This window comes from Plectropomus leopardus, chromosome 11 (genome assembly GCF_008729295.1).
Source record: "Plectropomus leopardus isolate mb chromosome 11, YSFRI_Pleo_2.0, whole genome shotgun sequence".
NCBI classification, from domain to species: domain Eukaryota; kingdom Metazoa; phylum Chordata; class Actinopteri; order Perciformes; family Serranidae; genus Plectropomus; species Plectropomus leopardus.
Genome location: NC_056473.1, coordinates 22,839,807 through 23,063,593, shown reverse-complemented (window position 1 = coordinate 23,063,593; position 223,787 = coordinate 22,839,807). Strand labels below are relative to the sequence as shown.

At 41.3% G+C, this 223,787-nt stretch overlaps 2 protein-coding genes across 2 annotated transcripts in view; both read right to left on the bottom strand.

Moving 5' to 3' along the window:
• abtb2b (ankyrin repeat and BTB (POZ) domain containing 2b) overlaps positions 1-46,318 on the bottom strand; it is a 78,241-nt gene extending 31,923 nt beyond the window's left edge. The window contains exons 1-15 of the mRNA XM_042496737.1: positions 44,928-46,318; positions 15,897-16,046; positions 11,991-12,201; positions 6,278-6,430; positions 5,321-5,486; positions 5,069-5,158; positions 4,757-4,858; positions 4,396-4,492; positions 3,411-3,546; positions 2,653-2,930; positions 2,384-2,562; positions 2,162-2,267; positions 1,313-1,415; positions 1,115-1,202; positions 651-719 (exon numbers count right to left, since the gene is read on the bottom strand). Coding sequence (XP_042352671.1) covers positions 651-719; positions 1,115-1,202; positions 1,313-1,415; positions 2,162-2,267; positions 2,384-2,562; positions 2,653-2,930; positions 3,411-3,546; positions 4,396-4,492; positions 4,757-4,858; positions 5,069-5,158; positions 5,321-5,486; positions 6,278-6,430; positions 11,991-12,201; positions 15,897-16,046; positions 44,928-45,819 — 2,820 coding nt within the window. The 5' untranslated portion in view covers positions 45,820-46,318. The remainder of the gene's footprint in view (positions 1-650; positions 720-1,114; positions 1,203-1,312; positions 1,416-2,161; positions 2,268-2,383; positions 2,563-2,652; positions 2,931-3,410; positions 3,547-4,395; positions 4,493-4,756; positions 4,859-5,068; positions 5,159-5,320; positions 5,487-6,277; positions 6,431-11,990; positions 12,202-15,896; positions 16,047-44,927) is intronic.
• Positions 46,319-50,729: 4,411 nt separating this feature from the next.
• b4galnt4a (beta-1,4-N-acetyl-galactosaminyl transferase 4a) lies at positions 50,730-213,315 on the bottom strand. The gene is made up of 20 exons (XM_042495373.1): positions 211,787-213,315; positions 160,728-160,840; positions 122,853-122,951; positions 113,044-113,139; positions 110,767-110,857; positions 107,850-107,950; positions 94,517-94,584; positions 78,990-79,068; positions 63,648-63,714; positions 60,142-60,306; positions 59,720-59,829; positions 58,355-58,455; positions 58,034-58,107; positions 56,402-57,938; positions 55,548-55,927; positions 54,442-54,595; positions 54,253-54,325; positions 53,394-53,547; positions 52,962-53,088; positions 50,730-50,982 (listed from the first exon to the last, which is right to left on the bottom strand). The coding sequence occupies exons 1-20, from the start codon at positions 211,926-211,928 to the stop codon at positions 50,868-50,870; spliced, it is 3,846 nt and encodes a 1,281-aa protein (XP_042351307.1). The 5' UTR covers positions 211,929-213,315; the 3' UTR covers positions 50,730-50,867.
• Between the last annotated feature and the right edge of the window lie 10,472 nt (positions 213,316-223,787).

Genomic DNA, 223,787 nt, shown 5'->3' with positions numbered 1-223,787 from the left:
CAATACTATAGTATGGTGAAAAATGTCAAAATGTGACTTTCCAAAAAAATGCTGGAAAACAGCTGTTATCACTGTGAGTCACGTTATTGTTAATGGGTGTTAAATTGTGTCGTTGTTGTTTTCCTGTTTGTGTCTGTCTGTGCGCCTGTCCTCTGTGCTGTAGTGCAGGTCTTGTGTGCTGTGCTGCAGATGATTCAGGTGGAGAGGACTGTGCGCGCCTGTATGATTGGATGGAGCTTGTCATGTGGCTCTGCTCATAAAAGTCGAAAAATGTCAAATTTTGACTTTTCCAAAAAAATGCTGAAAACAGCATAAAATAACCTGCCGAGACACACCATGGCAAAGACGGTTGCAAAAACGGCCAAAAACATCATTATAAAGCGTGTCAAAAAATGGCCAAAAATGCATGGTGCAAAATCTCAAATTTTTACATATCAAAAAAATGGCTAAAAACTGCTTATAATAACTTGTAGAAATGTGTCACCATATAGCATGTCGAAAAAAGGCTCAAAAAAAGCCAAAAACATCATAATGTAGCATGTTGAAAAAATAGCCAAAAACCACATATAGTACAGTACGGCAAAAAAATCTCAAATTTTAAAACGTTTCACACCCAGTGAGATAATGTGTATCTGTTTAACGATTCTTACCTCCAGCAAGTCAGACACAACAGTTTTCAGTGACTCTGTTCCTCCACAGTACAGATACGACATCATCATCTGCAGAAAGGTTGAAGGTATCATTTAGAAAAAAGCCAATACCATAGTTGAAGTAAATTATTCTGTGTTTTTTTCATATGCAGTACGTCTGTCCCCTGTTTTTCTTTTTCCATCAATAGACTGTCATAGTAGGAAAAGCACAGGTTGACTTAATAACATTAATGATAGCTGCATTCCATTTGGGGGTGGTCTAAATATTGTGCATGCTGCCTGGCAAACTTAATGGAACCCGGCCATTGTCAATGTTGTCAGTTTCACCTATGCTTTACCTACTATGACAAGTTAAAATGTCTGCTGTAAAAAAAAAAGTCAATTTTCATTTATTGTGTGACTCTAAAACAAAAAACTTAGGGAAGAATTTTTGAAAATCAGGAATAGGGAGTATAATTTTCTACCTGGAAAATGTTGTACTTGATATCACTGATCTCAATTTCCTTGTTGGGGCTGCCATCTGGTCCGGAGGATGCCAGCAGAGACTTAAATCTAAAAGAAAAAATATATATCCTTGTCAAAAGATGTCATTTTTTATATGACCACTGTGCATGAGTAGTTCAATGTATCTTTCAGTCTGGTGTGAACCTGTCTGCACTCACTTGTCAGAAGCTGTGATCAGCAGGACTCTGTGGCCGTAGAACGGTTTCCCCTCCACTACAAATGTCACATCTGACATCTCCTGGTTGTTCAGGAAATGAGGGTCTGTACAGAAATATATGAGCACCTCCTTACATCTCCATTCACAGGACAGCTTTTCAGCAACAAGGAAGCTAGCCTGAACACTGGTCCAGCATTACATCAGCACATATCACATAACTTTAGCTTTGTTCTGATAGTGTCTTGTATGCAGGTGTATCATGATGGCGTCTAGATACTCACACCTGGCATTTATGATGAGATTTTTTCCTTTTAACTCTGCCTAAAAGTAAAATACCCCCTGTGGTTGTTTGTAATGTCAGAGAAGAGGGCTGTCATGGCTTTTTGATACCTCGCCTCAGATAGAAACTTACTTGTCCTACTAATTTGGCAGCAGCTGTAACAATACCTGTGGGAGATTTTTAATGTCATACCCACACACTACAGCATTGGCCAGGTGATCCTTGAATGCAGTCAAAATTAATTGAAATTTTACAGAATACACAATATGTGGTCACGTGTTCCATGCCACTCTTCATACCCCATCTTCATTTATTTTTGGTGCTAATAAAGTCTCTATTTTAAACTGTGCACTGATGATACAATCATGTAAGATGTAGCAAAGGTATGTACAGGGCCTTTAAAATGTTTTTGGTAAATTCTTCTATCTGAGGCTTTATTGACAAGTATTTGCAATATGTAGCCTCCCATCAGTATTATGTTGTATGAAAAAAAAAAATCAATAGATTAGTAAAGCTCTAAACACTGAGCTATGTATGCTCATAAACACGTAAGAATCATAGTTTCCTTACCCAACTGTGCTGAAAGAGTTGCCTTCATCCCAGGGATAGCTGGAAGAGGAGCTGGGCCAAAACAGTGACTAAAAATAGCCGCCAACTGCTGTATAATGGCATCATTCTGGAGGAAAGTGAGAGAACAGGGAGGAGGACATTATATCACATGTCTAAACACATTTATGGCTCTGAACATGAACAAGCAGGTAAGCAGACACTGAGGTTTATGTTTGATGCTACCTTGGTGGTATGTAAGATGTTGAACATCAGGGGTAGGCCTATGGTGACCAGCTCCTCGCAGTAGTCCTCTTCTCTGATTGTGGTGAACTCTCTGAGGAGAGAGAGGGTGACTCCTGCTCTGGACTGCTGCTGAGCACAACGCAGAGATTCCAGCCACACGTGTAGTTTCCATGGAACACCTTGGTTAAAAGAAAAAAAAATGCTTGGTTTTCAAGGCAAGTAACAATTAGAAATGTAAGCAAATCCTTGTCTTGACATCTAATTGGTACCCATAGCTCGTAGCTCCATGGTGACGTCCAGGTAGCCATGCTCTGCGCTGTAGTAGCTGGCCTCTTGCAGAGCCTTCATCCTGGCCTTGCAGAGCCTTGGTATGCCCACCTCTGGCAGGGCCCCGGGGCCAGAGGAAGGAGTGGGCAGGGGGGAGAGAGGGAGAAAAGGGCACATCCCGGCCTCTTCACCTTCCACCCCCTCAGCTAAGATCTCCTCCAGAGACAGGACATCCTCTTTGACCTGCTGGGGCTGAGTCAGTAGCTTCCTCAGCACGTTCCTGACAAGATAAATTGGAGGAGGAAGGAGGGAAGAAAGAAGACAAGGAAGGAAAGGAAGCATGAAAACATTAATATATGTCAAAACTGAAACATGTATACCCATTGTTATGACCCTGTACCCTCCTCTCTCGTTACATAATCTGTCACACTCACTGTGGAATGTGAAGTGTTGAGTCTACATTGTGTTCACACATACACACAGTGAACAGGTGGAGCGGTTTACGCTTCCAGTTGGTGTTCAGAGACAGATGGACTCCTACTAGAAGGAGGCCTCGAATTTGCTTTTTTGACACTTTCAAGGTTACATTTCACTGCACGATAAAAGGGATGACTTTTTCCTCAAAGCTCAAAAGCAGACTCCTGAAGTATGACATAGTAAGCATTATTTCGGTGTTACTTTCTCCTCTGCAGTTAAGAAGCCAGGCAGTTTTCCATCAGCATCTGTTGACAACATTTTCAGATCCGGTTGACACACATACCTGTGTCCATGTGCGGCAGCATGACTGAAGCAGTTCATGTCTTCATAGAGGGATGATGTAAGGGCATTTCCATTGTGAGTCTTTGACAAGGGGTCTGCGCCTCGTGCCAGGAGCAAACTCACCATCTCATAGTTGCCTGGGAGGCACATCAACAGTCATTAATACACAAATGCATATCCTAAATACATTTAAATGTTATATTTTACAAGTACCAATCATTACTATTTGCCATACTTTTAGTAGTCTCTTCTCCATGCATTTTTCCTGCTGGTGTAGTCTACTTCGCATTTTTGACAGTTAAAATATTACCTTAAAAATGTAGACATTTGCGAAGGATTCATTGTAAGATTTTTAATGTTTTATTTCTTATTTTGTGACTCATTATCTCTTGTCTTCTCATTTATACTTAGCACTGCAACTATTACATTTTTCTGCTAAGATGGAGGGCTTTATCATGCTTTGTTTTGCATTTTCAAACCAGCAAAAACATTCATATAAGACACTATTTACACACTGTCATTACTGCTATGTAGAGCATGTGTCTCTTTTACTACAGCTATGTGTGGCTTTTAGATGAGCCCACAGAGGAATGCTGCTCAGAGGCTTCTAAACAACCACAGGCAGCACTCCACTGCTCTGCCTCTGTTTACCCTCTCGTGCCCTCGCTCCTCCTGCCTATGTGTCATTCACAAATCAGTCCTGTGCTACTTTTGGTGGTCTTTTGGAAAACTCGCACACTACTGTTTTGGTAACTGATGTTGTTGACTGAGTAATTATTAGTTGATTTGCAGAAAGTTACAACAGCAGCTCATTCATTCATCTCTTCATGTCTCCCTTCAGCAGACTTTTAGCCTGCATAATTTTGTAGCAAGTGGTAATTTAGCTGCCATAAATTAGATCAGCACACAGACCTTATGTAAGTCCGTCAATCAGATGTCCTTTCTGTTGTACTGTGCGTATTATGTGTATTTGTGTATGTGCACACCTGCTGCTGAAGCCAGCTGCAGTGGGGTGTCTGCTGTACTCTCCTGTCCATTGCGGACTGCAGCCCCCTCCACGTTGGCCCCTGCATCCAACAGGAGCTAGAGAAACACACAACATCTGTTATACTGTGCATTGTTTGACATCCTGTAACTCATTTATGGCCTGACCTCTGACCTCACATTTGTCACTCAACTTTTGAGAGTGTAACATTACATCCACAATCAGCTCAGGACTGCATAAGACAACATGCATTTATTGTGCCTATATGGCTCGACATTCCACTTCTACAAAAAAGTAAATGTTATGCAAGTTAAGAGTAGCTGCATTTGGTGGTGGATAGAACGTGTGTTTGTGTTTCCAACCTGTACTACAGAGATGTGTCCATGCAACACAGCGAAGGTGAGAGCTGCCCACTGTCGACTATCAGGATGCACAGAGGGGTGCTTAGGGGAGCATGGTGGAACCTGGCAGCACAGGACAAATCATTGTTGCACACCAACATCAAGGTGATGCTCTCAAGAAACTCAACAATTATGTTCAATTCAGTTTCTGTGAATTTAGACACTTAAATGCTGACCCATCCTGTCCGGATAAATATACAATTTTACATAACGTGCAGTATTTAAAAAATGTCTCCATATGTTGAAATTGCTGTACTGCTGTAGCATATTTACCGCCACGTCAAGGTTGGCCCCAGCATCAATCAACATCTGGACTAAGGCCTCGTCTCCAGCTGCGCATGCATACATCAGAGGGGTCATCCCCTGAGTAAAGAACAGAGAGTGGTGCACACATGAAAGAGGAGAAACAAATAGTGCTGCCTAAAAATGATCTATGAATATGAGTACTGACAAATGCTGCACTACTCCTCTCAACACACATCATACATAAAATACATTGTACAAAAATAGACAGATGTTCAGTACCTGGTCATCCATGCTGTTAACTCCGTCAGGCCCCAGCAAATCTATGGCCTGGCCGATGAGATCTGTGCGTCCACAGTTGAGCATCCGAAAACCCAAGTCTAGATGGAACTTATCTGTGGCAGCCCTGGAGTCCAGACGCTTAAAGGAGCTAAAGCAACATTCAGGCCTGATGGAGACACAGACATGAAGAAAAAGTAAGATTATACTGTGAGAGGAAACTAGCCAAGACACACACTTCTATTCACCACTCAGACAGATAAAACTGAAATTGAGTTTGTTCCAACCTCGTGGCTCATGCACATTGTACATTTGCATCCAATTGTTTTCTTTTATTGTACACTTCATGAAGAGGTTAATGAGCCACATTATAGTAAGTGTACACTTATTAATCTACTGTATACAGTGTGTAATTATTTGTGAGCGAGAACCAATTAAATTACAGGCCTATAGTGCATTGGTTACAGGAAAGACACAACACTGTCTTAGCAATTACATTTTGTTTCTTTTCAAATAATTAGAATGACCACATGGACACACGTAGTAGATATGATACTGGATTCAGGGGTATGTCTAGGGAGTGGCCTTGGGTGGCACGGGCCAGCCCAGAAATCTGATTAGCCACCCCAGGTGCCACCCCAATATGATTGGCTATCTGCCCAGTCGGTTTAAACTGTTTGAGGAGTACACTGAATTTTTGTTATAGGTGCAAATCAGTCTTAAGCCTGAGTTAGTGCCCCACTTGGGTCACCCGAGTAAAAAAAGAGCCCTGACACGCAACTGACTGGATTCAAGTCAACAAAAAATAGATATCGTCTAGGAATTGGTAAGGTTTATATTCCACATTTTTAAACATTATAGATTTTCAGAAACAGTGCTGCTGCCTTCTTGTTGTGTGGTTTTAAGCGGCCAGATTCCATCGGACAACCCTTGTGAGTTTATGTATGCAGTCTTATTTACTTTAGCTGTCTTGGTTCACAGTCCAGTCCTGGCAGGAGAAGTCTGGCGGTCTGTCTGACATCATCGCTGTCCACCAACAGACTCTTGCGATGCTCAGCATGAACTATGGCCACTCTCATCCACTCCATCAGAGGTGGCAACAACAGAAATGGCCTGTAAAAACAAAACAAAAAAAGTCTCAATTTGGCACAAAAAAATTGTAATGTAGGAGACGTACACAGAAACATCTGTGTGGAAGATTTCTTCACTTGTGATTCAGTCATATCAAGAGGGAACTCATAAACTATCGTCAACCAGATGACTTACGTACGTCTGGTTGTACTTCCCCTCTCACCCTGACCAAACACAGTGAGTCACAGTTAAACACACACTATGTACAGAGCACCTCACCTCTGCTCCTCACGCACATTTGCCAGCTTTCACACACCACATATGGTTGGCGTTCTCCTTTTAAGTTATCATACATCTATGCAGTCACACTCAAATAACAGATGTATGTGTGATTTATCAGTGTTTGTGTTGGTAACCAGGTGGTGCAGTTAAACATCAGCTTTCTTTATCTGTAGGTTTGATGGGAGATGAGAACAGAGCTGTGACTTCATTCGTGCTGTGGTTTGACAAACAAAAAATGCTGCAGCGGCTTCTGAATAATCAGCCTATTTTTAAACCAGCTGTAGCAGATTAAACTACCTAAGGGAGATAAATAAAGGTGCAGCACTCTGCATTTGTTTTAGATGCTTTCTAGGAATGAGAGAACCAAGCCAAACTAAAAAGGCGAGAAACGGATTAAAATAGAAATGATAGACAGGATTGACCTGAGCCTGAGGGAACAAATGAAAATGACATAAATCATGGAGAAGCAGTAGAATAAACATTAGTGGTGGAATAAAAGAGAGCAGAACATCAGGTCTGCTGTGGTATTTGTAAGCGTGGCATTCTGAAAGTCATCTGGATTATTTCTTTGCCCTCTTTTCCTCTTTTCTTTGTCCTTGTCTTTCAACTATTCTTCTAAAACCCCTTAGAAACCCCTGGTGATATGGCCATCTGCAACGTTGCGTCTAGCCAGTTATCTGGTATCAATGTATGTCTTGTATGTGCCTTTCTCTCACCATATGTGCCCATAAACAATGACATGTTATTGTTGCTTTGCTTTTGATCTTATAAAGAGCCTCAGTCAAAGTGTGTTAATGATTATCTGAACACTGCCTCTGTGTTATCACAAGTTACTAAGCAGCCGTTCTCCTGCTGTGGTGTTATTCTTAGCAGTGGCTTCACCTCTGTTCTGTAGGAGATGCAAACACTCCCATGCATATCATGAATACAGATGGAGGCAAAAGGATGAGTGTATGCAGGCATAAAGCTCTATAGTGTGCATGCTATAGGGATTGTAGTTACTGTTAATGAGCACTGGGATCCCTGCAGGGCCATTTATTCTCCTCACTATGTGATGTTTACTTTATGCAGCTATTGGCACTTCCTTATAAACCATCTCTCATTCATCAGTGCTGTGTTAATAATGTATGTAGTAAAGTCAATTTACTAGAGTGGATCCGCTCCACTGTATCTGTAACTTTCAGAAAGTGAGTGTCAGACTTTTTAGTGGTGCAATTTACTTTTGGACCTGAATTTAACAATTCAGCAACCAAATATGTACACAAACTTTTCTAACTGAACGCAGTAAATGAAAGCTTCTCCGTGACTGCTGTTGTTAGATCAAATTGTGGTTAATAAAGCAGAAATGATGATGAATTAAACTTGTTTTCATATTTAATGATTGGCAATATTCCGCATTAGATGACTTTAATAACTGCATTACAGACATAATCTTAGACTTTTATAGGGACCTGCAGATACCCTGTGGTTCCCTGTGTCTGTCTATTTTATTTTCTGTCTGTTGATTCAGGACTTTATCAGTCAGTCAGGAGGAGGGACCTTGCTGTCAGCCAGGTGTGACGGTTAACAAGCAGACAAGGGACTGATGGGATAGAAGAGGAGTAGGAGGGGAATGCTAAATGGGTCTGATAGGTGCATATAAGGAGTAATTGAGTGTCTGTGAAACGGCTGGGAGGCAGGTGGGGTATGTCACAATGAAAAGGGGGGTTGGTTGGCAGTTTGGAGATATTGCCTGGGGTGTAGAGTGATAACAAAGTCCTGTTTCTGAGGTGAAGAAGGGCAGCAGGCTTGGGAATCAATGTCATACTCCTTTAAATGGGCCTCACTTACCACAAATTGGACCGTGTGCAAGTCTGATTTGCTCGTGTGTGCATTTGTGCATGTGTCTGTGCCTGTCTTCCTGAATGCCACAAGGCCTCCGCCCAGCTACTTTACTGCATGCTTGCCTCTAGGCACGCACGCAGCAATGGCACTAATCCAGAACTAAAGCAGCTCCAATCAACCGTATCAAGCTTTTAACACTTAACGCTCATTGATCCATCAGAGAGATTTTCCCTCTCCATCAATCAGCATTTCACAGCCTGTGTTCTAGTGAGTGAAATAAAAACATAAAAAGTCTACTTGCTGTATATGGCCAGAAATACTGGATGTTCAATAAAATACTTTCAGCTGCAGTTTTAAACTAATTAACCTTTAATATTTTATGAGTGTATGAGCAAATGGCGGAGTGTCTGTGTAAAGGATTTACACAAAAATGTGTATTACACCTTTTCCACTGGCCCGCGACTGCAGACAGACGGAGCATGTCTGTACCATCACCCACACAGCTCTGGCCCCTTTCCCACAAATCATCCCTCCTTCTTTTCTCAAACCCTTCTCCCTCTAACTGAGCTGCTCCCCTGACACACACATCCCACCTGACCCCTGTGTCTGGGTTATGCCTCTCAGCCTGAAACACAAACTTCAGTTTTGTCCGAGAGTTGGTGCAACATCAAAGCCAAGCCTCCTATTAACACTGAAACTAGATAGCGCTTCTGGCTAGCCTACTGACCCGACTACACACTGAGAACAACGGGATGTAGACACACACACAGACAGACAAACACAAACTCTCCCACACATGTTCTCACACATGCACATATAAATGTTAGCTCTGATTCATGGCACCGATCTTACCGCCACCTGGCTGGTCATAAAATGACATACAGCTCAAACTCTGGTCAGGTGTGTTTGAACTCTAACCTGTCCAACATAAAAAGCAGAGGTTTTTCTCTCCAGGAGGGAACATAACACATCCTACACTGCTCCCATTTGTCCAGTGTGTCTTATAACCTGAAGCCACTGTAAATGTGTTCATGTAAGAAACTTCAATCGGTTTTTAAAGCAGACCTCATCATGTGCTGCAGAGGGTCAAGGTTAACCACTGATCTGGAGTCAGATTACTCCCATAAAGGCTACATAAGAAGGGGGGTGTAACCATATCAAATGTGTCTGAGGTTAAGCATAAGCACAACTGGCTACTTCTTATCAGAGTAACACATCTATCCATTAGTGCTCCTTTCCATCCGCTTAAGAAGGGGGAAGGGTTGGGGTGGTCTGTTCAGCAGAGTTTTTGGAAGTGCTTGTTTTGGGGTGGAAAGTCGAGTGATTCTACCATTAAATAAGTTGGATAATAACTTTCTGCAAAAGCTCTTTTTCTACTATGTGGCTTAAAAAGGAGTGTCAATGCAAAACTGAAAATATACACAGACACTGGCATTCGCCCTCCCACACTGAAGCAGTCTAATACTCTTAATACAACATCATCGGACTGTACCATGTACAACTAAGCACCAGATTTAAGGGATGATGACAAAAAGGGCGTCTCTCGTATTCTCGAGGAATCTGCAATAAGGCTCTCACCAGGCTCCCTATAATGTTTGATGATGTGGCCCACACAGATTTGGTGGTTTTGGATTTCCACCAAAGATTTTATAAAGCCTTCAATGGAGGCTGAGCCAGAAAGATTGAGAGGCCCATTGTAGGAGAGCAGTCTGTATCATTACCAGGCGCTCTCATTGTAATCACTACCAGGTTTGTGCTGCTCTACTCTACCACCTGAGTCTGTCATGCATGCTGACATATACAGACACTACATACAGACGCATCTAGGCAAACTGGTAGATGTCTAGAAAGACAGAAGGAAAGTTACAGATGCTCCAAAGTAAAAAGTAGAACAGGCCGCTAAATCACGTTATCCTGCACACATAAACCAGGCTGATATGCACCCAGCATTAAAAACATCTGATGACTTGGAAGAAACAACCAGAATAGGAAAAAGAGGGGTGTATATTTACTGTACTCTTCTCTTTGATGCTAATGAGGAACCCACCTTTGCTCACTCTCACTGTGTCTGTTCATTATTAAATGTATAGAAGCCAGCTGGCTCTGAGTATACACATGCACGTGTGTGTGTGTGCGTGCGCGTGTTTAGGTAAGATACTTGTCTGACTTCATCACAAAAACTTTTACGAACTATGATCATCTAACAGATGTCGAGGCCTCATCACATCACACACACAGGTTACAACATTATTTAAGAAGAAAAAAAATTACAAATATTCAGCCATCGTACTATGGCAATCTGAACATACACTATAGAGGGAGCTTCATCCCATTTGTATGCTTAAGTGCTAACTTTAGACAGGCCTCCATCCATCTGTTTAAAAAATTGCAATTAACCTTTACACATAGAAGAGCAATTTCCACTGACATTTTTAACATATGGTTTTTCTGTAACACACACACACACACAAACACATGTGTCTGAGGGTTTCTTTCCTGTGAGTCCAGGAAACAGATGTGTGGGTAGGCTGCTAGTACTTTTCTCTCACTCACACTCACACACACAACTGGCAGCACATAATCGCTCACATTCGTTTGAACTGCTGCTAAATATCACCATTACAGGTGATTTCATATTGTTATGCAACTTCATTTTTATCAGTTAATTTTGGTGAAGAAGAGACAAGACTCAGTTCATTGTTACTCTTTGCTTTCTATGGAAACCCGATAATGTGAAACATAATTTGAAAGCCAAATGTCACTGAAAGCCAAGAATTAGCCAAGGGCAATGTTCAAAATTATTAAGTATATTGCTAAAGCAATGCAGAATGAAATCACTGTCAAAATATTTTCAAACACTTGTCTCAGGACTGAAAAATGACAACAATTACAATAAATGTTCTACAGAGGCAACACAGGGAAGATCTGAGGAGACCCTGACAGAATTACAGACCATTAGCACCTCGTGAAGCCTCTTGAAATCCTTTAAATCATCAGTCTTCAGACTAATTTACACTCTAAAGGTGCAATGAATCCTTCACTCAGCTAACATTAACACCTGGAGTCTCTTGCTCACCTGTAATTTACTCACAGAAAAGTAATACTTCAGTGACAAGAGGGCAATGGGATTAGCCAAGAAAGGAAGGTGGTCTGTGAAAAAGCTGCTCACTGGATTAAAACCTGTTTGTTAATTTCTGCAGTGGATGTTGGTGTATTTGAGTTAGTGTATTTGCAATGGGTGAAGTGCTGGCATTAATTACATTCCTCTCAATCTCATGAACCAAATCAAATCCTTTCTAATTACAGATGCAATCAGGAAAATAGAGCATAAATGCATGAAAGTAGTAGCAACACTACAAAACAAATATTCTGTGGGTGGATCCAAAACCAAAATGAGAAAAACAATCAATGCCTAAGATTAGACCTATTATTTCACTGTGTGATACACTTTGGCAAGCTTCTAAAATGCTCTTGTCCAGCCATGCATGACTCCCACCTCTCCTTGCTGAGTGCCATGCGTGGGGGATCTAAATTGGGATTCTCCATGGACTCCATTTGTGGGCAGCGCAGGAAGTAGTATAGGGTGTGGAGGGCGTCTGGCGACCAGGACACAGGCTGCTGGGGACGGGTATGGCGGGCCGGGCTCAGTCCTGGGCGCACTGAGCTCAGGCGTTGCATGTGGTGCATTGCACGGGACACCAAGTCACCTGGAACAAAGGAAATTAGAGAAAGATCGGAGTTAGGAGGTTTAGTAGACATTTTCTTCTAATGAATACATGAACCTTGTTCAATTCATTTACTGAGTTTTGCAATACAGTATCAAAGAACACTGGAGTAGTATTTGCCAGTTGGCACATTAAAAAAACTAAACCTATAATAAGAGTTCTCAGTGTTCAGTATAAACCCTGTAGGCTCCTAATCCAACTGGATTTCCCCTTTTCCTAAACCACTTACATTCAACCCTCCTTTACTGATTACACTCGCTCCATGTCTCTAGTGGTATTTGCCATTAGCAGTGTCATTATCAGTAAGCACAGCCAGACGGCCAGTCCAAACAGCCATTCATCTTTAATCATGGAAGGAGTTAATGGGCTAACAGACAGTTGATCACAGGCTCTAATGAACCGTTCAACTGTTTCTGTATTGACGTATTTCAATCACTGCACTCAGCCTGAGAAGGTGGGTGTCAGTCACATAATAAAAGTAAGGTTAAGACCTGTGCTGAAGTCTTTGTACAAAAACATTCAGAAATGTGTCTGGAGAAACACAAAAAGTGCTGTGTCGAGGTTTAAGAAAAATGCATCTTATCAGAAGATTCTCCACCCACACTGTGAGCTAAGTGTATAACCATGTGCACTTGGAGGAAGGCCAGTTCAGAATACTGCATGTACAGTGTAACATATGAAACTTTATTACCATAAATAGACATGAATAGATGCAAAAAACATAAAAATAGAGGCTGTAGGGCTGCAAGGAGCTGAGTTTAACATCCTAATGGGTGACCATGCATGTCATAACAAGAGCATATGTATACTGACGAGACAAAATATGAGCTGTCACAGAGAGGGGATGTTGAGGGGCAGCATGAGGGAGCGAGGCCAGGTTGAACTTGGGATCGTGTAACGCTCATTTAACATAATTATCCGCGGGTTAATTTCTAACCAGATTACTATGAGTGGGAGGCTGCCCGGGGGGCACTGCTAAAGAGTCCCGCAGTGTGTGTGTGTGTGTGTGTGTGTGTGTGTGTGTGTATGTGTATGTCTGTATTAAGGGGTACTTCGAGGGGGGTTAGATTGGGGTAGCCCTCCCGAAACAGACCCCACTTCAAGCTGAAGGGCCTCCTTTGTGTTAACCACCACCAGCAGTCCCTCCAGGAGGTCTCCTAGGAATTCTTGCCCAAGATGGAGAGCCTCTCCCTGGCTTTCCAGCCCATATTGTGCCCCGAGGCTAAACAAGCTCCAGGGGTCAGAAGGATATGAACAAAGTCATTCTTAGATTACAGCTTATATTGCAGTCTTTGTGGAAACCTGGAAGTCAATAAACTGTGACATTAACTGTTTTTTTTATACAAATTGACTATGTGTGCCCCTCAGGTCAAAGATTCAAGATAATAAAATGGTTTACAGAATAAGATACTTAAATTACGACAACTTTACCGTCAGTCAATTCAGTACAAACATGTTTACACAAGTTTGTATTTGGACTCTGTGTGAACCCAGTTTGCTAATTAGCTTTACAGGCTTTAGCACAAAGCTCATTTAATTTGGGTTAGTCCAATCCTGATCTTTAATATTTCCCTTACTTAACTGGACGGGCAAATACTCAATGTTTCCCATGGCTGGTGAAGACCACCACAGAGCCGAAAATCAAACATTCAAATGTGTATAGACACAATTTTCAGAGCTAGTCTATTGCCTACTCTACATTTCCAACAATTTTGGACATTAAGTTGAAATGTCCAGTACCCTGCCATCCATTATACATCATGTTTATGTATGCTGTGTGTTCCTGTGTCTGGCCAAGTCCAGTCAAGAGATCCAGCAGGACTGAGAAGCTAGCACAGATTCTCCTGTGTCTGCCTGGTCTCTTGGGCTCAGATCAGAGTGCCAAACCCTCTGTGTTTTTGTTGTGTGTATGCGTATCGGTGAACACACACTTGTGTTTGTGTGTGTGTGTGTGTGTGTGTGTGTGTGTGTGTGTGTGTAGGCACGAATAAGTCTGAAGGATGCCAGCCCTGCCCAGAACAGCCCAGCTTCACACCACCAGAGAGATGTGGCACAAAGAGACCACTGAGCAAGTGAGAGAAAGAGTGTGTCTGTGTCTGAGAGTGTGTGTACACTTTCTTAATGCCTCACTAACGACGGCGGTGTATGAACGTGGCCTTGTGCTGGACGAACAAATGGCAGAGTGTTAGCTCATTTGGAGAAGGAAACTTATCCTCACTCTCACCAACACTAATCTCCATCCATCCACCTCTCCCCCTGCAGTGACAACCTCACTCTTCACCTCTCTACCTTTCCATCATTTCCCCTAAACCAACCTCACAAACACACACACACACACACACACACACACACACACACACACACACATGCACGCACACACGCACACGCACACACACACACACACACACACACACACACACACACAAACCCGCTTTCACCACCATGCACTCCATCCTTAAATTTATCCCCTATACATTCCACAATACATACAACCTTCATCCCTCCACTCTCCTTCTGCTCCTGTCATTTTTTCACTTTTTAATGACCAGATTCCAGCGCTCCATCATCAGCCAACACTATCAGAGCCTCCAGTTTAAACAAACCATATACAGTCGAGTGTGTATGTCTGCTTCCCTTTCTGTTTACCAACCATGTGTATGAAACATGGGCATGTAGAACTGGCAATATTTCAGAAATCCATCCAATTCATCAAACTCCAACAAGAGATCCCTCACCTCTCAACAGATTTACACTTTCTCTGACTAGATCCCTATATAACTTCTCAGACATGTAATAAGACATTTTAATATAACACCCAACACCACCTGACCCAACATATACATAGGACTGAAAATTGAACCTTGAAATAGAGATGTGATTGAAGCTCCTGTAAAATATCCAGTAATGACACTTCTGAGTCCATGTACCAAATAAAATATATCTACCAAAATTAAGAAACTAAAGAAACAGTTTTTCTTAATAACCATGTAACTATCCACAGTAGATAACAATGGGGGCCAGCCTTGTTTTTCCTCAGTAAAAACAGATGAAGTCCAGGCTACAAGGTGTTGACGTGCAGCTACGTCTTTTACCAGTGCCTAAATTTACTGGGGGGAATTCAGAGTACCAGATAGTTTGTGATGATACACCCTGCTGGGAAAAATAAACCAGGGACAGACAGAGTACAATCAGGGGCATTTTCGGTTTATTCTCCAGAGCTCCATGTGCAGATAAAGTGTTAAATTGCTTATTTTTAGTGAGTGTGCATGACGTTCACAATAACATACACAATGGGGCTTATCTTCAGACAGAGATGAAGCTTTTAAAAAGTAAATCTTTTACCTTTGTTTGGCACTTGACTGTCTAAAATAACAGTCTTTTTAGAAGAAGAAAGGTTTCCTGTCTTCCAGTGAGCAATGTGAATATAATGATGTGTGTTTAGAAAGTGTTAAGAATATGGTAACGTATTTTTAAAAATCCAACAATTAGTTTATCTTTTCTGGGAAGGTTTACTTGTCTCTAATAACAAGAATGTTTTATAGTGTCTCTGTTTTACCTTTATGATTGTTCAAAGAGCTCAGAGGAATTCAATATATTAAACACGTAATGCGAAGAAAATCTGCTAATATTAAGGAGATCCAGGACCACACACATGATTCTGAACTAGGTGTACTCACTGAGTTCAGAAATGCTGCCCACACAGGTAGCCAGCAGGGACTGTTCCAGCGTCCTCAGCTCCAGCTGGGCATAGGCATCCTCCCTGCTGTCCACGGACGTCTGCTGGTTCTCTGTGTAGGGACTGAAATGAGCCGGAAGGGACAAAACACCTACAGAGAGAGAGAATGGCATTCATGGTTAATATCACAAGTTTGTGAGAGTTGCAAACAAGCCTCCATAACTTTAGCAACCATCTATTTACACTGCTTCTGCAGAAGTCCCAAAACAGTTGCTGGTGGTATTTACATAGTGTATTTGTAATCCTGGTAACATGTAATCCACACTGCTGAGGGCAAATAAACACAAAAGGGAACCTGAGCCTTGCTCTCAACACATTCAGGAAAATAAACAGCGCACAGTGACATCAGGCTAATTCAAACAAAACAAATGTACACTGCATCAGAAGCAGGCTGAGGCCTCACAGCAAAGATTATCAAGAAAGATGATCAAGTTAGAAATTCATTGTTACAGCAAATATTTATTTTCTTTTAAACAACGAATATTTTACAACATATATAACACATACAGTATGCACTTGATGTGTACTGGGCATATCTGCAGATATGTTGAAAAAGAAACAGGTAAAATAAGGATAGTAACAATACATTATAGTTAGAGCTGATATGACTTCAGTGGTAACACTCAGCAAGATAAAGGCTTGGCACGGATGCATATTTAGGATGTCATCAATCAACAGAGTGCTAAAAGGGTCAGAGAGCACCAGAAGCCCACGACCCTAATAACCCCTCTCCTGACCTTTATTACTTCGACACATTACAATAATATATACAGATGAAGAAGCAAATTATTGTGGTCCATCTTCTTGATTTTTATAGAAAACAGCATCCTTCGCCAAAAAAAACAGAAGAGGTTGTAAGGTTGAGTTTTAAATCTTGGTCCAGGATGGGAAAACTTTTTGTTTGATGAACTGGACTCTAAATAAAATTTAGGAAAAACCAAAATCTACCGTAACACTAAACAACTTTGACAAACATATTCACCGAGCAATTTACACATTAAATAAGTCCATTTAACAGTCAATAGTTTGACTAATATGCACTGATTACATGTCTTTCCTGCAGGATACTCCATCTACTATTACGGCTTGTGGTGTAACTACAGTCAGTCAGGGCACGTGTGGTATTTCCTCTTTGTACAGATTCTCTGGAGACCCTGTCAGCCAGACAAAACTGGATGCATACTGTTACGCAAAACATATGGGTATCTGTCAACAGTTTATGACTTACTTCACTTTATGAAATCAGATGACAGACAGATAAAGATATGTAATGTTTAAACACCAGGTTTGCTCCTCTATTTTACATGACAGCTGGTTGTCAAACTAATTGCCGGTGAGAAGATAACATCATTCTTACGTAACCTGAAGATATCATCCTGCTCTTTTACTGCTGTAACACCCCTTCTGACCGTTGTTTTCCAGTTCAAATAGATTGAAATAGTATCGAGTGAAGGAGAGAACAGAACAGCGAGAGCTGCTATTTTCTGCCTTTAAGTATCTATCTGCTGACTGTTAGCTCCCACACCCTCATTTGCTTTGTCTTGAGCAATTTGTGGTTGTGGAGGAACCTGAGTGAGTTAGCTACTATGTAGCTAGTCGATCTGGGTGAACACGGTTAGCTGCCCAAAGGTTAACCTTTATTTTGGCTTCGGTAGCAAGAGAGAGCTCTCTGCCAAGCCAGAGGAAATGAGTGGGTGATGGCTGGGGATAGAAGAGAGAAATGGAAAAGAGGAAAGGCGATCTGGGCAGGTTTGTGATTTATTTACAAAGCCTGAGGAAAAGAAGCCTCCTCATCTCAAACTCTCCCTGCTCCTCCAAAGGGAAAAGATGGGCTACCATCCCTAAAATGACATTGCCATGTGCTTCCGGCAAGCGGTGTCCTCTTGTCGGAATCTGAGAGGGATTTTGAAAAATAAAAATCCCATCACTATACTCTGAAGTCTGAAGTCTCTCCTTCTAACACCCCATGACACAAGAGGAGATTGAACTTTGTAATAAGAAAAGTTATAATAAAACAAAAAAAAAAAACAAAACAATATTTCACTCATAAAACTTTTTATAGAATATACTTGTATTGACAACTTTCTGCACAGTTAATTGTGAGATATGGCTTAATGTGTTTACAGTAAACATGTACTGTTCCCAAAGCTGAATTAAGTTTCCAGAATGTATACAGGGAGTTTCTCGGGCATACATCAAAGGTATGCCAGACTTGACAACCCTTCAGGTTAACAACATTAATGTTCCATTTTAAGCATCTAGTTTTTTATTCTTTTCACTCAACTGCAAGTATCCACAAAGTCTGTATGAGGTGATGTTTGAAAGCAACAATTATAACTTATTTAGATCTCTTCCACAAGCAAGGGTGGAGTTGAAACTTATGAAATAAGCAGCAACTTTGATATCATCAATGTTTGGGTGCTGAGACTGCCTCATTGCAAAATATATGCTGGATGTAAGGCATACTGCAGTGAGTGTTTTATGATGTGAGTGTCGCAACATAACCTGAGCTGTCTGTCTGAACTGGCAAGCAGGGTTTGCTAATATAACATTGCAGAGTTTATGCCCCAGAGTGAGGGCTCTGTCTAATACATTACCTTGCTGCACAAACATACTGCTTTGTCATGCACACAGCAGTTACCATCAGTAGTACAGACACAAGCACAAGTAGTATATCACAATAAAAGTAAAAGTTATCTATGAGACAGGTACAGCATTTAATCATATGTGCTGCTGGGTGGAAGAATCATCCAGCCTGAATGACAGGCTGCATATAAACTGCTTTATAAAGACAGTGGGAGGGAAATATTGCAGAGAGCCCGATGTCAACATGATATGATGACTTCCTAAAAACAAAGCCTAGCATACAAGTAGAAAGTCACTTCAGTCCGCAGTAGTGAAGCATAAATGAAAAACACATTGATTGGATTAAAGATGTGTTCACTCTAGCAGAGTTATGCTGCCACAGGGAATTCAGTCTCATACAAAAAGTTTAACTCTGCCCCCCTCCCCCTCTCTCTCTCGTACCTTCTCTGCACCATCTGACATGTATAATATGTGCTGACTCCCCGTTCCAACACAATGGAAACGGCTGCCTCTAGCAGAGCACCACTACTACAAAGAACATGTGCATCAGACAACCAAACTGTACACAAGCTTCAACACATCCCCGTTCATTCGCAAAAGCACAAACATACCCACACACTCAGGTCTGTGCATATAAAGTATGTTTGCGCCTCTTTGATGCATCCCTTCAGGTATTTTGGTAATTATGATGAGAGTTTTGCTATCTTGGCTTGTTAATCATTCCTTAAAATGACTCTGAGTGCCCATGAACATGGGTGAATCTTCTGGAGCACTAACACTTTTACAGGAATTTGTGTGATGCTCTTTTTCCCCCATTACACTCTGAAGGCCTTGGACCATCTTCTCATAGATGTATGTCATTTTCATGGCTGCATTTTCCGAGAGACCTCTCACATTATTGTGTTAACTTTCCCATGTTCTGCATACTCTCCTGAACTGCCTCCCTGTGTATACACCACCATGTTTTATGACCACCATAACTATAGTGGCCTCCATGACGGAGTGGTAGGTGTTCCTGTATGTGACAAGTAATGTGAATACCTCATTCAAAGATGGCTCGATTCCAAGTTATGACGGAGACTCGCGCCTCCTGAGGTGTAAGAGCCACTTTGAGAAATTCTGTCTCAGCGTGGGTGAGAGTGTGAAAAGAATCAATGTGTCGGCAGGTGTGTGCAAGCGTGTGTTTCTATGGAGGTGAGCTGTGGTGTGCAAATGAACTCCTCTGACTCCCTACAGTGTGATTCACAAAGAATATCACATTGATGTAATTACAGTCTTAAAACCGTACCTATTGCATAAAATGTAACAAATGTTTCAAAATAGAAACCTAACAATACCTGAAGGATTAATTAAAACAGTATAATGAAGTGGTCTAAAAACTTAAAGCACAGCTCTCTTCTGTTTTTACTTCTACTAAAATAAGCCAATTAACTACTATTTAAAATTTCCAGCTCACAGAAATATCCCATGCTAAATTCTTTTTAAAACAAACATGTCAAACAGGAATTGATCTGATGTATTCTAAATTTTAGTGCTATAGCTTTTACAGCATAATCTTTAGCCTATATTTAGCATGCCTAAATAGATGTTTCTCAAACAAGGCAAAATCTTTAGAAATGTTAGTTTCAATTGATTGTGCCATATTCTTTCAAAGCTGTGGCAAATATTCGCACACCACCACACTCTCAGTAGTTCCCACAGTCCCACCCCGTTGCTTGCTTCACCGCTGAACCCCAGCCTGCGTCATTTGGGCCTGATGTAGGTCCACAAGCCAACCAGGGCCTGTCCCCACTACCACCACTAATATCACGAGCAGCAGCAGCAGATCCAGTACTACATGCATCATTTTTCTCGAGCGCTTGAAAAGGTTGAGGATAATACAAAGAGGAGGGGATGCGAGTAGAAGCTGAAAGAAGGACAGGGACTGAGGGTTGTGGAGCTTTGATGGAAGATGAATGAGTCATGCAGAGGAGGGATATAACTGAGGAGGGACTGAGGGGGAAAAAGACAGGAATATCTGAGACTGTGAAAAGGGTGAGGCAGGGGAAGACAAGTGGCACAAGGGATTCATTCTTTTGTGGCCGTTATGGTTCCATTTCTGAGGTTGACCCTGCAAATGTCATATGGGAATGCAAGCTACAAATCACAGCTGAAATTTACCACAAAGCCTGTGCCAGTCCCTAGCCCATCCAAACTATCTCTCGAAACCATTACAGCTCCTCCTAGCTCAGCTAAGCTATCACTCACAGTGGACATACTGCCATAACAAGATCACAAAATTCCAACAACTACTTTTTATAATACTGAATGTTTTTGAAACTTTGCCATGCTGGGTTATCACCCTCTATTGGGAGCTTTAATGAGTCGTATTGCATTAATAATATTGCCATCAAATTAGATCTGAATCTACTGTTAGGAGTCCATAACAACTTTGAACCTGCTAATAAAATGTGCCAGGAAACACTGTGAGTCAAAGCTAATGGATCTGAACAAATCACTGTCTTTCCCACAAGCCTTGACTCTCATTCTTTGTTGCTCTGAAATCTCATGTTATCTCCCAATGTCACAACTAGCTCTACTTGACACTAAGTTTGTGTTTTTTTGCACATGGCCTTGGTAGCAGCATTGGGGAAGAAAATACCTAAGCTTTGAAGGACATCAGTGCTTCTCATACCTACTTTTTTCAGGAAATATTTGGGAGATATTTTAATTTCACATTCAATAACAAGCCAGAAAAAACAGGTCTAAATTTTCCAACCATGGCAAAACCTCACACTGTGAATCAACTTTGGGCTTAGTTTCTAATTTTGCATTTATTTAAGACATACTGTTCATTATGCCAAGCTTTCATGAGTAAATGTTATCATAAATCACAACTTGACAAGGCTGAAAACTGAACAACTGCATGACTGTGATACAAAAAAATTTTAAAAAATGGTTAGGTCACAAAGCATTTCACAATAAATGGTTCCTGTGAGAAGGATACAAACCTCGAAGGTTTCTTTTTGTGTTGCCATAGTCTTTCACATTTTCTAGTTGCATTTCTCTTTCCACAAGCTCATCTCTGACAAAACTGCATTCTTGGATCTTGATTGGTCTGTGTGTGCGGCTTTGTTTTGTCTACCGTGGAGAGTGTATGAAAGACAGAAGGACATGATCAGCTTTACTCCTACTGTATGCTCTCAGTAAGCTGAGAGAAAAACCCCAAGTCTCAGGAGAGTGTGTGCACACACACACAAGCTCACACAGCAGTGAGCACCTGCCTTGTCTCCTTTAACAGCCTCTTCATTCATTACAGGGTGGATGGATCAGAGAGTCGGGAAAAGGGGGCTTCAAAGACACTTCCCCTGCCCAGAAAGGAGCTCTGATTCTGGGCCAGGGGGCTACACGCTAGTCCCTGTGTGGAGGCTGGAGGGTGGACAGTCACACAATAGTATAGTGTTTGACCGGGCTGTTATGGGTGTGTATCACCCCCACGGTATCCTGATCGCTGCGTCTTTCACACAACAAAAGACACACACATGCTTGAGCTTCATTTCATGTCAGTGGAATCAGTCAGCCAGATGTGACCCTTCACTCACAGGTCCGGCCTCTTGTTTTCCACACTTAAAGGCACCAAAACACCTGTTTTTCACCCATCAAACTAAACCCACACACACACACCACATTCTTCTCAGCGTGTCTCAGAGTTTGTGTGCCACACACAGCTCTTCTGTTGGACGCACTGAGCATGATATCTAAAAGAATAACAGTGAGATTGATGAATGAACTTTATTGTGCGTCGAACCAGAGGGATAAGCTCCATTCAGTTAACTGCATATAGGGTTAAAAATATCCATGTGTTTGCTTGTCCTGGCGGACCCTCATCTCGTTCCTTATCTAAATAGAATCCAAGTGGGACAGAGGGGCATTTAGAAACTTAAAGTGGTCTATTAGTATTTGGGCTTAAAATAATCATTCATTTGACGAGGTAGCATATAAGCGTTTCTTTCAAAATACAAACTACCTATGTGGATTTGGGGACAGACAGAGAAGCATTCATAAGCTGGAGCTGCTTACAGTACACTTGACCTTTCACTGGAATATTCGTGTGAGCGATTCGAGATGTTTCTGATTTAAAAGGGACCACAAATACTGATCTCTGTCACAGAACCACACACACACACACACACACACACACACACACACACACACACACACACACACACACACACACAAATGCCTGTTCAAGTCTGATAAAATACCAAACTGTGATAGACAACTGAAGTGGGGTCTGGTCGATGTCCCCTGACACCTCTGGTGACCCCTGGCTGCAAGGGGTCATAGGTCAGAGGTGGCTCTCAGCTGGGGCTAAAAGAGGAAGTAACCTTATCAGCTGTGTAAAACGTGGCTTCCCAAAGTCACTGAGTGAGAACACCCACACACATCATTAACCACTGCGAGACACAAGCCACCATTGAAAGAGAAAGAAAGTTGCTATATTTAGTAAATGTGAAGGAACCACATGTAGAGTTAAAAAGGATTTCATGTTCTTGATCAGCCTGCTGTTTTCAGGCTGTTGCTGTTATCCAGCATTAAGCTTTTGGCTCATAAAGATGTTTTCGAGGAAGTGAAACCACAAAGAAGGTTAAAACTTAGATTTGAAAGTTTAAAACAAAGATCTAAAAGTGTGAAACTTAGTTCCTGTCCACAGGCTTTAAAAAAGATTTTTGGATCTGTCCATTGTTAGAAGTCTCCCTGGAATCCCAGCGTGCAAATCCACAAAGATTAGATCTCAATCTCCACACTGGGTACAGGGTATCTTTGGAAGAAGCATGCTGGCTGTGTTCAGAAAGTTTGACATGAAAGTTTTCCAATATTGCGAATATTACACTGAAAGTCTTGGAAGATATAGAGCTGTTACTATAACCATAGCAAGATGGCTTAAACATTTAGTATCACATAAAATGCTCTTGAGAAAGTCTGAGGAGCTAATGCAAATAGGACAAATTTATTGTTTATTATCATTTTTATTAATAATAAAAGTAAGAATTGCTCATTTTCGTGTAAGTTTGCTGGTTTGATTGACAACAGCTAGCATGGAGTAGTGATGTTGAAGAGGAAGGACCACACCAGCATCTAAATGGCCTGAAGTGACATCTGCAGGTATGTTTACATGCAGTTTGAGCAGCTAATTAGCTATCTTGCCTGCAATTTGATATTAGCAGCAAACATACCCCTGGTGAATGTTTGTTTGGTCGCTCATTCAGCAAGCTAAGGTACGCGACAAGATGTGTGTTTATGTATATTTGTAAGTTAGTTAGTAAGAGTGAGCAAAAAAGCTGATAAAAGCATGGTTATCCATCAATTAATGCAAGACTAACGGGGCATCATCATAAAAGCAAAAATTATACAATTCACATTTCTGTTTTTGGATGAACTGGTTCAAGCACTGCCACAATGTAACTGTTGAGCTGTAAATGTGATCAGCACATCAACAATGTACCATCACCACTCCCCAACACACACACACACACACACACACAGAAGAATTAGGAGCGGTAGGATTCAAGATAGCTTTGGTTTCCCGCAGCCCTGAAAAATATCGCCATAAGCTCCTCTACACAACTAACCCTAATCCTAAACATGACTTCAGCGTTCTCCCCCTTATCCTCTCCCCCCGTTTACTCTCCCTCTTTCGCTCTCTAATCATGTTTTATATTTTACATTCCAGGCTGACTGTGGTGCCTGTGGCTATCTAGTCTCATTCAACATTCTCCCATTCCCATATGTGACGCCACTCCGCATAATGTGCAGCAAAGGGACAGTATAGCTCTATTATTGGATGACGAGTTCTTAAAGGTTTCACTGGCTTGTTGTACATTACTGGGGTTCGAAATACACTCTACTGGAGGCTGGTTTTGTTTTCATAATGACACAGGGCGACGGATATTATGCACACCCTGCAATAACACATCCATATAAACATCTAACCTCAAACCTGCCCCCTCATAATCAAATCCACTTTGGCTTTTGAGATGATGTCACCATCTAAAACACTGCCAAGAGGTGAAGTGTTTGAAAAATAAAAACTCAGGACAGCAAAATATAATGGTGGCAATACATGCACTTTAGTGTAGAGGACACTTCTCATTCTCATTAGTGTCATTTTTTAAAGCCAACATCTCGATCACCTCACTGCAACCATAATAAAGACTGGATCTTATTGGCTGGAACAGATCAAGGGAGGACTGTTTTATTTGCCCATTTTAAAAAGAAACAGTTAACCTCCCTTTTAAGAACAAGCTGCCCTCTATTCAGTTCTCTGACAAATAACATTATGGGAAGCAGGCTGGGCAAAGAGGCACAAAGTGTGTATGCGTGTGTGTGTGTTTGCACTAATTGCTCCCATTCTGTCTGTGTGATCAGCTCATTTTCTCTCAGCTGGACCCTCTAGAGATCGAGAACAGAGAGCCAGTCAGTTTGGATTGCAGACAACACGCTCATTGAGGAAAGGCCTGAACCTGAACTCTAGATTGTCGCCGTTCTCAGTAACACACGCAAACACACACATTAACATCGGTAAATCACAGACTGAGTTGGAAGTTCATATTCTTTTCAGGAGAGGAAACTCCAGTTAAAGTTTCCCAGCCAGTTGGCTATGTGGATCTCTCTCAGATGCCTAAAAACACTTGTGACTTTTCGAGTGTATGCTGTGTGATGGGTGTTTGAAACCACTTACCACCAAATAAACATTAACTCTGGCCCTTTGGTGTTAGCCAGATGCTAAGTCTTTTCATTGTGAAATTAAGTAGTTTCAGCCTTGAACTTAAAATTAACAACTGAGCAAGCACTGAACTCTAACCAGTCTGCAAGTAAAGGTATGCAAGTGGGCAAGTGCAAAACATGTTTTGAACAAAACGTTTTTGAAAATGAAGAAATATGAGGGTTAAAAATGTTTTGAACAGGCAGGACCGATTTACTAGTTTCATTTGCTCACCGTTTTCATAGCTGCACAAGTAGTTTTGTTTGTTTGTATCCTCTGCATGCAAACTACAGAGCCCCTTTCACACATGCACTAACATGCATGCATTTATCTGCTGAGCTCAATGTGAGAACACAAATGTCCGAACCAGTTGGATCTGATGTTAAACGTACTTTACCCAGAAAGCTACCTAGGGCAAAGTCTGTGTAATTCACTGCAAGAGAGTGGGCGTATTGATGACGCTTTCATCATTAAGCTCACACAAAATTGGAAGAAAACAAACCTCCGACAGTGAAGAAGAAGGTTGATATAGATGAAAACAGCAACAAAAATGTCTAACTGGAGAGACAGTGAGATTTGGGAACTTCCATGGGTAGGGGCTGAGGCCACAACGCCAGACAAAAGAAAAGCTAGAGACTTTTATTTATGACCAAATTATGAACCGGCTTCATGACCATGGTGTAATTCACATCTTGTCCTGCATCCTGCGCGTTCTCCCCAGGTGCCATCCCTCACCATAACAAAACAGATTATTTACAGTAGGTGAGAACATTTCTGACAAAGATTTTCTGCTATTGTGTGCTACAGGTGTAAAAGAGGCACTCTGGCCAATATCATAATTCTTTGGACATCGTCTGGAGTTCATTTTAGAAAATGATAAGAATAGCCCAAAAAATGCATTGAATTTCACATGTGGGACTCACTGTCTCAGTGAAATCATGCAACTTCCTCAAGTGGCTCATCAGAATTGACTTGCAGACTGATCACAGCTTGTATTTATTTGATGTTTTCTCATTGGTTTTGTCATTTATTAACTTTTACAATACAACACCTTTAAAAATAACATTATGATAAAGACTGAAATAACCTCAGCATGACAGCATTAGACATGCAGCATGTTGCACACGGACACATGATTCATTATCACTTCAACCCCTGCCTGAATAAACCCATATAAAGGCTCATTTTGTGACTCACCAATCCAATTACTTGTTAGACTGTGCTAGAACCTCTCTTTCTAATTCCCTCTCTCTTCTCTAATTCTTACACACTAAATTAAGCATTCACACATGATCTCAGATATTAATTAACAGACTTTGAGAGTGCAATGATGCGCCTTTGAGTGACATCAACAGACAGTCACAGCTTCTTCACTTTCAAAAGCTCAAGCAAATAAATTAACAGCATCAAATCCCTCCTAAATCTTGTGTTCAGATACAAACTCCTGTTGCTGCGGCATGGTTCTCACAGTCCAACAAGCGGTTTTGATAGAGGGACTTAGGAGTTTGACGTTTCAAAGAACTGGATCCAAATTCCCCCTTGTAAATCTAAAGCAGCTTTCTGCTGATTAACATTCCGTGTTGGGCTGGGTAGAGAGCAAAATCATGACGCAGAACGGGGTGAGTCAAATGGGGAAAAAAGGCATGGGTGGGGGGATGGTGGATGGATTACGATTAGGACTGGAGGTTCACTAACTCTTCCAATCACTCCTTTCCCTCTTTCTCCTACTCCCTCTCTCTCAAACTAAATCTTTGGAGTCTCACGGCAGAGTGGAAAAGAAGCTCAGCAAAGGAAAAGCAAACCACTTTCTGGGCAGCCACTGATAGTTGTTCACTCACGGACAGAAAAGTGTGTTGTAAAGCATGTTTGCATATCTCTCTGGTGTGGTTTCTGTGAAATGCAAAAAAATATATCAGGAAATCTAGGCTACCTTAAAGCTGTACTTGATAACGTTAATGTGAAAAACAAAAAATAACTTTTTTGTCATACCTGCTGAAAATGTCACTGCATCCAAACAGTAGTGCATAAGACAGATACTCATGTACAACTGAAAAAAAAGAAGTTCTCAAGTCCTCTTAGGGGACGATCACACTGAGACGCATGCGTTGGAGGCCCATCTGGAAAAACAGCTGGAAGCGTCTTGGGAGCGGGGCTGCGTGCGCGTGGACAAAAGTGACATTGATGGGCGGTGCAACTCTGGGCCTTGAGGAGAAAAGTTAAAAATACTTCAAACTTGTATTCACGACTAAAAACCGCCAGTAAAATGCACTGCAAAGCAGCAAGAGAGCTGCGTCTGCCATAGGGAAACAATGGTTTTGCTTGCGACGCTTCTCTAACAACGAATCTCAGTGTGATCGGCTTCTTAGTACTTCTAATGCCATTTGCAAAATTTCACTGAACTTGAATGTAATACAACCAATCAAAGCCAAGGAGTCTCTAACACAGCTGTCAATCACTTCTAATGAACTGCAGTCAAACAGTCAAATTAGGCAGCACTGATGAAATATGAATCAAGATTCTGTAAGTGCATTGCCCTTTTCTCGCCTTAAACATATTCAGAAACATATTTTACCTACTGTTTAGCTGTAAAATGAGAAAGTTTGTGACCTGGGCACTATATTGAAAAAAAGTCAAGCTAAAATAAAACACTGACTAACTGCCAGAGCAAACTTCGCACGACTCGGCTCTGGCTGGCTATTTTCCATGTACTGGCTACTAGAAGCAATACAAGGCAAAGTGAGCGACTATTTTTTTCAAAGACTGCCTTGTACTAGTGTGTGGATGCACTGACAGTTTCAGCAAACATATCGAAAAATGTTTTTTTACAAAAGTTAACTGTAGCTTTGAGTATCAAATCCAAGAGGACTCATTATACAGATTGGCTCTTGTAAGTGTTGTATTCTGGCGAAGTGCCCTATACTACACTGCAATACTCATGGCAGCACTTTAATGCTGACATTGGTCAAGGTTGAGCTGACTGCGTTATACACTGTTGGGTACTTCTATACCATTGCATCACATTTTAGAGATGCTTATATGTGTTTGCATGTACCTCAAACTTGAACTTACTTGAGCTCATGCATTCATACAAGTTATTTTCCATTAGTGGCCACATATATCTTACAGTAGTTTAAGTGATAAAAACCTGCACAGTCAGCTCAATAAACAAGAGACCACATTTACTTCTATAGAGATAGAAAACTATTTGTAGAGCATTGTTCTTACTACTATCAGGCTCCAATAAAGATTGCATTAAGAAAGAACAACCTCCCACAGAGTCATTCCATCCCATTATAACCTGCCATGGATATGATAAATAGAGAGAATGAGTGTGCATTATTTCATGGGCATCACAACTCAGCAGCATTTTACAGCAGTGGGCAGTGAACGGAGCAGGGCTTTGTTCAAAAGGCCCACAGCTCTTTTGTCTGCAGTAATGAGTAGGGCTGGTCCACTGACTCTACTGTTGTCCATGCCATTGTTGACAACAACTGTCCTGTGAAAGACAGAGGAGAGGTGGGCGTTGGATGCTGAGAGGGGATGAGTATCTGCCATAACATCGGATAGTTAGAGTGGGCAGAGGGTCTCATACAATTAGTCAAAAAATCAATGCTACTGTTGGAACATGTGTTAGAGCGACATACTGGCAATAAATCAATGGACCACCCAACCTCAGACACACATGATGACATTCTGATAAATGTGGTGCAGACACATGCATATTAGCACAGAATTATATGACGGTTTGCAACAGGCATTGAGGTGACATCCAAAGCACAAATCACATGGCCATGTGTCAGTCTTTCAGATGACAGCAGAGCAAAGATAGCAGCTCTACATATTCTGTCTGTGTGTGTTTATGTGACCTGGGTGTGTTAGGGACCTGCAGGGCGTGTCAGGATGTTCACCTCTTTAGCAAGAGGCTGTAAACCACCTTTAGCCAGACCAGTCACCTCATTCAACTGGCCGTATGACCCATCTGACACCCAAAGGGGTTTACAACTTACCCCCTGACCCTAACACACACACACACACACACACACACACACACACACACACACACTGCACACACCCCTCACACACACACTGAACACAGAGGGGAGCATCCACACCGCAAAAAGGACCATCCTCCTATGCAGTTATGTCACCTTTTGACCCACAAATCTTCACATGCATAAAGCAGCACTAACTCACACAATGTCACACACTCACATTCATGCCACCCTCCTCTATGTCCATGAGCTGACAAGTGCCTGTGTGATGGTCAGCACTATGGGACGCACTAAAAGTTAAACAAAGCCTCTTTGTGTCCGTGTCATCATTATACAAGCGCGCACACACATACTTAGACACCTACAGTACAATAGTCCTGGACCTCGGGTCAAGACCTCCCCAATGCATCACAAAATAATATATAAGAGAGGTTGCAAGATAATGATAACCAAATAGAACAGAAAAGATAAAAAATGAATCTTATTTTTCTAATTTTCCTCTACTCCAATTTAATGTTGTTTTACTTTTTATTGTTACCTCTTGTGTTTTCCTAGTCTTAAAAAAATCTCTCTTTGGTTGACCTGCTTAAAACTTGGAAGTCTGCAAGCTTAGGTGTCACAAGTAGTCATTTTAACCACTGTAGTACACTACTCAGACACACACAGACACAAATCCAGCGAAGGATGTTTAACCAAGGGTTTATGGAGCCAAATATGTTGTCTTTTTGAACTACAGTGATAAAATGATCACTCCTTCCTCTTCCCTTCCTGGGATAAAAAAACACTATAATTTAGAACTTTCTCAGAACTTGGTTGCACATTTTGTGCTAGAGAGGGAGCTAACCAACAATAGAAAGAATGATTAAAAAAAACAACAACAACATAAAAAGTAACATAAATGATCAACAAAAGGAAGAAGTAATAATAAAGGACTCAAAAGTGAAAAAACATGACAAGCTGTGAGTATGCGTCAGACTATGAGTGTGTTTTCCTGGTACTGCGGTTTATCAATGACAGGATATAACACTAAGGAATGAAGCTCCATTTATTACACATTGATAAGTGCTCTGACTTACTATAAGCTAGCCGCGTCTTGTGTTGAGCCATCATCAGTTTCAGTTCTGCTCTTTAGCGTAAGTGAAATAAAAGCAAGAGACGTGTCATTGTTACGTCTGTATTACCCATCACCCTGAGTCATCCCTAATGTAGTCTTGTACTTCAAACAATGTCAGTACTGTTGCAACTCCAATACAAACAACTCACATAGCAAGTGGGACAATTGTTTGCTACTTCTTCTCTGCAGGGGTCACCTGCTCACACATTCCTCTGCCCCAGCATGGCAGCAGCACAAATAAAGTTGTGGGAGGTGAGCGTATGTGTGTGCATATGTGCAAAGGGGTGTTGTTTGTTGCTGTGTGTGTTCCCAGCTGTTGCCTGTGCAGGTGCTACAATCAAGCTTGACTCAGTGTGTGTCATTGAAATACTTTATTAGGTCATCTTAACAACTTCAGACAGGTTTAATCTCTGCAAGTCTGTTTTAATGTGTCTGTCCGTGTGTGATTGTGTCTCTCGATGTGTCTGTGTGTTATGCAGGTCATAAGAGGCTACTGGTCCAAGGGTCTCTGAGGACCACCCAGTGAAGCCCTCTCCTCTAAGCAGCAGATGGAAAAAGAAAGACAAGGATCACAGACGAGGAGAGATATGGCCTCGAGAGACTGTTGTCTTTTTCAGTCTCCTCCGTATTTCTTCTAACTATAAAAACAGAGCACTTTAACAAACAGAGCACTTAAAGAAGTACAAACAATGTTAAAGCCAAAGGCCATTTGCCCTTTAACAGCTTAGGAAGCTGGGCAATTCTCACAAGTGTGCATGTGTGTGAGTTAATGCATTTCTTCCTGGGTATCACAGAAGACCCGGTCAATTCACTTTAACTGACGTTCCCACAACCCTTCCCAAGCCACAATGGCTAAATAATAGCTGACAGACTTTAAGCCTTTCCTAACACACAAATACTCAGAAACTCACACACACTGGCACACACACATATGAATTTCGACTAGCCACATTGTATATTACCAACTACACCCTTTACAGAAATTAATAAAACTGGCTTGGCAGGAAACAATCGATAAATCATCAGAAACGGCAAACAGTTCTTGAGTGAGACTGTGTTACAATGTGAACAGAATCAGCGAATGAGAGAAAAGTTTCCAGATTGTTGTACAGTTGACCCACTCAGACTTGTAATATGTGCTGAGTGGCAGGGTCTAACCACCATGGGTATTGTTAGTAAATCATGACTAGTGAGAGGTGCTAGCCACATCCTGACCACACACACTAAAACACACAAACCCCTCTACTCTTCCCAGAGAGACCAGAGTGCCCAGCAGAGACCCTTTAATGGAGCGATGTGGGTGTGTGAGTGTTTTAGAGGAATGTTTGTATGTAACAAATTGGGGGAGAGGACTATTCTTGCACATGCTCACACGGCTCCTGTGCAAACAGCAGACTGAGTGACAAATCTGTTTTCATTCTCCTTTTCCCACTGTAGGGTTTGTCTGGGTGTGATGATGATGGCTGAGCATGTGTGCGGGCCCTAGCGATCTTCATCAACTACACCCTCGCGCATTTGTTCCATGCCTGACAGGTTTTCACTTGACAAAATCTCTTTTTTTCTGCCCAATCTGTCACCTTTTTTGTTCTTGCTCCAACTTTAATTTCTTTTACTTCCTGTCCATTCCAAGATCAACAGCAGCCCCTGCTTTGCCCGCTCGGGAAACCCCATGACCACAAATGGCTAGACAGACAGGAGGAGAGGCTCGTGGGATATTTCATTCAACTCCTTGCCAAGTGTTCTGAGTTGGGGTTTGAACTACCCAAAGCCTTAAGCTAGGAACAAACACACACACACACACACACACACACACACACACACACACACACATTGTTTCCATACCCTGGGACAACTCCCATTCTCCAATTTCAGCCTGTGAATTCTCAGAAGGGCTTGCAGAAACTGCAGGGTGATAATTAGCTACATTTTACCTTTTGCCTCTTGAGAGAAACATGGGAAGAAAATAACACACACCATAATGGAAATGGGAAGGAGCTGGGGAGAGCTTGTGTAAAGGAGCAATGTGGCATGAAGAGACAGTGATGGTATTTCAAGAAGGAAATGGAAAAAAGAGACCTCCATCAGCCATCCTCCAAACAATTTTACGCTAGATATTATCGTGCATATTTAAAAATTGTGCGTCAGCCTCCTGGTGTGTGTGTGTGCGTGTGTGTGTGTGTGTGTGTGAATATAATGATGCTTTCCCCAGCCGTTGCCTCTACAGGTTCCCCAGAGCCTGACTTCCCCACAGCCCTGTGCGGGAAGTCTCTGGCTGACCCTCGACAAGAGGAGACCTGGCAGGATGCACAGAGAGATGATCGCTGAGACGGACGAAAGAGAGGAGAAGCAAAATAAGAAAAGAGAAAATTCAAAGGATAGAAGGCAGAGAGGAGGCCAGTTCTCACTCTGATTTGATTTTCAGACTGTGGTGACACATAACCCGGCTTGCAGACACGCAAACACTCAAATACGACAAAGATAGCCCAAACAGAGAGCCAGAGAGTGCTGGATGAAGAGCTGCATGCAGAAATGCACAAGCCAGGGCATGAATAGTACTTGACCTCATTGTGCAGGCCAGCTAAATGCTGACCTCACCACTCTCTCGCTACCAACACGACTCGGTCAGAGGGTAATTATGGCCTTCAGAGCAGAAGTGCACTAGAGCCAAGAACCACACAAGGCAGGTTCATCTCCTGCTCTGTGATTTTTTTGTCACTGTCCCTCAATTCCTGCCTGCCTTTCTTTTTTCCGTTTCGCTCTGCTCTCAGTCTGCATCCCTCAGCACTGAGCCAGGTAGATGCATTAGACCCACTTTCAACACCAATAGGAGTCTTAATCTTTACATGTTCAACCATTTGAGAACACATTAATAACAAGTCTTCCCTCCCATCTGCTGGTAAAGTTGTTAACTCAACAGTGCAGTGTGCAACACCTTGTAAAAGTTCATAAAATTTCAAGGCAAACTGTTTTGAAATAAGGACCCCTATTGCTTCTTTGACCATAAGCGGTTAGGAATTCATCTGTAAATGCATACATGGGCAAACAAACATCTGTATTCTATTCTTAAGCACACGCAAAATACAGTGTTATTGGTTTCCTCGTGCTCCCCTCTGCAGGAGATGATGATGGCATTTCAAGATTTGTGTGCGGAACACAGGGAGCAAAAGAAGCGATGAATAGTGGAACGCAGAATGAGGAGGAGGCAGGGGAGGAGAGAGATGGAGCTCTTGGGAGGTTTCCACAGGGTCAAGACAAGAAGAGGGGCCTCAACTGAAGTTTGTCTCTCCCAGCATGGGGCTGGAGATGATAGCTATCCATCCAGTCACGATGAATGTCAGGGATCTCTGTTTGCCTTTCCTCTTTTCTCTCTAACACAGACACAGTAGATTTCACACAGACACCCTAATGAGGTTAAGAAGCACTAGTTGTCACACCTGCATACAGGGAAAAAGCCCACCACATGCTGATAGTGCAAATTCCTTTCCATGTTGGTCTGTCTCTTTGTTACTTATCAGTCTGTGTCTCTATCTCAAGTGATTTTTGATTTTGTGTGTGTGCATGTGAGGGCTGCTCTGTGTGTGTTATCTTTGTCTACTCAGACGCCGGGTTAGAGCCACAATGTTATCAGAGCAACAGAGACGCATCAAGCCATCTCTTCCCCGTGCTTTCACATGTGGGATTGCCTATCTGTTAACTGCCATAAAGTGTTCCATTGTTCTCCTGACGTCAGATTGGCTCTCGTTTGTATCCTGTCTGCAGACCTTATGTCAAAACAAACCCTTTCGGCAGAACAAAATAAAACAACTCTGTCAATGTGTTTGCATGAAACCACTTTGATGAGTAAACGCTGCTTACACTCCAGCTGGGGCTCAGCTGACTGGCTGGGTGGGTGTTACAGTATTTATGACTCTCTGACCCTCAGGCTGACTTCCTCCCCCTGCACCTTAAACTCCTGACACATTTGCCCCCTTCAAACCCATCATGCAGACACACCCGCCCCTTCTTAGCACCTGACTGGACTGCTGAAAGGCTCCTTCTGTAGTGGACCTCACTCCTGGAGAAATTCCCTACCAAAATCAGACTAAAGACAAAGCGTGGGATTGTTGGTGTGTTTGCTTAATGGCAGAAAGGTGTGTTGACGTCTCCAGCTCTGCAACTTCCTCCTTCTCCACCTCTGTCAGAGTGAAGCTTGGCTGGGTCTTACATTATACAGTATATTTAACTACCGACAGGCTGCCTTTGAGAGTTCCTTTACAGCCCCTTTTAACAGAAGCACCATAAGGCCAGGGCACTGACACGAAGACACATGCATATACAGTATGTGCTCTGTATGGACTGTTACCTAATATGAAACACGTGGATAATAATGAGAACGCTTGTTCAATAGAGCCGAAATTAGTCACACTTGAGTCTACAGGCCACGCGGGTAGAACAAATGTCCAATCCTAACATGTTAAATAATCCCATTGGGTTTACATAGAGTTAAAAAAAATCAGGTTTGAGGAGCTGATGAACATGTTGGCGTTTTTAGAGGCTGTATTTTGCTCTTTGAGGTGGAGAAGAAGGAAAAGCATTGAGGGGTGCTCAGCGCCCAGCTTAAGCCATGGTCTGTTTAACTGCTGTCTGACTGACTTCCTGTGCAACCTCAATTCCTTTGCATAGGCAGGGACACACTACCAGCACAAAGCCACACAAGATACTAATAGCCTCATTCATTTTTATGCATTATGCTCTGTCAGACACTAGGCACACTGCAGAATTAAGTTTAACCATGGAAAAACTATGTGCAACCATCTTTTAGTGAGACGCATTGTCTTGACAAGGGTTTAGCTGTTTGACACAAGTCAAATCAAAGAAAATCACATTTCTCAGAATATCCTCAAACAAGGCATCCTTTCATCAGTGTGCAATTCCACCACATACCACCGTGTTCCCTCTTCTGTCTTCTCTCTCTCTGTCCCTCTAAAACTCAATAGGCAGATTATCTCAATGTTGGAAAGGAAACTTGGCCACCGTTGCTGGAGTGTATTATGTCCAGCACTGTCTGCGACCCTGCAGTGGCACACAGATGGCCAACACAACACAGATAGACAGAGACGGAGACAGAGAGAGGGAGGCCAACACAGAGAGACACAGCAGATGTAGCTCAATAGACAGAGCCTTCTAATTCACCAAAAACATTTGCATACAAAGTTCAACACGTACTTTTATGGACATGTGCCCACAAATGCACACAGTTATATACAGATGTAGCCCAAATGAGTGGGAACATCCCCATAGAGACATATCCTGTACAGTCACACAACAACATAAACAAAGGTCAGAGTTTTCTTATCGCAGCAGCCTTACGCATGGGCAGTCAAGCCGTGCAAGTTTCCCCCGCCACACAAACACAACATAGACTGAGACTCTAACCCAAACATACTCCTAGGCATTTTCAAAGGAAACTCATAGCCATGGTGATTATGTGTAATAAGGAGCCTCTTAAAGTCTGCAGCGGGGAATACAGGCCATCCTGATGATGACTGCTCATGCAGCTCTGTCTGCATCCCCCAAACATTATCTAAACCTTTATATGTTTATGCACACTTTAAATCAAAGTGTGTGGCAGGGAGTCACACCTGAATTTCCAAAAATGTTTTGCAACTAACTTTACCTAAAAATACATATCCTCTTTTGGTTACCTATGGGGATCCAAACTGTTTATTTTGGTTGCAGGAAGAAGTCCACATGTGGTGCATGTGCTGTGCAGATCTTATCAACAGAGAGACTAAAGGCTACGGCCAAGGGTGTCCTGTCTTGACAGAGTCTGTTTTCCTGTGCCCACATGTGTTCTCCATATGGCCCTGCACTAAATGTGCCCCTTCCCTCCACTAAACCACAAGGGAATTCCAGGAAGCCTTACTGTACATGGTTTTGGTCTAAATATGCTGTGTGCGCCACTGTGGCTTTTGTAATCACCACGTGTCTATCTGGCTGACATTGACCCAACAGGTGATGTTTGGGAAAATATATTTCAAATGTAGGCTGGGTTTTGCTGCAGAGAACAAGTGGGAAGTAGAAAGAGGACAGGGAGAGGTTCAGGGAAACAGGATAGATGAACAGACAAAGTTCCAAAGGTGAAGGAAAGAGACCAACATTGCAATCACTGCATTGAGAACCTCATATAATAGTTAAAAAAACACAGATAAAAAGAATGAGACGGAAGAGAAGCAAGTTGTGGGATCCTGGTGTAGTGGAACATAGATGACCAGGTGTGATAGAGAATAACAATTCAAAACAGAGTGACTTAAATGACTTTAAAACCCACAGTGGTTTAGTTATCAGGGCAGCTTGGGGGAGGGGCACTGAATCTTGTGATGTGAACAAAGAGAGATTCAAACAAGCCGCTGAGCCTTGATGTTTACATATGCGTTGTTGCTGACGAAGCTGCAGGCTCGAGGCACAAACAAACACATTCCAGTGTCTGACAGAGAAGACAGTTGGGAGGGTGGTAAGAGAGACAGGAGGACCAAGAGAGAGAGACTGAGTATCACCCTGTTTCACAATTGCAATGAAATCTCATGGAAACACACTATCGATTCCTGTCACTTGAAGGTCAATGGACTTTGCAAGAAAGTAAGACAGCAACACTCTTACTTTCCAGTGCTTTTATTCCAAAGAGAGATGCATCTCTCAAGGTTCAGTCAAACAGGACTAGACACCCCCAGTCTGCACTCATCACTCTACGATTGGATATTTGTGTTAACTGTCACTCAGTCCGCCCTCAATCAAATCTGCTGTCAGAAAAACCAGGCCAACACACACACACACAAATAAATATGCACACACAAACACACACACACACACACACACACACACACACACACACACACACACAGTCCCTTTCAATAACACAGATACCATCAGTGTCAGATAAATGAGACAGAGATGGGACAGCAAGACATCAAAAGCAAAACCATGAAGAAGAAATGTCAAAGGCTGCGGTGGCCTACTTACAACTCAAGGGCAACACATCACAAACACACACACACACACACACCTCTCAAATAACCTGTCACGGTGGGCACTTTGCCTACTGAACCTGGCACACTCGCCAGCTAGCTTGTCATAGAAGCTGCTGTTTTTCTATTCTCCTTCTTGTTCTTTGTCACTCTTTTCTCATTCATTCAAAGTCTCCTTCTGGAAAATTGGCTAACTCTTTGGGCTTTTGGTGAAACTGTTCCATGCGAGCTGTGAACTGGTGCTCAACAGTAGAACACAGTGTGTGAGGCTGGTCCTCATTGCATGGTGTAAGCTACAGGCAGAAGTGCTACAGTTGTATCCTACAGCTGCATTTGTATTTGAAGGACTTTCAGAAGACACAGTGAAGAAACAGGAGTGGAAAGCAGAGTGTCTGTCCACTGGTACAATATTTGCTGACCCCACCCACTGTACAATCACAAACTTACTTGCCTTACAAGTCAGAAGGAAAAGTATCTTCTTTTCTTTGTCTGCTTCTGTCTGTGCAAGTGTTTGAGTATGTGTGGGGACAAGGTGTCAGTGCACAGAGGTGTCCTATCTATGGAGCTGTGGAGTCAAAATGTCTGCGTCGTCCTTGTTTTTATAGATTATGACAGACAGATGTGATCATAAATCTGCAAGTCTACTGGTGTGTACACTAGTGCATTGTATGTGTAAACAGAAAAAGGTGGCCAGTGGAGGAGAGTCATGTATACAACAGTGTGTCTTCAGACGGGTGTGTTTGCTTTCCAGTGTAATATATCTGAGCTTTGCCATTCAGGCTGTGCAGACCGCTGCTCTGACTCAGCTGGACAAAGAGGTCACTGACAGCGTCACAAAAAGCTCCCTCTTTCAGCCCGTTTACAAAAACAACAGTTTAGACTTGAAAGAAAAATTCAGGGGAGTGGGGACATCACTTTCCAAGTTTGGCTGAAGAACATCCAAAAGAAGCCGTGTCCTTTTTATTTTCAGTGCCGGCTGATGCAAGTGATCACAGCACTTCCTTTAGCACACAAAACTCTTCCTCAGCTGCAGAGACTTGGCTCTGGGCAACCTCACTACATGGATCCCAATCAGAGAGGATATGTGGGATTGCAGCTTCATCTCTCCCTCTAACACTCTATCTCTCCGTGGCTCCATCCAGCCAAGCCTGTATTCCTCTAACAGATTTCACTGAACACAGCAAGGGGTTCTTATATCCAATCCCTGGTCAGACAAATCTGTTTCCACTTAAACTACACACTCCCTGAACCCCACTCCATGCTCTCACTCCCCACTCTCCCCCTAGCCTGCCCATCTGATCTGCTTGTGTGTAATTAAATATTACAACCAAATCACCCACAAAATGGTTCTGTATCGACCATAGGAACTGGCTTGAGTTTTGCTGAAGCACACATGCAGAGAAAGCGACGCATGCCAGCTAATACATATTAGGAATTAGAATTGTTTTGGTTGGCACTGATTTTTTAGGGGTAAGGAGCAGAGGAGCAGGAAAACTGATGATTTGAGGTTTGAAAGATACTCAAAGAGTTTACTCTTTGTGAGCACTGCACAAATGTTTAAAAGTAAGGTGGAACGGATCTGCATTGCCAACAAAATTATAAGACTGAAAGGAGTACTGTGTATGTCTTTTCCTTTGCAAACCATATGCTGTAACACTTAATCAACCCATATCTGTTGTAAATAGCTGAGCGAGAGGGTGGTGTGGCTGTAAGATGGATAGTCTTTTAGTAGCAATGACAGATTTCTTTCAGTGACTGACTGCACTTGGTTTATGTCTGGGGTGGGTACAATAACTACTGTAACAGTGTTGCTTATTATAGACGTGTTTTTTGCATTTTAAGTCACAGTTACAGTGTGTATTAAGCTTTACACTTAATCTTGTCATTTTCTTACATGAATCTTCTGAAAGACATATGCATTAGGTCAACTTAACTAGCTTTTTTGTTTTTCACTTTTACTTCAGCAACTTCATTTCTGTCTCAGGGAATTTCAGCAAACACTTAAAACTTGCACAAGCCTTTGCTAGTATTTATTTACGCTCCAATTTTATGTGAAGGTCAGACAGGCCTGACTTCTCTTGCAGCATGTCAGTCAGTGGGAGAAAGAAAATAAATATGAGTTGCAGAAGCTAAATGTTATGTGAAGAAAGGCCTTGATCTCTCCATCCTTTTACCCCCATCCTTTTACCCCCTCACTCTAGGCTGTTCTTTAAGATAGGACTTTCTCTTGCTCCTCAGTCTCACACTTTATTTCCCATTTTCTTTTTGGCATGTGTTGCTATAGTTACTTATTGAGTGGCCAAAATGGACAAAAAAAAGGCTCTGGCAACTTGTGGCAACCAAGGCCAACATAATCAAAAGAAACGTAAGCACTGATTGGCCTGTATTTTCTCAGCCCCAGCCCAAGGTTTCAGAGGCTAACAGCACCACCGTACAAGTAATTTGTCCAATAGCCTTCATGAACACCAAGAAACATAAAACCTTACCAGGTCAATAGTGCATCTGTATTTTTTAGTCTACTTCTCATTCCATCAATAAGAGACAGTTTCTCACAAAATCAAAATACATATTTTTTCCTCTTACCTGTAGTGCTATCTAGATTGTTTTGTTGTGAGTTTCTGAATGTTAGCGATATCAGCTGTAGATATGTCTGTCGTCTCTATACTAGATTTAGATGGCACCCAGCATGTGGTGTTCAAAGTGCCAAAGAAAGTAAATTTGCAAACTCAACAGCAATGTCTGTTTCCAGAGATCATGACCCCATTACTCAGGATACTCCACAGACATTATTGTAAGCAGTTTTATGTAGGAACAGACACCTCCACAGCTGATATTTCCAACACTCAGCAACTCACACCAAAATAATCTGGTTTGATAAACAGCCCTACGGTTAAGAGAAAAAATATGTTGGTTTTTTTTTTTAGTTGACTTCCCCTTTAATACATAACAGCAAAAAAAAAAAAGTATTTGAGAAGCATTTAAAGATATTGACAATCCTTATATCACTGCTAAGTGAATGACTGAGCAAGTCAAACTGTAAACTATATCCATTGCTGGCATGGCAAAAAATAAATCCTATTTTTTTTTTAAATTATTCTATTAAGAAACACTTGCTAGGATGTGTACCACTGACCTTTAATCTCTTACCCTCAACACCTAACACTCAGGTTTCATTGTTATAATGACTATGCCAGACTCCATCACAGGTGCATGTGGCAGCGTTGTCTCTAAGCCAGACTTCACACCGAGATGATGTGATGCACAGCGGTTCTTTTCAACAAAACCATTGCATAGCATTCAGGCAATGCACAAAGCTGCCCGGTCCAAGATTCCAGCCATATTCCAGCCAGTCTTCCTGCTTCCCTCATTAGGTACTCCGGCAGCAACCCCAAACCAACGTGCAGGACAGATTCCCTCAAGAACTATAGCCAGGACTCTGTGGTAACACATGTGACACACTGGTTGCACATTTTCCAATTCAAACAAGCCAAATAAGTTCAACCTGAACTCATCTGTTCTCTCTGGATAGACTCAACCACTATCCTCCAAGAATCTGTTTAGGAAGAATAAATCAAGATGCAAAGGCACAGATGCTTTCAAGTTTGCTGTCGCTGTTCCTGTCGTGCTATTTGTGTCAACTGCCCTTTTGCTGTCATCCCCATCTCCCTTTGCTTCCTCCCTATCAGTGCTTTACTGTAAACAGTTTTAAGACACATTACTCATGCTGCTGTAATGTGAAAGGAGGAGCATGGCTTGAGATCAAAATAATGACTGATGAAGGAAGAGAGAGGAGCGAGTACAGACGGGTGACATGCAGGGGAGTACACCATCTGCGGAGAAAGTTATTTGACTTTGATTGTCATTAATTTCACAAACTAAGTGGCCTGCGTCAAAAGGATGTGAAATCAATGTGATGTTCTTGTATATATGTCATTGGTTTTGTAATATCTTAACAAATTATCTGTGGTGTCATATCTGTGAAAGCATTACTCATGGTTCTCTAAGAATAGTTCATACCCACACAAGTACATTAAGCACCCACAGATGAGCACACTGAAACACATGTGCACACCATCACTCTAATGGGTCAGTGTTTTTACAGCTGGACCAGACAAGAAGCCAGCGCAAACAATGACATGGACCGTCAGTGTGTGTGTGCTTACCCTGAGGTGGTACACGCACATAGCACTCTCACACACAGGCATAAATTGTAGTGTTTTGTGAGGGATTAACCATTATCCACTAAAGCTGTATGACTTACGGTCTTAACTCTATACACACTCTGACCTGCTGACAGTGCTTGTAAGGTTAACCTAAATTCGCCTGTACAATAATTTGGGCCAAACATAGGCTTGATGTTAATGCCTTGGCAAATTTGCAGCAAGCCTATCACAGAAGGATGAACTTAGGTCTATTGCACCATAATATTAATGTCCTGATATGTTTTCCAAAACTGTATTTGATCCTGCTCCAGATTTGTGGAGCAGGGGAGTGTATTTTGAGAGTGCTGGTTTCCCCATCTGTGTGACCACAGTGCTGGGCTGCTCTCCCTGCATCTTTCTGCCCACTGTTCCCACGCCTCTTTCTGGGCTAAATACATATTTAGGGAAATACTGAGCAGCAAATCGTATGTCCTGCTCTCTCAGTGCACCCAAAACCCATTACTCACAGCCCTTTTTTACTACTTTTTATAGAGCTTGAGAAGAGAAACTGAGTGTTGCTTTTTGTTAGTGCTGGACCAAATCAAAGTTTATTTATCCAGTTAAATTTTGCTGAGCATGAATGCTCTCTTTCAGATAGTCCTTGCTTCACATTCATACAGTTGCATAGATTCAAGCCATAGAGCAGCCTTTTACAACCACAACCTTCCACTGCAAAGCTTGAATGGAGCTGTTGAGAGTTGGCAGTATTGATCAGGGTCAACTCACACGTTTGCATATCTCACTACTGGACTACTGCTTAAATGGCTAACATGGGAAATAAATACACATGCAAAAAAAAGTGTGAGAACATTGCAGAAGTCCCACAAAAGCTCAAATGAGGCTGCACTTAACTGTTCTGCCAGCCAGACAAGAGTTTAACAGACATCTGTGTGCCAGTCATAAAGACCAATAACTTCGTAGCCACTTCCACTGTCCATTAGTAAAGCTACTACTCTGCACTTTAAAATGCCCCACAGTACTATCAATACAAATTATACCAGGAAGCTTCTGCTATTTCCTTGTGTGGAGAAATGAATGACAAATGGATTCCTCTGTATAACAGCACTATGTAGTGAGTTCAACCAGTGCTGTGGAGCCATTTGAACACATGCAAAGTAGACTAAAGAGGTTTTCATGGTATGTGCGTGTGTCTGGGTGTACGCCAACGTGCCTGTGCGAATGTGTGCCTGAGTAATGAATAAGATCCTGGCACATCACAACCGGGTTCCTCTAATGCACTCCCTGTGGACTAGAAGAAATAAACAGATAAAGATGAAGTGGACATGAACGCAATAGCAAAGGAAAAAAAAGAGAGAGAAAGCCAAAAGCGAGAGTGAGCAAGAGAGGGCAGGAGGAGGGAGTTTTCAGAATTGTTATTGGAGCCGTAGAAGTCATTTCTGACTTAAAGAGTTCCAGATGTGGGCCAGCCCCTGAGAAAGAGACGGAGAGACGGAGAGAAATCAAGAGGAAGGGAGGAGTATTTATCAGACTGTACCCTTCCATATGATCAGTAGTCTACCCTCTCGTTCCGAGAGCATCTGGATTGAGGGTAGAAAGCGGATCTTTGCTTTTGTGTACACTAATGGTTGTGGTAACTGGGGGGGGGGGGGGGGGCTTCATCAGCAAAGGAGGTTCTGAAAGCAAGATGTAGGGTGTGGGGTGTAAGGTGGTAAGGTGGTAGAGGGGTATGTGGCTAGAACAGTCTGGTCTTGGGGCTATAAAAAGCTAGGGTGGTCAGAATAATGGCCTGTTGTTATTACACACACACTGGTCTTTCTCAAAACCAATGACTGAACTCCCGAAAATAGGACCCAACCAAAAGACATCCGGTTAAATGCTGGAACAAAAGCCGCTCTTTAACTTATTTTGCAATGAAACAGCTCTAACTCAAGCATATGGTGATGTACCTGGCAAGTCAAATGCACTGCGTACTTGCAGGCTTACATGAAGTGCATATTATGAGAGAGGCAGAGAAAGCTGCACAGCACAGTGCTGAATCGATCTCAGACCTTAAGGAGGTTCACAGTCTTACAGCATTAACTCCTCTCCACACGCATACCATGCTTGCACAGAAAGGTGCTCCTGCATGATAACGTCTTAACTTAGATCAGCCTGCCATCCTGCCATAACGGCTATCTCCAATTATTTTCTCTCTCCTTGTTATGTGTATGTGTATGGGTGTGCATGCCCAGCTTCCCGGCATTTGTTTTCACTCCCTCTGCGTTGAGCTAAGCTGCACGATCACACAACAAAAGGCTATTGTGCAGTAGTAAAAAGCTCTGCTCCGGGGAGCTGGTAGTGGGCCACAAACAAAGGCTGGTTACATTGTCCCAACACAAGCTCATGAATCAACTCAACACTGGGCTGCCAAAAGCAGCCATGGAAAGAGCACTGCGAGTCTGCTAGGGTTTGACAAAGAGGGAAGGGAAAGAGAGTTGATTAAGGAACAAATGGACAGGGAGCAGGATGCACAGCTGGAGCTGGAGGAGAGAGGAGAGAGAGAGATGTAAGATATGTGGAGATGGTGGTTGGTGAAAGAGATTTGTCCAAGAGGAGGAGAGCTGGCTGAGGAAATGGAAGAAGGGGAGGCTTTGAAAGGAGTGCAGCCAACACAGCAGGAGGATGAGAGGTGAAGTCAGCATAAACAGAGAGCTGTGTCAACAGACAAGCCTCCTGCCTGTGCTCTAAAAGCTCTCTGCACCCCAAATCACAACAGCAGAACTAGAGTGACATGTGAGGACTTAATCTTGTAGTGAAGTAGTTAAAATCAAATTTGGCGGTTCGACACAGAATCCAGCAGTCATTTCTCCTCGCACAACCTTGGTCAGAGAGAAAATACTTTCTTTGTTCGTATCAGATGCCTCCGTTCTGTTTTTTCCTATTCTGACAGGTCCAATTAGCAATGAATCCATCAAGCACTCATGCACAAAGAGCTGCTATTGTATCCAGCAGCAGGCCACATTCACCTTTTCCACACTGTGAGGGAGTGGAAAGTGGTGACCAGCCCTCTGGAAGGAGAGTGTGTGACAGAAAAAAAGTTTGGTGTATTAGAGCATCCATCATCATAGGGCAAAACATACAGTAAAAGCTGCCATATGCCAATTTACCCACAAGAACACTTGGGCATTATGTTGATTTTTTGAGTTAAGTTTTATGACAAGGCATATGCATAAAGTGGGAGACAACAGAACTGCAGAAAAGGACTGCAAGTTGGAGTCGAACCCAAGCCGCTGAGGCAAGATGGGGCACTAACTCTGTAGGAGAGCTAAAATGTGCCACTTTAATACAATGATTAAGGTGCACTTGAAAAAAGACTTCAAAATACTTACCACTGGCGTTCTTCCCGCAGATCAGGTGCTCGTAGTGCTGCAGGACTCCCCACAGCTCTGCGTCATTGTTCACCACCCCCTCCAGGGCCTCCGCGCTCACTGGGGCGCACGCTGACCCTGAGTCCGGCCCTGAATGACCCCTCTCTGCCATCAGCACCCGGGCCCCTATCTCCTCCACCAGAGCTTCCATGCATGCGGTCAAGCATATAGCTGCATATTCATGGATGCGCACAGAGATGCGGGTATCCACCATCCAGCGGAAGAAGCGCCCCACGGAGAAAGAGAGGCCGCAGCGGGCGGACTTGCCCTTCCTCAGCAGCTCCCCGGCGCTCATACTATACATGGAGATGGCCTTGACCGTAGCAGAGACGCAGTGGTCGGCCAGGGCCCAGCTGAGTACCAGCCTCATAGCGCTCTGCACTTCGAAGCGCGTACAGCGGCAGTGCATGACGCTCAGCCGCTGCGCCTCTCTGGAGATGCGAATGAGAGCCCTGCGGAGGAGAGCGGACAGCCGCCTCACGGCCTCCGGGGAGAACACAGGTGTAGGTCCCCCTTTAATGCTTCCACTCGCGGCCACTTTGCGAAGTATCTTGGCCACTTCCTCTTCCACCCAGGGGAACTCTTCCAACTCAGGTAAGCGGGGACACTTGGAGAAGATGTCCTCCGGGTCTTCAGGGAGGACAGTGTTGACCGTGTCCCAGCTGTTGTTCCTGCTGTTCATGGAGCCGGAGTAGTACCACCAGTTGCCCCGGTGAGGGGCCGTCATGAAGGCCTGGGAGTTTGACTTGGAGGAGGACAGGCTGAGGGACTTGCAGGAGTCCCCCGCCCCGTAGCCAGAGTCCAGCGTCAGGTCCTCCAGGGTTTTCATGTGAACATTGCTCAAACCAGCCATTGCTGTGAGACTGTTTGGGTGTTTTGGAAGAGCTGCAAACCTTGAAGTCGGTTTACCTGAAGTCAGTCGAGCAGCAATCGAAACTCCCCGCAGAGCTGGATGAACTGGTTACGCAGCGGCACACTTGTCAGACATGCTGCTAAACAGAGTTCAGAGCAGCACTGCGAAACAACACAGCACGCGCTGAGTAAGTCCTGCTAGACAGCCAATTTTACCTTTTATATGCGTTAACAAGCAACACAGCCGGGGAAATTAAAGTAACACGCGTCTCACCTTTCCCCCGGGCACGCAGCGCAGGGATTTAAACTTTCCTCCAATATCCACAGTCTTTGAAAACAGGAAAAAGTGTCTCCCCGCGCTGTGAATTCAACCAGTCTCGAGTTCATTTGTTAAATATACATCCAGTGTAGCCGCTCAGCAGACCGAAACGGTTTCGTTTTCGTTTTCGTTGATAACCGTGGAAAAGTCCGACACTACCTCATCCCTCTCCCGTCCCGGTGATCGGTCAGAAAAAGCCTGCCGGAGACACTCAGTCACAGATGTTCGAGAGGAGGGACCTCTGCTGAGTGACAACACGGAAGCAGCCCGAGTACCAATCAGGAGAGGGACGACTTTTACGGACAGCCAATCAGGACCCTCTCTAGCTCTTTCCTATATTAGGGAGAAGTAAACTGAATTAAATTGTTATTAACTTGTAATGTCATCGGCTATGCTATTGTATTCTCTTTATTTTTTGTATTATTCGAATTGTCTGATTATATATGCTTTAGTGCAATCTTTTGGGCACTCTCTCTGCTTCACTGTTGGTATTTAATGTATTGTTGGGGTTGCTGTTTCTTTGTATTTCCTGAGATTGCCTGTTTTATTTGCATTGTTGCATTGTTTTATATCTGGGATAAACTTTATTTCAGGAAGCGTTTAAAAATAGAGATAATGATGATTATGTTCTTGCAACTATTTTACATGTATGTGTTTGTTTCTTAATATGACTGTACCACAATCTGCAATTAATATAATCATATCAAATCTGACGAAAACCTTCCACTAATTAAGAATCATGTCTGCCATTAGTTATTTTTAATGGGTCTTGTGAAATTTTTATAGTTAGTTACTGGAACCAAATTGCACATCAAGCAGAATTTAGTTATCTCCTCATGGTGACTCAGAGAGATTTGGCTTGCTGCCTGCACATTAGCTAATCTCTCACCTGCAGCCTGTAACAGAAATTGAATCTGCAAAGCTCTTGGTAATAATGTAAGAGGTGGAGTAGTTTAGTTTGATTTGATGAGGCTTAGGGATTTCACCGAAGGTGCATTTTAAAAGCTTATTTAGGATTGCAAGGAAGACAGATGTATTGTAATAGCTTATATGGGTACATGTAGTTCTTTTCATTTCTCTTTTTTTTAAGATTTTCAGCTGAGAAATTTTATATTGGCTCATACGATTTGTATACGGTCCTCTACTTTGTGCTCAGTCAGTACAAGCAGACATGATGCCAAAAAAGTGTCAGCTCTTGCTTTCAAAACAAATTTTGAACAAATCCTCATATGAAACTGCAATCTGAAGCATCGTGTGGCCCTGTTTGTTGTTTCTGGTTAAGTGTTATAACATGTTTGAGGTTAAAATAAAGCAAACGTGTTGAAGAGGCCTGTGACTACCTGCTTCTCATCACTCTGCACTCACATGGACAGGTAGGGTGTGCCCGCACATGGGACAGAATCCAGCGCTATTGCATAATGAGTTTGGGGCAGAACTCTCACCCTGCATACCTTTGAAACTGCAACACACTGTGAAAAGTGGCTGTTTTTCATGTTTTCTTGCACATATACAGACATGGATGTTATATGACATGCTATATAGTATATACATATATGTGTTCTTCAAGTGGAAAAAGTGACTCTTAAACACACACTCATACACTGGTCTATGAATCACTCAGTCAGGGGAACCGAGTAGTGAGTCGACCTTTCAGTCCGGTTAACCTCCCAAATTTTTCACCATTAGTCAAAGCTCCTCTAAATGAGATCAGAACACACAGGGTGTAGAGGAGTTCACAGGAGGTTAACACTTGCCTCATCCAGACCTCATGTTGCGGTGGTGTGGACAGTGTTTACCTCATGGTCTCACTGTGTGCGTGCATGTGTGCTTAGTGCAGACCACCACCCCGAGCAAAGTGGCACACAGGGGGGATCAACAGCTCTAAACAAAACGCTCTGCAAATGAATAAATGTGCTCCAGAAAACATTAAAGCTCTCCTGGAGTTCAAAATGTTAGTTTCACAATGTTTGCTTTTCTCTCTGCAGTGGTCAGAAACAATGAATGTGATATTAGATCAATTTAACTCAGAATGGGTATCTGATAATGATGTCAGCCTCAGCAAGAGAGTAAAAACAAAGGGAGGGTTGCAGAGGGTTTTTTTCATGATGTCATATTTACTTTGCATTTGTAGCTAGTAAATATAAGTACATAAGGGCTTTTTCAGATCTTGGCAAATGTACTCTAAGTGATCAATTTTAACATATGTTGAATGTACTTTATATACATCTTTCAGAAAAACTCACACATTCAAACAAAAAAGCTGTATAACGTCACAGGAGTGATCTGACACAGTGTGTGTAGGAGGGTGATTGCGCACACAAGCAACGCTTCTCATCTGTCTAGTCGTCATCATCTTTTCTCCTACACTGAGTCAACCCAGCTCCTGCTCAAAATCAGTGTATTCTTACTTCACTTTTGAGTGTATGAAGCCAAGCACCTCAACCACTGTCTGTCTGCAGGTATGTATGCATGGATGGGGTACCACCATGTGGTCAGAGGAGGAATAAAGTTGTATTTTATATTTAGAGGCAACAATAAACAAAGCTATAAATTAATAAAATAAAATGTTAAAAATATACTGAAAAACTATGTGGATGTAAGCATAAAATTTTATTTGCAAAAACCCAACAAATCAAAATAAAAGTACAATACATTCTTAAAACCTTTTCTCTACAAAACAATTTCACAGAAATTACCTTGGAATGTATATTCCTATTTTTCATTTTTATGTTTCTTATATATATAGTCTTATATTTAATGTGTTTCTTTTGTTCTTTAAATAGTCCCATGTCAGTGTTAAATGACGTACAGTATAGACCTTTTCCCTGTAGAGGCAAAGAAAGGGTCTTGGAGGGCATTTTTGACAATCATGTAGTCAATAACAGATCACTAACTTTCATCCACATATATGTCCAGCCTTGAGCCCTCCAGCCGCTCCCCATCAATATAAGTACCGTGTTGCATAAACAGAGGCATTAGGAGCGCGGCCTCCAGCCAAACTAATGGGAGCAGGTGGGGTCCTGCTGGACTGCAGCTGCCATTGAGTCTCCATCACACCTCCTGATTTCACTCAGTAGTCATTAGTACCATCTCTGTGTATCTCACCAACAGGGCAACTGGCTCTCAAAGACGACTCTTTCCTGCTTCTAAGGTAATATAATAAATACACTGACACATCTGTAATCCTCTTAAGAGAACCATATTTCCTTCTTTTACAGTATATCTGAATTTACAGTGACGTTACAGCCTGCTGATAAATAATTGTGTATTTCCGTCTGTCCCTGCCCTCTACTGTTTTTAGAGTAGCTTAAAAACTGCCTGCAGCCAAACCCTGATAAAAGGCACACATTTGTGAAACAGCCATGCCTCACCACATCGTGTCCAACACATGAGCTAGTCTCGCTTCTGTTGGAGCTTCACGCAAGCTTAAAATAAGAGTGTTTTTCGATAGCTTACCATTCCCCGTCTCGGTGGTATTTTAAACTGAGAGATGGCATTTTAATCCCTCAAATTCCAATATATAAAATGCAACTCTCAGCTCAGAAAAATGCTTAATATAACAGTGTGACAATGTAAAAATGAAATGTCAGAAAGCTGCTGTTGTCCTTTGCTTCCCTCCTGATACAGTTTTATGTTCCAGTTGACAATGAGGTTAGAGATGTGGAGGGAATGGAGGAAACCGTCAGTAGAGCTAAAAGGTGTAAAACTGTTCACAAATTCAGTGTTTTAGAACAGAAAGTAGCACCTTAAATTTGAGTGCATTAATGCATGACAAATGAGAGCGCCTTTTAAATAACTAACAGCAGAACAAACTCCAGTTGATGTAACAAAATAAATCAAGTCATAACCAATAGCTAGCATTAATAGGGGTGTAAAACTAATGCTTCAACAGGTACAAATACACAAATAGGCATGAGGTCAACAAAGTCAGGTAGAAATGAGTTGAGATAAAAGATGTGGAGGGAGTGCGAGACACAGGAAGAGAGATAAATATGACATATCTGTTCAGAAAGGGGCTTCTCTGATTCAAAACTCTCTTTTGTTTCATAGTATCGGGTATCAGGAGAACTTCAGCACCTCGGTCGTTCTGGTTAATGATATCCAACAGGTAGTAGTTGATATTTAGAAATAGTGTTTTACCAAAGACAGTTCCTCTACTCCATCTACGCCACCATGTCTGAATCTATCTGAATAACATGTTGACACACATTCTATTAGGCTCCCTCGTGAGAGCGTGTTAGAAAAAAAGATCTTAGGTTGTCTTCACATCTCCTTGTTAGAAAAAAAGGTGCTTCCTGTCACCATAAGCACACACAAGCGGCAACACACCCACATACACTTATATATGTACATACCCACGCATACACACAACCACTCACACAAAAACAGCTGCTTTCCAGTCTGTCTGAAAACATTGCACCAAAAAAAGGACAGAGAGAAGGAGAAACAAAAATAACTCTTCTCTCTGTACAGTAGTTCAGTCAGTGAGGCAAAGTGATGACTCAGGTCTATCTGCGTAAACGGCTCGCTTGTACAATTCAGATTTGGACTGTTTTTTTTTGTACAGACAAGCATACAAGAGAGGCCGATGGAGAAACAGAGGCGTCCCCGAGAGGAGCCTGTTTCAAAAAAAAGGCAGAGTTCAGGCAGTGAGCGAGCTCCCACAGGTCTCTCTCTCACACACAGTGGATCTGCAGCTAGGTTCAGAATCCTCTGACCAGCAGGGGGCACTATCCCTTAGGAGTTTTCTTGTTCTGGGCGTTCCACATGCCGCGTTTGGAGTGGTAGTAGTGAAAGAAGTTCCTCAAGCGTAGTCGCTCTACCTCCAAACCATTCTGCAGTACCCTAGAGAGGCAGGAGGGAGACACACTGAGTAAAAACTAGATTCTTTCAATCATGCTGCGTCAGGGTACGGCCACACATGAGCGAAATCAACACTGGCAAATATTTGCCTCCTGTTGACTTCCATCTAACATTTGCTAAAGGGTGAATAAAACGCTTGCTTCTGGTGGCTAAGCAAATTCGCATCTTTTCATCGCGTGGAGTTTAACTTTGATGGACTTTTAACAGCGAAGTTGCTGCCTAAACCAATAGCAAAGAAGTATGTCTTGATGAGACAGTGACGGTAGCCATGTTTAAGCAGCTGATATAGTGCAATATTTGCAATAAAAAATACAAACTGCCCCACATGAAAGATGCTGCTTGGCTGTCAATAAGGCGGAAAGCAGGCAGGGAATATGAGAAAATGGAAAATGTACCAATAGCACAATGTTTTGCTGTATCTTAAAGCAATCTAGCTAATACTTGCTCGCAAACTAGCTTTCTGTTTGCGTCACAACCTGCACTGCCCACATTACCGCCTTGGCAGTCAATGGTCACTTACCTGCATTTGCTCATCTGTGAACATCCCCTTAAAAGGGAAGCAACAAGCTTTATTTTTTAACAGGAGAAAATACACGGTTAAGAGCTACAGCAACTGTTCTTGGGTCATGTTCAAAATACGAAAGAGCAGTAACTGTACTTGTCTTCAATAGCCTGATAATTTTTTTTTTCTTTTTCTGTTCAAGTGTCAGTTTAGCCAACTTACATTTGGTGATATCATAACATGCAGACAGTTTTGGTTTTATTTGCTCAGGTTTTGATCCCACCCCAATAAAATTAATATGAATGAAAGTATATTTTTCATGCTTAAATGTCCAATATGTAGGACTGATTTGCATGCAAACAACATGGCAGACTCTGTGGAAGAGGACCAACACTGTATGTAGATATAAACGGCTTGGTCTAAGGTCACGAAAGCAAAATCATTCTTATTTTAAGGTGATTATACACTAATGAAAACATAGTTACACATTTAAGATCTAATTTCTGACAATAGATGCCCCTAAATCCTACACACAAAGCATTTAAAAATCCAACTTTAAAAAGTCAATTTCATAGCACCAACTATGAAATGATATCCTTCCCTATTATGTTGGTGAGTGCAGAAATCTGAGAGGTCGACATCTTAAGACATATTAAACCAAGATCGCCTGCATGGATCAATAGTGCAAGAGGTAGGTGAGAAAATATTTCTTTTTTTTTTTTTTAAAGATTATTTTTTGGGCTTTTATTGCCTTTAATGGACAGGACAGTTTGAGCATGAAAGGAGGAGAGAGAGAGGGGGTGACGTGCAGCAAAAGGTCAAGGCCGGAACTGAATCCGTGGTCGCTGTGGTGAGGATACAGCCTCTGTATAAAGGGGCGCCGCTCTATCCACTGAGCCACCAGGCACCCCGAAAATATTTCTATTTGTAAACCAAACCATTAACTGGCTGCTTCTATACCCAAATTCAGCTCATCATTGCAACACGTTTAATAGCCGTAGCCTGACCTGATGTTAGTAAAGAAGACATTTGAAAGAATGGGAGGTACACACACTGAATCCAAGACCTTGTTGGTTAAAAAAATCCCTCATCAATTCACTGGAAGCTTACAATTGTCATTGTGCAGGAAAGTCCTGTTTTCCCTTGTGTTTTTTGTCGTTTTTTTGCACCCTACTGGCACACTGTCCATTGCTTTAAAAGAGGGCATTTACTGAATTTAGTACACATGAGGCACAATGGTGACAAGCAATATATGAATATTAAAACAGTAATGAATTGCAATGCAACATGATGCAAGCTGGTACAATGCAACTACCACTAAAAAGCATACAATGTTTAACTATAACTTCAAACGTTAGCATGGAGTTGGGTCTACATCTTTAAGTCGCAATAAAAAATAAAAACTCCCTTCTACTAGTATTCATTGTAGGGCAACTGTGTTGGTTTGTTGCTGGGTTACCTGTCTAGCAGCTCCCAGTCTTCTCCACCCCAGCGGTCTTTAAATTCCTCTGTGTTCATCCCTCCAATCTTATCAAAATCAGACTTATAAATTCCAAACAGGCCGAAGCCGTTCACCTCCCAGTAACCTGCGGAAAGAACAAAAAGAAAGTTAAAAGGAACTATTGGTCCCTTGCACACCATTGCATCAACAGTGATCTGATGCCTACACAGAACATGTGCTTCTGATGCAAGAGCGTTTATTCTGCATGTAAATTGAAAATTTGTATTATGAATTCAAAGTACTTGTCTGAGACTGGGGAATGAGTCTGAGTGACAAGTCAATCTAAAAAAGACTTAAAAACTATGTTAATGCGTGAGCGTGATTATTCCTGTATGAGCACAGACGTGTGCCGGCATGCATATAATGCGTGTGTGTTTTGTTGTTTGTTACCATCAGGCTCCTTTGGCGAACTGCCGCAGCTGAGTCTCATGACAATGGGGGCGAAAGCAAGGCGTCCCTCCACACAGTGCTTCCTGATGCTTTCCAAGATGTTGAGAGGGAAGTGGATGTGCAGATCACACAGGAACACAATGCTGTGGCTATCCTGAAAAAGAGAACACAAACGTACATGCTCAATAAATTGAAATAATCTCTAACTCTGTGGTTCTGTGTACTAGCTGAAGCAAATGTGTGCATGCACTTAGATGTTCATATATGCTGCATATAGGATTTTAGGATTAAAGAAAGTGAGAAGTCTGGGCTCAGCATCAGCAACTTGTCTTCACTTCCAGAGCCTGCAGGTCATTCAGACATGAGTGACGGCCCTGTCATCCCACCGTGACAGCACTGACACTCAACTGACGGATCAACGTCTGTCCAAATTTCCAGCCGCTCCACGCCCCTGTGGGTGGGTGTGCACGCGTGTGTGACAGAGGAGACAGCCAGAGAGCGGCGTTAAAGGCACATGCACACAAATAACCTGCAAAAGTGAATGGATGTGACAGCCATGGCATACACATGACAGAGGGAATGCAGCTAACTGTCTAAGCGATTCGCTGTCACCCACAGCTGGGCTCTGTGGGAGAGGGCGAAGGGAAGCAGGAGGAGGCTCGGAGGTTAAGACGAGATCCACAGCCCCTGACAGACTGCCGTAGCAGTGATGCATTCATTATGCATGAGTGTTCTTTCTGTCTGTCCATCAGTAAAGGTTATGTGGTCAATGTGAGTGGCTGACCTTCAGTGAGTGGCTTTTTTCCTGCCAGCTCACACACTGTTGTCCTGCCTCTGTGTGTATGTTTGTTTCGCTAACCTCAATAGTGTCCACTCCGATCTGCAGGCCTGCTGAGCGCTCAAAGTTGCCTTCTCTCCTTAGATATTCATATCTGATAAAACAAATATAACACAAATCATTTGGAAAACCTTAAACTTGTTCTAAAATATTTCAAAATGTAATTAAAGTCCTTTTACATGGCTGACTGTGTTGCAAACACACACACACCTTGGCACACTACTCTCTCTTAGTGCCTGCTCTACGTCCATGTCTTCGCTCTCAAAGTCGACAATGATGATGCTGAAATTGTCATCCTTTGTCTGGCGATGAAGATTCTCCATGTCAGAGATAAACTGTTGTACCCAGCGAGCCTGGTTTTTCACTGGACAGTTAGAAAAAAGACAAAAGCAGATGGTAAGTTAGGAAAAGCAAACAAATCGGTCAAGTTGCAGTTACATTTTACATCCATGTCTGTCGAGACTCATGTAATCATGACAGTAGACATTGCTTTAAATATGGATGTTGCTGCAAAGAAGCACATGGATGCTTCACACACACCTCCAACCTCGCAGCACAGAAGATCTGTACAATCAGCACAGTTTCAGGAAGGACATCCAAGAGCAGTGTCTCAAATTCTGTGGCTGACAAATGTCTCCCCTTTTGTTATGGCGTTGAATGATGGCCAAAAAAATTTTTTTTTTTGCAGAACAACATGATGTCACAGTGAAATTGACTTTTTGGATATAATATGTCATCACTCCATGATTATATCCTATCACACATTTTTATGAAATTTGGTCATGATAAGAGTATGAGCTCTTGAGTTATAGCCAAATACATTTTATTTATTTATCTAATCAGTTCTTTCTTGAGTCGAAGTAGACGTTTGTGCCAAATATGTAGAAATTCCCAAGGCATTTTTGAGATATTGATGAGTATTAGACGGATGCAGGTCACAGGGATCTTGACATTTGTCCTTTGGCCACCAAAATCGAATCAATTCATTAGTGAGTCTAAGTTTGTGGTAAATTTGAAGAAATTCCCTCACTGTGTTCTTGCGATATTGGGTTCACAGGTATGGGACTGACGTACGAATGGACAACCCAAAAACACAATGCCTCCTGCTATGGCTATATTTATAAATATTAAATATATTTATATTTATTTTCCTTTCATGATGTACTGTATATTTCTTTGTACTGAATTTTCTCTGGATGAGTAGAAAATAAAACCTACTATAATCTATAATTATAACCTATAATCTTAGTTTAACAGTTGCTTTTATACCATTTATTTAGTATTGAAAATTGATCAAAGTCCCCCTTTTGACTAACCTGGCACCACAAAGTGCACCATGACATCTCTCCTCCACTGCAGCATGAGTGGCTGACAAAGCAAAGGCTTAGCATAGGCCGTGCTCCAGGGGGTCGCTCCGGGCCGGGCGGGTGACTTGGTGGAGGGAGGGGGAGGTGGGGTGGTGAGGGTGGACGTGGCTGCTGATGGAGCCGGGGCCGGTGCAGAGGCGGGGGCAAAGTCAGTGTTCTCTAGACTTTCCTCTCCCTGCCTGCTGCGGTGAAGCAGCAGGTAAATGTATTCTGACAGACGCACCACGCTGCGACCTCTCTCCATTAGCTCCAGCTCTACCAAGTAACGGTTTCCTCTTGCAGAGTCGCGCCGCTTCTCAACGTTGACGATACGCAGCAGGGTGTAGATCCTGGGGCAGAGGCAGGAGAAAAACTTAAGAAAGCAGAGACCGGCTCTTAAATGTCATACAAGAGAAAGGCAGGCAATGCAAATGCAAACACTATATCTAATACTATTCTCACAACTGGATTAATTATTGTTTGACTGGAAGCATACCACTTAAAAATTGTGGCTGCTGAAGCAAAGTGAAGTTGGCATGGTGTGATTTGGGAGGAAAATGAAAACAGAGTCAGTGGCCAAGCTACTTTACACAAATAACATCAAGGTTTCTGAGCACTGCTAGAGAAAATGGTAATAATTATATAGAGGATTGCTAACATGAAGTCAAAGCACCAGGGCATGAACAATATGTTCTCAGTGAAATTACTTCTTGCTTTACATAATGGTTAGCATAAAAAGCCACATTTGAACTTAAAAGGTTGCAGGAAAACATAAACCCTCTTTTAGTTTCACATCATTCCAACTCTGTTCCCTTTTTTCTCACCCTCCGTTGCGTTCGTTGAGTTTCTCCATGTACTGCGCCAACACGTCTACCACCTCGCTCTCTGCCAGCTGGAGGTTGCCAGACACGTTGCAGCGCAGGTCGTTCCAGTCAGATCGCAGCAGCTCAAAGTCCATCGGGTTGACTGAGAAGGTCCTCTGCCAGTTGATGCTCTCCTCTGCCCAACCTGGCCGAGCCTCGACCTCCTCGTAGCTGTAGTCCGACATCTCTCCCTCTTCAGGTTCAGGCTCAGGATCAGGGTCAGGGTCAGGATTAGAGCGGTTTGTATCCTGGTCCAGCTCTGCTGGGTTGGGGTCCGGGTCCGGCTGCTGCTGTGACTCTGTGATCTCGGAGGTCCTGAGGTAAGAGGTGACCCGTGTTTGACCTTGGAGCGTGTTTGCTGTGGAGTTCAACCTTTGCTGGGTAACTGGAGGGGGATCTTGATGAGGGGACAGGGAGGTTAGAGGGTCAACTTTGTCGGGTGCATCTGCAGAGACAGTAGTCTTTAAATCCCAGTGCTCCCCTTTCCTTGCGCTTTTCTCCGCTTGGTTTGCCCCTGCTGCCCTTCTAGCAGATTTCTGTACACTTTCATTCTGTATGTTGATGCTTCCATTGGGAGATGTCTTACCCTCTTTTGTTGGGGGATTGGGCCAGAGCTGAGGGGCACTAACAAGACTCCTTCCTCCTGTTATGCCTCCCCCAGCATGTCCTTTAGCACCTAAGTTGACCAACCTTGTGGTCTTGCCAGTTTGGTACAGAAAGACCCCCGGGAACACCTCTCTAGGGTGGCGAGATGCCCTCTCCTCCCTTCTCTCCCGACGCTGCTCCCTCTCCCGTTCCCTCTCCTTCTCCCGCTCCTTGGCAGGTCGAGGCCTGGTGATGTAGATCTTTTTCTCCTCTCTCTTCTCCTTCTTGTTTCCAAACTTGTTGTTTTTATCATGGAGGTTGTTGCTATGGGCGGAGTTGCTGAGGATCTGCTTGGCTCGGCTGGCGAGGGCAGACAGGGAGGACTTTTGGGGGAAAAGGAGTGAAGATTTGCTCAGTTTAGGCGGAGTTTCAGCTCCTTTCTCTTCTCCTCCACCACCACCTGTTGCTCCTCCTTTCCTGCCAGGGCTCATCTCTGCAGGGCCAGTGCGGATCCAAGACAAGGAGCGACCCCGCACCACGCTGTCCATGTCAGGGTCAAGGACCCTGGATTGGGTCTCTTCAAGTCCCTTACTGGCATCCTGTCTCATGTCTGTGTGATCTCTCCCCCAGTCTCTGTCCAGATCCCTATCCATCTGTCCATCTCTGTGAGGGAAGTGTCTCCTTTCTCTGCGGCGTATGATACTGTTAACCGCTCCTTCCCCCTCTTCATCAAGGTCCTCCTCCTCTTCTTCCCCCTCTCTTCCAGCTGGTGTGGGCACAGGCTTTGAGTGCTGAATAGAGGGGTTGGAGGTGTGGCTGATCTGGCTGGGGTGAGAGGGCTTTTTGGGCGACTGTGTGCCAACGATCTCCGCCTCGTCCTCAACATCCACCACCTCCTCTTCCTCTAGGAAATCTGGAGGCACGGATGATAAAAAGTCAAAACAGTGTGTACATGTGTGTAGGTATATGTGACTGCATGCATGACTGTGTCGGTTCATTATTAGTTACCATCTGGGTTGGGGAAGAAGAACGGTCTGTCATCTTCCTCCTCATCCATCTTCATATATTTGTAAAAACCAAACCTGGCAGACGCGAGAGGAGGCAAGACACACACATTAATACGCACACATTAAAAGAAGGTTGAAGTTTCAATGTGCCTCGCAGCATATTAAACTTAATCTCTTGGTGAGAGGTCGCATGAATCACTGCCATCAAACTCACAGGCACTTGAGCAGTCATTCTGCATAATCAGTGTACTCGCTCATATATGCAAGACAGAGACAAATGTTCCCTTTGCTCTCTGTGAGATAAAAGCAATAATGTTCTTACTTCTCCAAGTAGATAGGGGACTCTCTGTAGAAACACTTGTTCTCTCGTTCCATGTGGGTGAGACGGGTGAAGTCATTGGGGTAAACGAAGGACAGATAGACCTGATGGAGAGTTAAATGTCAATCAAAAATGCAATAACCTCTGACCACACTGATAATTCTCATTTAGTGGCACTCTGTGAGAATTAGATTAACACCAGCATTTAATCAAAATCACTCACTCACTTTACACAATGCTGTGTTTGGTTACAGTGATTCCTGTCAAATCTAAAACGGATTTGCTGTGTTTTTGCAGCTCTCACTTCCAGCTCAACACTGATCTCCGCAGCTGCTGCAGTAACTTGTGTTGTCCTAAAGGGGGAAGCAGCGCTCAACATTTCCTGCTTCCTTTCTGTGTTTTGATGCAAAGGAAGAGATGCAATGGCACTCCAAATCAGCTTCTCTGCTCTTTTGTTCTCTGTCTAATTGATCTGACTATTACATTGACTCTGAGCAGATTAAAGGGCCAGTGTGTCGGATTCAGGGGAATATATTGATAGAAATGGATTATCATATAATAAAATAAACGTTTTCTTCAGTGTATAAAATCTGTAAAATATGAATTGTTGTGTTTTTATTTCCTTTGAATGAGTTTTTTATATCTACATAGGGAGCGGTTCCTAGGTTATGTTAATTGACATGTTGCACCACCATGGTTTTTCAGCAGCCGAGAATGGACAAACCAAACACTGGCTCTAGATAAGGCCATTCATGTTTTCGCATTGGACAACGTAATCAGCAGCCACTTCATGACGAGCCAAACAAAGCTGGAAAAACACAGATTTGTAACATCAAACTGCTTTATTCAGTACATCTACCAGTTTTATTCAACTTGTACATTTGTGATGGAGAGGAAGAGACCTCTGTGGACAATGCTGCTTCCTGTAAAAATCTCCTCAACGTCCGGCTCTTAAGTTATCAAAGGAAAAATGTGAGCACACATTGGCAGTTGCTGGGCTAGCAGCCTTTCTGCAACAAGACAAACGTCATTGGAACAACACAGATTTATAACATGGAACTGCTTTATTCTGTGTTTTTAGCGATTTAAATTACCATGTCTGTTTTGGAAAGAATGAGGAGGATAATTCAGCTCCCAGGACAAACCTCCTGCACAGTCAACATTAAAATAATCCAAACCAGGAGTTCATTCTTGGCACATGGCAGAAGTTTCAGCTGATTGCAATCTACAACCCTTTACCAGTAAATCCTGCACGCCGCTCCTTTAACTGGCTACTGCTATAACTGGTTGCAATTCTGATGGCCCCGCGGGTCCTGGGTGGCAGGTTTTTTTGTGATCTATAGGTAGTGTGATAAAAAGACGACTTACAAATTGCAGGCCCTGGTATCTGGCGATGGGAAAGTCTTTGACTACATAGGTTGGAGAGTAGAGACAAGCCGGAAGAACGTTTTCCAGTCGGGAGGGGTCAATCATAGGAGCTGAGGAGAGAGGAGAAAGAGAGAAGGGGAGGTAAATATTAAAGATCAGGCACAAACAAATATAAATATATATATATATATATGGAATACTGGGTTCAGCAAACTGAAGAGCTGAAGATGGAAGATAACAAAACAAGGAGGAAAACACAAAAAATGGAACATAGCCAGGCAGAAGAAATGACTGACTGGCTCAAAGTTTTTCTGGCTGTCAATTTAGCTGCATTCAGACTATCATCATCAGTCAGTTAGAAAAAAATGACAGGCAAGAAAATCAGGATGAGGACAGCCTAAAACGATGACTGGCAGATTTACTGCTGTAGAAGGTGTCCCTGGGGTCTGGCTTTAACATATCCGCTCCATGCCGTATGATGCTGCCGCCTTCCAGACCCTGGGGCTGAGCCTCCTCTGGGAGATGGATGTGACTGGCCAAGGTCTGGGGGATGTGGTCCACGCTGTTCATCTTCAGATTGGACTCATCTGAAAAAATACAGAGACGGGGAGATGCAGAGATGATGCAGAAAAAGGAGAGGGGTTATTATTTTATTGTGATTAGATCAACGACAGACAAATTTGATGTGAGCCATTGGCAGGAAAATATCATGCACGTTTTTTGTGCTGCAATCATAAATCTTAACTTATCATGAAAAACTGGAGAATGATGACAGATAAGACAAAAAGTGCAGCAGGGAAGATGGAAAAAAAAGGAAGACGAGGACGAGGAGGAGAGACGAAACAAAAGCTGAAGTGTGAGATCAGAAACAAGTTGGAAGAAAACAAATACAGAGCAGAGCAGAGTCATAATTATACCAATCGATAGGAGGGGAGGAGGAGAGAGCATCTGTGATTAATGGTATGTCAGAAGCAAGGCCTGATGGGAGAAATGCTTTATAATTAACAGGGTGGTCAGCATCATTTTTATCCTCCAGAGGGTGGAGTGTGCACATTCACTGTGTGTCTCGAGCCACACAGAGAAAGCCTCTTTTTAGACTTCCTTTCTTCTAACAATAAGACATCTGTTGATCACATACCTGGTTTACACTGCACACAAGCCTTGCCAAGACTGACTAATTATCTATGTCACAGACATCCCCAAAACAAGCAAACAAATGAGGGAAACAACTGAACTCATCTCCTCTTTCTCTTGATTAATTTCTATAATGTTGCACAGATGTAGTTTCGTTGTGACTGAAAAAAAATCTGCATTTTTTCTGTATGACACAGACATTAAGACCTCATTCACATGGTAATACAACACAAATATGGCAATCATTTATAGTTTTGTGCTTATTTGAATATCTTGGTCTCTGTAGTAAATGTGCATGGATGTGCGATGGGGTTAATTAATTAAAAGCTACCATCTGGATTGCACTTTTATGGGTATTTTCACTGATTCTGAAGCGAAAAAGTATGATCACACCATTAAAGACTTGGCTTGGCTTGAACCCATGAGAAATTATTTTCGAATTGTACTGAACTGCCTTGCAAACTAAAATGTTATGTACCATACACAATTATGCAGACATAAATGGTAAATTAATTTGTAAAAATTCAATAACACACAGTTTGGGTCTGCAGGATTTTTTTTTATTACGAAGATGGATGGTGAGAAAACCATCAAGATGAGATACTTCATTCTGGATATTTTCTATAATCACTGAATAGTATGCAAAATAAAATAAAGTGCTTACTGCTACACGGATAGTCAAAAAATCAGTCTGGCACAATTATTCCTGGTTTTGGGACATGAGCTGAAAAAGCTAGTTCAGGGTCACTTTTTGGGCTCTCTCATGTCGAAATTAAGCAGCAAGCTCAAATGCCAAAAAAAAGGCAATCCGCAAAGACACCCATGTTGAAATGCCAAACTAATAGTAGAAATAAACATGTTTACAGCTTGGTACACAAAGTGGTTTTAGCCTCTACAGCTAATTCCAACATTTGTGACAAATGTAGAGAGGGTGAATTTTTATTTAACTGACCCATTTACATTTTATTTAGTGTTAAAGTAACGCATATTTAAGGATGCTTGAGTGGCGGGCCATCTGTGAGGTGTCACTACAGACTATAGCCTCTTTTACACTGCCTGACTTACACAGGTGGGAATTCTACGCTGTTAATCCACCTTGCCGTGCTGTGTAAAAGGTACAATTGCCGAATGGGGGTTGGGGGGACAGAGTTCTCATGTCTTTAAGCCAGTGTCAAAGGTATTAAAAGTGCCAAAACAATGTCTGTAAAAACGGGACAGCCGGCAGGATGTGATCATGAGCAGCATGGGTGTGACGTTTTGATGATATATTAAGTGCGCAACCCACAGTCAGAGGATTTAAAAAGTAGCTGATGGCAGTTAGCAGCTAACTCAACAAAGGAGGAGATCAGCTGCCCTATACAGGGATGGTAAATGATTGTTATTTCCATGTTTTGCCTTCATTATTGTTTATAAAGCAGTGTCGACGTGTATGTTAAATGTCATACTATAGGCCGACGCTGTTGTGTTACACGTTGAGCCAGTCGCACTGATTCTAATTCTGCAATGCTGGCATGCTGTCTAAAATCAGAGATTACAATGGCATGATGCCACCATTATTTGGTTCTGTGTAAAAATGCAAATAAAGCACAAAGAAGGGACTTCGTAGCGGCCCTTCAGCGTGATCTCTGTGTAAAAAGGGCTTCTGAGTCAGATCCATTCCTCGCTTCTCCACAGCTCCAACCTCAGAAAACCAAGATGATCACACAGAAATACCAGACTCAAGGCTTAAAAACCAATTGGTCACGTCATGGTTGCTACATCCATTAAGTTGTTGAAGTGTTGAGAATGAGGCTCATAGTTTGGGCATGAACTAAAAAACGATACCCTCTTATTAAGTGCTACAACTGCTTAACACACAGTGATGCTAATTGAAAGCCAATCAGAGACCTAATTAAACTGAAAAACACAGAGGACAAGTATCACAGGGAAAGCTTACAAATGTTTCTGTTAAACGGGAATGAATGTCAAACACTATCCACAGTAAGAAAATAGAGAAACCCAGTGGGATGGAGAGCATGACATAAAGGGAGGAGTAGGAATGGATGGGTGGGAGGAAGACAGATGAGGAGATGCACAAATCCAGCAGGTGACATCATATACAGTACAAGGCCTCGTTCTTCCCTGCCGGTCATCAACAAGACGACATACATCCCTAGCAACCTAAAACTTTGCCTAAAATGACATCTTCTCTGTGCAGCTGGCATTTTCCCTTGTTAACGATACTGAATCCCTGCAACACGCTGCTATTCTTGGAGCTACAGAGGTTAGACATCTACTCAGGAGCTAGTGCTCTCATCTCTGCTACGAATGACACCCACGGAGGAAAAATAGAGCATCTATTAGCTTCGGTATGTTCTCTTTGGCCTCACATAGAGAAGACGTGCTCGCAGTGTGCAGCTAGTCTATGAGAAGAAACTAGATACAAGATAAAGGAAAATATTGATTTCAAGCCTTCATCGAGACTGAGACAATAAATGTGGGTTCTTTGAGAGACAAGAGAGAAGCACATCTTGGTTCAGAAAAGGCTGATTCTGTGACATTAAGCTACTGATCGATACCAGACTAGACTAATGAAGTTGTTGTTATTTCCTGTTTCTATCTGGCAAGCTTTCAGGGAGACAAAAGAACCAGAAATAGAAAAGAGAAAGCATTTTTTTTCTATCATTATAGAATCCCCTGTTTTTCTTAGCCATAAGCAGAAAACTTTTAAGTCCATTGTTATTATTTTATTTCCAAGACAAAGTGATAGAAAATGTTTCCATGCAATGTATCAGCAGGGCAGAGCAGCTCTTACCAGTGTATAGGGAGATGTAGGCAGAGTCTATCACTTCATATTTCAGACCAGGGAGGAAGGGACGCCACTGTGTGTGAAAGCAAAGATGGAGAGAAAAGAGGATTGAGTGAGAGGAGAAAACTAAATGTCAACATGTGGAAAGTATAAGGTGAGCAGAAGCCGTCCGTCACTGTTTGCAGGCTAAGCTGTGACACTCTCAGTGTTATTGATCTTCGCAACATCACAGGATCGATCTGATGCTGGGTTTTTGTATAAACACACTTAGGCAGAGGAGAGAGAGGATAAAGGCGAAAAAAGAAAAGTGTGGCACATGGACAGAGAACATAAACGTAAGGCCGTGAGGGGCGAGGAAGGAATGAGCATAGAACAAGAAAACTGCGAAAGTCGACCGTGAGCAGAGCGAGAAATGAGCCATAGGAACAAGGCGGTGACAAGTAGGTGTGAAGAGGAAGATCTAGTAATGACCTGAAAACAGAGAGAAGAATGGAGAGAGGAATAAAGAGAGAGAGGCTACAATTCTTTTAAATAGATTTCACAATTACCACGTCACTTCTGGTTACTCGGGATATAATCACAGGAGACAGGTCATTTTCCAACCTGCGGGTTGAGAATACAAATATAAACACCCTCCTTAGGCTCATGCAAATGCCTCCACATGTGTATGCAAAACAAACATACACACATTTACTGTTTTTGATTCTTGTAGCACCAATATCTGACACATAAAAAGCCCAATCCAGCATTTGTTTTGCACAATATTTACATGTCATGCTCCTCCTTCACACCCAGCGCTGACACATGAACACAGAGGCACACATATCCCAAAACAAGTGCACATATAAAAGAACAACAAACAAGGTCGCAGTGTGACATCATGCTGAGCAGCAGCAGGGAGCACCTCAGCAGGGCCACAAAAGGCTTCAGCATCGTGTCATTATTTCAGGGTGATTGTCCTCAAGGTCGAAGCAGACGGCTGTCACGGCACTCATGGAAGGACACAAATAGTGGGGACCAAATATGAGTTGGAACTGTGAGTCACAGTGTTGAACCATCACAAATGTAACTTTAATTTGAAAAACAACATGGTTCATTTTTCAACTTGGAAGCAGTGGTTTGACAAAATTAAAGAGACGACCTTGCAGTTGTATGCCTTTGCAAACCAGTGAAGTTTCAGTTTACATCCATGTCTGTCCAGACTCATATGTTGCCATGGCAGCTGATAATGCTTCAAGTATGGATGTCGCTGCAAAGAAGCTACATATTCTAAAATATGAGTGACAGGTTCCATACAATCAGCACAGTTTTAACATGGACACCCAAGATTAGTGTCACCAATTCAGTATCTGATCAAATGTCTGTACTTCTGTTCTGATGTAATGGCCAGAAAAGTGGTTTTGCAAAATGCTATGATGTCACAGTGAAATTGACCTTTGACCTTTTGGTTATAAAATGTCATCACTTGATCATTTTATCTTATTGGACATTTGTATGAAATTTTGTCGTAATGTCCGTATGAATTCTTGAGTTTTGGCCAAAACATGTTTTTTGAGGTCACAGTGACCTTTAACCACTACAATGTAATCAGTTCATTGTTAAGTCCATGTGGACGTTTGTGCCAAATTTGAAGAGGTTCCCTAAATGCTTTCATGAGCTATTGTGTTTTCGAGAATGGGATGTATGTACATATGCATGGACATACAAAAAACCCCAAAAAGCCATATTTTTCCAGAGTTTTGATCACATGTCATGGTCTTCTACTCAAGATTTATTTTTTTTTTGGCACGATTGGCTGTGTCTGGTTAGTGTACTGCTGCAAAGACAGGACATGGCTCTGTGCTAAGCATAAAAAGTGACTCAAAAAGAAACATGTTTTTTGTTAAATATTAAATGAGGATTAATGGTAGCTGACGTTGTGACTCATAGTTCGCGGTGTATTAGTTGCATGTATACATGTAGGGGGAGGGTCCAACACTCTGCTGCTGTCACATCAGCCTTTCAAGCACAACATATAAACCCTTAAAATGCTGCATGTGCACCTATGTGACCTATTTTTCAAAGCTTTGCGGGAAGTTCTGGTCATTGTCAGGCCCCATAGATTCTCTGATTAATTCCTTCAAGGAAGGTTTTTTGGCCTGGCAGGCACTAGGGCATTTGCACCATATGTACACGGCCACACAGAATTTTGTCTTTGAGTGTGTGCGAATGTAGCTGTGTACGGGTGCGTCCTCTGTGAAATAGTGTTGACAGGGAGCAGCAGGAAGAAGCAGAGTCCTGCTCGCTGGCCCCACAAGTTCAACAGAGAGGAGAGAAAATCAATATCCAAGGGGAAATAATAAAAAGTACCAATCACGGAGCAAAATGGCAGCAGGCATCCAGCAGTGTTGTTTCATCACGTTTCATCATTCCTGGGCCACCCAGTGACATATGAGGGTTTGATTTTGTTTTCATTCAGCTGGCCAAAAGTGGGTGTTGCTCCAACTCAGTCTGTGGTTCGATGCCTGCTGGAGTTACACACATACAGTACTCATTCCAGCTTACACAGACACACAGACACATGCACGTGCGCGCGCACACACACACACACACACACACACACACACGCCTCTGGTTCCATCAGGCACAGGTTATTTTTTATTCCTCAATGATTAAGAGTTTATTGCTTCAGAGAGAGCTGGCTGCTGTTGTGTTTGTTTCCTTCAATTCAATCTGCTGCTCCAAAGCCTAAGGCGCTATGGATATGAAGTTGTTTTATTGGTGTGACACATAACCATCTGACCTTTCCCAGTTTATGCAAAAATCAATTCAGATTTCAGGTGCAATAAGATTAACGTAAAGTAAACACTTCCATTTAGTGTTCTCACAGTCCTGAAATTTCTAGGGAATGAATGGAGCTACGGTGAATCAAAACTGACAGCTTCAACTGGACAACGAGTGTCTAGCTGTTGTCCATGGTCATTTGTTCAGGAGAGGACACAGAGGTTCACTGCGTGCTTTCTATCTGTTGTCTCTCTCTGTCTCTGTCTCACTCACGCACACCTGGCTTTAGGCCTAAATTGGTTGAGTGGTTAACAGAAGTCTGTGGCAGAGAGGACAGCAGGACAAGAGAAATGTTAACAAGCCTGACGACACCTGCCCGAGGGAAAAAAAGCAGGAAGAGACTCAGACTACACTGATGTTATTTATTCATTTAACCTTTAATTTTAAAAGGTAGGTTGGATGAGCTTGCATGGTCATTCAGAAGAGCATTCTTCTCTACAGTTACGATTGTTTGAGGGTGGGACATAGTGGAATAGCAATTGAGGGCACTGCAATTACCACATGACCAACTCTCCGAAAGTTGGGAACTTTGAAAGACAGAAGGATGTGACAGGGAATGTATTGATTTATTTTTTATTGTAAAGAAATCCAATTAAAAGACCAAAATGAAACAAATAATTTATCCAGCTCCATTATTGTCCAAAAATTATTAAAGCCACAGTATTGAGCAACAAGTTTGCAGTGGATGATATTTTCCTTCATACAATAAAGAAGTCCACTGTAGTTTATTTTGGGCTGGTGCTAAAATGGATGGTCCACAGAGACAAGTCCCACCCTACTGCGCTGTGATCGACTAGAGCGCAAAAAGTTGTTTGTCTAATCACAGCAAACAAACATTTGAAGAACAGGGGCACAAAATTCTCAGGAAAAACGCAAAGTGGACAAAGTTCACAGCTCAACATCTAGGAGTATGTGGACACTGAAGAAAAGCCAACAGATGGCCCACGGCTGTAGACACAGACCCTGCCGCCCCCCTGCCCTCCCTCTGGTTCTCTGGCAGAGGAGCAATGCACAGCCTGGGTCAGTGGAGCTTGGAGGCTTCATAGGGGCTGTGGGACAGAGCCAGACAGGGCTGGAGGGGAAGTCATAGGGTATGGAAAGAACGCCACAGCTCAGTTACTTAAATTCATAACAAAACATCATATTTTATAAACTCTTCATAAATGTTTTGTTTGTAAAACTGGAGGCTTTACCGAGGCTCAATGAGCAGTCATAGTGGGTGAGAGGAGACCACAGAGCATGTTGGAAGCTCCACACCTAGAGGTGTTTGGAAATCGGAGGACAGCCGCAGACCTCCAACCTCTGGTTCTCCAACATGCTCTGCAGGCCCTGGCTCTCTCTCCCCCGCAATGACTGCTTCTCCAGCTCCTGATAGGCCTCCAGGATGCTCTGCGGGGCCTGGCTTGACTCTCAGCCGTCTGGCTTTATCCAGCAGCCCCTAAGCAGCCTCCAGCAAGCCCCACTGACCCAGTCTGTTCTCTGCTCCTCTGCCAGACAACCAGCGGGAGGTCAGACAGGTCCGTGCCCATGCCTGAGGGCCCTCTGTCGGCTTTCCTTTAGTTTCCACATACCCGTGGATGTGGACTTTTGGACTTAACGCATGCTGCTGAGATGGGATTATGGCAGAAAAATCGTTGTGGTTGTCAAAATATAACACTCTTTCATTTCCTGTGCGAACATGTTACGTCATCAGTTGCTTCATGGCAAAACAACCAATTAAAGCATCATAAACTTCCTGTCTTTATGTTGTCTCTTCAATCCATTCATTCTAGCATCAACCTTTATTTTGAGTCACTTCCACATACAGAATCCTGCATCTCTAAATAGCTTACTAACACACTAAATGTGTATCAATCAAAGGCAAAAAATAGTCGCCAACAAATGCAGTGTTTGAGTAAAAGTTGCCAAAAACTACAGTGCCCAGTTGTTTTTTGGGAATTACTTAGCCCTCATTAAACATACAACTATATGTTTGTGGCCAAAACTTAAAAATGCGTATCTTTAGTTGGACTCAATGAGGTTAGGGTTAAGAAACACAGACACAAAGTACAAAGTAATGAGAGACAGAATCATGCAATTTTGGTCTTTTCAATACAAAAAATGGCCTTGTTCTTTCAACATATACTGTATGTAACATGATCTATGATAAAAGTTGCAGACAGACATAAAGTCTATGGTGAGGATCTGTAGAAGTGGGCCAAGGCTAGATAAGAGATAAAAGAGGTAAATATTGCTTCAGGAAAGCTTTTTTTGTTCCCAGAGTTATAGTTTAGTCGTGGAGAGTGGACAGAGAGAGAAGAAAGACAATACATAAGACAGTGAGAGAAAAAGACTGCTGCCAGTGGACTCCAGCGTACCCCAAAGTATCAATGAGATAAAAATCTCAGACAATCCTGAAAAGGATTTGGGGCTTTGAGCTAAAAGCTTTGCAGACTTTGACACATTTGGCTCATTTTTGACAAAATGTATTGTCATAATCCCCCTAAAACACATCGTGCGATTGATCACTGTGGACACAGACGTTAAGAAGTTCACATTAAGTCCACTAAATACTGAGTCAACTGTCTCTCAGCCAAAGTGCAAAACATTTAAAGGACACAAATAGAGTGGAGGTTGTTTGTTACTGAGGTGAGTGAATGAGACACAGCTCTCTCTATTGCCAGAACAGTTAATAAGTCTTATAAACTTCCCGTCATCCACCATTTGGTCTGTGATCACTCATTTTTAGTTTAAATGAAAAGTAGAACACAGCACAGGCACTCTAGTTGACCTGTCTTTGTGTTTCTGTTGCCAGACAACTGTTCGGCCGGAGAAACGGTGACTTCATTGACAATGACATGTTGCTAACAAGCCAAGAATTATGTCCTGTAGTCGACGTGCAAAAAAGGCAAAGTGACAGCTAACAAGCTAATGAGAGCACACAATAATAACCTTTGAGTGTTTGTGTCTTTGCCTCCTTTGGATACGTTTAGTAAGTAGGTGGCATCTTTTATTGTATTCTAGTCCTGATATGTAGCAACATACTTAATGCAGTAACAATGTGTGTGATCAGCAAACAGTAGCTGTCTCCTTTCTAACAGTATTTACATGTATGATGAGAGGTGGATGAGAAAGATTGAAACCATTCTCAGGTATGTACAATAAATATGAGGCTACCTCCAGTAGCCAGTTAGTTTAGCTTTGCATAAAGACTAGAAACAGGAGGAAACAGCTTGTCTGGTTCTGTTCAGTGGTAGCAAAATTTGCCGACCAGCAACTCTAAAGCTCATAATGTCATATATCTACAAAAACTGTCAGTAAAAACACACATTAGGGATTTACATTGGTTTCCTGGAAACGTGTCATGTTCTTAAGGTAACCACCCTTACAGAAAAACTATATGGATTTAACATGTGCAAAAACGCATGCAACTTTTATCTACCCCCTCTGGCAGTGAGAGTAATTACACAAACAATATCGATGCAAGCTTGTGAAGTACGCCACCAGCTGCTCTCGCTTTAACCTTTTTGGACTTCAGTCTCTCCTCTGAGTGACCACTGTTTTTTTGTATCTGGAGCATCCACTCCAGAAACTTTTCTTGGATGCTTCTCGGGATATTCTGTTATTGCTTCAGCCATGCTCCTGCTGCTACATCAACCTGGTCTCCCCTTGCCTTCCTGCACCCTTGAGCTCTGGCTGGTTGACATAAAACAAATCACTTTCGATGCACCAGCGCAGTAAAGTCGTCACAGACACTACAACTCCAGTATACTGCAAAAAACAGAGAACTTTCCCTGGCGGCAAAAGGCTTAATCAGCATTGAATGAACTCATTTGGCAAGGGCTTGAATGTAACAGACGTTCATTTATATATAAAAATCCCACACTCCTACTTTAAGTAATAATACATTTGTTTTCAAGAACAGAGACACAATGTGTGAGATGACACATAATGACAAGAAAAAGTTCCATTCACTGATGGGATTCAAGAAAAGTTATGACAGCTTTGGTAGGTAGAAAGACTGAGAGTGAATTTTAACTTTGGCAGTAATGGAAAGTCGGTAGCGCGGAGCTATGGTGCTGCCCAGTGACAGGCGCCTGGCAGCAGAGCATCAAGGAGAGACTCCTGACAGGCTCTCAACAGACACCTCCCCAACAGAGCACAGAAGACACAAACGACTGTGGGTCTTTTAGATGCTCCGCTGATACTGCTGTAGAACTGTCATACAATGAAAGTTGACAAGGATGCTGACAGCAAAGAAGAGCACCTAACCGAAAGAAAAAAAGCTAACCAAAAACTACAGCATTGACACAAGAACATAAAGCTTCTGACTGATTATGCTCTTATTTCAATTGACAACTAAACAGGGCTAAACACTCATATGCTAGAGGATAAATGCCACTCTCCATTCGTTGTCACACTGATATGAAAACAGTGGCTTGTTTTTCATGTCATACCATGTCTTGCCTGGGGACGGAGGAACAGAATTCACAGAGAGATGAGGAGGTGGATACAGTGACGGGGTGTTTGATTTTCTATGTTGAATTATACATTAGCCAAAGTCTCTCAGACCAGACATTTCAGAAAGACAAATGAGCCCAATATCCATAGCAATTACTGGCACGTCAGAGTCTGTGCGTTTACAGCGATGCCCTGCGTGCTCTGGGGGGGAACCGGTAAGTCACACTAACACTCTCACTAGATTCAAATCAGGTCAATCTCACATGACATGAAGAATGTCCCAGCGCGCCATTTAAAATCCTATGTGTTTTCTCTGCAGCCACATGATGAGAACTTATGACAAGGGCATGCAGGTACTTTGGTCAACATAATGCTTACAAGAAATGAGATAAAACAGGAAGAACTACCTACTACCTACTAAAATGTTGATGTTTTGAACTAATTGAGCGCAACAGCACAAACCTGACTGAACATGTAAATACTGCTTTGATATGACAACACGAATGCAGCCAGTGGAACATTAAAAAAACATCAGCAGAATGTAATCTGACACATTCAACATGACCTGAATATGAACACCAGTGTGCCTACATGTCCTAAATTGCTTGAATGCAAACTGAATGAATCAAAAAGTGCAACAAATAAGAAAGCTGTACTCTGGAGCTACCAAACAGGGAAAATATGTAGTGTCATTTCTCACCAGAAATACGACATACTGTTAAACTGCATGCTCAAGGCGATTAAAATTTAATTAAGTCACAATTTCCACATTTAATTAAGCAACAATTATTAGCCCCAAATATTATATTTTCCCCATCGATAACAAGCTGTGTCTTTGCAAAATTCAGTGGCACAGACAGATACTTGGTTAGAAAGGATAAAAGATAATGTAAGCATGTGAAAATAAGGACACTGTGAGTGCAGGTGATGGGACATGGCCTCCTTTTTAATGTTAAAATTGTATGTAATGTGTGGTCACGCTGGTCTTTGGCAAGTGTCTACTCAAATCTGCATGATGACACAATAAAACATTGGTATGAAAGACAGGAAGAAATATCAGACCATTACCTCTGTTTACAGCTTTAACCCTTTAAAACCTGAGCAAACTGGTTTGATTTCTTTCAAAACATGGCAAGAAAGCAATATGCAATGGAAGAAGAAATGACCCCGAAAATTAGCCAGAAATTAGTAGTAGAATTACTTAAAAATTAGTTACAACAAAATAACAACAGTAACAAAGAAATGACCTGGAAAAGTGCTTAAAAATCAAATAATTTAGTAAAATGTTTTCTCTTTATGTAATTATGATCATTATAAATGCAGTTTTTCTGTAGCTTTTTCTTATTTCCCTAGCTATTAAAAAAATTGTAAATCTACTAATTTCTTGTAATTAATAAAACAGTTGCTCAGTACATTTTTGCCATGTTTTTTAAAGAAATCATACCATTTTACTCAAAGTTTAAAGGTTTAAATACTTGTGAAAGGCATCTGAAAGCAGCACAAGAAAAGTGATGTCGCTCCAGGTTTCAAATGTTTAAATCTTTGTAGTGTTTGCACAGCGACCTTACGAATGAATAACACGAATGACAAAAATCTTAAAATTATGATGAGATCTTCTGGATTGTGAGAAGCAATTCCCATTGAGACTTTATGCCAGTGTCTTGCACTTTTCATCCTCATAAAAAGGGAGAGCCTGGTTGATGACCCTGAAATCATTACAGTTGTATTGAGTGGTACTGATGATGCCTCTAGGGGATAGGACTAAGATCATGGCTGTTAAAGCATCCCGTACTTTTACAGGATGATTGTCAGTAGAGTAAAGGTTAATGCTGGTGTTCCTGGTTTTTCCATACTCTCATATACATGACCTCTTGGAATACGTGTGCTAAAAGACAAGAGCAAATGTAAATGCCATCTTGCACAAAACAACTGACATAGCCAAATGGTGGCCTAAGCAATGAGGCAGAAGGTGAATACCACGTGTAGTAAAAATAGAAATACACAAATAAAATTGTGTTATCTTAATCTCAAGCCCTCTTTGCACACGACTGGTATTATCTGGGGACAAATTCTGTTTCATTCGACACATTTGACTACACAGCACCACTTGTGGTGATGCAGCGTGTTAAGATGCTTTTTTTTCTTTAAATGTGAGTTAAACAAACAGAACAAAATTCTGCCACACATTGTCACATGCAATCTATCTCATCTTTTGAGACTGCGCTTCTCTGATAGATTTGAGCACGCTTTTTCTTGGAACGGGTCTCCATGCTGTGACGCGAGATAAGCCTCGTGCACCCAAAATGCCAAACTTTTATAATTTCCAATGCAGCCTCTGTAATTCTCGAGAATTAAAGAGGCAGAAAAGAGGTGTGGTGTATTATGCTCAGTTTCTTAAAGTTCCTAATTTGGTCAGGCAAGGAGGCCTCGAAGTTAGTGGTCTAGGGATGTTTAGGCCTGGAAGACAAGTGTGTAGAATACTGGCGCCAGGCTAGAAGTAACATGGAATAAGGCTCCTTCCAAATAAGGAGATAATTGTGGGGTTTTGTGATTGATCACAGCAGATGAAGAGTTGCTTTACGGACAAATGTATTGATGCCTGTACGTATATAAGAGACTTGCATGAGCTGAAAGGGAGAGATTCGCATTGGTCCTGAATCCTCTCCCAGGCAGACCATGGGGCCTGGTGGATGCTGAACTTTGCTGCAATAAATTGATTATTATGCAACCGAGTCGGTGTCCGCGGAGGTTTCTTCATCTTCCACACATCATTGCTACTTAGAGAGAAACAACTACAGAGGCACAGAGAAAGCAAATAACATAAATACAACCCCAAATCACAGAAGTTGATTCATAAGAGACTGATATTATTACACAACTTCTGTCTTTGGCGACATGTGGTAGGTAATTTGCTTGACAAAACACAGACACAGCAGATTTGAACGGGATTAAAGGTCACAAACGACATCTGTAAATACTACAAATCACATGAGGTAATAGTATTGATAAAGAGCAAATCAAATGAAATAAAAATGACCAAAAGATAAAGCTAAAAGTGGGGAAAAACATGAGAAGAGTTGAAGAGGAAAGCAGTGAAAAAAAAACAAAACAAAGTGAACTGAGGCAAAAAGTTCAACTCCATATGTCTGAGAACTAGTGAACTACAGTGGACACCAAAAGGTGTTGAAGTGGTAAAGAAAGTGAGAGAAAGCAGAATTATTTGGGGGGTAAAACGACACACAGAATATACTTTAGCATCTGGCTCCAGGTCGCATGGGCCACAGCTGATTTATACAGGGGAGGGAAAGCATGAGGCAGATGTTGTGTGTGAGGCCTGTGTGTGCATGTGTGTATGGTTGAGTGAATACACCCATGAGTCTGTGGGGGTGGGGGTTGGGGTAGATGTGTGTGTGTGTGTGTGAGAGGCCGGGTGTACACATACATGAGTGTGTGTTTTAATTGGTCGGCAGTTTGAGACTTGGTCTGGCAGGAGTGATAAAACGGGGCCATTAAAATCCTGCATTTAAATCCAACACCCATGCCTCTCCATAAAGTTGCCATTACTAATTAAGGCGTGACTTTCTTCTCTTCTCCCTCCTCCCCTCAATCACACCGTTTAATGGCCTACACTTTCCTTCATTCTGTCACATGGCTAAGCAAGTTTTCCATTAGGCCAGTGGAAAGGTCCCGTGTGTCACTGACAGAGATCCAGATGACATTTAAGAAACTCACTTAGGCTTCTTTCGTCTCATGTAATCCATTTAAAATAAAAGTCATCACTCTAAAGAGAGTTTATATGAAGTTAATTGAAGAGAAACACTGAGGTAAAGCGAACTGTAGTAGTGGAAAGGTTCACCCAGAGTGCAGGTTTAGCAGTTTGCCTACTCACCCTAACAACTCAACAACCCCCTCCTTCACCGTTCTGCTGTTCATACGTACAAATTCAGTTGTTTCCATCCCCTTTGGAAAGGCGCAGTGTATCCCGAACCTGTCTCTTCCTGTCTCTAATGCTGTTTCTGTTCCGCCTACCTGCAGCCATTCTCCCTAATTCCTTCACACGACAGGAAAGAAAGGGGCCAACACAGAGAACAAGGCTTCTTTTTCTTATTTTCTCGCCAAAAGGTAACTCTCAGACCGCGCTTGTGTACTATCTGATATTTACACCCTCTTGTTTCTTTATAACAAGCGCTGCTAAACAAATACTCTCCCAGAGGAGCAGCCCACCTTTGACCATGCAATCACAGCTTGGCACAGAACACAGAAGAAAGAGCTACGAATCCACGCTATCTGCTCTTTAACAAATGAGTGCCTGGGCTTGTGCAGATTTATGTGAGCCCTGGGCTTATGCTGTTGTGGGCCGGTCACGGTAAATCTGCTATTTTTGTCAAGGTGTGAAATGTATTCTGCTTTTAAATCACACACAGGGGCCTTACAAAGACAGCGCAGCATACACAAGTGCGCACATTCCCGCTCGCTATCTTGATTTGCTGCATGACTTTTATACGCTTCATTAAATTGTTTTTACTAGTGCAAACCCACTTTGATGGCCTCATGAGTAGTTGGCTGAGGGGGAGAGGCAGAGAAACAGAGAGAGATGGATTTCCACACGACCTTGATTCACCAGTAGACATAATCACATGAACACTTTCCTGGATGATTTGAATGAGAAATATCACAAGGTAGAGGAAACAAAGTACATCATATAAAGGCCTCCAGTGTAAACCCCTCCCCACACTCTTGCCCCATTTCTTTCCTCCGCCTTATTCCAGCTCCTCTCTCTTTTTGACATCTGTGTCCATTATGTCTTTTTCTGTAAAACAAGCCAATGAGCTCTGATTAAGAGACCAAAAAATTTAGTGTGCGAGTGCAAAAGACTATCTGCATAAAGTAGAGCTTTTATAAATTTTTCTCAATTTTTAAATGGACAATTTCCCATGTGAACACTTCCACTGTCCACTTGGTCAGGTTGTGGACAGCTTTACAAGGGTCTGTATTTTTGTGGGTATGCTGCTACAGGAACCAACGAGAGGATTAAACATGATCCAGGAAGTCAGGTTTAAATGTTGCATCCAATTTCTTTTAATCCATTTTAAAGTCGCTCTAATCATCATTTTCCTATTGACAGTGTAAAAAAAGACAACATGCAATGTGATAGGGGTCACTTGTAGTGACAAACGCACAGAGAATAGAGCGCTCCAGGGATGACGTTGTTATGTAGGCTGACGCGAACGTTAGCATCGCTAAAGGTCCCTCGTAGTTTACGAACTACATGTTTTGTTCAGCAAACTAATCTTCACAAATTAACATCATGATTTTTGAAGCCTAAATGCACCTGCCAGTGGTAAAAAGTTAACGTAGGCTATAAACAAACTATACCACAGTCACATGACTTAACCTCATCACCATACCGGGGCTGAAAAGCTGTGTTCGGTGTGATGATGTTCTGTAGTTCATTTAGCCGCTTGTTAGCAATCGCCTTTTTAAGACACATAAAAGCTTCAGAGTTCAAGAACAGGTTGTTTACTGACATATTTTATATTGTAGGGCAAAACATGAAAGTCTCTTAAGCTTGTCTTAACCGCAGACCTCATTTCAAGCATCTGACCAAAAACCTGTAAAAACAAAAAAAACAGCAGTCAATTTTGAACCTGGAAAGCTGCTAAGGACTCAGCCTATATGGGACGCAAGCTCCACTGAGTTCTCCTTGGCTCTATGGAGCGCATTATCATCTGTCAGATCATTGTTTTGGTTTGATGGCCTGCTACTTGAACGTTTAGGCTCGCTTTCCCCACTGTTATCAAGCCTAATTTGCCTTATAGAAAGAAGCCATTTTAGTGGGAAAAACTCTGATGAGCCCACTGTATGTTACCTGGCCACCAAACAATGGGCAGAAAAAGTTAGTGACCATCTGGTGAAATATTTTTTCAGGAATCGATGGAAACTAAATCAGAGCTAAAAAAAAGAGTGGATATTGAGCTTGAATCCATCAGCCGGTCATAAACATGACTCTAAATGAATGCTTATGTTGCTCCCTCTCTGCTCATAGTGTATATAGTTTGTTAGCTAACACATTTGCCCAAAAACAGTCATTTTATCCTTTGTCTCTTTGAGAATGAGAAAAAACATACGAATTGCACTGTGCACATGAGAGCGACTGGTGTAATAGTACAAGGGACATGTTTGCTTGCATTTGCAAGATGATGTTACATTGCGATCTGGCAGAAGTTGAACCAGGTTCAACTATTCATCTCACTAAAATGACCGACAAGCGTGCATATTTGGTCTGAATATGGCCTTCTACCTGGTTCATACCAACTAGCCCCAGGAGCCCAGTCCACACAATGACACCACGTTAGTCAGCAAGACTCAACAGTCCAAAAACAAGGACATAATAACAGTTTATCTCTCTGCTTTTGTTGAATCGTATCTCAACAAGTCTGTTTGTCCTATCCACAGGCACTCCAATGGAAGTTTAATTTGTTTGCCATTGGGATGTGGCCGTCATGGACTGTAATTTATTAGTCACACTTGCACATCATCAGCAGAATGTTCATAATACGCCCACATCAACATCCCACAACGTCCCACAGCAACAGTATAGTACTTGGGAGACCTGCCACTAACGTGACATTTCACACAGCCTGTGTGAAAATACTGCCATAGGTTGTTCCAGCTGAATGTGCCAATTCACCATTATCAAATAAGAGTGGAGGCCCAAGTGTCAACATGGCATGGTTTTAAAGTAGATACATGCCTCTTCCTCTCTCTCTCTCTCTCTCACTTACACACACACACACACACACACACACACACACACACACACATTCACTCACTCACTCACACACAGTCCTCCGCCTACATCTCTTCGGGTTCACATGTGATCCTCTTGGCACCACAGAGCTATCAGTTCAGCATGGATCTCTGCACATCACCCTGTCAACTCCTCTCTTAAAACTGGCACCCAGAAGCAGCCACTCCGAGCAGAATAACACTGAACAGACTGAATGTTTGAGACACATGAGAAACCGAGAAAAGAGTACAGCAGGGCTGGAAAATGTAGCCAAGGTTAGGGAGTGGTGAAGTGATGAATGGCTAGTGGAGACATGGTGGAGAACAAAAAAAAAAAAGAGAGAAAAAAATATGACAGGACAGTTAAGCATAAAAAAGCCCCAAAAGAAACTAACACAAACTAATAGGAAGACAGAAATATAGGTGGAAGAAAGTAGCCAGGGGCACTAAGACGGAGTTTGCCAGGGATAAACCTTCGGGGTGCAAAAATGACACTGAAGTTTTGTAAAAGAAGACAGCAACTCCAGCGGTACCGCTGCTGCTCTGCTGATGATGATGGTCACCATGATGACGATAACCCAGGGCTTGTTAGAGATTAATTCCACACACACACACACACACACACACACACACACACACACACACCAGTTATCTCTCTTTTTTTTTCATCTGCCCTCCCACTCAAAGCGCAGGCTCACACAAGGCGTGTGGGTTCTCGTTTGAAACTTCATCTTGAAATTAAGCCCCACTCATCTCTGAGCTTTGCCTGAGGTGCAGAACAGCACTACTGAGAGAGAAATGGTGCAGAAGAGAGTCGAAGCGAACTGGGAGGGAAAGTTAGAGAAGTACAGACCAAAATACAGAAAGAGGAAAAACCAACGAGAGAGCGCAGTGGGAGAGTAGGATGGAGAAGGAGAGTGGTGACAGATGGAGGAACAGAAACAAGATAGAGGAAAAAGTAGTTGCTCTAAACCCTTTTGTGGGAAAAGCCAGCGTTACAACAAGGAGGGCGTTCATTGCATGCAATTTTGATGAGTTTTATACATTAAAGGGGGGAAAAGGAGATCTTTCCACTTCACATGCTTCCTCTTACTTCTCACTCTCTGACAGTGTTAAACACAGGCTGCAAGTGAAAACTAAATGCAAATTCTCCTGCCAAAGGTGAAAGCTTTCTCAAGACAGGCGGAAGCATTTTGGTGTACTAGGAGTCAGCTGGGATGAAATGACTGGGAGGGAAAAGAGATGTAGGCACAGAGGAAGAGTTGAGGAAGTGAGCGATTAAATGGGTCCACTTACCCCAACCTCCACGTGATCCGAGCCCTTGTCATCCTGCTTGTGGAGGATCTCAAAGTAGTATCGTCTGGATGAGATAAGGCTGAGGGAGGAAAGAGCTATTGTTAGATATTTGAAGCTGATGAAAAATAATGTATATCTATAATAAGCCACTTCAGCTTCTTTCACTTTGGGATCTTTCTCAGCAGGTTACTGTGTAGGGATACAACTGTTAGCAACTTTGGGTCACCAATTTATAAGAGTTTAATGAGACTGCAGTGAAGCAATGTTAACTGTTTAACTTTGAAAGTGTAGTCATAAAAACATATGTCAACTGGACCTGAGAATAGACAGGTTAATCAGCCTGGAATATAAATCCACGCCACAGGCAAGATGGCAAAAGAGACGGCAGTGAGCCAGGATATTATCAGCCTCGGGTCCTGAATAAAACACTCCTTCTGCGACAGTGGGGAAAAAAAATCGATGCTCCACATAAATCAACATTTTACTCTTACACAGGCTCCAGTATTTCTCTGGATCTCCTGGTTAGACTGAGTAAAGATCTGATTTCGAAGTTTTATTGCACATGTTATTCCCCTACACTGATGAAACACACACCAAGCGACAATGCTCTATTCTTATCAAAAACACATCTCGGCTAATAGGCCAGCATCTGCTGCTGAATGAGAGACACCGGAGCACTGCTCCACACATCATTAGCTCTCAAAACACACACATGCAGTTGAACACACACACAAACACACCGCTGGGCAGTGCATAAAATCATGTTACTGCTTGTTTACATGAACAGTGCGCTTCTACGTGTGTAAATGCATTATTTGTTGATATGTGTGCTTTAAATGCATTTAAAAGCTGTTATTATGAGAAAAAAAATGGCACTGACTTGGAAAATCTAATTCCCACCAACAAGATGATGTTGATTCAGTTTTCCGTAGGCTGTTAATTTGTGAAACATTTGCTACTCTGAACTTTTGAGTCATTTGTCTCCTCCATATTCATGTGCTCTCATTCAATAAGGTATGTGATGGCATGCTCTGTTTTTACTCCTCATTTTCTGTCTTTGTTTCTGTGTCCTTTTCTCTGTCTGTGATGGTCCCCTCTCTCTCCTGTCTCCTGTTTGTCTCCTGACACAAACACAAGCTCCTTCTCTTTGATGAAGTGTGTTTTGACTTGAAAATAGCCCCACCGAAAACGGGAGGTAACATGAAACAAAGACAAGCCGAGCAAGCAGAGAAACTTTTGTTGTGCATATGTTCACGAGTTTCAAATCATTTCGTCTTTAAGATTTTCTGATGAAAAAACTGACATATGCCTATTAACCAAGTTCCCAGAGGCTAAAGTCACATTTTAAAGCAGCTTGTTTTGTTCGATCAACAGAGTAAAACCCAGAGCTTAAGTCAGCGAAGGTTTTCAGCATTTCAGCTTGATAAATGACAGAGTAATTGTTTCAGCAGTACCAGACATAAATGCCTGGTCTTTGACGATAAAGACTTCCAAATTACAGATATAGAATAGACTTATTTGGCAGTGTATGTGCATTTCTGTTCCTGATCTGGTTGACTGCGTTGAAGGGCAGGACAAAGGCTGAAGGGGGGTGGAGGTCACGTGTTGCTTCGCGCACAAACGCCGCCGCATCATCCGGCTGCCCAGCGTTCTGTAACCAATAAATCATTGCAGGTGCAGGAGAGCAGTGACAGTGTGCTAAGGTCACTCTCTCATGAATAGGGAACATCTCTGTGTGCAGCTGCTGAAACGGCACTCAGCAAACTTAAGTGCCACTTTCAGCTCCTGGCACCCTGCGTGCCCTTTCCCATATGATTCAAACAGAACGCCATCTCACTGTTTGAGCTGAGCCATACTTAAAAAAATAGAAAAGAAAATGTCATTTTGCATTCACCTCAGACAAAACACAGTCAAAAGACTCATTAGATTAGATGAGATCAGATGAAACTTTAATGAATATAATGAATATGTGGGAAAATTGAGTAATCAGAATCATCTCAACTGCAGAACTGAGGGCAAGATTTCGTCTGTGCTGGAATAGATAGTAATGTATCCCATTAAATTATAACTGTCGGATAAAACATAACTGGCTTGCAAAAAGAGGATATTAGGGTTCACACAGACAATCCAAAATAACATTCTTATTATAAAATAAAGAAATTGAGGTACTTTCTCAAGCACTGTTTTTTTTTTTTTCATTTTTCAAGGACTTTACTCAGAGCAAATATTTCACTTCAAATATAACTTTTTATTAAACAAATAAATGATGTGATCAATGACTCTTTTCAGTGAAAAAAAAGTGTACGAATGGCAAGAAAACATCAGCCGGAACTTAAATTTCACTTTTAGTTTAAGGCGGAGCTATTAAAACAGGGCACCACTGAAGTGAGAGGAAACAGTGGATGTATTAACAGACCTGGATACAGCATTAGAGGTGGGGCTTCCTTCATTCCTATGCAAGTTCTGAGTGGTGCACAACGCCAAGAAAGCTTTATTTCCGTGATATGACGTTACACATATTCTGTGCAATTTGTTCATATTGACTTCGTGAACAAAACATTGGTCAAAATAAAAGATATTATGTGGTTCATCTGAATTTCAATGACTTTTTAAGCACTTTGTTGAAAAAAGGGGCTATTTTCAAGGTAGTCCAGTACTTGATTTTTTCCCCCCTCAAAATTCAAGCACTTCAAGGACCTTGGACCCATTGTTTTTTGGAGAATTGAATCTCAAAGTTCCTAATTAAATTTTATGTTGATATGCCTTCAAACATCCTGAACACAAAACATTTTTTTTCTGGTGATCTTAGTTTATCGAGTTCCTGTCACTGTGCAGACGACTGTAGATGGGTTTTAGGGATATTAGTGCATTTCCTGACTGTTCATTAGATTGTCTATTTCAGCCCATAATCTGACTCCATCTGGGGGATAATCTAATGTCAGAGTTGAGAGGATGCAGTCTGCCGCCACAGTGTTTTAGAGTCAGCCGGATACACCACAGCACACATGGCGGACTTACACATTTAGAATGAATAATTATACAGAAATACACAAAAATGCACCCTCATCATAATATCCTCTGTCAACATTTGAGGATCTCTTTCTTCTAGCCCCTTCGCTGCTCTCAGAAATTCAAAAATACACACAAACACACTCAAAGAGCCCCATCTTCAGCAGTGACAGATTGGCAGCTCAGCCAATACAAACCTGTTTACCTGTTATAAGATGCCAGATAAGACAAGCTCACAAACACACACACACACACACACACAGACACAAAAGCACACGCCGCAGATAGCAGGCCTATAAACAGAAGCGTAGCAAGACAGAGACAAACAAAAGGATCATATCACACTGAGAAACAGAGATGGATAAACAGATGAAGACAGCAGAACATCAAGTCCTATTCACACACAAATCTATCTTTTGTTTATCTACTTCCTTTATTTTTTCTCTTTGTTATTTCAAGTCATTTTGTATGCCAATTCTGTTGCAATTTCAATTTTGGTTTGTGTAATTTACTTCCTCTGGGGAGGTGAGACATTTGTTGATTCATTGTCTGCAGACTGCTGTTGTCCCCTGATAGTAGTTTTCTTCATTTATGCATTGAATGATTTCTGAGTGCTAGTTTTAAATTTGGTGTGAAGGAGACATATATTCTTTGGGAAAATAAAAGACAGAAATGAGTCATGAGCATCCAAATAAAGATATGGTCAGGAAAAAAAAGGAGAAAGATGTGACGGAAATGCTGTTATTACAAAATTAGACAAAGCAAAACTAAAAAACTGAAATACTTTTTCAGGATCTCTCCTGTGTCTAGTTTTACATTACACTGAAAGACTGGAGATAAAGGTGTTGTGTGAGTCTGTGTGTGTGCGCACTGGTCACACCAGTCTTCCTGTGATGGATGATGAGGCGCACTCTGGTTGAAAGAGATGAAGAGACAGAGAGACAGGCGGAAAGAAAGATGAAGGAGGAGCGATAAATAGCAAATGAACAGCAGAAACAGAGAGGGAATTATAAATGCTTTCTGTATCTTAAAAGGAGAAAAAAATACATTACAATGACTATCACTGAGAAGTGATTTCATACAGAACTCCATGCCAGAAGAAGAAGAAAAAACATAAAAGAGCAAATGAAGGGCAAATGAGAGATGGAAGAGGAAAGAATAGCTATTAGCGTGTGACTCAGAGGATGAGTAGAGGACACAAAACAAGAGTCTAATTGCCTGACTAATTGTAGTCTTTGTTTCCAGCTTCCCTTCTGAACGGGCTGAACGGATAGAGACAGACAAAGGAGCTCGACTGGGCTGGATAACACAAGACGGGACAATATCCAGAGAGTATCACTGCTGCTCAAAGTCTGCTGGATTTTAGGTATGAAATATTTATTTGACATTAATGTAAAGACAGGGTTGGAATTTTTGGTCCTGCTGTGAGACGAACTCCTTTCAGAATCATCTAAAAGAAATGTATCCTTCTGTGTGTTGTCTATAGATATATACAAAAGCCCTTAAAACAAAAACCTGCAGACCAACAGACAGATTGACACACATTCACACCCACTCACACACCCTCAGCATTACTAACCTGGTTTGCAGTGAGCAAAAGGAGACAGTATACTTCCTGCCTTTGGTTAATACCAGTCCTCTTTCTCTTCTCCTTCATCTCACCTATCTGTCCGCCAGCTACAGCAAATTCTTGATTCTACTTTTCCAGCATCTCCTTTATTTTTCCAAGACAATTTCTCATTAATGCTATCACCCTTTCTCTCTCTTGGCAAATTTCTCCCTCTCTAATACCCACAGGTGTCCTTTAAATAAAAGACTCAGCGAGCGCTCTCCCCTCCACTACATTAATGATACCACTGTTTAGAGCTGCCCCAAGGAGACGCACAAACTTCACTTTTCTCCCCTCGCGCTCTCTCCTCTCTTCACTCCATTTCTCATGCATTCCTCTAATCCATCAGAGAGCTATCACGCTGCTCTTCCCTGCAGCCTCAATAAATCCTCTTTCTTCCATCCCCTCCCTTCACTTCGTCCCCCTCTGCTCTCCTTCATCCCCATCTCTTCCCCCCCTTCTCTTCTCCTGTATCTTGTGTCCGTTGCTTCTCTCCCAACACTTCTCTTCTCCCCCATCTCCCGCGTCCAATTCCCCATATGTAATTATCTAATATAGCGTTACAGCATTACTATCTTCAATGCTTTTTCTTCTCCATGCCTCCACTTCACCCCTTTCTCACTTTGATTTTGTATTAATACTCCTTCTCTTCTGCTACTGGCCCAAATGCGTGGATATGTGGAGAGAGAAAAAGAATTCAGTATCTTGCAATGCCTTCCTCTCCTGGGGTTTGTGTATTTGTGCCACACTGAGAAGCATATGCTCTTTTCATTCCTGCGAAGTGCAACTACAATTATTACATTACATCAAGGTCAAACAATACTACATGTGCGAGCTGCTGGGGATTTATCTACAGGAGGAATGTAAGAGGTGCACAGTTATATATTAGGAAGTAGGGAGGATTATGGGACAAAACTAACAACATTTTTCTTATTGTCGACAAATCCCATTAAAAGGCCAAAACCAACAATGAATTGATCCAACTAACAAGTATTGTCTGTGTATCCAAAGCCTGATAAAGCCTATTCTTTTCTGCCATGGAGCTCCAATGTTGTCCAAAACACACATCAATAAGCCCCATTGTTGCACTGGCTGCAATGTTCCTTCATTACGATAAACATGGGAACTGGATTTTATTTTTCAGCCAATCCATCATACACTACACAATGGTGCCTCAGGAGTGTAAACACACAATTAAGTCCTAAATTAGAATTACCACCTAGTGGTTGTATGCCTCTGCAAACTTGTCAAGTTGCAAAGTTTACATCAATGTCTGTCCAGAGTCGTATGTTACCATAACAGCTGAAATTGCTTCAAATATGGATGGTGCTGCAAAGAAGCTACAGATTCTGAAATACAGTTTCAAGGTGGGCATCCAAAATTAGTGTCACCAATTCAGTATCTGACCAAATATCTCCCTTCTGTCCCTGAGTTATGACACTGAATAATGGCCAGACAGTATTTTTGTGATGTCACAGTGAAAGTGACCTTTGACCTTTTGGATATAAAATGTCATCACTTTATTATTTCATTCAGTTAGAAATTTGTGGTAAATTTTCTCATAAAAAGTGTGAGTTCTTGGCTTATGGCCAAAAAACATATTTTGTGAGGTCACAGTGACCTTTGATCACCAAAAACAAATCAGTTCAACATTAGTACAAGTGGACATTTTGTGCCAAATTTGAAGAAATTCCCTCAGGGCATTCTTAGGATATCCTGTTTGCAAGAATGGGGAAGACCGATGACTGATGCTGCGCCCTTTTGTAAACTGTAGCATAACAAAAATGTCATGAAAATTATGACGCAAGTGCATTGGGTATGAAACATTAGTAATGTGAAAGCTGAGAGCTGGGGGTGGTGGGGTTCGTACTAACGCATAGTACAAAGGAATGGTACTTATTCTAAGTATTATTAATATGTTTTTTTGCAGGGCAATGGTTATATGTAGACAGGTTGTGTTGAATAATGTTTGCATATGCAAGAATCCTTGTCTATGGTACATTGTGTACAATTTTCATGTGAAAAGAACTCAGTAAATAGTTGATCAATAAACAATGAAACAGTGGTGTGACAATGTTGGCGTGAAATGTTCAAACCCTACTAACTTACTAACTTTTTTACCTATGCACACCTGGCCAATCATAAAGTGGGTATAAATGTTGGATTTTTGTTTTTTTAAGATTACAGAAATAGTCAGATGCAGACCCCAACTCTGAAGCTAGAAAGGTGTGGGGGCTCAGACCCTGTTAAAGCAATCAAGGAGCACGTGGAGTGGAGCATATTGACACCTTTAAGCATGAATAGTTGAGAGTGTACGTCTGTAAACATGTGGACATGTTTGTGTCGATTTCATGTCCGCTAACTTTTAATCTCTTCTAACAACATTTCAATACATTCTTGACATTCACTAAGTCACTTTCCAACAGCTTACATATCTGCTCCCCAGCTGCTCTGAATCTAATTTCTGCGTTTCCTCAGTGTGAGCTGACCCTCCGTCATCATTAGTGTCTCTAATCACGTTTGGCCAGGAGCGGCCCTGTGTTACCGTTTGGTGGTACTCATGCATTACTGCCAATCAGATGTCCGCTACCGCAGTCTTTCACAGCTCAAGAGATGTGCATCAACACCCCAAAGACATTCTGATTAAACATAAGCCACTACACACATGGACACACACACACACTCAAACATAGATTTGTGTCTCGGCAGGCTCCCATCACTCATAGAAACAGATGGCGGAGTGAAGGCCTGGGGGAAGAAAGTGGGACAGAGAAGTCATTGCTGGCTTGCTGGCAAACAGCTTCATTCTAATTCGACTGCTACACTGTAACAACCAATTACTTTGAGCAGAGAGTTGTTGGCATTAAGGTTGGTATTCAAACTCAAACACAAGTGAGGATATGAGTGCACACAAAGACAGAAACATACAATCACTCACATGTAATTGATTCTATCCATATATATGAGCAGGTGCTTGCTGCAGAGCAGGTGCAACATTCAGCTCGTCTCAACGCTCAATCAGTATTCCTATGATGCCATGAGCACAAGTGCTATACTTTCCTCTTTCTAAATGCTTGAGTCTCCACGCCAGCTAATAGCCCGCAGTGCTTAAATGATTCAATTATAGATACTGAGAGATCCCATACTGAAATAACTGGTCATTCTCTGCTAGGTTTCCCTCATTGTTGCAGGGAAAGGCTCAGTTAACTCTCTCCTTCCAACTATAATCGGCCTTTGGAGGTTTTCTGTGAAGTCATGTGTATAGAAAACAAATGGGAGCATTTGCAGAGTGCTATAACCACAGGAACTGAAGAGAGAGAGAGAAAGATGAGACAAGGGAAAGGGGAGAAAGTCAAAGAAGAAAGGAAGGCCTAAAAATGTTCGAAGGCGCACACAAACACTCACAGGGAAAAGCAAGAACACACATCAACGCCCACGTGTCTGTGGAGGATTGGGGCAGCGTAAATGTCATTTCCAGCAGTTTGTGAACTGAAAGCAGCTCCTTCAAAATGCCAGCTGTGGTGTCTGAGATAACCTTGGAAACCTCTTCTGCCTTCCATCCTCACCACGCCACTGTCAACGGTCAGCACCAGCCATTTTTAATTTTTATCATTACACCTGAAGGTGAGAATCTTGACAAACAAAGCTGTCATGTTTGGAGAGTTATCTGCAGAATTACATGCAGGAGGGTACAAACATACAGAGACTGTCAAACTGACTTCTTTTTTTTTTTTTTGCTTATGGCCTTTTTATGAACCCTTGACCTTATTCTGATAAGATTCAGCCAGTGTTTCAGCCAGCGCTCATTAGTCTCCAATACCTTTCCAACAATATTCCCTCTAATCTTCAACTACTGTCAATCACATCTCAGTCTGAGCGGCTCTAAAGGTTTGAAACACTTGTCGTTAGACGTCACACTAGCTCAGTATGCAACTCAGCATAGTTCAGTTTATAGAATTTTAGCAAATGTCAATCTCCCCGGTGTTGTCTATACAGCCCGAGGCTCTAGTAGCAGTGTCAGAGAGTGGAGGTACTGTTGACAGGGTTATCTGGGTTCCCTATCTGACTACTTCACTGTCACTCATCAAGCTGTTGTGACACCACCTGGCAGGCGCTGCCAAACTATCACTTCACAGGTTTGAGCGGAGGTGGAGACAAAGAGTTACGCAGACAAAAAGGGACACTTTTAACTTGACACAGGTATTATTTTAAAAGCCAGGTTGTAGGTGCCATCAAACAGAAGCAGCTTTTGGATACCTCTTATTTTGATTCAGGCTAGTTTAAGTGTCTTATGGCTTGATTTTGAATTTGCAGAATGTCGTTCAACTAGTTTGTGTTTTTTCATAATCAATTCACTAATGATATATGTCCATTTTTGCGCTTCAGTACTATCAAAAGCTGTGAAAATAGCCCATCACAATATCTCAGAGACCAAAGTATTTCCTTTAAAGTGCATTTTTTCTGTCTGACCCACAAAAAGATATTTAATTTATTTCTATTTAAAACAAGAAATAGCAACAATCCTCACATTCAAGGAGTCGGAGCAGGCAAACGTTTTGCACTGGTGCCTTTAATAATGTAGATTATCAAAATTATTTATTTTCAACCAACTAATCATCTTACACTAATCCCAAATAAGCAAGTAACAATGTGCTTATATAAATCAATACATTGATCAATTTCAGTGACATGGAGCCAGAAAGGATTGGAGGACACCTTTTGCAAGAGCAGAAAGACAGACGCTGATAGAGACGGAGGGACATGCATGAGGGACAAATGCTTTTAGTAAAGTTTTATTCAACAAACTTCAGAATTGAAACGCAGGCACAACTTCCTTACCCACACGCACACTCATTAAATAGTGTGACTCATTACCTCCAGGTGGTCATGGCCAGGTGGTGTGGATGACTACCAGATCTCCCAAACAGGTGTACTGATCCTACATTCCTGTCCATGCCATCTATTTAAATTGCCACCCAGGATGGACTTTCACACATCACGGCAACAGGAAGGCCACACCCCACTGGCGGAGAATCATTTCTGTCAGTTTTCAAACAGCATGCGTCTCTGCTGCGTGCTGTTCGCACTACAGCTCAGGCACACTGCTGAAAGCCCTAACCCTCTCCCACTTCTCTCCCTTTTACAGCCTCAAATTCTCTCCTCAAAAGTAAATGCCATTATGGCAATAGAGGGAGAAGGCCATAAAAAAGTGAGTGAGAGACAGAGAGAAAGAGAATTAAGGGCTGATGGGGAAAATATAGCAGTAGTTTAGATGAGAGTAGCGTAACCTGAAAGCTGTAGCTGCAGTCATCCACGACGCAAAGTAAACACAGAGGGAATGCCAATGGAAGGGTGAGTTTATATATACTATATGAGGTGTGTGTGTGTGTGTGTGTGTGTGCGTGTGTGCACGTATGTTTGCTGGATTCAGTAGCCTTTGACTGCATTGTGCCGAGACCTCTAACAGCCGAGTAAAGTGTTTCAAGTGAACCCCTCAACAACAATATGTTTCATTCCCTGACAATATGATTCAACCTTGCAGCAGCCATTAGTCACTGTTCACTCAGCTCCACTACAGCCGGCTGTATAGCTCCAATGAACCGAGACGTATAAATAACCACAGTCCAAAGCGGCAAAAAAAAAAAAAAGCTAATAAAAAACAACCTTGCTAAAGTGGGAGTGTCTGTTGTGTTTCATTCTTCTCTCTCTCTGTTCAATTACATTTCTGAAGACGGCTCTCTGTTTGGTTGTGTTCCACTCTACACCATTCAACTCCATTGTTTCATGCTCCTCTTTTACTTTAACTCTGTCCCATTTCATCCTGTTCTGGGCCTGATATGATAACTAGAAACAGCAGCACATAAACTGTGAAAGCTGTTTTAAATTGCAGCTTTGTGGTAAAATGGAGTCCATAAATAGGCTCAAATGCTTCTGAACTTATTCTATGATAACAAATTGCACAAGAGGATCACGCTGCCAAGGGCTAGCTGAACCTTGTGTGTAGTGACTAATAATTTTCACAGTGGCTTTCTATCTACAAAATTAAATGAAATATTCTAGAAACACGAAATTCATTTTGGTTCATAATTTCCTGTTTTCATCAGGTTTACAAATGCTTCAAATTGCCAAGTGTTACAACCTGTTTAATGACTGATTATTATCACTGTACACATATTACACTTTTCTTTTTTATAGTATCTTTTTCTGTTCTGCACTACTAATTTGCTCATTTCAATTCCATTCCATCTAATTTGAAGAATACCTTTTTATGAATGCACGGCTTTTAATCCCGCAGTGCACACAATTTGCTACGCTCAGGAGCGTAACAGCTTTGCTATAAACAGGTCAAGTGTAATGTTGTGTGAGGGATGGATGTCGTGCGGTGCTGCAGAGGGAGCATGTGGATGATGACAAATAAACTGCAGGATGTTTCAATAAAGTCATCAGATGCAGAGAACAATTTAAAAGGCAATGGTAATCAACAAGTGCATGCACACTAATGCACAGTGGCATGTATTTGCTTGTATGCAAAAAATTAACATGTTCTCTGATGCACGCCCACACAGAAACATCAAACTAGATTTTGCCTAATTATCTTAAGCTAGACTTTCATGCTGTCTTTGACACACTTCCCCTTCAGCATGTGATAGCTATGACATAAAACAGATTTGACTTTAGACATTAGATCCTTCAACCTGTAAAATCCCACAATCTTTGCAACCATTTCATCTCTGGTACACAATATTTCAATCCCTTTTCACATCAATATAGAAATTTATTAAAACAGTTTTTGAGAGAAGGTAGCAAGCAACAATTGGTGTTTGCGTATTTGTGTGTGTGTGTGTGTGTGTGTGTGTGTGTGTGTGTGTGTGAGAGAGAGTGAGGTGATGAATATTATGGTTGTATCAGATCTCAGTGGGGTGGAGAGCAAACAGCAGAGGCGTGTTCTCTGCAACAGCTCTCCTTGAGAGCACAATTTTATTACTGACAGCATGCCCAAACTGTAGAAAACTATCCTGTTGTTTTTTTTATATAGAAGCAAAACACACATGAAATAAATTAAACACACACACACACACACACACACACACACAAAAAGTCACAGTAACAGCTCACAAATCAAACAATGTCCCTTTAAAATTTCCAGTGGTGCAAGTACTCTTTTTTCTTTTTCTTAAATAGCCTACAAGTAGCAATACCTCAGTATAAAAATATGTTTGAAGCACCAAAAGTAAGTACTCATTATGCAGAATGGTCCATTTCAAAATTATGTGTACCTGCACAACGCATTTATGTGTACATCACTTTAAAGGAGCTGTGCGACATTTAGAGTGCTTTAATAATTTTAGAGTGCACGCTTAGGTCGTCTGCACACGGTTCTCAGCATGGAGGTGGTTGAGCCAGCAGCTAGCAGCTAACGCTGCTAACAGCATGAACAATGCTGACAGATCTAACTGTGTTAACTTTAGGGGAACCGGAGAGTGTATGCATGTTGTATGAATGCAGAGCAGCGACAATTAGGTAGTCAGTGGGACATTGTCACAGGGACTCACAGGGACTAACGTGTGTGTGGACTGATCATGTCTTTAAACATACAGCAGATAAGCCTGCATTACAACACGCACAGAGAAAGCATGACTTCATTCTCTGCTCAGGACGCCATTACTCTGCCATATCTTTACATCGTAAATAGTTGTTTGCAGGTTTTTTAAGGCTCTGAATGTTTTCTAGAGAGCCTCTTACATCATACTTTGCACAATTAATCAAAATCTGCAAAATAATAAGTAACTGATCAAATAAATGTAGTGGTAGAAAAACTACAATATGCTTCTAAAGTGTAGTGAAGTAGAGGTATATAGGGGCATCAAATGGAAATACTCAAGAACAAGTAGCTTAAAATTGTTCCTAAGTGCATACTTGAATAAAGGTACTTAGTTATTTTCGACCACAAATTTCTCAGGTGAACAACCTTTTTAATGTTCCTGCCATGTTCTGTCTCCACACTAGGTTACTCTGTTGTTGCCTTGTTATTGTCAGAGAATGCCAGACGCTTGTCAGACGGGAGGAGAAAATAGAAAAACTTTCAGCTGCCTTCTCCTCCTCCTTCTCTCTCTTCTTCTTCCCCTTAATCTTTTGTCATCTCTCTGTGCTCCCTTGTAGTCTGGTGTGCCTTCTGTGCTAACCAGGCCCAGTTAATCCCACGCACAGACAAACACAAATACTCGCCAACAGGTCCTGGCCTGCGTTCAGCCCCTTATGGCATTAATGGATTTTCATTCATTATAATAAGTGATGTTTGTGTATGTGTGTGTGTGCGTGCCAATTTGCACATTTAAAAGAGAGGCAGAATGTTCAGTAAATGCATGGAGTTAAAAGAGCATAGAATTCCTTCTTGTGGTTTTATGCCTCTTAATTATCCCTCTCAGAATGATACATAAACTGTTATGACGAGACCTTGACAAATGATGAGACATCGAAGCGATGCAGTGAGTCAGGCTGAATTAAGAGCAATGTCAAATTAATACGGTCATCAAAACAAAGAATATACTGTATATAGCATGGCATGAGACACATTCACTGAATGTCTTTCATCTCATTTGTTTGTTATAGTTTGGGCTGGCTGTCTGTTTTGCCTGATGTTGGGAACACCATATAGACATATCGTGACTACATACATGATTGTCTTGCATATGACTTGACTGTATCAATACCATTTTCATTTTAAATGATAGCAGTGAAAAAAACTCCCTAAGAAGCATGTTCTGATATTTAGATTTTATGAATATCGAGTTATCTAAGTTTCTTTTTAGTTTAAAGGCAAAGCTTCCGTAAAAAAAAAACAGCAGCCAACATCAGACAAATGGTCTGTAGGATGCGAAGGATCAGGGTCTTTGATTTGATATTTCAGTGAGAATCACAACGTCACTATAGCGTCACTCAGATCATCAGCCGATTATCCAAACTGCACAGCTGCACAAGAGGTCCATTTACATGCTTGCTCCACACATCCATTAATACTGCTGTTAAATTTTAAAGTATATTGCATCTAGTATGCAGAGTTCCTACTACTAAGACTATTTAGATTCAAGTTTCAATGTTACTCAAAATTTAATTCTGAAGAAAAAAAACATTAACCAAAATCAGTTATGTAGGGTTATGGAAATTTTTGTCTGAATGTTAATTGTAAGATAAAACATGACTCTTTATCTTGTGTTGGAGACAAGGGTACAACTTGGAAAGCTGTGGCATTTGTTTGCAAGTTTTCTTAATGATTTTGTGTTTCTCACTCTGCATTCCACTGCCCTGATTCTCCTCATGCAGAGTTTGAAAAACTGGTGCATAAAATACACCAAGCATTGTATGCATTGACTTGTACTGCCTTCAGCCATGCCACAAAATCTTGGTTAAACAGCCTATTATTATTGAATTTAGTACTTAAGGATACAGTGACGGCTAGCCAGCTGACAGCGGATAATCTGCATTGAGCATCACGACAAGAAAGAAAATACGAGTATTGTTGATTACACTATTTTGACCTGCATGACGCTAATGCAAGGGTAATTTTGGAAATCATTTAAAAAAAATAGATGTTACCAATTATTTTGAGATTTCACTATGCAACATCAGAAAAAAAGACTCAAAATTCTACTTCCCGTGCTTTAAGACTTTTAAAAGATTGATTTAAGACATTTTAATACCAATTAAGGCGTTTTTTCTTTTTTTTTAAGATAAATTATGGATCTGTGGGAACCCTAAGTATGCTTTAATGTGTGCACTCTAGTCCCACTTCGGGGTTTTACTTTTGCCCTGTCAATATAAGATGGCTTTCTGGCTGTGTTGCGCTTAATAGTGTCATTTATCAAGTTTAAGCAGAATTGTATGATCACATTTTGTAATCATCCTCCAAAAGACTGATCCTGAAAAAGTTACAATTTCAATTTGTACATATCTTTTCAGTGAATCATGACAAGAATGTTTCAGACACTGACACTGTATCCATCACCCACAGCCTTCAGCTTTTGTAAAAGGCATCAATGTACCCTCATTCAACATTAAGAAAACACACTGTTACTTTTTCTTTACTGTGTGCATTCATCATCCAACTTGTACCGTGTAGATGTGCTAAATATTCTAAACCTTCAACACAAAACACTGTTGGCAGTGTGTGTGTGTGTGTGTGTGTGTTTATGAGTGAATAATTTATGCCCAGCACTCTACAGCTTCATCCAATCAGAAAATGTGGAAACCCAAAGGAATAGGAGCACCATTCTTAGGATCTCCTCACTTGCTGCATAATCATATCAACTTCACAATGACTGCAGGAGCAAACTGACTGCAGATCAGCGCTCGTATTAAAGGGTGCTTTTATGCGAGAAGCTCCCAGCAATTATGGAGAGAGATGTGCTGAATCTGAGAGGAGCTGATGGGGTAATACATTCTCATCTTACATTTAGAGGAAGAGGCCTTTCAACTGTTATGATCCTCCACTCTCTGACACCTGATGAGAGCACTCTAGATATGTAAATTCATACATACGTGGAAGTATGCACATGTGCCCAGAGAAGAGACACACCACTAGTGTCCCGTGAACACTTGAGCCAACAATTTCTTCCTGCATGTGAGCAGTAAAAGCCCTTTGAGGCAATTATGTTATAAAAGAGGCTGTAGACCGACGTGAATTGACTCTACACATAGAGAATGATCGGTACAAACTGCTACTTAACAGTTAGAGAGACACTTTGCCATTAACAGCCACGAGTCCGGTCCTGAAGAAGCTCCACTGGTGGTGTGTATTCATCAAGCTTACTGTAAGATGTTAGCAGGGATTTTTTTTGGGCTCAGTACAGGCTCGAGAGTGAATTAACTGCGCTGTTAAGAAATGTGTGCGCATGTCAGGTCAGGTACTTACTGCACAGACTTGGAGGACTGGGACCTGAACTTGCTGAACTCGCCTGGAGCGGTCCACTCTGTACCCAGCTGCAACACACAAGACAGGAGACACAGATCAGAGCGAGTGAGAGAAAGAGAGCGCACAAGTGTGAGAGCAGGGGATAGGAGCAGCATATGAAATGTTGGGGGTTGTTGGAAGTGCTGGGTCTGGAAAATCCTTCCTAGAAATCAATTTTGTGAGAAAAAAACTTTGACTATTGAAAATGCCTATTTTTTAAGGATCCTGTTCGATAAGACAATTACAAAAATGGACGTTGTAAACTCATTTTAACTTCAGAACATTTGGTTGTTTGAAAAACACGCTGCAAAATCCTGATCACTTCCCTGCTCACAGCAAATTAAGCGTAATTGGGAAAACGAGATTATATGCCCCGAAGCAACAGGGAGAGTCAATCAGGAGGCTGGTTTTGATTGGCAAAGTGAGCAGATGAGAGCTAATGGCTATAAATAGAAAGGAAATCAGAAAGAGCCCTTCCCTGCCAATACTGAGTCTGAGAAGCCGGCTCATCGGAACTCTTGGGGCTCCGGTTTCAGCCCTGCAGTCGAATCAGTGCCCATTCATTTTCTCAGCAAGCCAAGGCGACTAATTAGGGCCCCTGCTGCTGCTGATCCATAATGAAAGAATAAGGCTAAGATCACAGTGGGCATGCCTTTAATTGTTTGTGCTGGCCACACTTCTGGGTCTGAAACTGGTCAGAAAACTGCGCGCAGTTTTAACACATCACAAGAGCCTTTCAGCTTGTAAATAGCTGCTGATCCTCACCCTGGGCGCCACAATGTTTTCGCAGAGAGCAGCACACACACAGTAACACACACCTACAAGATAATGACACACACGCATACGAAATGGCAATTATACAATGGCACCTCTGAACGTGTTTGCTGGCATGAGAAGAGAGCCACTACGGGAAGAAAAACCTCAAAAAAACAGGCAGTAATGTCTGTCCAAAACCAACTAGGCCCCTGGCAGCGCTGAAGCCTCAGAGAGTCTCTGTGAAGCAGTTGGCTGGAGAGGAGGAGGAGGACACAATGTACGCTACTGTGCCTTCACTCTGAAGCCCACAGCATGCTGCTGCCGTGGTACATTTCCACACCAACAGTTTCCTCACATATTCATCCTCCGGCAAAGGAAGAATGGTAGAAGTCAAATCACGGGAAGAGAATATTTAAATGAAAAAGTGAGTAAGGCGGTATATCAAGCGCACTCAGCTAAACGTCATTTGCTAAGTTTACATTTAGGATGGAAACTTTTCTGTCAAACCAAAGAGAAATTCAAACAATTGCACCTAATTACTTTATGCTGACTTTAATGATAGTAATCTGAAGGTGAGCGCAGAGCTTGTTCACTCATAAATGATGAGATGCTTACATGGTCTAAGGTGGGTTTCGAATTAGCACCGTTGGTTGTTAAATTTCGTAGTAAACGGTTCGTGGATAATGGTGTGCATCAGATAGAGTGTGAACCATCATGGTAAACAAGCGCTCCACAAACCCAACCCCAAAATAGTTTGGACACTTGATAAAATTTAAACAAAAACACATTTTTTCACTAAACATTGTTCTAATGCAGCAATACACATAGAAGTTAGACCAGACATTGCGATTAACAAAAAAAAACAATAAAGAAAAACATTTCAATCCATAAAAACATGTGCAATAAAATGCAATGACACAGGAAAAAAGTATTGCATGCTAACAAAACTTAATTTATCTTTTTTTTGCTCTTTGCTTGTGAATCTTGAGTTTCACTTTCAAAACTTCAACAATTAATGTTCTCATAGCTTAATGTGTTGTTAAAAGTGTTGCAGGCATCAATTCAGAATGTGTTTATATTTGTAAAATATAAGGTTAAGTGATTTAAAAAATAAATATATTGTCTTGTCTGTCTCTAAAAGGACTTGAAAATCAATGCAATCAGGTTTGTAATGACGTAGATTCGAGCTGCTAGCCTGCAGCTTGGATGAGGTCAGGTCAGGTAAGCTCACTTCTTACTAAACCAAGATTATTTTTTTTCCTTTTTCAGACTTGTATTCTTAAGCCTCAGTTGTAACATCACTTGAGCCAGTTTCTCACAGCTTTGTGCAGCTCTGTCTGGGGACACAAAAAGCTTTATACAGCTTTTTTCACATATGCAGAAGTGGCAGACAGGTGCTCCTCGTCTTTGAGCATTTGTCCATAAAGAGGCCAAAAGGCTCCACTCACTGACTGTCCAGTCAATTTGTGTTCTTTATAGTATGTTTGCTTTTGTGTATTTTCTTGTTTTCATGTTCTTGGTTTTTGTGTTTTTTGCATATATTCTGTTTTTTTTATTTATTCTGACACTTTAAAATCTTCCAAAGAACATAAGTGCAGAGTGTGTTTTAGTACAGCAGCACACAACCTTGTGTTTGTTAGCCTAGCAACCCAATGAATTTGTCAGTCCTTCTCCTAATGTCACGGGAGTTGGCTGGTTTTGTATGTTAATCGAAAACAAACAATAATGTGGCTCGGTTTTGATGCTTCTATGCTAAAATCTTGTGACAACTGCAACATTAGGCTGTTGGAGAGCAGTCAGCTCAGCTAAACAATTATATCCGAACATTACACCAACATGTGACCTGTTAGTGCTGCACTTAATAATTATCTGCACCAGACACAATACTCCAACTGCAAGGATAATACTTGTGTTCCTCTGCACAACTTGAAAAGGAGCAGAAATAAAACATTTTATTTTGCCTGCTCCTTACTCAAAACATAGAAATAGATGATCTGTCATTTACAGTTACTTAACAACCAGTACTTACAGTTACCTGAGAGAAAGAAGAATCGGGGAGCCATACTTAAAAACATAAATAAATGAAAACTGTAACTCATTTAACTCCTAGACTGCTTTAAGTTTTCATTATGTTTTGTACAGCTCGTCCCAACTTGCAACAGGGAAGACTGCAGAAAGTAGTGCAGCAGAATATCATTTAAACTAGTCACCCTCAAAAGGATCATCATTAAAATAAACTCTGTCACTGCAAAGTGCTGTCGGTTCTTTAAGAGAAGCAGCCAAACTTCAGTGAAAGTTAAATAACTTTGACAAATCATAGCTGAATGGAGCAGAAACCTTAGCAGAACTCTAAAATCTTCCAAAGCAGAGGAAAGCAGAGAATAATGAAGCTGCAATTTAAAATTTTACACTGACTATAAATGGGAAACCTGCAGACAATACTGTCGAACATGCCTCTGTAGTCACTGCACTTACATGTTTATATGCTCCTGTGTGTATTGTTTTCTCTGAAAAGAGCTGTTCAGATGAAAAAGAACGCGATCACTCAGCAGAGGCGGCACTGCAAATATATTTGTCTCGGCAAGTCACGTTATCTAGTGCTGACTCTAAATACAGTAAATCTTTATTTATGTGTGCAAAAAATAAACACACGCAGGCAGAAAACATGATCATTTTGTTTTTTAAAGCAAATGGAAAACTGGGGAAGAAATCAAACTATAGCTGCAGCAAACAGAAATGATCTCGCCTCATTTTAACATGAAGGAAAATGCCAAATTGAAATGGTCATTACTTTAAAAAAAATGCATCTAAGGCCTGAGGCCCTGTTTACAGTTATAAAGATATTTTTGAAAATGTACATTTTGGCCTGTCTACAACAAAGTTTTAGGTCAAAAGATTTCTTAAAACACCTTCAAAGGTGCATCAAAACTCTGGTTACTTTGTTTCTGTGGATATGCAAAAGCATCTGCAGAGAATTTGAGAAATGATAATATCATCTCCTCAATTTGCACATTTCAATTGTTGCTTTGTGTGGTAAAAAACATGCAAAAATAACAACAACGAATTACCAGTTTGTTTACTAGTCATATATACAGCACTGCTTGGTCTATTGACTACTTTGCACTTTAACTTCATCCTGCTGCAATTTCAGGATGAATAGAGCTGCCTGCTGCGTCCAGTGTCATTTGGTCCGCCAGATATGATGTTTTGAGGTCAGACTCGGGCAGCCAGCAGATGTTAGGACAATTCCAAGAGTGGGATTGTTGCTGTTGTGCTGAATGGAAATCAAAGGTAATGAGATTTCGTTCGGCATTCTGAAAAGTATAACGTAGCCTTTACACTTTACTGTCTTTGCAATGAGAGGAGTCTGCAGAAAACAGTGTGGACATTTTTTGTAAAACAGTGACTGTGTGGACATATTTGTCTTTTAAACCAAGGGGGACAATATCAATAATGCAAATATCTGTAGACAAGGCCTCAGACTTTCAATTTAAATAGTGCCTGAAGAAAAACATTTATGACATGCTTTGCCTCTAAAATTTTGACACTTGCTCATTCATAATATGATATATATATATATAAATGCAATGATGAATGCAATTACTCAATGACTGCATTCTATTTTTATTTACATTTTTGCATCCCAAGTTTTTGAAGTGTAATAATGTTCTGCTGGCCTGAAGCACAGATCCTGTCAGGTAAGCTCACTTCTTCCTAAACCTCCAACCAAAGATTTTTTTCATTTTCAGACTTGTATTCTTAAGCCCCAACTGTGACATCACTTGAGCCAATTTATCACAGCTTTGTAGAGCTCCATCTGGAGTCACAAAAGGCTTTACACAGCTTTTTCCACATATGCAGAAGTAGGCAGGCGCACCTCCTCTTTGAGCATTTTTCCATAAAGAGACCAAAAGGCTCCACTCATTAACAGTCCAGTCAACTTCCAAACAATCTATTCATTTATTTTATAGTATTTTTGCTTTTGTGTATTTGTTATCATGTGCTTTTATGGTTTTTGCATAAATTGTTTCTTAAACTGTAATACCTTTAAACCTTCTAAACAAGTGCAGTGTCTTTTTAGTGTTGCCACATATAGATGCAAATGTTTGTGATTCATGTAACACCTTTTTCCAGTGCAAATACACATCTTATCATGTTTTAAAAGATTCCCTCTTTATTCATTGCTCATGAACATTTCTTATGTTGATTTCCTTCACTTGAATCTATGAATACTTCAAAAACTCTCCTTCTACAAACAATGTTAGATGCTCTAAATTCTTTTGAGAAAATGTGTAAATTGAGGGTTTTATAATATGTAATCTGACACAAAAGGAAAACAAAAAACTTAAATGTCAAGGCGCAAATCTACTAACAAAATCAAAGGTTGTTTTCTCCCTTTTCTCTCTTTTCAGATTTTCTTATCAGGTTATTGGCTGTAAGTTAACAATGAAGAAATCAAAGTCACTTTTACAAGGACAAAATACGTGCAGCACCGCAGCTTTCCATAAAAGTGGCAGATGTTCTCCAAGGTATGCATGTAGTAAAGACATGAGAATCTCTCTCACTCACACACACACACACACACACATGAACACACACACGTGAACACAAAAGCATAGACATGATTTCCCACTGAACGATGAGTCATTGCTCATTGAAAGCACCATCTCCTCACCAGAGTAGGTGGGAGGTAAATCAAAAGGCAAACAGCCAGGGAGTCGTGAGGGGCAACACACACACACACACACACACACTTCTTCACATCACAACTTAAAACACACCCCCTCACTGACATATTGCCTTATTTTGTTTCTACCTCAGATGTCCCCTCGGAGAAATAAGGCTGGGAACTTGGGGACCAAATTTCTTAAACTTAAAGCAGACAAGCAACAGATATACACAAACCTTGCTCTATTGCCCACCTCTCTCATACATACACAAACACACATACTGTGTGAACCTCGCCCACATATGTAGGCACCTCGAGAAAACTAATTTCACATGGCCACTGGCCCTGAAACACTGAGAAATGAAACACAAAACAGGGTCAAGGAATAGAAGAAATATGAGTGTGAAATGGAGCTATGGAGACATTTCTCCTCTCTCTATCAACTCCTTCTCCTCTACACCATCTTTCTTTTCTCCTCATATGAGATGAGAGAAGTAATAGAAAAACAGCTGACCTGTGGTATAACTTCAGAGTGTTTTCTTTTTCTTATTCTGTCTCACCTTCAGTGTGTGTTTTTAAGTTGAACTTAAACTGCTTGTTTGGTATGAGGGGCAAGGCCTGCACACTGCACTTGGTTGCATTCTTTCATGTTGGCTGAAAACTGAAAAACCTGACATTTGGAGAAATGTTTGACAGAAGAATGACAGCATTCTCCCTATTGGGATAATGGTCCTATTCCATTTAGCTGTGACCCTGGTATTGCACTTGGCAGCCACCTCAAACACCTGAATGAAACAGAGCCGTTATTTATGTTTTTAGGTAGACCTATGTTTTTGAAAGGTTTATTGTAAACCGTAACTTACTTATCAGATAAAAGGGCAGTAATTCTGCAGTTAAATGTTAAAAACAATACAGTGAAGAATAAAAGATAATACAATAATGGCCCATTTTATGCTGAAAGCTTGAAAGGAAACAAATCAAATGAAAAATAGGCCTCTGATAAAACCCTAATGGAATGTTATGATATATAAAGCTTGTACGGCAAGGCATTTTTTAAAAAACATTATTAACATATTATTATATTATCTGCTTTTTAAACAACATTTAGAGTCGAGCCTTGATTGCACACAGCTCTCACATTTGATGCCATGAGCAAACATGGAGGTGGCTGAAACCAAGACTATTAAAGGGAGGCTGGGGCCCCATGGGAGCAGTGGGCTATGACACATACGCAACGTAACCAGCGCTGCAATGTTGGAGGGTTGTGCTAGAAATAAAGGGATGGAATCCTCTTTGGGTGTGCTCTTAGCCTCCTTGGGTGCACTGGCAGAACTTTTTGGTTAAGTTCGTTTGAATGGATGGAGGTCAATACACAATAAAATACTTTCATATATACAGCATTTGTTTGTCTTTCTTTTCTTAAAGATCTTTCCAATGGTTGCACAATTTTAATCCTCACCCAAATCTTTTTTTTTTTTCAAATGAAATATATTACGACCCAAAGCCGACTGTGGACACTTGTTCTATGATAGTGTGCCAGCTATTGAGCCTTTTGGCATGTGCAGACCAGACTTCACTGCATATAAGTTGTAACTTAATGATATGGCACGATATGACACCAGCCTTCATTTAATAGCCTTTGCTGAAATGAAACATTAGCTGCTAGCAGTGCTAGCTGGAGCTAACAACAAAAACACTGCTGACAGAGCTAAAAGCAACCAGTGAGTTGAAAATTTGGGTCAAGATGCCAAAATCAGCGGTGATTGCATGAGTGCAGTACAGAGCTGCAGTGATGAGATAGCCAGCGGGACATAAAGGCGGGACTCACATACACTAACATGTACGCACGGCTGGACCAGCTACCAAAGCAAAGAACTTGGTGCTCGGATTACAAAACCCACAGAGGGAGCATGACTTCATTCTCTGCGCAGGATGCAATTTCTCTAATATATCTTTACATGGCAAATCATTTATTGCTGCTTTATTAATGTGCTGAATGTCATACAGCACCTTTAAGAACTAAAACTATTCAATATACTGTACCTATTAATGCATCCCTCAACTTGAACAATCCACCGCCTGTCACTAATCAGTCTGTTTGCAAACATAAATGACAGATATTTTGACATCTCATGTCATACCAGGAATAACACAGGTTTAACTATTAAGATGGATTATGGCATTGTGCCATTTAAGAGTTACAGTTTTAGGGCCCTCTTATTGTGCTTTCTTGCTCACTGATAAGGCTCAGTGATACAATTAAACGAAACAGTCACTGATGTCATTAATTCCACCAGCGTTGTTTCTACAATGAAAACTCAGAATGTGAATAGGTGCTGTGAATAATGCTATTGACCAAGCTACCTTATGATTTAGAGGAACGTTGATAAATGCATCACACTGGACTGCACTCATGGTGAAGGTCAAGTTTAAGCCCCAGACTTTTAGAGGAGTAAATGATAAGATAAGTAAAGAGTAAAATGTAAGAAAAGCAAAATATGAATCTGATAAATATTTCAAAACTAAGTATGCATGTAATTGAAGTGTAACAAAAAGAAAATGGCAAAAATCAAAATGGCTCTGTCAATGTCATTGAAAAGGCAGATAATGAGAACACAAATATTAAAAACGAAACAGGGCCATTCATTAACTGGCTTAGAGGCTCCAGGAAAACAAACTGACTGCAACACTTTGACCTCAGTATAGACAGCGGAGAGTGCTGTCACTGGCCTAATTGCGATCAACTTAATGTGAAAAGAAAAGCAAAACAGGTGCACTCATCACCACAGTCAGCAACATGCTCTGTTTTGATAGTGACCTCTGGCTGCACTGGCTCATTACACAGAAATACTTTGTGCCTTCAAGTGGGATCATGTTTACAGTGTTCATGAGATGAGTCCATTCAAATGAAGTGTATGATTTTAAACTGTGTTTTGTTTTTTTTTTTCTCCACTTTCAAGGCAGTGACTGATTTTCATTCATTTTAGTCTGGCATAAAATCCGCCTGCAGAAACTTCAAACTATCTTTAGTGTGGTAATCCATCACAATTATTCTCATGTCTGTTTGTACTGTTGTCAAAGTTACGTTATCAGTGGGTGGTTATACAGCTGTTGGAATTAGTTTGAATGAAGTGTTCTGCACACGCATATAATGTCAATGCCGCAAGAATAAAAGCAGAAAGACGCTGCTTTCTGTGATGGATCGCCTATCTAAAGCAGGTTTCAAATTTTAATCTTGGGGTCATCTATTCCCCACCCTGTTCTTTTTTTAAAATCTGTGTATTTATTTATAATATATATATATATATATGTCTCTGTAATTGAATTACTAGATGCACAGAGGTACGAAATTTCAACTTGGATCTTCAACAAAGAATTAAGGTCATTATACATTTTGCATGGTTTACAATACAAAATTTTCTATTTATTGTTTTTAGAAAGATGTTTTAAAAACTAAGTTTAAATGTCCTTGTCTGAGAATAATCAAAAATAGTTAATGTTGATACATAATAAATAATGCTGGATAACCACTTCTTAATTTATGTGAGTTTTTAAAAATAACTTTTTGAACTTTGCCATAGAAATGGTCTGCCTGTGCCCATATTGGTATTTTTGTTTATTGTGATGTCATTTCTTGAAGTATCTTCAAATGCTTCATATTCCTAAAATCTGTACAATTCAAGCTAAAAGATGATGTAATTCAATAAACCATTATAACAGTTAAAAGGATGTTCTGTTTTCATCAGATTTTACAACATAAAAATACAAAACATTATGATCCAAAAGATTTTTACATGTAGAAACACAAATAAAATATTCCCTAACACTCCAACAGTCTATTGAAGTATATATATTATTTTGTTTTTGAGATATGCTAGTTTTTATTTTTTAGAATGCAAAGGCGTTGTGATAGATTCATCATTCATTACTCTGGAGGCAGCATGCATTTTTGCAACAAATGTAAGGTACCCTCTTCACCTCAGTATGAGGATAAAACGAGATGACAAAGAGAGATGCCTTATTTATTTGCTGCAAAAAGAACAAATGTTCGAGCTATTTTGGTTTTTAATTGTATTTGATATATACAGTATTATGCAAACAATGATCCCCCACAGCCACAGGGAAAATTCAGGGTAAATTCCTGGATAACTATGGTGAAATACTACATTTGCATAACATGTAAGGTAATGATGTGAAGACAAGGAAGAAAGAAGCCTTAACTTTCTACTGCAAAAATAACAAATGGTCTTGTTATTATGGTTTATATTTGAGGTCTATTTAAACAGGATCATGCAAGCAAAAGGCTGCGCTGCAGCTTTTTTGACCATGGCAACGATCAAAGCTCCGAAACATCCGGGTCGGCCCCACATGCAGCTAAATGGAATTCAGCAATAATTTATATTATCATCTTCCCCTGTGCTTCTCCTTCTATGACATGTCAAAATGTTTGAAGTGGAAAAGGCTCCAAAGAAAACTGAGTGATGAGCTGAGCAGTCACACTGGGAAAGTGTTTTTTTTTTTTAAGTTGTAATATGTATTGAGTTGTTTAATAGCGTCTGTTACTGGTGACAAAGTCTTGTCTGTTTGAGAATGAGCAGCTCCTCCCCAATCTCATATTGATTACTTCCCCAGCCCAGTTTCCTGTGTATCTCTGTCTATGTCTTATTGTGTCTGCTTTTTGAACCAGACAAAATAAGTATCATATCATATATGACATCCATCAGTGCCTACATGTGCCTGCACAAACACACACGAGAGCGACACCAGTGAACGAACACATACACACACAAACGTGCACACACGTGGTTTGTGCTACTCATAAGGCTTTCTCAATATCAGAAAAGCCATGGTCTGTTTCTGTGGGAAGCTCTGCGGGAGCTGCTGGACATTCTGATTGAAGGAAAATCTCATTACAGATTAGCTGTGGGCATAAAAAATATGATTAATTCCAAGGCGGGACAATGGGTGATCCTCACTCACATTAAGTATATTCGTATGTGTGCAGATAATGTCTCAGCAAGACTGAAAGTGTTCTTATTAGAAACGCCCCTTCTCTCTTCCCAACATACTGACCAGAGCGAGCTGGTACATGTCAGGACCGACCAGGAGAACCAACCATTACTTGAGACTGATTTTGTCTTTCGGGGATTAAAGGGCCTCTGTAAGAAATCTTTCCTTGTCAACTAATATTTGTGGGTGTTTTTTTGTACGTGTGTATGAGGAAGACAGACATGGACCTCTGCAGATGACGTCATTCTTTCATTAAGATGTCCTGCGGGACATCAGGAGATATCAGTCACATCCAGTGCATAATTCAAAAGCCTAGCGACGAAATGCTGACAGGGGTCTCCACGGAAACGCCACGGAAACGCTTCAGTTCCCTGCCTCTCATCCTATCACAGCTAAATGTCGCATGGCAGCACCTTCCATATATAGTCAGTTCACTATCGAGGATGACACTGCTGTGTCCTGATGTAAAGCAACAATCCTTTACAATACTATGTGTATTTTAAGAACAGTGAGTCAGGTTGTTATAAAAGAGCGGGAAGGAAAGCAAGACCACTAGTTTGAGCAAAGAACCACACAGCTCATGAGACACTGACAAAGGCATACACTCTGATGATTTTAAACTGCGTTGGTTTATACACAAACATTATGCTAGGGGGTCAAATTTGACTCATGGCTCATAAAATTTAGATACCTTCTCCTCAACTCCTTGGAATAACTCCAGCCCCTACCGAAGCACAAAACTCCTCATGAAATTTTTAAGGACATTTTCCCAAATCATTGGAGTTTCCAGTTCTGAACCTCTAGCCACAAAAAAACAAACATTCTCAACAGAGAGTTCAGAAGCTTTAAAGAGAATCTCACATCCAAGTGCATGCTATGTTCAAGTCACTATTTCAGATGTTCATTACTAGGCTTCATTATCTCTCTCTCGCTATGTGTGTGTGTGTGTGTGTGTGTGTGTGTGTGTGTGTGTGTGTGTTTCTGTGCACTATTATGCATTGATAGCATTGGTTGCTTTTTTTTAATTCTGTTTCCGCACTTTGTGATGTGCCTAGATCAGATATCTGACCTATTTTTAATGTGAAATTACAAACATAGTAATTTTTTCACTAGATTCATTCAAATTTGTCATCACCAAAAGCTAAACAAATGTTAAGATTAGAATAGGCTGCTGAAATTACCTGACCCCACTACATTTCCTGGATTTAAAGTGCAGCAATTGAATCAGTAATTGAATAGCCCTGGTGCAACATGGTCAATTCAATACTATTTACTTACTCTATCAGTTTAATACAAATATGATTACGTGTAATTATCTAATTTTTCTAACAGCTACAAGTTATTAGGAGAATTTAAATAGCATAAAAAGTGGAAAGAAAAGTTTGAGACCTCTTTAAAGCTAAAAGTCTTAAAAGCAGGCTTGGCAGTAAGCCTTCTTTTCAGATTAGCAAAGCACTGCATCACCTGCTTTGGGCATAAAATCAGTGATGTGCGAAGACCTCAGAATATAGTGTGTATGCAACACTGAGTTATAATGCTGCATATAAATGTAAAAAAAAATATGTCAGGTCCTAATTTTTAAAAAATAATTACTTGTTTCTTCTCTTCTTCCCTTAAATTTATTCAGACAGATGGGTCACATAATGAGGAATTAGATTTTATCTGTGAAACACAAAGTGTCTCTAAAGACAGGGGAGGCAGCGAGGCCTGTCTGTCAGCCAGTGGCACAATGAGTGATCCCTGGCCACAGCTCTGCCATTACCTAGATGATATTTCTCCACCGCTAAATGTCACATCAATATTAGTGGCTGACTAATTAATCTCAGCTCCCATGGAATCTGGTGACATCTCACATCCTGTTGGAATACAGATAGTGCCAACGCTGGACCTTTGCTCCTGACACATATTTGCCCAGAGCACTCAAACAGTGTAGTTCAAACACTGTTCAACCTCATGCATCCTTACCTTCTTAAAAATTTAAGAAGGTTTCACTGAGAAAACTTTATTAGTGAGGGCAGTAGCACCGCAGCTTGACTTCTATTCCATCGCGGGCAGAGGGTACTTCAAGGATAGATGGGAAAGGAAACGATTTTTCACAGGATGTTCTACAGGAGGATTTAAGTGTGCTGTATTCTGAGCTGTGTGTTGGAGGTGAGTGATAGCCTGAGTGTTGGGATGGTGACATGAGGTGAGTGGGTGATTACTAAAGACGAACAAGGTCAAATCGCTCAATGCTCCTCCCGCTGCTGTAAGGTTGAGTGCCGGCAGAATAAAAGGCTTAAGTTGTTGACTGGTCAGGACCCACTGTTCTTACTAACAGCAACTGTCTCAGCACCGATTTCAGATCATAGCAATGTTAGTCTAATAGCTTTTGACCTTTACAATCTCATTAATAACTAAAGAATACTTTCCCGTATCCAATCTGTCATTGTGTGCATGATTGCATATGAAAGGACGGGAATCCATTAGATGCCATTTAGATGTGTGAGTCACCCTCAGCCTGAATATCATATCAGAAAATAAAGTCACAATGCAGTCTAATGACAAGGGTTTGGCTTCCTTGCACATATTGTGTTGTGGAAGTGCGTTCCCAGAGGTATGTAATATACAAAGTGTTTTTTGCTTTTTAAGTCATGACATTGAGAAGTGTGAACATCTTCAGGCCCCATGTGATTTAGTTCCTTCCTCAAGTAAAAGCTTGTTGCTAAGCAATATTAGTTAAAGTTGGGAACTGTACTTAGTGAATTTGATGAGAATAACAAAGCATAAGGAGCGCTGGAACCTTGTTGATTTTTTGTGAAGTGGCTCTCTCTGTGGTTCAGATATTGTAAAAGAATGCAGCACAGGCTCAGTGCTTACCTGTCCTACATAGACCAGCAGTCTGGCGTTGAGAGGGCTCTCATCAGGACTCAGCCAGAGCTCAGAGTTATCATCAGATGATACAGAGAACTGGAAATCACCTGAAGGAAAAAAAAAACAAGATCAAAGTGTGCATTGGTGGAGGGAGATATGTTTGATCCCAGATAAGATTAATCTGAGAAATCAGATAGGGCATGACCTCATGAAATAGATTCTTAGGTGTGAAAATGCAACTAAAATGTGATGCTGAGACTGCCTCTGGCAGGATCAGAGATGTGATGTTTGGTCACTTATATCAAAAGGATTTCTGCAACTGAATTTCCAATTCATATGTAACAAGTGTGTATATGGAAACGAACATCTGTGTACTGATCTAAACCTGAAGGCACATGCGAAGCAAACGAGCAGCCAGTAAAGTTAGTTAATTAAGGTTATCTTTAAGCATAAATGTGGATGATCAGCATACTTGAGGATAATGAACAATGTTTGTCCCACAAAATTATTTATAGTAGGAGTTGCACAAAGTTAATTTTCCCTCAGCTGATTAACACCTCAAGCTGTTGCCTGAGACACTTTTCTACCGTTATGAGAAGTAATAAACAGCACATGTCAATGTGATTTTGCAGTGGTTTGTCAAAGGCTGAGATGGTGATGTGCTGGGAGTGGCAAACAGTATTCTAAGTAGATATACTTCTATATAGTAGAGGTTGACATTCTGTTAACTTGTCTAGGAATCAAACTTTACATCCTCCGTGTTTTTCTGGGAGACTCTGTTTCCTTCTGGGATCACAATTCTCCTGTCTTTCTCCCAATTTTTGACAAATTTTAAAAACTTTTTTTCCTTTTTCGTTATCACAAGCTTTTCTGGCACTGCACAGTGTGTATGAGCCATATGACTCTTTCTTTCTACTGTTCCCCTCCCATCTCGTTACGTCTCCAACCCCCCCAGGGCCGGAGTGAGGCACATGTCAGCCTGGCATGAGTCGAGCTGCCAGACATCTCATCTCTCTGCTGATCACGTTAACGTGTGTGTAAGTCAAATGGGTCGCTCTAGTGGGGGTTTGAGCCGTGCCTCGGGAGTTAGAAGGAGCCCCAGCTACCACTCTTCCACTGCACCGGGGTACCCAGCTGTCATCCGGAGGCACTAAGTCTTCCGTTCCACCTCATATAGGCATCCAGCACCCGGGGGTGTGTGGGTAAGGGAGGACAGCCGGCTGCAGGCCAGGTCATGAACCAAAAACTAAACTACAGTAAATCTATCTATCATAAAAATGCTAATGCAGTACATACATCTTTTTGTTATCTTGATTATTCAGAAGTCACCAGAATGCAGGAAACAAACAGGCTAAAACTCTGGGGAAGGGTCTCCTGACCCCTCTTTCGGTTTCAGCCCCCCCTGTTTTTGAGGACTTAAGGCAGGCATTATGGTAAGAAATCTGCAAAGATCTAAAGTAAATGTAAATGCTACCTGGTACAATTTACATATAATTAGGGCCCAGCAAAGCTGCCGGTCCCTCTTGTCTTCCTCAATGTTATTATTATTCTTTCAAGGAAATTCAGCTTCCCATGCATAAAAAAACATTAAAAAAAAAACTTCCTCAGCTACAAACACAAGCCAGTCGTCCTGATGGTGGCACTACAACGACTGTCTAAATTTCATAAGTTTGAAAAATCATAACAAATCATTCATACCTACTACATTTTTGCAACACAGACCAAAATTTAGGCCCGAAAATGTTGCTCAAATTATGAGGTCCATCACTTTAGTTTTATCAAAAACTCCACATTCTCCTTCCACATTTTTTTGCTCAATTGACAGCTAACTTAATAGTTGCTTCCTATGCAAACAATCTACACATTTTTTTGATTTATCAAAAGCTGAGCCTACAGTGCATCAAAATGTTTGACTAAATGGTGCTATAAACACATACTTGCAAATTCTTGCTAGATAAATATTCAATATTTATTAAAAATAACAATTTTGCTGTCATACTAGATTAAGTGTGTAATATGTTTTATCTCAAAAACAACAGTTTGAAATCTGCCTATGCACAGGAAGCTGCACCCTAGTGGTTGGCTCAGTCATATTATGAAGCCATCTATGGTTTCTCACTTGGCATGTAGCTTACTGGGAGAGTGACTTGCTGTTTGTGTCTGAGGTTGCGAGTTTAAACCTCATGCGATGAAGAATGCAAATTATAATTCATAGGTGTTCATTATCTTCCAATTCGTCTGCTGCTCGCTGTTAAAAATGCCCGGCCTCGACCCATCGCTGTGCAGCAGCTATAATTCATAAATGAAATATTCTTGCATCTGAATAAATCACAATGATAAAGGAGTTACTGCATTGTCAAGGACAAACATGGCCTATAGACAGGGTATAGGTCATGTGACAGTGAGCAGTTTTTATAGTCTGCAATCTGGAAAACCTCCAAGCATATTCACTCCGCTATCTCAAGTTATTTAACATTCAATCAATCTACAATAGCATGTAAAAGTTTACATTTGGCGGTGTGAGGGTGGAGGGCACTTGTTAGAGTGCTTGCTAGAATCCTGAGGATAGTATGACCTTTGAGCCATCAGCAGGAGAGAGATGTAACACCAACAAAAGCTACAAAGGAGACTGAAATGAGTGGTAATCTAATTAATAACTTCAGATTCTGCAATTTGTATAAGGGCACTTGGGTGTTAAGGCTTTTCAGTTCCCATAGCAACTGGACTCTAGGGTCCTGCAATGAGATTTAGCAGTGAGATCCCTGGCATTCAACCCGAATAAAAATGTGAATATCCACTATATTAGTGGCTCTCAAGAGCGTGGATTAAGAGGGCAGTGGAAATTGTCCCCTCTTATAAAGGACACATGTTCCAAGGCCCTCGGCCTCAGAGGAGGGACTCGCTAATAAAATGAGCTAGTTACCATCTCTGTAAGGGTGAAGAAAGCCAAATACTCTCAGGCCATAGTTCTTCCACTTTGGAGCGACTGCCAGCTTCTTCAACGTGGTTCTTGTCTGGGGCGAGAAACAGAAATAAATTCTGATTACAGATGCAGCAGTTGTTGCAATAACAGATAACAAATAAGCTTCAACTTATTTATTTTAAGTGAACCCTATCCACCACCATTCCCTAACCCAGTAATTGTCCAAATATAGCTTATTAACCGTAACTATGCCTATTAAGCATTAGACTTCTACACTTGTTGAAGCTGCTTGTCTGATCTTACATTTTTCCTTATCTTACTTGTAACACCAGAACTAACCAGCTCTGCACTGCCATACACAAAAAATGCTGTTTTTGTGTCTTGTGCATTAATCATGGTGAAGATGATGGGATGCTTTGTCTGCCTTAGTCTTTTTGAACGATATCATAGTTAAGTGCATGTCTAAGACCTTTTCACAGGGTTTCTGTAAAATTGAGTCAGTTTGAAACATAAAAAGTTGCCAGAGATGGCGTTTTCAGCTAACTCATAGAGCTAGCTTAAGTAGGTAGCTGGCAGCAAATCAATGGTCAGCACCTGGAATTTAAAGGTCTGCCTCTGTCCACCTCTGCTTGAAGATAAGGACCCATTTTTTTCAAGCTAAAAAATATCTTGTGGTAAGTACTCAGCTGTTATCAGTGTAAACTTCATACATTGATCAGCCAAAACATTAAAACCACTGTCAGGTGAGGTGAATATCATTGATCATCTTGTTACGATGCCATGTTCTGTTGAAAAACCTTTGGTCCTGGCATTCATGTGGATTCCACCTGACATGCATCACCCACCTATGCACTGTTACAAAGGAAGCACTCCCCTTCATGGCAACAACACTCCCTGATGGCAGTGGCCCCACAGCAGGATACTGTGCCATGCCACAATGCACAAACAGTTCAGGAATGACCAGAGGAATGTAACAGAGACCTGGCCTCGAAACTCCCCAGGCCCCAAACTGATCAAGCATCTGTGGGTCATGGCAGTACCCCATCTCACAACCCACGGGACTCAAAGGATGCGCAGCCAACACTCAGTGCCAGGCACCACATGAAACCCAAAGAGCTCCTGTGTCAATGCCATGACAGGTCAGAGTCATGTCCGATCCAAAGAGGCCCCACCATGGATCAGGTGTACCTCTGGGGTACCAGCACATCTCACAGATTCTTGACCAGTTTGCTATCAGGGAAGTTTTGAGGCCAGGTCTGAACAGTTTTTGAGGTGTGGCATGGAGCATTGTTCTGTTAGGTGGTCCCTGCCATCAGGGAGTGTCATTGCCAGGTGGAGGGTTAAAATTAGTCTGCAAGGGTGTTTGGGTGAGTAGAGCACATCAAGTGGCATCCACATGAATGCCAGGATCAAAGGTCTCCCAGCAGAACATTTCATTGGAACTTGATGATCAGTAGGTGAGTTTCCATTACACATTTGCGCAAAAACTAAGAGATATTTTTGAAAAGTCAATGAAACACAATTGCGAGATGACTGCAATTCCATTGTTTGATGTTATGTAACTTTTCTTGCGATGTTAAGCACTTCTCCTCTGGTGATAAGATAACATTCCAAGAAGCATGGCCAAGGATGTTCAAAACATCAGCAGGTTATCAGAAAGACGTGGGAGTGGCCACGTATGAGGGATTTCTGGGAGGTGACAGTTCACATTTTCACAGAGGAATTATGGATTCAAAACTTCCAGATAATCTGCTGAACTTTTGAAGAGTTATGCGATACAATAACACCTCTTGTAGCGCCTGCTGCATCATACCCGAGGGAGCCAGTTCTATTGACAAGCGCATAGCTAAAGCATCATGTGACCTATAACAGCAAAAAAAGTGTTTCCATTACAGTTTTGCAAAATATGGCTTTTCCAAATTCCCTAAAAATACCACCTCATGTGAGTGTAAAAACATTTTTGCAATAAATGGGAGGGGGTTTTTTTGTACCCAATAGGTGTACCTTATATTCGCAATTTCAATTTGTGCAATTTGTGGGCTAATGGAAACCAGCCTAGTGTTATTAACCTCACCTGTCAGTAGTGTTAATGTTTTGACTGATCGGTGCAAATGCAATGCAAGAACAAAGACCCTGACCCTGTATGGCAACAGTAACTAATGGGGAGGAGGCTTTGCTGACAGTCATCATAATATTGTTTTAATACCACATTTAGCCCACATAAAAGACAGAATAGTAACAGACAGATGGTCACTCAGCCCGCTCTGTAATACTTACATGAGGGTAAAGAGGGAAGTGCAGGTTCTTTCTGAGTTGAGCTACAGAGGAGCCACACCAGTCCTCAAATACATGCAGGTTGGCCTGGCCCTTATACTGCCAACACACAATAACACACAGAGAGGAAACAGGTTAGTGCACACAGCAATAACAGCATCACATTTGCTATTAAGTAGGCAGGTTTTGCTTCAGTACTTCAGCAACCCATTGTGACAGCAAAATTGTCATTTGCTCTGGTTTCAGTAGATATATTTTTGCGCTGGAATGTCTATTATTTCTGATGCCTCTCCATCTCGCCTGACAGATGAATTCATGGTGAAGCATGTGACTGCAGCATGAAGTTTTCGATGTTCTCGCTGTCCTGAGTAAGATAAGGTGACAGAAAGCTCAGGAGTATCAGGGAGGGGGAGTGTGGACTGAGAATGTCTGGAGCAGTTTGTCAGAGCTCGTCCCCTGCCCATAGTCTGACATTAGTCTGAATTACACAGGGAAATCACAGGACATAACAAGGACAGATGGTGGAACCAGTCTGCCTTGGGGTACAGTTTCCTCTCTCTCTCACACAAACACACACACACATGGGTCTGCTCATATGTGAGAAGAGATGACTCTCAGATGACTCGTGTGTCATGCCGCTTTGGAAGTAGAGTGTTTTGGATCACATACAATGTAAAAAATAAAATACAAAATCTATGGAGCAAGGCAAAGACTTCAATTTTTCAACGACAAACAAATGTTATGGTTCCAAAAGTGACACTTTGCATGAATGTGAGACTGTTATTGTTACACACATCAATCACTGGGCATGGCATGAGGGTTAGAGATGTGCCTACATGTGCAGATGCATGCTTATAAACTTGTGTAAACTCACACATGTGCACAAATGCAGCTTAAGCCTTAGGGGGGTGTCTCAGTGATTTATTGACCTGAAAACTTTTTCTACTGGATGCTCAACCAACTGTACCAACACACATCCGCATACCGTACCCACATATGCCTTCCTTTAATGCGTGACAGCAGTCCCAGCAGGCTGCCACTGTAATGCCGCCACAGATATTTAGAACATCACACAGAACTTCAGCAGCAAGCTGACTCTCACCAAATGACTATAAGACCATGCAGTGGGGTTCCCTGGTTGGATCAAAGTAAAAGCTTGCTTTATGGAGGTAGTTTTTTTCTATGCGCAGCAGAGTACCTGCTAGCTGTATAGTCAACAAGTGTGAGCTGTCAAATCAATCAATCAGGAGAATGAGACTGACCTTGTGACAAAAAAAAAAAACCCTCCTCACTTAGCCAAAAATCTTGTTGTGCACTTTCATCAGAGGGATCAGAGGGGTGAGACAGGAGAGGGTAAACACCTTTTTACATATCTGCATTTAAAGGAGAAAGACGTGAATGGATGGTGTCATGCTCCTTCACTGTCACACTGGCATTTAACAGATGGCCCTGCTTAAAGTGGCCCTTTTCATTTGTCTCCCGGCTCCGTACGGTCAACTAAGTGCCAGCCGCACTGACAGCAGCACGGCAATTAGAGCTAATGCATTAAACATGAGATATTTTTTTGTTGACCAAACATGTCAGTCCAAAGCAGTGGGAATCCTGATTTTAGTTTTTAGATTTTTAGATTTTTTCCCCACAGAAAGACAGATGTGAATGAAAATAAGAATGAGACAGGGATTTGCGAGGTCAACAGAATTAAATCAGAGAAAAACGGCGAGTCAAAAAGATGAGCGTCTGATGTTGAAAAAAGGGAGTGGCAGGGAGAGGAGGAGGCGTAGCGGTGTTAGAGAGATTTAGCAGACGGGACTAGTCCCTGTGCAAATATGCCTTATGTAAAGCTTTTAATAGATTTCCTGTGGGTTTTAACAGCAAACCTTTTCTGCCATGGCCCCCACCTCACCCCTCCTCTTGTCAAATAGCAGTAAGAGGACAGCCTTTAAAGTCTCTAATTATTCAAACACACATATCGTTGTGTAGCCTTGGAGAGGCCACAGGCTGTAAAGTCGGCTTTCTGCTCGGGAGTTGCTTGTGTGTAATTGGTTACATTTTCTGGGTGACAGAGCTGCGAGAGGTCTGTCTGTGCTCCGGCCTTGACAGGCTGTGGAATGGGGCAAGAGGAAAGTTATATCTTCTTCATCCTTAAAACTCACCCTGTCATCCCCTTGCTTCCCCGACTGCTAACGCTTCCCCTTGCTCCTGTTATGTCATTTAGCTGTTTCCCTGTAAGTGCTGCTTCTGCCTCTCGAAGCCTTCAGTGCCGCTATCCCTAATGTTGTCTCCTCTTCCCTCTGACCTCTCTATCCCTGCCTCTCCTTCCCTCCATCTCTGTCTGCGTGCTGCCAAACGCTGTCGATTTCTCTCCTCGCTGTCTTTAGTTTCCCTGTGCTCAGCTGTCGACTGTCAGCTCCCCGTGCTGTCTCTCTCCATTTCATTTTTTTGTCTCCCTCCTGATTCTCTGTTTTGGAGCGTGGGATAAAATGAAGCACACATTAACACTTTGTACGGAGATGACTTGGATGTTTGTGGTTTTTTAAGGTTTACTTGGTTGTTTGTGTATGTAGGACCATGCTTGTGCTGCGGCAGCTTGTTGCTTTTCAAACGACAGCTTTTTACAACCATGTCAGCTCACATTCACGTTCGGTAATTGGCTGCAGAAGAGACAGACGTGACTGCTGCTGCCTTGCTTACGTTCTTCCTTCACTCTCATTTGTTGTTATTTAATCCGAAACCAGAGACAGACTTCTGTGTTGTCCTGCCACCATTGACTTAAAGGCTGATCCAAAAACTGGAAGGTTAGGAAAGCATTGTTTCCTGTACTTGCACTCACTGTAACAACCTCCCCATCAGCAAAACAGTGTACAGGCATAAGATGCAAGAGGAGAGCACAAATCAAAGTGGCTCTATGTGTCAATCACAATCATTCTGTCGGTTCTGAGGGTACATTTGATCACAGGTAACTTGTTTCAATGAGCTTGGGCGAAGGAGTTAAGCACAGGTTGTTAGCACAGGTTACCTCCAGGCAAAGACAGGGAGGAGTATGCTCTATACTGGAAAATATCTTTCGTTTTTTGATATACTGTTCTGTACATATCGCTCCGTGTTACTGCTTAATTAGCAGCAAAATGCAGCCATTACAGGTGCTAGGATACTGACATTTCTGCTGACATCTGAGAACATTTTCTATTTTTTTTTTTTGTACATCTCTATATTTCATTTTACTGCAGTACAATCATGCATTTTATACATGTAGTGGATGAATTACGAAACACCCCACTGCTTTCAAGAGTCTGCAGTCACTCAAGATGAAGAGCGCAGAATGCAGCTGCAGATGCAATGTAAAAAAATGCACAGTAAGTCATTTTAAGTTTCTTTCTTGGTTCCTGCTTTTAACATATTTTCAAGCAATGTTTATTCATATTTAATGTGCACCCATAGCCACCAATAAATCCTTACTAAATGTTTTGTTTAATAGACATTACAAAGAATGAAATACTATAAGATATTGTAGAAAATAATAATGCAGCTCACAAAGTGTCCTTGAGTAAGATACCAAACATCCGCATTGCTTTGTATAATATTAAGTGGTGTGTTTGTGTGTGTGTGTGTGTGTTTGAATGAGTGAATGAGAGGCACTTCAAAGCATTTTGTCATGTTCAGGTTAATGCAGTTTGCTATTCAAGAATACACTTCATCACGTTGAAAAAAATAAATTTAAATACATTTTCAGTTTTTTTATCAAGTGCAGTATAATGTATATCATTTATCCTGTGCACGGGTGTCATGAGCTGGAGAATTCACAGGTCAAAATATTGTGATGTTTTTGGCTTGGTAAAGAAGACTGCACATTTCTTTTTGAGTCAGTTCTTTTTCTATCTTGCTGTCCATTTAGCTGTTTCCTCCTAAGTCAGAATCACTACAATCTTTATCTTAACCCACTTCTTTCTTACTGTCCTACATATAGTCTACCACAGTTTCAAAGCAACAGAGTACCTACAGCTCAGGCTACCTTTAAAATAAAAACTAAGGTGAGGGAGATGGAGGAAAGCAATGAATGCCATCTGTCATACAGGAGAAGTGAGGCAAAAAAAAGAGAGACGGAACTGGAGAAATGACAGGTGCAGGGGAAAGACGCTGAGTAAGGAAACAAGTGATTGATAAAGATTTTTAAAATTAATGAGAGTATACTGCTCATCTTAAGAGGCCGCTCTAAACAGCAGTGTTACTGTCTCGCCTATTTTCCTCCAACCACACATTTCCCCCCACATAACCACATCTCTGCGAGCTTGTCTTAGCACATCTCCGTCTCCCCTTGCTCTCTAATATCTCCTCTCTCTCACCCATCTGGTCGCGCTATCAACAGGGAACGCAAATCAGACTCTCTCTTTTCACTCCCTCTCTCTCCTCTGGGAGGCTGTCTCCCTTTCTCAAAAATCTGGTGCAGCCTTCTGCGTTCCTGCTGGCACCGAGGCACTGACAAATGGCCGCTCGGTGCACCCACTGACGAGCAATCGCACCAACTGACACTGTAAATCCCCTTTGGATAAGAAAAGTGAGACATGATGTTCCTGGCAAAGACACGCCGGGATATATACAATAGCACTCAGCTCACTCCCCCAGGGCATATAGGAGAGACGGCTTTAATGCCCACTGTTCATAACAAATAATAGTATGTAGCGGTTTAGCTGAGCTGCTTTGCTGAAAAGTAAGTGCTGAACGAATGATCAAATGATACATGTTATATGTCGGTTATTCCCTCTGTGGCTACGACAGGAATGTCATTTTATGAAATCTCTCCATCTGAATTCACAGAGGGCATTTAGATAGTGTCTCTCTACCTATCTCATCTTTCTCTTCCCACTAGTAATTTAGGAACGAGGAGAAAGTGGGATAAGTAGGCAGGTAAAGCGTGGAAAAAGGGGGGTTTTCAAAAGGGACAGAGGTTTGAAAAAAGATTATATGGTGAGAGATAATGAGAACTCATTTCATACAGAGGAGAGCGGCAAAAAATGCAAGACAAGGTTCATATGATCTAGATTCCAGCCTCATCAACTACTGTAATGAGGGTTTGTATAATCTGCCATCTGTCCTACAATTACATGTCTTCTGTCATTCAAGGGATGTAGTATGAGGGGAAGGGGGTGGATGTGGCTGCCGTGGATATATCGAACTGAGGAATGTGAGAGAGAGAATGAGCTGAGTTTTTCTCATCTCCTGCAACAAGCTGTCGATCATTCTCCTGACTGTAATGACGAGCTGGGAAACAGAAATCACATTTATGGCTTCTGTTTGTCTGTTTGACTGATTTGAATACAGAAAGACAGACTGATGAACAATGAAAAGAGACAAATATCACACTTCTTCTCTCGCGGCCTCCCCCTGCCTACTCATTCTCACGTTATTGTGGGAGGGTCGGAGACGACAGAAAGCTCTAATTCTTCCTCCAGTTTTTGACACTCCATGTCTTTCTGCGTGAGGAGCCAGCTGTGATCACTGCTCCCACCTGAGTAATGTGTCTGCCATGGTATCGTCTTCACTTTCCCCTTGAGTGGTAAATAATAGGCTTCCCAAATCTGCAATCTCATATCTCCAGCTTTGATTTTGTTTTTTTACAGCAGATGATGTGACAGAAAACCAGAAATTTGAGCCAGTCAGTCAAGCAGGAGACTGACATCTGTCCATCCTCCCTTTGCAAAATGCCACTGCATTTGGCTTAACACCTGCAGAATATCTGATTAACATCACTGCACATATTTATAATACATCTGGGATACATATCGTTGTTGTCAGGTGCAAACCTCATATCTCCACATTTCACTATTTTCATTTTCTATTGGTCACCCTCTACATCTATCAGTGGGGTTTTTACTCTCTCAACAAGAGAAATCTATTTAAAAAAGCTTGTAACTAAACCTCCTATCTCCATTAAAAACACAGCATTTTTTATAATCCCTGAAAAAAATATATATACATTTTTGGAGACAGGCAGTTTGTGCCCCACAGCAGCGATATTTGTCTTTAAAGAAATACTTCACCCACAAAATGACCATTTCTGTATCAATTCACCCCATGTTATGCTGACTTAGTGAAGAAAACTTTGTTTTTCTTGCATGATTCCACTGTGAACAAAGAATCCAAAAAACTCTGAATTGAAGAAAATGAAGAAAATTCTGAATGAATTTGAGTTAAAGGGTGTCCAGGTCTAGCAACAGAAAAACTATAGCAAAACATCAATTTACAAACTCTCATAGAACTTATAGGATAATCCAAGTCTTATTTGGCCAGTCTTAGGTCCAGTACTTCCCAAACACATACCTTCTTGCTAAAACCTTGCCATTTAAAACCCTTTTGCATATGTGTTGTGCCTGAGCAACAACTCACCTCATCCATGCTTGAGACTGCTTATGCAGAAGTGTTGTAAATAGCAAAAAATACTGAGCATATAACTTAATAAATGAAACTTGAATTATTCTGCACAAGTTGTGTGAGAGTTTGAAAATAAATGCTTTGATACAGCACTGGTGTTGTTAAACGAGGCCCCCAATTATTTCAATTCATCAAACATTTTCTCTGTTTTTGTAGTCTTAATTCACCATTGTTTTCTTCACAAATTCAACAAAAAATGAGGTGCATCACTAATATACAAATTATGATTTTGAAAATAAAGTCTCCCTTTAATGTGGAACAATACACATGGAACAAAAAACAAAAAAAAGTCATCCTGATACCAAAGTCACTGATTCCCCTTACCATTGCTTTCTTTCTGTTCACGGCTACATAAATTTGTTCATTATGCTCAAATTCTCTCTGGATCCATGTCGGCTTTTTCTGCAAATGACTGTTTATCCCTTCATAACTGGCTACTGATAGAAAAAAGTAGGCCAACTCTGTCTCACTGATCTCTATCCAGTGTCAGTGTCCTTGACATGCCAGTGTCCTTGGCGGACAGAGGTTGTCAACTCTACAGCTGCATGTCTATGCTAATCCTCAGTCACCTTTGGGTGAGTTCATCAGCTGGGAATCCTCATTTAGTTGCCAGTAACAGCTAAAACCAACCTGCCTGAACCACCACCGGGTAGAATCAGTATTAATATTATTATTAATTAATATTTCCACTTTCGCTTTATCTTTATCTCCCTTAGGGTGCACAAATTTTACACAATAAAGTGAGCAAGCCTTTTATTTTGCTTGTAAATAACAGAGTTTTTTGTGTGGCTTGTATGAATGCCTCTGGATGCCCGTGTGACCTCTGCCCAGTCTGTGACAGCTGGCATATGGCACCACTCTACCTCCACCAGCCTGAGTCTTTGCCTCTGACAGTGCCAGCTCAGTGGCCCCTCAGACCTCTGCCATCTTGGCCGTGCACCAGGAAAACAAGTTAGTGCTGGTAATTAGGACAGATAGCTGGTGAGGAAAGCAAAGAAAGAACTGCTGCGCTCCATAATTTCTGACAGCCTTGGCTTAGGTTTGACATTGCAGAAGTCTGAGATAAAAGAGGAAGAGTTTTGAGGTTATAGAGATGTATGAAACATCTGATAGATTTATACTGCATTTGCAGAATATTCACAAAACTAAATGACATGTTGCTTTATGAGGAGGCTGGAAATGAGTCAAAGAAATGGCATGTTGACTTCTACAAGTGCGCTTTGATGCTAGTTGTGCTTAATGTAAAATGTAGTTGGTGTGGTTGTTGCAAAATTTATTTCTCTCTGAGGCTGCTTTGCTTTTCCAATGCAAACCATAAATAAGACATTCTGTTTGGTCAATGAAATCATGTGCATGTATTTAAGTGCAAACGTGACGCGGCTTTTCACATACAGAATGTTAAAGAAGAGAGCTCAGAGAAAAAATTAAAAAAAAAATAAAACAGGATGTTCACGATGAAGAGTGTTGTTGTGTTCAGTCCATGACATCCATTCACATTGGTGCAATTACTCTACATGGTCCACATTCAGATAGCTCATTTGGCTGCAGTCCTAGCTTGGCTGTTTCATTTCAATGTGACTTCTCATTTTAAATTATGCCAAAAAAGCATCATCTACAATTAGATGCAGGACCCTCAATATTCAGGCAACAGATGTTTTTTAGGCCAAATGATTAAAAAAAAGACACAATCCACATGTGACAATTTACAAAGCCAAAATGATGATATTGGTCCTGCCCAGCATTTTAACTGCCATTGCTTGTTGTGCAAAAAACAGTGTAATAAAATAAAGGGTTTGAGCTGCTGTCCAAAAGTCAAAGACTCAAATCATTTTATCAAGTTTTATATTTAGCTTATACTGGCTACAAACTGTATTTTATATTCACAATGCAAATGTATTTTTCTGCTGTTACTTTAGTCTTTGTGTATTGCACACCCTGTATCTACACTTTACTAAATTTGTATTGCAACTGCCAACTCATGTGGAATAAATAAATTAGCGTGTCTTGCCGCATCGCATCGCATTGTATCTTATCAGTCAGACCGCTCAGTGGACTAAGATTGTTCAAGTGAGTCTCTGTTTCTGTCTCTGGTTTTGTTTGATATCTTGTATCTGCAAAAAATGTTGTTGCACATTCCAACCTGTTGTTAGCATAGTTGGCACGCAAGGGCTTGTATCCTGTCACTGTCACCGTGAACATCCCGCTGAGCCCCGTTCTCTTACTCTTAAACTATTTATGGAGAAAAGGTACAAATTGTTGCAAATACGTATTGAACAGCTAAGTTGGGTGCAGCCCTAATAAGGACGGGGTTTATGAATGTATTTAAGCATTTAGTCATAACTTTTTAAAGTACTGAGTTGCTGAGACAAAGGCAGGCTAACTCAGGAGAGACTGCTAAAATAAAACAGTCACACAACTGTAAAATTATCAGGCACATACTGTGTTCAGCCGCGTTTAATGCTGCCTTGTGCGGAAGATTACATGCATAATGCCTTGTGAAAGCAGCACGAAAGCTGAATACAAGCCAGTAAATGATAGAGAATCCTGCAAAAAAAAAAAAAAGTACAGTATCACTGCAGTCAAAGTGATCTACTTGAAAGTAACTTATGCAACAGTAAATCCCAATTATCTCTCATGCTGTGTGTATGAACTGTTAGATTCTCCAGAACTACAAAGTGTGGTGTTCAGTAGAGATAGTTCAACTTTACCCCAGGTACACTAATAAATCATATTTTGCAGATTAGGCTTTCTGACACTGACACACACTGACACACACACACACACACACACACACAATCCTTTAATTAAACTCTGCTGAAGAGGTTACAAATCTAGGGCCGCTTTCCTTATCACAAAACTGCTGCTTAATTGCCCTGTCTGCTGCTCCCTTTGTTACAGCAGGTCTGTAAACTACTTCAGTAAGTGAGCTGAAAAATTAGGATGAATTAAATCGTCTTGTAATCTCCAGGTCATAGGTGCCTTTAAATATAACCCGCTAATGGCTTTGTATGAAATATTATCATCCCAGCACAATAATTTATCATCATAACCGCAAGGTACATTTTGTTCATCCCATAATAGTGCCAGAGAATGACTGAATCTCTGTTTGACCTCAACTATCAACTGCTCTTAAAAGGACAAAAACAGAGTGAGACATCTGTGGCTAAATTACATTTCACATAAGGCAAAACACTCAGTTGAAATGAAAATGAAAGTTCGGTGCGTGTGTGCGAGGGCTAAGCTGATGAGTTACACAAAAAGCAAAGCAACTCAAAGACCTCTGCAATTTGAATCCTTATCTGTCAGAAACGGGTTAAAAAGAAGACAATTAAGGGAGTAGTTTAAGCCTCAGTTAAAAAGAAAGGAGATAAAATAATTTGTGTTACCTCCGGTTTCCATGGCAATTTCTTGTGGCGCTGGCTGAGAAACTTCCGGATGCGGGTGTGGTCTCTTCCATCAGCCCCTCCTGTGATTGGCTCATCATCCTAAAAGAAAAAACAGCAAAGACACACTTATTCCTCTTTGACTATGAAATCAGACAGAAAGGCTGCGACTAATTATTATTTTCATAGTATATTAATCTGCCAATTATTTCTTTGATTAATTGACTAGTTATTTGGACTAAATGTCAGAAAATTGTAACAAATGTCTCAGTGTTTCCCAAAGCCCAAAATGACGTCCTTAAATGTGTTGTTTTTATCACAACCCAAAGATATTCAGTTTATGGTATACTGGAAATATTCACAACCAATAAGATAGAGATTCTTTTTAATTACTTAAACCAAATAATTGATTATTCACTGTGTCATCACACACATATTTTAAGTCTCTAACTTTACATACTAGTTTAATACATTGTACTGTAGGGCTGGGTATTGTCAAGAACTTCACAATTCAATTCAAATTTACTTCAATATTGATCCATTTGCTTCGATATCAACTCAGTGTTGTGTGTTGATGTGAGTAATACCCAGGTAATTCATTAGAATACCTTCTGATATGTGTTCAATAAAGTTTGTATTATCTGTACTGATTTAGAACAAATTGAAACCAAAACTGATTTTACCATTACTTTATTCTTTACTAAATAAAAATTAAAACTAAAATAAATTTAAAGTACAGAAAAGTGCACATTTTTGCCTGATCCGAACTTAACAAAAGTAATAAACATTTATGCAGGATTTATCTACCTGTATTTGTGTGTGATCCACAGCTTTAGCGCTAACAGGATGCAAAACATCTGTGCGTGTCGGCTCAAACGGTTACGTAGGTGCGTCGTATTGTTTTAACACTGACTCACGAGGCTCACACGCGACGTAACTACTATCGACTCGGTGTATCCAAACGACGGCTTTTAATGTTGACGGCGCTGATTTTAACGACTGCTACCTCGCACCACTGTTGCCATTTTAATGAATAAACAACAGACGTTTTTGTGGGAGTCAAGCGGGGCCTCTGAACCACGTCAATCACACTCCGGCGGCACTCACACTGCCCCCACGGGAGCGGGGCGTCATTACAACGGAAATAATCGATTTCAGGATTTTATGAATCGATATTGAATTGGCAAAGAACATATTGCAATGCGTTGATGAATCGATTTTTACTATTGCATTGTAGCATAAAGCACAACGTTTTTTTAATGGTCCAGACTTTCCACACTCAGAAAATTATACATTGGTCTAATTATAATTTTAAATACTCACATACTACTGTTTTTTTTTTTTTTAGAATTTGAAGTTTTATTGATTTTGTCAGTAATAATCATTATATAAACAGGAGAAACAAAAACAACCTAAAATAAATAAAAACAGGCAGGTAACCAAACAGACATTGACACAGTAGTGCTCATTGTCTCACTATAACTTGGTGGGCATTAGCACATGACAATAATGGCATAATATTGTATTACACCCTCATGTTCTTGCCAAGGTCAAGTCCCATATATATCCACTAAGGCTGTCCCATTGTTCCTTCACCATGTCATTTTTGCAGCTCAGTCTTCCCAGCATCTTTTCACATGCAACTATTTCCATCATTTGTTCCTTCCACATTTTCAGTGTAGGAGTTTCATACTACTGTTAATTGTTTCTATTACTCCTGTAATTCTATTTTATATCTTATATTTTGACACACTTTATACTCCACACACTCAGCACATTATATAGTATATATACATTATAACATTTTCTATTTTATGTGTTTACATACTGTGCTTATGCTTATTTCTTCTATAATTCTCTATTCTCGGCATCAGAGCAACTGCAGCAACTTTTTGTTTTGTTTTAGTTAAACAAAGTTTTTATTACTATAACTGAAACTTGAAACCATTTTTAATGAAAGTATATGTTAAAAGGCTCTCTTTTAAAATTAATTAAAATAAAGGTGAGATTCTCCATCCAGTTGCATTTTTTTTCAATAGCATAGATAAGCAAATGTACAAGGTATGGTAACTGTTAATCTTCACATGCCAGTTGTCCACAAATTGTTGTCCATCTGTCCATCACCACAGCATCTGCAGATTAATTCCATGTCCCATATGTTATGATCCTCTAAGGTTAGGCACAACAAAAGACAATAAATCTAAATTTTTTTTGTTATCATATGCTGGAATAACAAGAATTGTATAGAGTAACAATGATTGCAGGCAACTGCCTGGCAGAGATCTGCACTCAACTGAGTGCAATTCCTAGTTTAATATTTGACAACTAATCGATTAATTGTTCCAGCTCTATCAGTCACTACAAAAAAAGAGACACTGATAAAAGGAAAAGACAAATGACTGGTGGTTTTAAATATCAGTGCCTAAAAGCTAAAGGCATGAAGGCATAGATCCATCCATCCATCGCTTGTGTAACATGACGCTACACAAACCTCTCAACAAACCACATAATTGATATATGAGATAAAGCAGCATCATTACTGAAAGCCACAGCCCTTTCTAATTCATGTAAGCATTGAGCAGTGCATATTGTACATTACACACAGCTGAGAATACCATACACACACACACACACACACACACACACACACACACGCACACCGCATATAATGAAAGAACAGGCCAAAGAAACACAGGGGGAATTTCCCCAGAAGGCTACTATTAAGACCCTGTGGAATCTCCTCTTCACCATTTACTCCTAATCCAGCGTTTGACTCGCCAAAGCCATAATCTCCAACATACTCTAACCATCCACCCTGCCGGCCAAGATCTCCTCTCCAGGGAGCCTGAACTCTCCCCTGATCTGGGATTTAGCCCGGTGCTCAGGCCAGAGCACTGCAGGGCTCTTTCTTGCTGCTGGCTAAGAGGCATGTTAATGTTAATGCTGTGGTGTGACGGACAGGACAGAGCAGAGAGGAGCACAAGTTTGCGGCCAGCTATGAGGAGATAAAAAAGCTGCTGGGCTCCCAGAGAAGGTACCGTGTCGCGGAGCTGGTAAGTGAGTGGCAAAGCATCCTCCATTTAGCAGGGATGTCAGAGAGGAGGCATACCTCTACTGAGACAAGCTGGAGAGGTTTTTCAGCGCCCCTGAAATGAGGGGCTTTTGTGGAGGAGGCACTGGTGTTTGCAAAAGAATCAGGGGAGGAAAAGGAAAAATCTTGAAGTGGACGAGGCAAACAGACAGAGCTGTCGAATGCCAAGCCTTTGATTACTTTTTTAACTTCCAAGGGAGCGAGATGAAAGAGGGCAGGGAAGGTAATGATGAAGAAATGCGACAACAGGCTCCCCTCCTGTCTGACACCAGAGGAGTGTAAAGTGCCTGATGTTTGTGCGTACCCAAGGACTTACAAACCTAGCTAGCACTAGTTTTTGTCTGACACACAAAAACACTCTGTGAAGGACACAACATTCATATTGCATCAGCTGGAGTGGCGTGTGAAACACATGCAGCAGGAGAATAAAAGTACAAGACAGGACTCGGTGGTCAATAAAATACAAAGTGCAGATAAACTGTGAATGTTTGAAAAACACTGGGAAGCTTGATTTCAACACCTGCAGCAGAATGATATTTTTATGACTCATACAATATGCTGAAAAGCTTACGTGACACTGCAACCTCAATGTTTTGGCTTTTGTCACTTCAAGCAAAGTCAGAGAGAGATGACTGGTTGCTCTGTAGAATATAATCAAATATAGGTCAAAAACCTGCATTATGTGCTCATGGAAAATGGGAACCAACAGGATAAACAGGGTGGAAATCCAGGCATTTTAAAAGTGTGAGAAACATGAAAAAATGAGGGGAAACTACATTGAAAAGCCTTTATTATAGTAGCTAGATCATTAAAAAAAAACTACAGCTGGTCTTTGTCAGGGCTTTAAAAAACTGGTCAAAAAATCAAGTCAAGTCAATTTTATTTATAAAGCCCATTATCACGAATCATAGTTTGCCAAAGAGGGCTTTACAGCATACAACATCGCACTGTCCTTGGATCCTGAACTGTAGAACCCTCAGGAAGAACAAGTGAGGAGAGATCCCTCGTCCAGGATGGACAGACGTGCAATAAATGTCATGAAGAACAATAAAATTACAGTAGTATATAACAATATGAGAGAGAGAGGGAGAGATGCACAGCAACAATAATGATGATAATACCATAACACCAAATATAACGATAGTAATACACATATGAGTATTAATATATGTAGTTTATGATAGTATGTATATTACAAACATATTTTGTTGTTAATGTATGTGACAATAACAATCATATGTGTATAATAATAGTGGAGGTATGACTTAGAATATTGGCAATCGTAGTAGGCGTCGGTCAGCACCACAGCGTCAGTGCAACCACGACCCAGGTTATTTATCGCAATGGAGGGTTCAACAGTAATATATATATATATATATATATATATATATATATATATATATATCCCAACTAAACTTCTGTTACAATTTTTACTCTCATTTATTAGAGGTTGTCAAATAACAGAAAAGTTGTTATCCTGCATATTTTTTGTGTGCCTCGCTTTTAAAACTGTGCCAAACTGCACAATACGTTTTCCCCACATCCTCTGATGCCACCCAACTAAACTTCTGTTTCCAGGACAATTGAAATGCATGCCTGCACTGCAGCTCATAAACTTTGTCTTTGCCCGCCGCCATTTTCATTCAAGTGCCTGATCGGTACTTTGCATGTGCAACTCTCAACAGAGACAAAAAGTAGACAAGATGTCTCACTCCTTCGCAACTTTAATTATCAACTTTAATCAAAAAAGAAAAAAGAAAAAACAAAAAGAAAGGAAAAAAAAACAAAACAAAAATTGTCTAATTATTGGTTCTTAATTCCACAAAGCACTCTAATGCAGTAAGGCTCTTGCATCGATATAACTTTAAATAGGAAGACTTTACACATTATTTAACATATTTACCTATATGGCCAATTGAAGCTTATACTAATTTATCAAAAATAGACTTAAACATCCTCCTAAGAATAAGAATGAACGTTTATGTCTGCAATTTCTGTTTCATTCAAATCACTACAGCTGTTTCCTCATTAAAACCCTCCTTTATGTTTGAGGTGTTTTTCTTGTCATCAAAGCTCAGTGTTGTTATCACTTTTCATACAAGTTGGACTGTGGATTGTCTCTGTGACACTGTTTGCTTGTTGTAAGCCAACCAAGCACCATGCAGGAGCAGGCAGTTACCTTGCCAACCGCTCAGCTTTCACTATTAGAACAGGTGCGATGACTGTTTGAATGATGATGAAGGATTATCCGTGTATAAAAGGACTTTGTGATCTGTGGTTACTGATTGGAATTAAAAGAGACAGTGTTTTAGGAATAATATGCTGCCAACTCTACAAAGAACAAACTCTAAATCACTGCTCGGGTTTTGGACTGTAATTCACACGGACACCACTTTCTCAAAGCGCTGTCTCAGCTCGATCCAACTCAAAGTCTGCTTATCGATGCAATACTAAAAGGTACAGTTAAACTCATTGACCTGAGGTTGCACAACATCCATCAGCTGCACCTCTTTTTCCTCTATAGTGTATAGCGACTTCACACTTCGGCAAGATGTTGTCATCACTTATAGCGTGCTACAAATAGTTGTAGCATTTTGCGTGACTCATTACTTTGGAGTTACAGTCTCTAATTTATAAGGAGATCTTCGTTTTCCTGGCACTATTCCCAGAACTGTGTTATCGTGTGTCGTTGATAATTGAAGTTGATGCTAAGGGGCCTGTCAGATGGCCTTATGTATTAAACATTGCATCAGGGCAAAACAGGGAATATCAATCACCCTGATGAGACTGCATATTTATCAAGTGTTTACACTGACTATTTACCTTGTTGACTTTCGCTCAAATAAAAAGACAAATGGTCTTTCAGTGTGCATTTGTCTGCTATGGGAGCAGTGCACCAGGGACAGAGAGGATGAGGGAGAGTAGCGTTTAATTACAGCCAAACTAAGTTGTTTCATGTAAGAAGACACACGGAAAGATGGATCAATAGATGAACTGTCCGACCAGTGATCTTCTATCCCTGATATCCAGCCATCACACCCATCAAAAAACTCACTGTAGTGGGTGCTAGCCTCCCAGTTGTTTCCTCCCAGACTCCCCACGTTTGTACAAATCAAACGGATGACCTTGCTGATCCTAGCCCAGGGAAACAGCTGGAGCTGAAGTCCTAGAATACCAATGAGCTTAATTAATCTCCCTTATTAAACACAAACAAGCACCAGTCAGCAGGGAGAGTGGGGGGCGCAGTGTTGGAGAGAAAGAGGAAAGGGGAAGAAAGAGCAAAGATCTGGGGCTCCTTTCACATATCTCTTCTCCCTACCCACCCACCAGGATAACCCCTGTGAATGAGCTCGGCTCAGGAGGCTCCCAAAAGTCTACATTCAAAGTTTCATTTCTAGCAACCTGCTGCATGAGAGTTAATAACCAGTGTAGAATATTTACATTATTCTCACTTTTTGATTGACATAAACCACTACGAAGATGTTCAGTATGTTAATTAGTCCCTCCATAACAACATAGAGGGTTGCCTTTTTTTTATAGTTTTGCTGAATCAACAGTGGCTCCTGGTGCCTGAATGATCATTGTTTATGTAAAAAGGACTTTTGCATGGACAGTCGATTGCCTGGACGAGTGGCGCGCCTGGGCAAGGGTGTGGACTCTGCTTCACGGAATGCACAAGCAGACTTCAGATGACACAGAAGTGTTTTAAGAAGTTGTTTTTGTTTTAAGCATGTTATTGGAAATTACTGAACGTACCACTGGATAAATGAGACTTGGATTAAAGTGCAGAAGATGCATTAGAGTTTGTAAACGGATGTTTTGATATAATTTTGCTGTCGTTAAATGCAGCCCCCATTTATTCCAGTGCATCAAAAATTCAACATAACACAGGAGTAGTATCTGATAAAGAAATTGTTGTTTTGTGGGTGAAGTATTCCCTCAATATGTGTATCTGGAGGCAAAGATACCTGGGTGTTATTTACAGGAGCAATGACTAATGGCAATGATTCATCACCAAAAAGGAAAACTTGTGATGAAAGCTGCTCCCATCGGTGATGGGGATGTTTATAAATCATAATGATGATTTTGATACAGAATACATATATTTGGTTATTGTGCTTGACAATTTGACACTATCTCACCATGGACCAGCCATTTCCAATCAATGTGACAACATGGCTGTGATGCATCAGCTGAAAATCTACAAAGAGAAATGCTACATGAAATGTGAAATGAAGGAAGAGATGGAAAAAGAGAGTAAATAAAAAGTAGCAGATTGGAGAATAAGCAACACAACACACGACAGATGAACAGAGACAAATACAGAAGGGAAAAAAAAGGTGAACAAACGCACAATAAATAGGTGGAAAAAAAGCACGACTGAGAGAAGATCTTTGATAGTGCACAGTGCCAGTCTACTTCTCAGAAATCCCTCTGGCACAGCGAATGTCTGAAGCGACTACGGACTGCCAGAATCTCTTTCCCACCTCTCTTTACTGAATAGACTAAACAGACCAGTGTCTGCTGCTTGGTTTCAGAACAGTACCACAAAGCTCTGTGAAGTATTACACACTCACCAGCACTGTGGATCTGTATGTGATGTGACTACAACTGAAAAAGATGGATTTTCTTTTTCACATTTCTCCGGACACACCAGATACCATACAGTAGATATGAAGTTTCTTTACTACACAGTTATAAAAGTATAAAAGCAACTTGTTGTTGTGTAACATCCTGCTCCATCATGCCCTTTGGCACAATGGTTTGAAATGAATAATCTGGAGCTACGTTTATTCAAAACAAAGCTAAAATTGGGACAAAGACTACTTCTCATGGTCACAGCAAGACCTTTTACTGCCACTCACAGATATTCACATCAACCACTCCACGTTATAAAAAAGCCTGCAATAGTAATCAAACATTGGACAAATCCAGCACATTACCCAAGGTGAATGATGCTGTTGCCCTCATCTGAAATGATACAAAAATCTGAAGATCTCATTCAGAAAAGTAAACATAGGTAAGTTTTGAATCAATGCTCAGCATTTACAGTGTGGTTAAGAAAACAAAACTTGATTGAAGAGACCTCAAACTTTTAGGAAGATGAGATGAAGATCAATGTGCAAGGACCACTGCAGTGTTTCACATGCTGCCTTCCAAGGGTCTATAAGTACAAAAAAAGTGCAGGAAACAATGAGGAAACCTGTTTTCAAAAAGGCTCTGTAAAATAAATTAAGGAAGGGAATTGGACAAAGACGGAGATGATGTGGCTAACTTTTATTTCTCTAGTTCATGCCTTAGAGGACCGATTATCCAACCTCAACACACGGAGGTAGCTATTAACCGAAATGCCCTCGCAAGACTCTTGTTGAGATTCATAAGCATGTTTGAGCAAGTCCTTGAATACTCTCGTGGGAAAAGGAGCACGATAAGACTCAAGGTGATTATCAGTAATGTCTACAGTGTGACACAAGTGCACCTGAACCGTTACCATCCACGAATAAGCTCACCATGGCAACACACAGCTTGCCATCACAAGCCGTTATAAAATAGTCTGTGACTTTGTTCCGACAATGAAAAGTAATGAAAATTCATGTTTTTCTCAAGCTATGCCAGAAACTGGGTCTCTTCGTCTTATGTGTTTTGAATATATATATATATATATATATAGTTTTTCCACATAATGGCTTTAACACTAGAATTACCACCTTGTGGCTGTTGCCTCCACAAACCAGTATTGCAGTTACAGTTTACATCTGCTAAAACGTGATGCATCACACACGTCTTCCCGCCGGCAGCACAAAAGATCTATACAATTAGCTTAATTTAAAGATTAGTGTCATCAATGCAGTAATCGAACAAATGTCTCCCCTAGGATCAGAAGTCCTTCGGGTACCAAAATCGGTGAATAGCAAAAGTATCAGAATATCATTTCTAGTTAGCATCTGTTATTTGTCTACGATTTTTGTTTTTAACTTGTAAGCTTGTAGCCTAACTGGCAGTGGCTGACACAGAATTTTTGGTTGTGAATCATACCATAATATCTGCTTCTATGGGACTTTTGGTAGATCATGAAAGGAAGCTCCAGGGTTCAGTTCAAATTCTGCTGTCTGTGCTGTCAGGTCCATTCAGGGCTGGAGGGTTCAAGTTTCCTTGCCAGTGCTGTGTCAAAGTATTTTCCCCTGTCAATACACGCTTCTGGTATTAGACAATTGGCTTTCATATTAATGACATACCTAACCTAGCTGGCCCACTGCATGCTCAAAACTCAGATTTTAGGCTGACAGTAGGGTTGCAATGGTATGAGATTTTCACGGAATAATAACACTCTCAGAAAATATTGCAGTATAATGCAATATTTGACATTACGCCCTTCAGTGGAGGAATGTGAAAATACCTCTCTAGAAATAAATGCACAGATACAAGTCAGTGTACTCAAGGTCAGACATTTAACGGGACATAATCATAAATATACATTTTTGAGTGGATGGGGACTTTGACATAGAGCCACACATGGCAGCGTTAATTTGCAAAGGCCTCTATTGTTATGGAAAGCAGAAAAAAAGTGGCTGATTAAAACTGGCCACTTTGATAAACGTCTAGTATTGGCACATCAACAAACACTACTGGAAACTGAAATCAAATTATTGCCTGCAGACTGCCATATGTTGATGTGGCTGCTCCGGGTGTTGGTTAATGAATAGGGTTGTCCTGGGAACCATCTCAGCGATCCTGGATCAGCACTCGTGAACACTGAGAGGTTGAATAAATCTGCACCCTGATCTCACAATCAGCCGTTCTAGTCCATTTTAGTAAGAATGCAGCTTTGGGAGCCCCAATACCTTTACATCCAAAATCCCTATTCCTTTTAACAAAGTGGCTGGTGCTGCTGAATAGAAATCGGCCTGAGTGTGTTCAGTTAAACTATTGCAGAACAAATCCCAGCCAACAGAAAGAAGGAGTGCAACTATTTTTGTCTCCCTGCTTGCATTATTCATGTAAGAAATTGCATGCCGGTCAATGGAACACCAGTAGAAAGGCTGAGTGAGGAAGAGAGTGAGAAAAATGGAACATAAATAAAGGACGGCTGCAGTCGATAATAGGAGTGATAGAGTCAGTGACTCCAATTCATTGGTTGAAAGATTAATGGTGCAGAGATGAGTACGGCAGGGAGACAATAAGAAACAAAGGAGAAGAAGGAGGGAGGGGAAGGAGGGAGGGTGGAGCGATGGACTGATGGTGAGAACAAAAACTGCAGACAGTTAAAGGGAGAAAATGGAGAAGATGAGCAATTATTACCCTGCGTGAGTACTTAAAGAGCACTGATTTTAATTTGATGATGATGAGAATGTTTGTGCGTGCGTAAGGGATGCTCTAGAAAAACACAATGACTGCTTGGATTGTGTGTGTGCACTCATGCGTTCCTACTAACATGTATCACATACTGAGGTGTATGAGCATCACCGAGTGTGTAATTTATTGATTTAGGTCTGGGACAAGGTGGTTAGACTGCTGTCATGCTTGAGTCCACATCAATAACACAGACATGCAAGGACAATGGGAGTGGTGCATTCTCTCTCGGGATCAATAGTGGCCTGAAGAACCAGGTCTGTGTTCGCATGTTGGGCCATATAGCACGATTCTGGCCATATAGCACAGCCACTGGATGTATGTTTAAAATAGCCATTTGACAGCTTACATGGTAACACCAACGCTACAGTAATGTACAATCCAAGTTTGTCAAATGTAATCATTTGAAAATAAGATTTAATCAAGGTCAGTGGCAGAGGAAGAACAGGAAAAGGACTTGTTAAAAGAGGCACCAAGTGTCACCGTAAAATCCTCTGTGATATCATGCAGGTAATCAACAAGCCTGCTTCCCACCATCTGGCTCAGCGAGATGAAACGGATCTTCAGTCTGATCTCTGAAGAGGCCTGTGATGTGTTCAAAGTATTGATGGAGAACGTTATCTGTTATGGAGTAAGCGATACCAAGCAGGCTTACTGCCATGGATGGGTTGTACACTCTGAAGAGGCTGGGGCGCACTTCATATGTCTCGGACATTAGACATTTTGGCCATTAATATTTGAATCTGACGAACAACTATCCGTGATACTGGCAAAAACCTACCCATCGAGTTTCATCACACCCAATAAAGGGGGCATTTCAATGTGCAACTTTTGAAACGCTGAATAAATTTAAATGAAAACAAGTGTGTGATTGGTCTCACTTCTTACATAGACAAAAGTACACCAGCTGAAGCCATTTTTCTCAGCTTTATGAATCCCAAAAAGAGCTCACTGTCTCCTTCTGTTGACCGAGCGAGGGCTTCAACCCAGGATTAGGCTACTCATTAAATTGTGAATATTTTCTCACTGAAAAGTTGACATTTTATGTAACCACCACACGATTAGACAATATTTATGATTACAAACTGTGTTTAAATCATAAACATAGAATTTAGAAAAAAATGTACAAAAAATTAATTTAGAATAAATGTCATGAGGCCCTATCGATTTGACAAGCAACTAAATGTATAAACTAATAAAGGGCATAAAGGGTGACTGATTAAATAACACATTTTTTGCTAGATATTATTTCTTGATGAAAAAATCATTCTTCTTCAATACTTCACATGCAAAGTAAGCCTACAGGTAAATTAAAAAAACAACCCAAAACTGAACTGTAGTTCAGTGGCTGCTACATTAGTGGTGCCTGCAATAAATCAGAATCATACGGATATATCTGTCTGACTGACTGAGGGCAGGATTTTGTGTGAGGTTGAGTGATGGAGAGAAAGAGCGGGCAAAGTGTAAGCCCTCTTTTTGATGGCTTGTAATCTTTGCACAGTAATTAAAACTGTCTGAGCAGTGATTCAGCACAACCTTAGGAGAAGAAAGTGCAGAGAGACAGCTAAAGGTGCCTTTAATCATTATAAATTCAGTGTAAGTAGAGCTTGAACAAGATACGGGTCAGATTAGTAGGAAAAAAGAAATGGTTGGAAGGGGACACAGAGCAGATGCAGAGAATAAAGACAGCGAGCCGGCATCTGAGCTGGAGTCCAGCCTTATGCTGTGCTCTTCTTTTGTTGAAAGAGTGCTGCTTTTTTTTTTACAGTCTGTGCAACAAATTGCATTATTCTGCACCTTCTCTATCACGGTAAGGCTTGGAGGAGAAAGAGGGAGTAAAGGAGAGAGGTCTGTCATTCATATTAGGTCTAGGTTTTCTGCCCAGGCTGATTATCACTGATGGGGTGTGACATGGGGCAGCTGGCAAACAGAAGAGGCAAACAGTCGACTGTCAATCATCCCCGACCTGCCCGGTGCTGAATCTGACCTAATCAACACTGAGAGTGCTGCAGAGAAACCGAGGCAGCCTCAGAGAGACAGACACGGACAAACAGGCTGCATGCTCTCATGAGACAGTAATGGCGCATTAGCTTGTACTTGGCATTTTCCCCAACTGTTTCTCAGCCCTAAGCAGAGAAAACAGATAGATGGATAGATAAATGATATTTTTCCCTAACTGTCATTAACTCCTTTTTTTATTAACCATACAATCCTATCAGTACTGACCACAGTGTGCTCTGAGTACAGCCACACATAAAAAAACACCTGGCTGCCGTTTTTGGCAGAGGGTAGCAGGTTTAAAAAGGCTTACGCTTTTCGAAAAAGACCATTTGACGTCAGGCGTTTTTCTACCAAGCAAATGCTGAACAAAAGGTTTCTCAGGAGGCTGATAGTTTCCAACAACAAGACCAAGGTTGGAAAGAAGCAACAAAGTGCCTGAACAAAGATTGGTTTTGCAAGGGAGTGAATATAAGAAGCTGTATTGTGCCTGCAGTGAAAAGCTTAAGAAATGTCAAACATAAGGAGGCAATGTAGTATCAAAGTGGAAAATTTTGGGAACATCTGGTGAGTGTGTACTTCTTACAGACTACTGTTTTATCAGGATCTAAAAATACTGATTGGCTTAATAACCAGCGGGATCAGTGCCACCTGCAGGAAATGGGTTTCAACACAGCAGTTCTTTTTCTTTCGTTTTTATAGCTGCTGTTTGTGTGTGTATTTGAAGCAGGGGTGCAGTTATTGTAAAATTCAGTGTGATACCAATACTGATGTTTAAAATTATAATTTGGAGGATGGCTGATACCGATTTATTTTCATTGTTGTTTATTTTGTTTTTGTTGTTATTTATCCACCTATTGTGCCAAGGAAACAAAGAAGTCTCCATTACAGAACAATAACTGAATTATTTAAAAGCCATTCATCCCTTCATCACATGATCTTTGAATTAGTACAAATTTTATTATATAAATATATCAGACAACCTTTAATATAAACTTTCAAAAACATTAATAAAACGACGTCAAGTCTAATTACTATACAATACATACCATAATTTTCCTCTAAAATAACTATTCTATATGGCTGTGAAAACATCAAATATCTCCTACAAACAATATTTATTTAAGATTCTCACCAAAAACTACATTTTACAAGATTCCATTTAAATGTATCATAATAATGTCGTAATCAGGCACCGAGGAAAGCAGTTCAGCCTTGTTTCCAATTTTTTTCTAGTTACCACTTATGGTACTGCAGTTAAAAACTGCAGCCCAAAAAGCCTAAAACTTTCCTCACACTGTACTATTGGAATAAATTGGCACCATCTTGACATCCAGTATCTAGTTAGTATTATACATCTATAGTTATAATTTGCTTTCACCCCTTTACTTATTTTTACTGGACAGAGATTGAACGCATCATAATGTCACTCAATTCGACCTCTGTGAGCTGTTCTGGCCACCAGCTACTAACAGCTAACAGCTAACAGCTAACGTTAAACAGCTCCACTCCTGCCGATATCAACACAACTTTATTGTGTTTTTTCTATTGTCCCAAGGACGACAGGATAACAAGACACTTTTAGTCTTTAGCCTGAGCAAAAATGATGTAACACATCAGATAAACATGTCCACTGCCATTGTTGAATGTCATCTAATCACAGATCGACCAATGACAGTCAACAAGGCGTATTTCAGCCTTTAGCACTGTTTGCCAATAAATTAGTGAATCCCTTGTAGGCTACATCATAAGGTCTAAAATCTTGTCAACATAACTTTTCTTTCCCACAGGTGGCACGGGGTGACAGGTGCACTGTAATTCCTTTGACATTATTTGAAGAGGCATGAGCATCTAAAAAATGTGACAACAAAACTCACGCTTAAGGTGGTTTTCTGTTTCCTTTCCTCTTTCTGTGTATAGCTACAGAATGTATGTGTGTGTGCTGACAGCATGTGCATTAAACTGTGTGTTAACTGCACACGATACCCAAAACCTCAGCACATCTGGACATCAAAGCACCAAATGTAAGATACTAAACTACTACCTCCTCCCACTCTCCAACAAACAGCTCCCTTGACCTAAAACTGAGGATGCGATATTAGATAACACTCCATCCACACACACACACACACACACACACGCACGCACAAACACGCACACACACACACGAACACACAGACACACACACGCACACACACAGCTCTCTACTAAGTGAGAGGAAACACATTAAAATGCTAGGGTGAATTATATATGAATGAAGGGTCCATGTAAAGTTTAATAACCAGGAAATGTTCTGGAGCCTTTAATCTGGAAGTGACCCCTCATAACCTCAACCACAATCAAAAATGAATATGAAATCACACATGCATCATCCCGACCCACAGCAGACACACACAGATCCACTACTTTTACACATAGATAGATCTAAAACACATTTATGCAAACCCACACTTCAGAGTTATGTGTGTTATCTGAATCAGCATGCCTTTGCTCGTACATATGTATTCTGTACATACATGTACATGCACACAGTTACCCACTTATTATAATAAAAAGTGGCTTGTTGGGATCAATAAGCTAACAGCAAGACCTCCAGGAGGTGGTCGCGTCTTCATTATCTGTGATCGTAAGTAAAGACAACACTGAGAGAGCACCCCGACTGCTATTATGGAGATTGTGCAGCGATTAGCTATGCCTACAATCAATAGTTACATCTTCTTATCTTACCCCTGCTGAATAAATACACTGATAGCAACACTCTCATGCAGGAGGTCCACAGGTCTATTTCTGCTCTGAATATGTTAAGAACAAAGATCAGTCATTATCTCAAAATAAGCCCTGACAGAGTGGCTCCCAAGTCTATTACTGAGATAATGTGCACTGAGTTCATTCAAAGAGTGCTTCATCTTTATTGTAAAATAAAGTGATTTAGCTTGTAACATAAAAGAAATTTATATTTTGCGTGTAATAACAAGAGAAGTGGAGCTGTAACCAATTACACTAACAATGGCTCATTTAAATGTCACAGTAAACCAGCATGTAGTTACCAGTGCCCTTCACTGGCACAGCAGCATCATAATGGAGCCATTAGTTACACCTGTGTTTGACAAGTCATAATGTCTGCTGAGAGGACGGTCTATAGGCTGAATGTTCCAGTGGAGTAGCTCTGCTATCAGTCTGCAGTACGAGGGGAAAAGTGACCTGCACTGTGCAGCAGTTTCAGCTGTTTTCAAGTGACAATTACTGCTCATGGCTATTTATCTCCCCTGTAGCGAGCAGCACGCCAACAATATGTTTTCTACAGTGAGTAGAGAAAACCACTGTCGTAGCTCTGTGTCTTCACCAGCTCTGTCTTACACCTGCATGTGTATTCTGTTTAGCAGTCAGCCAACGCTTGATTCTTAGCTTTGGCACTAACCTGACACACTAAACAAATATGACCAATTATTAACATTCGTTTGGCAATAAACAAACTCAACTAAATTCGGTCAAGAGCAGATAGGGTGCTCTGGTGGCCAAAAAGTTTGAGGCGGTGAACTGTGAATGACGTAAATGAAAAACAAATAATACATGAAGCAGGAGTTGTTTTGCTGTGCATGTCAGAGGTTTCTCAATTCTGAGAAGAGATAAAATACAGCTGAGACTTGAATTTGATCACCGCGACAAATTTCTAAAATCTTAGCAGGCTCATTTATAAGCCAGTCAAATTCTCTCAGTGTTATTTCAAGAGTTGATTATTTAAGACAAATAAAGATCAGTTCAGGGAGAGAAAAAAAAGAATCTTGAACTAGGATCAGGCTGAGATAAGAGGAAAGCTATTTCTCACAAGCCAAACTTAAGAATTATGAGAAAATTATCATAAACTCGTACTGATGTTATACTGTGCACAGGTATGTCTAGGAGACATAGGCTGGATGAAGAAGAGATTTAATTTTGAATTTTCCGTTCCTCTGGGTTTACCGCTACCAAACAGTCAGGTTGCAGTTCATCAAACTTATTATATGTGTATATTAATATATGTAGTGAAGACTTTTAAGACTTTTTTTATTTTTTTGCTAAAAGGAAGTTACAGAGGACAACAAAGGACTGATGCAGAGCTTCGTCAAAAGGACCAATGGCAATCACCTGAAGCTCAATATCAGCAAAACCTTTGCGCTTGTGGTGGACTACCAGAGGAAGTGGACAGAACACAAAGTTGTAGCCATGACAGTAGACGATGCTTTAAATATGGATGTAACTGCAAAGAAGCTGCAAAAACCTAAAACCTGGAAGCTTCATGCACAATTTCAACTCGGCAGTATAGAAGATCAATACAGTTCCCACAATTTCAAGATTAGTGTCACCAATTCAGGCTCAGAACAAATGTCTCCCTTTCTTTTGCTGACTTGTGGTTTTGAATAATGGCCACAGAAGTTTTTTTTTTTTTTTGCACTTTCACAATGAAGTTGATCTTTGACCTTTTAGATTTAAAATGTCATCACTTCATCGTTTGATTCTATTAGACATTTTTATGAAGTTTGGTTATAATTATTTAAACCTGGAGTTGTGGACAAATTCTGAGGATTATTGTGCCAAATTTGAAGAAATCCCTTTACAAGAATGGGACGAACGGACAAATGTACAATCCCAAAACATAATGTCTCCAGCCACAGCTATCACAGGCATTAAGGCATACAAATAATAATGATGTGAAATATGAAGAGCTAAAAAATGCTGCAAATGCATCCACCCTTAAGTGCAAACCGCTACACCAGCAGTTACATCAGAGACTCAAAGCAACAAAGACATATTGACTGTGTAATGTGGGTTGGAGCGCATTTCACATGCAGTATCTGTGATATGTAGGTTGCCCCTACTGCCCGCACGATTTCTGCAACTGACATTTCTGCTGACCAGCACTCCCGAGCTCTCTGTCCTGCTTTAGTATTTTCTTCCCTCCATCCTTCTTCCTAGGGCAATTTTCCAGCTCTTTCCTTTCTACTGAGAAATACTGTTTAATTCAGTGTGATTGAACTTTTTCTTCAAATCCAGGGAGAGCAAAATGAAAGCTTAATACAAAACCTTACTAGATGTATGAAGGGCCACTTATTATGTTAGCTCTTTAAGTGCACTATAAAATATTTGCCAACCACTCAATTTAAAGTCTCCTTTAACGACCTGGTGCATCCCCAAACTAACTAAGATTAATGGTAGCAGAGTAAGTAACAATCAGTCAGAACAAATCCTATCCTCAGGTTTCCATCCTGGCTGAGGACTGATAAAAATGTTCTGAGGCAAAGGGAGAACAAAGAATGAAACTTGGCACACAGGGAAAAAAAATCCCAATATAGGAAGCTAAAAAAAAAAAAAAAAAAAAAACTGTCATGAAACTAAACACAAAGGTTAAAAAAGGCATCAATTTATTTGACTTTGCTTCACTTTCGTACTTTTAATTTGGGGGGCCGGCCGATGGGAGACAGGCACATGAGAGGAACTTGTGGCCACACCAGACTCCATTTTTACCTCACTTAAACAAACACAGGGATGTGTCAGCAAAGCCTGTGGCACCAGGGGATGACTTTTCCTGTTTCCTCCCCCCGTTTTTACCTTTTCATCCTTCCCTCATGCTTTCTTTTTGCTTCCTATTAAGTTTTGCTATCACCTCTGGGCTCGGAGAACATTTCAGACTCAGTCTTTCATCTCAGAGAAAGCTATATGCCTCTGTAGCTCGGCATCCACTCATGCATGTACATATGTGTGAGTTTCGAATGGCCAGCATCTTTGACCTTTGTGGCATTAGCTTTTAAAAATAACTGTTTTGCACGAGGTACCACTATTTTTTTCTACCTCCTGGAGCCTCTATAGTCCTGCCAGTGCAACTCAAACCGACAGGATAGACATGAGCAGCTTTGAGGAGGAGGCCTCTGGTTAATAAACTGTGTCAAAACGAATGTCTCTCCAGCTCTCTCCTCCACAGCACACTTCATCAACTGCACACCTGTTTTGGAGATCTCACATCCACCTGTTTGGTCTCTGCTGTCTCCATAAAAAAAGTCTACATCTCACTTCTAATTTCTCCTAACTTCCCTTCACTTTGCCTCAATGTTGCTCCATGTTGTGTTGTCATCTGCAAACAACCCACACCCCCTCTGTCACCAAGACAACAAGACAGACAAAGAGTAATTAAAAGTGCCCCTGCTGCTTTGTGTTTAATGTCCCTGTCAGCCCAGCATAGCCTTGGAGCCACTTCACAGCACCGTGCCACCTCCGTTTGGCCCAACAGCTCTTTCACGCAGCAAACTGCTTAACTGAGGTCACATTTATGCAGGTTTATTCTTGAAATTATACAGCTAACCCGACAGAGAAAACCTACTGTAAGTAAGCAATAGTCACATTTTGTGACATTTTTGTCTACTCCAGCTTCAAAGTTTGAAAACACATGGGCCAAGCTGTTAAAATAAGACAAATTTTCCACCATAGCGGGAATAAAATGTCAAAAAAGTTTCTGGTAAATGGTGACAGCGAGGATATTCTGCAACTTTTCTTATGGTATATGTGGTATGTCTAATAATGACAAGTCGGGTTGGTCCAGACAGTGCTATCTTTTATCTCATCTCAGCTTCGCCTGTCACAGAGAGACTGTGTTGTGTGAGCCATGCAATATCTATATAAACTAAAAAAAAAACACACTGCAGAGAAAATGACAGCATTTTAAGTGTTTGCTGATATAAATGGCACCTTTTATCACCTGTGCACTATTTTGACACTCGGTTTGCTTTTTCCGCCTCACTTTTCCATTTCATCATTCTGCCTCTAACCTCTCTGACATCAGCTCTATTTTAGCACCCACACGGAAAACTTGCAACCAGCTTGGTGGCATGGGTATTCAACGGTGCCTGTGCATGTTAGTGGAGATGGATGGCAGCGAGAAAAGAACAATGAATCTTCATCATAGTCCGTCACTGTTTCTCTCTCGCCCATGCACACCCACAGTCCCGAGCTGCTCCTTCGTCTTCAGGCTGTGTATCTCAGAACTGGTGCTAACCCAGTCCCTTTACTCTAACCTCACTTATGTTATCTATCCATTTATCCATCCATCCGCCTGTCTGTCCAATCTGCGGACACCTGGAAGGAGGCGTAAAAGGTAATTTATAGCTCATTCCAGGACACCTCGTCCTCCTCTATTTCCAGCACGCCCACATTCAATGTGAACCAGGTGCGTGGGGCGTAATTTTATCTACCTGCAGGCGTCTTGTCAGATCAGAGACGACATGAGCTGTATGAACAAATACCACCACCTGTAATACTGTATAAAGACTCTTTAGGACACCCACACACTGTATGACAACACTCACTTCTTCAGACACAAAAATACAGAGCTTGTGATGTATACTCGCATTTTTTTTTCAAACATACTGATCTAGAGGACATTTTATTAAGACTTTGACCTTTAGTGTCCTGGTGATTCATATTATCACATTGTTTGTGTGTGATTTATGTCCAGTCTTGTATCAGTCTTCAGCATACTGACAGAAATACCTAGAAAATGTGGATGGTACGGTAATAAAGTCATTGCATCTTGAAATTTTATTGCATTATTGCAGGGTGTCCTGTGCTGGAGGTGGACAATGATTGGCTGTGACACAGTGGTTGCTCAGGGTCAACTCTTTCAATTTCACCCACTGTATCTGTCTTATCATGTCTTCTTCTGCCATGTCCATCACATCTACGTCCAATTTTGTGTCTACAAGTCTGTCTGATTCTCTCCTATTTCTCCTTGTGAGCCTACACACAGTTCTGGGAATAGTATAACGGGTCATTTAACATCTATACTATACAGTCCCTCTTTTATGGCCCTAGGTGTAATACAAATTCAAGCAGACTGTCTATAGCTTTTCCACATGAAAAACCCAAATGCTCAGTTTTTTCATTTTTTTCATTCTACATTTCACACACGAGTCAAAATGATCCAATCAAAGAGAAGTGTGTTTTCTTTCATATGCTTGTTTTGTGCTACAATCAGTGAAGCTTTTGAGATGAAGAGACTGGGATTTTTCAAAGGTAAATTGCCGTTTTATTGCCGTACATGTGCAGCAGTGTGTGACAAGTGGACTTTTATCTGTCATGGCTATAGCTTTTAATTATCAAAGATGTGTGTTTTTGCACGTTGTTAGTCATCATTAGTTGTTTGCCAACTTCCATCTTTAACAACATTATTTGCCAATAACACATAAACCTCTTCTGTAAATCAAGCACTTGCCGTGGTGTTAATTAAAATCCTCTTGACCCTGAGAGAGACTTGCTGCATACAAACAGCTCTAAGGACTGGCCGCTGAGGGTTCATCTTCACACTCCTGCGGGCATATATGTGAGACAGAGTAAGGTGAGAGAAATGATCAATACTGCAATCCGTAGCTATAAGCCCTCTTTCTACTTCATTGATGCACTGGCACTTGTATATTGCTTTATGCTGACTAAAGCCATGGAAAGGTAAAGGTGCTCGAGCAGGGATTGCCCAGAATTCTGAAGCCCTTTTAGTCCAGAAAATATCCCATTATACTGAAATGCCATTTCTGCAACAGCCTGTTTTTTCTAAAAACAAACACCCATGTTCAGAAGTCCAGTTTCTCCAAAAACACACACTACGTGCAGTTTGACAACCTAGTTGCAAGAAAAAATGTTCACTTTTTACTTTTCTGTAAACCAGTGATACATTACATTTGTCAACAAAGCTGTGATGAATGTGTGGTTAGGTTAAGGCACAAAAAAACAGAAAAGTGGCTGGTAAAGTACAGACAGGTAGGCGAAAAAAACACCTGGTTTTGGTGGCTCAAACAGCCTCCCAAAAACACTGTAAAGCTGGGACACAGAAAGCAACTGCAGGGAGTGTGTAGTTTTCGAAGAAACATGACTTTGGAGCAATGGGCATTTGGCATAACAGGCTGTCCAAGAAATGGGCTTTAGTCCAATGGGACATTTTTTGGAGTAATGAAACTGTGGGATTTTGGGCTGCTGGAATGATGGCATGGCACCGCTTCAAGCGTCAGTAATGTAGACACATTGTAATGTGAAAAAATAAATACAATGGCATTCTTCAAGGCAACTTTTGCAGATGACAGTAGAAAAAAGAGGCGCAGAACAGATGTGAGATGATGGAGACATGTCAAGCCTCGCAGGCTGTGGCTGTGTTTTAAATTCTAAACACTTCAGGGAGAACTTTTAACAGTTGCCAATTTTCAACCATCTGGCAAAGATTTGGAGATTGTCTTTTGTGAGGATTAAACCGGCTGGAGAAGTTTTGGAAAGTGTTTCTGCTCTTTTGTCATTTGTCGCTCTCATATCAACACAAACTGGTTAAGCAATTTATAGTTTATATTTAGCAGATGTTTTCTGGTTAATTGTTGCGACAGTTGTGGGATTTGTTTTATCAGTGGAAAGAAGATTAAAGATGTTTTCTGTGTGCATAGTCACATATTTTGGGGTGGAGGGTTCGAGGGGTAGTGCAGGGACCAAATCTACCTCAATATTTAGAACGTGTTCATTTTGCCCCTTAGTAAAAACATGAATGCAAAGGACTTTTATTTTGATGACCTGCTATAAAATGACTCATCAGTGCACTAACTATTCATGGTTGAAGGAGGAAATACAATGATATTTACATCATAAAATGATGCAGTAAAAGCACAACACAGTACATAAAAATTAACCAGAATGCACGACATTAAGTGTCTGAGGCTCAAGACACTAAGGGGGAAGGTTTCTTGGCTCCCTGTAAGTGTTCTGCTAAATATATACATAAAAAAAGTTGCCTGTGTGTGTGAAAGCTGCTATTGTCTTAATATTAATGCAGAAAATGTAACAAAATACAGACAAAGAGAGTAGAAGATGTTGCTCATTCAATTTGAAAATGTCAGAGCAAAGTGAATTCAACCGTTGCTTATTAATGTACCAATTACCAAGTACATTCAGAAAGATAACGTATAACATACAGGTATCCGATTTACGCCTAATGTGCATTATAAATTTAGATGTGATGATAACTTTGAACTTGACCTTAAAATCATAAGGTTTCATTCCCTGTAAATTTGCATACTTCATGTACAGTGACAGAATATGTCATCTTCTCCTTATAATTTTTGAACAAGCACACTGCAGAGACAAAGAGACACTCACTCAAACTCCACCATTGATTCACTGGTTGCAATTAACATAGTGTTGCTCCTGTCCGGTCAGGCGCAAATTGAAAAAGCCAATAAAAATTGGTTTTCTCCCGCCGGCTGCCATCTCACAAGAGTCTGAAATGGCCACTGCGGATCCATCTATGCCTCCCAGCCAGCGGCATTGACTCGTGCGTCGATATACCTGCAAACTTCTACTGGCTCAAGTGAGAAAAATCAAGGCAGTGGGTTGTTTAATGACAGAATAAATCCAGGAGGACGCTTAAAGGAATTGATATCCTGACAATAACAACAGTGCCAAACAAAGCGCTTCAGCAGCTCCCCCTGTCCGTTACTGTAGCCAGATTAATAGACTGCTTCGTTGGCCTGTTTAGGCCATTAACACTGGATGAGATACATGAAGAATAATCACCATCTTTCCTTTATCTCAGCCCCATAGTCATGGTCAATGTTTAATCTAAAATCCCCCCACCCCAACCGTCGCTCTGTTACATGTAAGTTGTCGTAGCAGCACACTAAGTACAAGATCATATCTGATGTATGTGGCATGATTGTAAAAGCTGGTAAATGAGGTCTGTCTCATTTACCAGCTACTCACAAAGACTTTTAAAGGTCAAACTCCAACTGTGGTTTCTATGGTAATCACAGCAGTGTGATCTGTATCCGTCAAGTGCAGCAGGTTATATTCACTAAAATATTATGGTATTATAATTATATCATTACACCAGTATTATAATGGACCTGTGTAAAATGGAATTTTAATGCAAATGCAAAGCATACAATTTCTCTCATGCCCACAAGATGAGTTGAGATGATGAGGAGGAGGAGGTCGAGGGGAAAGAGGAGGGAGGGTGAGAAAGAGCAGTGGAGGTTGAGGAAGCAGAGACACTAATGGAGAGTATGAGATAGTGAGGAGGAAGAGGAATGAAGAGCAGATGATAAAGAGGAGAAGAAAATGAAAATATAGGTGGGGTCATGAACATTATTCCTGCTCACGTCTGCATGCAGTCAGTGTAATCCATCACAGTGAACATGAATCATTTATTTGTAGTTGTGGCCATATCCTTTTTTTTTTGTTTTGTTTTACCAAGTGCATGCAGTCAGACATTCCCTTGCATATGTTAGATTGTATGGAACGTTAATCAAAGTATTTATTTTGTATGTCCCAAACGTTTCCCCTGTGCAGACACTTTTTATGATTATGTTGTTTACTGCTAACTGTCAGATCACCACAGAGAGAAGATGACAGATTTTTCTGGCAGAAAAGCTTTACAATCATGTGTCTTTTTATTAGGGAAGCTTTTGCCAAATGGCACAGCAATGATTGCTATGGCTATGATACAGCTCACTTAGTATTTTCAAGTGAAAAGTTGCTCAGGCGATTCATATTTTTTTTTGTATTTAAGTGTTTATAAGTTTGTCAAAACTAACTCCTCCTGTGAAACATCCATAACTTTTGTATTAAGAGTAACTGGTTGATTGGTAATACAACAGTTGCAATTATACAAAGTACTGTGTGTCTTCATATTTTTACATGAAAACAATATTTAATTAATCCATCAGTCAATCAATCTCTTCATCATTTATTTGTCACATGGCGTTGTATAAGTTACAACTGCAGTGAAATGTGATGCTGTCTGCTCCAAATTGTGCACTGCAATTTAGTGGTCGATGTTTCCAGATGATTCTGGTAATGCATGGTTTCTGGTTTCTGGATGTGGAATGATTTATCTGTAGTCGTGGGTGCAGTTGCTTCTGTTTTTTTTACTATTTAAAACCACCACAGACTCAATTAATTTATTGACAATATCATTTTTATAGTAACTATATACATGTATTTTTTAAACATAAGAATATATATATAAATTGATATTAACTGATCACAATCCACTACTTATTTCTTATACTAGTAATCATTTAATCTTTATGTGTTCATTTATTCATGTAGGCTATGCTTTCTCTATGTTCTCCATGACAATTAAGCAAACTCCTTCCACTGATGAAAGCTGCAAAACGTGGCTGACATGACCATTTCCAAGGTTAAGAACAGAACTTCAAGGTCATCATGTCTTTATGAGTTTGGACACATTTATGAACAGTTTTACACCTGCCTGTAGGTGGTTTGTACATGTGCATAAACTCATAATTAATGTTTTATAACACACTTGAAGGATTTGTTAATGTGTGTCACAATGAATAATTAAATACATTAAACTGTGTTATCAATTATTAACTGTTTAAAATTGTTGATACATCAGTAAGAGGATGCTTCAGGGGACATGTTAGTATTGTTTGAAAATACATTTAGAAAACTGCTTAGATTTTCATTGTAGGGTGTCATAGACAAGTGTTCATATACTGCCTATCAATGCAAAAATAGGGGAGTTAAAGCAAATGTGTTTCCATGTAAACTGGAAATAAACCCAGATTATTCTCTTCTATGAGGAACAGGAGATGAAGATTGGTAGAAGACATGGAGACAGCGAAGTGATGACAAAGCAAATAAAAGAGTTGAAGACAGGAGGAGAACAAGGTGGGTGACCATGGGTGGTGAGGCAGGCAAAGATCCTGAGGAGATCAATCAACAGGCTCCGAGTGTCTGGCCTCTGCCTGGACAGCGTGGGGACAACATAGATCAATGAGGAGTGAGGCCCATGGGCCGCTTCACCACAGAAGACAATACTTTTATAGACTGAAAACACCCACCAACAGAATGAGGACTGGAAAAGAGGTAGATGGAAAGCAAAAGAAACTGAAAGGCAGAAACAGAACAGCAGCATAAAGAGACTTTACCCTTAAGTTAATTGTGTATGAAACCAATTTGAATAGATTACTGAAGTGAAGTAAAGGTCCACATAAATCAAAATACTGTTGTACCAGCATCTTTCTACACCTACACCGATGTTAACCTGTAAAATCAGTGTTTTTATCAGCAGCGTTTCCTCTGTATGGAACATCAATGAGTTATGTCCGACGCATCTCTCCATACACTAGTTAATGTTTTGAAGACCCTTTTAGATCAAAGAGTGCAGACTAAAAGAAAAACACAGACACTTGAAAGCTGGCACCTATAGAAAACTCTCTCTCGAGAAAAGCTGAAGCAAAATATGAAAATCCCCTCCAACTCTTCAGAGATATGGCACTCACTCTTACTCTGGCAAACAGGGAATACTGATGAAAGCAGGAAATGTTCCCACGGGAATGCAAATGAACGCACTCCTCCTCTTCTTTAGACCCAGAGAGACATAGCGAGCCCACACCGAGATTTTTGTTTCCAATTCAATTACTCACATCCCTCCATCCATCCATCCATCTATCTACGGTGCTACCCTGCCAAGTCTTCCTTATCTGCCTCTCGTCAAATAAATGCCTCAGCAGTGGGAGATTTGGCAAGAAAGAAGAAGACAGGCTGAGAATGCTTTTTTTCTATTGTTCAGTTTGGTTCTTATCCCTGCCTTGTTTCTATTGTTAACTGTTTTTTGGGTTTTTTTCTTTTTGAGTCTTTATGCAACAAAAGAAAAATGGAGGCGTGCATGTTTTTTGTTTCCTTTTATCCAGTGGCAACAGGAGCAGCACCTGCTTGCTTAATCTGGCAGACACACAGGCTTCTTCTACACACACTTCTGACATCCACAGCCAGGCCACTTTCTATGATCCAGCCCTATAAAAGCACTTAAAACATTAAGCACTTAAACAAGTTTGTCTTGCAGGGGTAATGTGTTTTCCCATCCAAGGCCTTTGACTCTCAGCTCTTTATGTTCTCATCCTCCACTGTTACACCGTAGAATCTGCACGAGTAAGTTTGCATAGTTATGATGTAAGCACATTATACTTGCTTTAGAATCAGCCTTGTTGAGCATTTAGTGAGATCGGCAGTACCGTAAAAAGCCATCAGATTATGGATAGAGGGAAATATTATTTTTCATACCACAGAGAGATATATGTAACGATCAGACTTGTGTGTGTGTGTGTGTGTGTGTGTGTGTGTGTGTGTGTCTTTGTGTCATTCTGACACCTTTCTAAAGTTTGAGGTTTTTACTGGTCCGTGCACGCAGTGGATGCAGAGCGCTTCACGATTTTGTTTTTCTCATTTGCATTTTGTGGAGTTTAATTAGCGGGGTTGATCAGTTGATCTGATCAATGGACAAGAGGAGCAGCTGCCACAGAGGAAAGAGTGACAGCAAATTTCTAGAACCAGCTCGAAGTCTGAAGTCGGACGTTTTACTGCATTTGGCATTCTGCTGCTCAGTCTGTGCCCAGAGTAGACTCTGATTGTGGTGCAATGACTAGCACAATGGTATATATGTTCCAACAATGCAACTAATGAACAGTCTAGCTTCAAAAATAGAAAATCAATATGTGGTGCCAGATGTTGATATTGGGGTAGGCCAGCACAACCAAATGAATGTGCAAATGTGCACAACCAAATATGTGTCATGACTGTTAAAATTAGCTGTAGAGACCAGGATGTAAAAATCTTTATTTCTGCTGTAAAGTTGGGCATTTTAACATGAGCGTCTCTGGGAACTGACTCGCTTCTTGAGCCAGCCTCAAGCGGCCATTTGATGAACCGGAGTCTGTGTGTGTGTGCATGTGTGTGCGTACGTGTGTGTGTGTTTCTCTGTGTGTCTGTGTGTTTGCAAGAATTTCATCATGCATTTTCCATAATAGTTCAGCACTGAAAAAAAACATAACTGAAACATCTTTTGTCTTTTTAAAGTCTCACAACATTTTACACAACTTCTGTGCAAAAACCAATGTCCAGCTCTGAACTTATTGACTTCCCACATGTTTATCAGCAGTCCATTTTGACAAAACTCGGCAGGCATTCATCATATCTGTGTAACAGATAAGTCAAGTCAAGTGCCATGTCTTACGACCTAATAACCTTCACCCAGCATGAACCCAGCATGAAACTGGCTGGTAACAGCTTAGCACTGTTCGCTGCTGGAACAGAGCCAGCTGGTAGGAAGCGGAGTGAATAAGGAAAGAGTAGGAATATTCAATAGTGTGCCTGAAAGGATTGACGGTGATCCCACTGTAATTCTTTTTCTCCCTATCTGGTGCATAGAGGATGGAAATAAAGCTAAATGCTCTTATGAGATCAATTGTTTTGTTTAGTATGCAGTTTTAGGTATCGCCTACAGTTCCTACAGTATGTCTGCATGCCTGTTTGTGTGCTTGTGCGGTTTGTTGCATATGCACACTGAGCTGTTGGTCTTGAGAAACAGCCTTGCACACTTTTGGCATCTGGTCGTGGGTAGCAGAGTATAAAGACAGTGCAGACCTCAGTGCTGGAGCCCTGCCTGGAGTTTATTGCAGACCCAAAGCTTTGGATCTACATCCTCTGTGAACCAACACCAGGCTGACAAATGCCTGAGAGGTGATAGTGAGAATGAGTGAAAGCACTGAAGCGCCCAGAGGAAAAACAATTCTGGACTGAACCCTCAAATAGCCTCATATAACAGAGCTGTCAACACCCCCATGTTTGAAAAATGACAGGGAGGATTTCACTGTTCGTACGGTTACAGCTAGTTATCCGAGGCTTGTGGTTAAACCAAGGAAAATAATGTACATCCATGGGAATAAATAATTTATCAAGGAGATATGCATTGCTGCATAAGGACCGGTTCTTTAGAAAGATTGAATATAAAAATGTGAACACCAGCTGGATCTTGAATACAGCTCTTTGGCTTTGATTAGGTTTAATCTTCGACTGACCTGGGAGGGTAATTGAAATTTAGAAAAATAAATAAAGATTAAGTTTAGAAATCTTTGGCCGCCATTCAGTAGAGTGAAATGAAAAACCTAGAAAGAGTAACTCTGGTTAGATTCCTGATAAGGTCCAAATAAGTTGACTATAGCATTTAACTAAACTGAAGTATAACTGGAAAAGTACACTAGTTGAGGTGCAGATCTCTGTCAGGCAGCTGCTTGAGCTGATCCCAGACACTCTGGACACTTCCAGCAGACATGCCGCAGCACCTCGTATATTTTTGATGGATCTGCAGTGGTCACACAGAGGAGATCAAGTTCTCCTGCTAACAGGCACTGCAAGTGAAATACAGATATGATGAAAAAAAATGAAGTGCCAAATATTCATATGTAACAGCAGAATCTGATTCGTCTGACATAATTCTAAGTCAGGTACAGCCCTATTAAACAAAGTAGTCTACCTGCTTACTTATGGTAGAATCACAAATGTCAAGTATCAAATCAATTAAGTCTAATAAATCGGACAGGCAAAATGCTTCACTTCTGAAACGCTTTTGATATGGTATGGCACAGTCACAGTCATGCCAGCCGAAACACAACTGTGTCCAATGAAAGTGTCCTTTCTGGCTCCCTTAACGTATAGATGGCAGTGAAGATAACAAAATATTAATTATGCTATTAACAGTGCATTGTGATTAACTTTAGTGGATCATAACACATCAGGTATGAAATCAACCAGCAGATGCTCTAGTCCAAAATGAGACCTATAGTTTTTCTATGAATGTCAGTTTTGAGCCATGACAAAGGCCAAAATATGGTTCACAATAGACATTAAGACTCGTTGGTTTTAACAGAGCTGAAAGTTTCTACCGCCCAGACAAGAGGAGTGAAGAGTCAGCAGTCAATGACATATAAGAGAGTCAATAAAACTGGGATTTTTTAATAACTGTAATTCTCCACACAAAATATTAGGCTGATTGGTCTAGTAGTATTAGAGCCTTGGACAGACAAATACACACGCGTACACACACACAGACAATCAAACGCATGATTCCCATTTAGGCTTACGCCAGGGGTAGATAATATCAGCACACTTTGTCAATGTATGGACACCTTTTTCCAACCAGCTTTTTTGCTTGAATTGCTCCAGATCAGAGTTTCAGTCAACTTCTTGAGTTATACCCGTGTAACAAAATCAGACCTCTATATCTTTATGACTTATGTGAGAACTGCAACTTTATTCTTACTGCTTGTAAGAATACAGTTTGTCATTCCTGTATAGCATGCCTGTGTCTCAGTTTCTGCCTCTGCTAAGACTGCTCAATTTGTCATAAATGCCTCCGGAGGAACTGACCCAACATTATATAAAAGTTCTGAGTTCATATTTTACAGCGTGCTGTCTTGATTTTTTAGCAACAGAGAGAAATCCACCAATAATAGCTCCATTATCCCTCCATCTCCCATTTAGACTGTCAACCTATAGCAGTTCTTTGCTTCAATCGACAGACTCTCGAGACCTGGTTGGCAGCGGAGTCCTTGATTAAGGACAAAAATGTAATTAAACTGTTTTAGTAATACCGGTGACAACACACTTGAGACAAGTGGGAGAAAAACAAACGCACAGCGAGCTCAGACATCCTGGGGTAGGGCGCTCAGGCTGGTGCACCAAATGCCTCATGGGAGATCCATTTCCACTTGGCTGGCTGCGGATCCAATCCGCAGGAGAGAACTCCCTCAACCAAATGTCAGAGATGAGGCCACTGAGTCACCACCTGGATTTATCACTTCAGTTCGCTCATCTACAATCCTTTTCAATCTGTGAAAACACTGGAAATGCTAAATAGATGTTATGGGCACCTGGAAAAAATGAGTCATGTGTCACTGATCTCCGCGGTCAAATCTAAATGTCAAATTGAGCAATTACGCTATGACGCTAATCCCCATGTTTGGGTCCATTTACAGATTACATAAAGCCTAATACCCCACTAGTGCACACAGCACTGTATCATCGCGGCCAAATCTGTGCGGTGCACTCGAGTGTGTTGAGTCTCGCCGATCAGCCATGTGTTTATTTACTAGTCAGTCCGTGCTCTCTGCTCCTCATCATTCTCAGGCAAGTCTCCCAGTGCCAGCGCCAGCTACTTCTCATCTCCCATAAACTATCGGCAAGGCCAGAGCGATGTAAGGCGGCCATATTTACAGCCCTGAAAGCAATTGGAGGTTAACAATGAGGCCCGGCTGCTGCGGTTTATGAGCTGCTGTAAAATTGCCACTATGATTAAAATCTCCGTCAGGTAAAAGACAATGGTGCAGCCCTTTCTCTCAAGCCTTCCGTGAAATATCTCCTCGCGCTCGTCCTCTCTCGCTCTCTTCTCCTCTCATTACCATGAGCTTGTTTGCAGGCCTTTACATTAGCTACCTGGCCTATTACAACCCACTCTCTTATGTCTGCTATAGGGTTTGGCAATATATTGATATTGTTATATGAGACTTGATATTAGGGCTGTACTCAAATTATGCCAGTCCTATCAGATCCGGCTGTTCAATAGGAATACTCGTCAATCCGTTCAATTTACCCATATAAAGTTTGAACGTGGTTCAGTGTGACATACTGTGTGACAGCTGCATTCATGTAACATAGTAAACAGGCTAACCGCGGTAACGGTGAATTGGCAGTTTGGAACAACATTTTTTGCTGACGCTATTTATAAAACAAAAGCCAGAGACTGTTTCATATTAACTTGCTGTGAGCTGTAAATTCACCACTTCTCAACAGAGGAGAGAAGACGATGCTTTCTCAAAGCCCCAGGATACAGAGCTCTGCCCCTCTTCGTCGCTGCATGCATCTACGCCAAGCCCCCAGGAAGTGTGTCAGGCTCTGATGCAGATTTTACAAAGTGGCTAAAGATGAAATGAAACTGTCTGGGCCGGTCGCGTGACGCCCACTGGCCCAGAAAGACTTACATCCGGAAAGAGACGTCCGTAAATCAGTAATTAATTTCTTTGTTAGCATCAAAACCCCCATGAAACGACTCATTTCACGAAATAGATTTAATCCATCCAGTTCTATAACATTTGGAAATTCTAAAAGAGACGCAAGATTAAATTTTTTAGACCCCCATTCAAGCTAGCGAATCGCTAAACCGGAAGTCAGTCGCTCAGCTGGCCGAAGTTACCCACTCGGGGACACTCAGCCGCGCTCCGCTGTTGTAAGTCTCTAGTGGGCATGCCTTATGGCCCAGTGAATGCAGGTACTCTACACCAATTCTACACCCTGAAAAAGAGCTTTTTTTGCTTCATGCGCCAATGAGCAGCTCCCACAGGAATGAATGAGGTCCTGCCCCCATGGCTTCATCCAGACTTCCTAAAACACATTAATGGCCTACGCAGGCTCCTCCATTCTAAAACCTGAGGACCAGAATGTCCCCAGAGTAAACTGCAAAGCACAGTAACTAGCAAAAACAAAACAAAACGACAGCTAGATTTGAAGTAATCTTGGTCGACTGAGGGGCCTCCCACTGATGATTCAAATCTCCGTCTTTCAACGGACAGCCCTACTTGATGTCGTCTTAGATTTTGGTGTTACCTTTTCCTGGTTTTAACCTGCATTACAGTAAAGGGATGTAATTTTCTGAACTGACCAGACTATTCTGGCTGTTAAATCTTTTGCCTTTGCACATTCAGTCATTATATTTACATTTTTTCCAAAATTTTCCAAAATGCCATCATGTAAATATTTAGTGAAAGCACCAATACTAAACTCTACAATATTGTCCCAAAAATAATATTGAGGTACTTGGTCATTTTGAAGCCTGTAGTTTGTCATTTCTGTCATCACCATCTTGTTTCTTTTAGAGCCAGAAGTGACCATATTTGGACATATTTGGAGCTGTCAATCAAAGCGCCCCCGCTCTCAAAAGGTAAACAGGTGAGATATATAAAAATTCACCCATATCATTGCCATGACTGCTGAAATTAGCTATAGAGACCAAAGGCTGCTGCTTGGTAACAATACATGATAGATTTGTTGACCTGAAAGTTAAAGACATTTTTCCTCTGTGATAATGAATAAAAATGTTTCTTTAGTCTATATTATCAAAAGAATTGTTTTTGCATATAGTAATATCATGATATTATTTTCTTAGTGTGACCATATGAATAACCACCTACCCACCATCAGTGATTGGCAAGCAAAATACCTTTTAACACGTGTGCCTTCATTTATCATTCAATCAATATTAATGATTCCTAGTTTCATCAAACCTGCTCTTCTCTTCTGTCTCTCTTTGTCCCGCGGACTTTTCTGTCTACTGTGAAGCCCCAACCTTCTTCCTTTACCTTCATCATTCTTCCCTGTCATCAGGTACGTGAGATGAAGGGGCAGACCTCCCCAAAGCAATCTGCCTCTGACAGGAAGAGCAGAACACATAATCCACATCCCATCCATATTAACTACACACACACACACACACACACACACACACGGTAATATGTATGCACCAAATGAGATAAGGACAAACACACACCTGGCTTTACATAACCTTAGAAAAACTGTCAAACAAAGTAGTAACCACCTGGAGGCTCCCCTGGAGGTAGTGCACACACAACCACACACGCGTGCGCCCACACACACACACACACACACACACACACACACACACACACACACACTTTGTGACAGTGTAAATCTTTTGCATGTTTCATCTTGAAAAGCAGGTGGCCAGAGAGATATCCATGTATTTTAAGAAAATAAAAAAAATAAAATAAAACACCCTGAGTCAGTTCCTGTAATTGCCAGCTCTGACACACACTGTCAACTATTTAAGCTGCAATTTCAGTGATTTGCAGGAAATAAAGAAAGGCGCAGAGGCAAACATTTGCTGCTCACTCGCAGCCTTTCATAGAGGCAGAGAGGAATGCAATTACTTCCTCTAAAGACAATCCTGCTCCTAAACTTCTTACCCCTCTTTACTTCAGATTTTTTCTTGTTTCCTCCCATCACCTCATCCTCCCTTTTTGTCTGTCTTCACCTTTACCCTCTCCCATCTTTCTCTACTTCCCTCTAATTTGCTCAGATTAACACCCCCTGTGTTTTCTCTCTATAGCCACCACTTTCTCCATTCATCTGACATCAAACAAGAGAGGCAAAAGACACATTTACAAGGCTTCCACCGTTTTACCGTTACTCAAACCAAGGATACCACTTTGCTCTATCACTTGCACTTTCAGAGAGGATGTAGGAAGCAGAAAGTGTTCAGTCCTTACATTTCCCTGCTGGAAGCCTCTGATGAGTGTTTGTGCCACCCAATTGCAATAAGGTCATTCCACTTTTCCCTTTTAGGCTGTCTATTAATCTTGAGTGCGCGCAGCCTTGAGGGCTTTTCTGTTTGTTTTCATCCATGCAAATTTGGTTTCATTGTATGAAAGTTCTGAAATGGCAGCTTTAGTGAGCTATTAGTGCAGCACAAAACATTAGAGGAGCTTAACAGAGAAGGCAAACAAGGGAGAAGGGCCTCTGTCCCCCTGACCCATATTACAGAACATTAAACACACTAAATCATCTCCCTCTCTCTCTCTCTATCTCTCTCTTTTTCAGACATTTTCTCCCTCAGACACACACACACACACACAGACACACAAACACACGTCTGGTGTTGAACTAACTTTGGCTAACAGGCCTGGAAACACGGACTGCAGCTTTGGCCTTTGGCACTGACATTTTCTAAGTGAAGGCGCGCTCTCACTGGAATGGCGTCACATCGACAGGAGGTGTCAATTATGTTGCTGTGGATTTCCTCGAGATGTTGGTGCCAAATGAGCAGCAAAGTCTAGAGGGAGATGCGAAGCCTGGTATGCTATGTACACACATATAGAGGCACACACATTCAGAGGTCATGGGACGAAGAGCTGGTGAATGGGCGTCTAAATAATAGATGAAGCGAGATGCAGTTATAGAGCTGAAGAGAAAAGTCTTTCGGATGAGCTGTGGTGACGAACACACACACGTACACACCTTTGAAGGATAGGACACAGTGCTTGTTACAAATACAGCAGTGTTATAGATAACCATAAACAGTACTCAGTCTTAAATTCTACAGATCATAAATCCAACTAAGCACCTCCTGCAGCGGGCCAACTCTATCGCCTATATTGTAATTGTGATGATTTAGAGCGTGTTTACCGTCCGAGTATGAACACAGTTCATCTAAGTGATCATTATTTGAAGCAAATCAAATCTACCACAAGTCGTTTAGGGAACAAATGACAAAGTGATGCTATTTAAATTCATAAAAAGCGTGCCATAAACTTTCTGACACGTTTTAGTGACTTCAGCAGAATGCTTACAGTGCAGCCAAAATATTTGAGCCTCAGCACACAAGACTGACTCATCCTGAGAGCCGCTTTTCATTTGACTGTTACAGAAGAGAAGCCCTAACGCTATCAGGCAGGTTTAGAGTTTAGAGGAGGGCCGCTCAGAAAGAAAAAAAAAAACCTGCAGGCTCCCCTTCACGACTCTTATCTCTTCAAGCACATTTCCTAAAGCCTTCACTTAAATCGATTTTGAAGACGACTGCATTTTATGGAATAAGATATATCGTCTTCCTCTATTCGTTGGTCCCCTCGGCTAGCCAACAGAAATACAGCGATATCGTAACAATTCAGGGTTTTAACTTTGACTGTATTAAGGTCTTCAACTCCTGCAGCCACAGTTTGTGCCTGGCCAAGAACATACTGTATGTTTTGTGTGTTGCATCAGAGTGACGTTATGCTGTGCATGCAGGTCAGAAATATGAGTGACCTTGATGGTATGATACAGTGACACATCTAACAGAGAGACAAACAGTAATGATCAAAATCAACAAAAATGAGATACTTCAGTTCTTAAATAGGTGTTATATATTGATAAAGAAAGAGAAACTCTACTGTTACTGGTTCTTATCTGAATTCATTCCACGTACAGTACAGCAGCTTCTCGGGGACTTGCTTTGTTGAAGGTATAATGATCCTCTCTAGCGGGCAGAGAAGTAAAAGATTTTTATGATAAAAATACCAGTAACTAAATCTGATACATCTCATCTATATCTGTCCCTTGCTCTGCAATGATTTTGGCCTCTTTTATAAATGTTCTACACAGTCACACGTGCCGTGAACATTTAATTACTGCTGTGATTGTCTGCCTTCACAACCCAATTCTTGGGCACTTCAGGTAGTTTTAGAGAAGCCTGAGCCTCCGGCAAGATACCACTTCAAGGTAGACAGCCTGTCAACATGAGTGGCAAGTGCTGGCCTGGAAACCTGGAAGACTGAGGTTGAGGAAGGAGGGACTAATAATAAATTTAATAAATTGCCTTAAGGCCAAAAGATGAGTGTTGGATCTAGAAAGTATTAAAAGATTTGTTTTGTTTCACCAAAGAAGGCAGAAAACAGCCAGATACAATTGAAGTGAGAAAAAAAGAGGTCAAGCACAAGAGTACATTGTGTTTTGACTGTATTTGTATATCAGTTAATCAACATGTCTTATAAATCCAAAAATGGATAAAGTCCTGATGAAATAAAGTCGTCAGAGACTGTGTTTCAAAAGTTATTATTTGAGATCCTTCTGCATAAACAGCGCAGGTGCGCTTCTCGCTCATGTCTGAGAGCCTGTTTATACCTGGTATTAACATGCATTTCAGTGATCTGAACACAAGCGGACAGCCAAGACACATTTCCATTTACACCTGTGTCTGTCATGCACATCCAGCTGACCACTTGTGTTAAGATTTCATTACTGCCTGCATCACCTGCCTTAGAACGTCAAAGGGCCCAACGCGCCATCATGACGTCCACACTCCCACTAGCTTGCCAGTCATGTTAGCAGTTGTATCAGTACAACTGAAGATGTTGTTGTCAACAGAAATCAGCATCTCCTCCAATAGGGTAAAACGATGCATGATCACGCAACACTTCGTCCATCTCAACATAAAAAGGGTTAAGTTATAGGACATTAGCCCCTTATCACCAAAAAAAAAAAATCCACCATGGCCAGCACTAATGATGTAGTTCTTGTCGGGGATGCATCAGGACACATTAGCACAATATGAAAAATGCGGTTAACAGTTTGAGTGACTGGGTCACAGTGTGTCTTGTTGGTCGTTTACAGCTGTATTTTGTACTGTCCACTTTTGATCAGATCACTCAAGATGCATGTTAATACCGTGTGTAAACGGGTTCTGAAAGTGGTTATTGGGAAGTTTTGGGGGGGTGGTTTAGCAAAAATGCATATGTTTGGCAAGTACAGAGCATACGACTGGATAAATGAGACTTAGATTGTACTGCGCGAGTTGTGTGAGTTATTAAACAAATGTTTGATATAGTTTTGCTGTTGTTAAAAGCAGTCCCAAATGACTTTAATTCATCAAGAAATTTCTCCATTTTTGGATTCCTTGTTCACCGACAAGGCATTAGAGAAATACAAAGTTTTCTTCATGAGCTTAACGTAACTCAAGGTGAGGAATTGATATACAAATGGTCGTTTGTGGGGTGTTCCTTTAAGTCTGGACATACCCGGAGGTTCTGTTTTAAGTGTTGTGTGTAAAAGCAGTTGTGTGTAAAATCAACATTTCCTAACTATATCCTGACAATAATAATATATGTTTCTCTTTATTATCCAATTTAACAGATCAGAATGTAAACATTTGCACTTGGTCGTCAAAGTAGTGGTAGCAGTTAATGTTATGCAAAGATGTTTTGATGAATTTTGATGACTGCTTGTTGGAAGCAACAGGACCTGGCCGTTTCAACACAGTTGGAGCTAATGTGTGGAACCAAAATTGTTGTACTTAACCCTAAAACCCCCCCCACTGTCAGGGGGAATAGCAATTTAAGTGTCAGATTGTCTCAGTGGTTTCCTGCTGCATGTACCAAGTGCTAATGATCTCTGGCAGTGGTCCAAATTCTGTCTCATGCGCTACTTTTTTATATCGCTCTATCTAATTTCACATTTCTCTGCATGAAAACTATCACAGAAATAAAAGCTCGAGGAGGAGGTTAGATTGAATGATGTGTTCACAAAATATTTTGAGCTATTGCATCCCAGAGATGGCAACATTATTCAGATTCAGTGCAGTGGGTGGGGTCACAAGGCTAAACTGTAGAGGGGTTTTAATGAGCAAAAAGAAAAGTTTCACAACAACAAAATCAGATTCTGTAATGTTTCCCCTCCTGTATTAGTCAATTCCATAAACACCTTAACATGCATCTAGTTTATGTTGCATCGTCCCTTATCTCTTTCTAATTAGGGAGAGAGGGGACTGTTTCTGTTGGGCACCAGCAGACAGGAGCACTAATCAGTGGGTGCACAGAGAACAGAGCCCTGTGTTTTTGATGATAATTAAGATCCAGACTGTGACTGTGGGAGCCCTGATGAGCTCCTCCACACACACGAGGGATAAACCTCATGGCTGCTTACTCAGAGGGATGTGGGTGTGCAGGGTGTGTGTGTGTTTAGGTTGTGACATTGCATTAATATTCAGTCCACAGTGGTGAGACACAACAGAAGGAAGACAGCAATAATGAAAGACTCACTGCAGCCTCGTCTTCCCTGCTGTCGCTGGTGTCCTCACTCTTGTGGTGGCCGGCTGAGGAGCGAGTGTCCCTCTTGCGGCTGGCGTCCGTCCCCTCCGTCTGTCTCTCTCCATCTGGGCCAAGGTGAAAACATGGACACCGCTCAGAAAGCCACCAAGCACCATTATCATCGCCGCTATTGTCATCATCATACTCATTGTCATCACCCTCATCTCCATTTTAATCATCGCTGTTATTAACATCATTGTCACTCACATCTCTATCATATCTATAGCACAATTAGAATTATGAATATCTTCATTACCATCATCAGCGTGGTCAACAATAATTTTGAGCTATCACTCATTTTTCCTCCTACTGAGACTCTCATGTAATCAAACCCAGATAAAAGTTTCCAGAGGAAAAGGAGATTAAGTGGGAAAAAATGTAATTGGAAAAGCAAAAAGAGACAAGAGAGAATAAAAACTAGTCCGGAGGGGAAATGTGAAGAGTGGGGAGTGAAAATGGAGAAAAAAAGGAAGAGATCGAGAAATGGAGAGACATAAAGAATAGCTTTTCTCACTGCGAAGTGGAGCTGTTAGGATGCTGTCATGCCCCAGATGGATTATGGGAGTTTTGCTGCACAATGATGACAGTTGCCTTGGCCGGGAGAGAACAACCGGAATTTAAATCCACTCATTACAAGTGTGTATGTGTGTGTATGTGTGTGTGCTTGTGTGTGTGTGTGTGTGTGTGTGTGTGTGTGTGTGTGTGTGTTTGTGTGCACATTTTCTGTGTGTGTGTGTGTGTGTGTGTGTGTGTGTGTGTGTCTGTCACAGAGCATATGGTCAAAATTGCATCCCTCCTTGCTGCCAGCAAAACACACGCACATACAATCACACACATGCTGTCATGGATGATCAAACCGGAGTATAATTCAATACAGAGCAGTAACAGGATATTCAGCACTTTATGAGAGCCTGGTCATTTGGACTTATAAGGAGCGAATGGATACTCAAGATTTCCTATAAGGAGTTTCTACCTCTATGAAGAGTTCATATAAAAAGGGATCCATACTCTATTCACTCCAATTTCTTTTTATTTCTATTGCACAGCATTCAATCCCATTTGGCTGACATGGCTCACGAATGCACAACATTGCAGCAGCTCGGGATTGGCTGCCATAAAAAGTGGCGCCTGTGCCATTGACTCCCCTATAAAAAGCAAGAGGGAGGGGGCTGGGGACTTTATGTGTGTCCCAAATGCATTACAGCGAAAGTGGTTCATTACTGTCTGCTGAGCAGGGGGTGACTGAGGTGTACGCACATGCATAGAGTCACACACACTGAAGGGCGTGCACACACACACACACACACACACACACACACGGGGATGGATTGTGATTAAAAGACAGAATGGGGAGAACGGGTGGCTATAAAGCATAATGAGAGCTAATGGTTTTCCAATATGTCCCCTTAACAAAGAGTCTGAGTGGGCTGAATTAGTTGGGGGGTGGGGGGATGTCTGTGTGTGGCAGAGTCGGGCTGAGCGGAGATTGATGCGGTCAAGGAGAAGAGGAAAGACAGATAGCTTCATGCTCAGTCACGTAAAGCGACAGAGGAAACAGTAGAAAAACAAACCAATTCAAAATAAAACTGTAGCAAAAATGGAGGTTTTTCCTACTGTGCGACTTGCTTTGCATCCCAAGAAAATCTCCAGCAAACATAATCTGCCATGATGATTTGTTTTCCTCATTTGTTTGGATATCATCTTGCCTGTCTCCCTCCATTCCCTTTGCAATTTCACTGATTCCAAAACAACTGTAATAAAAATCTGCTTTGATCTGAAAAAAAAAATCATCTCCTTTTGCTGAATAAATGAAACGGAGGAGAAAATTGCCATTTTCACAAAGCATTCCCCTCAACACTGTCTTTCGCATCTCTTACTCTGATTTTTTTAAGGCTATATTGCATTGTATGTTTTCTGACTCTTGTCTCCCCCAAGACAAAGTGCGCTGAAAAGGTCACCCCAACCCAAAACAAAAAAAAGGAAAGAACACAATACCAAGCAATGGAAGTCGAGAAAGCTTTCAGCGAATGTCATTTCCTTGTCAAACAAGGCCACTTGAACCCCAGGAACCGTGCTGTGAAGACCGTCAGTCCGCAGCTCGACATGGACAGTCTAAGTACGTCCTCCGGGGTCGATCAAAGCTCCACCAGATCAAAGAGCAAACACCAAAGAGTAGCCGTGCTCTACTTCGTCTCACTTCAAGCCTGACTTTCCTGCCATTGTTGTGCCAAAAATAGCAGGACACTTCAAACTTCCAAGTTTTGATCTTACAAGGTAACTAAAACCTCTTTTGTAGACTTCAGTAGTGGCACATGAGTTTTCGGGCTGCTTGTATTTAAATTTTGTCCACCTACATGTCAAATGCCACAAAGATATTTAATAAAGGACATGATACTACGATTAAAATATGACAAATTACAAAAAATAAACAACTGGGAAACATAATCGCAAATCCATTTCTTTATGTGTTGCGATTCATTTCTCACTTCATTTTGCTGTTTATTTTTGTTCCTCCGCTGAGTAAACACTGCATGAGTCACTGCATGAGTCAACTGGCAGCACATCTACCCTTAACTGTTTTTCTGAGGCTATTATGAGCAGGCAATGCTCCAGGGAGCCAGGTGAGGCCCCCCTTCACCTCACCTCATTTATGTAAGTCAGTGATCACCTTATACATGAATGAGAGCACAGAACACAAAAAAAAAACCTCATATCAGTCTTATGTGGAAATAAACCTCACTTGTAAATAATAGGGCCCTCGGTGCATCATATTCACAATGACCTCCACCTATAAATAGTCTGCACTGTACAATAAGGTCATAGAAAGGCGTTGTACTTTGTATGCAAGAGGAATACTCTAGCAGTGGATGGTCAAACTGACAGCCAAATCCATATGAGCTTTCCTTAATGCCTCAATAAATAGAGAAAGATTAACAGCATTAGAGTTTGACAGAAAGAAAACTACCTATGGAAACATCAGCCAGATGACACAAAGCAGTCAACACAATATTGGGAGGAAAGCTTCAACAAAAACATAACTTTTAAATCATCTCTCCTCTTCTCTGATTCCCTCAAGCACTGTCCTCTGAAGTCTGAGGAGAATCATTTTTGAACTTACCTTTCTTGAGAAAAAAAGAATTCTATATTAGCATTAACAGGACAAAATGCATATTTGCTTTCTATGCAAAGCCATAGGAAAATGGCCTTAACAAGAGAAGTGTAACGCGAAAATAACAATATTAAATCATTATGGTTGCATTTAAGTCATGAGTGCCTCATTCACAGAGTCCCTTTGTATGGATAAGTGTTTGAAAAATGGGGGAAAAAAGAACATTTCCTGCTAATATATTCCTCTAATAAATTCTTCAACAATCCCAAAAGGAGAAGATAATGAGAATTGCAAAGTACTTGTACTCTGTGTTCATATGTGTATGTGTGTGTGTGTGTGTGTGTGTGTGTGTGTGTGTGTGTGTGTGTGTGTGTGTGTGTGCGTGTGTGAGAGAGAGCACTCGCCTGTGTGTGAGCAAATGTTCAAACAGTCTTTGCCAACATATTGCTCCTCAATACTCCTTAAAACTCTCAAAAGAGAAGTTTATATGTCATACAGAAAGACGTGGTGCTGCAGTTTGAATTAGTCCAAGCAACAACCTCCTGGTCTGAAAAATGAAGCCAATGCTTAAGTGCCAAAAACCATAGTTCCATAAATAGCCACTTGAGGCTGGCTCCTAAAGCAAGTCAGTACTCATACACTCCTATGTTAAAATGTCCAACTTTAAAGAAGAAATAAACATGTTCATAGCCTGGTACAGAGAAAGGTTTTGGTGTATATTGCTAACTTTATCATTCATGACCACTGCACTTTGTTGGATTATTATATAACTTGCCAATCTGCATGTTGTTAATGCTTAAAGTTATGCATAATTAAGGATGTGCCCACTTTTTGACAGGATGTCTGTGAGGCATCACAACAGTATATGAGTCAGATCTATTCTCCCCTCCTCCTGTCATCCAAATATGGTCACTTGTAGCTCAAAAATTCCCGGATGGCGACAGCAAAAATGGCTTTTGAGGCCAAAATCCACTGGGTGACATTCCATTATTTTTATACAGTTTATCAATGAGTCATAAAGATTGTCCCCTGATGGCACGAAGTAGAGGTACGGTGAATCAATCAAAACACAGAAGTGGTGAATCAGCCATTCAAACCTACAGACCTTGGTCCTATTATCCTGCACTGGGGCTGTTGTGCTCCTAAGTAACCAGCATGCTGTGCTTTCACTTACTCACCAATACAAAGTTAAAAAGGACTGAAAGAACCGGATTCAGAGCAGCAGCCAGGCAGCAAGGTAAGTCTGACGCCCGTGGCAAACTGCAACGAGTCAGGAGTCAGTCCCCGTCCCTGGACTGTGATGGGACTTCCTCGAGCCTCCATGGAGGCTCTAATGAAGTAATGAAGAGCAGACTGGCAGGTTAATGGAAGCCAATCGACTACGAGCTCCACCACCCGCAGGAGACCAGGCAGAATACTAATCATTTAGGGAGCCTCCTCTCTTATGTTCTGTCCTAATCTGTTCATGTCCTCTGGTCCTAAAACTACAGCACTATTTACAGATTAGATGGCAGAAAGCAACTTCTATAACCTCCAGAGGACACAGACAGAGACCAGTATTTGGAGTGTTAGGTCTGTCGCAGAGTATATTAAAAACCACAATAAACAGTCTTATCTAAGGTTGATGTGAGTGCAATCTGTAGATAAAGGCAAGGATTTGGGGGAACTTTCTGCGGCTTCCTCTACTTTTGAGAAATGAGTAATAACTTCACCTTGTCTGGCTGTCCTTTTAAAACTAATGATATTCTAAACTCTATAGCTTTCAGCGAACTGCAGCTGTCAGAGCTCTCATCTCCGCTATACGAGCGCCAATTGATATGTACGTGTGTGTTTCAGTGGTTTTGTGCGTATATGCATACAGTATATGCATGTGTGTGTGCGCGTTGTATCTCGGTGTCTCGTTTTATCTTCGAACAAGACTGACAACAAGCACCCGGTTTCAGTGCAAGGCGGTGCTCCACTGTATGTTAAGTGATAGACAGAATGGTGATACAGCAGAATGCTAATCGCAGAATCAAAGAAGTGAGCGCAGCAGGAGCTACAAGAGCAGCGACGAAGGGCAGTTAGAAGAGAAAAGAAGAGAAAATTGAACATTACAGAACAGATCAATAAAACTGAAGTGGTTAAGTGGGAGGACTTTAGTTTGAGCCATAGATTGTATATAAAGATGGATAACATGACAGCTCCCTCAAAGTGAAGCTTAAACATCTGGATCGCCCCCTGGTGCCTGGCTGCAGTATAGGTCATAAAGCCCACCCTCTTCATGAATGGGACAAGGGCCAAATTAAAATCTCAAAGTACATGCCAAATACATTTTCCCGAAAATGATTTCTGTCACTGAAGGTTGTTCTAATCACCCTGATGTTTGTTCAAGTGATTGTTTCTCTATTAAGTTTGGTTTTAATGAGTTATATATTAAATTCTACAATGTCTGACAGAGTGAGCCAATCCGTGCACTTGCTTTCAATGGGGCTGCTCACGATTGGTCAGACAGGTGTTTTGGTGGGAACACCCCCACCTCAGAGATTGCTACATCGCAGACTTCGGCTCCAAATGACGTCACCAGCACAGGATGGCAGCGGCTGTATCTGGGATGTTTTAGCCTCACTTAAGCATACCGGGGGCCAGGTGGGGGCGCATCGTCCATCTTTATACAGACCCTGGTTTGAACCTAAGTGACCTATGTGAGATCCACTCATACCAAATTAGTTAATAATGATCTGTTTGGGAGCCCTCGGAATCTGTTCCATATTACAGCCCTCGGATAAACAGGGGAGATAATAGCACACAGTCAAACACAGCAGCTCACAGCGGTTACGCCACTGATCATTATCCCAGAGTTATCTCAAAAGTGGTTCCGACATGGTCTCCTTTGAAAAGGCGCACTCGAGGACACTCAATATTCAACAGTTGGTTCAAGGACTAGCAACAGAACAAAGCAGGGGAAAAGTTGCGTCATGGTTACAGACACACATTAAAATGTTTAGAAGACGGTCAAAAATCTATTTGTTGTCATGGTTGACATTCAAAGTACATATCTAAAGGGCTGCAACTATCACATATTTTCAAGTCTATCATAATGTACCCTATTTTAAATATATAAAATAGTGCCTAAAACAAGTTTTTCAGAGTAAAAAGTGATGATTGTTTCATCTAACTGACCTTCCCAGTCTAAACCCTCCAAAAATATAAAACAGAATGAAGTAGAGGATCCTCACATGCTTGAAGCTTGACACATAAAACCTTTATTATTTTTTTACAATAAGCGTGATGTCTTATAAAGGTCGCATGTGTAGGCTTTAGGGGCAGAGCTGTGGAAAGGTATATAATATTCATAACAACATTTTCATTCGATTTTAGTCACTGAAAACTAATTGTCTTGTTTTTGTTACCTTAGAATGAGTCGTTTATATATCTACATGAAAAGTGGGTCCTCGCCTTCTTTGTTCATACAACATAGAAAAATTAATGGATAGAGCCACTGCAATGTCACCCACTGGTTTGTGGACTCCCATTTTGAAGCCTCAAGTCTGGCATTTCAGCTTTTGCCATCTTGGTTTTTGGAAGCCGAAGTCGCCATATTTAGGGGAGAGGCTGACACTGTGCAGGAGCAAGGGGCAAAACTGGCTGAGAAGGCAAGTACACTATGACGTAATTTTGAGCCTCAATAAAAAGTATAAGGGGAATTTGTATAGAAATTGTCATGAGGGGGTAAATATGCTATAGAGATCAAAACAGTTCTTTTTGTAGCAGGCTGTTAACGTCTTAATTTCTGCTGAAAAGTTGGGCATTTTACCATCAGTGTCTATGGGGATTGACTGGTTTTTGTAGCCAGCTTCAAGTGGCTATTCAAAGAACTGCACTTCCATACTGGCTTCATTTTTCGACCCAGATGTTACCGCTTATTAGACAGTAGCCCAGACTGGATGTTTTGTCAATTTAAAAAAAAAAGATTGTTGATTATTATCCTGATGACTGACTTATTTAATAAAATACATTTTATATGTGCTATTGTTATTGGGAAGTGATTGATTTTTGGAAAAAAAAAAATGAAATGGAAGTACTATAAATGTTTTCAAATGGTGCTGGAAATTTTTTGATCTTCTCTGACTCAACAGTATGTTTCACTTGCATCTGATTCTTTAGCTTTGGTTTTGTACTAGCCCTTTATTCAATCTCATCCCAAAGATGTTTTATTGGATTGAGTCCCACAGACTGTGCAGGCAAGTGGAGAACACTGAGGTCATTTGTCATTTCTGTAAGTATTTTGAGATTATAAAGAGGGTAGTCGTGACGCTATCCTTGTCGGAGGTAGCCATGTGAAAAAGGATTACTGGTCAGCAACAATGTTTTAGTAGACTCTGGCATTCAAATGAAGGGTATGTGGTATCATGGGGCCTAATTTGTGCAAGAAAATACTCCCACACAGCTACCACAAGGCTGTTTCTTTGACACAAGGCTGGGCCGATGGATGACTTCATACTGTTTACTTTAAATTTTTACCCTGCTGCCAGCATGTCGCACCCAAAATCAAGACTAGGTAGAGTATTCCCACTGTCTGGCCATTATAGTTCGTTGATCAGGTGACTGCTGCGGCTTTAGGCCGATGTTTTGGATAACGAAACTGTGCCCCAGCTTGGTCTTTTGCAGTTGCTGCCTCGAGGTTTGATGAACTTAATTCACACATGCCCTTCTGTTGCACTGAGTCGTTGCATACTGGCCTGCCTGTGAGCCACCTGCCCCTGACCTTCCTCACTGTCAAGGGGTTTTTGCCTGCTTAAATGCAGCAAACTGCACGTTTTCTATTTTCTTAAATCCCAGGAGGCCAACTGTGATGCTGGAACAATAACCTCTGGCTCTGCAACGACCATACTTCAATCAAAGTTGCCTTGCTTACGCTGCTTGCCTATTCTCATTTGTGGTTTAAAGTGAACTTGACCTTGTCGCGTCACACTGATTGCTTGTTCGGTGGAGTTGGCTGTTTGCATCAGTGAGCAAGTTTACCTAATAAAGTAGGTGATTGGAACTGATGGATAGAAACTGAAAATTTGTAAGAATGATAAGCGAGAATCAAACATAGACGCAGGATAGAAAGGTTTGGAAGGAGACGAGACAAAAGAGTTACAGTGAGAGTGGACGAGCACACTGCAACAGCATGCTCTGTGTAAATTATTAATGGGGTTGATCTCCTCTACTCGGCAGGTTCACTGCGACTCTATCTCTGTGACGTAGCCTGTACTCCTCTTGAGCTAGCACCAGCAACGTGAGAGGACGTCAAATACACCCCTCGCCTCCTCTCCCTTCATCGGGGGGAACAAGATTAAAATTGCATACAACGACGAAACAAGAGGCTTTTCAGAACACGAGAGTGGGAGAGAGATGGGGAGAATAAGCGAGAGGGGGGATAGGGTGCAAGGGTTTAGAATGCAAGAGGGTACGAGGGAGGCGATTAAACTGGAAGTCAAGGGGGAACACTGATGGAGACAGTAAGAGGAAGTCGAGTGGGATGCAAGGACGAGAGCCTGTGAGAGAAAAGTAAAGAAGAGGGTGTAACCACAGGGCGAGGGCCCACCATTTGCCGGTTGCTCGCATGTTCACTCATTCAGTCGCTCATTACTCAGTCAGCCATTAACTGACTGACTGAGTTACTCATTCCCTTTCCATCCCTGTCCCGCACGCTCTGCTATGCATTTTCAATACACTTCTACTTTTAACAAGCGCAGAGCTTATAAAGTTTTACAAGGCTCATGGCTTTTTGCTCTGCAATCAGGCATTATAAGACATGGTTGACTCAAGGCAATGGAGGATGGCTAAGTGATGGGCCAGTATAGCTTCTTAATGACACTTTCCGATGCAACAGCCAAGCGTTTGTGCACCCACATGCGCAGGGTGGCGTGGCAGGGGGCAGCACAAGTGCAGCAGGCTTCACCGGGGCCGCACTGGCCAAATGGAGCTCGCTAATTATAGCAAATAAACTGCACTGATCTGTGCCATTAGCCAGTCAGTAATGAAGCAGAGTGGAAGGCTGCTGTGAAACTGATGAATAGGCCTGGCTCTCAGTACTGCACTCCCTGGCCTTTAGTTCGGCTCGAACAACACAGCCTTGTGAGGAAAGCGAGAGTGCATTAAGACAAGAGGCATAACAAGGCTTTGGAGATGAGATAAATAGAGACAAAGGGACTGAGACGGAGAGGGGCAAGGAAAGACAGAGGAGCGAGAGAGAGAACTTAATGGGAGAAAAGAGCATGTAGCTGGAGAGAAAGTGTGCTTGTAGGCCTGTGGGTGTGTAGGGCAGAGAGAAAGAGGGATTGCAGAGATGCTTAATGTGCTGTAATATGGGTCAGGGGCAAAGAGGTCCCACTCTCTTCCTCTTTTCTACCCTCTTCTCTAAGCTCCGGTAATGTTTTGCACTCCACTAATAGCGCACTAAAGCCGCCACTTAGGAAAATTCAAATAACAAAAAAACAAAATGCTTTGGATGGAGACAAACATAAAATCAGAGCCCTAAGGCCCAGAGCACTCAAAGATTAATAGACAGCCTGAGAGAAAATGGAATGACCTTATTGTAGTGTTTGACTATGAACTCACACATACTCACAAGCACACAAATGCACACTAATACTTAGAGGTAGGGCTTAACAGTTAATCAAATATTGATCATGATTTTGGCGTCCCACAATTAAATGAACATGATTGGCTGTGATATTGACACTTAATATGCGTACACTGCTCATAGACAACTCTGCTGCAGATGAAATCAAGCAGTTTATAACTGACAGCCAGCCTCCACATAGCTGTCTAATGCTACGTGCGCACCGTGCAGCAGCAGTCTGTGAAAAACTTTACTGAATGTTGACGGGCAAAACGAAAATCACCTGTCATCAACCATCATCATCCATTGTTTGGAAGTATTTCAGAACAAATCTCATGAAAGAGTGCATGAGACTTGTGCGTGCAGCACAAAGCAACACAGCTATCTTGTTAAACTTCTATTAAAAAAAACCTCCACAATCTGCAGCCAAATAAATGCATGAAGGCCAAGAAGAATAAAGTCAACTCATGTCCTTGTTCAGCCTCGACTCCTAAATCCATAAAGGTGAGCTGCAGCGGGTCACCTTACTGTGAACACTTGTGAACGAAAAAAAAAAAAAATACACAGCAAAAGATACTTACTCATGGAAGATACACTGAATTCAGGTGAAAAAAAATGTTTTTTCTAAAGTAAAGGCCCTGATGCACCAAGCTGACAGTCTGTCATTGGTCTGTGTTGGGCATTTGGAGAGCATCCGTGTCTGTCCCACACCACTGGCCTTCATCAGCTTTTTTTCTGATGATTTAGCATGCTGAATTGGCATCAGAGACAACGCAGCCTATAGATGAATCAAATCTCTCTGATCAGAAGTTCAGCTCAACGCATGAAAAAAGAAACGGAAGTGAGGAAAGTAAACTAATGACCAAAGTCAAGTGTGAGCGAGTTCGAAACGAACTTGTTATCAAGGGTAACACTTACTTCTTAAGCCATTGAGCTCATAGAGCGACACGAGGAAACGCAACAGTTGGCTTGGTCTTTGATGTCGGTTTGGTGTGTCTGGGCCTTTATTTGGATATGAGGATTTTTACATCAGCTGGAATGTAGCACAATATGGAAGTGAAATCAGCACATTATTAATTTATATTAAAGTGCAACTTTTTTAAAAAAAATTTATAATGAGAAATCATGACAAATAATTTTGATCTCAATGTTGATCAAAACAATCCTGATTATAATTTTGGCCATAATCATGCAGCATTACTTAAGAGTGTATTTTTAACAACCAAATCTAATGAATAGAATTAATTAAACATTTGCATTGCAGAGTAGATGAGTTTGAAAAATGTACAACATTTGGGATCAGACTGAGGTGTGCTGCATTCACAATGAAAAGCTGCATGCTCATGTTCATAACATCTACAGTACTATGTGTACAAATATGAAAAGAAAATCTCTGGCCTTCCAGTTATGCATATTTATCCCTACTTACCATAGTGTGGAAATATGAAGGCTGCTATTAAACAGATAACATCCACTATCAAAAAGGCTGTGAAAAGCCAGGATACTGCTTCTCTCTAGACCATCTGGGCTCCAATGAGGTTTCTATCCCACTCGCTCTCTACTCGAAACTTAAACACACATATTATCTGCTCTTGAGGGTGTTTACGCTCATCTCACTGGCAGCTGAACAGGGCCTAGGATGTGATAGCCTAAAGCTGTGTAAGTCTAAAATATGGCACCATGTGAAGAAATATCACCAGATATAGTTTGCAGAATTGTGACTTCTCTGATGGTACAAACTGGATACTCTCCACCCTTGATAACTCTTGCTTTAAATTCTCGACCGAGCATGGGACAGATATTTTAAGGGGCTTGTTAGCTGGCTACTCAGGTCATGTCATTGGCAAACAATGTAAAAAAAAAAAAAAAAGATGACATATTTCTGTCAACCTCCCATCTAGTTGGTATGTGGCCATAGGCTGCGGAGCTTAACAGTCTGATCCCTCTGCGACCTGCCAGCCCACTCGCCCTGCTGCTCACCTCTAAATGGCTGTCTGCCTCTCCCCATCTCCTCCTGCTGCTTAGTGCCCGAGGCCTCTGTGAACTCCACTTGCCGTCTGGAGGCCTATAAGGTCTGCTTTGGCCCTGCTCTGGGTTGCCATGGAGACGAGAGACGAAAAGGGAAACATTTCCATCATGGTCGATGGCACAAGGAGGAAGATAGAAAGATGAATGACTTAATACATGTTTCTTACTCATACACATACACACGCACACACACACACACACACACACACACACACACACACACACACACAGACTTGTTGTTTGTGCTTTACACGTATGAAAAACATAAACTCCCTCGAGATGCCTTGTACGTGCATCACTGCATATTCTGACATAAAGGCTTAAAGTGTCCAGAGTTCTCAGTCTCCTGAGTGTTAATTATGCCCCTATGAGCAAGTGTAAAAAGATGCATACTGTAGGCGTATTCACAAACACACACACACACACGAGCACACCACAAAGCAATCCTCACAGTTGCCGGTGACACCCAGAGGCAGCTGCTCCAATCACAGCGGAGGAGATAAGGAGGCTACTCTGAGCCTCTGCAGAGCCACAACTGTCACAGCTGATGTGTCACTGGGGGAGGAATTAGAGTGAGCATGCAGGGGTTGCCTGCTTCCTGATCTCCCTCGCTCATTAGCATACATTTGTAAACAAAGAAACAAAAGGGGCCTTGGTGCTAGGCTAACACGCTGTCACGATGTTAGCAAGAGTCGGAGCCGACCGGAGCATCTAAATGAGGTGAGAGCGCTGAAGGAGACCTTTCCGCGATAATTCATCCATCTTCTGCGCTCCTGACAGCCGAGCCGCCGCGCGGGGAGACAATGAAAGAGGAGCCTGTACCAGGCCTGCATCCAAAAAAACTTGCTCATGACAAACTTGAGAGCGGAGGCCCGGGCTTTCCAGTCTCGTGGCACCGAGCTATGTGAGCCAGAACTAAAATAAAAATGACAGAGCAAAGCAACTTTTCTTGCGGGAGCAACAACAGGACGAGACACAGAGGTGTCAGAAAAAGGAAAGAGAGGTGCAGGAAAATGGAGAGTTTAGCTATGCCTCACTAAAAGACGAAGACAAATTGTATTTCAGAAACCACAAAACACTTGAGACAAGACTGACCCCTAAATAACCTGACTCTGTTTACCATCTCTCTCCTCTTTCTTTGCCTCCCTCACAAACACTCTCCTCTGTCATCCTTTCTTCTCTCCCCACCTCATTCCTGGCTGTCGTACTTGCACTTCCTACACATCTTTTATCTTTTCCTCCTTTCCTCTCCCCTTCTCTTCCTCTCAATCATTCTGTGCAGTCGTCTGATGTGTCGGCAGCGATTAATACCTGAATATTATTTCCGTGTAGAACCCCGGTGTGGTCATTATCCTCTACCGAGTATCTGATTATCGTCGTCCCATGGAGTCATTACTTTCCTGATAATATCGCCTGTGTGCTGATAGAAAGAGATAGAAGATGGTGAAGGAGGGAGCCAAAAAAAAAAAAAAATGCAGGGTAGTGGTGGTGAGAGGTTACAGCGGGAGAATAAAAGATGAAAGAAGACAGGATGAGGAAAAGGAGGACAGAGGAAGAGGGAACAAGGGAGCGAGAAACTTGGAAGAAAAGGAAGAGGTTATGTGTTCCATACAAGCGGGGAGGGAGAGGGAAGGGATGTGGGCGAGGAGAAGGAGGAGGACAGAAACAATAATAGCCTTGTCTTATCACTGTACAGTGATAAATTCCCTTCTCGTCGGGGAGTCAGTGGCCCGGCTGGGGCCAAGCCTGATGACAAACCACCTCCACCCTGCAATGGGGCCCTGGCTATTTATGATCACGCAACTTATACGAGCCATCCAGGGAGCCAGCTGGGCCTCGATTCGTCTTGGGTCGGTGTCGTCACTCTCGGGACTCTGTGACAACCTCAAATGGGGCCACTCTGTCACGTCCTATCTCCCCCTCCTCTGCCCTCCACTCTGACAGTTACTTGGACACATCATCTGCTGGTTACTGGTGGTAGAAACCCTTTTTTTAACTCTCTACGCTGTCAACATGCCACATGTGAAAGCAGTGATTCACTTTGAAGTGATTGTAGTAGTTCAATGGAATTAATTCAATTACAGGATTCTTTACCACATGGATGTTTCACAGCGTTTGAATAAAATAATAACGCAGAGAAACCTCATTACACAAGCGTCTACTTCTTGGTGCTGAAGAGGGAACTGCCTAGTCAGCGTCTCTCTAATGAACAGTCCAATTACAGCAATACTTAGCAATTACTGCCTTTCTGAGGTGCAATATGCTAATTCAATATTGCTGCAACAGTGGAGACAAAATAACAGTATGTGTTACTATTCAGCTAAGTAAACAGCATTACATAAAATCTGAGCAAACAAATGCACGAAATTGCAATGCAACTCTGCTTCCACATCAGCCGGCCCACCATCAGCACACTCACTTATCCCGCTACAAAAACCCCCACGGCCTGCTGACCCTGAATCACTCATGAAGGACAGAGAGCTCCAATAAAGGAGAACACAGGACTCGACCGTGCAATTAATTCATGCAAGCTGCTGCAATTGTTTGCATTTTGTTTCTTGTGTCTGTTTACCCGTTTACATATTCCTGCTTGCTGTAAATTATTCATGGGTGTTCCTTTTCGTATCCTCCAGCGACAGCAGAGGCTGGTCACGCTGCAAATATGAAGGCAACAGCAGAAGCCATTGATCGACAACTCTGAAGACGGTTTGGAAATGAAAAGGAAGGTGAGCGAGCGAGTTCAGGGATGAGACACATTAACCGCAGACAAAGCAAAAGAGTTAGGGAGTCCGGCTCAGCCTTGGTAAAAAATACACTCAGCAAGAAAGGAGAGGTCAAATTCTGTACGCCTCTCTTAAGGGTCTACATTTAAACACTTCGGGAGTGTGTCTTTGCTTGAGTTTGTCATCTGCAGACAGCGAGTGTGTGATCACTGATCATTACACTGGTTAAAAGTCTCAACTCCAGGTCTACTTAGGGACCCTTCATTATTTCGGGAAGAGAGGGTGGTGTAAAATGTGGGAGGCATATCATATCATTTTTTAAGCATCAGGGTGGGACTTATATTTTTCATTTTCATCTTAGGGGAGGGACATACAACTAAGAAAGGTTGTATTTTGTATCCATTTTAAATATCCTCTGAACCCCAGAACTCACTGGTGGTATTGAAAGATGTGTTGTCTTTAAAAATCACCAAAATCACACCATTTATCATAGCCAGAAACTGTAAATAGAATTCATTGGTAGTTTTCTAATTTCCGATATTTGAACACATCATGTGCGTTATTTTTGTCTGTAAACCTAACCAAATTTAACATCAAAATCAGTTTATTCAACAAGTGTCATGTAAAATTCCCCCCACGTTTGCACTAATCAGATCCTCTAAAAGACATTAAATACTGTATTCTTGAATGCATTATTGAATAACAGCCGTGAGCGTGCGTGCGGTCGGGTAGGACGTTTGTCCATAATGCACCCTTATTCTGCTGAAGTGCACGCACAGTTTGTGTGATGCAATTTGTAAGAAAGATTGGCATTTTTTGAAAGATATTAGCAGTTTGTTTTAGTAATAAGTCTTATTGCCTCCATACTGCGCATTTGGCGTGAATATCTTACAAATAAGGTAAGCAGGGCTCAAGGAAAAATAGTTGTAGCTCAGGTGAGGGTCAAGATTTTAAAAAAGAAAAAGTCACACCCAGCCAACCCCTCTGATAAACAACGAACAGTCCCTTACAGTGTAGCTTCCCTGCAACTCATGTGCATCTCTTGGTCTTTATCAGCAAAATTCTGCTAGTAAGAAACAAATCTGTGCGTACCATTAAAAATGATTTTATTCACACTTGTAAGTGATGAATATGCAAAACCAGGTGTGTAGCATCATTCTATTTCAGACCTTCGTGGTGACTTACAGTATGTTGCTTACTTGCTTTGTACATTATTTTCAGCACACACCTCCTATGATACATCCAGTGTAGCCATCAGTTTCCTGATGTAAAAACAAAAAATAATGAAAAAAAAAACCTGTTTATTTATAAACATCAAAGACATCAAACGAGACGAGACTCGTTGAGTCACGAAAAAAAGCTAGAAGGAAATAAATAAAACTAACGCTGCAAGTTGGTGTGTGTGAGTAATTGGGAAAGCTATCTGACAGATCCGCTTCCATTTTGAAGGGATCGTCAAGGGAGCCGTCGTTACTAGGGTGAGCAGAGGGTGCACTAAAATCATTTTAATGTGCTTAATTGAACAGATGCCCAACGTGCTCAGTGTTTGAGCACAGACAGATCAATCAATGCGTTTCTCCACTGATTCGCAGAGCCAGATCACAACATGTCCAAGCACAGCGTCAGAATATCTCAGGCTTCTGTGTCTCCCTGCTTGGCAACATTCTTAACAGAGAAACAAGCAGAAGCGCCAGAGAATAAATTGGCTGGATGACTGACACATGTAAGATCAAAAGCTGATATCACTGTGTTGCTGTGCATTCGCTGTCTGTTGCTTTCACTGGATGCCATCAGATCATGCAAACTTGGATTCAGGTGTCATATTTTTTGGTTTGTGTGTCGAGGGCCACATCAAGTATTTTATTGATTCAAAGTGAAACTAGAAAATAATAATAGTTTCTTGATTAGTATACTGTAAATCTGAAAAAAAAAGCAAAATGCTGTGTTTACACTATGAGTGACACAGCAACAGGTTACAAGTCATTTTTCATAGAAACCAGTGACATGAAGCCACAAACTGGCATGCGACACTTATCGCTACAGACGTGCGTAACATGCTACCAGGGAAAGTTGAGCTGGCCTTAGCTTTTTGTAGCGCTCCAATGACACTACGAAGCATCAGCTAATCATATTATTGTTTCTAGCGGAGGCACTGCCCTATTTAGCTTAGTTAGCTGATGCTCTGCTAGCTTTCTTTACACTGCGGTGCAGACGGGGATGCAGTGAGGTGGTGAATTGTGATGGTGAAATGGGGCTCAAATGCATTTTTTTGACCGAGTACGAACTTTTAATGATGTTCAGTCAAGGTGCCTTGTGCCAAGTAGCAGACACACACAAGCATGTGATGATGAGCAACACTTCAACCCAGCGATAATGTAGCTGGTTAGGCTGTTGCGTTGTCACTAGTACTGTGAACACATGCAGCTTAAGTCGTATCAGGGTTTATTTATCAAACTGCTAAAGGGAAATTCTAATAATCAAGAGGGGTTCCTCGGGCTCATAAGTGTCTGCAGTATAATAACCACAGGAACCAATACAAAGGGTGGATACATAAATTATTTTTCGCTTTCATTAACACAGCGCTGGGGTGCAAACTCGTCAGAGGGGAAAAAGGTGACAGGGACGCCGTGCCACTGATAATCAAACTGAGCTGATAGTTACACAGCGTGACCGTCAATCAAGGCGACGAAGGTCAATCAGAGAACAGAGAATTACAGTTATGTGTTGCATTCTGCCTCACAGCATGTAGTCCCTGCAAAACGAAATGCGGTCAGTCAGTTTTTTGTTTTTAGTGGTGAGAGTACAGCGAGGGAGGCTTATTTCAGCACCTTGTCCTCACAGTCCCCCCAACCCCATTTTGAAAAATTCACCAGATCGACACGAATCACAAAAATGACCTATTATGGTTTCAAAACGGCGATTTTCGCCTGAAAGGTGATAGATTTGCACCCCTGATTGCAAGATAGAGCATCTGGCCTCGGTGGGGATATGCGCAATCCACGTGCCCCTCTAGTTTCTACATTAGACATTTAAGATTTCACACAGATTGCATTAGTATATTTCAGAAATTTTATAAATACTGATGTGTAAATTGTATTGTTCATGTACACACAAGGTATATGTAACCTTATGCAGTCTATCTTGGGCCCCTATGTAAAGCACACTGGCTGATGCATGAGACCTCATAATATTTTATTGCCTCCTGACCTGAAGTACTTCATTATATTACCTTATTTCAGGGGAGGAGAGGAGCTGCCACAGTTTATTCATCTGTGACTGACATGAAGTGTGTTATGACCCGTATGTGAACTCTTGTAACTATACAGCCATTTCTGACCTACTGAGCCAAGCACCGAGAATCGAAACACAGAAATTACACTAACATTCTCTTAAACCTGAGGCAAAACTAATGGACAGGCAGCTAACAACCAATATTTGGCAGAGAAATGAACCAGACGCCGCTCTGCTCTTGGTATACCAAAGTCTGTGGACCCTTGCAGTCGTCTCCCTGGGCAACCAGTCATTCACCCTGTAGGAGGATTTAATGTTGAAAACCGCCGCCTTGGGCGACCCAAGCATGAGGTGAAGGCAGAAAAGCATCTTTCAATCTGTTACCCATAGCAACACTCACTATACTATCCTGTTGTCGGTCTACACACATACTGTGGAACCAAAACAAGACCTCCCCCTGAGTCGTGAGCTTTTATTAACCTGACATAATCTCTCCGTCCTCTTTCTTTCCATCGACGTAGTGTTCTCTGTTTCTGGCGTTCTGGAGTTTTTTGCCTCACCATCTGTTTTGCAACTCTGACTTCCTTAGAGCTAGTCAAAATACTATGTCAGCATTAAAAAACATTTATGTGTGATTAAATATTGCCTAAAGTTTTAGCCTTTATGCCACATTCCTGATAACTAACTGCTTTTTTCAATATTTTTTTAAAAAAGCTAACTATCATGTTATCCTACCATACAATGAAGAAAACCGCATCCGTCAATCTGTCTGTCTGACTGTCTGCATCCATTTTTCCCGAGGGCATGCTATGTCAAATTTTGTGCTAATTGTAGAAGGGACACTTTTAATATGAACAAAATTTAAATTAAAAAAAGCAAACCGTTCTCTGTGAGGCAGTGGGGGCGGGGCTTCAGGGCTCCAAGGACTCATTTCTGCTGCTCAATGCTGGATGTGCTAAAATTACAACCAAACTCTTCTTCACTTTTCTGGAGTCAACGAACAGAACGGATAGCCCACAGGAACAGCACCACTCTGCCAATGAAACTCAAACTGTGATATTTTGGTGTTTTTTTGTTTTTTTTATGAAATTTTTTGCCAGTGAAAATTGCAAAAATGGTTGCAATATTGTCTATTATCGTGAGCATTCAGAGTTTCCCAAATAATTAAAATCTATTTGTGATGGTCTGAGGGTGGAGGGGAGGGAAGAGGAGGGAAGAGGAGGTGTGAAGCAGCGCTGAAGGGCCGTCTCCGTGTAAGCCACTCTCCTCCTGCTCTTCCTGCCCAGTAAACTCGAGCTGAAGCCTGATTTATGGTTGGGTGCTCGAAAGTCAACAGACATTAAAGAGCATTTTAAAGAGTATATAACTATTTGGAAATTAATACATCCATTAAGTGTATTTACCAGGTTTTTCTGACTCTGGCAGCCACAATTTGATGTTTTCACGAGCAGATGTACTGATGTGAGGGCCGTTTTGCTTTACTTTTCACCCTTCTCTAACTGGGAATAAAGGTATCAGCAGTAGTAGAAGAAGTACTCAAAACTTTTGTTTGGGTGAGCAGTTTGTGAGTGCAGCAGCACCACAGGCTGTGTACTGTGCCTGTTCCAAACAGGCATATTTTGAATGGGCAAGTCACTAGTCTTTATAACAATTCTTGCACAAATATCAATGTGTGAAATCTTGAATTTTCCAAAAATGCAACTGTGGGTAAGATATAAAACAGCATCACCAGAATACCACCACATTAGCAAGAGTAAGTCTGTCATTTCACTTGTTTTGTCACCATCAGCTATCCCTTTTCAAGACCTGCCACATTTCTGACTGCAGCTTCTACCGATCAGTGGCGTTAAGTCATAAGGTAACACGTGTGCCAAGTCAGACTATCATTCACTGATCTGACACACTTTAATAGGCATTACACTGTCTTTAGAGCTCAACACTATCCAATTAAACCTTCAGCCTATTTCAAGAAAGCACCTGAAGAGTGATCAGTGTATGTCAAAAGAGTAGGAACATGAAAGAAGTCTGCTTAGTTGTGAGAGTGTTGTTTCAGAGAGCGCACGTTCACTGAGCCCACACTCAGCAGAATGGGCTTTTGTATTTCGCAGTGACAGTCTTCCTCTGTCTACAAGTTCTGCAATGACAGAAGATATTCAATTGTCATACCAGACAACATGGCAGTGTGGGAAGCAGCAGGGTGCACACAGAGGCAGCTTCTGCTATTGTTGCTAAACACTATGCATGAGGAACAGTGGAGCAAAGAGGGCATGGATGTGTAGGTGGAGAAGAATGACGGCGGCAGAAAGACAGACACATTACACACATGCAGAGTTTGCGCTCCATGAGTATACTGTAAAAGTTATCCTTTTTCTTTAAACCAAATAATTTGTGCATAATTAAACTTGACAAATGTACAGTGTAGAGGAAGGAACAGTGAGAGAGATTGAGGCAGTGGGCAGGATAATACTGAGAGGGAAAGACGAACTGAGAGACAGACAGTGGGAGGCATGAACAGAGATAAATGGTAAGAGACAGAAGAAGTAGGAAGAGGCTGAAGGAGCGAGACAAGAGAGAAGCAGGGACAGTGGCAAAAGTAATGAGATGAGAAAGAGGGTGACCTTAATCAGCAACTTGCCAGAATGTACACGCACATGCACACACATACACACACATTTGCACACACACAAAACAGTACCTACAAACCTGGTGGGTGTGTGTTTGCACAGCAGTACTCTCTGTTTCATTACAGGCCCATTTCCTCCACCTAATACCCGGACAGGAGCAGGCGATAAGGAATGTACACACTCTCCTCTGTACACAACATCTCATTTGAGCAGAGGAAATTGGAAAGAAGAGGAGAAAGGAGGAGAGTGCGGAGAGGTGAGAAGGACAGCAGATGAGGAGTAAAAGGACTGGACGGAGGAGAGGAGGACAGTGGCTGCGAATGAATGTTTGCCGGAGCAGAGATAAGCTCTGTCCACCACGCGCAAAAAGGTAAAGGTGTAGGTTTGAGATTGGGGGATGAGTGGAGCAAGGAGGGATGAAGAGCGGTGTAGCTGAGAAGAAAGGGAAAGGGAGTGAGGGAGCGCAGGCGGAGAGGTAAAAAGACATGCTGAAGGATGCAAAAGAGCAGCAGAGCTAATTTTTCTAGACTTGAGATTTCTCAGCAGGACGATAAAAAATGTGGCACCGGGAGGACTTCCTAACAAAAAGAAAGAGGGTTTTTGAAGACATGTAAGGGTTAAAGGAGAAAAAGAAGAGACATAGATGGAAAGGGATACAACACCAACTGCAGAAAAACGACTTAAGGCTGAACTGAGGGTCAAGGGAAACAAAAACAAGCAGCCATGATGCATACAGAGCGGCAAAAATGCACATGATGCTCATCACTTAGGACAACAGGCCAGCAGCACTCACACTTCTGTCGGCATTGAGGGTCGCAAGAAAACACTGGAGAGGGGAGTGTGACAATATTACTCATAACACAATACCAAATGACCCTGGGCTGTGTCAGGGGATATATGAGTAACACCAAAAGCCAGCTAAGAGCAGAGCAAAGTCTGTGTTAAAGGATCACAGAAATAGAGAGGAGAGGGGGTAAAATCTTTGCTCACAACAGCATCTCTAGCCATAAGGAACTCAGCCCAATTTGTATTCATCCGTGCAAACAGGGGCAAACAACCAAAGAGGATAGCAAACACACATGCACACACTGCAGGGTCCTCGCTCTGGGCATACAAACACGCATGATACAGTTGGGCCGAGTAAAACAAGCATGCAAACGCGGGCAAACACAACAGACAAAAGATTGTGTTAAATGTCTGAGTCAAATTTGAACATCCCTTTGGACAAAAGCAAAATGAATAAATGTGAATTAACAATGTGCTTGATGTAATTCTGTTACAGATATTTCTTTTAGTTCACACTTTTCCTTGTGGTTTGCTAGTAGTTTGCCTGGAACATAAGTTTCATCTACTGTCGGGTTCACTGCAAAAAAAACGGTAAATAAAAAAATGAAATGTGGGCCACATTTTCTTATAAAATCGTATGCTGTGGATGAATGAATTTCTGTAGTAAATTCTGAATATATATCTGCAAACAAATCCCATTTCCATCCTTAGCGGCCTCCGCCCATCTGTTCGCGCTTAGCACAGCATCCATCACGGGGGCCTAATGGTGGACCGATACTGTCAGTGGCTTACAACTCGGGATGAATGGAGCAACCACTCACCAACCCTGACCGTGCTAGCGCTTGACACCATAAACCAGGTCAACTTGTCAGAAGATGGAGAGGGCTGCCTATCGTGCACGCAGGCTTGCCGAGACACAACTGACTCGCAAGGAAGCACGCACGTACAGTCCACCTGTGCGTTCATTTATAACCCACAGCATGTCAGCCATGAATAGGAAGCAGGGGTAATTGCTGAATCTAAATGCAAACAGGAAGGGAAGGTGATTTCTCTCGTTAATTTTCAGTTCATGCACGACTGACCCCCTGGTGAAGCCCCCGCCCTCATACAGTTACTTCTCTGTAAAAACTTGAGGCGGGGTGGGGGTTACAATCAGAGATTAGGGATAATCAGAGAGAGAGGAGATGCACTGTTATTATCAGAGAGCGATCACTGGCTGAGGCAGCCAATTACATTAAAGCCATGATTGCCAAGATTCAGTGATTCTCTCTGTGTTTTCTCAGCCAGCTGAAAAGACAAACAACTGGCCGGATGCTCTCGGCCAACTGAAATGGTTGATTAGAGAGGCAAAGAAAAGAAGGGGGATGCAAGGAAATCCTAAATTAAATTATTTGTCTAACATTTGAGGGGAGATACAAGCAGAGATGCTGGTCTCTTGTGTAACTCTGGGAGACATCAGCTCTGCTCACTATTCATGTTGCATTTAGGCACAATTACACAGCAAGAGAAAAAGAGACGGCCAGCTTGTTTTGCCCACACAATAGGCAGACCTCAAAGTATTCGCCATGTAACTTACACCAGATAGACCAGACTGACACTGTCGAAAAAAAAGAAAACAATCCCCTAATGTCACTTATGTAAATACACACTCACAATCACACACACACTGATGTTTTTTTTAAATGAAGCAAAGATGCAGACAGCATGTAGGACACGGCTGGCTGGCAGGCAGACAGACAATCTCAGGGAGCCGTGTTTCTATTCACAAACACACACAAAAGGGGCTTTGGAGAGAGCCCTCGGAGGTTAGGTCTAATCCTGCTCCAACTCTCACGATGCCACTCAAACCTATTGTTCAGTCATGAAAGGCGCGGGCAATCTCCATACACTGATGTGGAAACGCACAAGGGTCAGCATCGCATGTTTGCGTCTGTGTGGGCACAAGTGCAGTACGAGCAAATGGCTGGTTATGTGGGGCTGTCCTCAAGGCGTTTTTTAATTACCTCTGTGGTGTCAGGCACATCTGTATATGCCTTATATGTCTTTGCATCCTCGTGCATATAACATGTAAGTGTTTACAGACTGATTCAGCTGCCCAAAAAATAATTAAAAGCAGGTTTAAAGGAGCATTTCACTGCTGATGTAAAGATGTTTTTCATAAAACTGTGCTGTCTGTGCTGTAAGAGATACACATGTTTTTGAAATTGGTGCTACATGACCAGAAAACAGGAGAAGAGCTGTGGTGTTGCACAATTCCAACCCGCTGTCCTTAGCTACATGTCATCCCCCCTCTCTCTACCATATTTCCTGTCAGTCTCCAGCTATCTTGTCAATAAAGGCAAAAAAGCCACAAAAACAAAATTTTAAAATAATTCAATAAGGTACAATCTGTAGTTTCAGCAACAGCCCAAGAGCAAAAATAGCTTCATCCAGCATTAGAGCTGAGATGTGAGCAGGGAGATCTGAGTGCTAATACGATAGAAAGAAGTTTGCCATAATTCATTTACACATACTATCCCCAATGTTATGATACAAAGCTGGTTGAAAATTGGCAGTGTATCCCTTTAAGGGTTTAAAAAATAATTTATTTAGCTTGAGTTTTCTATTTAAAATTGTGATTATATAAAGATTTTGATTACCAAATCAAGGACAGTTTGTTTTTTCCCAAGCTACCCCATTCAAAGACCCATTCAGCTTAAAATACTAATCAAACTCATTTATGACTGTCACTGCTCCTCCTTTGTTCGAAAGGTTCTGACAAATGTAAGCTGACATGATAGTAAGAACTACTGTCACAAGTGTAAACTGTTCTTTATAGCTGTCTTGTCACCAGACAACAAAAATGAACAGATAAATATAAAACACCTCCACTGAAAGACACATTTTGTGATTGTAGAGCTTCAGAGGAAACATGAGCGCGATTTTCTCCTGGTTTTGGCACTCCAGTGCGCATTACGAGCTGCTAGAAAACAATCTGAAAACAGTGGTGTGGACAGAGTGCCTCTAACACCTAAATGGTGTCTTCAAGTTTATCCATATTAGGTTGGACATGGCCTCAGAGAGCTTGGTTTGTAGAATAAGAGATGGCTCTGGGGCGTCTCTCTCCTCTCAGCGAAGTACAAAGAGCTGTTATCAGCCCTCATGACAATAAGTTTGTGAAGCACTATATGTGATAAAGGTTGAAGGAAAAGAGAAAAAGGGAGACAGACTCAATCCCCCAAGGCCCCAAGTCTAGACTTAAGACCCAGCACCTTGGTAATCATATTATCAGTGTTTCATTGTGTGTGGGTGTGTGTTTTGGTCCCTGCAGTTTAGATTAAAGAGTAGTCCCTGAGTCTATTGCCACCGCCCTGCAGCTCCAGCTTGGAGTCAAGGGCGTCTCCAGTTCCCACATTAGAGCTGGACCACTGCTTCACTGCTCTCCTTTCAAGATTACTGACAGCCACCAGGTCCAGAGCCTCTCTGATTCCCTGCCTCTCTGCCATCATGGGTCGGGGTTAAGTAATTGGCTTGGCACGGACCGTTCACCGGTGCTGAGCTATACAGGGATGCTAAACGGGCGACAGTTTAACATACTGTCACAATGATTCTGAGCATCTCAGCATATTTTTAAGTAAATGCACTTATAGGGTAATTGGTGGGTATGCTCAAGAAAAATATATCTGGGAGATCTACCTCTTAAAGATCACACATTTTTCTGCATCAGGCGAATTGGCCGAGTGTGTCTCTGGTGGGCAGGATTTCATTAAACGCCTGGCTCCCATCTGAATTGCTGTTCGTGTGAGTTCAAAGCCATCGATTTGCACACCACCTCCGCAGGAAACGGAGAAAGAAAAAAAAGTGCCACATGCAGAAACAAGTCCCCATTGATTCCCTGATGGCATGAAAGAAACCTTGGCACTAGATTGTGACACAAGAACAGTTAGCTCCTTCCTCTCATGATGGGGGTTACTAATCAACTTGAAAAACCAAAGAACCAGCAGCAGAATCACAGTCTTCTCATCATGTGTCTAGAAGAGGCTGAAGCTGCTGCAGCGCAAGAATTTCACGCACTTTACCTCATCCTGTATCTACCAGGGCCATTGCCAAGAATCTGGCAATATGTCATGTATCACTATACAGTAGGGGTTATGAATCAATATATTGCCATATATAAGTAAGGAGATGTATTTTCCTTGACATGTGAAAATAAATGATGATGATGATGATATTCCAATTTTCTAAAATACAATTTGAGGAAAATTGTCAGTGGTAATGGTGTGACTCTGAAATCTTTATGTTTACATTAGCAATATGTTTTAGAATTGGAGTGGAAGAGTCAAATGTCTTAAGAGAGACAGACAACACTGAGACATCTCGCAGTCTTGGGTTTAGACATAAAATGAACCACTGGCATGAATCTTTGTATGTAAACTATTAATTAAAAATCAACATTTTTTTAAAAAATTGACACAGTATCAAAAATCATTAGAGATACACTGATTGTAAAATCCTGGGCTGACAGCTGATACCGTTGTTTTTGTTTTGGTGTTTATTTTGTTTATTAAATTTACTCCCCCTTTTGAGCCAGGGAAACAAAGAAATCTTCATTACAAAGAAAAATCTGAACTGTGTTACAGAATTTTGACCCTTCATTATATTATCTTTGCATGAGCACATTCAGTCATGCATATTTATGAAAAATCCTTTGATATAACCTCCTATGACATCATTTTTTCTTATTAAATAACTGCTCAAAAAGCCTTTTACTTCATATGCTATAATTCCCTCTCTGATATCACATATGTCCTTCAAACAACTGTAATTATTTACATTTTACAAAATAACATTTGAACATGTCATGATAACATTATAATTTAGCTTCACCTGGTAAACATTTTTTTACTGAACAGAGCTTGAGCGTATCATATTGTAACTCAATGTAACCTAACATTTAACCAGCTCTCCTCCTGCCATTTTCAACAGATTTGCTTTTCACAATGTAACATTATCAGGGAAACAACAGGTCGCATCCCCTGATTCGTAAATAGAGAGTTTACTGTGTCATTTCCTTCCAAAGGAGTTCCAGGTTTTCTATTGGACGCCGGGACGTTGTCATTCTCAAGCCATGCTTTTTAACCTGTGCAAAACTGATGTGACACAACACATCAGCATCTGCCATCACTGAGTGCCATGTACCGATATTTGGCCGATAAATCGGTTATTCTCTAGAAGGCATACAATCACAATGCTCAAGTGAACTGATATTTTCTTACACCTCTGCATGGCTGACTATGATGTAATTCTTGAGAGTAGTCCGGCAGCGCAAAAGCAAAGCATAGATGAATTAAAAAAGCTGGACATCGACTTTTGTGTATGTATTTATACATATAATCAAAAATGAAACCCCAAACTTTCAGAAATGAAGTATGAAGAATATGAAGAAATACTCTCTGCTTCTGCTGTCACAGCCTTTGTTCCTGCTGGATCATTAACCTACATCAGGCTCCACATAAAACATCCGCTGGTCAATTTGTCACCCTGGTTCCCCCCTACTGCGTGCTGGTCAATGAGCCAGTGTGCTAATAAACGCACACTGAGACAGTCCTCAGTCGGCAGAAATATCGACTGCTCAGTGTTTGCCTACAATGCCGCATGATTATCAAACACGTTCATCCATTAAGAGAAGCAGCAGCTAAGTCACCTCTGAATGAAAAATACTAACGTTAAACAAGGTAAAAATGGTGATCAGTGCTCTTTGCCTTTCAGGTTTTACAGCTTCTCTTTCATTGACCTTTTAATTTATGCATTTATTAAAGCCTGTGGCAATGTTATGACTTTTCATCAAATCACATTTGAGCTAAAAATGTCAGATCTCAGTAGAGAAAGAAAAATACCGACGATGAAAAAGCTACAAGAGCGCTGGTATTGTCTCACCGTGCTACCCGTGGTCCTTGGTTACATCATCTCCTTCCTCTGGCCATGATGTGTGTCTGTGCCACCCAATGTGAGGGGGGTGGGGTGACAGCAAAGGGGCCACAGAGGGCAAACCCAGCGGGGAAATCAGAGCTCTCTCTCTTTGTGTGATTCAATATCACGCTTGTGTACCCATGAATGGATGCCAAGACATTTGAGTTCAGAGCCAAGGATCGAGCTGAGGAGCAAGCCACGGACGCGTGAGGCTCTAGTGAGGACCTGGCGGGTTGGGCAGAGCCATGGAGCTTACATGCTCACACAAACACACACACAGTTTATATACTCAAGAAAAAGAGAAATAAAAAACATAAATAATAGGACGAGGTCACTCACAAACATGTTCTGGGACAGAATTCCAGTAAGAATCAGGCTGACTTTTAGAAAAATTAAATGGCAGAAAGAGCGTAAACAAAACCCCTCATGTAAATCAGTGTGGTGGTGCATAAAAAATTAGGTCTGTCTATGCCAATCACACCAGTTGAAAAACCTTTTTCACAGCCAGACAGTTAAAGACGCTCAACCAGTCACTTCAGAACTCTACCAAGTGAAGATAAGGGACCTGCAACTGCGAGAACATCACCTCAAGAAAAAACTGTTTTTAAAACCTGCAGTGTATTGTACATTCAGAGCAGCCTGCCGCACAAAACCTCTAACCCTTCTGCTCACAGTCCACACGTCAGTGCACATATCCCTCTGTGCCTCTGCTGCTCTCGGCTTGGCAAGCGGGTAGGAAAGGGGAATTGTGAATTATGAAATTGGATTATGAGTTCGGCAATTCACTGAGCCCCATATTGTCTGTCAGATGCTCCAGAGAATATTGGGAGGGAAAGAATATATTATTTTGGAAAAATGTAATAGGACTGCTAGTGAACTGACATGTTGGTAAAATATAATAAGTGGGCGCTTTTTGGGGTGGTGAAGAAACAAAGAATAGGTCCTTAGCAACAGTTGCAGAGCAAAGCTTTATAAAAGACCATTCAAAGAAATAACTGAATGAGGAGCAGGTATATTTACATTCATAGCGATACAAGGGTATTGGCTTTGAATATCTCCTGCTGTGCTGCCACAGTGTTTTTCTTTACTTTCTTTTATGAAAGAGACCAGCAGTCTCAGGAACTCATTGTGTACAACCACATGCTTTAAAAAAGAAACTTTCTCTTGAATATTTCTCAAGAATTTAAGTGTGGCATGACTTGGTAAATAATTTTATAAGTGAACAGCCACACAGATTAGTCTAACTACTCTCAGATGGAGGAAGTCTCTGTCTGTCTGTACGTCTGCCCTTCAATTTTCTCGCCAACCACTGATCCAATCAACGTCGTACTTGGTGGGTGTATTGTTGAGGACCGAAGGAAGTTCAGTGTCGAGTGTGAGCTCTTTTGATCTATGGGACATACAGTATTTATCAGTAGCAAGTTAATACCGCCAGAAGTACACACGATGTCGCGTATTGAGAGGGAACCCCTATTAGATGCTACACTGCCAAATGGCATGTTGGGTATAGCTGAAGCGCCGTCGCTCACTGTTGTCTATTCAAGATCAGATGAAGAAAGAGAGACCAGAGATGCTACATCAGTGTTTCCCACACTTTCATGTATTTGTGGCGCACCACTAAAACATCAGCATCCATCACCACATATAGATTTTTGGAGCCGTGTCTCTCGCTCTCTTTCTCTATCTCTCTTTCTCTGTCTCTCTTGCATGGGCACACATGCGCACACTTACTCTAGGCACAGACGGAGGAGCAGAGCGCCAAAAATATTAAAGTTAAACCTAACCATTTATTAATTCATATAGAATGATTACAAGGTGAAACCCCCACACACAGCTACTGCCACACATAGAATCTATTTCTGTGGGAAACACTGCCACATTGTAGAAAAGTCAAACTTTCAAGTACCAGCTATGTAACTTTTGTAATTATAACTGTTAGCAAATAACTGTTAGCAAATGACAAGTATTCTCTATTACTGCTGAGGGATGCGACTATGTCAGGGCAGGTGTATTACTCATGACCCAAAGAAGTGCAGTGTTGAGCATGAAGTTGTCTGGATGCGTTTTTTGAGAAAGACACAAGCAGTGATACCGGAGCAGGCCCATTTGGAACGGGCACTGCACAATATGGTAGTAAAAATCAGAAGCATCAATTTGCCTTTTGCATTGTTGTCGTCACTGATGTTTTTGGAGTTTTTGATGTGTACTTTAACAAAGAGTGTGTGTAAGCAAGCATGCAAAAAAAAACGATAATCATTAAAAAACGCTTCCTTTGACCCCAGAAACAACAACACACGTACCCATGTGCACGAACAGCAGTCTAATTACTTGATTTCTAAAGTGGGCTACAAACATGACCTGATGTCTTAACTCTCAGATGGCCGTATAAGAATTGTTAGTTACTGCATGACTGCATGAGTGCGTCCATACAGCATCTGCACAGTACTCCAGGCTACATGTGTCTGTTTAGCCCTCAAGCCCTCGGACCGCCCAATCAGCCGAAGTCTCAATTAGTGAATCAGACACATTTAAAGAGGAAACACCACAGGGAATGCTGGGAGAGACAGAGTAGCAGAGAAAAGACAATTTTAAAAGGAAAGCGCCAAAGGGCCAGGGAGAAAGACAAGAGAAGACGCATGTTCAGAATACTACTGGATGGCACTCTCATGTTTTAAAGTTTTTAAGAATTTGTATGTGTTGACCAAAATACCAACAAATCACGTTTCACTTTACAAATTTACATTTTAGAGTCTAAATACTCTTTTCAAACTGTCAAAATAAGAGATTCAGTGGCTTTACCTTGCACCTGTGGGCATTTTTTACTATTTGAACCTGTACTTAACTTTTCTCACACTCAAATGATCAAACTATACAGCATGACAAGAGAATCATGCAGGAAAAAAATCCATAATTGAAGCACAGATGTCACCAGTGTCACCACGCAGACAGTTATCTTTGTGCTTCATAATGCAAAGCAACAAGAGCTTTCTATTTTGCAGATCTCTCTACTATCACCTTTATCATCTGGAAAAAAGCGCATCTGTGGTTGGTTTCACCAAAATATTAAAGGTTTTATAAAAGAGTCTCCGTGGGGAAAGCACAAAGGATAAGTGATTTTTTTCTTTCAGGGCCTGGGACAGACAGCTATGGTTTACATCCAGATTATTGCTTCACATTCTCTAGAGGTGAAATATTACATTGAGGCTGAGTACTCACTGTCACTCCAAAGCCTTTGTTGTCAACTGTGGGGCAGCGGTGTAGGACAGGCAGAGACTACTCCGGCTTCCCAGAGCTGTTCAGGATTCAGGGAGAGTGGCAGGTTAAATAGGCCCCAGCTCTGATTGTTAATCGGTCACAGGCGGGTCCCAGCCGTACCTTAATCGGCTATAAAACACTTGGAGTGGAAAAGAGACTCCCTGTGACACTTACTCCTTGTTTTCCTAAAGTGCCCTGTCCCTAATGCTGGCCTGCTTTACTTTCCCTCCTCATTCTCACTCTCCTGGCGCTGACGGTGTATTTGCTGTCTGTCAGTCACTCCTAAAATGATACACCACACTGCTGCCATACGGCACAGAAAACCCTCTTCTCCTCCCAATCACTACCTGAAGCATCATCATGTGAGGCAGGCTGACGGAAAACTCAACTCCACAAAATGACTCCCAGAATGCAACGGGCATCACAAACTGACATGTTTCCTTTAACAAGTAAAGTTCGAGAGTTTAGAAGTTGGACTAAGTGAACGTTTCACCCTGATGATTGACTCCCTGCTCTGTATTCTAGTTTGGCCTTGCAGCTCCAGGGCTGAGAGACATATTTCCTCAAACAGAGAGCAGCAGGGGGTATCTTCCTTTCTGTTCTTTCTCTAGTACTGGACAAAGAAAAATATGTAACTTTAACGCTGTATTCAGAGGGTAAAACCAATAAGGCAGGTGTGAAAAGAGACATTTTGAAGGATGAGTTGAATCATTTAGTTTCTATCTACCTATCTATCAGGGGTGTAAAAATCCATCGATCTGGATTGATGAATTAATTCAGTGATCCACAATCCAATATCAGTGAAGTGAAAACATCAATCCATGTAATCATCTTTAAGATAAGCCTTTATTTTGAAATTCCTGTGGCGCACGCATGTCACTGCCAAACAGCGCCACGCAAATAATGGCAAACAGCCAAGAAAAAGACAATATTTACCCCCCTCTTGGGAATAAATCAACAGTGTGGAAATATTTTGGATTCTGAAGAAAAGACTGATCAAAATCATAATGTATGCTGACGATAGTTATATTTACTCATGATGAAACTGCAGAAGAGGCTGCAAGCAAGCTATCACATGTTATGTATGAATGTTGTATGAATCTTTTTATGTATGTATCCCGGAGAAGAGACTACAGGTCATCTAAGAACGCAAATATTCAGGATTTCACATCCATTCACATCTAGACTTATAAACCTGCATAAAAAGGGTCTGCAATAAAGTAAAGTTTAATAAATTTCAGTTTTACCAGAAACTTCCCGTCAACCGAGGCAGCTGCAGTACATTGTCCCTTTTCAAATCAAATATCAATTAAATCAAACAAACAAAACACGTGCTGTATGGAAACACTGCTGTAACAAGATAAAACACTCAGGAAACATAATGAACCGAGCCGGATATCCTGCTAACTTGTTCCTCAACAATGTAAGCTGCTCTGTTTCATCCATGTAAGGCTGAAAAAACATGAATACAGGCTAAAATTCAAGTGTGCTGTTCTCTCAGCAGATGCAATGACTTCCATCAACAGTGAGTTCAAAAATATAAACAATACATGTATTTGTTAGGCTATGAGTAGACAAAAAGCCGGCCAGTAGCTAATTTATACAAAGTAAATCAGGCGCCCCATGTGCAGCGGCTGTGGGTTTGATTCTGACCTCAGCTGTTTGCTGCATGTCATCGCCCCTCTTTCCCCCTTTCACACTTAAAACTGTCCTATCTAATAAAGGTGAAAGCCCAAAAATAATCACTGGAAAAATGCTTAAGCTAATAAAGGATGACTGTCAAAAAACAATTATTTTATCTATGAACCTTTAAATTGATACTTTTCTTAAAGCAGCTATTTTTTTTGTTGTTTTGTTTCCTTTTTTTTGGCAAAGTCAAAAAACAAAGGGATGACAGCTTTTTCCGTAAACAATATCGATCACAGGCCCTTGAATTAAATCAAACAGAAACTGTATCACGATAGTCTTTGTAATATCAGCAAATGTCATGTCATTGTCCAAATCGAAATCGTGACCCCAAGATTCAAAATCCAATCGAATCGTGAGATACTAAAAGATTCACACCCCTAATTTACAGTGTTTAAAAGATCACTTGCCAGTTTCAGTTATACAAATCATGGTGTTCTTGTTAACTCACTGTCAAACTTTAGCACCCTAAAAATCCATTTTCCAACAATTGGAATTCCCAAGATTTGCGTGATTTATTTTTGTCCAATGGAGCTACTGCTTATTTAACACTTTAGATTATGGGTGGGACGTTTAAATCCCAGTGGGGTGAGGATGTGTTCTGCTTTGATCTGAATAAAGCGCTGAAGTTGCTGAGGGCCGCAGGCTCATCTGAGCTAACAGGAAGAGGTTGTGAGGCCAGACTCCCATCGATGCTCAGTCAAGTACAAATAAAACCACACGGTGTTTGTAGGATGGTGGATGGGGAGCGCGGCGATGATAGCCATTTTTAGCTTGACTTTTAAACTAATGTCCACTTCATTCATCTTCTGAGGGAGGGGAGGAGAGGGGAGGGGTGCTGTGCTGTGTGTGGGGATGAGAGTACAGTCTTTTGTGTGTATATGTGCAATTCTGTGTGTGTCCATAGGGATGTGGTGTCAAACCCAGCTGACTCACATGTAGCTGTGTGAGTCAACCTGCTGACAGGAAAATGTAGCGGTGGAAAGCAGATAAAGGCTTTAGGTAGCTTCACTGTCCTTCATATAATGCTTTGAGCCCACAGAAACACACACACACACACACACCTATACAAAATCTACATAGACCTCATCTACATGGCACTCCACTTGATTTCAGCACACTATCCAGCACATCTTTTCTTGTGTGTTCAGCAGGTTTCAGGTTTTTCTGCGCTGATGTTCGCACATCCCACTACTAGTGTCTGACAACATTAACGGTGATATAAAAAGCCCCTGTATGGCAGAAAAAATGACTGTATTCTCTGTGAAAAGCAATAAAACCTCTGTGGGATGTGGCTTAACAGGTCTGTATAGGTTTTTAAAATATGCACAGACCACATTAAGCCCTTTTTAAAATGAATCTCTCGTGGCAGCTGGAGTCTGATGATATTCCCTCGCCTCTATTTGTCATATCTCCTCCACGGCTCCTGCACCTATTTTCCTCGCAGCTGGAACTCAGGGGGCAAATCTAAATGCTTCCAGAGTCAGGTTCCCTACAGCTTAAATAGGAGGCATGTGAGCAAATTCAGCCCACAAGTGTGCGTGTGTATGAACCCCACAGGTGCGGACTCCAACAACCCCGGAAGGAATAGAATCTAGGCAGCAAAATAGGAATCCCTTGTGGCATACGAATGAGCAGAAAGTGCTTCAATGAGGGGGACGGGTGGAAACGGAGGGCATATGTGTGTGTGCGTGTGAGAGAGAGAGAGAGTACCAGCAGGAATAACATCTAACCCAGGGGGACAGTAGCCTGCAGAAGGACACAGGTGCTGCATTCTACAGGCAGACCACACACAGGAAGCATCCTCACTGTAGCACAGACAATGATCGGTGGTGGTGAGGACGGTAAGAGTGACAGAGAGAGAGCTTCCTGTCGTGGCACATTGAAATGATGGAAGGACACCACCTGCAGAAAGGCCAAGCCGCTCTCCGACTCTAAACAGCCGAGTTGCAAACACACATTTTGGTAAACAGGAAGAGACGCACCCACTATGTTGCTAAACTCAGTGGATGAAGATTTAAGAAAGAAAACAACTCTTACTGTCGCACTCTAATTACATCAAATCTGTCAATCATCGTGCAGCAGTCTAAAATTACATTAACTAGCGTTGATTGTGCTGCTATAGCACTAATTAACGAAAAGAGGCATATTGCCACATAATGTAAACAGATTTTTAAGTCTTTCAGTAAGTGAAGAGCACATATTGAGGGAGTTCTGGCAGCAGGACAGCCCCCGCAAAAGCACAAGTTCTACATAAAATAGTGAGTTGGTGTTGTTCATTTCTGGTACAATTTGTGGCAAAACTCAAGAGAGAGTTGAAGGTGGGTGAACTTTATTGCAGCAGGGTGGATTTCAGCTGGTCTGTTGGTCCCTGCTGGTGACACCTGTACGACTGGACTGATAAACCGATACTCAGGCTTGGTACATTTGTTGGGTGAGGTTTTAAGTTATTGTTATTTATCCAACAAACTTTCATTGTCACCATTTCAAGAGTTTTTAAACATCACATACTAAGTTGTATGACCAAAAACTGCTCCAGACTGCAGGTTCACCTGTTGTATGATCAGTCATGACATCCATTTCAAAGATATCATCAGCATGGCAGTTGTAATGTGCACATGTTCTTTTATACAGGCTCCTTTGCAGACTATTTATTCTTTGAATTTTATTTTGGTCTTATCAGTTTCTTAATGACCCCCTTAAGTGAAGTTTTAACCTTGTTAACATGTCCGTATGGTGTTTTTTATACGCTGCAAGACATGTCATGAGTGAATACGCAATCAACACTATGCTTAGCAGCAACCTACAGGACTGAAAAATGAGGCAGACGCAATGTGCATTTTATGCTGTCTCCAGTCCAAAACCCTATTAAAATGTACAACTTTACAGCAGAGAAATAAACATGTTTACAGCCTGGTACAAAAAACAGTTTTGGTCTCTATAGCTTATGTCCTTCTCTTCTAATCTTTTATGTAACTCACATGTTTACATTTTATTCATGCTTAAAATGACGCATAATTAAATGTGTGGCTGCTTTGACTGACAGGCTGTCTGCAGTTCAGTCAGATCCACCCATTGCTCCACACAGCTCCACCCTCTATGGTCACTTCTGGCTTCAAAAAATCTGTCGTGCTGCTGCCTTTAGTTGCAAAATCTGTACTGTAAACAAACTTTGCAGTGGACTGTGGTTAGTTCGAGATCTGATGCCGCAAAACTGAAACCAGCTCCAAACAACTGATGAGACTATGTTCTTTTTAGGAACATACTCTTCCCTGTCATTCATGCGTGCTGTCATGTAGTCGTGCATGAGTGAGTGCCCAACCCACTGTGACTACAGAAGCCTAAAGGGAGCGTCGGAGGAGAAAATCAAGATTTGCATTTGAAAAAATCATAAACCGCAAATTTGAATTAATCACTAAAATCAATTTGTCGCCGGCCCTAGTTGCAATCATCAGGTAAACTGGCTACCAGCAATTTAAATAAGGCAATACAACACTAGTACAGAGGGTATTGGGGTCAAGAGAATAAATGGATTTAATCACACTTTTCTTCTGCTCTTTGCATTCAAACATAATGTGTCGATCTCCCTTCACAATGTGCCGCACTCAAGTACAGTAATTACACATCATACAAGGCACCTTGCTATTACACTAGCATCAGGAAGCCCTCTATACAGTATGACTGCATCTTAGCAGAAAAAGCAAGGTGGCTTTGACCGTCCATACTGTGCTACGCGTTCAGGGTGAAAACAGCTCTGGCAGACACTTGTATCTGAACCTCCAATAACTTAACCCAGCCGAGTGAGACCTTCACCTGCACACTGAGTGAGCGTGTCCCAATCTGATGGTGGTTATAAGAAGAATCCACTTCAGCCTGTGACGACTTCATTTGCACAGGCAGAACTCTTAACAGCACGGACTTTTTTGTTGATTGGATAATTTTTCTATTCAGAGCACCAGCAAGCATTAAGGGCACTCAAAGAAAAACAAATTACTCCTCTATGCGTCCACACCCTGTGTGTGTGTGTGTGTGTGTGTGTGTGTGTGTGTGTGTGTGTGTGTGTGTGTGCCTGTAAGTGTGTGCATTTTGTCCTACAAATGTGTGGGCTGCAAGCAGATTAGTAGGAACTGGCAATATAATAAGCTTTCCTACAATTCTAAGCAAAAATGTGAGCGAGATAGGGGAGGAGAAGACAAGGGCTACTCTGTGTTATCACGCTGCACTGACCTTGTTTGCACAAGAGCCAAACCACACTATCACTTTCTCCATCACTAACTTCAGCTTTTAAAGTGACTGGGTAGGAAACACTGTTGTAAACAAAAACTAATCTTTTTCCTCCTTCATTTACCCTCCGGCACACACATACATACAGAAAAATGTATACAAAGCCTGCAAAACTGCAACTTTTTAAACATGACAGAACCCCCATAGTATGCTGGGAAATCAGTTTTAAATAGGGGCTTTTACCGCAGCTGTCACAAAAACTGACTTTGTAAGAGTTGTTGACGCTCTTTGAACACACAGCATACAGTCAGCGGTACTTTTTTAACAAAGAAAAATCCTGATGAGGGCATTTGTGCAATGCGACATGCTGCTTTAACAATGAACATTAACTTGGCAAGCAGAATTAACAGTTGATGTAATGCGTAATTAATTTGGCACTTTAAATCATGAAAAATAAGTGAGTTACACGGGCACGCTTTGTCGTCTCAGTGATTAGGCTTGATTCTATCTAATTGAAAACAACAGAGAGGTTTTCAGATAGCGGCAGTGGAGACCCGTTATCGCAAATGTAGCTGCAAAGTGGTTTATTTCAAAAGAGGAATGACAGTTAATGTGGAATGCCCGCAGTCCGCAGTGTGGTCCGAGGGAGACAAAGACAGTTAGCCACGCTTTGCTGCCAAGTACACAAAGAAATCATAAAAGGGGAACCCCGTGAACACGGAAAAAGACAAGCGCACAATCACAGCATGCTGGATTTAACATATTTTTATTTCAATATGCGGTTCCTTTTATGAGCAAAGCAGTTGACTTTAGATGAGGAGAGGGGGTTTGATGTCTTGCTGCAGGACTTTTTACTGTAACAGGATGTTGTTAACATGAAAACCTTGGCCTTGTAAATGTAGAATGGTGTCCTTATGTACCGTATATCAATGTAACACTTTTGTTAAAGGCACACTTCACCCCAAAATGAGTAATACATATTTTTCTTCTTACCTGTAGTGTTATTTATCAGTATAGATTTAAAAAACTCATGTTGAACAATTTCAACTTGCGCGATGGACACGAAGACGCAAAATGCCTGTTTTCTCATCCATCGCGACGCAATAAGGTCTGTGTTTTATCTTGAGTGCTTATTAAAAATATGTATTTTTCAGAAGATACTTCTTGTGACGCTTAAATAACACATGTGAGTGGAGGACTGTGTTGATAAAGCAGCAACATCTTGTGTTTATTTGCATTGATAGCATTTTAATGTCTCTTTGCTGTGGATACTTTACTGTTGTTTTTATTACACTTTTAATGGGCTATAATATGCTTTTATTCAATCATTTTTATTGTGCACTAAATTTTTGGAATGTTTAATTCCATTTTAAAAGAGAAGAGAGACAAGGAACAAACCTTTTATTGCACAAAGCCGACTTATTTTTCATGCACGACGCAGAAAACTTGAACTTCAGGTCAGTGTGAGTAGCTTGCCAACTCATCCCACAAACAGAAACACGCACACACATAAACCTGCAATAAATCTCTATCTTGATTCTTCCTCCGTATACACAAATATATATGTATATACATGAGTAAACTATACTACAGATCTATCTAGCCACTCGCCAATCCACTTAAAATGCAGCACACTAAAACTCTTGCTCTCACCTCCTGCATTCGATATGTGAAAGTCCTCTGCTGTTTTCTCTTTATTCTCTGTAGTCTGAAATAAACTCAGATGGTCAGAAAAATTGCTGGAACAATTATGCTGAATGTCTCATTGCCAGCCCTCGCTACTATCCTCCCCAGTGATGTAAAAACATCTCATTTCTAGCAGCAGGGCGAGTAACAGCAGCATGTTTGACAGAGAGATAATAGAGTTGAATCGTCTTGCTTTGCTGAGGAAGGAGAATCTCCATGTCGAAAGCAACCAGATGAAAAGCTCGCATTTGTCCCACATCTCATTTGTCGAGGGGTGGGATAGAGGTGTCATTATATGGAGGTAAAGGAGGCTGAGAAGCAAGACTGAAATAAAGAAAAGCAACCGAGCAGGAGGGAAATGAAAGATAAGAGGGTAGAGGAGGAGTTGGAGGAAAGTGTAGTGACATTTGACGTACAATGCCCTCACTGTCAGACGAGCTTTTAAGAATGTCCTCTCTGTGCCATCATGGAAATGAAGCCATGTTGCAATGTGCACTGAGATGCGAATCTGAAACTCAAGATATCAACAACAGCTACAGGTAGTGCACGTACATTTTCTTGCCCTGCTGTGCTTGGATAACATTTACAACTATTTCCAGATAACTCTCATCTCCACACAACTTTTCCTCTCCTGCTCAGTGGAGGCAGAAGTATCCTTCGATTTAAGTTTGTAATAATGTCACTGTTTGCTGCTTTTTATTGCCGTAGCAAGTGTTGCCGCTGTTGCAGCACACCAAGAGCTTCAGAAAACTACAGCAAGTCTGCGAACCAGCCAATAAGCCAGCCAAACAATCTGAAAACCAACAGATCTGCCACAACAGAGAGGGGGGGCTCTGCTGTGCGTCAGAGCAGGGGTGGGAGCTGGTCAATGAGCCATATGAAATGGTGATGGTGTGCAGAGGTAGTTTGGCATAATGTTTTTCGAACACAACTAGTAAGAGGAAAAGTTTGACTCTGGATCTCTGGAGCTCAGCATCACTTTTTGTCCAGGAGGGAGGACAAAACAGAAGGTAGGGAACAATGGGCCTCATGCAGCAACATTTTCTTGAATTAAAGGCAGGTTTTGTGCTATGTGCAAAGACTCTGCAACATGACCGAGACTGGAGACATGACACCAAAAAATGTTGCACGAAGAAGAACTTCTGCAGGACTGAAACTGATGTAGGCCAACTGTTATATGAACTTAAACAAAGTAAATGTGATTTCAAAGAAATGTCACAAAGTATTAAAAGTAAAAATACACATGCAAAATGGTTTAAGTACATTTCATAAATCAAAATAATCAACCAGCAAGACCTCATATATACAGTAAGTTTGAGGAGCTGGAACCATGAAATGTTTTTTAAAGGAAAAATGACTTGCATTAAAGAAAGTTAATTTTCCAATCAGTCAACTAATTATTTGCGCTGCACTTGTATATTTTCATATTTTTGATTTGTGCGAAAAAATCTTATTTGTAAAGTAGTGATCTAATCATAATAGTGGAGTAAAAAATACAATATTTCCCTCTGAAGTGGAGTGGTGTAGAAGAAGTAAGTGGCATGATATTAAAATACTCAAATAATGTAAAATTAACCTCGGAGTTGAACTTATTTACTGTACTTTATGGTATCATGCCACTTACTTCTTCTACACCACTCCACTTCAGTGTGTGTGTGTGTGTGTGTGTATGTATGTATGTATGTGTATATATATATATATATACATATATGCACATACGTGTGTGTGTGTGTGTGTATGTGTGTGTGTGTGTGTGTGAGAGAGAGAGAGAAACGTGACATGATAGGAAATCCCCAAAAGCATGTTCTAGAACAAGAAGAAGTAGAACAAGGAAGCAAGAAAGAAAGATGTAAAATGTATAAAATAAATAAATAAAGACAGAAACATTTAAAATAATGAATGTGCTAGAATATTCCAAAACATCTGATAAAATCTCTTAGCTATCAGCCTCTCATTTTGTTTACTTGAAAACACTCTGACTGAACTTGCGGTGACAGCTTGCTTTATAACCTTCTTTTCGCCTGCAGCTTTTCCCCGCTGTAATTGCCACAAATAAAAACTAAACTCTTAAAAATAAGAAGTTATCCTGAAAAGGAAAAAGAAAACAATTTTCCAAAATTATCTTGCAACACAAAACTCAATGGCCACTGTTACAGATCAAAACACCAACAACTGATTCTCTATCAGCTGTAACAGTGTGGTTGGGACTATCACTACCACTATGGTGGATACTAAAAGGAGGGATTTAATTATTATGAATGACAGAGAAGTTCAATTAATAGAGAGATGTTAAAATTCAGTGCACAGTGGCGGGGCTCCTCTCAAAGCAAGTATGCACAGTTGTACGAAAACAAACACAGCTCCAGAGTAAACTGCAAACTTTCCTCTTCTCTTGAATATCTTTCCTCATGGCTGGTCACAATAGGGGGAAAAAAAAGGGAACAGTGTTTGACAGCGCTCAGAGAGCTATGCGGCGCTCCTTCACAAAGCAGCTCACATGGTAATCAAGCCGGCGAGCAGGCCTTTGAGACGCAAAACAAAAGAATGACAAAGTGCAGCCCTTGTCCTCTCTTTCTCTTGCTCTCTGCTCCTGCCTCCTCTGATCCTCCTACGCTCCGTGCAGAAAAATAAGATAAAAGATGGAAACAGTCAGACGTAAAGAGATAACTTGGATGATAGGTGAAATGGAACGAAAGGAGATGAGTTTTTTTTTAAAAAAAAAAAAAAAAAAAGCTGTAATAATACTGGATAAAAGAAAAAGATGTCAAGATGGGAATATATACCATTCAGCTAAACTAAGCAAAATGCAAAAATGCTACTAGAGTTTCATATTGGGTTGCAGTCAGCAGGGGAGACCCGTCAGACCTGCTGTGGAGCAGTGGGGAGCCTTATCTGCACCACTATCACATACTTGGTGTTTTTTATCCTTTTGTGTATAAGAGCAGGATACAGTTTTATCTAAATGGCAGCCACACAATACTAGCAAAAGCCCTTAAATGTCAAAGTAAAGAAAACTTTCCTACTCAACTTTGCCCGGCGAGCTTTTATAAATGGAGATGAATTCCTATCCCACCTCCAGATCTGGCAAATGTGTAAATATTCATAAGTGAGCATTGGAAGGGAAGAATGTGCATGATAGTGATTTCAAAAGAAGGGTGACAGGGAATACGAGTGAAAACTACGAAGAAGGATGCGCTCAGGGACAAGCACGCTACGGTCACTTTACTGTCTTATATCAAGAATTTCTGACTTTTCAACAGAGCTCTGAAAAAAAACATATCCACAAAGGTGATTACAATGCGACCAACATCCCCTGTGTTTCTTCTGTCTCTGAGGTTTATCTGTCCTCTCCTCTGATCCTTTCTCTGTCTTTGCTGAGAACCAGCACAGCCTCGAGGAGAGGTGACCTTTTCCATTAACCACCGCTACAGAAAGCTCATTCTGAGCAGCAGGGAGCGCACAGACACACTCTTTGATGATTGATTGAAATCCTGCTCAGTCCGGATCACTTACAGTAAGGCGACACCAGAGCTGATACAGCCCGGCGCTGCATAGAAACCCTATGAAAGAAAATCCTTCTGCAGAGGTGGGGAGTAAAGAGCGGAACCGGGCCCGAGCGCGGGGAAACTGACAAATCCCATCATGACAAGGATCATGATCGTCTGCAGTCGATACTCCCACCTGACATCTGTCTCTGTGGCACTCCCTCTTTTCTTTCTCGCTCTCCGGTGGCTTCTCATTTCTTAAAATTCACCAACAACTTGCTCACTCTCAGATTTACACTCCTCTCCTCTGTGTCTCCCAGCAGCTTCCTAGTAAATTGTCCAAATTGTGTGGGTTTTTATCTCTCTACTGAGGAAAATTGGTCTTAATTAAATCTAGATGGCATTGTTTAACAGTATGATTGCTGCATTATTAGACCCTCCCGCTGCATACGGAAGACACACCTGAATAGCTTTCCACAGCAAAGCTCATCTCATCTGGACACAACCAACACAGTTCCAGGTACAAACAGATTTTTCTCCACAAAGGGCTGGGAATATTAACAGTCACAGCCACATCCTCTCCTGGTGCATCCTGCTGCGTGTCCCACCTGTTGCGTGAGAAGGGTGTCCTTCTTCTGCCCTGTCCCTCCTCCCCAAATGCTCGTCCCCCATTTGCAGCGAGCGTGCCAGCGGGCAGACAGTGCCATCATTCAGCTGCTTCCTCTTCTGCTCAGCTAAACACTGGGGCTAAAGTGCAGACGGCAGCTAGATCGGGGTGGTGCGCACTCACAGACACATGCAATAACACACTGGGAAAAAAAACAAACTACATCACACATACACATTTCCCTCTCTTTTACACTAAATCTCTCTGTTTCACTCGCTAACTCCCTCTCTCTCTCACACACACACACACACACACACACACACAGAGACAAATCTCCTGCGGCAAAGCTGTGGCAGCGGGCCAGAACTCTCATCTGCATGGGGCAGAGCTGGTACCTTGATGGTGGCTTGTTAGGCAGGCCAACACAAATTTCATTAACCCCGAGGTTAACACACTCCGGACTTGTGTTTTTCCCAATGCTTTTGCTCACCTTCCAACCTAGCCTCCCTTCATCCCTCGATCCTATATCCACATCTGTTAATATTACAAGCAACACTTGAGGGTTGTGAAATGCACTGTGGGTATGTGAATGTAACAGATCCTGAGTGTGAATTATTTTAGCACCATAATAAATTCGGTCCAGTAGCACTGTGCATTTTGCACAAGCAAGAAAATGCTAATCACTACTGAGCGAGAGATTACAATAACATATTTTTAGAGATGCAAGTGGGGATGAAACTGAGCAAATGCACCAATATGACAGCATGGACAATGAAATATCTGCAAACGCGTAAGAAGAGCAGGAGGTGTTATTTCCCCCTCTTAATCCTTCCGTTGTCTCCACCTCCACCACACAGGTCCTACAGCATCCAGGCACATTGACGATGCACTGTGCGAGTTGTTATGGGGACATCGTTCATCCTTGCTGTGGAATTACCCAGAGAGAGAGATTTACTGGGTTGGTCAGATAAGCTGTGGGGCAGATTCATGGTAGAGCTTCTGACAGTCCCATCCCAGCTCCCCAGACACAAGCTTACAATGGACTGACTGCCACGTGCTTTTATGATGCAGCCCTTTAAATGAAATAAGACGTCAAAGATTCGGTTGCTTTAAATTAAATGACTGTTTCATATATAATGCAGTCTCTCCATATCAGTACAGTTAGATCTAATCATTTCTCAAAGATTGCACTGTAAGATTCCACTTCTCAATTTTATAATCACAGCACTGAAAACATCCAGGTTTCTGCAGCAATAACTTCCGTCTGAAAATCGAATTATGTGCTTGCTCAGTCTCAGAAATATTTCTGTTAAGCCAGCCAAACAGTATGGCTGTAAAGAATATAAATCACCACATTAGTACAGCTACAATTTCATAATTCACCCCTTTCAGGATGTCTCCTGATGAAAAGCTTTTTCTTTTTTTTTCCCCCCATTTTCATCTGATTAACGGAGCTCTTACACAGTGATATAAAGGCCCCAGGATTCCCAAATGGAAGCAATCTTTAAAAGTCGCACTGCCCAGCTGGGTTCACATGTGACCCCGGTTTAACATGCCCAAACCACTTTGTTGATGCAGACTTGCAGACTGCTCCCACGCTGGGCTCGGTGTTCCTGTAAAAGCTTCTAAATTCAGCTGTCAGAAACACACCTAAGATATACAACACGACTGCCTCGGAAATTGCTTTTTCACTAAGCATGCAGGTTGTTTATGGTTTTGTTATTTTTGCTCTGTTCTTCCTTCTCCCATTAACAACTGTTCACCAAAGGGGCAATAGGGCATCGAGCCGCTGCATGACTCACAAATCTGAAAGGTTAATTGACAATATTCATTGTTACATGAATAAATAATGGCATGAAAAAGGTGCTGTGTACACTTGAAAGCATTTACAAACGCCGGGATTACAGAGTGGTTCTGGCCAAGGTAAATCTGACCATCCGAGAGAACCACAAGAGCTAAAATTAGGAAAAGTGACATCGGAGGGCATGGTTACCATGACAGCCAGCAAGCCTGAGGGTGTTGCTGCTGAGATACAACAAGCCAAATCCAACTTGATACTGAACTGCAACTATGTCCAAGTGTGTTTGTGTGTTTGTGTGTGTGTGTGTGTGTATGTGTGCGTATGCGGTTGGAGTTTCACCTTCCTATCAAGAGATATGAGCACAATACAATGCTACGGCATCCACATGTGCTTTATTTTTAGTCTCTCTGAGGATATTCAACGCATAAAAGCTTCCTCAAAACCTTTGAATTCATCGGTCTTGATAAAATAAGAGCTGAAACATCCCACCAGCCCAGCATGTTCCTCTCCATATGTTGTCTCCATGGGCAACCAAGCAGCCAATCTGTCGAGGCCCCTGAGACTTCCCCTTCCGACTTCCTCCTTATCCCTTCAGAGTGGGGATGTGTGCATTATGAGCCATTTTACAAATATACAGGCAACATATTTGTGTTTTTGTACGGGGGTTGTTGAGTGTATGCACGTGTGCGTGCCTCTACATGTGTAATCATAGTTAATCAATAGAGGCCTGTATGCAGCAGCCAGCCTCCTCCTCCTCAGTGGACCTGTTGATGCTGGTAAACAGGGGGGCTGTTGTACAACTGGGTGGCCGCATAAATGTGGCACTCATCTAATATGCACCGCAGCGCTGCCTGCCAACACACTTCCTCATTGAAATTCTGATTAAATAAGGCTAGTCTGGCCACTGTGCAATCTGAAAACTATTTAATTACACCTTTTTGGCTTTCCTCATCATCACACTTACAGCAACTACCTTGGCTTTTAAGAAAAGATAAATGAATGCCCCAAGAAACACCCAAATATTACGCCCCATTGGACGTAATGTGTGTGTGTGAGGGTCTGTGTGTGTGTGTGTGTGTGTGTATGTGTGTGTCTGTGTGTGAGTGTGATTATATTTTTCTGACTGGCTGGTTCGTAAACAAGAGAGGCTAAATGATACACTCATACACAGAGCAAATCAAGACTGCTCTGTTGTATGTATGTTCTCTACCTAAAGTTCACTCCTCAAGCAGAGACGTTTCACAGGGTAGGAGGCATAGAAATACAATAAGAGTAGAGCAGAAATTCAAATCAACATAGCAGCACTGCCAGAGTGGCAGCCATTTTTTAACTGCACTGTTAGCTTTGCAAAGAACTATGACCTTTATAGCAGGCTAATGTCCGTATAAACTTACTTGAGGCAAGTTGAGAACTCACTCAGGTGAGGTTTTGCAGTACAGAGTGGTGGGAAGCATGGAGAAATGGGTACTTAGCTCAGTACTTTTACGGGTATCAAACTAAATTATGTTGGTATTAACAAGTAGTGATTCACTTTAAATCCACTGGTGCCAAATCTCTGTACCAGAGAGCGCATCTGGGTGCGAACGCCAGGGCCCTAAAGCCTGGAAGCCTACCATGGAGCTCCAAGGCTGGAAGTGGAGCTCCGCCGGGTTCAATTTCAGACAAGAGGCGAACGCACCCAAATGCCAAGATGCTAGCCACAGCTCCAGCTTATGGGCTCCCCAAAGAACCCAAACTATCGCTGTAGTGATAATCTGCTGTGATGCTTATGGCATCCTGTCTTTTTTCTTTTCAAAACTACTTTGGTAATAGCCTATCACAGCGAGACAGATGGACTGTGACAGAAGATAGAAGAACTCCACGTGTGATGAGAAAATAGCAGAGAAGCAGAATTGCTTTTAAGTCTACATTCCCCCTGAGGCTTGTTCAAAAATAAAAGTACTGATGAAGGTATGACTGGGTACCAGTACTGAATTACAGGTATGGGTTTAAAGCACCCAATCCTGATCAAGAGGTGTCTTTTGTGTCCGATCTCCGTTGATTATAGAACCAGGCTACATGATGAGCATCAACAGGAGAGAGCAAATATAAAACACTAGCTTAGTATGTACAGATGGCCAAAACAGATTTCTCAAACTAGTGACTGTGACACACTTTAAGGCCCCGCTGACGTGTGATGTCACTAAAACAACAACCAACAATAACCTTTTTTTAACCACTCATTTGACAACAGCAAACACTTAAATGTCTGTTATCCTCTTATTCTATTTCTGTGGTAGGAAGTAACTTCAACTTCTAGAATTTGCCAGAAATCAAGTTCCTCACTTCATGAGCTGCCGTTCATGTGTGCCATTACCTCCCTGATATTGGATCCGTCTCTCTCTGTCTCTCTCTACTTTCTATAAAATTACAAAAAATGTGAGCGCACTGCCCATCACCATTCAATCACCAGTCAATCACACAGCTCCATCCTGTTCTGAATAATTTAGTGTCCATTTCAATGTGTCTGCAGCTGGCTTGGTGCTAAATGATCCGATGAAATGATTTCTTTGCCTACCCACCACAGTGTGATGTCAATGACCACATATTACTTTTTAGGTAAATTACATGTTCATCAGACTAGCGAAAATCAAGCGGACACAATACATAGACTTGGTAATGCACAGGTTGGGCTCGTAACGCCACAGCTCATATAGACCCAGCAAAACCCTTTAAAACTATACGATGTAAATGTCACTAGCCCGGGAAAAACAAGAACATTGCTATTTGAAGCTTGCTCGTGGCAATCAGCACCTGTCGAGAGTGCTTTCCTTTCACCGCCGCACCCAGATTCTTGTCAGCCAGACCACAGAGTTCAACCTCAGACTTTCCATTACTGTTCTGAGACTGGAGTGGGCCTTTTTTGTGTCTCTATGGATGTTTTCTTGTGAGAACTCAACACAATGTCCAGAAAAACAAGTCAGGAAACACGCAGCAGGAGATGGTCTATGTCAGATGCGTTCTCACCTACTGGAAATACTCCGTTTGGTTTAGGAAAGCGTGGAGCTTGGGTAAAGTGTGCATGAGGCAGGACATGATGCAAAAAGTATGCTGCAGAAATTGCAGTCTTTTGCTACATAGCTGGTTGGTAATTTGGGTATTAACGAGCAAGTCTCTTGCCGTTCCTTGAATTTGTCTCACTATTACGCTATCAGTCTTTACCAACAGAAGATTTAGAATTTCGTCATCTCTCCAGTTAGATGCTTTTCTACGTGTAAACGAACCTTCATCTTCATACTCAGATGTTTGGGTTTTTTTTGCTTTCCGCCAGTCACATGACAGGAACTTCATCAACCCGCCGACTCACTGACTGTGAATTCTCCGCACTATGACCTGCTCTAGTCATACTTGGGCTCGGACATTACACGGACTTTGAAATAGTGAGTTTTTTGTTTAGTTTAGCTCTCTTTTACAAAGACGCCCTGATTACATTGCAAAAAAAAACAAAAACAACAGCACACTACAAAATACATCTGCAAAACATGAGAAGTGTGAAACTAAAGTGCATATTAAGGCAAAAACACACAATAGGCACTGCACACATCAACAAATACTCAAAAACATCAACGCTAAGGACAACATCACTCAAGGATAACATGCATTCACTGCGCTCTGTCAGTCAACAGAGATTTAAATTGATTGAGAGGGATTAGTGCGTCTAATTTTAAGAGTGTCTGAAGGTTGTTCCACTTGTGTGGGCCATAATATATAAAAGCCAATTTCCCAATTTAGGTACTGACATGATGATTTTCGAGGACCAAATAGTCTTGAGACCTACTGCAGTGAGACGTTGCTCTGCACTTAAAAAGACCTACAAGTCACCGAGAAAGTTAACCAAGAAGTGCTTTGTAAATAAACACTTTAATGTCTATTCTAGCTGATTTGGACATTTTCACACACACATACAGATCCACCAGGTAATGTCTGATAAATCCAGGACTGCAGTTCCAAAACACACACAAGTAGGTTCATACAAATCACTACCACATGGAAAGAGCAGTTACAGCTGGTGGATGTAATGCACCAAAGAGGTGGCAATGCCGGGTTAAAAGACGACAAAAGGCCGCCGACATGTGTAAACAAAGAAAGTTTCAAAGCGTTCGCAAAAGCCATTGCAAATGTTTTATGAAGTAGAAAATGTATTCAAGGCGTTTGTTAGGTCTTGAGGATACGCATGATGTGTTTCAGCGAGAAGCGTTGAATGCATTACAAAGCCGTGTTTGTTTGCCATGAAGACTCTGTGGGGGACCATTAAGAAGGTCTCCTCTCAAAGTCTCAGGCCTCTGCCCCCTCATTATGTTGACCCAGTCAACCAACACATGAGCACACAGAGGTGAGCCGACTGAACTTTGGAACACTTTACACAGAATGTGTGTAAAATCACCTGCTGTAAACTGTCTCCGACGCGCTTCTCAAATCATTATTCACAATTAGATAGACGAAGCCTCAATGGGGCACTTTATGCCAAGATGTTTATATTTCTCATAAGTCTGCTGGTCATATGCCAATAAGACATTATCTAGTGGATGAAGTACTAGCAGCAATCTGTCTAATACGTGTGCTTCCTCAAGGAGAGGATTTGGCTGAGACAAATCTAATTTCCTCTAAAATAGGAACAAGTGGAATGGAAATTTGACAAATTGTCATTTCATATTTAAATAAGGGAGGACTCAGGCCAAAAATGAAATTACATTATTTCTACCTGCCCCACCTCAGTGCAAAGAATCAATGAAGATTTTTGTGTGGAGAGAATACTGCCAGCCTGATATGAATATTTACACACTTCATAGAGCCCCATTTTCAGTAATGGCTACATCTCACTTAGAAACCCTTGGTGCGAGAGGGGACATGTTATTCATAAGAGGTTAAGTGAGTTGACCTGCTCAGATGCCTGCTAAATGGAAGACAGTCAATTAGACACACAGACCAGCAAAGTACAGCATAACAGCTTCTTGCCCTCGCCAGACGGCCGCAGCGGACGAGTCACAAAAGGCATACTATTAGCGGAATCCTTAAAATGAGGAACACAGTAAATTCAGGAAATATCAGCAGGCTATGCGATTTCAGGGAATGAAAAGGACAATCATGCTTTTGGGCACAAAATCAGCAGTGCAGCAACAGCAACATCACAAAGGCTAAAGAAAGCACAATGCAACGATATCCAACAAATCTGCTTAGTATATGGGGACGAGAGTGACCATTCATTACATCAACTTCATCTGTGAGACATAATATCATGAGCACCTGTATGATACGGTGCAATGCAACACCAAAGCCCTGCAATAAATCCGCCTCATATGAGGCTTATTATGTACATTTTTGTGTACTTTTCTTGAGACATATCTGCCATATACATTCATGGTGGAATAATATAAACGTCATATATGTGGAATTCATTGCAGGAGCACTGTGTTACATTAGTAGCTCATGACACAATCTCACAGTTCACTTAGCTGCAGTTACCAAACACAAGAAGCCGGAGTGGCAGCCGTCAGCCATCAGTATGATTCAGGACTCTCAACATCAGAAAACTAAATCTAGTCTGTCGCTGGGAAAACCCCACGGCTGAGATCAGAGTCAATGAAATGATCCCTGTGTGTCACTGCATCGTGTGTGCCAGTGCATGTGCGTGTGTGTGTGTGTGTGTGTGTGTGTGTGTGTGTGTGTGTGTGTGCGTGCATGGTGTACACTCTTCAAGGACATCATAATCATTGGGTATCACTTTACACAGACAGCTGCGGGAGACAGAGTACACCGCTGTCCCATGTTGAATCTGTAGTAACTGAGGGTACGTTATGTCGCCCAGCACCTTTCATCAGTATTTCTTTCATTAACATTTCCTGTACGATGCTCTGCATCACTTACAACCAGCCGTATGCGCTGTGCACAGTGGCTTAATGCAATCAAGCGTTGGTAATACGAAGCATCACAGCAGCAGGTGGAGACCTGCCTCCCCTGCACTGACCGAGCCGCTGATATTTTCTTCTAAGTCTGACTGGCATGCCTATGACCTCTGTAGCCACCTTCATGAACAGCCCTTTGATTATTAATGTTGAAGGCGGGGGTCTGGCTTTCGACCTGGCCCGACACCGCGGTGCTCTTTACTTAGCCCAGAGAAGGAAACTATTGTTAATTTATGAGACAGGCTGCCTCTCTCTGATACTTCTTCTCTGGTCGTACCCATCACACAACCCACAGGGAGGACAATCTGTGTGTGAAAGTCAGCAAGGACACATTTGTCATAAATCCATGCAACTACTTATATTTATAAAGGGACTTTTTGCGCCTGTGGTGTTCATACTGACCTTATCGTGAGATTGGGATTTTGACATCTCTGATATACTTGTTACTACATTGCAAAATCTGACATGTTAATTTTACTTTTTTTAAAATCTAGAAAACCAACTGCCTTGAAAAACGTAAGTAAATAGAACTATTGGTCTTAATTTGTGTTTACTTTACAGCTAGCTGTTAAGTCTACTCTTAATTTAGTTATATTTACTTAGTTTTGTGAAGTTGTTGCAACATAAAAATGACAAGTTTGATTAAATCAATCAGTCTAAGTATACTGTGCTATCTGTATTCTGCTGGTTGCAAACTGGCCAGTCATATTTGTATTTACTTAAACATGTTGACAAAACAGAGCTTGTAAATCCCCTGAAAACTCCTCTTTGTGATGATCAAGTTACATCAGGCTAACTTTGTTTACTGAAGTTATAAAAGAACAAGGTAATATCACTTGTCATTTTTAAGTTGCAAATACTTCAAAGAATTAAGTAACAGCAGCTTAACTTGGAGTAAACTTAACAATTAAATATAAACATATGTTAAAATTCATAGTTATGTTTACTTTACTTTTTCAAGGCAGTCGGTTTCCAATATTATTCGAAGTAAAATCAGCTTGTCAGATTTTACAGTGTATGTGGTGACTTTACAGAGGCCTTACGATGCTGTATTGCATTTTTATCGTTGAGGATGTCACCTTAATATTCCTTTAATATTCCTGCAGGAGCTCACTGTTCTCAGAGGTGACTTTATAGTGGTGTTGAACTAGTTTATGGTACTGCCTCCTGTCTAACACGTCTTTAGGGGCTGTTACTTCATATCCATCAGGTTAAAAGACAAGACTCCTTTTTACAAAGCCTGACAGAGTAATGCATGAGATGAACAGACACAGAAATCCTACCTTTTCCGTAGTTGAAGTGGAGTTTGATGGTCTTGCCCTGGTTGATGTGCAGGTAGGTGAACCACACGGCGGAGGTGAGCAGCACCAGCAGCAGCAGGAGCTTGAACTGCTTCCGGATCTTCTTCACGGGGAAGCGCAGCATCCTGGCTCAAACATCCTCCGGTAGCCGCCCGGTAGATAGTCAAAAGAGGTCCGGAAAGTGGCTGCTCTGTGTTTTATTTCTGTCTGGCTCTTTCTGAAGGTCTCCCGCTCAAAGCGACGGCATCGCAGGCAGCCTGCGCGTAAACACGAGTGTTGACTACTGCCTTAAAGCGCGCCTCATTCCCCCGGATCCACGGGGTGACAGCAGCGCCAAACGCGTCGTATCCTCAGATCTGGGTCCAAACACCTCTGTGGCAGTCATTGCCTATGAATGCAACCCGGTTTTTCCTCCCCTTTCCCCCCTTATGAATAGCGTGGCTTGTAAACAGGCTTCCCTGCTGGAGTTTCCAGGCTGGCTGCAGCAGCAGGGAAAAGGCTGCAGATCAAAAGCTGCTAAGTTCAGTTAAGAGTGTGACCGGGGGAGCAAAATAGCAGTCCGGCGATAATCTACACAAATCCCCTGTAGCTCAAGCCTTTGCTGACACCGCGACGCTGATTATTTTATCGGCTACTCAAGGATCATCCCCGGGCCATGGGGTTTAGCGCAAAGTATCAGCGAGCAAGAATTTAGTTTCCATGTGGAGAGGTGATATCTCCACAGTGCTGCAACACTTCCTTACAGAGCGACAGTCTTCCAAATGAGTACAAATGACATTAAAAGGCCTCCAGTGAAATATGACTGCCGGTGACACCTCTGACGGATTGCGCGTGTGAAGGTAACCTGATCAGGGGAAGGTGGCAATCAACCAAATGTCACAGCCCTCTGCGCTCCATCTATTGTTAAACACAGCTGAAACTGAGACTCCGATCGAGGGCAGCGGATTCAGATGGAGCGCGTTTTTATTTAAGTCCCGGGAGAGGAGGGGCGATCAGCTGTCATCCTCACACTCGGGCTGGTTTGAATCCCCGCGACGAGTAAAAATCAAACCGAGGTTGCAGATTGAAAACTGTGCATGCTCCATGGCGGCCAAACAAAGAGAGATGTTTGATAGAAATACTCAGATGTCCGACTTGAGGTCCAGGGAACAGATGTCCATGTGCTTTTTCCGGTTCGCGGCAGGTGCGTTTCACCAAATTCTCCCCAAAACTACCTGCGTTGTCCGAGTCCAACCGCGCGTGCGAGAAAGATCAAAAGCACCTCATCCGGATTTAAACTAAGAAACACTGATATGTGGCGCTGGCGGCGACGCACTGCCTTGTGTTGTTATTCTGTCATGAGCTTTTTTCCCTTTAAAACGCCGCAATAGCATCGTCCAACCCGCTTGTCGCCGCGCGCAGGGAGAAAAAACAGCTGAGCTCCAGGAAGGGTGTCGCGGAGAAACCAGCAACAAGCAGTGATGTAACCAAGATAGAACATGGTTTTGTTTTGCTACAATGAAACACGTAAAGGGTATCTCCTTTCACTGCACAGCTCAGTACGCCCATCAATTGAGCATCTTAACGTTGCAGAGCAACCTAACCTGGGCGGGAGGGGAATGGCAAGTCTGGCGACCAATTACAGGCCTGCAGAGGGTCCACAGGAGGCGGGATGACAACGTTTGCCCTCACCGTTGCTTGGTAGGCTACTACTGTGATCCATCATCCAATAGCTGAGCGCAAAGCCTCAAACTTGTTAAGCTTTCCTATTGTGCCCTTTTCCCCAGACTTCAAGGATCCATACTTACTTGAAAAATAATGACGAGTCGCGTTTTGGTGCATTGGAGACACAGCTCAAGAAACGAAACTACTGTTATATCATTTTATATGTTCCTTTTATCTTTGCACCTCTTGTCTGCACTTTTGCTATTTTTAATTATTTTTTTAATTTTATTTTTTTCTTTATTTTGTAATTCATTTTACCTTTCATATCTTATGTCTTTACTGTTTTATTGAGTCTATATCCTTTATCGTGTTTTTATATTTTATTCCTCTGTAAAGTACTTTGAATGGTTCTGTTGTATGAAATGTGCTGTACAAATAAAGCTGCCTTGCCTTGCCTAATATGGGTAATGGATCAAAACGCCATCTGTGCACGGATATACTAGTTTTCTGTCAGTTTTTGGCTCACTCATCCGATATTCCTTCTTAAAATAAGTTTCCTGCAACAATCGTCCCCCATATGAGCTATTTTTTACAATAAACCTTTGAAAATCTCAATTTTTATGATCTTCACGGAAATCACCAAGTGAAAATGTATTTGTTTTTTTTGTTTTTTTATTTGTTTGACAAACTTCAATAGATGCCTTTTGCGGAATAGTTTTCTCATTCTCAAATTCCCTTGTTTTATTTTTTAATTTTATATTTTGTTTTTGACATTATCAATCCTCCCATCAAGTATAATCAAATATATTCAACAACAAAAAAAATTCGATGATGAGTTTCAAATATGACTGCAGCTAATGATTATTTTTTCATTATCGATTAATCTGCCGGCTATTTTCTCAACAAACCAATTAGCTTTCACTCAAAAAGATGTCACAAACGGTGGAAAATGTCCATCATAATCTTGCAGAAACGTGTTTTGGTGACGTGAATTTCTTGTCTCATCTGAGTGGTCGTCTAAAACCAGAACCTCCCAAAACCAGAACCTCCCAAAGTTCAGTGATGTCAGAGGTAGTTAAAAGTCCATCTAGTTAGAAAATCAACTGCAGTCTGATATTTAAAGAGAAGATGACAAAATCATTCTGCAGATTTATGATTTCAATATGGCTGACATAATATTCCTTATGTTGGCATTGCTGCTCGTTACAAAGGAATTGCACATCATGTAGCCTGTGTGTTGTGTGTGTGTGTGTGTGTGTGTGTGTGGTGACACCCTGCAAACGCACTCAGAACACGCGCATGACTGCCGCCCTCTGGTCAAAGATGAAAGAGCAATCACTACATTAAGGCAACAGAGTCTTAACTACAATCGTTGCAAGTTGGTGGTGCTTCAGTCTTGTGAGGGAAAAAATACAGGTAGATAAATAAGTGGATATTCCATCTCACCATCCATAACACTATGCTGCCATATCATTCATATTTTAGAAACAGAAAACATTTTTTGACTTGTAATAGCAGTAAAAAGCACAGGTGGAACTAATATCTTTAACAATGGCTTTGCATCATTTCAGAGTCCCAGTAAATCCAGCTGATGGTCAGAACAGTGAGCTAGCAAAAACAGTGTCTGGGTCCAGGAGCTAAAAAATAAAGTACACAAAAAAACTGTTTATAGTGGAAAAACAGATTTTTTTAGTGTGCTGTTGATGTATAGGCTGCAGGTAGCATGTTGTTCCCACAACATTGGCTAACATTACCTACAAGTTGCAATAGTGTTTTAAAGAAAACTTTTTAATCTAATGTTCAAAGAATGTTTTAAGGATGTTAATCATTTCAATTAATGTCCCTATGAGGTTAAATGCTCACTAAGATGTGACATTATACCTGCAGCATTCTGAGGATGTTAAACATTTTTTTATATTTATAGAGAATGTTACCCTAATTTAAGAAGAATGGCATCAAAACCAAAAGAAAACTTGCAGCTGAGAATGCTACTAAAACATTGCATTGGTTGCATTCTTGGAACGTTTTTAGAGCTAAAAATTGCTAGCTGTGTACTGTCCTTCAACGTAATGCACAAAAAAATGACAGAACTGCTCACAGCTGGAAAAGGTTACATTTAGAAATTTGTTAAGCTTAATTGGAATTCTGAAGTTGTTGTTTGATTAATGTTTGATGGATCGATGGATGTAACGATACATCAGTCTGGACTGATATATTGACTGAATGATCAAAAATTCAATATTATCAATAAAAAGTGAGAACATTGATACATATCATCATCTTTAACCTTCATTTTGAAATTCTTAGGCTCCTTCCTTCACATTCAAACAGTGCTATCTACCTAGCTCCAGGCAGCTCAAAGGTTTTTTTTTTAAAATTCAGTGACAATATTTACTGATATTGTCTCATATCAACCTGAACTGAATCGAATCTAAACCGTATTGCGTCAGTCTTTGTGATATCAGAAAGTATCATATTGGTATAATCAATATAGTATTAAATCTTGATGACACTTTTGATTTACATCCCAAGTAGTATTTACAAGTACTGTTTAATTTTTTTGTTGTATAAAATGGCTAAGTATGTTAAAACTTTACTGTAGAGATATGTATATAGGTCATACTGTAAACACTTAGTACTAAATGTGGTATGGAGAATTGGGAGAAAAAATATATAGTGAGAAAATATAATAAAATATAAAAAATATAGGTATAAAACATCCCACTGTGACAGTTGACATCAAATTTAACGAGAGATTGAGGAAGATGTCAGTCATGCACAGTCTGTGCACACCCACACAATCCTGAGTAAGAAGATGTCTCATCAGGCAGATTAAGTGAAAATACCTGTGAGCCGTGTGTGTGTGTGTGTGTGTGTATGTATCTGTGTAGGGGGTTTAATATAAAATGCAAGAAAACAGGAAAAAAACAAGGGGTGATGTAATGTATCACTATAGGCAGACATGCATCAACATGTGGTTTATCCCCAGTCTAATACAAGTCCAATCATCCAGCTGTAGCTATGATAAGCTATTGATGCCATTATGAATCTAGATAAAGGATAAAAGGGCACGAAACCTGGCATATAGGAATGTGACCTCAATTTAGTTTGTCCCAGCTGTGCCTTCTGAGTCAGTGGGACCACAAACCATAATCCTCTGTCTCCGTGGATTAATAATGTAATCTTCAGAGCAAACACTGAGCGTAAATGAAATGCTTAGGTATTCATCTGGGCCGTATTGAAACGAGCGCTTAGTGGATGACCTCAGCCAAACATCATTTATGCTGAAACAAAAAAAAAAACTTCACGGCATTCACCTTGCTGGGGCTGTTGCAGGAAAAACTGACGGTATTTCATCACACGCTCCGGGTTTGAAAGTCATTCAAAGTGTGTAATCAAATAGTTTCGTGTAGTATTTTTTTTTTATCCTGCGTCTCTCTCTTGGCTACAGGACGTTATCATGGGCTTTTTGAGGTCCTGATTCTATTTCTCTTTATGTTTGATCATCTGACTTGTTTTTGTCAGTCTGAAGACAAAAACAAGTCTATTTTCTACTCAGTCAGTGTACCTGAAATTCTCTGTCTGCTCCTCTGTTATTTGTGTTTCATCCAAGGGCAGGCAAGCATCCAATGCACAGCGAGGGACCTGCACACTTTTAACTCACATTAAAGCTAGACAGAAAGTTTCACGCGCTGCATATGGCTCCGTTTATTGTTGAGCAACACAGGGAGAGAGAAATTGGCTAAGAGAAAGAGTTTTTATATTATCTGAAACATTTTCACATTCAGGTCCACCAGTCTTTTTCAGTTTAAAAATGTAACTCACGCTGTTTTCCTTCTCTGCCTCCTCACGCTTTCATGCCAGCAGAAACATTTGGCACCTAGGTACCACCCTCCAGGGATGTCCATGCTTGGATGAATCCAGGAGGAGGCGGTGTGCAGTGGGATGATATGGACAGAGAGGGTGTTCAAGGTGGGGACTGATAAAGGTAGGGGAGCTGCTGTCTCCTGGGGTATTACAGAGGCCAGGCCCACAGGGAGGAGTGAATGCCCAGCTGGCTGTGACAGGTGTCAAAGTGTGGCATTCGAGTTATGATACCGACGAGCGAAGCCGAGGGAAAGGCATCGCGAGGGACTCAGTATGCAGAGTGCATCAACTCAGAGTGAGATGGTGTTTGCATTTTGAAGAGATGTGATGCAGACAAGCAGGAGAGAGATGATGTAGACGGGGCCTCAAATCAAGGCTGCGTTAACCCTATAAAACCAACAAGAGATCAACAAATGAAATGAACCAAAAATTTGCAAGAAATTAGTAAAAAGTAAAAGAAAATTAAAAATAATAATAATAAATAAGGGGGGAGAGTAAGTAAAAAAAAAAAAACAGAAAGAAAAGCACAAAAACAAACAAATAAGCAAAAATGACCTGGAAAAAAATAATGATAAATCTGTAAAATAATTTTAAATATATATAATTATAATAATTATAAAAACATTTTTTGGGACATTTCCCGTGCTTAACACACACACACACACACACACACACACACACACACACACACACACACACACACATTTTTTTTTCCTTAACTTTTTTCTTTTTCCTAGCTTTTCAAAATAATTTTCTAAATCTAATAATTTCTCACAATTTGTAAACCATTACTATACTATAACCAACTAACTATTACCTAGTTGCTTATTGGCTTTTTGGTGTATATTTTTTTTTTACTGTTGAGTATTTGCATCTTTTTTTTTTTTTTTTTTTTAATTATTTATACTGCTCTTTTTGCTCTGTTTCTTTTTTTTTTTGCTAAATTCCTATTTCTATTTGTAGTTTGGTGTCTTGTTTTTTACCATGTGATTGTAATTTTTGCTCTATTTATGTTGTACATACCTTGCTTTGACATCCCCTTGCTGCTGTAATAGCAAATTTCCCCGCTGTGGGACTAATAAAAGATTATCTTAGGCTACATGTTTTTGAAAGAAATCACACCAGTTTGCTCAGGGTTCAAAGGGTTATTAAACTAGTCAGCTTTATAAAAATGGCTCTCCTTTGTCTATCTCTTCCCCTTCTGTCTGTCCCTCGGCCTTCCTCTCCTTCGCTTTCTCACAAGCATCCCTCCTCATCCTCCTCCAACCAACCTTCCTTCTTCCCGCGCAGCACAGCAGCTCACAGGCTTTGACGAGAGGTCTGAGCTAAAATGTCACAGGGATTAAGGGGTTTTGCCTCCTGCATCCCGCCAGATCAGTTCTGCCTGCCCTCTGTGCCTGAGCTTCCTCCTCCCACCAAACAGGTGCAGAGTTGAATTTCTTTCGGCGCCGCTGTGCCCTATTGAATATCCTTCTGGGGTAATAACATTCCTCCATGTTTACAGATGAGTAAGGAGGGAAAACAGGAGATTGGGAGAGGAGGAGTGAAAGGACGAGGTAGAATGAGGTGAAAAGAGGAGTAAAGATGAAGGAAGATAAATTGAAGGGAGCATGGATGGGAGACAGGAGATGATACTTCAGAGAAAGTGAAGAAATTGGAACGCTTAACCCTTTGAAACTTGAGCAAACTGGCTCGATTCAAATACAAGAAATACAAGAAGAAGTTGGGAAAACAATTGAAAGAAATGAGTAAAAAGTAAAAGAAAATGACCTGAAAATTTGTAAAAAGAAAAAAAAAAGTCAAACAAGATTTGGGTAAAGCACTAAAAAGTTATAATAATTCTGTAACATTATTTTAAACATGTAATTATACTGATTCTGAAAGTAGATTTTCCCTACCTTTTTTCTTTTTTCCTAGATATTTTTTCTTAGAATTTAAAAGAAATCGTTTTCTAATTCTACTAATTTCTTTTTAATTTTGGAGTATCTAAATCTTTGAACTCTTTGCCTTTTTTCCCATGTTCACACCAATTTGCTCAGAGTTCAAAGATTTAGATACTTGTGAAAGGTGTCTGAAAATAGCAGAAGGGAAGTTATTTTAATGGGTTAAATTGGAATATTTGTATATTCCTCACCAACAAATGCAAATACAAATGGTAAATGTTTTTTTTTTTAAAGTTATAGTCTCCTAAGTTAAAAGTTTATGAAGTTGACTTTAATCATTTCTATATTCAGCCCCCGCCCAGCCTCCCACACACACATACCGAATAAAGACACATGCACCCTTCTGCAGCTGTTTCCTCCAAATATGGTTTGACAGATCTGAAAATTAGATCTCTCCCGAGATGTGCAGTTCAGATGGAGCATTTAACATCACATAGCTACAGCTGCTGCCATATTAAAAAACATTCTGCAGTGTTTTCCCTGACTGGGGCTACAAAAAGTTTGAGTAACAATCCCACACACGCTCATTGGCCCAACTCAACCTTTGCCCTGCAGATCTGCAGGTATTTGTCATTCCTCAAAGATCTTGTCGGTGTTGTCCGTTGCCATAGTGAATTACACAGGATGCTGCATCCTCATCCGAACAGGTGAAGTGTCTAAACACAGCAACAGTAAAAATAGCTCAGCTGCCAGTGTTACATTATCGGTAGCCATGTAAGATTGCAGCTTCTTCGGTTTTGTTATTATAAAGTGTTTGTTCTGAGGATGCTGTCACAAGGAAGTGAGCAATATCAAAAGATGTCACATGTATGATTTTTGTTGACAATACTCTGGCTTTTCTTTAAGCAAAGATTGTATTCATCATGAAGCTACTGAAGGAGCTCAAACAACACAGACCAAAGGGACTATTGTTGTGTTCGAGTCTGCCTTTCATCAAGAGTGAATATCCATGCTTGGCCTCTTTCTCAGATTCAACACTGACAAAAAAAACACAGCAGTCGCACAAAATAAAATTCAACCAACTCATTCATTATGTTTTGTGCTGTGGGTATGAATGTGCTGAGAGAAAAATCTAGGTCATTTCTTCATCATTAGTATGCCAGCCAGGTGTAGCGCAAAGAGGATTAGAGGGAAGTAATGCCAATGGGGCTCTCTATGTCTATCTTCCCTTCTTTCTCTCTCTCTCTCTCAAACCAAACAATCACACTTAAGTGCTCCCTGCTGTCACCTCAAAGAGCATATCCATGACAAGTAGTCCAGACTTGTAATAAAACATTCATGTATTATCCAGCTCCAATGATGAGCCGATTTCAAGGCCATTAAACAAGGAATATTTCCTTAATTTCAATTTTGACATTATGTGAGATCATAAAAGCCAAGGCCAGCCATTTAGTCAAAAGATTTTGTACATTAGGTGCGAGAAGTTTTTGCCCGAGCTTTGACTACTTCTCCCAAAGAACTTTGTTTTGAGGAGGAGGAATAATGTTGAATTAATGTAAACTACAAATATGAAAAGCAGTCCTATTAACTCGTGGTGAGAGAGCTGGAAAAGTTATCTAGCTTAGATAATAATATGACAAATGCATATGAATGTAAATGTCCATGGGTTTGATGATAAAAAAAACCCATATATTTTTCAGAATTCTACGCTTCATGTCATATATCAGCTAATGTTGTATTTTCTTTTAAATATCAGTGGCTACTTGACATTTTGAGGAATGATGCACTATTCTCTTCTTTTTTTGGAGAACACAGAATGATGAGTAAAGGAAAGGTAAATCATGAACAGTTCATGATTTTGTGTACCTTATTCCATAGTGTTACTGAAAAAATAAAAAATAAAACATGAAACACATTTGATAAGCTTAAAAAAATAAAAGATCTTTGTGAAAGTGAAAGTGTACTCACAAGCGTGTTCATGTTTCCACGATGCGGATTCTGCAAAAAAACAACACGAGTAAGTGATAAATTGTTTAGATAATACAAAAATTTAACATACTATTTGATTATTTTTAGTGGGCCTATGGTCACGGATGGATTACTGAATGGGTCGACTGGGCCTCTTACTGTCCTGGAAGACTCAAAAACCACAAAGAGAAGCAAAGGAACAGCAAAGACACAGAAAATAACTACAAAAGGGGGCAAAACAACCACAAAGAGACATAAAATGACTACAAAGAGACAAAAACAACTGATAAAGACACAAAATGACCTCAAAGAGACAGAACATACTACAAAAAGACACCAAATGACTCCAAAGAGACACTTACTGACAACAAAGGCAAAATCAACCTTTTTTTTTTTGGAAAGGGCAATTTCTACCAAATGAAAGCTGACATTCCTGCACTTTTGGGTATTTCATTTTATTTGTGTATGTATGACCTGTGACATGGGAATTAAAGTGGCATTTCTGCTGGCATGTGACTTTTTTTTGTAGGCTTGTTTCATTTAATTTCATATCACATGTAGTATGTCAACCTGATTGTTTTACAAAGTAGTTTGAACTACTTTTTCTGAGAAGTTTTAGTTAACCAAACTACATTTATCCTGAGGATAGCTTTGCAACAGTTCTTCATCTTCCAGTGTAAAGTAAATGGTAGCTTGAAAAGCTAAGCTCTCAAAGTAGCTCTCCAAAAACTCAGATAATACCAGTATGTAAGTATCTTCCTCCATCGCCACATGTTCTGGGAACCATCTTTGCTGACAAAACATGTTTTATCATCCAGTTAATTTGGAACACAACATGCTGTTATACTGGGTCTAGACATATTTCTATAACATTATTTTTTATAAATGATTTAATAAAACTGTGAAATAGTCCAACACATTCTTAAAACTTAGCCTGAGGTGTTATTATTATTCACTGGGTGGTGGTAATGAGCAGACATGTAATCACATAACTGGCTTTGCTCTGTTTGTTTACATTTGTTTTTATGGTTATATGTTCTTTTTTTAATTACGTAATATTTATTTAAAACAGAACATTGTGTCTGTGATACTACTCATAATTAGGTTGCATTGCTGGTTCATTTGTGAGCGAAGTTGTCTTCGGTTGGTTCTCAACAAGCTCACAGCAGATGATATAAGCCTGAAACATCCTGAAGGGCACTGACAAGTACACACAAGGTCACAGACCAACAGATGAATTGTATGTCATTTTATGTATTATTGTTTTAAACTTTTGCATTTTGCATTATTAAGCCCCTGACAGTGGTGCAGAAGATGTGCATCAGAGGCAGAACCTGCTAGAAACTCTCCATCACCACATTCACTCTGGAGAACGTAACGTTCTAAAATACAAACCTGAGATGTCCCGCAGTGGACACTTAAACTAACCGCCCTGTGGGGAACATTATCATGATGCACTGGTCCTGCCCAGGACAGCCTGGTCCAGCAAACCCGGGACAGATCAGAGCCTTATTTGTCCAGAGACAGGACACAGCAGGTGTTTAAGCTGAGTGCTCCAGCCTTGGCTCATCCACCAAAAAGAAACCAAGAAAGAAGTGCAGGGCCGAGCTGGGCAGGAACCCACTGAAAGGGGAGCAGTGTGTGGATTAGGATCATCATACGAGGAAACATTTGGGCTGGAAGCAGTTGAACCAGAAACCTGCGGCACAGACTAAATCTGTGAGAAAGTAAAGGCTTTGCTGTAACAAGTAAGTTTCGTTGGCTTTGTGTCTTGGTTTTTGTGAAATAATAGAGCCGAGGGGGTTAGTAAAAAAAATCTTTTTTTTGCAATTTGCCATGCTGTATGCTGTGAGAAAGAGAGAACAAGATCAAGGACACTGAACAAAGAGGTGGGTTGGTAGGGAGGAAAAAGAAATGCTCTGGTGTTCCACTTACAGTGAGATGGCAACCTGTTCGGCACTTTGTAGCTTCGAGTCAATCGCTACTCCTTTAGACTGTAGAGTTATACCATCAAAGAGTTTGCTGTGGTCGTGCAAAAACAACTTGCTTCGAGCTTATGGAACTAATTAGTTCACTAACCCCAACATGTAGTGGATTTGCTGCAGGAAGCAAAATTTACATTTTCCATTCAGAGACTAATATTGTGGTTAATTGCTGCTTTGGCTTGTAAAGTCAAATTTTTATGCTAAAACCAGGCTGTAGTTAAAAAAAAATCAATATTTTGATACTGACGAATTTAAACTTGATCAGGCGCATGTGAGAGTTTTTTTTTTTCATTATTGAAATTACATAAGTAGGTACAATGAATGATGCATTTCCAATTAGATGACGGGATGAAGCGTGACACTTGTTAGAATTTGGATTTGCACAGTTGTAGTGACTTTAATCTTCCTTCAGCACTGAAGTGGATACATTATTTGTCGGCAAAAACGCACACACACCAATGCACAGTTTACACACACGGTGGAAGGATGAAAGAATTGGGCACTGGGCGTGAAAGAGAGGAATCCAGATTCAGAGTATGAGAGGAAGAACACAGTTCATCAGTGGTACAAACACAGTGGTTTATCTCACACAGCAGGTGTGTGGATTACCTTTTAATTGGATGTTTGTATGAGCCT

Coding starts and splice junctions, on each gene's coding strand:
- b4galnt4a (XM_042495373.1), bottom strand. CDS start 211,928: ATGCTGCGCTTCCCCGTGAAGAAGATCCGGAAGCAGTTCAAGCTCCTG. Junction 113,140..122,852: donor AATTGCCATGGAAACCGGAG/GTAACACAAATT, acceptor GTGTGTTGGCAG/TATAAGGGCCAGGCCAACCT. Junction 54,326..54,441: donor AGAGAGAGTAGTGTGCCAAG/GTGTGTGTGTGT, acceptor TTGTTTTATCAG/ATATGAATATCTAAGGAGAG.